We start from the raw sequence: 288,358 nt of genomic DNA, 5'->3' as shown, positions 1-288,358 counted from the left end.
AAGGCGGACATCACAAAGAATCATAAAATTGTAATGAAAGGATAAATGAACCCAGTTTAACAGGAAATTTGCTGTGATTCTGACAAGCTTTAATTTTTTTTTTTAAATCTTGCTTCTACTGCAGTAGTTTCCCTGTATCTCCACAGTGCACATCTTCAGGAGTAGAAGGGATGCTCTTCCCATTCTGGTTTCCTGGAAATGGATGAAAGCTTAAAAATTTCTACATGCAGCATTATTTCCCCCCTGCCCCCCGACCCACAGACCTATTTCTCAATTGGAATTTTTAATTTCTGCCTTTGTGAAAGTTTTTTGCTGTTCCTTGCCACTGGGGGCAATCCAGTACAGATACTGAGGTGGTCAGTGCTGCTTACACTTTGCAACCACAGTCCTGTGGAGTTCATTACAGTTCAACCATCTAACTTAAAAGTAACACAGTAAGACCAGATTAAAAAAAATACATCTAGTGCTTCACTAGAAAATGAGAAGATATTTATCTCTGAGTATGAAGGAAAAATGATAGCAACTTCAAAATTTAAATTGATCCAAGTATATGATGCTAAAGATCCTAAATAGTTTCAAATTGCCGAAGATTATCTTGTAATTTGTATATATTGCTTCTGTAGGCTGCTGAGGAAGCTAATTGCGATACATCCTGTGGTTAAGTTATCATCTTTCTCAGTGACTGAAGATCATAATTTTATCTTTAGGTGAGTTTAATGCTACCCGTCTGTTAAGTTCATTTGTATGCTGGAGCAGTGCTGACAAGCCTCCTGTTGTTCCCTGTACAGTTTTTGTCAGCCAACCAGGTTGGTGGAAGATTCACCTCTGTGAAACTACTATATAGAAAACAAGCTCGGTCTCCAGAGAGCCATTTTTCTTCCTTTTCTTCTTTTTCCTTTTATTTTTTTCTTTTCTCCTTTCTTTTTTGTGTGCGGGCAGCGAGTGAGTAGTGGCTGAGGCTGGAAACAGACTCTTGGGCTGCATCCCTTTAGGTTCTGAGGAACGTGACTGCACGTTTACAAATAACAAAGTACGGGATATCAAAGCAGGCACTTATTAACTGCACAGCTGTGGTGGAGATGAGATATCCCCCGTGGTGCTGGGGGAAGCTGCTTGTTTTGTTGAACAGCAGTCGCCTTGCTAGGCAGTGACTGCATGATAAGAGCAGCCTACACAGGATGACTGCTGAGAGAAGGGGATTGCTGCTCACCCCCGTTTGCCCTCACCCCATCCGCAGAAGCGCTGGCACCCGGAGGGGAGCAGTCACACACCGGTGTCATTCCAGTGTCGTATTTCATTCTTTAACTGGCATGCTAAATAGAGATCAGAGAGACAGCCAGGGAAACTTGTTTCCTTCAGCAGAAGGGTAAATGAAACAGTGGAAGGCTTTCTTAATTGCCAAATGAATTTTTATTTAGTTTTTTTACAGTCTGTGTAAAAACGGAGGGCCTCGTGAAAAGACCGTGCCAATTCTGTGTATGTGGCATCCCGTTGTATGGTTGGGTACTGATGGTAGAAGGCTATAGGTAGTTCTGGTACCTTGTCCTCTTTTCCTCTTGAAATTCTATCATAGCTCTTTCCTAGCACAAATATGGATCTCTTGCATATGAGACTATTTTCTTGGCTTGCTAAATTGAAAAGCCTTGGGAATGACAAAAGAGAGACGCATGTAACTTTGAAAAAAAGTCAGGAGTAAATGAATTCCAACTATGTTAAAAAGGCATATAGGTTTGGGAAGAAAAAAACAAAACAACAAATCCAACCAAACCCTATCACAAACAAAAAATCTAGAGATGTATGGGTGGTTTTTTAAGTACTTACACTTCAGCGTTGTATTTTTTACTAACCTAAATGAGACGACAATGCAGTTCTGTAAAGAGTGCTCTGTAATCAGTGAAGTCTGAGAAAAAACGTTAGGAAAAAAAGAAGAACATATCTTGGCATCCCTATGTGCAACATCAGTTTGCAGGAGAAATGAAGGCAAACCCCTGCATCTGAATACATCCTCCAAAGGTGTTGAGGAGTATTTAGTTTGGGTTTAGGCCTGACTTCAGACTGGATGGAACTCCAGCCTATCTCCCAAAGTTTGCCATTATTCAAGCTAATTAAAGGATAGATGTCAGGACTTGTTGTCTGTGTTCAGCAACAGAAGATGAAGTGAAGGAAACTCTTCTCCATGCTCTCCTTAAAGTCAGTAATGAGATCTGATGTCAACACACTGAAGCAAATGTTACATTTAGAGACTAGGGTGGGAACATTGCTGGTCCTTGGGTTGTGATGATTAAGCTGGATAAGAGGCAGTTTCCCGTGGAGATGGCCAGGTGTTTGGGCTGCTGGCTGAGGAGGCGTGAGCTGGAGATGGATCTGAGATAAGGAGAGAGGAGACAGCCAGGAGGTATTGCTTCTTGGCACAGATACTGGCAGGACGTGGCACCACTATTGGACAACTTGTTGACAGCAGTTGTGAACCATTTTGGGAGAAAATATGTTGGATAAAAGCACTGCCTGCATGTTTCTGAATAAGCCTCTGAATAAGTTGGTTTTTTGTGAATGGAGGTTTTGTGAATGTCGATGGTGACTCGGTTGTACAAAATTTCTCACTTTTTGAACGCTGAAATATAAGACTATGTCACTTTCTGCTAATCTACTCTATGTTAAATAACCTTTCAAAGTAACTAACCTTTAGAAATAAGTAAGTATGCTAACATCTGTGTGAATGGCAGCTTCCCACACTGACCAGATCTCCAGGAAGGGGGAGGGAAGCATGAGAGAGACTGTTGGTCCTCACAGGAGGGATTTGGTTGATGTACATGGGTCACCAAGGCACAGAGATACCTTAGTTTAGCTAACACTTTGGAAGCTACCTCTGAAACCCAGGCATCAAGGTTAAACCTGTAAAATATGAGCTGTTATCTGTAAAAATGGAAGTGAGCTGTTTCTCAGCTGTGTCCTAGAAACTTTCAAATGCTGAGCTGGATGAAAGGGCTGGAGAAAAGGCCTGAGGAGCTCATGCAGGGCAGCTCTGCTCGATCTAGCAATCTGTGCAATGTTTTCCCAAACACACAGCAAGGTGGCTACCCTAAGACATGTCAGGAAGCTCCCACACTGGTTAAAGCAAAGGGTCCAGGCCCTTCCCTGTCGTGGGAGATCAGGCAATAAAGTGGTGGGTCTGTCTCTGAAGCTGTTTATGAGCACTGCTTGCGAAGTCTTGACCAAAGCCCAGATGCAGGATGTGTCAGGGAGCAGGAACTTGCAGCCATTCAACTCTCAAACACGTTGGGTGTGGCCTTCTTGCTTGCTCACTGTAGCAAGGAGCAGGTTGTTGTTAGCTGCCCTCTTGGCTGCTCTCTGGTGCTTGGGTTGCAACACGCCTTGGGTGGAGGCTGGAGGGGAAGGAAGCAGAGCTCCCTGTCTCTGACTTTGCACCACATGTTTCGGAGCGCGGTCGTTCACTCTCACATTTTACAAAATCAATTTCCATTCTGTCGTGGTATTTCACACATTCACATTCTGAATAAGTTAGAGAGTATTCTACAACTTACAAAAATAACTTCAGTTTTAATTTTTCCTGTTACATGAAGAAACCTATCCATACTTTATCAGTTACAGATGGAAAAACTACATATGGAGAAGTCAGATCTATTAATTAGATTACAGGCACAAAGTCCCCTAAAGAGTGCCACGGATCCATGTGTTATTCTTAAGAGCTGTCTGAAGTACTTGCACTGAATAATTTATTTCAATTTAGCCCTGTTTCTGCTGTTAATTATCCAAGATCAGACTTTGCTTTTTGGGTTGAGGGGTTTTTTTTGTTGGTTTGGGGTGGGCTTTTTTGTGATTTGGTTGTTGCTTTTTTTTTACTATTCTCCCCATTACCTAAACTCACTGAAGTGCTCTCTGATTATATTTCAGCCTACTGAAGCATTCAGATCATCAACACTCATTGACTGTGCTCTGTTGTCTTTAAAGCGTGATAGGATGATTACTAACTTCTGTTATTTTTAATCCTTCAGTCATTTAAATCCTTGGAGAATGAGAAAAGAGGGAGGAAAGTAGAAGAATCAGAAAATCAGCCACATGGGATCCCTGAACACTATTACTACTTTTTATATTTCATCTTTGGGAGCTGTTTCAGGACCCTAGCTAGGAATCTGGCTCTGCTGTGCTAGAAAAAGAGGGCCAAACAACTTCTTCCCAGCTCTTTTGTGTTGAAGAGGGTGAGGGTCAGCCAGACAGCAACACATGGTGGGACCAGGGAGCCCTGATTTCGACGCTCAGCCCTGGTGACTTTTCCCTGAGCTGAGCCACTTCAGACTCTGCTGTGGGGTACTTCCAGCAGGTGAGAAAAGAAGAGCCAGGGCAGTAGGTTGGGAAAGAGTTGGGTAAACAGGAGTGAGGTAGAAGAGCAGCAGTAGTCTGAGAGTTGTATTTTTGGTTGTGGATTGTTTTATGTGTGAGTTTTTAGTTGGCCTGTTTTTAAAATAGAAGCAGCAAGATGTATGGTCTGTTTAAACCTTTTTGCAGCAATGCAGCAGGGTAATGTAATCTGCACGCTTATTGAATTGCTTTAATTTTTGCCTGCTAAATTAGAATTATTCACCTCCTCTGTGCAAAAGTGCTTTTTCAGCATTTTTGATGCATCTGCTATTGTGTGGTGTAGCTGTAGTAGTGCTTACAGAAATGCTATCCAGAAAATGTAAGTTAAACTCTACTGGAGTCTGTGGCTCTTCTCCACTGTATGTTTTATTCTTCTAACATCACCCTCTGAAATACTGCCACCACTATATTAGGCAATGTAGAGACTGATGGGCCCTCAGGATCCCAGGAAAGAGCAGGATCTGGTGAGGATCTGTTGGCACTTGGGCATTGGAGATATTGTTGTCATTGTCAAAGGCAGAGTGACATGACTCATGGGATTGTCAAGAGCCCTGGTTGCAACTTTAGCTGTCACAATCCCCTTTAAAATCTGTCCCTGGTCCTAGGTAGACAGGAAAATCCAAGAGGACTGGAGAAAAATGTCCATAGCTCTGTTTTTCCCAGAGGGCCTTAAAGGATAAATTGATTTTACTAGAATTAGACTGAGAATCTGAAGCAGCACTGGACTTTGAACCCAGATCTTCTACTACAGCACCATAAACATAGAACATAGAACTGCTTTTGGAAAATGAATGGGAAAAAGGGTCAACAATTCCAATTCGCAGCTGTGTGTGAGAAGTTATTTGCAGATGCATCCTCTTACTCATTCCTCTCTGTCAGCTACACTGTTTGTTGCAATTTCTGTAATAGCAGAAAGATTTATTTAGCTATATACCATTTATTTATTTATGTAGGTAACTCCCTCTGGTACTATTCCTGTAGCTGTGCATTTTTGTATTCCAATAAGTCCGTGAAATGCGAGGTGTTGATACACAGCTCAAATGTAAGCAAATAAACATGGTGTTGGCCCACACCTCCCTTGATTAGGTAATGCTTTAATTGAGTTTTCTCTATGTCTTCATCTCTCTTGCTGGACGCTATGGCAGACATCAGGCTCTTAGTACTGCCACGGTTTGGCAGTGGGACTTCTGGGTTACCGCCAGTCCTTGTACACAAAGACTGTGTTGATAGAATTATGATAAGGGATCAGGGGAAGATAAGGGCTATGTTTTGGCCCGATGGCTTGACCTTGCTCTTGTTGAGCCAACAGCAAGAGCCCTATCGATTTCAAAGCGACTGGGACACATTAATATGTTTTCATTCTTAAGAGCTGCACACAGGCAGATGGAAGGGACTGCTTGTGGTAGTGCTGAGTGCAGTTTGTTGATACACAGGTGCCTGTTCTTGTGAGAATCAGTCCCTCTTTTGGCACGGCAGCTTTATGTATCCATGTTTTGTGTGTGAATGCAATGTTTGTCAGGCACTCGTTTGGCAGTCCTGGAGACAGAAGTTCTCTGTGCACTGGGTGTCTGCCTTGTTGGTGCTAATTTACAAGCTCCATTTGCAGCGCTTGCCTGTGTATCAGAAGGAGGTCCGAGACACTGGTGAGAGTGTTCACCAAGCCTGTTAATCCTGTCAGGCTGTAGCCACACAGTTGAGTTTGGTATTCTCATCACCTAAATTCCTAAATGTACTTCTAAGGCACATTCCCTTCTAACGCAAGCTGCCCAAACATCTGTGGCGAGACTAAGGAAAACATGGAGAAAAAGACCCGAAGATGAATATTTCAGCAGAAACGTGGGAAGGAATGCAATGTAGCTCACGCAAAACCTTCTGTAGTGTATGCCATAAATTAACACAATATAAATTTATACATATTTACACCACATAGACTAAAATATATAAATCCTCAATACTCAGCCTTCTGTAGTAGGTGTAAGCAAGCACTCCATATGTTTAGCTGATTTCTGGGGAGCTCTAGGGAACAAAATGTCTCTTTGTGAAACTTTTGATATTAAGGAGATTATAAACTAGGGTAATCAGTGCAGTTCTCAAAATGGGTTGTCTCTTCTGCGGGCTTAAAATAAGCAGCAATCTCCTGATTTGCTATCTGAGGCTCTAATTCATCCAGGTGCTAAAATACACATGTAGCATTTAAGCACATGAATAGTCCTATTGATGTTGAAGGCCTAAAGATCAATCCATCGCTCGTTGGATTTTCCTGGCTTCAGGCTGCATGAGTCTATTTTCCTCTTGAATTTGTGTACTTTCATTGCAAATACAAACTTGTAACATCTCATTAGGTACCAGGTGTTTCCTGACTATTCTAGAGCAGTAACATTTTAGCCACCTTGTTTACTGCTGAGCAGTAAAGAACTGGATCTCTGACATTTGCTCTGTTTTTGTTTTTCTTTTTTTTTTTTTTTTAATTTTATTTTAAATATGAAGAGAAACATCTTTGGTATATTCAAGGTATGGGATCTAGAGTCCAAATGTTAGGGATTCTCTTCCCAACTATACCATAGTTTGCAGGGATTGAAATTTTTGTGAGTCATGAGCAATCTTTTGTGATTCCCATGTCTGAACTGTTGGGAAAACTTCCGTTTCCCCAAGTACTTAGCACCAAAACTTAGGTGCTAAGAGAAGGAAAATGAAGAATAAAGGCAATGAAGAAAAATGGTGGAATTGTCTAAGTTTTATGACAAACTGTCCTGACACATGTTCTTTGGCATGGGGACATTGGGATCATTTGCAGCCTCTGATTTTGGCTACCTCCTCATTACAGGCACTTATGATAGCCTGAGTCGTCTCTGGAGAGGATAAAGAAGCCCTCACAAAGTGCTGTAGAGTTTTCTGTTGTATCAGCACACCTTCCACCTCACACCAAGATCCTACTTCTCCAGCCATAAGAAATGCCTTCAGAAGTGACATACCATGGAGGTGATGCTCTAGAAAGCCAGGCTTGGTGTACAAGGGATCAGCAGAGAGGAGTGCAACAAGGCTCAGTGGGGACTGAGGTCTGTATTTGTGATGACTTTGTCCTGTGGCTTTACTCATGGTAGAAACTCCCAATAAAAACATGAGCAGACACCAGCAATGCCAGAAGAGGCCATTTTCATGCCAGCTGCTGTATGGTGATAGTTGGAAAATTTAAAATGTGACTTTCTGCAGTCAGGGATGGTGACCCAAGCGCCAAATGTCCCCCTCAGTCACCTCAGTGATAGAGGCACACAAAGACACAATGGAGATGATCCCCTTCAGAGGTCAGAGCAGCCTGCCTTTCCTTCCAGTGCATGGAGAAACTGTGAAATGAATGACCAACAGACTGTCTTTCCAACATATCATAGGAGTGTATCCCTAGTGGGTGTCCTGAGGTGTCATCTCATCCTGGCAGAGGGTAGGGTAACTGGAGAGAAGCAAAGGCAAATAGACTGTGATGTGGGTGGTGTTAGGAGGAATTCCTGCCAACTAGGAGTTAAGGATTGCTTAAATTCTGGTCCTTTAGGGAAAGAAGTAGTTGTGGAAGCTCTCAGTTTCTACCATTGCAGAAGGTGAAGCATGGCCAGCGTGCTGGAGGGAGTTACGAAACTTCTGTTTGCAAAGCACTAGGAGACAGTGTCACTTCGTGTTACAACAAATCCAATTGTCTGGGTGGTTTGTGGCCGATCATATGTGATAGTGGCACTGAGCACTGCCCCATCACCTCTCAAATTGGGTTCATGAGGTGTTTTTTTTTCCCCTTTCTTACTTGTCTGTACGTAAAAACATACTGTTCCTTGACACACGTACATGATTGGAGCACTTACTCTGCCTGCATTGTCCACACAAACTGAGATGACAGAAGTTACTCTCCTGACTTAGAGGACTTGTACCTTGTTGGGATAAGGTTGGTGTTGCAGCGGAAGTGAAAAACTCCTTTTGTACAGATGTCTGTCTTCTTCCTTGCTTATACCTATTAGGTCAGCAAAGTGCAAGACATTTCAACAGGGCTGAAGAAAATGAAGCTCCCAGGTGCTCCCTCCTTTTGTCAATGTTGAGAAAAGCACAAGCCATTTGCTCTTTCATTGAATAGATGGACACAGATCATTTAAGTGATCATTTTAGTTTTGCTGACTCTAGATGTAAGTGCTTTGATTTAACTGGGAAAGAACACACTGGAAGGGTCAGAAGACAGTTCAGTCTGATCTTTTGTTTACTTTAGTTCATTATATCTGCAGATTTATACTGGGCCAGCCTCGTGCTATCTAAACAGTCCTCTAAACAGCCATTGACCTCCACTGGAACTGTTGCAGATGGGCATAGACTTGGAAATTCCTGCAGGGCAGAGATTTTATCCCTGCCAGTTGGACTAACAAGCTTCATTTAATGTCAGTGCTTGAATGAGGTGTGTCTGGTAGCCCATTTTGTTAGGAGACTCACCAATAGAGATCAATAAAGAATACCTATTTACAAGTTGTCTTATGAAACCACTGGATTAATTTGACACTTGGTGTCTAATCAGATGCAAGCTCCTTGAAGAAAAGCAAGCAGCACCCAATGAAAATACAAGAGACAGCTAATACACTGTATCTTTTAAGTATATTAAGACTAAAGACCTATTTTTAATTAATAATAATGCTTTACCTTTGGTGTCACTCCAGGAATGCTAATGGAGTCCCAGATGAATGAAGTTCAACCCTGCCATCTCAGAGATGGGCTTTCAGCTGGCTTCATGCAGAGGTACTTTGCCTAAGTGTTTTCCTTACTGGAACAACCTCCCCTTGGAGTGATTCCTATCTGGCCCATGGGGAGAACTCAACATGCAAGTGTGTTCCCATAAATGTCCCAGCACTAGGTCTTAAAGGATAAGATCCAGCTGAATTCAAAACCACTCTCCCCTTCTTACCCCACGCTTCCCTTCTGCTCCCCATCCCTTTCCAAAACCCGGTTGCAACTACTTCAGCATGACTTCTCTGTTAACTGCATTTTGTTACAATTTGCTGTTCTGTCCCCAGGGAATTGGTAAGCACCGTGAGTTTATATGGGGGAAAAAAAAATCTTTTATACTTTTTTCCTTTAGTTGAGTTCCTCTCCTTTGTTCTTATTGGTACAATTATTACCTTACTGTTTAATTACATTGTCTTTTTTTATCCATCAGTACTGGCCAAGCATGCTGAAAATGAAAGGCAGAATGTAACCTGAAGTCACTACTTGTAGTACTGCAGGTGAGTTGAATAACAGACTATTGTAAATTTTGGTCTAAAGTTCTTTGCTATTTAAATTGGACAACAGCAGGAGAGAGAACAAAAGCTATTTCCTTTTACCTGGTGTTCTTGGAAACCTGTTCACAGTTTTTGGAGGACTGCTTTTAAATATTTTAAACAAGGAACATTTGAATGACATTGATACTTCACAGTAGAAATAGTTGAGCTTTTTGTATTCTTTTTACCGTTGCACAGGAGTTATTATAATCTGCTTCTTTCTCTAAATGGAAACCCTCCAGGGAAGTTTTGTGTACTCTAAATAGCATCACTGTATGATCAGAGACTTGGCTTCATGTGCATGTAATACATAATAGATAAAGATACAAGAATATAAATGCATATTAGAGGTTATTCAGTCAAAGCAAGCACATTTGGGAAGGTGTGTGTGTGGGACACACATTGTTAAAATGCCAAATAGGGCAACGTTGCTGCTACCATTTCTGGAAAATCTTCATATTTTACCAAAACATTCTTATAATTCTGAGCAGCAAATGGGATCTGTCCCATAAGTACCTATGTCTAAACCCTTTACTCTCCTGACACATACAGTAAGCAGATAATCGCATTCACTTTTCTCTAGCGTTGTAGCACTGAATTTTATATAACTATTTTGAAGTGATTTCCATGCTGAAAACAGTCTGCCAGTAGAGGTGGAAACAGACTTTTAGAAAAATACTTACATCCTCAAAACAGTGCATGAACATTAATTGATCAAACCCATTAGTGGCATTAGGATACAAATAAGGAGCATTAATCTATTTTCACTTTGATAGCAAAAAGGCCCTCAGCTTAAAAGAGGTATGTCTCAGCTTTGACATTAGCAGGACCAGTGGCTTCTTAGTTGGCTAAATAAGATGACCCCAAACTGATGTTTTTATAGATGCATCTCTGTCATCTTACTGCTACTTCGGTGTTTTTGTGAAAGGGAGTTTTCTTTTTCTTTCTGTAAAGTGTATAACAATATAACTGTATAACTAATAACATACTTTCTGTATGGCCATGAACATACTGTAATGAATATGTGGGAATAAAGGTCATTTCTTCTTCGGTGAAATTTACGGTACGTTTATTCATGAAACAGGTGAGGGGGAAGAGGCTCTCTTGTTACTGTCCTTAAATGCTTCCCTTCTGGCCCAGATGAAGTTTTAGAAGGTTACAGCAGGGAACCACTTCCTAGTTCTGGATAAGAGGCTCAGTCTATAATAGAAAAATAAATTCTTTTATGACCAATTGCAAGGGAACACATATCCATTCTTGCAGCAACAGCAGCTATACCTGTTTTATTTGACCCTGAATAGAACATACAGATTCAGGCAAGCAGAGAACTTGAAAGTAGTGTCTGGGGATACCTCACACTGAGCTCTGGTCATGAAATCCCAAGCCTGGGAAAACTGCAAGTCCCAGCATTAAGCTGTAACCAAGGACCTGCCTGTATGTGCACAGTGGGCTGGCTGTGGAGACATACGTATATTGCTTTGAATTTTCTCTGTTTAGAAAACTCCTGATCAAAAAAGTCTGCCTTTTTCCAATGAAATCCTTACTGGTTTTGTTGGAGAGCTTGCTGCAGAAGTACTAGGCACATCCATCTCAAAGCTTTGTCCACATCAAGATTTCATCACAGAGACCAAATTTCAGATTCTCTTCCATTCTGCAAGAGGCTTTGAATTCCTAGTTTTTACCAGTGCTATCAAGCTACTAGGCATTGATAGGTGAAGAGGTACATTCATTATTTTTTCCAGATATTCATAAACACTCTTTGAGGGAAAAATAAAAAGAAACTCAGGCATCCCTTGGCATGTGAGCCATGGGCTAAGCTGCCATCCTCAGTCTGCCCTCTAGTCCACTGAGCGATTCAATGTTTTTAAGTAGCTAAAACAAGAGGCTTCAAGAGACCTCCAGGTACACAATGGAGAGCAGAAGCAGAGAACTGAACTGGTGAGACACTAAAGAGAAACAAGCAATCTGATGGTTAGGGCTCCTCCATGGAAGGGGGAACACCTGGGTTCCCCTGATAGTGCATGATTATTTCTGCAAAGCCCCCAGCACAGGTGGAACAGCTGGTAGGTTAGAGTCAAAGGGATGCTCCCAAACATGGGATCTGTTGTCCTTAGCCAGAAAAATGAATTATCTTGACTTCATGGGTGGTTTATACATGGGATAACTATAAGTAGCAGTTTTATGAATACTTTGCTGAAGTAGGATATCGTTTGCTAGATGAAACTAGATGGTGAGCAGAACATACAATTGCAAATACTTTGAAGTAATGCCAGCTGCATTGATTGGTGAATTTGCTACTTGCTCAGTTCCCTGCCTAATTCAGGTTCCATCTCACTTTATGGTAATTTTGTGCATGGTAATATTTTGCCCTTCTCTGTCAAAGCAGTTTAGAATGAATGATCATTAATGCCCTTCACACATGTAGAGCCTATTGCCAATGCATCTGGGAGGCCGAGTTCTGCATTTCATCACAATTCTTTCTGGCCTCTATGGGATTCTAGGATTTGAATCTTGGAGAAGAATTTACGAGTGAATAACCACCTCAGTCATGCCCCCTGAGGTTACAACAGACATAGCCACCACAAGTTATGTCTTTGTAGAAAACAAGGAGTGGACAGATGAACCCTAGATGATTTTACCACCCAGAGAGGCAGAACCCCAAGTAGGGTAAATTCCAGTTAAGAGGCTCTTAGCACCAGCACAGCCTTGAATGGTGAAGTCAGTTACGGCAGCGGGGTTATTCATGGATCACTGTGTGCTTAAATGGGTTTTGGAGGCGGAACTTTAGCTTCTAGGTCTTGTTGAAAATTTTCAAAAGAACGTCTCTGAGCTACTGCCAGGTGTCCTTATGCGTGCATATATAAAAATCTCATTTTGCATCTCAATGAGCTCTTGGCTTTAATAATGTCTCAAGGCTGCAAGTTTTATAGCTTATTTATCATGCAGTGAATAAAAGAATTCCTTTTGTTGTTGGTAAATTCACTGCCTTTCAGTTTCCTTCAGTATCAGCTTGCTTTATATTGTCTAAGGAGATAAAGGGGAACACCCCATTTAACTTCTCATATCATTCTCTACTCCCTTTCAAGTAATCTTCATATGACTGCAATACTGTGTAACTTGTATAAACGCTACCTTATAAGAGAAAATAATGCAACCTCTCAGTAAGTGTATAATGAACTATCTCTGTTAAATTCCACTGCCTAATACTGTTGTGTTTTTTTTTTCCATTGAGGGATGCTTTATTCGGTCGTTCTGACAAACTGCTGTTTTCTTGTAGCAAAATTGTTCAGCATAGTGTTTTTACTGTTTTGTCAATAAGCAAAGGAAATAAAAACCTTATGGGATTTGAACAAGAACATTCACACTCCGTATGTGAGCAGCGTTTGAATTGGAGTGTGGTGGGGAAGCAGAGTATAGTATGCAACCTGTTTACTGAAGTGCATGCCAGCAAAGTGAGATTTCATTCCCATTTGCTAGGATCTCATTTTGGGCCCATCTTCTCTCCTTTCCTCTGCTTCCTCACAATATCTAGCAACCTAGCAACTTCTAAAATTGCTGTTTTTAGACTGAATTCCTTTCTTCTCCTCTCCTCTTGCCTTTTCTCTTTTTCTTCCTTTCTTTTTCTTTTTTTTTTTTTTTTTTAATGCTCATCTTAAGTGGACTTACAAGATGAAATTATGCAATATCTCTGTAGCAGAACGTTTCTAGTTAGACCTGCCATTCCCTGGGGCCTTACCAGGCAATTGAGAGCTCAAGTAGAAAGAAAGAAGCTCATCTGCCTCTGAGCAGAGGATTTGGGATCTTTCTGAATTTAGGCACAACTAGATTTCAGCTTTTTGATGATGAATTAATTAATGGTATAAAAGTATGAGTTGAATGGAGCTATTAATTTTTTCTAACCACACGAGGAAAGGATGGAATGCAGGAAACTTGAAGTGGATTCAAGTGACACAGTCTTGTATAATATATATTAAGGCTAAGGAAGGTATTTCCACCAGCTGTCTACAGATGCTTCTGTGGATAAAAAGATCATCCAGAACTGGTCTAGATAACTGTTTCACAGGACTGTGTGTTCAAAATGAAGTAAGAGTTTCATTGATTAGCTGCTGTTCAGGAGTGCCATTTTAACTGGCCACTTAAGGTAATTTTGCCTACCTGTTTCTGGCCACTTCTTGGATGCACACTGAATTATATACATTTTATGCTATCTCATATGATTCTGAAATTTCTATGTTTGCTATCAATTGTGAGTTTAGACAGGTTCAAATTATGCTAATTAGTCTATTTTGATGTCAGTGTTCCCTATCTGTTGTGACTGACACGGCTCCACCCACCTATTTATGAATATGTTCATTAACTCCTATTAAGGACCTAAATATGGCTCTGGAGACAGGGAAATAGTGACAGCTGATGGCTCTTCAGGGCATAAATGCTTTCTCACTATGATCAATATTCTCCGCTGCTGAAATTGCTGCTTACTTTTTTGGTCTTCCACTCACTTAACTCTCCCTCCGGCGGTTGTTTATAGTACTGAAGTGCAACCGAGAGTTCAGGCAGGGTAGCCTTAAAAGCTGCCTTAATGACATCTATAGAAAAATCATCTAACTCAGCTTTCATCTTCAGACAGAAGATCAGAGTTCATAGATTTTGTTGTTCGGCAGCTTACATTTCAACCCCCTACCCTCCACACCCTATCTAGCCAATGGGTTAAAAGGCTGCTTAAAATATCCAGTTTATTTCTTGGTGCATCAGAAGTCCTAGGTACTCTGGGGATCAAGAAAAGTACAAAACCAGTAATTCAGTGCTCTCATTTCTGTTTTCCAGCGCTATTTCAACATCATGGGTAGAATAAGCTGTGTTTGAAAGTGGTATTTGTGCTTGGTTCTGAAAGAGATAGGCAGAGTTTGGAACTGATGTGTCTCCATGAAGGGACTTCTGCGTGGGCTTTGGATTAGCACAGTCCAGGCACTTCTGCTGCCTACAGAACGTGGGTTATGCTGTGGGTTGTCACCTCTCCCTGCACACATTCATTCCTCTCTCTGCTGGGCACAGTGGAGCTCCCTCTGACTGGAAAAAAACAGGCAAAAGGTGGTGAGGTGCAGGGAAAAGAGGCCACAAAACACGTGGTCACAAGAAAGGAGGTCACAAAAGCCAATAGAGCCAGGGCAGAGTGGGCATCGTGTTAAGCAGAAGCTGTGTGTGTGAATCTTACTGCATCTAACTCTTTGATGGTCTCATGGAAAAGTTTTCTGATGTAGTGACATGACACAGCCTCATGGTTTCTGATTTCAGAGAAGTCCTAGGCACACTGGAACTGATGACCTACCTACAGAGACATGCCAACTACATTTTTATCCCTGCTGTTGCAAAGATCTGATTTTTCAAGAATGCTGCACGCACAATGAATAGCTCTAGTAATTCAGCTCTAGGAATCTCTGTAAAGTCACACATGTCGTATAGCACACCAGCTGTAGTTCACCCACCTCTAGGTCCCTGAATGCTTCTCTCTGCTTTATGCTTCCTTTATGCAATCAGTTTTAGTTATCTATTAAGACCCTGAATTCCACTACCCTCCGTATCGCTGTGGAAACACCTAAGGATCTTTCTCAGGACATATTGCTGTACGACTGGGATGTTCTGACAGAGCTATGACGTGTATCTTTAAAATGGTATTTGCAGGAGGTATAAAATAGTTTTGCTGGATGTTCTTATATAGGAAACTGATAGAACTGGCAGCACTGCAGTTAGTTACTCGTTACAAGCTCCACTGCTCAACTGTGGTTTGTGTTGATCAGCATTAGCCTGATGCAACTTCTCTGTCATGGGAGAAGAGGTGTTAGTTCCCTTTCTGTGCCACAGCAGCCCAGGCTGTGAACAAAGACACAGTGTACACCACTGAACTGTGGAAACTTACAGCCTTGTAATTAGATGTTGTAAGTGTTGGCAGCGACTTTGGATTTGGGGTTTTGTTTTGGGTTTTGTTTTGTTTTCCTTTTTAATTTTTTTTTCTTATCTAGCTCATATGAGACAAACTTGTAGATGTGAAAGTGAATTGATGACTGAGAAAAGGACCCAGATATATGAGGTTTTGAAGTGTTCCAGTAGACCTGATATGCAGAGCTGACCTTATGTCTGATCTGACATCTAAATGTGAAGGAGTCGCAGGTCCATAATTACTCAGCTGTGAAATAGAATTATTCATTATGGACACTTGGAAGCCAAGGAGTGCCAGTGAAAGGAAACAGCTTCCTTGGCTCATGTAGGCACATAAATCAAGCAGATGTGTTTGTTTTAGGGGGTGACTAGTCAAACTTCAAGCAACATGTGATTTCTCATTCAGAGGAAGAAAAAGATAGCATTAAGTGCTTTCATAGAGGACAATGGAAACCCTTGTACCTGTGTCAGACCACTGTGGTGTGGTGTTTAAAGCAGGGAAATGTAAAGATCTTGTTATATATACCATCTACATACTCTTGATCTTGGTTTCTGGAGCATTTGGTGTGAGAGATGCTTTTACTGACAAGGAGCAGGCAGTGATTTCAAGACTGTGGCTAAACAGACCTACCTGGGAAAGATGCTGAAGGACATAGGATACATACTATGAAGAAGAGGGAGCCTGGGAGTCCTGTGTTGGTTACAGAAGAGGTAGGGCTTTAATTAGCAAGCAAGTATGTTGGCTGACCATTTCCAGCACCAACTGTTGTTACTTTGGTGGTCTGAGCAAAAAAATGTAGTACTTTTTGGTTAAAATAGCAAAGCAGAATGGAAGAAAAATGTATGTTTCTCTTTGGGGAACCTGATGGGATGGCACTGTCTCCTTACATACTGATCAGTTCTTGCTCAGGTTCAGCTTTTGCCTTGTCAGCGTGTACAGCAAAAGGCATTGGTACAGCATGAAGTCAAGAAAGATGCACAAGTTGAATACCCAAGCAAAGACATTAACATTTGACCTTTTCTTCAGGAGAGGAAGAGAGGTAATGAATATAGATTGGATGTCCAGCAGCAGCCAAGCATTGTCAAATCCAAATGATACACAGTGAGGATCTGCATGATAAAGGCTGTAGAGCACTTTTTGTACATAGCATAGAGTCTCACAAAGGCAAATGGTAATTCACTTGTGTGTTTTTTTATTATGACTAAGAAGTTCCAGACCAGCTGACAGATATGTTCACAGAGAGTTTTACAATGATTCTAACCACATTTAAAGTTTTTTAAAAGAATGCACATAAAGTCCTAGAGACATGTCTAGTCATTACATTATTCATGTGGGGTGTGTTGTAAAGCCAGAAGAGGGTGAAAATTTTAAAATGTTCCAAACCAAATAATGAGTCTAGATATAAAAATATTCTGACAAAAGATCTGCATTAACTGAGAAAGCAAAAACTTTTATTTCCATCTATAAGGATGTGTGCATTATTCTTGATAACCAGTGCTGTATGGTCTGTTAAATCAGCTGTGTAACAGTCACAATTTGGAGAAGTATTTTGTAATGCATTTCTCTTTGTAGCCAATCATATACTTAGTGATGTCATCTAAAGAGGAAAGAAGAATTTGTGAGATAGCCAAAGAGCTGCTCAGACTGAATGTATGTAAAAAGCATTTCTGTATAGGAATAAGTATATAACGTACTCTCTGTGTGGCTTATTTTGTAAATAGGACTGCTGTAAAAACTGCATCAGATAATCTGACAATACAGCTATTCTGAAAGAACTAATGTGAGATTTTTAACAGAGGGTGTGACTCTCGAGGAGAAAATTCAGGCAAAAGATAATCAGATGGTGAGCTGCTCATGTTGAAAACAGAACCTTTGTTTTGCATCTCTTTGATTTCACTGAAAGTTTGGGTGCGTGCAAAACTGGAGATTTTTTAAAGTTTATCATATTGAGTCTTGCAGCTTCTCTTCAACAAAAAGTAAGATTTATACATGCGTAGACATAAGCCAGAGTAATTTATGTGACTTCTTTGGAGTATGTCTGAGAATCTGAGTGGTGAGACTCTCCAATGTCCTGAAGAAGCAGCAGTGTTTATTAGTAAGAAAAGCAACAATTCATAACAGAATGAGTTATGTTCCATTTTCCTTTGTCTCCAGAAACCACTTCCTTTCCTGAAAGCATCAAAACAGCCAAAAGGCACTAGTGACCAAACAGCATAATTACAGCTAGAAATAATTACACAAATTAGCCTTCTGAGACCTATTGTAGACATAGAGAGTGCATTTGAAATCAAGGTCGGTATTCCCAAAGTTCGGATATGTTTTTCTGATTTTGGCATAAGCCTGTCCTACTTCCAACTGACTAGTTTACTTGTGTTTTCTTTGGACATCTTTCCTGGGTGGGCTTTTTCATTGTGACTCATGCAGGATAAAGCAAACTAGTTTGGAGTGTGTGAAAGCAGGCTTCCAGAAGGGTACCAAGTCAGACTATGTAAATCCTAGACATACTAAAGGCCTGTTGTCTTTAAAAATCCATAAAGACATTCTCTGGGTGAAGCAATACGTACAACTTAAAACTTACTATAATTTTTTTTTTCCTGTGGACCAGTTAGAGAATGTATTGTGCCTTGCAAAGAAGTGCTGCTTGGAAAAGAACTGAGAGAAATACAGTTCAATGGTTAAACAAGAAATGAATCAGGAAGGTGGGAAAACTGGAAATTTTTAAACAATTCGTTTGAAGTGATTTTGGTAGGGTATTTTTCAGCTTGTTGGGGAAATTTACAGTGGCATGCAGAACGAGCCCATAACTGAATGTTTTAATGCTGGGTAAAATGGAGAATTAAGCAATTCCACTAATTTCTGATTTCTTGGCCTGATTTTGTATTATTCTAAATGGTGAATGCCATATTAAAACTTTTTGGGGGGCCTTTTCATTGTTAGATAGGGATCAGATACAATTCCCTTTTGTTTCATTGGGAAAATATTGCTGATGTTTAGCATTTTCATTTACAATCTAAGTAGCTGTTAGACTTTACTCCTGCTGTAAGCATCTCTTAAATTCACTAATGAAATGTTAAAGCACAGTATCAAACTACATTTAGATAATGTTTTTGGGGAGAGGAAAAATGTGTTTACGTTCATTAAAAATATACTGAGGTAGTGTGTAGCCAAGCAAAGGCTGTAGCAAATATTAGTGATCTTATCCTATTCTGCTATACCAAACCCATCAATGACACAGCCACTGGGCTGCAAAATTTCTCCTTTATTTTGAAAACACAGATTCTCTCTACCTCAGATATCTATCTCAGATATCTCTGTCTCTCTATCTCTGTGCACGGGGCAATCAGTGTCATGTCTTCTGCGTTTTTGGTATACTGGTAATTTTGAGAGGCCACCTCCTAGTTTCTTGAACGCCTTTTAGTGCAGTGTGTATCCACCCTGCAGGAAGATAACACACTGTTTTGAAGCAGTTCTTGGAGTCTTTGTTGCATTTCCCTTAAAGCTTGTAATATCTAGGATTCTGTGTCTGGGGGAAAAAAGCAAGGATTTAAAAACTCTGTGTGTGGGGAAGAAAACGCTAAAGCTTATGTCCTGATGAAAAAGCTCTAAAATAAAAAGACCCTAAGACTTCAGAAGGCAGGGGGCAAAAGTCAATAGCTCAAAAAAAGCCCCAAACTTGTCCTGATTAAAATCAGTTTCATAATTTGAGGCAGAGTATAACACATGCTTGTTGAGTGCTTCAGATTAGTGGGTCTGAGGTTTTCTAGGTTGTATTTTGTATTGTATTTATGCAATGAATTATTTTATAGCTTTGGAGGTGGGAGGGTTGTGTTGTTTACATGCTGTGGATTGATTTCAAACAGTTTCCCGTAGAATATTCAGAATCTGAAATTTCAGGTGAGTTGATTAGCTGTGAGTGCTTGCATATGCTGTGTGGCATTGTTCCAGTTCCCAGATTCAATGAGCATAACAATTTTGACAGTCCAGATTTTGAAAAGTACTGATGGTATCTGCAAGGCACCAGGTTCCTTAAACTCCCATTGGCAAAGACAGAGAGGGATGTATCTGTTCTGGACAAAACAGTATATAAGGAAACCAATGACACTTGTCTCTTCTTTCTCAGGTAGGTGTACTAGATGTACCCTGTCTTCCAAACACAGGTTCCTTTATGGCCTGGGGGAATGCCTTGAGGAGGAAAAAGGTTGGTGCTGCCACTCCCTGCATTTTTCCAGGCCTTACTCAGCTCTCAGAGGTGAAGCCCCATGAGGGAATTCAAACAGGAGCAACGCTGGGTCGTGGTGGAACTAGGGTGAAATCCTGTAATGAAGGCAGTGCATTTCTGCAGATAAACATTGTATTTCAATCTCTTTAAGCACGTGTTATTCTTTGAACGTAAAGGGCTGAATTTGTTTAATTTTTCTTTGACGTGATTGGCAGCATATCTGTTGACAGAATTGACAGCCAAGGAGAGTTTTGGCGGGTCAGAAGAGAGGCGAGCAAAGCTGTCCGGCATATGGATGTCTACAGCATTGCAGCACACAGCCTGGGACAGGCACTGCTCTCTTCCCAGAAACTGAAAAATCAATGTAATTCTTTCAGTCTAACCGAGCAGACGTTTGGCACAGATGGGTGGGCCCTAAGCATTGTAATCAGTCTCTTTGTGGATGTATTTTCTTTTTTGGGGGGTTACGTGCGTATCTGTTAAGACAGGGTCTAAATGACAAGTAAGTGTGCTCTAAAAAGGGGCAGCCAGGAGCTTCTTATTTAGAAGCAGCAATGTTCTCCTTATTTCAGTGCAGAGCTAGTTGCAGTTTCTTTTGTTCTTTCAACAGGTTAGTAATTACTGTTGCAGTAATTAGGCTTGATGGAGAGTATATAAGACGATAAATGGTTATTCTGTTCAGTAGTGGGGGATATTTGGTGCCAAGCTTATTATTTTCAGTCAAAGCTAATTATCTCTATTATAATACATGACTCTCTTTCTTGAATTATGAGTGGGAAACTGCTGAATAGATTTTTTTTTTTTCCCCAAAGTGCCCTGAACCATGGAGAGAAATGAAAATTAAAAACAATGAAAAGCTTGTTAGACAATGAGAAGACTCATCTGTAAAGCTATTTCTGACAGATTTTTTTTTCTCTCTCTCATCTCCGGTTATATAAATTTGAAATGCTTATCACGAAATAAATTGTTGCATTACACACGATAGGGGCATAAAAGTCTAGTTCAGACATCAGAGGAGCCGCTTGGGATTCTGTGGATTGCAAGGAGCGAGCAGCGCAGCCGGCGGGGCGCGACGGCGCTGGCTGCGGGGAGCGGCGAGGTTGTCCCCGCCGCGCAGCTGCGCTGCCTGGCGACCTCCGGTTACTGAGGTGATGGAGGGGTTTACAGATGTTCCCATCAAGCGTCTCTGAAAAATACTGGCTGCCCAGAATAGGCATCTGGTTTGCTTGTGTTTAGGGCCTGCCCTGGAAATCCAGACAGGAGGGGGTGTCAGAAGGGTTTGTACCTTCTGGCTGGCTTACCTCGAGCGGGAAGGTCGCGGGGAGAGCGTGACTTTGATGAGTCTGCTCTGCGGATGCTACCCCGACATTTATTAATAATGCCGTCGTTCCTTCCTCCGCTGACATCATGGTTTCAATTTGTAGCAGTGACAGGGCTGATCGCCTTTCGATAGCTTTCTTAGCTGGCTTACGACATACCTCGGGCTTTGTTTTGCCCCACACATCTGAATCATGCTGTAACTTGACTCTCTGACTGCTGGAAGGCGGGGTGAGCTGCAGCTCCCTGCCAGCCTCAGCTCAATGGGGCTCCCTGCACCCCTTGCCCCGGTCTTCCCGACCTCATGCCTCAAGTTCCTTCCCACGGGAATCGGGGACCCGGGTGGGAGGAGATGCTGCACAACCATGCCTTGTCCTAATGCACCCATGGCCGGTACTGGCAGAGACCCTTGACAGGCTGTGTGAGGTGGTTGATGGGCAATGCAGAAGACAGGTGTTTGCTGTTGAAGGCACAGAGGTGGGAAGTTTCTGCCACTTCCTGCTTTCCTTATATACTTTTCCTCATTTTTTTTTTTTTTAAATTGTGATTTTTAGCTGAATTTAATTCCCCGCAGAAGAGAATCAGTAAAGCTTTCCTGCGTATTTACAAGGCAGCTTTCCTTAGGAATTCTGTAGCGTGCTTTTCCATGTGCAATGCAGCAGATGTTTGAAGCTGATTGGTGTCATGTGTTGCATTTTGTGGTGCTTTAATACGTGCTTCTGAGAGACAAGCAGTACAAAGAGGAACCGAGTTACTAAGGTGGATAAAATTTTCACAGTGCTAGTATTTGCCTGTCTGTGGTTACTGCCAGAAAACCACATCAAACTATCACCACACTGCTCATCTGCAGTCTGTGCCAAATACTGCTTGACTCCTGTTGGAAATTCCATGCTTTACCTTCATACTGTTTTTTCCAGCAGTCCCTAACACTACACATAAGTTCTGTTTATTGGCCTTTTAGATTTTATACCTGTCATAAACTCCAAATCACTTTCTCAATTTTCTCTGGTAGTGCTGTTCTTTTACAGAGGTGGTGTAAGCAGACTGCTCTTTTGGTAACATAGGTATTCTCAACTTAAATTTATAGTGCAATACAAATAATCTCTCTCAAATTAAGCCTGATATTGTGAATTCTGTGAAGGGACTTCCACTGGAGATTTCTTTGTCTGATGTAAAATTCATCACTGAACTGTCTGAAATCTTAGGTTAGTGATGGCGTTTCAAGAGCTGCCTCTTGGGGGTGACTGAGCAGAGCCATAGCAAAGATTCCTTACCAATTGAAATTCCTGGTGTCGCTGAAAGTCCAATTTGATGAAAATGAAAGATGCTTTTCACCATACTGCTTGTAGATCCTATTAGGCTGTAGACAGATACTCAATAAGAATGAAAAAATAGTAATAAAACCAGACAACATATTCAGACATGCTGTTTCAGATTTTTTCATAGTGTCATTATCAATTAAGATAGTCATAGGGTGAGGAAGAGTTCACATGTATTAGCATTTGATAATGGTTATTTGTTATGAAAGAGGTTTGCAAGATAGCGCCCAGGATGGGCTGTAGGCTAATAGAAGCTGTGTAAGGGCTACCAAGAAGGCAATAATATGTAAAGTTAAGACAACACAGACAGCTATACTTTAAATTGCATCTATATAGGGATATTAAAATATTTATCTGAGATGCAGGAGAAGCGTAATCTCTCTTGACTTTCACAAGGCAAATATATCTATAGCATAAACAGATGAAAATAGAGACAATTTTCACATAATCACATCAAATATGTTGCACTCAGTCCTTCATTCTTTCGTTTGAAAATCCAGAATTTAGTAGCTAACAAGTAAATACTATAAAACATAGTGTTAGCTGATTAGATCTGGCAAGAAGCAAAACTCCAGTCTAGGAATTTGCTGTACAAGAGCAGGAAAATCCATTAAGCATACAGAACAGGAACTCATAACTATAATCTTGTATAGATGTGTCTGTAAACTATAACTCAGAAAGCCAAACTAACCCATTTACATCCGCAGACATCTCAACAGAATAGCTTAAGATGCTGTTAGCCTATTTTTGTTTTATACCCTTTTCATAGCTGCAACTTAACTGTTTTAAAGTGTATTTCAGTGGGAATTGATGGGCTTTATTATGTACATTTCTATACTATAAGAACAAGAATGATCAATTTTATTTATGCTGGTGGTTGTTTGTTTGGCTGCGTGACAAGGTTGCTATCAACAGAAGGGATGAAGCATTAGGTAATGACTACAACTTAAATGAGAACATTTGTCATACCTGATTTTTGCTTGGACTGATCAGCAATTATCAGGGTATAGTCAAATGCCATGTGTGTTTTCTTTCATGTTTATGAACTGGCAAGCTTAGTGGGAGGTTATCTTTGACATTTCTTAACAGTCTCCTTCACCCCTGAAGTCAAAGCTGCTACCATTGTGCTAAAATACTTAGTATCTACTGGGAGTTTGAGAAAAATGCTCTGTGAACTAAGCACAGTGACCATTTCTTACAAAGGGATTTAAATTTTTTTAAACTTTAATTTCTTCCAGATTATAAGTAAGTTCAGCCTTGTACATGGTGAAGCCATGCTGGCTACTCCTGATGATTTTCATGTCCGTAACATGCCTGGTACTGGCTTCCAGGATTAGATGCTCTATCACCTTCCCAGGCTCAGGGTGAGGCTGGTGAGCCTGTGGTTCTACTGGTATTTCTCTTAGACCTTCTGGAAGACATGAGCGAAACCTGCTTTCCTCCAGTCTTCAAGCACTTTTCCCAGTCACTGTGGTTCATCAAAGATAATTATTGAGAGTGGTCTTGAAACGACACCCGCCAGCTCCTGCAATACTCATGTGTGCACCCTGTTGTGGTTTATATGTCCAGTTTGTAAGTGTTTCCTGACCTGATCTTCTTCCACAAAGGGCACATCTTTGTTGTTCCAGCTTTTTCCCCCTAGTTCCTGGGATTTCTGAAGGCTGGTCAGTATCACTTGGAGGAGGAAGTTATTATTCATGCTCTCCAGGAACCTCCTGGGTTGCTAACTGTCCTACACTGTTGTCCCTCCAGTAGATACTGATGTGGATAAAGTCCCCTATGAGGACTAGTACCTGTGAATGTAATGATAGTTTATGAAGTTGCTTATACTGCTAGGGCAGTCTGATGAGGTAAAGGAAGGAACTATAGTGATGATAGCGAATATTTATGTTTGTTCAGAACTGTGGAATCATCTTGCATATTGCCCTGCCAGCTGAATAGGTTTCTACTGATATCCCTCTCCTACCTGGAGACTTATTACCCACACTAGAAATTACTGTCCCCTCTGACCTGTGGCTCATCATTGTGGGAGCCTCTCATAAACCTGTTGAAGTCAGGATAAACTGGGTGAACAAAGACTAAATATTTAAGCATCTAAGTCCACTTCCCTCATTTTGCCTGAAAGCAGACTCACTCACTAGCAGGTCAGCTAGTAACCTCTGTAACCTCTGGCAAGAGCGAGAGGCAGCTGGAAAGATCTTCATCAACTGGCATAGCTAGATCTGAAAAAGGACTTCTATCTTTGGCTTTTTTCCACTCTAGACATACTTTGCATATGACTAATTTGGTTTTTAAAAACCCACAGAGCACTTACCCAAAGAATTCTGCTGCCACAGCATTTCTTCTAAGAGGAAGAATTGAGTTAGTGTCTTCATCTGGAAGGTGAGAAATCTGATGGTATTTGTACTGATGGTCTAATCTGGAGAGGAATGGACATTCAAGAATAGTGCAAAGCATGAGAGAAATGCTTCTCAAAGATGAGGGCTGCAACATCCACTGGGCATTAACTTGTACCTCTGAATGTGCCTGCCTGTTGATCAGTGGAATCATGAAGAAGAGATCATTCGAAGAAGGCAGAAAACAAAAAAGAAAGAAGAGATGAGTCTGCCAAATGCAAACATCAGAGGACAAATGCTTTGTGAAAAGGTCTTTGGCTGCCGCTCTTTGCTTTTACTGACAAGAGATTTTAGTGAGGTGCCATCATGACTTAAAAATACAGACCACAAGTGCTAGTTGTTAGTTTCTTCTTTCTTCTTGACTAGCTGAAATTTGCTGACAGCTGCCTAAATTTTCTATAAAGTTTAAGTAAGTTTTAATTCAGGGAAGACTTGGACTTCTCTGGTGGGACCACATCACAAGTGAGGCTTGTGAATTAGACTGCTGCAGGAGAACTCCTCCTCATGTCAAGACAACACCTGGCACTGCTGCACCAATGTCTGGGTGGATGGGCTACATGAGGAATATCTGCAAAATCTGGTGTAAAGAGCCAAACTCTTCTGGCTGAACTCCATGACAAATTGCCAGAGATGAGTAGAAAAACACCCGGGTATGCTTAACCTCTCTGCTCTGGGTAACGGAGCACAGGGTTGCACTTCCAAAATGTACTGTTGGAGGGGACAAATATTATTCAGCCTCCAATGTTTGTTGCAAACTGGGCACATTCTGACATTCCAGAATCCGTACTCACCCCCTTTGCTCTTCTGCTCCATTTTTTATGGATCATGAATGCCACAGATCTCAGAAGCTCACCTGTAGGTTTACCATTGTATTCCCACCACCGTGACCTTCACATCTCACAAAGGTGAGTGTCTTTTTGGAATTTCCTGAAATTCTGTGCCCTGTCAGATAATGGTACACTTGTTTCATAGCCAAGTAACTGGGTCTTCATTCCACACAGTAAGTCAAACATGCAGAATGGTAACATCAGGTAAAGCCTTAACACATCCATTATTTGCAGAAATTAGATATTTCAGAGTTGGAAGCTACTTTTCAATAGGCTCATGCAGTATTAATAATGATGGATGTTATTACATTTATTAAAAATGCACATTCTATAATAATGGGGAAAAAAGCATAAAGGGATCTCATAAGCTCATGCTTATGTAAAAGTAAGATATAAAGGGAGAAGAAATAAGTATTAAGAATTCCTAATAACTCAGGCTACTGAGTTGTACATTTCTGGATGTGTTGGAGATTTTCCACAGATATTTCCTATGGAAAGAATTTATGAATCAAAGCAAAAGAGTTGTCCAGGGAAGATTGGTCCCACATGGATACTGTTGCTGTTTTAACTCATCTAAATCTTCAAAACTATTCACTATGAACAGATTGTATTCATAAGCACAGGAAGCATTTGCATTTAGTATAGCTAAATTAACTGAAGCAGAAATTAACACACTCCATGTAATGTTTAACCAGAAAATAGAATAGTTGTGTGGTCAGAATGAGACATTTAGAGGGAAAAGAAACAGCAAGTCATATTTTGTTCTTGATTGGGGTTACCACAGGAGTGCAGCAGCACAGTTCAGAACAAAACATGACCTGATTAATTTGCTTCTTACTTGTATTGGCCTTCTTGTCAGTTAACATTTCCTACGTACAGAAAAGGAAGGCGTGAAACCTGTATTTTTTTAGCATCACAGAAAATGGCCAAGATTGTTGACCCTGTAGGACCCATCTAGTATACATTTGAGGGAGGAGGTAGATGCCATTTATCATATTTTATTTTTATTAGTTCTACATGAGTATCAGTATATTTCCTTTCTTTTTCCTCTTCATAAAATCCAAAGCAATACCATCCTCAGAGCAGCTTTTGACTCAAGACTGTGAGGTTATGACCAACCTCAGCTCTTCTGGAAGAAAACAGGACTAGAAGGTTTGTGGATACCTTTGCATCCTGAGACACATTTAACAATTCATGTCACTGAATTCAAGATTCAAAACAAAAGACCTAGACTTCTCTTTTAATTATCTTTCCTGGCATAAAATTTTTGCAACCATCTTATCTATATTAGAAAGGTTGCACTAGTTTAAATTTATTAGATAACACACCTACACTTGCAAGAAGATTAAGGATGGGCAGCAATGCTAGCAAATTTTGTAATGCTTATACAAATACTTTTGGTTCAGAAACATCCTCAGTGTGAGGATCCCTATTGCTTCCTGGATTTATCTTTGGCAGATTTAGTGAAGCACATTGTATTTATGACCAATACTTCAGAAAAGTATGGTTAGAATTTTAGGAGTGAAACTATTCGTTTGTTTCACCTGGTGTTCCCATCATCACAAAGCATACTGTTTGGAGTCATCAAGTCATGCAAAGAATCGTGCTGAACATTTCAAGAGAGAGTGCTGAGATGGGCTAAAGTTGCCTTGCCCTTGCTGAAGAAGTGAAATTCAACTCTGCTGAACTTTGGTTCCTCATATACCATGGAGCTGATCCTGAATGGCCTTGTTGCTCATCTCAGCAAAGCAATTTTTTACCTGTTGTCTGAAAGGCTGCATCCTTTTATACCAGTGGGATATCCATGAACACCTGTGGGGCCAAGAATGGTTACCAAAGCCTGAAGAACTTTTCCATTGACTTCAGTAGCAATACTTGGCACAGGCTGAGTATGATGTCTGTAATTTGAAACGTTCCTGGGGTAGAAGTTTCTCTGATACTGCCCAGCTCTGGTGAGTGTATCAGTTGAATCTTTAATGCACTGTTTTTTTAACACTAGGTGTTTTCCCTCAGGACTGAGTATGCTACAGCCTTTTATTTTACATCTAAACTTGGACATCTAGATCACTCTGGAGCTGTATGGAACCAAGTACATGCTAACTTCCCATTAAGGGGAGTCAAAGGGTACATCCCTCCCCTAGTTCCTGCCTTCCTATGCTTCCTCTTACATTCTGATTTTCACACCAACCATGTAAGCTAGAAGAGACCCACAGTGCCCAGTTTCCCTTGATATGGTAGACATGGTGACCGTGTCTGAAAGGACCACTGCAGTGTCTGCTTTCACAGTCCCCCACCTCATGCAGTGTTTCTTTTCAAAATGAGCTCCTTGCATGCTGGCACAGCTTTATTGAACAAGTGTTTACCACTATTGCAGTATGTTCTCTGAGGCACAGGATAGCCTTCAGTTCCTTGGGTTTTGCACTCCAGCATCTCTTCAAGAGGAAAAAAGTGAAAGCTTGAAATGGCAGTATTTAATTATTCTTATTGCACAAGGTACAAGAAAAACATCTACCATTAATCACAGATGTTTTAAAACTATACACTCATCCGTATTTTCTAACAGTTGGGGAAGAAAGTTGATGTTTCTTGAAAATACTAAAGCAGATGGGCCCATTGTGAATGCTGGAATATCCCTACAAGTTCTCCTAACATGAAACGGTTTTGGACAGTTCAGGACATCTGGAGTGAATATGGGAGAGGGAAATGAAAAATTTCTTGAATGTACTTAAAGGCTGAAATAGAATCACAGTGGCGTAGACATGCAGAAACCCTGAATGAAATACACACATGGATGTGGCAGAATGCTTAAAAGGAAGTCAGCCTGCTAAGAGCAGAACTATTTTTAGTCTTCTAATGCAGAAAGCAGCTGTATTTGAGAAAGCCAGTCACTCAAAGCCTGGAAAATCAGCTGGAACTCTTTCTGGGTCCTGGTGTTCTTGGTTGTGAGAGGAAAATCTTATGTGTAAGCTCTTTAAGCCCTGGAGAACCTTAAATGGCAGTCATCTTGGGTTTTGAAGCACAGTTGGGAGCTTCTTGGGAACAGATTCACAGACTTGTGCTGGAGCCCATGGTCACTCTGCGGTGTTCAACCAGTCTTGGAATGACTTTCTTTAGGAGACAACGAAGTCTGGCAAAGTCCTCTGAGATGTGCATTGAACACAAAATTGAGTTCTGCCCTTTTTTGTTCTATGATGTGCTGCTTTGTTATTCAATGTTTATTTTTATCTTTAATTTCCCCAAAACTTTGTTAGGGTGCAGCAGTCTGTCCAGTTCATCATAAAACCTCATTTTCCTTGTCTTGATTGTGCATGTATTTGCTATGGGAATGGAAGAGACATTTTTGCTGCTTTCATGAAACCTGAACTGTGAAAATTCACTGCTCTTCAGGTACTATCTTTGTACTGAATAAACCATTTTTTAAGGTTTGTGGGCTTTTTGTATAAAAGAAAGAGATGTCTTTTTCTGTCATACTGCTGTGTTTAAAAAAATATCAAAGTGAATTATGTGCGTCTTAGCTCTGGCAAGAGTGGGCAATAATTATCAGAAGGTCAAAACCATCGGGTGTTCTTGCTGGAAGTAAAGGAGACAGTTTGGTCTTTCTGCTGGCTTGGGAAACCACTTCTGAACTAGTTAAAGTAGATGCATTATAAAAGGCTGAATCAAGAGAAAAGGGATTTTGTCTTCAAGCCAGTGTCAAGGATGCCTGACCAAAGTCATCTGCTTGAGATGGCCTTGTGTTTTTTGGTGAGAGGATGAGATTACTGAGGACTAGAGCTTGGTTTTGAAAACATGCTTCTGTATGTGATCTATCAATTTCCATCAGGGACCACTTGCCTAAGCAGTGCAGAACTGGACAAGATCATAAAGGTGAGAGGCAAACAGTGTGTTCAAGAAGTGCTCTGGAGCTGGAGCCTGGGCTCAGTGGAAATCCGTGCTGCTGGGCAGCTTTGGCAGGTTCCTTTAGTTACTTCCAGCTCCCAGTCTTTCATTTGTACTGTTTAGAAATATCTTCTTTTCTTTCCAGCCTGATGCTGTAATACATGAAGTGTCTTACACAGTGGGGAGCCATCTTTATGTAGGTACCTAAAATTCTCAAAAGTTGGAAGGAAGATCTCTCCTTTTTTAGTAATACTGTGGCCTGGGGAAGAAGTTGAAGCTCTCAGCCTCTTCCCATTCCCTTGTCATCCGCCATGTGCCTGCCAAGGGGCTGTCCCTCCTCAGATCTCCTGGCACAGTTTCTTGTGTGATTGGTCCCTAAATCTGTTTCTACCTGAGCAATATGGTTTTAAAAAACAAGTACTGAAGAGAGAGAGGGAAGATCATTCTGACTGACTTGCATAAGGAGCAATTACTCGAGTATTTACTTTGGTGTACGTCAGGCTGCTTGGGGACAGTGGCCAGCAGCCAGAAGGGACTCGAGGCGCAGGGGAATCTTGAGGACTCATAGCAAGCAGAGCAGCAGGTCTGACCACAGCCTTTGCTTTCCATCACCAGAACCTGAGGTTTTTAGCTGGTTTCAGTAGAGCCTGTTTTGCATAAACCATTTCTGTTTTCCTATTACTCATATATCCCTTTGTTAATAACAATGTAAATAATTCTGTGCTGAATTTGGCATTCATTTAAACAGGTGTAACACTAAAGCAGTCATAATTGGTTTTAGTGTTCCCAGCCTTCTCTCTAGCCACGCTTTCCAAAGGAGTTGACTTGGTTTTGCTTTTGAAGGCTTGTTATAATTATAATTCGCCCATCAGTCTGCTGCTTTTAATGTTAATTCAGTTTTATAGCCAGGTAGGAGGCAAGATTAAATGTTTTAGGCTGCATCCTAAGGTTATTCTTTGAGTGGCCGGTGTTCTAAGTGGATGTGATGGGCATTGGCAAGAAGAGGTTTGTGATATTTATAGTCTTCAGGAATCTGTGTAAAAAGTGAAAAAATGCTTATCCTGATTCTATATAAATACCACATCCAAAGCACACCTGTCTTCTGCCATGTGGGCCAGCTAATTGGTTTTTGATCTATTTTTACTGTTCTTAGCTAAAAGGCAGTTTTTTTGTTGAGTTTCACAGAAAGCTCTAAAGCTGTTTTAGGGGTTTGTAGCTGTGAAAAATAGCCATGGTTCTGTTTTTTAAAAAGCATTCTCAAGGAATAATTACAATGATTGAGAATGCTTCTTAAAAAAACAGAAGCACGCACATTTTTCAGAGCTACACGACTCTAAAATGGCTTTGTGGGTTTCTTCACATATTCAGGAAACTTTTAAAAATAAAAAGGAGCAAATCTATCTCTGAGCTTGGCAACAGCTGAAGTTTATATTTCCCAAGTATCTGAAAATGGGTTCCTCCCCATTCGCAGACACAGATGCCAAAGTTTTAAACTGACAGTGCAAAGTTTACATTGCAAGCTTTGTAAAGGAGCAAAGCAGCTTTATTCTGCTCTCTGCCAGTCCTGCACTTATGCATGACTAGGATGAAGCCTTGTTGGATAGTTATTGTTTATGAATTCCCTGCCTTGCGGTCGTGCAGAACTGCAAGTTGGAGTTGTCGGAAACTGAAGACATGAAAATAGCAAAAAGGTTGCCCCTGCTGCTAAACTTTTGGCAGTATTTTGTATTCCATTCTTGTCTGTATTAAAATACAGAATGTAGTGAAAGGGCCAAACCCTGAAATCCTTATTTGGCTATTATGAAGAGAGAGGAAAGGCTGTGATTCATTAGGAGGGGGATGAATAAGAGGTTGCAGGAAAGGTCTATGGAAGGTATCTCCGGAGTTTCTCTTCCCTTGTTTTATAACCCAGCAATGTAAGGGTCATCTCAGCACAGCAAATGGTGGCTCTGTCAGAAGTGCTGCATTAAACAGTCCTCATGTTGGGGAAAAAGAGCAAGGAGATGCCTGCTGCTTATGTGTTATGTCTAAGCATGTATATGTGGGCTTAATGGGAAAGAGAGACCTCTGGGTAAATACATGCCCTTGCACAGGTGACTTGAGTTGAAACCATTGCATGGGATGCTACTATTTTGAAAGAACAATTGGGTGATGTGGGAGATGTGTTTGGTTTTTGGTTTTATGCTTTTGAAGCTTTTTATGCTTTTTGTTTGCTTGGTTTTTTTGTTGTTGGCTGGTTTTTGTTGTTTGGGTTTGTTTTTTTATAGGTAGGACCACAACATACCTGAAGCTCTCTTTTATCTCAAACAAAAGGGCTACAGGAAAGGAAACAAAACCTGTTGTTTTAGCATCAGAGCAGTCTCTGAGTGGCAGGTCAATAATCCCACTTGAGTATTTTCTCTGGAGCAGCAGGAGTTACAGATGTTTGCTTGCATCATCACAGTACAGTCTCTGATGATGGTGGTTTGTGCTGTTGTAATCCCACAGAAATTATACTTTGGCTTCAATACTTTGGCCTGTCTGGGCATGACTGATCATTATCTGCACTTCAAGATTAGCTGAATGTGCCTGGCTGAATGCTCTAAATTTTGTGGTAGAAGAGGATGAATTTGGGGGTTGAATCTCATGAAAACGTTGCATAAGAAAAGGCTGCTGTGTTTGTTTGCCCGTGCTCCCTGGCATAAATGAAAGAAGAGGAGAGAGCAGTGTAGAGCTGGACCCATTCAGTTACTTCACTCATTGCATGGGCCACTGCAACCCTGCTAAGCAGCGTTCTAGCAAAGGCCATCGAGTGTTGTAAATAACATCAGGAGTAGAGGTCTTTTTGTTCCCTTCTCCCCACTTTTTACTTTAGCTGCTGAATAAATTGCAGAAGTGTGTTTGGGGGGAGGGGGTTGTCATTCTTCTCATCTCCCTCACGCTCCATGGACCCCCCTGATTTCATGTCCCAGAGAATATCAAAGATAATTTTAGTAAAAGGCTGTTCAGAGTGCCATTTGGCTCGCCTGTTTATAAAGTCACAAAGTCTCTTCTCATTATTTTTCAGGGATCAGAAGGGACAAAAGTTTAAATATTAGCTCAGCTATTTAAGCCCTGTGGCAATGCCAGCCTGTTCGGCACGTAGTGTTGAATCTAGTGATAAGATATTCAGCTGTCTGATGACCCTCACAGCATTGTAAGGAGTATGCTGATAAATTCCCTGTGAGGGATAGGAGGGATGAAGCAGCTTTTACGTTTTATGACAATCGCTAATCAAAAAATCTGCCAAAAACCTGGGCTTAGAGAGATATGTGGTTGCCCTCCAGTAAACCCTGTTTTCCTGGAGACTTCTAGAGTATTCCTAGATAAGCAGCATTGCAGATGAATAATGACATTAAAAATGAGTTCTCCAGTAAAGCTTTCGTGCTTGAAAATATTTTCTGGTCTCTAATTACATTTTTGTCCACTAGATGGCTTTTTTCCATCTACCTGCAGCCTGATCGAGCAATTTGAATCAAACAAATGTAAGCTATCTGAAATGATATTACCTACAGCTTAATTTAGATACTGGAAACACTTTGCTCAAAAATTTCTAGTTCCATACAAAATATAGGGTTTATCTATCCTGTGATGTAAGTTTTCCAACATGGAGCAAATCTTCTGTGTGTTAGCATAGAGAAAAATTCAAGTTAAGATGTTTAAGCAAATTGTTTGCCAGCAAACGATGTTTGCTCATGATATGAAATTATTAAATACCACAGAGCGCATTCTGTGGTTATTAAGTCTTCAGCACTGACACAGAAAAATAATGTAAAATCTTCAAGACCTTGTTTTGGTTTGGCTGAGGCTTTTCAGGAATCGGAAACAGAGGAGTTCCTCCCCTTACCCACCCAGCCTGTAGTATAATATTAATGATGTTTGAAAGCAAATTTAGGTTCTGCAATTATTATAATTAAGTGGGACAGATGGGACAGAACTCTGCATTATGTTGCTTAAGCCAAATCACATGGAGTGCCAAAAAAAAAAAAAAAAAGAAAAAAAAAAAGACATTATTTACATTGAGGAGAGCCTCAGTTTTAGTGATTGTGAGTCCTACTGACCACTGAGATACTAGCAGTTGACTTAACTGTTGACTTAACCAGACAAATGTGATAGTGGTCAAGAGGAATGTACCCTGAGTTAGTAAAACGTATAGTATCTAGGTTATGAAATAAAATCCCAACAAACATTTTGTTATTTTATAATATTTACTCTCATCAAAAAACACAACATGATAGAATTAAAAATAGTCACCAGGCTGATGTTCATCATTTCATTGGAGAAAATGTAAGGGAATTGATACAATTTTAGATCAGGAAAATATTCTGAAGAATATACTTAAATCAACATGGGTGTGGGTATGCATACTAAAGGAAGATGAGAGAAACTCCGTCACAAGCTGCTATTTTGTCTTCCTGAGAAGCACGGACACTTGCTCCTACCAGCACTTGCAATTTAGGGGATTTCTGCAAGGAAGTTAACAGCAGGAGCCTGCCCGGAGATGCAGCTCCTCTGTTCATTTTACAGCTAGTAAGTATTTGTTCTTTGTGATACTCACATTTCTAACAGTTGAACCAGTGCAGGTCTTTCTTTTCCTGTCGAAAAAAGAAATGTGTTCTCGTTTCAGCATCCCTCACCCTCCTTCTTTCTTCTCTGGAAAAGGAAGCAAACAAGCTATTTCTGTTTCTCATCCTTCCCTTCAGCATCCTTCCTCCAGGATCTTTAGTGAATCACTGCAGTGCCCATTCCTGCCCCCAGTTCTAGCTTTTGCAAGCTTCAGCATGAAATTAGGGGGGTGGTTGGGTTTTCCTGCATGGCACAGGGCCCCACTGGAGAGCAGGCTGAGGATCTTGTCAATCTTCTTCAGCAGGTGCTGGCTGTCAGCTCTGGGATGGAGGAGCAGCACAAGCACTGGAGCTCTTTCTCTGCAGATTCAGGAAGCCAATGTTGCAGCACTTTGCACTCAGTTTGAGCTTGGGAAGGCAGTTTTTGGTGCTGCAAAGTTTAATTTTTTTCCTTTTTCTTAAAAAAAAAAAAGCTTAGATTCTGTGGGTTTTCATGACTTAGAACAGTGGTCACACTTGCCAGGGAAATCTTGCAACTGCAGAGCATCCAAGTGGATTTTTAAGCTCTGTTTGACTAACACCAGAAGGATTAGCATGTTTTGTTTGATGCCAACAAAAGAAAATATCATGCTTTAAACTGCAGGGTTACATTTACCTGGGTGGTGCAAATCATGGTGTAAAAAGCCCAGGTACACTCATGGCCCTGGGGCATGGCGTACTTCAAGCTGAGCCAGCTATTGTGCCACCTGCCATGAATCAATGGTATGGAGGAGCAGGCTGCTGAAGTGATTTAACATGCTGAGTATAGGAGGTGTGAAACACTAAACTAAGAGTACTAGTACAGTTGTGGTCAGTATATTCTCTTCCAGGGGTTTCAACCATTTGGCCTACTAGAGGATGCTCTGCCTGGCCAACAAGAACTGTGAAGCCCCAGTGAACAACCCATAGCACTTAAGACTTCTGCATTACCATCAGTACAATAGAGGTGCTGTATGGAAAGTCTTCTCTAGTATGCAAGTATGTGCATGCTACTGAACATTCAGTAGTAACAATCCCATTTTTTATCTCAACCCTAGTCCTATCTAGCTTTCTGCTGATCATAGGCAGAAGACATAATTTTAAGTCCTCGAAGCCTAATTAGAGTATTCTAGAAATCAGAATGTTAATAAAAAATAAAAAAATAGGAGAAAAGCCTTAGCTCAGATTAGCAATTGTCTAGGGGGTGATGTATGGAGTTCCTGTCCCTGACGCAGCAGGTATCTGGCACACCACGAAGCCAGAGCTTTTACTTGTTGCAAAGGTAGTTGTGAATAGCCAGGTCATGCTACCCTTCAAGCTCAATGCAGCAGGAGATCCAAAAGGCAATAAATAATAGCTTAGCACTCAGTCCTGTGCTGACCTCGGGAAACTTGGGAGACGGAAGCAAGTGTTGACCTAAGCCACCTTCAGTCCATCTTCAATCTCTGTATTGGCTAAAGTTCTCCTTTGAGCAGCACCGGTTTATTAGAGTACTGCAGCACTTGTTTGAAAAAATCCCATAGTCACTCACGGCAAGTCTTCAGCTGGAGGTGGGCAGGTCATGTGCAGTTCAAGTATGTTAGTTCACAGGTCTTCTGTGCCACTGTGCACCACTGTAAAGACCACTGTAAAGGTTGAGGTCCTTTGCACTCCCTCGCTGGGCCTTCGATCTCTGCCAGCAGTGTGCATTCCCCCCCCCATGTCAAAGGAAAATGTTTTTTACCACCAAGGAAATCTGTAAGAGAGATGTTATTAACTCAGACACCTCTGCTCAGTGAAGGAAACGTAGATTTGATTCTTTCAATGCACCTGAAATGCTGCTGGCAAACTTGTGCTTTGAGAAGTTGGGGAAAACAAATAGTAAGCTAACAATGTAACACTAGAGCAAGGAGATGTGCAGGTGTAAGAAAATTGTTTGGCTCTGGACTGAACTTAAAAGGATTAGCCAAAGTCTTTGTTTTTTTAACGGAGACACAGGTCTACAATGTTGAAAGCAGCCAGGCTTGATCTCAGGCTGGCCCACATGAGGAGTGACCATGGCCTGCCCAGAAGCAGGAGCTCTGCAAGGCCTCAGGACTGATCATTCTCTGAGTAAGTCCAGAGACCACCCCCAGCTTTGACACCAGGATGTCAGACACAGGAGACTTGCTGTGGCTGCCCTGCAATATCAGCTCAGCTGCACCAACACAATATCACCCTGCTCTTGTCTTTCTCCTTTTAACCCTGCAGGAAGATTACAGCGGGCTTTGATGGGATCCAGTTTTGCTTACACCCTAATGATCAACTACAAGAAAAAATGACTGACACATACCTGTTATGAATTAGCATATGCTGTTAGTTAAGCTTTTGAACGTGTGTTTAATTTTCAGGTGGATGCATAATTACTCTGTGACCTGTTTAGCATTTCAGACTCATTCTTTTCAAATACTGGAGGAAAAAAAAGAAAAAGCAAAGAAAAGAGGTTACATCCAAGCTGAAATGAAAAACACAGAAGATTTTTGTCTGTATCATTTTTAAAAGCTTTCTGAACAAATTTATTTTCAGAGTAGTTTGCTCTTAATCCTAAAATGACAACTGCGAGCAGCTGGCTGGAGAAAAAAAAGAAAAAAGAAGTTAGCCTGAAAAGTAATAAAACTCACATGACCTGAAACTGTACAATACTGAGTCCATTCCTAACCACAGCTAGATTTCTTTGTCACTCGGAGAAAAACAGTGAAGTGTCTGGGAGTTTTCTTTGTTACAATTTTTCTTAAAGGGATTTTCTTCTGGGGAGGCAGCAGCAGAAGGGATTTTTGTTGGTTATTTTTCTTTCAAAGCTTAGTGGTAATGAGCAAGCAATATGATTTTGGCAGGAAGGCGTCACATCCCGTGTTCAAGAATAAATTGTTCGCATGGTTATGTACTGAGTGATAACCCTTTCTGGATTTATGGATTTTTCTATATATTTGCATTGAAAGTCATTACGCCCCCCCTCTAGCTGATAACAGCAGCACATAGCTGCATGTATCTGCATGTCTTACAACTCCCTGAACAAGGTATTGACCAGGTAGGTCACTCCCAGTGAAGCAGAAAGTCATTCTGAGTGCTTTTTCTTGGATGGGAGATAAGCCTTGTTGCTAGTCTGCAGCATGCTGTCTCCCCCCTATCTTTGCATAGAGAGTGATAACTTCAGAAATCATGTGCTCCTTTCTGTTTAAGATTTCCAGCCTGACACATCACAGGCAAAGAAAGAAAAAAAGGAGAAAGCACAACTTTTCAAATGGAGAAAGTCAGTCCTTTTCTTTGCCAGATTCAGAAAAAGACATGCTTGCCCAGCTCTGCTGTTTCTGTGTTGATTTCAGTGCTAAAAACGATGCACGCCCATTATGTTAGAGTGGATTTCTTCACAGAGCGTATTTTCATTCAGATCCATGTAACTATTGACAAGAGGCAAGGTTAAGTTGAACCTGTATAAAAATTAACCCATTAAAAAAAAACATTGCATAACACAGTAGCGCTGTGCAGGCAATCCTTCAGCTTTCTAGCATCAACTCATCTCTGGTGATGTGCAGGCTCTGTTTAAAGGCAGCACTTTCCTAACAGCTCCTATGCCTGTGAATTTCCATTCTGTTGCTTTAAACGGGTAATTCTCTGATAGTGTTTATATTGCTATAGCATGGAAACAAGCATGTGTGCTGGTTTCTGCTCCTGGACACCATCTTTCAAAAATTACTTTTAAATGCACCCATTTCTAATTCTCTGCCCCTCAATCAGCTCAAGCTCACAAGTACAGGAAAATGCAGGAAGCTTTAAGTGCTTTAGGAATCTTCTGTGTCGAAAACACATTTATCTTTGGCCCTGTGTTTATCTGTCAGAGTAGGGGCAGGTGAGGGAGGTACATTAGGAAGCAATAATCCAAGGCTCGTAGTAAATTTAAATCCTCTAATTCAGAATTAGCTGCAATCCCTGCTGTCAGGAGCACGGAGCTGAGTAAAGGTTAGATTTCTTCTCCTATTGTATTTTCATCCCGATTAATATTTAAGCCGTGCCGCTGGTGGTTGTGTCCAGGAGAACAGTCGGTCCTTGTCCAGCTGTAAATGGTCTCCTAGAGCTCTCCTGTCAGCTCTTTGAGCAGGGCAAGCACCTTGCTGGCCCCATCTCCCTCTCGGGCTCTCGGCTTGCACCAGCCCCGTTCCCTGGCTGCAGCTATCCCCCTCCTAGCAGCCGCTGCTGCTGACAGTGTATCTATCTCTCCTCGGCTGAGATTACTGCCTATGACCTACTTTGAAAACGGTGTGAACCGAGGTTCACAAATTGTCTTGGAAGGATGCCACGGGGTTGGTGTGCAAACATGCGCGGTCTGGGAGGCTTGTGGCGGAGCAGAGCCGGCTGGCTCCGCGTCCTTCCAGATGCAGCGCGCATTCCTTCGCCAGCCCCGGCTTCACAATCCATCTTTGTGCTCTCGAGTGCGGCGTATTGATTTCCCAGGCAGGCTTGCTAGGTTAGAAAGCCTCTGGCCAGTAAGCCCTCCACGCCTTTTTGCTTGCAAGAAACAGCTGAAGTAGAAATAAAGATGAATAAGGGTTTTCAGGCTGAGCTGTCAGCTGAAGCCTTGCAGTAGTAGTAGTAGCAGTTGTAGTGAAAGCAGTAGTAGTGGTATCAGAATACAAGTCACAAAGGAGAGCTAAGCACTGATATTTTATTTACGCCATTCATCTGTTTACTATAATCTGCTCGGTTATAGTGTAATGTAAACTTGCAATTACCAAAGCTGCTTTCCGTGCCAGATGAAGGGTTTAACCTGTATGTCATTCCAAAATACTGATAGAGGAGAAAATTCAAACGAAAGGAACAGCCTGGAGAATTGCAGCCTAAAAGCTGTATGGGTTTGGTGTTCTGATTTTTTTTTTTCCCTCCCTCTTTTTTTTTTTTTTTTCCTCTTTTCTCTTCCTTATGTAAGCTCTGTGCTGCAGAGGAAAGTTTCCACAGGCTCAGAAAGATCATACACAGTTCCAAATCTACTTGAAAGATAAAGCTGCTTTTTTTTTTTTTTTTTTTTTTTTTTTTTTTTTTCCCCAAGGCTAATATATTACATACCTACTCAGCACAGGGCTGCCTGTTATCTGATAAGATAATTAGCATCAGACACTATAAGAAGCATGTGAACTTTTAAAAAGGAGCATTACTGAATGTTCACAGAGAGAGTTAAAGAGCATGCTTATCAGAGCTTTTCCATGCAGAAGACTTGTGCTAGTATTTGACTTTGGGTCAAGAAGTCCTTTATTAAATTAGCAATGCAAATGTGCTTTACTTTATACATGTGGAATTTTAGTTTGTCGGACAGCCTCCCTCTAGAGCACTTGAGGCTTTCTTACAGGTTTAGTATGGGCCAAGAGTTCCAGCTCGGGCTCTGAGTATTTCTTTTTGTTTATTTTATCCTCTGTAAAGACATCTGTTCTACATGGCTCTCTACCTTGGCCACAGTTCAATTTCTTGTGACTTCCATGAACTCCATTATGAAACCCAAGTGCAAGCCCATGACTCCTAAGCACAAACCTGCAGCTTACAGATGCCCTCAGCCACCTCCTCCAAAGCACATGGCTATGGGGGAAGCAGCCACCACCTTGAGGAATTACACCTCATCCTCCAGCTTATTCCCTCCCCAGCTGACTGATGCTATCGAGCCCCTGAAGCTATGCTATAGTAGTTTAAAAATAGGGAAAGCTGAGACACAGACCTTTACCACACTTCTGCTTACTCTGCCTAAATCTTTGCTGGTTGCTAAATGACAGAATTGACCCGTGGTGGTTGAAGGGAGAAGAGAGCAGAACCTGAAACAAGAACCTGACATCTGACATTCACCAGTCCTGTTTGTGAAGTGAGGCAAGGGCTCCTGTTTGAGCATGCCTGCTGCTCAGCAAACCTCTGCAGCAAACCCTTCTGGCCTGCCAGTTCCAATAATAAATACCATAACTGGGCTGAAATTTTGGCCTGGCAGGGCCTTTAGTAAGTCTCAGCTGGGAGTGATTGTTTTAATGAAAAATGTTAATAGATGAATAGTTTGTCTATGAGTTGTTACTCCTAGTGTAGAAGGCACCGAGTTGTTTTTAGTGCTGGTTGTTTTATTTTATTAGCATATGTGGAGCTTTCTGGGGGATGTGACAATGCTTTGCACCTAAAAGGTGGGAGGCAGTCTCTGAAAAATGTGTGGTGTCCTTGTCACTTGCATCATTCAGCGTAACCACGCAAGGTGTGATGACAACCAGAGGAAACAGGAACCGAAGTTCAGTTCTGGTTCCTCACACAGGGTTGCTAGCAACGGAGAGGAGTTCTCAGCCTACCCCTGAGGAGACCAGGGTATACATATGCAGATTCAGGTTTTTGCAGATGGGAGCGAGCATCAACTCCACAGGAAACATTTCTTCTGAAGATGTTTTTCCCACTGATTTCAAAGGCAGAAATGGTCACTGATACAGGTAGGAGGTATATCCTTCCCACCCCTGATGAGTCTCATTAGTCTGACTGAAAGACATGATGCATCAGCTTGTGAGGCTTTGCTCTTCAGGCAACCAGCCAGTCTGGTGAATGAGCAGATTGCAAAAAGGTTGGAGCAGTACAAAGAAGGCCAACCCAATGTTTCTTCTGTGTTGCCTGTGGTTTCAGAAAGCATTTTGGAGTAACACCACAGATCAGGGAGACAGAGATGTAACTACTGCTGTGTATGCTCAGCCTTCAGCTCCTTCTCTTCTGTCTGCCCCCAGAAATGAGGCAAGACTTGAACAGAAGAACTGAAAGACAGCTCGTGACTACCAGTGGCAGAAGTGACACAGACATGGGTGCAAAGTACTGCAACATACCTTGCCACTGCCAGACACCTACTTCTCTGACGTTACAGAAGAGCTCAATGTTGCTTTATAAACCTCAGTTGACACTACTCACCTTGTCATGTCTTTTGTACAAGGTACCTTGTTTCACATCCTCTGCCAAAACATCTGAGGCACTAAATCGAAAGCAGAAGGAAAAACCTAATATGGTCTTTCCAGGTCTGAGCAATAGGTATGGAAACAGTGTTTTGGGCAGACGTAAATGCAGGTTATGATCTCGCCTTTTGATTTGAATCTTCCATTGCAGCTAATATGTGATCTGCTAAGGTTCATTTGGGAAACTGTCTTTCAAAGAGCAAGATCCTACAAGCTGCTACCCATAACTGTCCTGTGCTAATAAAGTTGACAAAAATTAATCTCTAATGTCAGCTGTGAGACAGCCAGTAACATGATTCCTATCACTGAGGTTTCAGTGCTGAGGCTGTCCTTGTAACTTTGGCCACTGGAAAAATGGTTGTCTGTAATTATTTGCTGAATCACTCTTGATATTTGATACTCTCTATCATTTAGTGCTGCTAACCTGTGTGGAGAAGCTGTGTGTATCACTGGAAGCTCCCTGAAATCATTCTGTTCCTTCTCCTAAGGTGGAGTTGGAGGAGTCCCAGGCACCACTTGTTTTTCTGTGTCCAAGCTCCTCATCTCTGGAACCTGGCAAGGCTTCTTCCATATGCATGCAGAAACACTGGAGAGCTGGGGAGATCACATCGTGAGCCTAAGTGCTGGCTTTTCTATAGATGCTATCTAGGTTTTCATATTCCTTATTGCAAGCATAATTGCTGCCCAACCCTAACTATTTTAGTGGCTACCTGAAGTTGGCATTGCACTGTGGAAACAAATAGCCAGAAATGAACCAGACAAGTCTAAGATTGCAGTTAAATAGCTGCATCAACATTACTTAAAATTATGAGTTAACCAAATCAGCTTGTGCTAGTTCAAGACCATCTTATTTACAAATAGCAAATTGGCTTCCTAATAGGTTTAAAGTTAACCCAAAACAGGCATGGTTTAACACTGAAATACGAAAATTTCCACTCTGTGTATTACACCAGTTTAACTCAAATGGATTTTAAATTTTAACTTTAGAGAAACTAATACATTGTTTCTTAGCAGTTTAGACCTAGGTGATGATTGTAGAAGCAGAAGAGTTGTTAGAAATTTTTCCTTATGTAACCAGTCCAGACGCTGAGGGCCTTTAATGTTTGCTGCACCTCTGTGAACTCTTGTGCTTTAGTACTTGCCCATAGAATATGCACAGAAATAGGAAAGCTCTGTCTCTATTTCACAGGAACCCTGCTGTTGCCTTCACTCTGTTTGAGGTGCAGTGGAACCACAACTGTCCACGTAAAATGGTAACTGCATTTGAAATTACATGCTCAGAAAACTGGAACAAATGGGAGCTGTCTGTCTGTTAAAAACACATTGCCATAGGCCCGTTGTTCATAAATGTCTTCTAATTTTTTTCCCCTCTGATATGCATAGAAGTTCTGCTTCATTGCGTGGAGTCCTGGGTAGGTTCTCAAATTTGATCCTGGAAGGTTTCCAAGGAAATGGCCTTCACCGTTTCTGAGATGGGTTATGATCATGATAGCACACAAGACTATTTCACAGAAGCAATGAAGCTGTCATGCCATAGAATGAATTTTCTGGACGCAGGACTTTCCCAGAAGCTGTATCTAGACTGAAGAAATGTATTTCTGCAACAAATATGGTGTCTGTAGACATCACTTTCAAAAAATGTCAAATTCCCTCTGTAAGTTACAGCAACACACAAGTGCACGTGTAACCCCTACAGGATTAATCAAGCTTTTTCTCCTATGGGGTGCTAAGGAAGGAAAAGTGGGAGAGATTATTGTTGCTATTTTTACATGCTTGGGAGCTGCTAAGCCATTATAATAATGGGAGTCATAAATTACTTCACCAATGCATTTGGAGATGAGACAGTGAACTGACTCCTTGGAGAAATAGAGGAATGGTATTCTGAATGGCAGATGCTGTAGAGAAGGGGGCTCATGCTCTGGGAAAGGTAGACCATATGGATGAAACTGGATTTCTGTTCTGCTCCCCCGCTTTAATTTGTTTGTGGTGCAAGCAAAGCAGGCACCACATTTGCAATCTGAAAGTTCAGTGGAAGCCTTCACACCTGCTACCTGAAGGATAGTTCAGCAAAAGGAATTCAGAAGTTTATTCAGTGGCTTCTTTTTTCTTTTGCTGTTACCAAAAAAAGAAGCTCATTCATATGCACTTGAGAGGTAAATTTTCATTGCAGTGCAAGGTGACTTAACCACATGATTCCCAGGAACAGTAGCAGGAATGCTGGAGCAAAGCCCTCAAGCCAAGGCATGTGAAAATATCTGTAGATGAATCCACTGCCCTGTAGCAATGGGAATCCTGGTCAATGAATTTTGTGCTGAGCGCTGAAGCAAATAAATCCATGCCACAAATCTCCTGTCTGCAGCACTGTGATCCTCTCTCTTTGAGATTCTGTGCAGACTTCTTCCTGGTGCATTGCATTAATATTAAATTAACAACACACTACTCACATGGAACTTACATTCTAAAAAAAGCTCACATTATGCTGTAAGCCTTTTATTACAAAATAATAGCAGTCGTGAGGTTAAAGTTTGTTCATACAGTTTTCTATAGAACATCTGTACATTTTTTATGGAGGATAAAAGCTACGTTCCATGTGTAGCTTAGTCATATGAATATAGATAATGAGTAGTTTATTGAATTTCCTTTTTGATTTTACCATTCGCTTATACTCATATAAAGCCTTTCCATGCAAAACATACCACATTTTTGTTAGTGGTGCTGTCTTTTCAGAAACACTAATTTCTCTGTCAGTGTTCTGCAGAGAATGTGACCTGATATGAAAAGGACCTATTCCTCTAGGATTTAGCTTGTAGCTAGAGGCATAAATCAGAGATTCTCTGAAGTGGATAGTAATCCATGCTGGAGACAATAAAGAGAAATCACTGGGTCCATATGGAGCAAGACCTTGAAAAGTTTTCTGAGGACCATATTCACTGGAATAATTACCCAGCATCCAAGCCATGGAAGCCCACACAGGCTTCAAAACCAAAATATTTCAGGGCTTTTGTGGCCTTCCATGATGCGGAAGCTGGACAGGATTTTTATTGAGTCTGGCCCTAAATAAGAAAAAGAATTTTGTAATCAGTGCATGGTTTAACCGGAAGCCAGAAAAATTCCTTTAATATTGGAGTGATACGGTGGGAAAGCTTATCCCTAGATACAGTCCTGGCTGCTGAGCTCAGAAGAAATCTGCCTGCAAGCAAAAATAGCTGGGGGAGTACAGAAAACTCCTAATTAACCTGAATGGGGAAAAGCTATGTATCAGAATCTCAGTTTTTTACTGCGTATGAATAAGCCATACCTTACTTTTCAAATGCTGACCCTTCAACCTACAAAAATGTTTTCAATACCTTGAATAGACATAATCCCTGAATGCTGACACACACACCCCTTCCCCCTCCCCTTCTTCTCATCTTGTAGAAGCACTTTAAATTATTGGTAGAGAACTCTGGATACAGTGCCAGAGCTCCTTAATGCCATTCCAGGTGTCAAACAGCAGGGACTATTAGAAAGCAGTATGTAGCAATCCTCAGCCCTCATAGTATTTCAGCATCAAGCCTATATCCTGGAACAATTGCTTGCTGTATTGCCAAAAGTCATAGAGATTAAAGCTTTGGTAGTATTGATATGGAACAGGCAAGTAAGTGTTCATTGCATGGTGGTCTAGATTAAAAAGAGACTACGTTATATGATGCCATGAACTTGAAATCATGCCAGTGCTCCCCAGAGAGCCTTATGCTGTGGCAATTGCAGTTACCAGGAGGGGCAGGTATTCAAACTGCAATTGTGCTTTCTCACCTTGAAATTTTATTTTCATGTTTTAGATGTAGAGATTTAGGTAGTGTTAAAAAATGTCAAAAGGGGCATTGACCAACATCTTAGAGCACTGTGAAAATCCAGGTAAGTGGGCAATGCTCACGTGAGGTCTCAATAAGTGAATCTGAGCTCATTCCTTTAGCTTCAGAGTATACCTGTCAGTGATGATGATTTCACCTGGAGCAGCATGTAAGCATTTCAATAAACAGGGTGTGCATTGTGTAGCAAAATCAAAGCTATGCAGTAATAACTACCCTGCAGCTAAATGGATGCTTTTTCCACAGCTGAATCCTTAGAGGGATGATGTAGTTTTTAGTCATTCATTGCCATGTGACTTATTAAAACAATTAACAGGCAAAAAAAGTGGTTATTTTTGGGTGGTTTGGCAAAGGCTATACAGAGTGAAGTTCAAGCAGAGTGAGTCTCTACCTCTGTTGGTAGCAAACTGTGTGAAGTGGCCAGGGCTGCGGTTCTTTTCTTAGTTCCCCTTCTAACTCACTGCTTAACCTTGGAAAAGTCCCCCAGCCACTTTGGGTTTGCGATTCATTATGAACTTCAAACTTGGATCAGCTTCTCTGAAAGATTCATGGGCTCCCTGGGCAAACCTGGGCTGAGCTCTGGGGTTGAGCCTGATGGGTTTATAATTTGAGCCCTGTGTACATGAGGTTTGAGGTTTTGACATGTAACCAGATGAAACATGATAGCTTCAGCTGAGTTTTGCTTTGAATTTTTGGGTTCAGCTGCACTCCTCACTTAAAGGGAAGGCCTGAAGGTGGTAAAGCTAACTGAAGAAACTGTTCACTGAGGGCTTCTAGGGGAAAACCATAGAGTTTCATCCAGTCTGAAAATTATATCCCGAGGTGTATGGTTTACTGTGGTTTATTATGTGCAGTGCAACTGCCTTTTATGTGCCCCTGTTCCAGAGGAAGAATGTGAGAGGCAAGTGTGTAGCATTAAAAACCTGCAAGATGCCTTGGATGGAAGATCTCTGCAGAAAAACCTACAAACATTGTGAATGACAATGCAGATTCTTCTTTTTTAATTCCCCTGCTTTGCATCCTTCTCCTCCTTCCCAGCCATCCAAACAGTGCAGTGCAAACAAAACTTGTAGTAATTTTAACGGTGAGGTACCCCAAGACTTGCAGGACTGGTCTTTAAGATTTCCTGCCAGGAGGCAAATAGATAGTTCATTGGTCTAGTCATGGCCTTGGTCAAAATGCATGTTCTGTTTGTTGTCCAAGTTGCTGAGTTTGCATCCTACTTTGTGTCTCTGTCTGTCCTTGTAGTAGTTCTCAGGACCTGCTGGTCTTTTTGAGGTCTGAAAATCTGGTGGAGCCTGAAATCAGAACTGGTTTATTAGTAGTTTAAACCAATTTCTGTGCTGTGGCCCTGTGGACTTTTCAGCTTATAGCCCACACCTTGACACACAGTGAACATAGACAGCTAAATAGCACAGGCTTAGCAGAAAAGGTTTCCACAAACAGTTGTTATTTTCTAAGGCGACAGATTTCAAGGGCGTGAAGGCTGGGTGAACTCTGAGCCACAATTTCCTCAGGCTGCTTCTGCACCACAAACATGGAAGCAGTTGCCGGTGCTGGATTTAGCTGGTTATCGTGGGCTCTGCCCCAGACTGAGTGAGACCCAGGTACTTCCTTCCTGCTCCCATGCTGGAGGAACCCTCAGGGGCTGGGCTGGCCCAGTGTCATCTCCCCAGTTCACACAGCCAGTGTGCAGAGGAAGGGAGCATCATCAGCCCTTCAGGGCTGGCTGGCTCATGGGGATGCAGCCACTTGCTCCCCAGCACTCCAAGGGGGGGGCAACATCAGAGTGCAGAGCCTGGCACCATGTTGTAACTTTATTTTAAAGATCTAAATGTGATTTTTACATGGAACGCTCGTGTGCCAAAAATACAGCTCTTTTTATTTAGTGAAATATCCGTTGGAAAACTGTAAAATCATGACAGGTTTTCATATTTATTTTACATTCAGTTCAGGATTATACATGATCAGCTTTAGGGCCTTGTAGGAGCCAAGAGAATATAAAGGTTGTCAGAAAATTGGAGGCTTTATACCAGGCTGTTCTGATTTAACTGGCAGACCATTTAAAGTAACTGAGATTTGGGGAGAAGCAGAGCTTTTCAGAAATGTCAGTCTTCTGAGGAGAATGCTGCAGCTTCTGACTGGCACCCACTCTCCAAAGTACTGACCTCAGCACCGGCAGCAGAATGGCAACAGCATCTTGAAGCTACATTTTTTTGTTATTGTTCAGAAGCTTCCTCCTTTCTGAATAGATAAGTTTCCCCGGGAGATGTAGTAGCATCTGGGCTTTCTTGCAGCTGAGTTTAAAGCCGCCTGGTTCTCTGAAATGAAGTGACAGCTTTTAGTCTTTCACAGGAATGTGTGAATGTATTCAGGTTCATTTATAACACTCAGAGAAGAAAATTGATATTAGGGGGGAAAAAAAAAGAAAAGAAAAAGAAAAGAAGAAAAAAAAAAAAGGAAGAAGCAAAAAAAAAAAAAAGAAAAAAAAAAAAGGAAAGACAAAAAAATCTTGCAGGGCTTCATCTGCCCAGGCCAGAAAGTAAGATAATGCATCCACACACTTCAGTCCACGTGAGCAGAGTAGTAATGAGATATACATGCACAAACATACACTCACACACAAGCTGGGAACCTTTTCAACCAGTTGAATTATTCCTTCTGTCAGAGGTATTTTTTTAGTTCAAATAATAAATGCTGAAATCTGGGGTTAGTGCAATATACAAAGATATCCTTCAATATACACAATGTGGGTTACATAGAGCTGTATCCTGTATACAATGACCACATTGTGTCTCTCTTTTGTTTTTTTGTTTTTGTTTTGTTGTTGTTGGGTTTTTTTTTGTTTTGTTTTGTTTCCACAGAAGTATAAAAGAGCATCATGCTACAGGCAACACATTTTAGTCTGAAGTGGAACTGGCAGAGGATTTCAATGGAAAGTTGATTTATTTCAAGGGATTATGGGAGTCCAGGGATGAAGCTGGCACCCGGCCACAGGGAGAGCCCTTGACCTAGAAGCAGGAACAGTTTTCAAAGCTGTACATGTACATAACTGAGTAGAGCACTTTAATTTAGTACAGAGCATAACCTGAATTCCTTCTCTGAGGGAAGATGAAAGAAAGAAATTTTACTTCTCAGTAGAACGTTGGAAGCTGTATCCAAAGCTCTTTGCCTATTTTACATCTTATTCTGCAGCATTGCAGGAAGCAATTGTTTGTGACAAAAGGCCACTTTCTTCCCTGCTTAACTGGGAAAGCAAATTGAGCTGCCACTCATAAAACCAACTGGATACAGAATTAATTTGCTTTTCCCGATAGATGAAACAAGTTAACAGGCCACTACAGGTTACTCTCTGAACCAACATATGACATATAATTTCATTGTCTTTCCTCTCCCCTTCCTCTAGGCCTTCAGTGGTAATTATAAAGGCTTCAAATCTCCCTAGTGACATCAGCTGGTTAAAAAAATTTGGATCACAGAAATGGTGTAACCCAGAGCCTGCTTTCAGCTGCATTGTGCACACTCCAGAGAAGGAAATTCTATACAAAATACTCTTCTGTAACTATGCTCTATTAATTTTAGAGGTAGTTTTCAGTAAGCTTCACATTGGGATTCATCTGGCCTATTCCTTAGTCAGAAGGCACAAAGCATAGCAGCAACAGAACAGGTCTTTAAAACGGTAGTTTGGAGCATTTCATGAGGACTGTGTATTATATCAAACATGCCACAATAATTACATTTACTAAAACTTCCTAAGCAGCATTAGACCTCTCAGCTCAGCTGGCCTTAAAATCAATCACCAAGTTCAGCCACCTAATTAAGCACTTTTTTCTGCAGCTCTTAGTCCGGCCAGACGTCTGCAGGCATCTGTAGGTATCTGACCTGCATCAAGGACTCTGGGTTTGAGCCCTGTGTTTCCAGACAGTGCGTCTGACTGATACTGCAAAACCACAAAATGCCAGATGGTTTCAGCATACTACATAGTTCCCTGTATGGGCATCCACTGACAGTGTGTGCCTTCCTGTAAAATTTCACATGCTGAAACAAATTCTTGCAGTGTGGAGACAACACTGTGTCTGAAAACAAAGATTTAATGACACTGGCGTTGCTCAGCCTCTTGTCGACTTCTGGTCTGGGAAAAATTTTCAGCAGTTCTAAAATTAGAAGATAACATAAAGCTGGCTAGAACAGGGCATAGTCTGGGCAGGCTTCTTCATTATCAGCTTCCTTGTTGAACTTTAATCCTTATTTTTTGACTCTTCTGCTGTTTTGGGCTTAGCTGGCATCATGGGCACAAACTGCCCATTGTGGCAGATTTGCACAGTGATTTTGCTGTGTGCATTAAAATGAGACTAATGGATTCATTTCACTTATCATATGTAACGAGCCTTCCCACCTGACCTGTGGTTGGGAGGCTTGTGGTTGTTGGGGCCAGGGCCAGGGAAAGTGGTACTTTGATGTTACCTAAAGCAATCCTGACTGAGACTCTGTATGTGCACACAATGTTTTGTCAGGCTCTGGAGGGCCCTCACTCTTTTGCATTTCCTGAGATAAGTGTTTCAATCCTGTGAAGTTCTTTGAGCACCCAAACTATGCCCCTGAGCGTGCCCTGAACTAGCACTCGCAAAACTGATGGATTTGGTGCCTGCTTCAGTACTTAATCTGGGAAGGAGAAAGGAAGTAAATTCAGCTTTTAGAGGACAGTCCTTCTGTTAGTCCTGCTTCCTTAACACATGCAGTCAAGACCTAGATAAGGAAGCTTTACCATTGTGTACCTTTGTTTAGTTCTGGCACTTGGGATCTTGCACCAGGTCCTGTAGGAGATGCAGGCAGGGCAAATGGATGGGATAAAACCTGGCTGCATTTGTCATGCAGAAGAGATTAAGACTTCTGCCCAGGAGCCCCATGAAACATAAGGAAATAAAACCTTTCTGGGTAAGAATCGGGCCTTACAATCATGACTCTGATCTGAGCAGTACAGAAATGTCTCCCAGTACATGTTGAAGAACACAAGGAACTGCTAATTCATTTTACAGCTCATGAAGTTGCATGCGTTTGATAAATCCAGCTTTGTGGTCACAATCCCCACTGTGATGCTCAGGAATTCCTGAGCGGCTGCCATTATGGGGTGGAACCACTATGCTACATGACACAGTGTATATCCTTGTACTTGTGCTCCCTATGAGAGACCCCTCCGTGTCTTCTCTGAAGAAGTTTTAAATGTGAGATGTCACAAGTACTCCAGATGTTGCTGCAGACCATGTAATCTAGGGCATTTACCCTGAGCACATCCTTCTGTAAACTTTGATTTGGGATATCATAAAGAGGAGGCCAGGAGAAATGTGTTTTCTCTAAAGGCAAGGGGAAAAAATAAAAAAGTCAACTTTGTGCATTGACTGCTTTTTGCAGCCAGGTTGCTGGGGACAATCTGTGCAGAAAGCTATGCTTGAACTGATTTTCAGCTTATGTTGTAACTCCTCTCCTTGGCATTAGTACTAGTAAGTTTCTAATCAAATACATGGCAGCTAAAGCACTGAGCCAACAAGGTCACTTTTAATTCAAAGGGCCCTGTCTGTGGTTTGGTGGGCAAAACATAATTATGAAATCCCTTGGGGTAGGCCTGTCTTGATGTGGCCAGGCGTCTTACCAGTAGTAAGTATTGCATCTTTTCTACCAACAGCAATTGTTAAAAATGAAGACTGGAGGAACTTTCTGTTGCTTTTACATAGCAAGGAAACATGTAACTGATTTTACTGTGTGTTGCTTATAATTACTCTATTTCATATTCACTAATAACAGCAAAGAACAGGAGAACTCTAATGACAGTAGTGTTAACTGAATAAAACTTAGTTACTTTAGCTTTAGTGAATAATTTGTCTTCCTCAGCTTCATTTGCTAATACCTTAGTTGACAAGACTCTCCATTCTGTGTATGCATTTTGCAGTTAGATTGCTTGTAATTTACTATTTAAGTCTGAGTGCTATTATTTTACACTGTCAAAGAGCATCTGTTACAGTAGATAGCTCTTCATAAGTTGGCACCACAAAAAATAAAGCACACCAGTCATATTAGCAGCCAGTTCATGAGCACCTTGCAATGTTCAGCTCTGTAAAGGTGCATTTCAAGAGGACAGAAAATGGAATTATGTAAGTGAAATCTGTGCAGTCATTTACAGTGGGATGAGTTTGTGTTACCTGTGTAGGACACATTCACACCAGCCAGGTGATTCAGATTCAACACTCTGGTTCATTGGTTGGGGTAAAATCTAGGGTAAACTTGTTTGTAGGCACTCAGTTGTTTACTGATTATCACAACGGGCATCCCAGAGTTTTAACCACAAGCTTTCCAAAAGATAACCTATGTGCTTTTATGCTTCTGTAGGGCAGAATGTAATTAGAAGATATGATTTAGATAAAACCATATGCAGGAAACTCTAGCATAGCTTTCATGGTTGGTTTTGCCAGTACAGACAGGAACAAGCCATTTCAAAGCACACTGGAATTAATGTTGTTTACATTGTGACAAAACTCCAAACCCCTTCAATGAACTCTAGCAAGAGACCTGTCTAATTGAGGGTTAGTTATGAAGCTTTCTTTCTTTCATGCTTGATTAGAAGTCTTTATTTCTGTTTATTTGTTTGTTTACCTGCAGAGCACAGTAAAAGCAGTAGTTTATGGGGCTTATTTTCTCTGTACCTTGGTAGAGAAGCCAAGCAAGGGCTCTTGCCAGTGCAGCTGGCACTGGGCAGATCTCCTCTCATTTGTCCAAATGGTCTACTCTACAAGGTAGAACCACTACTGGCAAGATAATCACCTTCATTCAGTCATGCTACAGCCCTGAACTCACAGATCACACCATCACTATGAGTATTAAGCCTCTTTCTACAGAAATACTGCTTGCATCCTCATTGATCATATCAAATAATGCACTGGCTGTAAGTACATAACTGTGTTCAGTGTGGGCTTCCTGTGCAGCTAAAATTGTTGACTCATCAACCTTAACAAAGATTTTATTTTTGTTCTGTCTCGGAGTTAAGCTGATCATCTAAATGCCAGAATACTAGTAGTTCATGTCGGTCTTGGCTGTGTTGGGGATCTTCATAATGCTAAGAAATCAGGCTTTACATTACCTGTTAGAGAACACACATCTAGTCAGTGACAAGTGCTGTACTTTTTCCAGCTACTCATAGACTCACAAAAGTATGAGGTTTAAAAGAATATAAAAAAATGTCTCCAATGTAATACAGTTTAAATAACAAAAATTGCACATTGGTGGTTACATCAAGCATTTATTGTTCCATTTTACCTTGTGGTTCCTTTGATCTATTTTTAAGTCATTGCAAACTCGGTTAAAATCTAAATTCCACAATCTCCTCCCTCGCCCCCCCCCCCCAAAAAAAAAAAAAAAGCATCCTTTTGCCTTGGACTCGCATTTTGAGAGGCCTATTTCTTTTGTGTTACTAAAATGCCAAGATTTTAATGGAATGCTTTATTAGGTTTCCAAATGCTTCTGGCCAATAACAAGCAAAGTTCAGCTCAGTAGTTTTAATCTCAGAAACATCAAATCTGTTTTCCCCGCATGTGAGAAGAGCCATGCAGCTTTTAAGAAGATTAAAGCTATAAATTCTAACATTACAGGGGCCAATGTTTTCACAGTCCAGATCGGGCTGGGTTATTTTATTCAAGTTTCTCCTCATGTGAATTTCCAAGACTAGTGGAAGCCTTCAGTTTTGCCTAGGCCTTTTCCCCCCTTCCCCTGTATTGAGGTACTGTATGTTAGTTGCAGAAGGTGAGTGCATTGTTTGTTCTTTTGTTCTGCCTCTCTGCTTTATTTTAATGTTAAGAAGCAAATAATATCATTTTCATTATCAGTGCAGCTCGCAAAACCATCTGTTACTCAAAGACATCAGGATCAGCAGTCAGCCACCCTCAAAATAAGTAGCTGTAAATCTAGAGTGTCTATACTTTCTAAATGCAGAGAGGCTTTTACAATAATCTCCTGGACTTGCTGAGTAGCTGGTACGGTGCCCAAACGCAAGTAAGTAAACTCAATTAGTAAAAATAGACATGGTGTGGCTCTTCGATGTATGGTATTTAAGCATGTGTGCTACAAACCAGAAGTACTCGGTTCGAGTCCCAGAGACTCTGTTTTGCACATATGATTCAGTTGTTTTCCTGGTTGCCAAATATCTTGTAAAAAACAATAGGAGCATTTTATTTTCACAGAGATGTAGTACAGCTGTCATTTGCACAGGTGTAAATCTGGAGAAGCTCAGCTGACTTGATAGGACTCTGGATGTTCAACAGCTCTGCAAAAATGACATTTTTCAACTGATGCTTGAAAGCTGGTATGCAAACCAGCTTTAATGGTCACATGGTTTATATATGCAGAATTATGTGGAATGTACTATTATAGGCAGATAAGAAACATTTGCAAGAAAGAGATACTTTCTGGAGCTCTGTTCTGCATAGCAGGGCAAGCCTGGGTACATTAATTTGCAACATAACATTTAAGGGAAAATCTCCTCCTTTACCCCCTTTAGCAATGTAGCAGACTGCACCTCTTTTTTTTTCTTTTTTCTTTTTTCTTTTTTTTTTTTTATGGCAAGCTGATCAAAGTCAAATTATTCAAGCACAAGTTCTCTAAGATCCTTGTGCTCCTCTGCGTAACAGAAGGGCTTAGGTCTGGGTGTGGTGTTCTTGACCTTCTAGTCTTTTGTCTTTTCAGCCTGTTATACTTCCTCTGTCTGCCCGGTTTTAGTCAGGAGAGTGATCTAAAGAGACCCTGTTTGTTTTCTGTGCACATTATGATAGGCTGCCATTGTGTAAAGACATACAGTATGCAGGATAAAACACCCTGCTTATTATAGCGTAGTTAAAAGGCTTGTCACTATTTCCATTTCAGATTCCTATTTTCAGGAGTTTACTACTGAGCCATAACAAATTGCAGGCAGGAAACTTGGCAGTCACATTCCCAGCCTGAGAGCAAATTCTTTTACCAACTTTAAATAAATAAATAAATTTATATTAATGGCATATGCTCCCAGCATGCAAAATAAAGGAGGTTTTGTTATTGTTTTGTTTTGTTTTATCCTTGAAACAAAAGATTAAGATTAAGGAGAGTATTTACATACCAAACGTCCCTATACAAGGGTTATACAACAAAGTAGGAGCAGTGTTACCAAGTGATGGAGGTGATTGTCTGGTGGGCATTCCTAATTTGCCTTAAAGGAACATCAATACAGAAGGGCTCTTAATCAACACATACAAGAAAAAGCTGGGAAGAACAGAAGAGAGTTGTGTTTGACAAACATGATGCCAACAAACTACAGCTTGATAACCACAATGGGAGAGAGTGAAATTCTTTGGGGTTACCTTCAAAGAAACAAACATCAAAACAAAACAAGATAGTAACACCACAGAGTTGAAGAGTTTGAAGCGGAACAACTAACAGGGGAACCATTTCCACGATAAATGTCTTTTCAATATATCTTAATGATCCAGATCTATGCTCGTAGCTTATCTTTCTGTTCACTGAAAATTTGAGCACTGTAAGGAATCTAGGAACTGGTGACCATAGACTACAAGAATTCAGCATGCTGTTAAGAGAGACTGCTATTACAAGAGTGGCAGATTCAGAAGAAGCAACATACTGGAACTTAAGAAACTCCATGAACATTTTGGCTAGTAAGGTGCATAAAAATGCTAACATGTAAGAAGACAGGTAAGCCCTCGGAAAGCACAGTAAGTAAGGAATGTCAGGTTACATTTCAGAAGGAGAAGAAAAGAAGCTTGGTGGTTGTTAGAATTTCTTCTTTCATTTTGTTTGCAGAAAGTTATGGGTTTTGTGCATTACAGTAAATAGTACTGTTATTTTGCCTTTGGAGAAATCTTTCATTTTGCCCCACTAATAGTTTTCTGTTTCTGAAAAATCAGCCAGTCTCAAAAATGCAGTCTTTCCTCAGGAGTGAACTGTTCTGAGAGATATGTCAAAGAATGGAGTATTTGGCTGCATGATTTACTGCTGACATCATGATCTGTGTGCTTATGTTGTAAACTGCCTGGGTAGGAAACTTGGCCTCATATAACTGATTTGAGTATCTAGTTCAAACAGGAAAGGGGCGTTGATCCTTATTTAGGAATCTGAAGGACTATGAGAATTAAAAAAAAAAACAACAGAAAAAAGATTTTAGGAAATCACCAAAGGAATAACTTGTATGAGAAGGCTGTCATTTCAGGCTCCATCAGGCAGAGTTTTTTTCGATCTTATTGGAGAGACCTTAAATGTGTGCAAGGTTGAGATAAATGTCTTGGGTCAGACAAATGTTTTTGGAGGCCAGACCATGACTCCTGAACAGGCTGAGTGTTTTAGGCACTCTCACAGAACCTGCAAGCTTCTCTTCTGCAGTTTTCAGGATGACTACAAGAGACTCAAAGAAACTGCTCAACTTGGCAGTGACTTGTGCTGAGATAAAAGCTTCTGGGAGCATTCCTGGGAAGCTCTGATACTCTGAAGGGACTCTAGTGAGAGACAACATTGGGACTGGGATGCTTGCCCAGTATATAAACTCTGCAGGAATTTCTGTACAGCTGATAAACTCTGCACAGGACCCTATGAAGCATATACATTTAGTAACAAGGCCTACAGGCGTGCTGTCAAGAAGTATCTGGGGCAGCAACCACTGATACCCAGTACTCAGAAGCCCTGTCCCCTCTGCCCCCTCCTCCCACAATGGCCATGTCATTTGACTATGAGAATTATTTGAAGAATTGGTTGCTGTTGCCTACCCTCCCTGCTCCCCCCACTATACATTTCTAACCAGCAGAGGGAAACAGAGGGGTTTAAAAATTGGAGGACTCATGAAGGATAAATGATGAAGACTCTCCAAAGAAGATATCCTACTATATAAAATTTAAAATGGGCTGAAGCCTTAATGCAGTGAGGGAGAAAAGGCCTCTTAAATATGACCTCAGTTTGCAAGATCACAGATTCACAGAATGGTAACGGGTTGGAAGAGACCTCTGAGGATCATCTAGTCCAACCCTCATGCTGGAGCAGGATCCCCTAGAGCTGGTTTGAGAGGAATATATCTAGGTGGGTCTTGAAAGTCTCCAGGGGTGGAGACTCCACAACCTCCCTGGGTGGAAGATTATAAGAATGTATTAAAAAAACGTGATTTTGTTGGTGTCTGGAGGTGAGGACAATGTCACTTTGTCACTCTGGAGGTAAAGGAAGGTGGTAGTGCCTATATATGCATTTATCATGTTTACTGCTGGACATACTGTTACAGCTGGGGACAGGCCAGCAAAAGGAGCAGTATTCAGAGAATAGCAGCAAAAGCAGCTGTGGGGAGGCAGAAGTCATTTTGGCTGGAACTTTTCCTGGGGATACTTTCTTTGCATTTACCAGCAGGCAAAGGGTGTTCATCTATGCAGTTATTGCAGAGTAGCTGGTGTCCTGTAAATCCACACCCTTGAGTGCCTCACCATAACATGTTCACAAAGACATACCCTCGAGCACTTAGCTAACTAAATGTATGATTCAGAATTGTTAAGACAACGGGACAACTTTTACACTTTAAATCAGACACCACGTTTACACACCTAGCTGAAGATGGGCCAAATAAGGGAGAGAAATGACGCAATATTTATGTCCTAGGAAATGAGATGTATCATGGAAAGGAAAGAGATTAAATGGCAGAAAAAACATCTCGTAATCCTACTTTCATAGCATGTCATGTTTTTCAGATCTGTTATGTATATAAGTGTATGAAATATATCTCCCGAGGTTGGTGGGAGATGTCCTATCACATCAGAATTTTAACACCATGGTAGGTTGGTGGATAGAGTTTATGAAATGGGAAGGGTTTTAGTCAGTCTGTGTTGCTAAACAAGTATGAAAAAAATGTAGGTAGAATCATGGGTTTATTTTTGTTTATATTAATACTGTTTTCTCTTGTCCTTGATATGTAGAATTGTTGCTTTTCTTGAGTTCTTGGCTAAGCCTTGGGAAAAGGGAGCTTTCTATATTGCTTTAGTAGTAATAATACTTCACTGTGTAACCACTGTTCCATGAGATAAAAGGGTAATTTTTACTATTCGTGTTCTACAGACAGAAAACTGGAGAGACTGTGGATGTCACAGGAATAAGACCAAGACAGAGGGACTCAAAACGAGGTCAGAACTGCAGCAGAAGCAGTGAAGTCTTTAACAGAACAGTTTGTATAACAACCTTTCCTACTTGGAAGAAGGATAATTTAGGGGGAATATGATAGATGTCTACAAAGCTCTGGATAGAATGGAGAGTATGGGTAGGGTCTGGCCACTCTCTGTCTCAGTTAGGAGCTACAAGCATTGAATGAAGCAAGCAGGATGAGATGATTCTTCTTCCATCAGGAACTCAACCTATGCAGTGTGACATAGGAACCTGTGGATGTTAGAAGTTTGCAAATGATGAGAGGGAGACTGTACAAGTCTTGGGAGATAAACTCATTGAAGGTTTAGTAATAGGCTGAAACCACATACTGCTCAGGAAGTCCCTGAACTGAAAATAATGGGAAGCTGGAGAGTATGTGGAGGAAGTAGTATATGTCTCCTTAAACTGTCTGGTTATGACTGCTGTTGTCCTGTGACCACTGTGTGGCCATTGCTATGTCCTTTTGTGCAAGCAAAATGAGAGTGTGACCTGTGGAAAATCCATAGGGAGGAATTATGTCAGAACTGGTACCTCTGGAGTAGGAACAGCTTGTGATGAGATGGTCCTGTCCCCAGTTGTCCGCTACACTCCACTTGGCTATACTTGATCCCATGACAGAACAGTCCGTGCAAGAGTGAGTCTGTCCCTCCTGTGACAGAGTCACAAGCATTTGAATTTTAGGATTTTTGGAGAGGCCCTGTGGCAGAAGACTCATGCTTTGAGAGGAGGCTGAAGTTATGCTTTCAGGTGTTCTTGGTGAACCTGGATGCCCAACTAAGTTCCTTTTGAGAAAACTGCTTTCACACTGTTGTGTTTTTCCTGAAACTGCTATTTGCCAGGGCTTCTAGAGCTTTAAAGAGTTAACTTTCCTTATCTTAAGTGTAAATAAATTAATAATATCATATGAAGATTATATGAGCACAGATCCAAAGTAGAAAGATGGGTATAAAGGGGAGCTCTCCTGTGTAAAAAGTGGACAGGGTAAAAGAGAGAGACAAGATATGACATTTCAGCTAATATGGGAACAATTATTGCATTTAGTAGAAAGGTGTCTGCTTAAGGGTAAAGAAAGAACATGAGGATCCACAAAATCTCTGAAGGAAAGGTGCTGCTTCTGTGTAGTAAGAAGTGAAAGCAATGCCAGTCTAGTTACGAAACTGTCTGCACAAGCAGAAATAACTCTGATTTAAAGTAATATCCTACCTCAGGCTTCCTTTCACATTCCAAGACTTTTTTTTTTTTTTAAACTATGGAGTTTCAGGGTTCTTTGGACATATCTCTGTGACCTTGCAGAAGAAACAGAAAAAATACCCCCTCAGCTTGTAGTTGGATGGAAGGTAAATATTTACCATGCTCACCTAGGTTATTGGTCAAAGACTTTTCAGGCTGAGGACTTCTTACCCTCCAGACAATTCACTGTCATGCCTGCAGTGTCTGCATAAGGATTTTCCAATTGACTGTGACTGTGGATCAAATCTCAGGGCATATAGCATTTCCTTTATACCAAAATTATCCTGCTTCAGTTTTTGTTTGATATTTATGCCTGCTCAGAGTTGCCATTTCTGTGCTGCAAGTGACTGCAGTTTTGTGTCACATGGTACTTTTGGAGAACAAAGAAATACAGGTTTTTTCTGTGTAAAATATGTCTATATTTCAGGACTATTACTGTATTTCTGGTAAATACTGTATTAGTTATTAGTTTTCTTTTTGACAGTACAGTGAAAATACAGATGCAAAGTAACTCTGGTCTTGGACATAAAGCAACTTGTGCTCATCTCTGTCTTGAAACGAAGGCATGAGGCCAGATTTACCAGTATTGGCTGAATTTGGTAAACTTGCTGAATTTGCATGAGAGCTTTGGGGCCGAAGCTCTTGTTCATCATTATTTTGTGAACAAAGTAGAGACAGTTAGGGCAGAAAATAACTGTTATTTACATGTTGATCTTTTTCTTAACTAAGGATAAGGATTCTTAGTGCAGGCTTGGCAGCAGGATTGAGGACATTGGCTCTGTAGGTCAATGATCCATGAGGTAGGAAGGATTTGTTCAATAGATCAGAACAGCTCAGTTGAGGCCATTAAAAGACTTATGAATAAAAAAATCCATCTTTCCAGTTCCTAGGTCTGTTCAAACCAGTAAGCATACCATTCTAGCCCATCACTCCTCCTCCCCTGGAAACTCATTGCACTTACCAAATATGTATAGCTTTAATTAGAGAGACAGTAACAGGCTTTAGAAACCACACTGCCTTATATGCAGGTAAGACGCTTTAAGAAAGGTCAGAAGTTATTTCCCAACTCTAAGTGTTTACATGATAGATGCTAATCTAATCTGTCTAGGCCAATAACGCCCTTAACAGACAGAAAAAAAAAACCTGGCAAGTCAACTCCCAGATAAGTCTCTGTACCAGGTATGATTTAAAGGGACAACACGTGTCTCTGACAGGGCTTGTCACCTCCGACTGCTCCCTGTTAGCAGCTGAGAGCCCTCTCCCAGAAAGTGGCTGGTTGATTCTCTTTAGGCCCACACCATCATTTGGGTTGAATGTTAATTCTCATTATCAGCGCTGCCTCGACGATGACCCTCGAAACCAAGCATTTTCCAGAAAGTACAGCTTCTCTGTGCTTTGCTGTTGTACTTTGACTTCAGTGTGAATAAACCCCATGTCGGAATAAGACAGATCTTTAGTTCCCATTTGCACCCACACCAGCTATAGCGGTTACTGCAGAGTCCTGTCAGAGGAGAGACCAGGAGGTGAATGGAGACCTCCAACAGCTTACCCCTGTAGGCAGCAAAGTACCTAACAGGTCGTAATAGTTATTACTTGAGAAGTGCTGAGGCCAGTTAAGCACCTCTAGAGAAGGGCTTAGCACTTTTATTTTCCACTGGTCACTGCTGGAAGGGCTTATGGAGCTAACTGTGGCTATCATCCATCCTGGTGTGGTCACTGGAGGTTAGCTGGTCTGTCTTCCAGATCAGTGACCTATAACTGACTGACAACTTATTCAAAAATCTTGATTTTAAGACTTCAGAGGATTAATTAGTTTTCTTAATTCCCTGATGAATTACTTTCCCTGTTTAAAAAAAAGCAACAGTAACAAAAAAAAAGCATCTTCAGATCTGCATCTAAGGACCTACTGTTATTTTAAAGATACTGAAGCTATTGTTTTTAAGAGGAATTTGATTGCTTCTTTTAAAAAATCAAAACAGTTATAAGGTAAATATATATTTTTAAATCTCAGTATCCTAATACCTATTCAATAAGGCATGAAATACAATAATTTGTTCAACAACCCTGCAAGCCTTACCTAGCCACAATGTGGCAAAATAAATGTATTAATGGAAGCCTTTCCTCTGAATTCACTTGCAAAAGACCTCAGCATTTTAGACTGTAAGATTTTTCTCTTTATGTCACAATACAGTACTGCATAGTTGCTCCATCTTAATGAATGCTTTGCTCTCATTTCACTAAATGTTAATTTGTATGAGATACTTGTGGCCTTAAACAGACAGCATTGGCTTTCTGTGTCTACCAATCTAATTTCCTTCCATAGAATCATAGAATTGGCTGGGTTGGAAGGGACCTCAGAGATCATCGAGTCCAACCCTTGATCCACTACCGCTGCGGTTACCAGACCATGGCACTGAGTGCCACATCCAGTCTCTTTTTAAATATCTCCAGGGATGGAGAATCCACTACTTCCCTGGGTAGCCCATTCCAATGCCTGATCACTCTCTCCGTAAAGAAATTCTTTCTAATATCCAACCTAAACCTCCCCGGGCACAACTTAAGACCGTGCCCTCTTGTCTTGCTGAGAGTTGCCTGGGAAAAGAGACCAACCCCCCCCCTGGCTACCCCCTCCTTTCAGGGAGTTGTAGAGAGTGATGAGGTCTCCCCTGAGCCTCCTCTTCTCCAGGCTGAACAGCCCCAGCTCCCTCTGCCTCTCCTCATAGGGTCTGTGCTCGAGTCCCTTCACCAGCCTGGTTGCCCTCCTTTGGACCCGCTCCAGGACCTCAATCTCCTTCCTAAACTGAGGGGCCCAGAACTGGACACAGAACTCGAGGTGTGGCCTCACCAGCGCTGAGTACAGGGGCAGAATCACTTCCTTGGACCTGCTGGCCACGCTGTTCCTGATACAGGCCAGGATGCCATTGGCCTTCTTGGCCACCTGGGCAATTTCTGGGATTGTTTTCCATCTGAAAACAATCACAGCATCCTGAACAACATCCTCAACATCCTTGGTCTGACAGAAGATACACTCATTTTGAAATGAATATGCAAAAATTAAAGACATTAGTAATATTTTATTATGTTCATAAAAGTGGCACTTCAAGTTGAAGAATACATTCCAAATCTATTATTGTTCAGATTGTGTACTTTTTTAACTTCCCTGAGGAAAGAGTACCTTAATTAGCCCGCTGTAGTCCAAATTATAGTTTCCCATTTGTTAAAGCTGTTGAAATACCTTAAATCAGCTGCATATGTCTGAAATAATTATGAAAAACAACTGCATTGGCAAAAATTATCTGAATGTGAGGTCTATAAATAAATAGGAGGTAGACTGGACAGTCAGTAGATTCTGAGTTGGAATAAAAACATCTTACTTAAGCCAAAAACATGGCAACCAGTATTTGCTGTTATAAAAATGTGTGAGATTAATTGAGGTTTTATGAAAGCTGTTTGAAACTGAAACAAATAGCAGAAGTTTATTTACCAGTTTACTTACAAGTCAGTGTTAATACCTGAAATATAACTCAAGGCACCTTACAAGCAATGACAGCAAACCCTTGATTGTATTAAAAAATCCTTTTTGCCAGGGGATAAGAATGCCTATATGCTGATGTTCTCTCGGAGTAAGTACCACCTTGACAACACTTGGCACTTGAGCAAACTGCATGACAGATCTGTGATGTGGATTACTACTGTCCACTAGAGGCTGTAATGAGACCAACAATGTCATTTTATGACAACTTGAAGACAGACTCTAATGATCAATAATTGTGAAATTACTTTTCATGCTCAAAACATCGTGAATCACTGGTTTTGCCTGAATGTTAATGTTTGTTTTTTAAAAAAACATATCCAGCTTCTTATGCCTCTTCTCCCTTTTTTTGCAGATACTATTAATTGTATAAAATGTACAGTGTAGATTACACTAGTGGCTTGAAAGACAGTTTCTTCTAGACAGTGTGTACCTTGCATGTCAAATTGATTAATATCTTTTGGTCAAGACTGTATTCAGCTGGGAGTCACATCAGTTTCAGCACATCACCAGCAGTAAATAAAAATGCTTGAGTGAAATTGGGTTCTTATGTCCCACTCAGCACTGTGGTGTCAGAATCCCTGTCCAGACTGCACTCAGCCACTTGACTAGTGTCTGTCAGGTATCTCTGCTCTCTTTCTCTCTGCAGGAGCACAAAGGTCTGCAATCAAAGAATTTTGTTCTGGAATTCTGCTGCTACTTTTGTGTATGCACCCCTTGCTTTATGTCCTCCTCAGAGGGGTAAGGTGATGGGGTCTAGGGTGGCTCTTAGCTGCTGTGAGAATGCACTGCAGGTATCTGGGATAGTCCTTTAATGGGATTTGACAGCTTCACTGCTGAGTTGCCTCTCACCATTCCTGCTGTCTGATCTATCCCAGTGGCAGGTAAAATCACGTCTACTTTCCACAGCAAATGACTTTCTTGCCTGGCTCAGTTCTGCACTTCGTGGTCCATAGGCTGCACTGCCTTCATAGGTACTAAGGGACCTTTGTCCCAACCATTCAACAAAGATTACATTCAGGTGTTGTTTCCCACCCATTCTGCCTTCACCAGCACTTCCATAATTTGTGACATTCTCCATGGAGAGAATGCATTGAGCCCCAGTGTAGGCCTTCAGCAAGGGATCTGCAGAGGCACAGGGACATCTTGGATCATGGTAGTATAACCTGTGTGGCAGGCAATGTCTTTGAAGGCATAGTGCCCTCATCTCTCATCTGGTAACGTAACCAACACATATCAGGTTGATAAAATTGAGGGGAGGAATGGCTCATGAGCCTGATGTGGCTGGCAGCAGTTGTGGCACTTTCCAATGCCATGGACTAAGGCTGCCTGCTTGCACAGGACAATAATACTGCTTTGACCTACAGTGGACTCACATTTTAGGGGTCTCTTTTCAACTCTGAAGAAGAAACATAGGCAAAGATTTAAAAGCCTATAGCCTGGAGTGTTGCAAAAAAATGTGGGTCTTGTGGCAAAGACTATAGCCACAGAGTGAAGGAATACGCAAGCCTGCTGCAGAAGGAAAAGTTGCCCAAAGCTTGCTTCAGCATGAATGTGGCTTCTCTTTCTCTGCATGTGCCACACCTCTTGGCAAGGTGAGCGTTTGAGAAGGAAAGATTCCTTTCTCCTGAGGTAACACTCTCTACAACTGGCATAAAAAAGGTGGCAGCCAGGAGAATGCCATGTACGCAGAACTGAACCCTGATGATAGGCTTGGAGCTTCTCTAGGGCTTTCTCTTGATTTTCAGTCACCTCCAGTCTCTGTCTCACTCCCTTGGTTCTTCTTATTAAATCAATGAATCTTGGATTAGTAGGGTGAAGATGATTTTGCTGTGTGCTTTGCTGCTGTAGATTACCTGTATCATAGTTCTGAGAGGCACGTTTGTCCAGATATCTTGGCCTGTTTGCTGCCTCTGTCCCCTGACCAGTCCTAGAACAGTAAATTATGTCTTTTACAGTGGAACTGAACTAAAGATGCAGAAGGTGCTGTAGTAAAAGATCTCAAGGTTTCCAAAATCTGGTTTATATTACAGTATCAACTCTAAATCAAGAGCATTGCATCTTACAATATTGTTATTACATTCTTTAGCAATTATGGTGAGCTACTACAGTCATTTATAAAAGGAACTACTTTGCTTATCTGCATACCCACAGGCAGAGTCCTAGGGTACTTTGTATCTAGACTCTAATGCTAGAGTTAGTGCTTAAATGTAGTGCTAATATATAATGGACATATAGGAGAAATACTTGCACTAAAACCCAGTAACTTGGAGCTTACTGTTGTGGCAAATTGCTAAAAGCTGCAACAAACAGCCTGCTCTGGATGGCCAAGTTGCTGGGAGTATAGATCTGAGGCCTTTCTGAGGCCTGTGACCTCGCAGCATCCAGCTCCATGGAGCTGGTACATAAAGGCCTTTAGTATTTATGCAACATTTTTGGCAATGTCTTTGGAGTGGGGAGAGGCCTACTCTGTGCTGTCCCTCTCTTCCTGATGCCAAAGCAGAGCGTGAATGGCTCCGTACTGACTGCTGTCAGGTTGCATGCAAGCAGAGCAGCCTGCTGTCCTTTGGCTGTGTTCCTCCCATTCATTTCCTCCACAATTTGTTTTATATCCCTAAGTTGTACCTGGCTTGGTAATTTGGTGTTTTGTCTTTTCTTCTAAGACTTCCAGATCAGGCTCAGCTAGTCCAGAAAGAGGCTATTTTCTCCAGTTTTCGTCTTGCATCTGTGCTTCTTATTTGCCCATCGATGCAATTTATGGTACTGCAGATATCTGCGTGAGGAGGAATAACAACCTGATGCTGGAGTGTCAGGGAAGTGTAAGTTGCCTTTAGCCGAGGGTGGGGGAGTTTGGGAGACCCTCACAGTGGTCTGCGTGCAGCTGGGAGAGATGCGAGGGGATCTTTGATCAAATGCTGCTAAGGAATCCAGAGTGAGTTAGTACCCAAACATGCGTGGTTCAGCCCTGCCTGTCTTGTAGTTCAGTGACGGTATGAGTCAGAGCCTCTTTGGTCTGAATGAAGTGGAAGGTACTTTCTACAAAGCAACTCAAGCATATGCCAAGGATCCGGATAAATAAAACTAATTCAGAAAAAAAGGGAGTGGGATGCAGGCTCTTGCTCTAAATCACTTCGCAGTTCTCCACAGCGGAATGCAATATGGCATCTTAAATAAAATCACCCTCTTTCTGACTCTTGCAGAGGCTGCTTCAGAGCATTCCCTGGCTTCCAGCACAGTTTTATTTCCTCCCTTAGAGAGTCAGACCAGCCTCGACTAAGCAACTGATTTTCATGCATCCTTTAAACCAGCATTCCCTGCCATTTCTGAGGGACAGCAGGCTGCAATAGCTGTCTCTTCCTTTCACCCTTAAACAATATTGGTTTGGGTTGCTATTTGTTTGGTGGGGGCTTTGGTTTGTTTGTTTGTTTTTTCGTTACCCCCTCCCCAGCTCATTCCTTTCCTCCTGCGAAGTGCTTTCAGATCCCCGCGACGCAGCCTGCCACGGGAGCGGGGACTTCGCTGGGAACGGCGGCATGCGCAGGGATTAATCCCGCCGTGGCGAGAGCCAGCCTGGCCTTTGAAGTGTGACAAGGGGAAGGAGGAGGTAAGTGGCGAGGCCAGGCCAGGAGAGGCAAGGCGAAGCGAAACCCTCCTCACCGTACCCCTCCTCTCCCGCACCTCGAGCCCCGGGCCCGTCGTGTCCGGCCCCGGGCAGCGTGCGGCGGCCCCGCAAAGGGTTAAGGCCGCCTTGGCCCGGCGGTGCTGCGCGTATGCAATAATCTGTGTGGCTCTCTTGGCCGCCTGCCAGAGTGTTGCCTTGCCTCCTCCTCCTCCCTTCTCTTCCCCCCCCCCTCCTCCACCACCCCCACTCTTCCCCCCCCCCCCCCCGCCGTTTTGCATGAAGTAGGATCCTTGAGCTGTTGCAGAGGCAGCCAACTGCTCCATATTTGGCTTCTATTACCCATTTACATGCTGGAGAGAGGAGAGGGAGCGAGCGCTGTACCGCAGACATCATTTCTACTACAGTGGTGGAGACATCCCGGACCTGTGTCACTGCAGGGGGAAGGAAAAACAAACAAACAAACAAAAAAGCAGACCCAAGCCCCGTGACCAGCTAGGAAGACGTTTGTGTGAGAGTCTCTCTCTGACCCCCCCCCCACGCCAACCCCACCTCCACTGACACTTTACAGTAAGTGGCTTTTTTTTCCTCCTCTTCTTTCTGCCTGCCCCCCCTCCCCTCCGCCGGCTTCTTCCCTTGTTTAGACTGCAAATCGCCGGCGATCTCCAGCTGGAAAAACACGGGGCCGGGGGCTGGGGGGGGGGAAGGGGAGCGCACTACCCACTCCGCCGCGGGGTTACAGTCTGTCTTGCTGCGGCCGCCCCCGGCTCTCGGGCGCTGGTGCCACGGGCCCGAGTGCGGGCCCGGCCCCGGGGGTGGGAGGCCGTGAAATGGCCGAGGGCACCGGTGGAGGGAGCGGAGCGGGGGTTCGGGGACACGGTGCGCCCCGCTGCGGGAGCGGGTTGTCGGGTCCGGGCTGTGGAGCCGGGGCGACAAGGCGAAGGGAGCCACTCTTGCAGTTGTTCCCCCCTCCCCCCCCCTCCAGCCTCCTTCCTCCTTCCTCACCCCCGCCCGCCCACCCCCCCCCCGGCCCGGACGGGGTGTGAGTGGCCGCGGGGACGGTGGACATTTTGCGAGCCGCGGTTGCCCCCAGTGCGGCGGCGGCGGCGGCCTCGGGGTGCGTGTGAAACTGCGCCTGTGTATGTGTGTATGTGAGCCGGGGGGTGCGGTGTCTGTGCTGTGTGCCGTGCCAGTGGCGACACGGCGGGTGCGTGTGTATGCGTGTGGCTGTGCGGGGCGGGGGGGATGGGGGGAGGATGGGGGGGGAGCTCTGCGGTGCGTGTGCGGCGGGCGGGCCCGGCGGGGCGCAAGGCAGCGCAGCGCGGGGCCGGGCGGGCGGGCCGGGTGCCGGCAGGGCCGGTCGCCGCCGCACGGCGTATGTAGTACGGGGCTGGGTGGCTGCCGGAGGGTGAATGAAGCGAGGAGGAGGCGGCGGAGGAGGAGGAGGAGGAGGCGGCGCTGGGGCTGGGATGTGCCCGGCAGCAGCCCCGCTCCGCTTCACTCAGGGCCCAGGCCGGCTGCAGACGCCACCCGGTACTGCCGGCCGGGGGAGCGGGGGCGGAAGGGGCAGCGCCGGCGGAGGGACGGGGCGGGAGGGCCTAGGGTAGGGGGGGGCTGGGGGGTGGGGGAGGAAGTGGGGGTCGCCCCCGCCCCGCTGCTTGCCCGAGGGGTCCGGCCGGCGGTGTTGCGGGGGGGCGAAGGGGGGGGAGGAGCGGGGCCGGGGCTCCCCGTCGCCGCCGCCGCCCCGGGGCTCCGCTCTCTTCCATCTGCGGTAGCTGCCCTCCTGCCCCTCACCTACCCCTTCCTCCCTCCGCCTCGGGCTTTGCTTGGGTCGGGATGGGGTGTTGGGGTGGGGGGGTTGGGGTTTTGTGTGTTTGTTTGGCTTTATTTTTCCCCTTTTTCTGAAGCATCGTAATTCACTGTCAGAAAACAAACGACCCCTTGTATGTTTTGTGGGTGCTGAATCTGTCAGTGCAATTGCTGAGAATATTAAAGTCTAAATTGAAGCATGCTGGAAAACGTTAGCTCCTACTGTAATAGTAATAGTGATAATAATAAAATGACAGAATTGGGAGCGATTTACATGTTATTGAAGAGGAGGAATTACTGAAGAGTAATAATAGAAAAGAAAACAAGTCGGAAGCCCGTTATATAATGCACTGTGTAGATAACGAGAGCGACAGGCTATTTTTATTTTGTTTACCGTATGCTGTGTAATAGGGACTCCTCTGAGCAGCATCTCTTCCCCTGTGAGCCCGAACTCCAGATAGAATTGGGGGAAAAAATTTAAGCGTTCCTGTTACGCACAGACGAAGGAATCCGGGTTTGTAAAACCTTCCTCCTTACAAATGCTTTCTGTGTAGAGATCGGAGAGGTTGCAGGTAGATGACCTTTGCCGGAGACCTTTTCCCTTTCATATGGTAAAGAAATTCATATTTTGTAACGCAGGTTACACGTTAACCTTTAGCGCTCATGGTTATGTATTTTATGCAGTAATGGTTACACTACGTGTCAGATGTGGTCAGGCACGGCGAGTTACTCTGCTTACACACCGAGAAGTCAAGGACTTTTAATTTCAGTTTCGAATGAAGCCTTCCCCTAAAGGAAAATCCTGGCTTCATGTTAATCTATTTCTGTTCGGGTGATGGAGATGGTTCAGTTTTGTGATACGGAGCAAGGGTTATGAATGAGGGAGAGGGAAATTGAGAATGGCCGGGGAAAATATTACGCCGTAGTTATTTTTGTGATGCTGCGAGATAATAGTAAGTTGTAATCGCCCGTTGCTGCACCTAACATGTTTGTAAAACTGGACTGGTATTTTATGGGCAGCAGTTTTGTTGGGTTTTTTGTTTTTTTTCCGAGGGTGGCTGTAATCTGCTCACTTTTTACATAAGGTGGAGGTCAATAGATTTTCCTCCGCACTCGCCTGTCTGTCTGTCTCTCTCGTCGTGTAGCGACATGTCAGCGGTGTAGGCTTTCAGACCGCTTACTCCAGCCCTGATCAGTCATGTAATTAGATCAGGCTGCCATGGTAACAGACGGTGTTCACCGTCCAGTCAGGTGTGTGTACGGCTGGCGGGCAACCCACCGGGCTACCGCCAGCCCTGCCTGTGCCACCCGGTGTTGGTGGTGTATGGCCGGCACGGCCACAGCCTCCAGCTTGCTGAACATTGAAGGATGCCGGGGGTAGTTTCCTAATGGCTGAACTTCTGAAGAAGAGTGTTCTGTGCCTACTGCAGTGTCAGGCAGATGGGACGGTACGTGGCATGCTCAGCAGGTTAGGCAAATCGTCAGTTCCATTTGTGTTTATTACTAGCAAATTAACAAAGGTGTGGTACTTCGTATGAATGCTTTTGGCTTATAAAAGCTTGCATAAAAGTTTCTTCAGAGTTTTTTTGTTTGGTTTTTTTTTGTTGTTGTTGTTTCTGGATGGCTTTTAACTGTTTGGTGGCTGTAACAGTGTTCATGAGGTTGTAGCAGTTCCTATTCTGGCATTCATATTTTAGGCCACAGGTTTATTCTCCACTCCTGTACTGTACTTTATGCTTTCTGTCCAGTAAAATTAAAATGAATGATGCTGGATATCACTCTCATTGTTTAGGTTTGGTATGTCTTGTTGTGGTTCTTGGCAGGGTCTAGGCCCCTTGGTGAAACCTGACTTGATTTTTTTCTTGGTGAAAAACTGTTAAAAACAAATTTCTAATCAGCAAATAATTTATTTGCGATATTGGGTGGGTTTTGCCTTTTTTTTTTTTTCTTTTGCATTTGCTCTCATCAAAATACTGTAGCCATAGAACAGAAGACTTTCTGCCACAAAGTTAGTAATACCTTGAAAAAATATGCAATCTGAGTAGCTCTGAACTGCTTCCTGTTCTTAAAAATTTAACTGAGGAATGTGTATTTTTCTTCACTCTCAGTGTTTGGACACCACTCTTACGAGCCACTTTAAAAAAAAATATACCTGTTTGTGAAAGGCACCAAATTTGGCACTTTGTTCTAATGTCATAAATCTGGAGTGACTCCAGGGGACAAGATTGTGAGCCACTTACATGGGTGTATATCTAGAATAACTCCATTTATTGGACTTAAGCCAGGCATGTAGTAGAGTAACAGAGCTCAGAAAGTGATCTGCTGCGTGTATCACCATTATTTTCTCCATATCTTTTTACAGCAAAAAGCACTGTGGGCTTAAATAGGATTTTTGCATGATTAGGGAGCTGTGTTAAGCGTCTGAAGAAGTGGTTAACACCCCTATTCCAGTCACTAATCTTCTGTGCACTTACACTAATATTGAACTTGGCCCGAAGGATTTCGTGTCTCAGTGAGGAGAAATCATGAGCACCCACAGCTCCCAAGCGTTTGTACTACAAGTCTGGAACATAATGCAATCCAGAAATATCTCAGTAAAATAGATATTTTAATCGCTCTGATGGTAAAGCACCGGAGCTGGAGGAGGTAATGAGAAATGCCTGTCTGTGGTTCAGCTCCTTCCGTGCCAGGCAGCTGGCCATATCACGTTCAGTGTGATGAGTTTGCAGGTCTCAGCCTGCCTACAAAGCTGGGGTGTTTCTCGTCAGAGGGGCAAGAGGATGGGGAGTTTGTGGGCAGTTTCTTACACCCAAAGTGCAGCTTTTGAGTACCTCGATGAGCTTGCTCTTGTAGCAAGAAAGCATTCCCCACTTCGCACAATCGCCCCTGTTTTGGGCATCTGTACTGAGGAGGTGACTAGAAATGTAGGAGCCTGTTAAAAGGACGGGCTGGAGAGTGGAATAATTACATGCAGGATGACTCCTGTAGGGTGAGCCTTTGTGTGCCTCATGCTACTTATACATATTTTATTCTAAGACAAATTACCTGTGTGTCTGAGAGCATTAGAAAGTAATTATTTTCAAAAAGGCCATATATACATAGCTGAAAGACTTTCTGAAAATAAACAGCACAACTTTTCTCCCCTGCCCTTCTGGCCAGATTGAATTTGTTTGGAAAGACTGAAAAAAACTAGCCTTGTTTTAGAAGACATTTACAAGAGACCTGGAATTTCACTTAACAAAAATTTTTATGTAATAGATTCAGTGGCCTAGTTTCCTGTTAATTAATAAAATAGACACTTGCATGCCATCACTTGGAAAGCAACTGAGGATTTAAACATTAGAATTTAAAAATACTTGTTTTAGCCATGTAGCTGGTAGAACAAAATCAAGGCCTCATTTTCCCCTTGCTGAAGTTTAGCAGCACATCTTAGTGAATGGCATCCAGGGTTATCATTGTCATTGTTCACAGAGTGTGCTGCTTTTGTTGCGGCATACTAATTGAAGGGGAAATGCAATAAAGAAGTATGCCAGTCTCTAAAGGAAATGCGTGTCAGAATTGCATAGGTGGTCTGAAGCTCTGGCTGGCTGCAAACCTACTCCAGTGTGTGAGGCAGCTCATGCCAATGCTGCTTGAGAGAAGTTGGGCTGTGTGACAGCCTTAGCTAAGCAGACAGGCTGTGAATGGTTTGGCTGCTTTGGAGGACTGCACAGGTACAGTCTGTACAATTCACAGGTTGCAGGTAACAGATTGAGTTGTAGGTCTCTTCTGAGGCGGCTGCAACCAAGACTCACTTTAACAAATAGCAATATAATTAGCATGAGAAACAGAAGTACGACAGACTTGGCACAGGCAGATAACTCATTGCAAAGAAATGATGTGCTATATTCCAGTGACTTCAATAGCCAGAGCTTTGCAGACTGCAAATCATGACCTCATCCTTTCATTTTACTTTTATGCAAGACTCTTAGGTGTAGTAAGTAAGTAAATAGGTATTTAGAAAAAGGCACTGTATTTTGAAGTCTTGTTCGGTGGTTCACATTCTTTGTACGTATAGAATTTGAAGGTTTTTACTCACTTTTGGCTGAACTGATACTTGACTAATGTTTTAAAAGGTAGGACACTTTGCAGACTCCTCATTTCTGCAGAATGACAAAACCCAGACTGATGTCTATAATCCTTTTTGATCTCAGTGCATGTTTTGAGGATTTAATACTTATTTTTTGGGCTTTTTAAATTATTTTTCCCTCCAATCTTTATTCTGAGGTCATTGTACAACACATGCAAATCTGTATGTATGCATGGGTCCCACTCTGCAAAGTTACTTTAGTACATGTCCCAGAAAGGGCTTTGTGGAATGAGGATTGATTAAAGAACCTAGCTAGAGCTAAGTATGTGTGTAAATCCTTCCTTAAATAGGAATGAGTAAGTATGCTCATAAACTGAAACAACAAAAATGCTTTTCAAGTGAGGAAGAAACGGTCCCACTAAATCCTTGTATCATCCCAAGAGTGGTAAAAATATTTGGTGAGATTCCAAGTGGAAAACCAAAATATATTTTGCTTAATATATTAATTTAATATATTAATAAATTAGTACTTAATATATTAATATATAAGTTTAATATATTAATATATTAATGTAATCAGAAATTCAGTGCTGGCTCCTCATAATTTTACAGAGCAGAAATACAGAAATAGAAAAAAACCCCAAAAATCAACCCACGTTGGTAGAGTTTTCCTTTTTTTGTATTATTTGGGAAATTGCAGTAATAGGCATCAACTCTAGCATGCTAACATTAATGACAAAATAGTGCACTGTGTAATGTCATATTCCCAAAGCTGTTTATTTTTCACCTGATCGTAGTAGTTGCAGCACTATGTTTTCTGGATGATGCCACTCCTCAAATAAAATATGTTCTGTTGGCAGCGAAGGCAGTCATCTCAGCTCGCTTACGGTTCTTCACCTCATTAAGATCACATTTAGGAAAAGAGCACTCAGTTGAATAAATGGGTTCTGCTCTCTACTGTCTATGTCTGCAGGATTAAATCTATAGTATATTTGTGCTTGAGTAATAGCAAAAGCAGTCTCTCTCAGTCTCCATTAGGATGTCTTAGGATGCTGTAAAGGGTTTGACTCTTAACTGTGTTTTTGTTTCTTTCTGTTTTGGTTTCTGTCACCTCAACTCCTAGATCAACAGTCACATCGCAGGCCAAGCCAGACGGGCAAGCAATACAAGCTGTGAATTTATTCTTGACCCCTGTGGGACAGTGACCACCTTCGTTTTGTCTTCACTGTACGATATGCACTGCCAATAAGGTGAGAAACATAATGCTTTTTTTGTTTGTTTCTTATAATAATTGTACACTGTCTCTTTTGAGCTGTGATCTGCATGGGCACCTTACCCGGATCTGTTCGATTACCTACTCGTGATACATTTGTACTTCCCTTGCCTGGCAGCAGAGGTCCTTGAGAATCTCTCCTCAGAAAAATTTCGTTTACTCCTGTGACTCAGTTCGGTAACTTACAGGACACTGGGTTCCAGATGAGTGGTTTTATGCGCACCTCAGGTCAGAGCATAGTCGGTTAGTAAAAGATGATAGTATGAATGGAAAAGTTTACAGGCTTTGCTATTTGTTGTAAAATGCCACGCGTAAAACTGTATAAATTCTTCTGTCTCTTTTATTAATGCTTTTAGTGGTTCTTGCTGCTTGCAGCCTGCTTGATTTTTTCCAGGGTCCTGAGTTCCTCCTGTGTACTAAACTCCATCCAGTAAAAGGATACTTCCCAGGATAACAAATCACCACTGATGTGCCTGGGTATCTTTTCCTCAGGTTTGAGGAATGTTTTAAATTATTCTGATTTATTTCCCGCCCCCCCCCTAAATGGTGTAGCCTGTAGCCAGGATGTAATAGTGCACATGTATCAGTCTGCTCTCCCTTTCTGTTCTCTGTCCTGCCCCCATGGTTGTGGAGAATACCTTGAAAAAGCCAAGTCTCAAGGCTCAGTGATCATACTGCCAATAAAAAGAACATACATTTTTATTTTATTTCTTTAATCTGATTGTTATTAAGCCAGCCTGTTTTTTTGGCCCTTTTATATGTTTTCCGAGTGCTTGGGTTTGGCAATACTGCTAAAGCTTAAAAAAAAAAAAAAAAAAAGAGAAGAGAAAGGGTCATAAGAAAATTGCCTATGTCTTTAAATAAAGAGAATGAAATGTAGTGGTTACTTGCAGAAAATCAAAGGAATTTTTTTCCTATTTATAACTAGAAAACTTAATTAGTCTGGCCTTCTGTTTATAAGGGGGCTGATCAGAAAGTCGCCACTGCAGAATAATTTTTAATGTATACAGCATGTCATAGAGAAGTATGCAGCCCATAACTTGAGTTTTATGGTAGCTGCAGGGAAGGGTGCTATGCATTAAAGGGAAGTTGTCTAAGCAAGTAGTTACATGCAAAGACATGCCTGCTATGGTTTACAAATCAGTTTGAATGGTGGGGGTGGACAGCAACCATGATACCACTTTGGGGCAGTAAGAATTTCTTGAGACTGAAAAACCAGACAAAGTGCCTGTGCGCTGCATTTCGTCTTTCAGTTTTGGAAGAAAACTGAGTTAATAGCAGCTATTGACTTGGGAGATGGAATAGAAGGAAGCTTTTTTTTGTGACATTAACATTTCCACAAAGCATTTCGTTTTTTTCGGAATCAGCTTAGGTTGTTGGAAATTGTTTTTAGTTGCAAAAATTATTACTGCAGGAAAGGCTTCTCCCTCTTAATTAGAAGAAGTATTTGCTTATAGTGTAGTGGTCAAATCCTGTGAATAATCGGGCTGTGTTATCCACAACGTAGTGCTAAGTTACCTTGAATATTTTAGCTTCTGGCATTTACTGTGATTACATGAGAAAGAAAATATTAGATGTTAAGCAAACATTTTTGATAAAAGTAACCTATTTAAGTCTGGTGCAGAGGCATGAGGTAATGCAATGCTATGCTCATTTATTCTGTACCCGTGCAGCTTAAATACAGTGTTTCTGTGGACCTTAGATCAGATTTGTTTTGACTTCTCATCCTCACGTTGGACATTTTAGTCACTGAGGTTGGGGTACCTGTGTTGGCCTCATTAGTTAGTTCTCATTTTCCTCGGGGAATAATCAGGATTTACAGGTTTACTGTAAAACTGAGTAGGTGAAATAAAAGTTACTGGAGTAGGGACTGCCAGCTTGCAAACATTCTCCCTGTCACTGAGTGTACCAGGGGGGAGCTCACAGCAGTAACACGTGAAAGAAACGTGACCCGGCGCTGTGCGGCGAGCAGCCACAGATCGGTTTCACAGCTTGAGATGGAGCATTGCATGTGAGACTCAGCATCTTTATGGCTTTCACATAAGGAATGAAGGTGGCCAAAGCCCTGCTCCGTGTTAGCCAGATCCAGCTTATTAGCATGGTGTCTGTCACAGGGACTGAACATTGGGCACGTTTTACTGAATGCATGCAACATGACATCTCAGAAACCTTACTTTAGGCCTAATGCCCCTACATGTACATTTGTGCCTTTACTCACAGGAGGAGTTGCATGGCTTCAGGGAACAATGTTGCTATTGTGCAGGAGCTCCAGGTGTGCTCACCCTGCCGATTCCAGCAGCATTCTTGCAAAGCCTGCCAAGCATCTTGCCTGAATAAGGACATGGGGATTTGTAAAAATAAAATTAACATAAATAAATAGAGATGCAATTTTTTCTTTTTCTTTTTTTTTTCTTGCCCCCCCCCTCCTTTAAAATCATGACTCCAGTTAATTTTAGCCTGCTCTACAAAACACAGTTATTGTTATTTGTTCAGACCGTGTGCTGCCTCCTTCCACGTAGGCAAATGATTCAATGCTTTCTTTGAAACAGTTGTGTTGAGAGGGTTTTGCATGAGACACTGGACATTTTAACAACTAAAGAGTTCTTTTTAATCTTTTCCACTGTTGAGTCACTTGATATCTATTAATCATATTATAGTACAGGGTTGAATTTACAGTTGCAGCCCCATTGTAAGAAGTTTTTTTTTTTTTTCTCATGAATTTTCCAAAAGTATGTCTGTATACTAACCAATGTTGCTTTACATAAGACATAAATTCTGTTTTATGTAGACTTCTGGCTACTGCTCTCTGCAAACATATGACAGTCTGTCCTTTTAAAATACTTCGTAGTGAATTTAAAAGTACTAGTGTGTAACTATATTAATATGTTCAAATGTGGTGGGGTCTTTTCTATTTTTGCCATATCAGTGTCCTTTTGTCATAACTTGTTTTATTTCTTCCCTTTCATGCTGTTTACTAAAGCCTACAGTGGCTTCAGCACTAGAAGAAGGTAGGCAATGGGGATTTTGAACATGGTAAAATTAACACAAGTGAAATGGAGAAGTGAAGTAGGTATAACTGGATAGTAATTAGAAATGTATTTTTTTAAACAGTTTGTGTGGAAGTGAGTAACTCTAAGGTAAATAAGTGACATGAGTGCAGGCTGACATCTTAGAAATATGGCTTTCCCTCAGTCCTCTCTCCTTAGCTCAGCCCTGACCTTTGGGGTGGTTCCTTTGGCAGATGCTGGGGATTTGATGCCTGACTGATTTAAAGTTTTGTAACATGGTCAAAAGTGTAAATGGAGTTGGGTCTAGTGATCTGTTTACATAAAAAGACAAGCCTCATGTCCATTATGAGATACAAGCCAAAACCTGAGGTTTGATTCACCTTCCAACTTCTGTTTTGAAATGGTGTATCTGCAGATGGCATAAGACTTGTGCCCCATGCACTACTTGCTAGCATTACTTTATAGGCTTTCAGATGTTAGAGTAAGTATTAGAGAGGTGGAGGACTTCTATGTCCTGGGGGCCGAAAGTGGTGAGATGACTAAATGTGATATTTAGTTGTATCTGTGTGTTATCTGTCTAGTCCTGCCCTCTCTCTCGGATGTAGGCATTGGGTGGGGTTGTGCTGGTGAGTTTTGCTGGGCCTCAATACCATGTGTTTTGGATGAAAGTTAGCCCTTGAGACCTGGGGTATAGCTTTGGTCGAAAGTTAGCCCAAGGGGCAGCATCTGCATTGTAGTCTGAGAGCTGACAGGTTTCTCTTGGTAAGCTACTGCAGTGGATGCAAACCTCAAGCTTGAAAAATCCTTCTTTATTTTCTGATCAGTTACTTAGTACTGATCTGGCTGTTTGGGGACTAGTTGAAAACCTGACTTAAGGATTTACTGAATCACTCTTTACTCTATACTGTAAAGTGCCAGTGTTAAAGTGTTTCTGACTCATACTGGAGTGTGGTTGAGTGAAGGCCCTTGTAGTTTTGTAAATTTAACGTTTCTGTGAGGCCAGCTACTTGAAAGAAAGTCAGGCTCTAATAGAGAAGGATAATTTCAAAAAGCAGGCTTAATCCTCCTTTGCTGTGCCTGGAGTTTTTGCACTAGTGAATATTTTCTCATGGTGTGGTTCTCTTTCACTGCCATTCGTAGTAGCTGAGTAGGGTGTGTGACTTTTCAAATTAATGTGTTAGAAACAGCGTTCCTTCTCTTCCTTAGCTCTTGAGCACATCCCCTCCCTGGTATTTTCCCCAGATAGTCTTACAGCAGATATGTCCAGAATAATTTGAAAATTGTCTGTATGCAAGAGAAGAAGAAAAAATCCTAGTGGATTATTGCACTGGAAGAAGTTGTAAGTTTATTCTCTGTGTACCACTAGTGGTTAAAAACCCATAGTGTAAGTAATCATAAGTAATGCATTTTTATTTACAGATTAGTAAGCTCTGCTCTGACATATGACTAACAGGGAAGCCCCTCCCTGTAACAGTTGCATGTCATCTGCTTCAGAGAACTAATTACTTGGCAATTCCCATTTGATAATTCCCTCTTTATTTTCTGATGAGTTACTTAACAGTGATGAGCTTGTTGAGCAGAATACCGTGCTTAATCTGTGCTTCAGAAGCTACAGTGCGGGCCTGGGGATATCATTGTTTTCTAAATGCTGCTCAGCCTTGCCATACGAACATTGAAACCACACTAAGACATGTTAGCAGTTCACAATTAATGGTAAGCTTAATGTGACCGATGCACAGCATTTGCCAAAAAGTAAAAGAGGGGTTTACATTACTGTTGCACTGTAAATAGGATGTTAAATACATAATTTCTCCAAAAATCAAAACAAAACCTAACACAATTTAAACGTCAGGAAGTAGAGGCTTGTATCAGGATTATCTTCTGTGTGTCATTTCTCCCTTCCACTGAAATAATCCAGTTTAAAGGAAGTTTAATTCTTTTAAAAATATTTTTTAAAATCACTATTTTCTTTTTATATATATTTTACAGTTCAGCTGATAGTGGTGATTGCTGTGTTGTTGTAGTATGAGATGCTTAAATACTTCTCAACTCTTACCTGTCTATGTTTATTCTTTCCCAATCCCTTTTCACATTCTTTTACTCTAGTGGCCACAGCAACCCTTGCTTCTGGCAGGGGAATGCGTTACAAGCCTCATTGCTAATTACAACATCACAGTGTTTCTAGAGGGTACCTGAGTTCAGCAGTGCTTAGCTACAACAGCAAGCAAGGGGATTTATGGGGTGAAGTGACACCAGTCTGATGATGGCAGTCCTGGTAAGGTCAAAGTCAATCTCTCCTGTACATCAGGAGTCAGGTGGGTCCTGTTCACACCCAGTGTTTCTGAAATTCAACCGTGTTGAACCAGGTTGTTGAATTTGATTAAAATTTTATGATTGACTTTAGTAGAGGAAGGTCTGTGGATAAGCTACAGTCACTGTGACTAGTTGGTGCCATACTCCCACAGGCACTGAGACTAGGAGAATTGCATTTTAGCCTATTTGGTGCTATAAGTGAGGTCTGGACTATTTTTTCTTTCAGCTGAATAAGAAGTGTAGTATTTTGTGTACTATGTCACATGATTTTGCATCACCAGGCTTGATGTTTTATTATATATTCATAGTGATCTCTATTGGACAGTACTGGAAGCTCTGTCATAGGCCTGTTTTATCAGTGGGAAAAAGGCATTTGTTTGCACATCTACACGTGCTTTTTCTTTTAATTAATCAGAGGGACAGTAACTTTATAAAACATAGAATTCAGAGCAGATTAATTTACTTTAATTGTGGTTATATACCATCTATAAAGTCTTTTGAAAGGAGTATTAATCAAGTTGATCAAAGGTGGCCTGAAGAACAGAATTCAAGTACAAACACAATTATTTTCTATTGGTGTGTTTGCTGTAGCTTGGGTGATAAATTTAATTTTTTTAAAATACAAAAATGAGTTCCATTTTGCTTTTGGGATTTTTTTCCTACAGAATACGTCACATTTCAAAAGCAAAGGTACAAGAGGGTAAAATAGGTTAGATTTTGCATTTTCTAAACGCAGTAAGCAGGGAGCATGATAAACTAAAACCATAATAAACTAAGCAACAGAAACCTCAAAAGAAGGTCATTGAACAATTTTTTATCTTTATTTTTTTAATGACTCAGGTATCTCAGGTACTGCTTTATAGGCATTGCTGGTGAGAGAAATCCTCCATAAGAATCAGAAAAGAAATATCACCATGACCATGGGAGTTGTCCCATGACAGGTTCTTCTACAAGCCATTACAGCTCTTGTGGAGGGACCTGTGTGGAGCCACAGTATCAAATTCATTTTATAGAGGGAGCCAAAGTGTTGCTAGGTGGTGATTTGGGCTGGTCTTCATCTGCCTGCTCAGAGGTGGTCTGTCCACCTGTGAATTGGCCAAACCACCCTCCACCTTCCTTTTTTTATGTAGCAGCATTTCCCCAAAGACTGAGAGTCTACTCAAGCAGCATTGCCTGTGCTTTCAGAAGGGATTGTGTGTAAGAACTACAGATTTGGTCCATGGTCCTCTCTTCCATCAGCAAGAGGATGCAATGTTCCTTGTCATTAAGACTGAACTTATGAGTAAAATGTTTGGCCCAAGAGACACAGATACTGATATTTCTATCAATATTTATGCAAATAAAAGACTAACATATGAATATAGTGAACATGATCTTTAAGTTAATACAAGATTTTAATTGCAGACTAATATCTTAAAGGTTTAAGTATCTTGTTTCAAACAAACCAACCCCAATTCATTAACATACAGTAGAGATTTCTCTGCTGATAACCTCTGTTGTCTCCCTGATACCCACCTGAAGTGGTACATTTCCCTCTACTTTATGACAGATAAGAGAACTAACACATCCTAGATTTCGTATTTCTTCTGGATTCTCTTTCTCTTTTCCCACCAGCTACCCTGGGCCATGTTAGCATGACTCCTCTGAGAGCAACACCACTCTTAGAGTAGACAAAGATCAACTGGTGGAACTGGACAAATGATTTTCCTCTGCATCACATATTTTGCAGAACTGCAAAGCTGCTTTGCCTCTTTGCTTAGATCTCGTCTGTCTCCACACTGAATTTGGGATGAGTTTCAGGTTTTCTGCTACCAGTCTTGCTAAATTTTCTTGGATCTCTGCTGTGATCTGGCCTAATATTCTTGTTAATGATACGGTCCTGGAAATCACTTGTGATTTCCTTTGTGAACTTGACAGTTGATTAATTAATTGCTGGGAGATAAGTGACACGGCAGTGCTGTCTCTAACATGTTTTGAGGTCTGTGTTCTATTTTACAGGGGAAGAGGAGAATGGTAGATCTCAGGTACCAATAATCTGTTGTTAAAATTACACTTTGGATAACATACAAGTATATTATATATTGACAAAAAATATTTGTGATACTACAATACTGGAAGGACCAAAGAAGGAGTAAAACTCTGTATTTTGTTCTACATTTGCACAAGCTGACAGAATAACTCAGTCTCTGTGCCTGGTCTCCAGCTGTGAGAATGATACAAAGCAGCATTGGTATATCCTACCATTTGTTGGGCACCACCAGTTTATTTGCTTGCAGCTCAGCATCAGATTTGGGAGGAATAGTGTGTAGTGACTGAGTGAATTAAAGTACTTCCTTATTGGAAGTACATTTTTTACGTGGCACTACTGTCCAGACTTTGTTATCTGAGTCCAGCCAGAAAGGACCCTAAGGAAAAATGAGGTGGGTCGAAGGTTTATAGTAAGAATTTGAAATCTACTAAAGAGCAGCAGTCAAGTATGCACCCCCATTACCTAAGGAGTCAAACTTGTTGAATGTCACATTGGCTGTATGGAATGGAAGAAATGCAAACTAAGACACACTTCTGCTATGTGTGCAGCTCTGCTATGCAGTGAGTTCATCTGAGCTGTGAGCTGGCTGGCTGCAGTGTTTGGTGCTGTTTATACAGCTCAACCAGAGTGTCTCTATGAAGCAAGCAGTGCTGCACAGCCTGTGCTACAGCAACCAGGTTTTTATGCTCCTTATCTTGTTTCATGTGAACTGTGAATGTTCTGTGTTGCATCGAGACTAAGGTGCTCAGCCAAAGGCAGCGATGGAATAAGGGGTTTGGTCCCTACCTCTGTTACTTACTTTGATGGTGTAGATGGAGCCATGTGACTGTAAATGTGGTGTGACAGAGCGTGAGATCTGGCCTGGTTTCTCCAGAGGGTGTCAGGGCCCTCTGGACTTGGAGCATTTGCCAGCAGGTCAGCATTGCAGATCAGACACTGCTTGGTTGGTGCTGTGGCAGCTGAGTGTTTGCTTGGCTTTGCCTCCAAGTGAAAAGGGAATGAAAACTGTTCCTCAGTCAAGTGTCATTGATCCTCTCCCTTGCTTCAGGTGGATGTGTTGGTGAATTAGGCTCATCTTCATATAGTCCAAAGAGTATTTTGCTCTTTCATCCTTCTGTCCCCCATTAACTTTTCCCAAACTTAGTTCTTTTATTGCTGGCCAATGAATTTTTCTCCTCACCCCCTTCTCTACTGAGATTCTCTTGTGCTCAGCAGTTCTTGCTGCTGGGTATCTGACCTACTTGCACAGATCCCTCACCAGGTTTGTTACCTGCATGATACTTTTTGCATTGGCCCTCTCTTCAGCTTATCTTTTGTGTGTGTTTCTGTGTATCAGAAATCCATTTCTTCTTAGAGGGTTTCGATACCTCAGTAATTTTCTGCAGAAATTTGAATGCTGATTCGTCTACCTCTCTTCCTTTCTTGTTAGTCATAGCCAGATTCTGAGCTTTGCAACCCTGATGATTTGCCTGGACAAGCCTTTTATGCCATACAGCCTTCCCCTTCTCCTGGGAAAAAATTTTATTTCTTCTCTGCAGCTTCACTGTGAGTGACTCTTTCCCTGGCCAAACATTAGATTTTCAGTCCCATGTGCCACTGTCAGTCTTCCCTGTCTTCCAGCTGCAGTTTCTCTTCAGCAGGCATCTTGCTTTCCAGGGTTGTCAGGTAATCTCTAACAAATGAGTTGCATATATTTGTATAATACTACATTCTGACAGTGTGAAAAAAAAACATCATAAAAGTCATTTGTTTGTTTTCTATGTACCTAAGCATGAACCATGAGCCACCTTGTTTGGGTCATTTGTTCATAAGATAATGGGCTCACTGTTACTTTATTATCCTGTCATATGGTCTGCTAATCGAAGGATTCTGTTACTGTGTTAATGGCAGCACTTCAAATTGATAATGTTAGTAAGCCTTAGAAATGTAGTTTAGTTTTCAGGTATCATATTGGTGGAACAAAAGCAACAGCTTGGGCAGTTTTCTTTGAGTTTCCAGTTGTTTTCATGCTGTGACTCAGTTCAAGTCGCAAAGTTCTGTAGTACCAGCTTGCAAAACTTTCAAGATAAAATGTAAACCAAACCAAAAAAGAATATTTGAAAAGCACTTCATTCAGAAAAAGAAAAGAAATTTAATATGCCATGCATTTTGAGTGAGGCTCTTCAGTGAAGTAAAAATTCCTAGCCTGCTATGGAGAAGTACAGGAATGAAGCACCATCCCACTGAATGAGTGAAGGTCACAGAAGGTATGAAGTGAAAAAATGTACAGCTTTTTTTTTTTTTTTTTTGTATTACTGCTTCTTTTGCCAAGAACTGACTATTGATATGATAATGTGGCTATAGTAGATTAAGAAAACACAATTTATTAAATATTCTGGTTGGGTTTTTTGGGAGGTGATGTTGTCAAAAACAATGTTTTTTTCTGAAAATCGATACCTCTCCTTGGTACAGGTAACACTAAAAAAGATACCAACTAAAGGATAGTAGAGGAAGATACACACTGTATGTATTTAACAATAGCTTCAGTATAGTTAGTTTCACTTTTCCTGTATGTAAACAGTTTCCCAAGGTGGGGAAGCATCTGAAAAAGCCCAGCCACATGCTTAGAAGATTATAAAAATAGGTGCAGGGACCTTGGAGGTACGAGTTACTACTTTTAAAATCCTCCATTGTAAACAAGACTAGATTCCATATTGATGGAGTCCTTTTAAAGGCAGTGCCCTTTTAATCAGCAAACAGGTCCTCTGTGCATCAAATAATTAAAAATAGAGCAAAGTTTCTGAACAAGGCGTCTGGCAGGAGCGTCTGTACTTCCATCTGTGCATGATTAGCAGAATGTTTCATGATATTTAAATAGCACAAGCTTTGCTCTCTTTTTTATTATTTGTTGTGCTGAAGACCTGTTTGCTTGTTAAGTGGTCTTTTTTGAATAGTTACTGGCAAGGAATCAGGAAAGTGTATGAAGACATCTTGTATACACTGCAAATGCCAAATTGTCCCTTTTTTTTCCAAAAGACACTGCCCTTACTGTTTCTGATAGGAGTTTTACCATATCCTTCACCTTTTTTTTTTAAGATTCCTTACAAACCAGTTAGTTTTCAAGTGGGGTTTAGCATGTATTGTGGTCGCTGCCCGTGGACTACTGTTTCACTGGTAGGGCTATAATTTTTATAACCATGGAGCTCAGGGTGCAAGTAGGCACCAGGGGGGATTTGCAGTGTACGTGTTTGCAGGTTCAGATCTGCAGCTTCTGCTGGCTGCCGTGTGTCTGATCTGCAGCACACGCTGCTCTGTGTAGCCTTACCCTCTCCACGGGGACATAATCAGCCAGGCAGCAGCTTTCCAAGTGGTTTTGAGGCCTTAAGCTGGAACTCCTCCTCGCTGGCAGTCATTCAGCATCGGATTGGTGTGCTCTCTGTCTCTGGCTAGCAACACAGCGCTTTGCAGTTGTAGCCAGTGATTTCTCTTCGTACTAGGGAAGCCTTCCTTTGGAGTTTTCACAGAGACCTGAACAAGCAGGTATGCAATGAAGAGAAGCTTATGTCTGGATGCTCCGTGTATTGCTGTCACAGGTTGAGGGCAGTTTTGTTACATGCAAGTGCCTGGCTGTTCGGAGCGGGCAGGCTGGCAGGGAGCTGGGACGCTCTGGCGGGCTCAGAGGTCCTTTGTGGAGAGCTGGTATTCAGTCTTTGGACAATTTTTTGTTCTTGGATGGGCATGGAAAATAAGAGCTTTTGTAGCATGTGTAAGTGGGGTTTACTCCGTAGCGGAGCTTTTTGTTGTGTGTATTTTTGGGTTTTTTTTCTTGTGGTTTAGAAAGGCTGTGATGTTCCATGTGTGAATACTGACCTGGGTCATCTCTTAACTTAATTTCAGGACTTTAAAAGAAATTGTGGTTACTACTGGGAGCAAACATAAGTGTGTAAATTCTCTGTGTTCCTACCTCAGACAAAACACTGAGAAGCCTCTGCCCCAGAGAAAGAGCCTCTGCGAGCCTCAATGTAGGGTTCACCTTGCCTAGATAGTGCTGTATCACTGGTGTGCCTTGTGCTGTTTCTGGTCCAGCATGCTACAGGATTTCAGAGCAAGTTTTCTTCAGCAGAATTATATCTTGCAGAGGCAAGCAGTTGGAGATTCAGGGGGGGTCAGGTGGTAGGATCATTTTGCAAGTGCCTGTTCATCATGTGGTTCAGTGTCTAGGCACACAGGCAGGTCTTAAGATGAATGAGTAGATGTGGAGGAGTCCTGGAAGGACAAGAGAAAAAAATATAATGTTTTAATGTAAAAGTCAGGGGTAACGTGTGCCCTGTTTGTTCAGCTAGACATCTCAACTAGGCTGTGAAGCAGCTCCACTCATATTTTACCTACATTGCTGCTTGGAAACTGCTAGTATTGGCCCTCTTTAAGAACGGATTTTTGCAGAAGGAAGGACAATTTAATCTTGAGCTGATTGTTGATCAAGTAGTTTGGTGGGCCTGGTGCTGGCATCCCTCCAGGAGCAGGAAGGAGAAGGAACTCTTGGGCTCATTTTAGAAAGATGTATAAAGTTGTGTTGGTGGGTTGGTTGTACTAAGCCAAGTTCTGTGTTTTCCTCCTAGGACTTGTTCCCAGAATATACCATAATGGAGTTTTTGGAATAGCTTCAGCTTGTGTTATGAATGTGAATTAATTAAGAATAGTATGAATTGCATATTGTCGAATGGAATTTGTTTTCTTCTGTCAAGCTCAAGGTACTTCAAACACTTGAAAATAATGAGTTCAGCTGTAATAGTTTAGTGAATCTGTAGACAAACATAGATGTCCTTCTGAGTGCAACAGGAGATCAAAATCAAGGATGTTCTCACTGATTGGAGTAGGAAGAATACTGCTTGTGATGCTAGTATTACCCCTGTTATTATTTGAAAAGCATTTTTTACAGGACTGGATTTTGCTGTTTATTACTTCATTTATAACTCTCAATGCAGTGTAAACAGAATGATGAAGAATTGCAGGGCACATTATCCATGAGCTGTTGTTTAAACCTTGTTGCATATCTAGCCCTGATTATTTCGCATCACAACATACTAAATTAAAAGCTGATAGCCCTTGATTTCCTGAAACAAAACCTGAAACAAAGCTTCCTTTTATACCCTGCAAAAGCACATTGTAACAAAGCAGGTAAACTGGATTATGGCCTGAAATTGTAGGATCCTGTTAATTTGTATGAAAGATGGGGATTCTATTAATTGTCTGTAGGTCTTTGGAGAGGAGGGAGGTGTGCTGTATCACAGTTCCTTTCAGCTGACTGGAACAGAAGGATGGGTAGCATCCAACATACAGACATCCCCAAGTACAAGGTTTGTAGTGGAAACACTGATGAGCAGACAGTATAGAGATATTGGCAAGTATTTATGTATCTCAGAGTTGTTGATTACTGTAGACCTGTTGTTTTAGGCTCTTATCCCACTGGTGTTCCTCCTGTTGACTTTTGAGGGTTAGAATCAGACCCCTTTGGCTCAAATTTGGAGGTAATTAAGACTTAAGAAAGCATGCATGTTCTGAAGTCAGCTTCCTGTATCAGAGGGGAGAACAGTGGAAATAGCTGACCGGTACAATGATACTGAAGTAGTTTATGGCATGATCAAGCCATACACTGAAAATTAAGCTTTCCATGAGTTATTTGAGGCATTTAATTTTGATCTGCTAGTAGAATGCTTGATGTGGTTTTTCTGCATTCCTCATAAAGTTTTTCTTTGAGAAGGAAAAAAATGTATCTATCTAATCAGCAGGCACCTCTCTGTGTATGGGAATAGCCATTCATTATTTTCAGTTTGAAAATTTTCATATACCATATGAAAGCTTCTCAAAAACTTTGTCAGCTTGGTAGGAAGGAGGGACAGTTGAGTGCATTCTCAGCTGTGCAACTCTGATGTATGTTGCTTTTGAAAGTACCTACATGTTGCAATAAAAATACCCTTTACAGCCAAAGATATGTAAGCACAGTTTAGATAATACAAAAGAAAGAGACTCAACTAAGTACTGAAACAAGAAAAAAAAAAAAATAAAAAAATCAAAATAAAAAAATCAAAGAAGAAGAAAAAAATGCTGAGTGGTTCACTGGTTCCTTGTATATTAAAGTTGCTATAATTTAGGAACATATGTGGAACAAAAGTCTAAAATACTGGATACTATAAATTGAACTAGTACTCAGAGCTCAGTTGTGCTTCAGGAAAAGAATAAGCGAGTAGCTTTGCTAAAAACAATGGAAGCCAGTTTGGGGAAATGTATGAGTACTGCTAGAAAAGCTGAACAATACATCTCTATGTAAAATTGCATGTGACTGGTATAAGTGCTGTTCTGTCACAGCCAGGGCTGATGGAATGGTAAGCAGGTAGCAAAAAAATTTACTGTTTAATATTTCACAGATTATGATTGTTCTGAGTGCTTCAAATAGCACAGGAAACTTGTCATAAACTTGACATTTGAATATTAATATTGATAGTGAAACAGTCTCACCACAAAGAATGCCAGGACTGCAGGAGGAAGGACAGTATTTTGATCAGATAAAGACAGAAAAGTTTTAAAGCCCTTTCAGATAGGTCGAAAATACGCCTTCTGAAAACTGGGGCAAAATTGCCTTTCAAGATTGTTGTAATATGAATTTTATACCTGTTTTTTTGAATATTCCTATACATAAAAAGTTGGAAGTAGAGAGGTGGTTTCCTGTCATTCATGTATGCCCCATTTGCTCTTTGATGAAGACTGTCTCAAAAAAATTAGTGACACTGGGCTACAAAGTGTTTTGGATTCACTTGTACAAATGCATGTGTGTATGTGGGTTAAAGAAAAGACTATACACGGGGATATTTAGTCTGTACTGTCCATCCTCAGACTTGCTTGGGATGTATTGTAAGTTATCTTCTATAGCATCAAGATTTGGTTATGGGTTACTTTATTAAAGAGAAATCTTTCTTTCCCAATCATAAAGTAGGGCTGACTTTTTTTTTTTTTTTTTAACAAACAAGCTTGCTCTGATCACATCTGTGTGCAGAGTCTGTAATTCTGGCTTGCCTGGTTCTTATAAAAATGTTTGGTGAGTTCAGAAGGAGAACACAGCACTTCACCTACAAATGTATAGTGAGTTGCAGCCTACCTACATGATGGAGTCCATGTTGGTTGTTGCCTCTTTGCAATCCCCCAAAGAGGATGTAATAAATTTCTCCCAAAGAGGATGCAAAGTAAAGGTGGAGACTGGTGAAAATCACTAATGATTGGTGAACAGAAGAGGCCAGCCAAAGCCAAACCTATGTGAGGAACAGGAATATTTATATTTCTGTGCTGTTGCTCTGTGTAGTGCAGTTTTGCTGTGGATGGTACCCCCACTGTTGATAAATCCCTTGATAGCTTTTAGCAATGATGTTGTTTTGTAGATGATTTGATAAGTCACTTAGCTGGTGGTAATGCTGATAGGTACCTTGTTTTCCAAAATTCCTTATCACGGAATACATAGAGGACAGTTTTGGCTTTGTACTGCCAGCATATGTTGCACTAGTTTGATTCTAGCTATTTAGCTGTGTGCAAGCCAGCTAAAGGAGTTCTCTTTCTTGGGGGACAGGAAGAAAGAGTTCGTCAGCCTCCTTTCTGAAAGGGTTTTGGTATTTACGACTTTTTTCCCTTCAAAAGTATATTTTGTGCTTTCAGACTCTCTTATTTTTTGATGTGATTAATGATAACTTTTATCTTCAGAGTGCAAATGAAATTTTAGCATACTTTTGCACTGTTATCCTCTCTGCACAAACTACTTACCAGACAGTTAAAAAAGATGGGTATGTATGTAAAAAACAAGCAAAATCAAAATACAGTTTACCTTCTGAAATATTTATATGCACACAGTTGTAGGTGCTGTAACATATTTTTGCCAAGCTGCATTGTTCTGCTTTGCATCATGGAAGCAGCTCCTTCCAGCAGTGTGATACCCAGACTCCAAGTATTAAGAGACATGGGGTAGGTGGGTAGAACTCTTGCAGTGCCTTTCTGTCTCAGTAGTGAGAGAAACAAGCCCCCTGAGGTGCCTTTTGCAGGGGGATGATGTTGGGGAATCCAGGATCCCTGCCAGTCATCAGCATTCCTGTCCAAAGGGTGAAACAACAGCACTTTTATTAGAAAATTCAAATATCACCTGCTGCCAGTGTGCATATACAAACTGGGCAAGACTCCTGACCCCAGGCTGATGCCAATAGTGTTTTAGCCTGCCCAAGCTGTTAGGGACAATCTTATTTTCAATGAGGAGACCTGGGCAACAAAGTAACACGAGATCTTACTCTTCGGGGCTGTGCTGTTTTTAAGGTGATTCACAGCTCATATGGAGTAGATGGACAATGTTGTCTTAGAAGCCTTCCAGTTTGCTATTATTTTTAAGTAATTTTGCCCAGGCACAAGTGATATTGACTGTATGGGAAGCCCCTGGAGCTACAAAGAGTGGAAGGTGAATCTTCCATACCCTTGGTTAGGTTGGAACTAGTAAATGATGTTTTGTTTTGTTGCCAGCTATTTACCCATCTGTCTAGATCTCTGTTCTAAATAAAAGCCAAGAAAAAAAAATACTCAGGAGATGAGACTTTGGCTTGTTACAAGACGGGTTGCTGTAACAGAAGATTATATAGATCTATTTTACTGCCTGCTCCTAACACAGAGGTTTAGAAAAGCATTCTGATTTTGAACTACCCAGAAACACAGCCTAAATTGGGAGTTATCACAGAAAAAAAAAATTAGTGTTTTTTTACATCCTATACTTGCTCTATTTCTTTAGCTATTTCCCCAGTTATCAGCTACATCTACTGTCAGAATAATAGGTTAAACAAATTTTATTTTTTAATGCTGTAGTATAGCTGCTCCTAGGGACACAGAAGTAAATCGTTACGAGAACATAAATTTTCTGATTTAGTGCTGAACCTGCTTCCTTGATGTTAGTGCAGATTAATGGAATTGGGATCAGACTTTTACAGAATAAGACTAATAAAAAACCCTAAACCCCAGCAGTTGTGTCCTAGACCTGACCAAGTTAAAAATATGAATGAAAAATTGACATATGCCTAATCCTCAGTTAATATTCACGGTGAACAGAATAATCTTCCATGGAGCTGTGAGTGGCCAACATACTACTGTACATCAGGGCACTATTAATCCACAGATTATTGAGATTATTGAGTGTATGGTAACTCCTCCAAAGCATTACCATACGCACTGCATGCTTTTATCTTTGTATTACTGTTTAAAACTAGATTTTAGTGTGTCTCTGGGAATATATGTAGTCTTGGACAAACTGCCTCCACCGTGCTATTTCCCAGCAATATGTTATGTGCTCAGGATGTACACTTCATATTCAAATTACATATGCTGCAGAATTTGCAGGATTTGTGACTTTGATTTTAAAATACTTGTCATTTCTGGAAACACCCCAGGGTGTAACTGTTGACAGCTTCCCTCTTCTACATAATTATTAAATATTTGTTTTCAAAGCTGAATCATTAGCCAGCTGGGGAGTGGGTTTCCCTGTTAGTGATTTTACAACCTTACAGTCAGGACCGTGACCCAGCAAGTTTTCTTAGCATTATTGCTGTCCTGTTAATCAATACATGTTAAGTACTGAAGCCTGTTAGCTGAATGCCTCACCTCCTGGAGTGCAATTTATTACCCTGCTGTTAAGAAAAAGTGGTAGCTAGGGAGAGGTGCATGCAAAAGCACAGTCTAATTTAGTTTAATTTGGAGATATTTTGCTTGGCATCGGTTGCCCAAGGAGAAAAAAGTTCTTTACATTTATTATCAGAGCTGTCTATCTCACAGATGAACCCTTGGGAGTGAAAGTTCAAACCCTGCAAGAGTAGGCTGATGTTTGTCCTTCTTGGGGAGACATTTTGTAGACTTAGGGGTGGGTTGTGGGAGTGCCTAGGAGTCTTGTGCCTGAAGCTGTGAAAGCTGGGGCCTTGCTTGTCCGTGTGCTGTTGAGGGAACTGCCTGGAGGTGAGCGACCAGATTTTCCATTTCCATTCTGCTGCACCTTCACTGTTTTCTTTTACTGTTGTTCCTTGCTGCTTCAGGGTCAGGATGATCCCAGCTGTGTGCTTGTGGGTGTCCAATGCCAGTGGTGGAACTGGGGTGTGGGGTCTGGCTTCAAGCCTGCAGACCTTCTGTAAAGTTTCAGGATACCCAGAAGAATATTAAGGTAACTAATTGCTAAGTCTAGCATTTGTTTAAATACACCTCAAATGTTGCATAATATCTATAATCCAATTTTTTCCATCCTTTAGGAATGTTGTCCCTTTGGGGTAACAGGATAAAAGATGGTATTGTAGATACAGCAGTGCTACAGAGTGTGTGCATAACCCTGGAGGAAAGTAGCACGCTGTTGCACTCTTTTCTGCAGGTTGCTTGCTGTAAAATGTTTGTTGGTTACGTTGGTTCATTAGTTTGCAACATAACTGTGGTTTTTAGTGTGCATTCTGTGTTGGCAATAGTGACCAGAGGCTGTGGTCTGTGAACCCGTTGACTGCCTCTGGAAAGCAAGCTGGTGCCCAGTCACTCTGTTGGAGGGCTTCACTTTTACCAGGAACACTTTAGGGAGCTTGGTAATGGAAAAAGATAGAAAGCCTGCTCAGCCCTTCTACAGGCAAAGTGAGATCATGAAGTTCTCTTTTTGGTGTGCTGAATGTTTTGTATTTTTTTTAATATTATTTTCATCTTCACATCGATTCTTCTGCTTCTGTCCTGTACATTTTCAGTCACGTGAGCTCTCTCTTTCTCTTTGAATATACCTTCTTGTTTGTTTTTTTTTAATATCCAGAATTACTTATTGATCTAATTAATTAACTGTGTGGCTTTGAAAACACGGTAGGGTAACATAGTGAATTTATTTAAAAATTCACGTTTGGCATACAACATCATATAAAATTACTGAATATTCGGCAAGCAGTTTTCTAGTTACAGCTGTTTTCAGAGAACTTGAGAGGTTGCTGGGAAAATCGTCCTTTGGAGTAAAATGTTTCCTGCTTGTTTTCATTATGAAAAAGAATAAACGGTTACTGTCCCTGTGTATGGGAATTCATCCATTTTTTAGACCTTCTGGTAAATAGTAATACTCTGCTGGCTGTTTTTGAGATGCTGAAGTGTGGAAGTGAAAAAAGCCTTAATTTTTTCCTTAGATATTATGCAAAGAGTTCTTTTTTTTCTTCTTCTTCTTTTCTTTTTTCTTTTTTTCATTTTCTCTGGCAGGTTTTTAAAAATTCCACTGCACCCCAGCAGACAGGCTCAAAACAAGAGAAACCTGTCCTGAAAGTTCAGCCCAGTTTTTATCTGAATGTGCTGCCTCTTGCTTCATTGCGACTTCACCGCAAGTCCCTGGCACAACAGAGTAGACCAGGCTGCAGAGTAATCCACAGCTTTGCTTAATCTTGGAACAATCAGGCTGGCAAGAGATAGGAAAATGTTCTTCAGTGAGAAGTTTGATGCTTAGAAAGGTCTGAGAGGGAGCACAGAGTTGTGCCTGTTTCACGTGGGTATGGCCACGCTCCTGTGGTCCAGGTCCCGTGACTGCTGGTGTTCTGGTGCAGGGTGAGTGAGAAGGAGCAGCAGGTTATGCCCACAAGGCAGGCAGGAAAGCTGCCTGTCCCTTCTGGCTGTCTTCTCCTGGTTCTTCGGTGGACCTTGCCCACACACATGGCAGGGAAGTGCTTGCTGGGAGGGTCGCTCAAGCAGCATTCTTCATGCTAGGACAGCTAGGACTCATGGAGCCTTGCTGGAGTTCAGTATAATTAGTATAATTTAGCTTTCAGTCAGCTGTAATAATATCAGGAGGCTGTTTCTGCTTTTCATAACTTACTAGAAAAGATATTTTTTGCTGTTCTACATGTATGCCTTATATAGAAGAACATGCGGTGTGGCTTTTTGTCAGGAGACAGCATGAACTGTGGTTTCTAGTGTCAGGACCAGCAAGTGTGAACTCTGCATCAAAATGCTTTTCACAAGCATCCTTTAGGCCCACTAGGGAGAAGTACTGCTGGGTGTGCAGGATGCCCATACGCGGCTGCTGGGCAAATGCCTACTCTGGTCCCCACTGGCATCAAGGGAGTTTTTCCACTGAGTTTATTAACAGTAGAACTGAAGAAGTAATCTGAGAACTCTTCCAACCTCAACGAAGCCTAAAGTTGGAATGAATGGAAGAACTTTAAGTGATAGGATGAAAGCAGTAGGCTAGAAGGAAAAAGAAAGTCCAATAAAATTTTGTAATAAAAGACACCCATAAATCTTCAGGACTTTAAATTTGAAAGAGTAGATCCATGCTTACAGGCTTGGTACAACTTTCATTTTTAATTTGCCTCCTTGCTTCAGATTTCTTCCTGCCAGAAAAATGGTCTGTGTGCCTGCTCTGTGCAGCTGGGGATTCCCTGGTCTGGTTGTGCCAGAAGTGGCAGAGGGACATAGCCAGGGCACATGATAAAACTGAGTCTTTCCTGGGGTGATGATGGCTCTTGGATACCTGTGTTTGGCTGGTTTTACAGATCATAAAATGCAGGTGGTAGGGCATTAGAAATACTATAGACTATCAGATGTATTGTTGGTACTTTTGGCTGGACTAATTGCTGCTTTTAATATACTTCAGATTTGAGATTTTGGGGGCTGAGAGGGATTGGATGTAAACTTTGTTTATTTGGTTTTGAAAAAGGAACTTCCTTAATGCTTTGAAGAAAAAAAAAATGAAGACAGAACTGCAAGTCTCTTCCTTAAATCAAAGGTTTTTTGCCTGAAATGGGAACAACTCTGCAGAACAGTTTTGGGTAAACATGTCCATAACTGCTTCTCTGAGACACTGGCATCCTTTCTTCTTAATGTATTACACTTTTGTGGTGTCCTGGTGTCTCTCACTCAGTGATATGTTTGTTCTCTTGGCACCTCCTTTACAGGTGTATACTTTTACATCCATTTGATAGTTGCCACCAAGATTTGAAGCTTCATCTCAAGAGCCCACTCTGGGAGCACAGGTTTTTGACACCTCTGTAGGTGAGATTTTTAAATTGCTGTGTGAAAGGTCTTTCCCCCTGCAGCCCTCACTTTCTCTCTACCTTTTTTGCGGCTTCTTTATTTCTTACAGGGGAGAAACACAGTTACTGAGTCATCTCAACTGATTGTTCAGCACAGAACTCGAGAAAATCTAGGTCAGACATGGAAAGCGGCTGATGATGTCCAGTTGTAGCCTATGTGAGGGTTCAGTGAGTGTGGTATAAACACTGGGAATATTGCTGAAGCTCATGTATGTCTGTGAGTGGACAAGGAGTTAGCTACTGTCTTCTAAAGATAGTACCTTAGAATGGGATCACTTTTTTTTCTACAAGGTAGAAAAAATGCACCTTATTGTGAGAATGGTTTATTGATGCCTAACAGTACAGCTTGTGTGGTTTTTGCCTGTGTGTGTTAAAATACTGTAGACTCACACTGGGTCTCTTACCAGGGAGCACTGCCACACATAAGTTAACTTTCATACACTGAAGTGTTTCCACTGTATGAAACTTCATTATGAAAAATATTTTTTATTAAAGTTAGTGTTTTGCTTTTATGACTGACTTCCAAAGGATAAGTTTATTTTAATTTGTACACGAAAAACAACAAAAATGTTTCAGTTATTATGTGGGATAATTGTGTATTTGACAGGTCTAGTAAAGTACAAAATTGTTTGATATTTGGCAGGGTACCTCTGCATGTTCTATAGCATATTCTCAAAAGTAATGGAAGCATAAGTGAGAAGTGAAAGAACATTTTTTTAATAGGAAATAATGTGTGTCTATACATTTGTGAGGCTCTAGTATATATTTTTCCTCTTTTAGGCTATATTATGTATGATAAATTATGAAAAAAAAAAAAAAAAAGAAAAGAAAAAGAAGACTGTGCCTCTCTCTTTGCCAGTTCTCTCATGCTTCAGACAATACTGCATCAGGATATGGGATGTGATTGCATCCATATTCTTAGTTGCATTTAAAAAACATTGTAGTCCTTAGTGAAATAGTCCCCAGAATGAGAAAGCTAGAAAGCTAGAACATAGGCAAATATAAGTATATTGCACTGCCAGTGTAATATAATACATAGGGAGCTTCACCACTGTTTAGATCTGCTCTTCTTTCATAATGGGCTGCAACTTGTTTACTAATGCTTGAAAGCTTGTACACATCAAATAAATCTCTGGTATTTGGGCCATAGTGTACCAGCATTATGCAAAGGGAAGATTAACCACACTATATTAAGCTATGATCCACTTTAGTCTTGATTCCTAGCTATACTAAATCAACAAAACCATCAAAGAACAAAATTAGTGGAAGGCTTCCTCAGACAATAGATTTATTTCCATGTTTATTTGTGTTATTGTTAAGAAAAGGGCAATCAGAAAAGCAAATCTCCTTGGGGCTCAAGGCATTATAAATTAATCATAAGTGAGCTTTCGGGTGTGAAAAACTATCAACAGATACAAATGCTACATAGCTGCATTGTATGGTGTGTATGGTGCAGCAGCTGAGAGACAATGCGCTCCCTTTGACTGATGGTGCTGTTAATTGATGGTCTTCAGCAAGCATTACACTGGCAAATCTGACACAGAACAATTCTGCAGCAGTGACTCAAAAGACTTTCCTAACACGAAGCATCTTTATTGCATATAATTTTAGCTCTTTCCTGTTTTTACTTTGCTCTCTTTCAGTGAAAAGGTCAAGAAAAGCAGTAGCTCAGTGGCTGAATTTTTCAGAAGTGCTTTAGAGCAGGGAAAGTGGGGAAACCTCTTAAAGTGGTGTCTAGTGCAGTAAGTTAAGCCTTTTGTTCGTTATTTTTTTTCCTCCCTGTTTTTTGTTGAATCCTCTCTATCAAATTAATTACAGTGTTTTCTACAATATATCTAGGCAGGTGTGGAACTCCTCATCCCAACCTCAGCTTTCCCCCTCCCCCATGGGTGACTGTTGCCATATGAAACCTATGAGCCCACCTTGCTAGACAAGGTAGCATTGAGTCAGCTGTGTAGTCCCATAACATGAACTGTTCATCTGCACTAAATGTACCTGGTTTTTATATTCAGTTTTAGAGAATTATGATACACAGTATGTGCCTCTTTCTGCTTCACTTTCCTTGGATGTGTGTGTGCATGCACCCACACACTTGAATGCTTTCTCTTTGTCACTGTGCTCCGAAAGCCACCAGCTGCATTAAGGAGAGATTTTCAAGGCCCAAAACAAGCTCTTGGATTTTCCCTGAAGCAGTAAGATAGTTATATTTGATATTGCTATCACCATAAGGAATGAAAAAGGACAGAACTGTAATCTTTACAGTAATAGGTAGAAATGGAGGCATCCAAGACTTTCTTGGTATAGCTATAACAATTCAGATTGATGGTCAGAGCCTTGAAAAGTTAAGTGCTGAATATTCAGATTTAATTTATAGCATTAAAATAGGATGGCTTATAAGTTTAACTCATTTAAGGGTGCTAAGTATTACCAGCTGAGGCCAAAAGGACTTTCAGCTGGTCAGCAATTCTTGTGATTGGCCCTGTTACTACTTACTATAATTTTGTGACACAGCTGATATTGCTGCATTTTTTCACAGGTATGAGGGGTTTTTTTTTTGCTCACATCTTTTTACCTCCTTTGCTAACTCTTCTGTTCTGCAAAACTGGCAGGATGACACCAGGCAACTCCCTCATCCTTTTGTGTTAGGACTAATCCTTAGGGTTCTTTCTGATATGTCTCCAGAAATATGTATTCAGCCTAGGTTTAATGCTAACTTGATTTGTAATATTAAAATGTGGACAGTGCAAATCATTTTCCAAGTATTTTCTGTCTCTTAAAAAGAAATTGTAGAGGTGTACATGAAGAGTTCTAGTTTTAAGCTCTCTGTCATAATAAAAAGGTTTTAAAATACAGATGTACTTTGGCACATGTCTAAGTACTTGGTTGAATCTCTACATTTGGCTTCATTTGGCATGCTTGGAGTTTTACAAATAACAATCAGATGACCGATCATTTAACAGGTTGTGGTATTTTAGTGCTCTAAATTGTGTTTTTCTGCTTTGGTGTGATAGATTTTTATTTTGGTTTCAGATTATATGGCTTGTTTTTACTTCAGTCTATTTTTACTTAACATATGATTTAATTAAATTTTTGTTGCAATGATTGATAGTTGCTACATTTGATACCTGTTTATAGTCATTTATTCATTACTTTTTCAGTGTGCTGGTATTTGTCAGAAGAGAATGATATTTTTTTTCCCATGAAAATGAGGGTATAAATTACTGTAATTTTGGGATACATTTCTAGTATGATGAAGCAGTATTCCCTTGGTGAGTTTTCTGCTATGGAAAATTGGGTTATGGATAATATATTTTAGAAAAGACCTGCATTCATCTAAAGAGGAACAGTATAGTACGACTCCTGGAAACTATAAAAAGAACCTAAATATATCTATATTTGTATTCAAAGTATGCATCAGCATCTGCAGTGTTGCTCTTCCTGGTTTGCTTAGGGACTGGAAATGGTTGTTAGTGGGTTCTGTTCCTGATTTTTAAAATTCTTTTTGCCCCAGTTCTGTCGGTGGTGCATGGTGCACCTCCCATGCGAGGTGCATGGTTCATCCCTCTGCATCTCAGTGCAGTCACCTGCCATGTTCTTCCCAGAGCTGCCCTACATCTGCCCCTGATGCAGCTGCCTTAGGTCCTGAGGTACCCACAGTTGGGAAGATCAAAATGAAAGTCATGCAGATATGTGACTTTGTATTTTAGTGACAAGTACAAAAAGGATTTAGCAAAATTACGTCTCAAGAGTAAGCTGTGGGAGGAGAGAGGAGATGATATATTCTTCCTTGCTGAAATCATAGTGTTAACGTTCTTGGCAGCATCCCTGAGCTCCGCAGTAACTTCTGGTTTACATTTTTAAAATGCACCAAAGAGCATATACTGTTTAATTCTGGGTTGTATTACGCAACAGAACACGATTGCCTCATTGAAGCACATCTGCATTGCGAGAGTAAACTCTCCTGGGAAGCAAGCGCATCTTCTGCAGCAGTTGGGGTGAGGCGTGGGCAAAGCATTGCTATTTTGGCAAGCAGAGGGAGCCAGTGTTGGAAAGCTGCCTCACCTTTCACTTTTCATGGAATTTACCCTTTCTCCCTGTTTCAGGCACCAGCCGCTGCCATTTGCTTCTCCTAGTGCTGGTGTGCAGCTGGGGATGCTTTCAGTGGTTGATTAAAGCCTTCATCTAGGTTCTGGAAGCCGTGGTCTTTGCTGCCTGTCTTCTTTGGGATCCCTGAGATGGATAGGCTATTAGGAAGCAGTAAAGAATGCAATTCAGTAAACACCTGGAAGAGCTGAAAAAATGTTTTGTTTAAAAAAACCCAAAACCACACCTCTGTGATAGTATCATATTAAAGTGATAAGTTGGCAGCAGCTAACAGCAGGTATAAATTCCCATCATTTTTGTATGGGGCTTTGTGTTTACACTGTTTGTTTAGTTTCCAAGCCTCTCTCTTGCTGGAAGCAATGTCACGCTCCTGCTTTCTCAGTTCAGCTGAAGTTCTTTCTGTCATCTTAAAGCTTAGTTATCAACCCTCCTATTCCTCTTATTGGCATGCATTACATTTTTATGGCAGTGTTTAACAAAGAGTTCCCAACAGCTCCTCTGACAATGTAATGGAACTTCTCTGTCTTAGAGAAGTTACTCCCGTCTTTATAGGAGGCTCTGGATGGTTTCTAACATGGCTTTCTTTGCAGCAGAAGGGGTATCTGGTTGGATGGTCTGTACTATGGGTGCACAGAATTCTTACCAGACGTTATTCAAAGTAGTTGTTCATGGTTTGCTATTAAACTCACAAGACTCGAGTGAGTGAGATTCCCCAGGGGTCTGTTCTGGCTTCAGTAATACTCATTGTTTTCATTATTGAAATGATGGATGGAGCAGAGAGAGCTGTTACTAAATTTACATAGGATAAGAAGCATGGGGGGGAGGGGACTAAAGGCTCCTCAAAGGGCAGGATTAAAGCTCAGAGCAGCCCTGGCTATCTGAAGGAATGGTTTGGGGAAGAAACCAAGGATTCAAACTTAGCAGCACTGCACAGGGATAGAAATACCCAGTTGCATGATACATGATGGGGAATGGCTGACTCAACAGTGGTCCAGCAGAAGAAGGTCTGTGAGCTGGAGCTGGGCTGTGCTGGAGGCAGTTTGGCCTGGTTTCGTTGAATAGGGTGTTAAAAATCACAGCTGGTTCCCAGAACACCAGAGAAAACCAGCTTGCAGTGTGTCCTGCTCTCCTGTCCCCTGGGAGCCAGGCTGCCCATGGTCTGCTGAGTGGGTTGCTTTTCCTTCCCTGCTCTGCCTGCTGCAGTTCTGACCCTGGAGCTGGTGACTGTGCATTCCCATCTTGAGTGTGTGTATGGAAGAGCCCCAGCTCAGCTCCTTCCAAACTGCATCCCTGGACAGCATGAGAGTAGGGAATCGTAGACTAGAGACTGTGGGTGTGTCATACAGTCATACAAGGAACAAAAAATTCACCATCTTTGCTCCTCAGAAAAAGTGCTGGTTTAGGGTGTGTGAAGGCACAAAATAATCTGTCCACTTAGTGTTGGAAATGGCTCAGCATCTAGTTTGGGGAACAATGCAGTCCAGAGCCATCAGATGATGAAAGACTTGGGATTCTTTAGTCTACAGGGGAGAAGGCCAGTAGGAGACATGATTGTGTTCAAGCATGTAGAAGGTTCATGCAGGGAATAAACCACTACACAACTGCTGGGGTTAGGAGGAGAAGAAATGGGCTTAATTTGAAGGTGGCAAGACTTAGGTAAACATTTAAGAAAGCTTTCAAGTGATAAGGGTGTTTTGGTGCTGCAGTCATTCTCCTGTGAGAAGGTCTTGGAAGCATCATCACTGAAGATTTTTGTAAAACAGATAAACCTCCTCCTGCAATATGTTGGGCATTGCTTCGGGGAAGGAGGTGGAATGCATGCTTCTGAAGGTCGTTTCCCAGGAAATAATGAAGAATATTTTTTTTTGTGATCCTGTGAACTGAGGTACTCTCTAGTAACCTGGCAATTAACTCGGAAGAGTAGCAAGTCATTATTGCGACATATCAATGGTAAATAGGCAGCTGATTTATGCACAAAAAATTATGATGATGTTATCCTTCTGCTCTCTGTTCTAGTTTTAAAGAAAATCTGTGAGTAAGCTAATTTTACTGGAATGTTTCAAAAGGCTGTTCCTGTAAATATATTACTCTATACAGAAATAGAGGAAGTTATGTTGGTTGGCTCTGTTTATTGAAATATTGTGCAAGCACAATCAATATCCACTAATACAAAGAATGGCTATAGTAAAACCAGCAATACTATAAGAGGCATGGGGGTTTTACACTAGAGCATGATGTATTTTCAGCGTAGATGTTTGTGCACTTGTGTACTTTTTTTATGTGGAGTCGGGGAGCAGGCTGAGAAGAACTAGGCTTTAATTATCTTATTGCTATCTATATACTTAAGTTATTCTTCTCTGTTGTCTCGTTACATTAAGTGCATGAGGCAGCAATTGAAGAACAAACCTCAAACTTGTCCTTTGCATCCTAAGCCAAAAAGCACCCTGGCAGCTCCTGCAGCCACTGTGATTGCATCTCCCCGTGCATTTACCATTCAGTGATGGGGGTGGCATGGGGAAAAAGGAGAGGTTCTTCCCCATGGTGTAATCTCCTGCCTTGTAGTACCTTGGATACCTTCCTCCTGCTTTCCTTCTCACTGGGGGATCACCTCCATAACTTCTTCAGTTTCTACAGGTCACCTGTAGCCTTCTAACTTGGTTTCTGCTATAGAGCTTCATTTTTTCTTTTTGAAACACAGCTTCTCCTGCCCTTATTTCTGGGCAGGACAAGGGTGGTCTGTGCTGTAACAAAATGAAGGGAGTGGTGGAGGTGCTACAAGACACCCCAAGGAGAGACTCCTGAGTAGATAGGGCCAGGCAGTTTGGGTCTGGTGAGACCATCTGGGCTCTTTATCTCTTGATGAGCACAGTTCTGGGCTTGACAGCCCTGTGGAGTGTTTTGTCAGGGTCATCCTGGGACTAGGAGCACTGTCTGAGGATGGTGCAGCGTCAGTATGTGCCCAGCATGGATTTAGCAAGGCTTATAGTAATCCTGGTGGGATCCAGTCTAACCCTTGGCGGTCAGACATCACCATGCCTTTGTGTCTCTGGCCCTGCAGCTCTGGACATGCAGTGCTCTGCTTACACCAAGAAACCTGTTGCTGGATCCTGGTGTTTCTGTACTTGGAAGAAACTGCCCTGAGCACTCAAGAGTTGCTGGCCATTACCCCCTTACAAAAGCATCCTCCTTCTAGTCTGCAAATCTGAGTCCCAGTTGAGCGAGATGAGGGTGAGCACTCACATGTGTATATATGTGCATATATTTTAGTCTCTTGCTTTTTTAAAATTTGAAATACTAACGTACATTTGTCTCTGTACCAGTGTATCTGCTCTGCTTCAGAAAGTAATATTCTTCATGATCTTGAGTGTCCCATCTCATGAGAAAATAATCAGCACTGCTCCTCCTGTGGAGGATTCTTCAGGCAGATTTAAATTGCTGATTTCACTTTTAACTAGAATCAGTGAGCAGAAAAACTCTGGTAAAATAATCAGGCTCTAAATCTTGGTTTTGCATTTACTCTTTTTAGTTATTATCTTTAAAGAAGGGAATGCTTTCAGTACCTGAAATAGTTTTATATAGCTTTTTTTAAACTTAGTCTATGTTATACTTATATAGGTGTTCCACCAGTTACCTGGTCCACCATAGATTTCCACGGGCATCTATTTTTTCTGATGTTTATTTTAATCAGTGGTGTTTTCTGTTCACTGTTTACTAGATTATATTTTTGCATGTCACTTGTATTGGGCTGCATGCACATGAAAGTAAATGTTCAGCAAAAATACACAACGAGCAGATTTTGAAACATTTCTGTCACATAGCCGAGTGCTTCCTTAAAATAGGAGCTGGCAAATCAGAAGAAAAAAACAAGAAAAAAAATTTGAACTTGTTTTGCATTATAATTAAGACATTTTTAAAAGGAATAGTTAATTGTAGTATTGAATCAGTGTTCTGGGGTGTTTTTTGGTCTCTGTATCTTGGAGAGTTTTGGGAATTGTAGGCCCTGAATTCTTGCACATGATTTCTGATAAATTATTTGAACGCCCGTTTTCTTACTTGCACAAATCCCAGTTCCTTTCTTCTGTTTGAGCTGTGAAATGAAGAAGTTATGCTATCTGGTCTTTCAGAAGAGACTGCTGTTGCAAGCTGATGTACCTTGGTCAGGCCTGGCTTAAGAAGTGTAGTGAGTTAACAGCTGTCAATTCCAAGGTTTGATTTTCTTCAGGACTTCAGCAGCAAAAATACATCCTTCTCAAAATGTCACATAATTCAAATGGTTTCAGTAGATACAGTATTTGAATGTAATATGGATCACCACAACCTAGTTTCAAATATACCTTAATTTACATACATAAATGCATGAGAGAGGAGTCATTTGTTAGTCTGTTTGTGGAAGGTAGTGACCTAGCTCTACTGTACCTAGAGGGAGGGAAGAGGGCTGGTTGTATAGCAGACTGAAGAGCAGAACAGGGGTTTGGGTCTTTGCCTTTGTGTTCCCAGTCACTTTCTTAGATCTTGCAAAAGCAAGTTTGTCTTTCAAACTCAATCCAGTTGTAAACAAGGAAGTGAGACAGAGCACTGTGAAGAGATACTAGGAATAGAGTTAGTAATTTTGTCTTCTGATGCATTTCACCTATGTAATCTCTCCCAGGAAAAGGCAAGGGAAGTGCTACTTTACAGTTTCATGCTGCTATTCCTTCAGAAGAGCAGCAAGGCTGTTGGTCCCCTGGGAGTAGCAAGCTCAAGGCACATATGGATCAAGTGTGATAACACTGATCACTTGTGGGGTCTGTTGTTTTTCTTCTCAGGGAGCTCTGCAACTATGAGCTGGAAATGAAGGTACTAGACAAACTAATTTTACTCCTAATTTTGTTTGTGTGAGTATGAAAAGCAAGTTTGTGGAAACAGGAAGGAATTAAGGATCTGGTGCTGAGATAAATCTTCAGAGATGTGCACAGGATCAAGTGATTCCTCCTGTACCATCTCTCCTAGCTGTGACACTGGCATTGCTCCTGGTCACAGTTCACACAGGGGAAGAAGTTGTTGCTTCTGGCTTCTACTGTGTTGTTTAACTCATAGCAACATGAACTCTGTGGTCTAAGATTTAAATCTTTGCCTTCTGCTCTCCTAGCTCAACACCCATCCTCGGACACCTTTGATGCAGGTTATCACCCTGGCCTAGCCGTGTCTTACATCTTGGGTTGGATGAGTACGTCTGATGGCTCCTTTTGAAAGAGGATGCGCAGAACTGTGTATATTGCCAGAGGGCTGTGGCTGAGAGATGTAGGAACCTTTCTGAAGAACTATCAGTAATAGTTTGTCATCAATTTGTCACCATTCCGTAGCCTCAGTTCTGAGGACCTGAGAGCACTGTGGTGATAGTTACCTGAGTGCAACACTTACTCCAGGCTCAGGACAAGGAAGTCTTTGCTGAGCCTCTGTTTGAGTTTTGATTGTAATTTGTTGCTAATTGTCTTCAGGTTAGCAGGTGCTCTGCTGTCCACATACAAGTTATGCAGTGAACTTCAGGAATTGCCTGCAAAATGTGTAAGACTCACATTCACAATGCGAGTTCAGAGAAAATCAGGGAGTTCACAGTGTGTAAAAACCAGCAGTAAAATGGCTATAAAGGTGTTTCTGCGTGGCCCAGATCCTTCAGGGGGTAATGGAAAGATTAGACTGTGGGGAAGAAAAAAGTTGTGCATCAGCTTCTGTGAATCCTGTGCAGTTATTTTTTTAAAACAGCTTGCCAGTGGAAGCTGTAATCAGGAGTATGTTTACAGAGCTACAAGGGGGAGGCCAACTCAGTGATTTGTGGTGTCAGGCTGAATTCAGTGCTGCTGCAGCCAGTGAATGGTGGGCAGCGTGGGGTGGATTTCAGGAGTGCGAGAGATGTGAACTGCAGACAGCTAAGAAGGACGCTCTGCAAACAAGGAAAGAAAGCCTTTCCTCTGCAGGCTGGCTAGAAAATGGAAGTAGCAGCTAGCAAAGCCTCTAGGCAAGATTAAAACCGACAGGAAATGAAAACTAACTTCACTGTTTTTCTTACAGGCTGACCGCCCTCCGCCTTTGTTAATGCTCACGATGTCCATAGGGGAGCAGTTCCTCTACCTACTTCTTGGAAGGCACACACTCGGGTTAGAAAAGCGTGTGACCAAAGGGTAGAGCCAAGCTCTGCTGTCACTGGGGCTTCAGCAGCTTGGCTCTCAGTCCAGCTTTATTTTAGACACATTGTTACTGTCATTATCTCCGTAAAGCTGCATTTGAAAGCAGGGACATGTAAAGAAGGAAAGTACGGCTCTTTCTTTCCTCTTTCTTTCCTTTCTCTTTCTCTGCCTGTTAATCTGTTGCAACAGATCTGTTGCTGTGCACAGTGCCTTAGGCTCAGCAACTGCTCTTCTTCAACTTACCTACCAGCTTTTGAAAATTATAAATAAGGGTATTTGGAGCTAGGGGAATAAACACACCTTCTGACTCCATTGAAATACCTGGACACAGCGAGCTTATTTTGCCAGGACAGATTGGGTAAAATGAAAAAAATGTATTCTGCTAGAAAACAGGGACTCTCCCTAATAGAACAGCTAGCATATATATGTGGCTAAAGCAGATTTCCTTAGCTAGTCATGCTATGAACTGCACTAAGAGAAAACGAAACAAGTCATCTTTCATCCCCTCAAATACAGACCTTTGCCAAGGTTTGTTTCGTAGAAATTAAATGAACCTGATGAAGCAGGATCTTGTATCTAAAATTAGAGCATTTTACTTTCCGTCGTGCCCCTCGTAGGCAGGGTATAATTTTACCTCAGCCAAGAAGTGAGATGAAAGGAGATTTGAGCTTTGCCTTGTGTCTCTGTCTTCTTTTGAGCTAGTGACAGAGGGCCCTCATCTTTCTTGACCAGGTTCAAAAGTGCAGCGAGTAGGAATCCTAATAGCAGAGAAGCACCATTGCCAGTCATTAATGTGGTCAGGGCAGCAGCTGCATTTTGCATGTAATGTGTCCTTGTGTATGAATGACTGTATGGTTTCTGCTACCTGGTGCTTGGTCTCCCGCGGCTAGATGTTAGCACTCTTGTAGCAAAATGGGATTTGAAATCCTGAATGGAAAACATGGTGCTTTAAACCTGAGTTTTGCAAAGCCACGTGAGCTGCAGCTATACTGGAGGCACTGCCTCTGCAAATAGCCTCAGCTGCCCTTTTGGATGCTGGAGACAAGGTATGAGCTGTATGGCTGTGGCTGCCTCACGGCTCTGCAAATGTGTGCTGGGGAGGCAGAAAGGGTTCAGGGGAGGGGGGGGCTGCGATGCTGGAGCCTCCTGCCCTCGGCGCCTGCCAGGAAGGCAGAGTCTGACCAGCAGGACCAGAAAATCTGGCTGTCGGCCCGGTTGAGTGCCGTGATCCCAGTGACAGCTTCCTTCCCCCTTCTTTTCCTCCCCACCCCGCCGCCTGAGCAATTTGGAGGTTGGTGTCCCAGGGTGCTCACTGTCAGGGTGCATGTGTATTGAGGGGGATGCTGCTGCTTTGCTTTTCTGTGCTTTTTTTTCTTTCTTTCTTTTTGCACGTGGATCTGTCTGCACCTGTTTGCCTACTGCTGTTTTAACCTCACTGTGCAGCGTTCTTTGATTCATGGGATCACAAGCACACCAGCCAGCGTGCGACAGCTTGGCACGACTGTTTCATTACAGCAAAGGAGGCCTGTGTCCTGCAGGGTTGTTTTAGTAAAGATATGTCCCATCTGCTGCTTCTTATCACCCTTTTTATCTGTGCTGCTGACTCATGCAGTGTGGTCTGCTCAGCTCTCCATTGCAGTCATATCACACTTCGAGTTACCTTTACTGTGACTCACACTTGTTTTTTAACTTGGCAAGTGTCAAGCCAAAAACAACCCAGTCTTGTCCCTCTCATGTGTTCTGTCCTGTCCTAGTCTTTACCTGCAAATCTTGTCTCTCTGCCATAATAGGTCCTCTCCCTCAAGTATACTACTGGTAACAAGGTTTTAAGTTGTATAATTTTGTCTTTCATAGTATCTGTGCCCCTGAGGCAAGTGAGTTTGCCAGGCCTGTCCTAAAAGTTCTTACTTGCCTTCACAGATGTGTTTGGTGAATATTTTTTTCTCTCCATTTAAAGAAAAAACGTGTTTATAAATGTTTTGGTGTGAGATTTTGCATTAGGAGGTGCATCTTTCGTAGCTTGATGTGTAGTATATGCACACAGATCTCAAACCTTTTGACTTCAAATTTGTCCACATGCTGGGATAATGAGACCACAGCTTCAAACAGCTTCTGTGAGGTTTCCCTTTGCTCTTGGCCTGTATTTCCAGGATCAGCTTACAGACCACGGTGTGCATCCTGTTTGAGCAGTCAGTAATGAGCTTGAAGTGTCTGGTGTATTGCTTCCAGGTTGAAGAAGATGATTGAGTTCTGCTACTAAAGGCTTGGTACTTCTTTGCTTCAGGTGAGGGAAATTTTGCCAGTGATTTATTTGTGAAAATTTTGGTCTTTTTCAGTGCTGTGATCCCTAAATTCTTTTCAAAGGAGAGCTTGGCAAATGCTCCACTCAGGGCAGATGATTGGCAAAGGTTGCTGCATAGTTAAACTGATGATGAGTTCTGTATTTTATTGTTCTGAGCCCTTGGTCATGCCAAACTTCTAAAACTGGCAGTTTGGCTAAAATCTGTTTGCCTTGCCATAAACCTTGTAGAATTGGGTTTGTATATTGCTGTTGCAGTAACTATTTTGATAGCATAGAAATGGGCCTAGAAATGATGGACAGAAGTTCTAAAAGTCTTCCTTAGAATAGGGAGGTAAATTCAGGATCTTTTAATTAAAAATATAAAAATTCATCACATGCTTTTAATAAAACACTAGGCAGGTTTAGATGCCTGTGTCAATTTTTCAGGAACAAAATTTAACTGATTTCTTTTTTAATTGAGGTTCACATGAATTCTCAGAAAGCACATCCTGACTTCTTTAGACTTGTGTGTAGAAAGGCCTTTACTGTGTTAAATATGAAATAGTTTTTGGATTAAACTGCTTAAAAAGTTTCCAAAGGATAAGTGCATTGTAGATTTGTCTGTGCACACAGACATAGCATTTGAAGCAGGACCAGGTGATTGTGCAGAGTATCCAATCCCATCTCAGCTCTCTGAGATGGAGAAAAATCATTTCTGTACCAAATCTGCAGGGGGTCTTATTGGTTGGAGACTTGGTAGCTCTTTCCCATGGAAGAACCAGATTGCATTTCAGGATTTCATCTCTTGCTGTGTGTGCTGAACAATAGCTTGGATGGATTGGGCCCTTTCCTGCTGGCAGCTTGGGCTGAAAGTATCAGGGGATATGCAGAAGCTTCACCCTTCCAAGCTTGAGAATCTGGCCTGCCCTTGGCTTCAGTTTCTGCGCAGATAGGTCATGTCCTCTCCAATCCTGTCTCCTCTCCTTATTTATCTTGCAGACTTCAGGGTGCTGTGAATTGCTGTTGCCGGGTGTCCCTGGTGGTGTGCTGCCAAACTTTGTTGGTCCCTGGTGTAAATAATCAGGCTAATAATGTTTGTAAGCAAAAAAGCATTGTTTCTGAGAAGCATCTTAATTTCTTGCGAGCCTAAAGTAATGTTCTCCCTAACTCTGAATCACAGACTTTAAGCCCTCCTGCCTAACATGTGGCGTCTGAGTAGGAAATGGGTGTTGCTTGTTTCAGTCCTTGACCCTTAGAGGTTTTGTGACATGACTGCAGATGTTATGTATGGTACTGTCCCTGACTTGGCCGCAAATCTAGCACGCAGCATGGTGCAGAGGAGATGGGTGCTTATTGATGGAGGCCCATGTGCCTTGCAGTCATGTGCTGTGGCTGCACCCTTGGGTAGATAGTGGTGTTTGGTGACTTCTTCATTTTCTGGTTTCACTCGAGGCATGAAGGAGGAAGTGTGGGTGTGCAGGCTGCTGGTTCTCTACCCTCCTGCCACTTACTGCCAGGCGGCTCTTACCTTGGCAAGGGCAAGGTAGTGCACCTCCTGCCTCGGGACACTGGGCAGGGTTGCTACAGGTTTAGGTTTACTCCGCAGCTCGTTTTACCCATATGCAAAACAGATGTGTAATGGTACCTGGCTTTGTTGTGGAATTGAGGGATAATTAATTAATTAATTGATGTTCGCTAAATGCTTGGAGATCCAAGAATCACTGCATATGCCCCAGAGCAGCAGCAACACTGAGGCTGGTGAGCCATCTCCTCTCCCATGATGAGGTTTCCCAAAAGGAGAGGCTCCAGCCCCTCCCTCCCCAGCTCCTTTCCTGCTTTTTTTGATGAAACAGTGCTGTGCTGTGCGTTAATTGTATGGCTTGCTCCCTCTGACTTCTGCCTAAATTAATAAATAAATAAACAAACTGATGTGCTTAATGCAGTCAGCACGTAGGGCACTTGCCAAAAGAATTTCACAAAGCAGCAGAGCTGGGTTGCCAAATGTCATGTCTTTTATATAAAGTGTTCTTCAGGAAGCGAAGTTGCACGGGGGGTGGGGGGATGGGGGGGAAGAAAATGTTACAAAAACTCTTAACTACAGTAAGAAACATTTGCTTCCCCCACAGGGAGAATGTCTGGGCCATGTCATGGTGGGATCAAGGGAGTCTATTTTGATTTCATCTTAAAGGCCCCTCTTTCATTTCTTTTCTTCATTCCCCCTCCCAAAGACTAACTCTTTACTCTGCTCACTTGGAGAACAGTTTAGATTAACATTCAAAAGCAGGGCTGTGGAATGGTCATCTTATATGTGGAAATATTTGCCAGCAGATTCCGAGTGGAGAGAAGGCAGTTAAAACAGTGTTGGTTCCAGAATGTTTATTAGTTCAATATGATTAATGATCGAGGAAAGCCAGTAGATTTTTTTTTTTTCCAAGGAGCACGGTGGAGGCAAAGAAACTTCATCAAAAAGTAAGGGTATATGTTGTAAGTGCATGCAAATGCATCTTTATTGAGAGAGCTTGTACGTACAGTTCAGTGACAGAGCACTGGCACAGGCTGCCCAGGGAGGCTGTGGAATCTCCTTCCCTGGAGATACTCAAAGCCCACCTGGGTGTGTTCCTGTGGTGGGTGAAGTTTGCTGTAGGATCTGCTGTGTTCAGAGAGGTTCAGTATCAAACCCTGGTTGAACTGTGCCACACAACTCGCAGTGGGCTGGCAGGAACCAAGGCAGAAGTGCCCTGGGCTGAGAAGGTCCTTGCCATGTTTCCCCTAGGGTGAAGGATACTGAAGGGTGAGTAGGTGGAGGTGAGGGGCCAGCAGGCTGGCTCAGGTGTTTCAGGGGTCTGTATTGTGACCACAGGCTGTAGGCTGGGACTGTGTGTCCTGGGTAGCTGGGCTGAGCAGCAAGTGGGGTTTTGCCTGGTGTTAGGGCCCTGAAGGTGTTCTGACAGCACACCGGGCTGCTTTTTGGTAGAGCCGTGGGAGGATGAGTTTTGGAAATAACTCTGTGTAGACTCACAGCATTGCTTCTGTTTATCCATTTACTCCTAGTTCCTATCTAGGGGTGGTTCTTGCAGCTCCAGAGGTCATATTTTTTTCCTCTGAACTAAAGCTATGTTTTTGGCAGCGTGTTGTCTGTGTCTGCCCTCCCTCCCCACGGCACTCTCAGTGCACTCGCTGTGCACTAACCAGTTGACTTTTTAGGTCTGATGTGCACTTGCAGTGTAAATGTGCTTCATTGAATTGGTGTCAATAACAAAGAATCTGAGCAAGCTGAAATTTACAGAACAGCATTGAAACTGGTTTTCTGAACTTAGCCTGTCTACAGCCTTTTAGCTCATGTGAGTATTTAAAAGCATAAAGTGAGATCATTTGAGGCAGTAACTCAGCCTCACAAAGCAGTGCTTGCATGGTATATCTGCAAACTTGACAGAATATGAATTTAAAATGTATATAGCACTGTTTCTATCGGTATCCATCACAATTAATTTGAACTTCTATCAGGGTTACTGCATAGCACTACAGAATAATTAACACAGTATGTATTAGCAGTATGTTCATTTATCCTGTATTTTGTCAAGAACAAATCAGCACCAATAATCTGATGGGCAGCAAGAGCTTCTGCTTTTGGAGTATTAATGTGAGTGTTGCAACAACCCAAAACCTCATTGGCTATGTGTCTTAAGTTAGTAGAGTTAAACAATTTTAAAATGTTATGATTAAGAAGAGTTCTTCTTTCCTCCTCCTCCCTTTTTTTCAAGGGGAAAATTTGAATTTTCTGTAGTGAAAATACAGTGAAAATACTTGGTGTAGTATCAGTGGGGAAGTCCTTACCACATAGCTCATTGTGGCAAGTGCTGGCATTTCTTCTGAGTTGTGCTGTGTCAGAAATCGGGATTCTTTAGTCATACTTTTTTTTTTTCCTTCTTGTAATTACATGGTTCTGAAGTCCTGCTTCTCTCCTTGGGCTGCAAGCACTGAAAATTTTAACTTCTGCTGGTGTGACTTCTCACCTTGTGTGGTGTACTGAGATAATGAGCAAGGAATGAAAACCAATTAACAGGCTAGTCCTCAGAGTTTGGTGTGCACGATGTCTTTAAATTTAGAGCGCAAGTGTTGTAACATAATTCCCAGATTGGAAGAAAAGCATTCTGAACAATGTCTAGTGTGTATTTGTGTGGCCAGTGTAATGAGATTGTGGATCAATATGGGGTGTATTATATATCTTCATCATTTAAAATATTTGAATTAATAAGTCACATAGTCCTGGGAATACATGAAAGTGAAAATGAAATTTGCATAGAGAGAACATGATAGGGAACCCTTCCATTTATGCTTAAGCACAGATGGTGTGGTGATGAGCATGGAAAGAGCTTGCATCTGTCAGAGCTACACTAACCTGAACTTGCCATGTGCCCTCTCCCTCTCACTTTCCCCCTTGCTTACTTCTAGGGGGTGGGGTTTTTTTCTTCCTTCCTTCTTTTTTTTTTTTTTTTTTTTTTTGGGGGGGGGGGGGGGGGGGGGGTGGAGGGCATGGATTTATTTCTCTTCTCAGCATTTTGCTTACACTGTCAATATAACAGTGTTTGTTCAGCTCAGACCAAGAGAAGTATTGGATTTTGCAGCTGACATTTATTTGCAGGGTCACCTTTTAGTCTCTGTGTTAGATTGCCATTCCTCATGAACACTGTTTTATAAGCAAGGAAACCTGCTGGCTAGGAGATCCTATACAAAACCATCTCTTTCTCTGAGTCCCCACTAAAAGGCAGATGGAGGCATACTTTGGGCCTTAAGTTACCTCTTCCTCTGGAGCTTACATTTGAGACATAAGAAATCTCCACATCTGGTTGAACATTTTCTAGTAATGTACTGCCATCACTGAATTGTGTAGCTTAGCTTGTGTGGATGGTTTTGAATGGGTGAATTTGAGCAACCCGATCTCGTGTGAAAGCTATCCCTATCTGTGGCAGGGAAAGGTTTGGAGCAGATGATCTTTAAATATCTCTTCCAACCCAATCCATTCTGTGGTTCTGTGGATCTCTAAAAAGTTTTTACTGCTGTTTTTCTCCAGTGTGAGATTCGCCTTTGCATATTCCCAGTCCTTACTCTTTTACTACTAGGAGCAGAGGGTATTGTGTCTTTGAGTGTTTTGACACTCGTTGCTTTAGTTCTTGAGTCATGACTTATGTAAGTCTCTTGAGTAGGTTTCAGGTTTCTATTTAGAGGTGATGATATGCTTCTTGTGGAGATACCATGGAGGCAAGGAGCTTAGGCATTGATTGTCTTACTGTCTTTGTCCTTTTCTCATGTATTTCCACACTTTTTTGTTTGTATGGATAGTTATGAAAGACAAAAGGGGAGAAAATGGGTTCTTTGAATCTTGCTATTGGTTCTTGCATCCTTAAGTGCATTTGTGGGCTCTTGAGTAGTTATAGTCAGCTTTTAAAAATCTTGCTTGTTATCAAAGTGATTGAAAGAGAATGCAAAAAGCAGTAGGTATCTCCAGGTGAGTGGGTTCTTGAGTGTGAGACCATTCTTGTTAAGATGCTCAAACATGGATGTAGGAAACAAGTCCGGGTGTTCAGGTTTGAACAATAATGTAACATTATAAAAGGGGGAAGTGGAAAGAGGAAGAGTTAGGAGATAAGAAACAAATAATATGATGACTTGTGGAGAAGCATCAGCTATTCAGAAACAGTTATTCTATGCTTACACGTTTTCAGCTTTTAAAAATATCAGCTTTCTGCATCATTTTATTTGACTTTTTGTCCTGATGTTCAGGCTTCTCCTTCTTTACTTTTCTGTACAATTCCATAAGCTAGAAACCTAAGGGGGCAGAGAAAGAGTAAGCGTGACTTGGGAGTCTCACATTATCATGAGTGTGTTGGTAGTGATGGGGAGATAAAATTGTGAATAATACCATGAAAGAAGGTTCCAAACCTGGAACCACTCCAGGCCATGGGAGATCCTGTAAAGTTTTATGACTTGTTTGTGTAAGGTGGTCAGAATCTTATCTTTTTTCTTGTCTGAAAAAATCTGAGAGAAAGCTGACTCTAGACCTATGTGAAATCTCATGGGATTTGCTAAAAATAATGGGAACTGGTAACAAAAGACAAGAGTGAATGCAGAAGTTAACTGTAGATAGATGATTATTTTGGCTCTGTATCTTAGTACTTCTAAACTTACTTCCATTAAAATACTTGTTATTAGACTTGTAAAATCTCTTTAGAGTCTTTGTAAAATTTACTGAAGCAATTATTAGGAAAAATTTTATGACCATGTTTAGGACCACACCTTGAGTACTGTGTCCAGTACAGCCCTCAGTTCAGGAAGGAGATGGAGATGCTGGAGCAGGTCCAGAGAAGAGCAAGGAGGCTGTGAAGGGTCTCCAGCACAAGTCCTATGAGGAGAGGCTGAGGGAGCTGGGGGTGTTCAGCCTGGAGAAGAGGAGGCTCAGGGGAGACCTCATCGCTCTCTACAACTCCCTGAAAGGAGGGGGTAGCCAGGGGGCGGGGGGTTGGTCTCTTCTCCCAAGTAGCTACCAGTAAGACAAGAGGGCATGGACTTAAGCTCTGCCAGGGGAGGTTTAGGTTGGATATTAGGAAAAAATTCTTTACAGAGAGGGTGATCAGGCATTGGAATGGGCTGCCCCAGGAGGTGGTGGATTCTCCGTTCCTGGGGGTTTTTAAGTGGAGGATGGATGTGGCACTCAGTGCCATGGTCTGGTAACCACAGTGGCAGTGGATTAAGGGTTGGATTTGATGATCTCAGAGGTCCCTTCCAACCTGGATGATTCTGTATGAAATTTTTTTAGTGCACACAGTGTATACACACACGCACACACATTCATCAGGAGGACAAAACACTTATCATCATTAGCATTTTGATTTGTTCAGTAGATTTTTTGTTAAATAGGAATACAGATTTGGGATATAATGTGACTTTCTCCTGATATTTTATGCTTGTCATTGTGCTCCTGTTAGATAGTCCCTGTAAGGGAGTAAAAGAGTGAGTATGGTTCTAGAAGCAGTTATGTTCAGTGTTTTAAGAACTCTGTAACAAAAAACCCTGATCTTTAACGTGCAGGTTCTTTGTGTTTACTATGATGAGGGCATTGCTTTGTGGTACTGGAACAACTTCCAGTTTTTTGATAGTAGTAGTGATCTTTGCTTGCCTTGCTAACAAACATGCTGAGTGTGCTTTTCAGAGATGGGATTTACTGCTTACTTTAGCAAGTTCTGCAAGTAATATCTGACTTAATTACTTTGTTTTCTGCTTGTAATCACATGTTACTTCTTTTTGGTAGTGCCTTCAGAACTTTTCAGTTCATTATCAGCTCTCAGAACATAATGAAAGAAATAATGTGTATCTTGACTGGTCATAAGGAGACTGAAATTCCATCCTGGGCTTCTGGTGTCATCACAGAACTGTGATGGAATTACAGCTTTAATTTATGTACTACAGGGATACATTATTTATTACCGTGCATTAGAAAATGATTAATCTCTGCTTGTGTTGCAAGGCAATCCTACTGCTCTGAGTCCCTAGGAATTGCTGAGACATTGTAGAACTTCTTGTGCAGATTACAGCTTTATGAAGCTGCCAAAAAGACCACTCCATTATTCAAAAACTGCTAGAGGTGATGAAAATTTATGAAGCCACTCTGGGGTTTTTCCTAACTAGTAGAATTTCCTACAAGGCTTTAGTTTGCTAACCTGAGCATTTCCTTACATTTAGTCCCTTTCAAGTGTCTCATTTCACCTAAAGCTGTGATCAGATAAACAGATTGAGGAGCACTTTGTTTTGAAGATTCTGATTCAACAAAGCACTTTAACCATAGTCAAGCTTCACTGAAGATAATGGAAATTAATCATGTTCTTAATTGGTTTGCTGAATCAATTCTTTAATTTCTACTTCTTTGATTGTTCATAAAATCTATTTCTTATTTTGGCCTCCACTTCCCAAAATTGTATGTGCTCATTAATGTATGTGCACGTATCCACGAATACAGGGAAGCTGCACAGGAGCAATACAAAATAATGGTTTTAATTCCAGTGACTTTTATGTGTTATTCTCTGATAACGTTACATTTTTAGAAGCATTTTTAATACTAGGAGAGTCAGTAATCAAGTCCTGGTATGTGGTTAATAGTACTATGTGACTAGTTGTAATGTCCACACCTGTTGTTGTGATGAATTTGACACAGACAGTGTTCAGTGGGGGTTAGCCTTTCTACTAGAAGATAAAATTTCTCCTGTAGACATGGGTTTGTACAGAGACCTAGTAGAAGCCACTGTACCAGGCAGCTGTTACTAAATAACATAACTAATCCATGCCTCTTCCTGAAAAAAATGGGGGTTTGGGGCTAGGGCATTGCAGTTTTGCATTTGCAACTGCCGTGCCCTGGTTTGGAAAAAAAAAAAAAAAAAAAGGAAACCCCCCCCCAAACCAAGAAAACCCACTGAGCCCTCCCCCCAAAACTGCAAACCCTAAAGGTTTGTAGGAATTCTAATTAACAATCTTTAGCAAAATTACTTCAAAATACTCAGCACTATTAAATCTGAAGAAAGAACTAGACATTTGTAGAAGTTAAACCAGGTACAAATACTTTAATAAAATAAGTCACTGATGTAAAATAAGTGAATCCTTTATATTAGTACAAAAGTATTCTAAAAAATTAAATACTCCCACTTTCTAAGGTGGCATTTTTATCTAAGGCTGTGATGACATGCATAAACCACTCAGGTTTCAGTCTTGTGGGTTATATTGTCACCAGAATCTGTGACTAATAATTCACTAAAGTCTTACAAATGACAGTTGGATGTAGTATGACTCTAAATGACTTTTTGTTGTTTCATTATTGTCATAGGTTTGAAAAAAAAAAAAAAAAGAAAAAGAGAGAGACATGAAGTGCTTACTGATTAATTGCACCTTGTAGGGAAGTGTTATCTTGGATGTAATTTAGGTGACCATGTTATAAATCACAGATGTGGAATCTAAAACCCAGTGGCAAAGCTGATAATCCTTGAGGTGTAAGATCGTGAAACTGGCGTAGAGAAAGATGTACAAATCACACTGGTACTGCTTCCCCACGCAGTATTAAAATGATTGTCATTTTTGCAGGGAACACCATGGGAATCAGAATTAGAGACATCCACCCCTCTTCAGCTCTCAAGCTGAAGGGATGGCTGCAGTTTCTATGCAGTTCCAACCCGCTCGAGCTGTATAAATAGATCGCTGGCTCCATGCAGATCTGAGCGGGGCCAATTGCTGTTCCCTTCTACATCACGAGGAGATGCAGAAGAGCAGTCCTCTGCAGCTACCTGTTTCATGCCACTATACTGAAACAGTTAGGTTGGGGCTTCTGAGGGCAGAAAGTCTTGCTCAGATGATGCTTTCTGCTCTGAAAGAGCCAGGTGTGAGGCTTATGCAGATTTAGTTTAGTGTTTTAAGGCTTCGTTTGGATCTTAAATAGGACATGACATTTGTGCTAGCTTTCTGAGGGAGTGGCAGGCTTGGGTGAATCCAGTATCACGTGAATCAAGATAGTGTATCACATCAATAGAGAGGAAATCAGCTGTTTTGCATTAAGGGAATTGTTTAATTATGTTATGATAGATACACAAGACTGGAAATAAATACTGTGCAGCGTGAATTTTATATATACACCAGAATGGCTTTCCTGCCTGGTAATTTGCTGCAGGTAGTATTGCCAGTGTTGGGGAAGTTCTTTGCTCAAAGTTTGATATGAGAGGTAGAAATGAGAACCAATGTAAAAGTTTATGGGTAGATTTCTAAAGGTTCTTAAGCTACCTGTCTCTCCTGGTGCTAGTAGGGCAAATTATGTTGAGCCATCACAGTCCAAAAGTTTGACCCTGCACCTGCTGTGCTGGAGGAGTGGGAAAAGAAAGAATGACAGGTTTTAACACAGAATTGGGGTCTGATAATTTGTTGACCTAAATGCCCAACTCTGGGAAATGAGACTTAGATACCATTTTCTTATAAATAGGAAAGTGTGCCAACTCCTTCCTTGGGAAGTGTTGCCCCCTTGCCTGCAAAGGTAAACCGGAGAAACACAGCTCTGCTTTTTCTGCACAGTTTTAGAGCCAGTTCAAGCTTTGTTCTTCAGAGCACGAGCTGTTTTATCTCCCCAGTTTTCTTTTAAGATCAGTAAAGATTGGGTAGTCTTGTTGTGCTGCGCTGACACTTGGGGCTGGGTTGTGCCTGCCTTGGTGCACTGCGTGAGCTTGTGGAGCCGTGTAATTGCAAGTTTGCTGTCATACAATGAATGACTGATGGCATAATTTGTATTTTCAAAATACATAAGCAGCTCAACCTAATCAGGTGGTGTGGTAAATATTTCCAGGAGATAAAATACTAAGGCAGGGAACAGAGTTACAAACTTCCTTTAATGAGCTGCATATTGTTTGATCCTGTTTTTTCATATACATGAGCCTTCTGTATGCCAAATTCTAGTAATAATTGGCAGCTACTTCACAGTCCTGGATAAATAATATTATAAATACTGGAAACAGTAAAAATGAGTGGATGTGTCAGTTTGCCTTTCAGAATGCTATGACTAACATGTGATTAGTACAAATAGTAGAAGGCCCGTTTATCCTTCTTGCTCCTGAAAATACAAAGAGAGGGAGAGCTGGGATAGCAGAGGGATGTGTTTGACTCCTCCAGACAGTTAACAGTGGTGCCACTGACCACCTTGAATTACAGTTCTTGTTGTGCGGGTGTTTAATTTGCAAATCTGAGCAGACCTGCTCACTTCCTGAAGCCCCTGAAGTTAAACACATAGGTGGTTTAGAGTCTGAAAGAGCCTGGTTCTGGACAGTGTGCAGCAAAACCTTATGATACAGGAAAACCCTTAACATACAAGTCTTTTCCCACTTCCAGTGGGTGGCTCAGGATGTTGATGGAATATGAAGTGGAGGGAATCCAGATTCATTTCTTGATATGTGCCAGTAATCCTCACTGCTCCAGAAAGATGCAAGAAATTAAAATATCTCATGTTTTTGTGTGCAGATCAGATGCCATAATTTTTCAAAGACACAAACTTCAAGTAGTAAATGTTAATTTAAGGAAGTTTTTCAGGTATGTGGAAAGCACTTCTGAAAATAATAATCAAATTAAAGTGAAAGATTTTTTAAATTAAACATTTTTCTATGGCACAAATGTGTCAATGCTCAGTGAAAAACACACTCACTGAAACTTGGGAGAATAGGGGGAACAGTTCACTCTTTCATGATGAAGAACAGTTTGCTTTTAATTGTAATGAGAAGGTGATGGTAATAACCTTGAAAAGGCCTAGGAAAGTAGTACATTCGCAGGTGGATGAAATTTTTCTATAGAGTTCGGGTGTCTTTCTGAAAATGCTATGCTGCAAATTTTGGGGCTTGATGCCCCAAAAAGGGGGAAGTGGAAGAATGATCCCCACTGCAGGGGGGACTGAAGGCTGGAACAATTTTGCCTGTCATAAGGATTAGCATAAGGCCAAAGGAGCATAATGGCATTTGCTGACTTTAAAAATGTCTTATTTTTTTCTTAAAGCCTTAGGTTGATTAATCTAGTTTGTATTATATTTAAATGTTTATCTAAATATTTAGGCACATGTATTTTAGCATAAAATATGACTCTGGGAACTAGTACAAGGAGGTGTGTTTGTAGCTTTTTAGACATTGTTCTGCTTCTTCTAAAGCCATTACATACTGATCATTGGCATTTTTTTTAGTAATATGCCAATTGCTGGAAGCAGAATGTTATCTGTTGCCCATATGAAAGAAATTTATGCGGTTGGTTTCTTTGCAAACCTTGGTCATCCTGTAGAGATTGGCTGAAGGATTGGTTTCATTTTCTGCAAGAAAGTGGTAATGGGAAGGTTACGTAGTGGTGCAGTCACTAGCTGTAGACATTGAAGAGAAACCCTGAATGTAATATCCAGGACTACAGGAAAAGTCAGTATAATATTAAAATTCACAGTGATTGGTGCTAGAAAATGAAACTGTTGACTGCTAGGTTTGTCATGACAAATGTTTGCAGGTTGAAAGCAATTTTGTCTTTGTTCAGAATAAATGCTGGAGAGATTAGACTGCACTGCAGCCCACGTTAGTACATAAATGTGTATGTAAAGAAGTACAATATCCTAAATAAAACAGAATTTGGGACTTTTTTTCTGTTTACAAACTCAGCTCACCAAAATAAATAAGATATACACAACCATATGCAACATTTTACATATGGTCCATAAATCTCACTTTGTTCCTGTCCTTGTCATTATCTGTCTTATATTATGAATCACATTAAGGAAAAAACTTGGTTTCAGTCTTGCAGGGGAAAACCCCTTTTTCTATCTCACCTTTCCCCAAAAACCCCAGACACCTACTTTTCTTGTGTCATCTGAATCAGATGTGAATTTGTTATCTGCATCTAAATCTACAGATAGACTTTTCCTGTCTTGCATAGGAACAAAATGTTGTCCCACTTTCTGCAGTTGCAATTCAGTATTTCAAGAACAAGTTATGGTAGTAAACCAAATGTGTTCCAAGAAATGGAACAGAGGAAAGATTACAATTTAAATCCCCAGAAAATATACCTAATATTCGTAAGCAGAATGTGATTCACAGTAAGTACAAGTAAAGCTGTGTTTCAAACTAGCTAAAGTATAATAACCCCCTCTGGGCAAGATGATGCTTGGATTTGATACTAATGAATCTTGCAGACCTGTCACTGCAGTTCCAGATTTTAACATCAGATCCATTTGTTTACCTTTCTTGCCAATCCAACACCATTTTCATGGGCCAAGACCTGTATTTTAGTTTGGTTTTTTTTCTGGAGTGTGCTGTCTCTCTCAGTTTCCCTGCAGTAATGTTGGAATCCACTGGCCAGCTCCAGTGAAATTTAGCAGACAGGATGAGATCATGAAATCCTTGAACTCTTAACAGTTTTATGAAGCAGGCAGCTGGATCTAGGACAACAATGGAAATTAGTGACCTGTCTGCAGGAAAAGGCTTGCCCATGTTATCACAATGAGCTGGTTTGAGTGCTCCCAGCACAGGGATTGCTTTCCTCAGAGTGGGTGTCTTACTCTGCATAGGATTACTTCCCCATCACAGACAAAGCCACAAGGAATGAGCCTTTATGATCTCCACTGCTAATGTGGGACTACATGGTCTTTTAAGGAGGGAAAATATCCTAATTCATTTTACTTTTTTTTTTCTTTCACACTTTACTAATGAATGTTTTTTTTACATTTCCGGCTTTCCTCTTTTTCAAACCAACAGCGTGTTCACTCTTATTGCCACGTTCTGCAGGAGGCAAACAGAGCCTGAGAGAGGCAAACAAAGTGATGTGACATGGGTGTATGGGAGATGGAACACTGCTGGCCTATGCAGCTGACTGGGGGGGGTTAGAGCCCAACCCATGGGACCACTCACTTTTTGTATTACATGCGTAGAGACACTAATGAATGTAGTTTAAATGCACAGACCAGTTATTAAAGACCTTTTCAAGATGCTCTCAAAAATGCAAAATAAGGAGCTAGGCACAAAGTTGTGTTGTCTTAAAAATTAACCACATTAGAAATCATGGTTCTGGCTGGCTTAATACATAGGAACAATTACCTGTGAAGGAAATGAACACAGATCCACAATGCCTTGAAGAGGGAGGACAAACAGCATAGTAGCAGTTGTGACAACCCCCAGCTTCTCCTGCTGACTTTGCCCTTTTCATTCATGAAAATGGACAGTAGTGGTGAAGTGAGACTGTGAATTTTATACATACTTCCTCTGCGCATGAGCTTTCTGCTTGCTGTGAGCTCAGAGCCCTCTTCTGTGTGGTGGGCCAGTGGAAGGCACATGCAAGGAGAGAGAAGCTTTCAACAACTATTTAAACACAGAGAAAGCATTTTAGTTGGCATTGCCCAGGGCCTCAGCACAGTGGTCAGTGTCACTCCTGCTCACAAATTTGCTGCCAGGTCCAGAACTGTTTAACAAAAATAGAACAGATGAAGTAATGAGGTTTTGTTGGTTTCGTCTGTGGGGAATGCAAGAAGGTTTCTATCACCAGGTATTTCTTAGGAACTGCCAGGTAGTTTTTAATAGGTAACAGAGAAATTAGGTCTGATGTCATAGGATCCTTACCCTTTCATGCACTGAAAAAAGCTGCAATGACTGTCTTATTTCCTGAATTAATTGCCCCAAATGTAAAGACTTGGGGGGGTCTTGGTAACAATTTTGAAGGAGAACATAAGATCCACTGTGATATTTGACATAAGCTTGTATGACAACATAATCACCTGAAAAAAAGCACCACTGCCTAAATTTTTCGGCTGGCTATTTTTATAACGCCTGAAGTTTATCTATTTTAATAGAGTTTAGTGGGGCAAAGGTGGTGCTTTTAAATGTCTTTTTTGCTGTTGTTTCAGTTTTCCTGTCTATAACTATTCTTTACTCACCACAAAGAGAACATATTTCAAAAAGGAGAGGAACTTGTTGTAAAACTACAGAAATTAGGTTAGTTATTGTAGCTGAAACTACTTTGATCTACTCTCTCTTCTTGACATTGTTCATTCATGATGCTTTGGCTGCTGCCACTATTACACTGTTGCAATGTTACAGTAGAATATAATAATATCAACTTATTTGGTGTCATGAAGATGAATGACAGCAGAACATTGGGGTTTTATGATTATGCCTATGCTAGCAAGTATTGTTGACCAACTGGGAGTATCTGTAGTGAAAAACTTGGACTGTGATCCTGAGGTTCACACCAGGCATCTTTAAGGATTGTTTTTACTTCTGAGCAGTCTGGTGCCACAAACTGCCTGTTCTGGAGAATGCAAAGCTTCTCATTTACTTCCTCCCAGGAGAGGTGAAGTTCATGTGCTCCAGGACCATCCCACAGTGCAACCAAAAGCCCAGGCAGGACAGATTAACTGGAGCCTTACTTCCAGAGCTACATGCCTGATCTGAAGAAAAGCAGTAAGGTAGATGGGCCCTGTGGGGGTTTTGTAGTGTGAAGGGACAGAAAGAAAGGCATATTTCAGTGATCTGCTGTTGTAGTTGTACCAGTTAGTAAAACACATTTCATAATTTTTCTTACTTAATATTTTTTCTTCCCTTTTCTTAGTAGTTATTACTGAAAGGGGAAGGCTGGTGTGAGTAGACCTCAGAGAAGGAAGGCTGTTTGGAGAAGTTAGAAAGAAGAAATCTTCTACCAAAAGAAGGATCATGTCTTCTTTAAAGAGCTTATACGATGCCAAGTGCTTAACCAATAATGACCCATGTCTGGTGGTGCTTGACTTGCTGACAGGTGCTTGCCACTGGAAAAAATGTTCATCCCCCTTATTATTAAAGAGGGTGGTCTGATACTGGGCTGAACTGTATCAGTCAGCTATCAGTCATTGTAGACACTGTAAGTCTATCAGTCATTGTAGGCACTGTAAGACATTGGTTGTGCATCCTTTACTTACAGATCTGTAGGCTCTTTTTGGTCTGTCTCCTGAGGCAGAGAAGGAACACATGGTATGGTGAGATGTAATGTCGTATTATTGCTCGCATGACTTGGAAAAATATATGATGTTACCTTTGGAGAGTAGGTGTGACAGTCAGTCTGGCACATGTGACAGTCCTGCTTTCTGGATCTGACATTTGGCAGCCCAAATAGCCTACTGCCAGACCCAGTACTTTCTTAAGTGCTTGTGTGCTTAAGCAAAGGAAGTAGAAGAAGAGATGACAGAAGCATCAGTACAGTGTTGTTTTTTTAAAAAAATAAAAATCTGAACATGCAGACTTACACAAAAGCTTCATCTTTCTCAGTGTCCTGTCTCTTCTTGATTGAAAGAGTGTATTTGGTTACAAAGCCAACCAGCTTTGTAGCCAACCACCTCATTGATTCCAGACAGAAGATATTTGTTCCTCTGCCTGGAAGATTTTAGTTGCTGGCCAGGCTACTGGTATAGTCTTGCTGATCTCAAAAAGTAAGACCAAACTACAGTGATGCCGAGCTGGTTGTGGCTTAGTCAAATTTCTGTTCTAAAAAAAGATGGTCAGGCCTCCAAAGTTTCCTCCAGGAAAGGTCACCACAGGTTTTTGCTGAAGCGTCCTGTGTGCACTTTGTGCCACTGGAGATGCATAAATGTATGAGGATTGTTAATTGTTCAGTCTTTATATGTAGCAGCAAACAACTACATCTCAAACCCTTGATTCCTCATATAGCTGGAAGGCTGGTTAGCTAAGTAAAGTAGAAAGTAATTGGAAAAAATTCCAGACTAATCTGTCCCAAAGACAATTAAATGTCTCCTTTTTTCTATAGTGCTTCTTATGAAGAACCCAGAATGTATCTATTCATTATAAAACATGCCATACTTCATTTTCTTAACATCTCTTTCCAAACGAGAAAGCAGACTTTACCAGAGACATACATTCTCATTTTTCATAGGCAAAACATGGAAGCTTTACAAGAGGCCCAGACCAGCTTGGCCAGCAAGGGAGTTGGGTGGATGTTATTTGGATCTTTCATCAATTGCCACTCTTCGTTTTCAGAAGCTAGGAGCTGATGAAGGTTGCACTTTGGTGAGAGCAAGCAGTGGTATGGCAGGGTCTCCTGCCACAGGACTTGGCTGCTGACATGTTAGGCCTTTATGCTGTGCTCAGGTGCTAGGACAAGGAGGCACCTCAGAGGATGCCAGGGAGGGTCCAAGACCAGTGCCTTGCCACGTGAGCCTGGGGTGATGAGAACTTGGAAAGTTGTACAGCCCAGCACCCCTCTGGGTAAGTGGGGGAGCATGGCTCTGCGTCACCTTTTAATGATGAACAGGCACAGGGCAGGGAGTGGAGGCTGGCAGCCCTAGCTCCAGAAATCCAAAAATACAATCCAAGTATTTCTCTATTGTTTGTCCTTGGGTTTACTTTCTTTTGTTACTTGATCTTTGTTTCCAGGGCCATGGTTTTTCACCAGTTTCCATCAGAGTCAAGTCATGTTAACATAGTGAGTATACAAGATAACTAGAATGGAAAATAAGCTCAGTCTGCTCAGCTGCATAGGCCTTTTGAGAGAGGCATCATTGCAAAATGAAGGAAGGCTGAGGGAAAAGAGTGGTCCCACTGCTGGTATTTTATCAGGCAGCTACTCTAGTGATGTTTGATGTTTCCTTAGGGTTTGAGGCTGTCAAAGCAAGGTCTGTTGTCTGTCTCAGCTTTTGTTGGAAAGCAAAATACTTCTGCCTTCTGAGAGCAGACCAGTGAGGCACTTGGTTGTGCGCTGAAGATGGAAGGCAGAGAAAAAGACCCTGAAATTTTCTCCAGTTTTGTAGTTTTTGGGGAAGAACTGCTGTTTGGGAAGATGTGTGCTAATCAGCCATCATTTAATTCTTGAGGATTAGCAATACACCATGCTGCAGGTGTGATGTGCTGCTGTTTTCAGAGGACCCTGTCTGTATTTGCCTTCTTTGCATCTGGCAGAGTTAACACAAGAGTGTGTGGGAGAAGGAAGAGGGGATTTGTGCTTCAGAGTTAGCCTTCATTCTGCTCTGCTGGAGGCCAGAGGAGCCAAGTACCACCTCATTTATTGCGTGGAAGAATGAAGGAGCTGACAAAATACTCCTTTAATTTGTTTGAAGCTGCATTCATTTCTCCAGAAGGGGGAGAGTGGAGTAGTTGAATGCTGGGAGGAGTGTGCTTCAGGGCTGTCCTTCCTCCCTGACTTGAGCCTGAGACACTACCGAGAAAAATCTAGACATTTAGGAATGGGCTGTCAGATCTACTTACATCTATTTTTTAAAAGTGCAGCATATCTGACTGTTGCGTGAGGCTTTGTATATGTGACCAAGTAGGTCTGTATTAAGAGTTCACAGTTGTTTCTGATACCATTCAGATTACTAAGCAAATACCATAAATGCAGGGAGGTGGTGCAGGCCACGAGTGGACAGTAATTGCAGGGAGAGCAGACATACACATGGCAGGCTTGCTGCTCCTTTCTGATTGTGAAATTTGGCTAATAGTATAATGATGTAGTAAAAACACCAAACAAACAGGAGGGGGGGCAGGACCAGTTTGAAGCATTTTTGCTACATGAAATTTTTACTGTCCCATTCTCTGCTGTATAGATCGTTACCCTTTTTTTAGGAAACAAAAAAATTTCCTCCCTCACATCTAAATCTCTTTTCACTTGTCAAACCTTGGTTTGCTGCTCCTGTTTCTGTAAGGATCAGATGGGTAATGGAAGCTGTACAGCAAATTAATGTATGCTGCTCAAGATAGTAAAATGCAGGGCTACAATAGGCCCTTTTCAGCAGCTGTAAAGCTGTTGTGTGACTACAGTGAATCCATTCAGTCTCCCCCACATTTGCTGGGAGCACTCGGGAGAGGGGAGTTGTACTAGTGAAATGACTACCCAGCAACACAGATTGAGGCACATGCCGATGACTCGTTCCTTATTTTGGTTTACAGGGTCTTTTTCTGTGATGTTTCAGCCTCACATGAGATCAGAGATATGTAACTTTGTCCACATTACTAGTTGTGCACTAAATCAGCAAGGGTGTTGCGTCCCTCACATCTGACATGGGGAATACTCTTGTAGAGGACGGGGAAACTGAGGCACAGGAAAATATGGGTTAAGTGACAATGTGCAGTAGGTGCCCAGGTGATCAAGTGTCATTCAGAGCTTTCAGCCTTTCAGGAAGTCACATAGGATTTGTGCATAGGTCATGCAAAAAGCCTGGAGAATAGTTGAGAGTCATAGAATCATAGAATTGGCTGGGTTGGAAGGGACCTCAGAGATCATCAAGTGCAACCCTTGAACCACCGTTGGGGTTGCTAGACCATGGCACTGAGTGCCACATCCAGTCTCTTTTTAAATATCCCCAGGGATGGAGAATCCACTACTTCCCTGGACAGCCCATTCCAATGTCTGATCACCCTCTCCGTAAAGAAATTCTTTCTAATATCCAACTTAAACCTCCCCCAGCACAACTTAAGACTGTGCCCTCTTGTCTTGCTGGGAGTTGCCAGGGAAAAGAGACTGACCTCTCTTTAAACAGAGCATTAAAATTGTAACTATGTATATGAGAACAGGTGGGGTTTATGCTGATTTTGATCTTAAAATAGAATCCCTGGCCACCTTATATTTTAGTCGGGGGAATAAATGAGAGACGGAACCTAGTTGATCCAGTGTGACACTCTTAAATAATCTCTTTAACACTTTTTCTTAAATTAAGAATGGTATCTAGGTGGCATGAGTCATGGACAGAGTGTCCTTATTTCACTTTGAACTTCCAGCTTTCTCTGGATTTGTGTCACATCTTTAGAGGGCTTTGTGTTCTTTCTGCAAGTCTGTAGGCCTGACTGTTGCAACCTTTACTCATGTTGAGGGAGCGAGCAGGTTCCTTGGAGCAAGCAGCAACACCACATGAGTGAGAAGCACGGTGGAGTGGGGGGAGCAGGGCAATTTAGACAGAGTATATTGAATTTGTTAATTCTGTAAGCAGCTTCGAGGAGTGGTAATGTAGGTGCAGCCTCTGTGCAGGCATCAAGGGAAGCTGGCTTTCCCCCTCAACTTGTGTGTTGGTCTTTGAGTTTCGGGTCGTTTTCTCTGGGGGTGTGTGTGGGAATAAACTGCGATGTGGAAAGCTGTCCTTTTTGAATTTCTTGCTGCTTTTGGAAAAGTTGTGTTTTCTGAAGTACATTCAGGCACAGAAGGCTTTGAATAATGTCTCCATTTCTTATTTAAAAGCAATGGAAAATATTTAGAGCTGTCTGTCTGTCCTAACTGAGCAAGAGAACCAAAGCTGGTCTGACCAAGATGCACGCAAGGTCGAATCCTCCTCTTTTTGTGTTGTAAAGGTTTGTCAGTGAGGATTGTCACAGGTGTAGCCTTGGGAATGATTTGTCTTCCAGGCTTTTTGCAGAGCAAGAATGAACATAGTCACCAGTTCTAAAAGTTGTTTATAGAGAAATAACTGGGATGTCTTTAATCCAGAGGGGCCATGCAAATGCAAGACCATGCTCTCAGAGGGAAAGTGAACTCTGCACTGGCTGGCAGCGTTTGCTTCTCGTGGCTAGGGGATTTTCCTGCTGACAGAGCTTGGTTTGGAGGCTTACGTACCCAGCTGGCTCCTGGCCTGCCTTGCTGCAGGTATGGGAGAGGGAGGAGATTGAAATGGGGGTCGGTGAGAAAGTGTTCTGGTAGCAGCACTCACTGACATTTCAAAACCCTTCAGCCCTTTTTTTGGTGATGGTGGAGAATGCCAAAATTGATTGTATTAGTGACCTGCCAGTTTCTCTTACTCTTTTGCTCCATTGCTCCTCCTCCCTTCCTTCCTCTCTCGTCAGCTGGGCTGGGTTTTGTAGTGCTAACTCTGCATTGCTTCTCCAGCACAGCTACTACTTCCCCCATGCTGCTACTACAGAAATACTACAGTAACCCAGTGAAGATTTAGGGAGTTGGCTCCATGTGTATTATTAGTGGTAATAACAGTAGCAGTAGTAGCAATAAAACCGATCATTGCTCTCTCCTGTAACAGTTTGATACTTTACATAATGATTTTTTTTTCTGATTTGTATCTCTGAGCTTTCTTCATTTTTCACTTTCATAATTTTGTGGCATCTGGTATCCACTGGATTGTGCTTTAAGTGTATTTTGTGCTTTGTAATGTACTACTTTGCAGATTTAAAAAATGGTTTTGAGTGGCCTGAAATAGTGGGGTTTTGATTTTTCTTTTTTATTTTTTTAAAATACAACCCACAGAAGAGCATTCATGTTGTTTCTGCTGGGGGAAGTTACCGCACTTGCTTTAGATAATGAAATATACTTTGGAGAAAGGTCAGGTATTTCCCCTGAGCTACACACCAATCACTTGAAATGACATTTTCATTCTGAGTGTTTCTTTTTTTATTTTTGTTTAAGATCTTGGAGCACAGGGAAAGAGTTTTAATGCAAAACACCAGAAAAAAAAGGCTGCAACATCTCCTGTGAGAGAGGGAGAAAAAAGAAGATTTACTATTGCATCTTGAAACGCTCATATGGTTTGAGGTAAGTGATTTGGAGGATCTTGTCATAAGTTACAGTTAGTTCGTAATTAAATAAATCATTATTTACATCAGAGTGTCATGATGTTTGTATTGAAGGCTGTAAAAATAGATGGAAGGGAGAGAACTTTAATGGCAAACACAGAAACAGCAGTAAAAATAAGTAATGCACTCATCTTTTTGAAAATGGGCCCCTTGAGATCCAGTCTCACAAACAGGGAATCATTCTAATGTTTATAAGGGTTAAACCCTGTTTAAATCAATGAGGCTATTCTCCCTGTAAGTTAGGCATGTGCCTAAATGTTTCCAAGTTTGGAATCTATATCATCTGGAAACTCTGCAGAAGAACACCATTGAAGAACATGCAAGGCACAGCCAGGAAAATGCACACACAATTCTCTTACTGTTGGTGATAATGTCATGAGTAATCTGATTTTGCAGCATTCTTAACTGATGTTTTTGTATTAAATACATAGTTCTCATGTTTAAACACCTCAGTGAGATACCAAACTTCTTAATAGAGCCTGTAAATTCTACTCCAGCTTTAATAATATGTCTTCCTTAATTGCTTCATCAGTGTGTCTTTGAACAAGTAGAGTTAAAAGTGTAAGGAAAATAATGCTGCCTTTCATAACTAGAGTTGCAAGTTGCACTTGGATATTTGAATAGCAGGCAACCTAAGAGTTCCTTGACTGAGGCTGAATTGTGTTCTCCTGCCCTAAGAAATTTTTAATAAAGGCAAGCTTGAGTTCCAGGGAAAAGCTCACCTTTTCCCTCTAGCCTTCATTTTTTAGTTTTCGTTTCTCATTAGAAAAGAATGGCCTGTCTTTTTTGTCTGGCAAAGAGAAAATGTTACAGTTGTAAAATTCTTAACTACTGAAAATGCTGCATATAAGAAAACCAAAATCTATCAGCCTCTTTCTTAAATAAAAGTTTCAAGTTATTTATTCTGTTCTGTCCCACAAGTGTTCTGAAAGAGACAAAATTACTTTAAGAAACCTACAGAATTCAAAATACCCACATAACATGGAAGAATCAGGGCATATAATCCCACAGATGTAGAATATCAAAATCCCTTGCCTGGTGGCATTTGCAGACATTTTTTGCTTACCAGGTTTCAGACCAGAGGAGAGCATATCTGGCTTCTGGTGACTGCTCTGTGTTTGCTTTGTAGGAACAGAGCTAGTATGTTTCTTTTGAAATCAACAGGCTCGCTGCAGGGAGCTAGATATTTCCTTTCTGGTCAGTAGAACAGACCATTGCTAAGGAAATTGTAATATTCCCATTGGCTTTTGTACTGATTTATTCAAAAAGTTTGAAACTTTCGCAAATCAGTGTAGTAAACTCCTTTTTGTGCGCAGGTTTTGCACTGAGCACTGTAAGCCCAAACAGGAGTAGAAGACTCTCAGTACAAGCCTGAGTCAATTTTTCATAGCTGTGAAATGAGGTATTAATGCAAAGCTGTTTGAAACTGTTGCTGTAGAGCCCTTAGGGGCTTTGGTTCTTACCATACCTTCTCCTCCCCATCCCTGTAGCTCAGGTGGAGAAGTGCCTTTCTCTCTGGAGTGTGCTCTGTTGCAGGCATAGGGTGACAGTCCTGGCCAAACCAGTGGGGGAAGGAGAAGTGCACCCCAGTGATCCACATGTGGCAGCTCTCAGACCACCTTTACTTTTTCTCTATCCCATTCTCATGGTAGCAAGCACTCCTGCTTAGCTCTGAGAGCACAAAGCAAAATACTTTTATTCCTGTCTTTTTTTTTGTTGACATCAGACCAGGATAACATGCATAATTTTCCTTTCACAGCTGCCTTCTTGTTGCTCTCTGAGGAAGTGCACACTGAAGTTCAGGGGAAGGGTATCTTTGTAGCATCTGTGTGGCCTTCACAACTATTCCATCAGCTCTCTCTTGCCGAGACAAAATAGTTTGAATTTTTGTTTAGTTTCCTTTTATCAGGGAGTGCAAGAGCTCACTGGCAGAGTATTAAATGAAGGGAAGCTCTTTGGGGGGAAAAGACACATTTTAAGATATATTAAACTGTACTGCTACTCTTGCCTTTTCTTGGTTATTTTTTCAGCATGTGAAAAAATAATGCCTACTTTTGTGTGCCTGGAGAAGGTTCTGTGGTGTGTGCCAGGGAGTTACATGAATGCTGAGCTGACCTGGTGGAGGGACTGACTTTCTCCTGCCGTGTGTTTTTCATTGTGAGTGAACACAGGGGACTGAGCCTACCCAGATTTAACACATGCCTGTTTTATTTTGACTTTTCTCTGCTCTTCTTTCAGCAGTCAGTGTGCCCTATTCAGATGGCATTGATCAGTCAAAATTGTCCCCCCATCCATACTTTTACAGCTCTCTTAACCCATGAGTTTAGTGGAGGTCTCCAACAAAGATGGCACCAGTTTGATTTTTTTTTCCTTTTTTTTCTTTCTTCCCTCTAGCTAATGGAAAAAGAGCTTGTTTGTTTGTTTGTGTTTTCCCCTCAAGTGAGCTGCATTAGTTCCCAAAGCAACTTGTGTTAAGTGGAAATGAAGCTTTGATAATGTGTGCTTGCTGCAGGTTTGCTTAAGATATTTTTGTCTTCTTGCCCATATGGGTCTTTTCAATGGGGTGCCTTTACTGAGAATCAGAAGGAGAGTACATGGGCACCAGGCACATAATGGAATTGTTCATTTGCTTCTTTGTGTGTGAGCATTTGTAAAGAGGGAGGTGGTGGGAACAGGGAATGGAGACCTTTGCTGTGGGAGATGGGTGAGTGAGGTGGCACAGCCCGGGGCACCGTTGTGGTGGGATGTGGCAGTGCCCGTGCTGCTGCCAGGGTGCCCATTATGCTCAGCTCTGGTGGCCATTACCTGGGACTTGCACTGCTTAGCAAGCCACGTGAAAATGTGCGAAGCTTACGCAGCCACTATGCTGGCTAGAAACCACATAAGGCAAAATACTCAAAAGCTGTCATATTTCCAACACTTTCCTTAAACCATGTGCGTCGGCTTTCCAAAGAGTGATGTAAATATGAACCATGCCAATACTGTGCTTCCTCACTGTGAGGCTATAGAAGACATGTAAGTCATTTCAGTATGAAGCAGGTAAGAAATTAAACCAAAACCTTAGATCCAAGCCCACCAGCAGCTTTGCAAAAGGCAGGATCCAGATTTGAAGTCAGTGGTTCACATAGTTTCTAGTAGTGAGTGGTTTTAACTTATTCCATAAAGTGGGAGTAGCCGGAAGTTTTAAACTGCGGCTTTTAAACTAGTTCTTGGCTTTTTCTTACCCACTCTTCTCCTCTCCCTTAGGAGGGTTCCTGTGAAAGCCATTTTCTCCACGCCTCTATGGCCAGGACATACTAAATGAGGGAGTGGAGAGGGGCCTCTGTAGTGATTACCCCTTACACAGCCATATGGTTTTTGCCCAAGGAGTTTTTCTTCTAAGGAGTTAGTCGTCTCCTCCGGATGAAGGTCTCTGTAGTGATGCGGGGAGGCTTTGGAGGTAGGACCTTGAAGTTTCACAGACACCAAGGAACACAGTTATCAGCCTGGCATGGAGAAAACCAGGCCACAGTGGCTGGAGTCCCCACCTCCTAAAAATCCCTCTCTCATGACACCATAGCTGAATTACAGACATGAAAAATTGCAGCACTGTAGACAAGAAATTCATAAAGCCTGAACTTTTCTTTCCTTGTTAGATACGGGACTCTCTTCTTATTCTCCCCCTTCTCCTTTGGCCTTGGACACCACATTTCTACGGCTTTTCAGTCTCTAGCAGTGTGTTTACTGGAGAGGCATCTGGTTATATGCTACTTTACACATCTGTTACATACGTCAGAGAGTCAAATCCAGACTACAAAGATTTGCAGCATTCCCTGTGGAATTATGCTCCATAAACCAATAAATGCCTTATGAGGATACAAAAATGCAGTATTTTAATCTGCTGCATATATTACTGCATTTATTGGCACATATATTGCATATAAATGCTAGAATTCCCTTTGTGTTTGGCAGAGAAGACCTGAATTGGAAAGATGAGAAGTGCTGGTGAGCTGGGCTCTATTTAGTGTGGCAGTGAAATTGATCCCTTCTGAAAACACCGTCTTTCTGGTTGGTGGTATGAAAACAGTTTTCGTGGTGATTTGAGCAACTCTAGAAGATACTGCCCAAACAGCTGATGTTGTGCATTTCAAATTTAATTTCAGAGTTGTCAGACTGTGGGGAGATGCCATATACCTGAGGCAGCATTGATGGCCGAGGCAAAGCGCAGGCTCTGTGCAGCCTGTATAGGAAGCCTGAGTTAGAAATTAGTATCCATGATTTGAACTGAGTTTCCTTTTCCAATAGCCTTGTTGTTCGGGGTTCTGCATTTCTTTTCCTCAGGTTGCTAGTTTTGCAAGTGCGTAACATTTGGAGAAAACATGTTGCTCTTTAGCTGGTCTTTTTTCATGATCCATGTAGAAACTAAATGTGATAAGTGCTATTTCCATAAGTGATGGGTTAAGACTACTGATTTGGGTGCTGTCTGTGATCAGCAAGCAGGCAGACTTAATTACAGCTTTCCATGGTTTTTTGTTTGCCCTGGTGGGTCTGTGCTCTCGTGCTGGCAGTCCTTGGACACAGCAGTTGAGAAGATCATTGCTGATAAACTTGTGTGTACCTCGTCTCCTGTTTTGCTGATACGTAGCAGAGCAACTCTCTGGGGAGGTGAATGATAGCCACTGTAACAGCAGCGTGTGCCAGTGGATGCTTGGGAGCCTCTTGCTAGTTGACTGTTAAAAAATATTGGCAGGGTGCTGGAGGGGGTATGGATAACAAGGGGGTTAGCACACAGAAGCTGGAATGTGGAAGGTTTTATTTAATCTGAGACACTATGAAAATGCAAGCTTGGCAGAAAGCGCAGCGCAGCAGAACCCTGAATGAAAATGCACTTCTCCTCTGCTAGAGGTGTGGGCAGATGGAGCCCATGAGGAAGCCCTTTGCTGCTGAGTCCTTCATGCCCTGACTGGGGAGAGCTGTGGGTGTGAGAAGAAGCCATCCAGAGGGCTCACAGACCCTCCCTCTGCAGCAGGGACTTCTTCGGTTGCCAGCCACCCTCTCCTCTCCTGGCTCTGTGTGGCATGGTTGATGTGGGCAGGATACTGCAGCTGCTTTGTTTGGAATAATAATATTTTACGCTGAAACTGTGGAATACTGCAGTATTTTTTGTAATTATGGGCTGCATGCCAGTCATGTACAATAACATTTTGCTCTTACTGTGCTGTTGCTACTGTAGGCATTCGTTCCAATTTGGGTTGCATTTGCAGTACATGGTTGCTGTTTTTTTTTTTTTTTTCCTCTAGACTCTGCTCATTATCTATTGTGGATATATTTAGATTATTCATTTCTACCCACGTCTGTCCATGCAAATCTATCTCAGCACTTCAGAGAGTGGCAGTCTCTGTTGAGGAAGCAATTGTTGTGGCTTTCACAGAATTACGTTCTTGTGAAAGTATGAGGCAAGAATGAGATAAAAATGAAGAAGAAAATTGCTTTGTAAGTTTAAAATCAGCTATGGTTTCTGAAAAGTTTGAGGCAGATAAGAGACTAAGCCTTTCTTTAACTGATAGTAAGTGTATTTAGTACTCAGGTCTTGGTCTGCACCAAACTGTAGGTGGCTGAAACCTCTGGGATGGCAGAATCTGTGAGGCACTTATCATTGTCAGAGCCTGTAATGATTCTCTGCGGTTTTTGTTTTAACTATTTTTTTTTAATTTCATTTCCAGAGGAAAGTAATTCTAACTTGGAAGATAGTCAGTAGTGTTCATGCCAGCGATTGTTTATTACTGTTGTCATGATTTGGAGATGAAATTTTCGTGAAAGGGAAATTAAAGTCCTAGACATCAGAGTTCACAGCTAGTCCATCTGTTTCTGGAAGGTAGAGGGTGAGTCCAAGAGGAGACGAAGGAGAAACGTCTCAGAGGAGACAATTAATTTGTTTCTGGTAAATTTGAATAAAATACAGTATGTATGCTAAAAGGATAGCACTTTTCTCACATGTAATTTTAGTGTCCTTTTACTATGCTGACTCACCAAACAACTTCAGTTTCCATCTGCATTTGGTTTAAATTACCTCAGAGGCCTGCATTTGCACGCTGCTCTGTAAAGTACTTCTCGTCTGCAATCCATTTTTTTGTTTGTTTGTTCGGCATTTCAACTGACTTTTCATTTGCTAGGTCTCTGTTTCATTAACATTTGAAACCAGTCACTCTGTGTGCCTGCTTGGGCCCTGCTATAGGCAAAAGCCATATTGCAGCAACAGATAAAAGGAGTGAATCACTGCTTTCTGCCTTTCCATTAGATTACCTAAACCACTAGGCATAAATACTGCTTTATGTATGATACAGAGGCATGATTATCTCACTGCCTTTGTTGGAACAGTGCTGGAAATGAATGTAGTTCTTCTTCTATCATATATTCAACAAGCTACAATTAAAAATAGTATGTTGGCATGCCAGAATAGATGTGTTATTCGCAGAACTTGATTGAAGCCATTTCAACTGTTAGACTTGACATGGTGTTCTGAAAACCTTCAGAGTCAAACAGCAAAATAAATCTGCTTTGCTACATCAGAGTTAACTGGACAGTAAAATCCATTGACTAAAAAGATTCAGGTCTGTACTTAGTGAGAAAGCCTGGTTCATGTCTGTCATTAAGGATAGTTTATTTTCTATATGGCAAAAAAAAAGAAAAAAAATCACAGAGCAGTAGGGTTCTACTGAGCTCCTGATAGGTCCCAGGTCTCTTGACACCTGTGACAGCAATCTGACTTACAGGTAGCAATACTCTCAGTATTCAAAAGCTCACCTATGTTTAATTTCAAGTGCCTATTTGATCTTTCTTTAGTTTTTTGTTTGTTTGTTTGTTTGTTTTTCTCCACAAACTAACAACATTTAAGAGTCATTCTTAGAATTTTGCAGAGAGAAATTTTCTCAGCTTTTTTGGCTTTATGAAAGATAGACATGACTTAGAGATTAGCAAACAGTGCTGTCAGTTTTATCTTGATGGTATTCCATTCTCTGCTCCAAAATCCTGATGAATAACAACGAATGACTCAAAGATTTATTAATTTTTTTTCCCTTCCTCCCCCCCCCTTGTGCAATTCCATTCATTGCCATTTTTAGAATGGGGGGCAGTGTGCTTGAATTGTGTTTTGGGGTTTTTTTTGAAAATTCAGAGTAAAATAGAGTTATGCCGGATGACAAGAATCACTGTATGTTACTGTGCTTTCTGGTAACAATACATGAGCTATGTTGAAGAATCCACAGTAAAAGGCAGAAGGCATTTGATAGAGAAGTGTTGTGTCTCTGCTTCAGCAGCATGAAGATCTCTCTATCATGCCTCTTTATCATGTTGTGATGAGATTTTGCTTAATTATTTTCTGTGTTTTGTCAGCTGTGCTCAGCAAAGTTGCCTGACAAAACAAATTATCAGTGAATTTGGAAGACTTGGACCAGCTTGAAGCACTTGTTGAACCACAGCATCCTTCTGTCTTTGCCTCAGTTTTCTGTGTGAAAAACAAGGATTATGTCTTCTATGTATTTTAACAGGATGTTTACAGTAGAAATACTGAGGACAGAGAATTGTGTGGGTACTACTACCTAAGCGATGAGGTATGTTTAAGATAAGCAGTGTTGTAAGCTGTTCTTGGCAATATCCCTGGACTTACGATGAGTGATAATTGTAATTCTGAGTATTTTTATTTTTAAATTGCAGAAGTGGCCTGTATTGGGTATATTCTGACATGTCAGAACAAATGTGTGAAGTATGAAGCTGCTGAAAAGAAAAGTAGGGAAACAGGGTAAAGCGGTTGTAAAGGGAAGATCTGGATATTTTTTTTTCTGCATTTTACTTAAAATTGACCAAAAAACCCCCCAAAAGTCCCCAAACCAAAAGAAGTGCAAGTGTCTCCTTAAGAGTTACTATGTCAAATTTGAAGAATGATTGGAATTCAGTAATTAAAGTGTGAAATGGAGGGGTTTTAGTTCTGCTTTAAATTATGCATCTCAAATTAACCTTAGCTGCAGAGTCTCTGCTGACGCCCCCGTAATGACACATTATTGGTACTAATAGCTTCTTTGTGACTTGAGATACAAACAGACGTCCTAGACAGAAACATTTCTCCTTTGAACTAAATAACACACACGGTGTGCATTCCCACCTTGGGTTTCTAGTGACAAAGCCTGGCTCTTCTGGGGGCTGGTGCTCCTGAGCTCTTCTTCCCAGTTTCCACACACTGCTCCTTGTCCTAACAGGCTAGGGCAGCTGAGTGAAAACTTGCTTTGCAAGCTTGAAAGAACAGGAGAATAGTAAATTTGGAGTGAGTGTGGAGCCTGGCCAGATACAGAGCGTTGTAGGGAAGCAGGACAAAGACTGGAATGTGGGCAGTGGAGGGGAGGAGGAACTTCCAACAGATGATAATCTCGGGAGGAAAAGAACCCAAAATTGTGAGGGAAATGGAGAAGCAATGCCAGGACTTAAGGAGGAAATTACTAAATAAGGGAGGGGTGAGATTAATAAGTAATATCAGCAATAGTGTTTTGTTAACCCTTTGCAAGCCCTACTGACATGAAAATAGAATTTTTGGAGCTTTGTGCACCTATGTCATTGTTTGAAAAACTTCACCACTACCCAAAATTTCACTTACGGGTTTTGCAGCATTCTCCTGGGATGAGAGTCATAGTTACTACCTGCACGTAGCTACTGGGCTGACAGCTTGAACATAGCGTGGATGAATAAGAGTGGCATAGCCTGGGGAGCCGTGTACAGAAGATGCACAGAGTTTTACATATTGATGAAAAAGGAGGAGTGGCTTGATATAAGGCAGGTCCAGAATTTAAACTCTGGCTTCTCTTCCCAGAGATGCTCACTAGCTCATTGTTTTATCAGTGGGATGGCAAGATGTGGGACATCTTGGCTGCTTGCCCTTTCAAGCTGCATCTCTGTGAATTTGCTTGTAGGCTAAGGTAGGTGTGATGGAGAGGTACTCCTGCCCCATGTTTGTGACATGTGGTCTGTCACAGGCTGTGTGAGCTTGTGTGGCTGTCAGCAGAGAGTGCTGGGGAGTAAGTAATCTTGCAGGATTCTGGATCCAAAGCAGGGTGGCATTTGAGTATGTAGAATCAAATACCAGAAAGTATTTGGGTGCCTCCTTTGTGTTGCTCCAAGGACTCACATGCCTGAACTAGGACCCAAGATATTTAAAAAAAAAAAAAAAAAAAAAAAAAGTAGATATGCTATACATCACATTTACTAATGCATTAGAGATATTTGTATTAATAATTAAAACCCCATTTGCGATTGCCACAGTAATAGAACAGAATGTGTTTTGTCATTTATCTTTTCAGTTCCTTTTTGTTGATTGATGAATTTATTGATTTCTTCCATTAATTTAGAGCAAGGTTCTGCTTAACCTTTAGAAGCTGTTGAGAGTACTAATGGAATGAAGTCAGAACTCTATAATAAAGGACTGAATTGAGGCCTAGAAGACATATCTAGTGTTTTGCATCAAATAGATTTGTAAAATATTACAGCCTTTGTTTGTCCTAATTGGTAATTTAAAAAAATACTCATTTGATATTCATTATGAATAGCCTAAAACAACACTGGAAAATAATGGAAAATAAAGGAAACAAGCTACCTCATATTTTCCATTGTGTTTGTAGTTAGCTGTAAGTGGGTTGGAGTCGGTGGGAATATAAATGTGTGAGTTGGAGGGCAGGACTTCACCGTGACACAGACAGCAGTCCTTCTGAAACCATGCATGAAAAAAAAAAGAATAAACTTCTGAAACTGAGGTCTTAAGAAACACAGACAGGTGTAATCCAAGAGACATGAAGTAGGAATTGCATTAAAGTTCACAGGCATGTGTAAACAAAATATTTTTGTATTGCTTAGCTCAAATTTATTCTTGTTTATGTCTTTGAGTTTTCCTTATAATTTACATTTAATTCATTAACCTGTTACCTCATTTTTTCCTACCTACAGATATACCTGGCTTATGAATATGATTGAATGTATGTTGAATATGAACAATTAAAAATTGTTAGGTCAGTGGTGGTGTTATCCTTTTTGACAGCTGTGTTTCTCTGTTTTCCAGATATAACAGACAATTTGTTGTAAAACTTGAATTTGTATAATATGTTTTGTTCAGTAATATTGTTTTAGCCATGCTTGAAATATGTGTTTTCATATGTATTTTCAGGCCCAGTTTTGGATGCAATTATATGATGACTTGTGCTGAGTGATACTTGATCCCATTGGGTTCTCTTATCTTCTGAGTGTTCATGACGTGTCTCATGGTATGCACTGACTTTCTCCTCCTTGGGGGTCTTGTTGTGTACTCTTAATTTGTCATTGCACACATTATTGACATCTTGGGAATTGTAACCGATGACAAAAAAACCATAAAATACAGCGAGTGCTTGAGATGCATGCATTTTTTGCTTTTAATTGTTTGGTTTGGATATTGTGTGAGTTGAACGTGGTTTGGGTTTTTTGGTTTTTGTTGTTGGTTTTTTTTTTTCCAGCTGAGTGTTTTTTCTTTCCCATTGATGAGCAGTGGGAGGGGAGCTGTGCTGTCAATCAAAGCCTCTGCTTAGCTCCACGAGACTTGTGCTAACAGCAATACACACTTACTTCTTACATAGCATTTTTCCAAGGCTTTGCAAACAGAAGCTCATCCCTTGTAGTGTCTAGCATCTCTCCTGCACTAGTGCCACCCCAAAATGATGGCTTTTCTGGGACAGGGGTTGGCTCCATGCACTGCTTGTGTTGTTGGTTGCCTCTGGTGGGAGATAAGAGTTGTGCCATCAGAAGCACATGCTTCTGCCTTCCAGCTGCCAGTGATGTCCAGACTTTACTGGGGAGAAAGAGTTGGTCTGGCTGTGAACATGGCCACTCATTAGTGTAATACTAATGGTTTTAGCCCTGCTTCCAGGGAACAGTTACTGCTCCAGGCTTAATTTGAGGTGTCTTGCTCTGTTGCCGTAATACAAAGTGGGCTATAGAAATTGTCTGCTGCACAAGGGGGCTGTAAAATAGCTGCCTGAATATGCGAAGTGCTGTGTGAAATTGTTCCACTTACAGCTATTACATGTAACACCTACAATGAGTATAAATGAAGGTTATTAGAAGGGGGCAAAACCTATATTATTTCAGTTAGTTTATTTTGTGCATATTTGACAGCCATCTGTGTACATAGTCAGTTATATAATTTCCTGGGATAGTCAGATTTCTCTTAATTTGTATGGCTCTTTCTCTCAGCAATAGGGCAAAGAAAATACATTGAAGATCAGAAAAATGTATCTGTAAAGCCAGGAAAAATTGTCAGCAACCTCAAGAAGAGATCTAAGTACATGAAACTGCTTTTGACTCATCTTCCAAGAGCAACTCAATTCCAGAATAACAGTGCCCTTTTGGGCTACGTTTCAAAATTCTATGATAGTACTCAGACAGAAATTACAAGAATCAATAGCAAGCCCAGCACATCTTTTCTTTTCATGACAGGTTCACTGATTGCCACCAGAGAACAAATAGGGCCCTGTTCAGTGTAACCACCAGAACTAGTAGTGATGGATTTTGGTCTCCATCCTAAAGTGTGTTTAGGGATACACTTTGCAGTACATTTACACCCATAGTCCAAGGGCAAGGAGGGTTGTTTTCTCCATTGTCTTTTCCCTCTCTGGCTTTTATGCTTCCACCTTGAGTTGGGGCTGTGCTGTTTGGTGTCTTTCCAGGGCAGGGAGAGCATGCCTAGCCAAACAGATTAGAGAACAGGTTGTTTTGAGATACCGTAGTTTTACAAGGTGAGTTTTTTATTGCATATCCTGCTTAGGACCTAGTAAGGAGCAATGTTTTCCCTGTCTGTCTGGACTTCTTCTGCATCAGGTTTGTGGTTCAGCTGAGCATGGGTTTCTTTTCCTCCAGGGAGGTTCCCATGCTTTTGTTTTGTTTCATCAGCCTGATGTGGCAGCAGGTTGGTAACCTGTGCATGTGTTGTTTTGCAGGTTAACTGAAGCTCTGTGACTTTTTAACCTACTGTCCATAGGCCCTTGTTTTACAAGATCATTAAGGTGGGCAGGATGGTGACAGCAGCAGTTCTGCCCTCCCTTTGGGTGCTCATTAGATGGCTTCCTTGTGCTGACATAAGCATTGTATAGTTGTGCTCTGAGCCGGGTCTGGGAAAGGATCCAAGTCAAAAATAATCCTGTAAAAAAAAAAAAAAAAAAAAAAAAAAAAGAGAGAGAGAGAGAGAGAGAGGGAGAGGGAGAGGGAGAGGAAAAAAAAACAGGTATGTTTTCAGCAGGATCTGTTCCCGGATCTAGCTCACCGTTGCTCTCACCCTGGCCTAAGAATTAGTGGTGCAGGGGGGAAGTAGGGATGAGCAACTGGGTCAAGGTGGTCAGGGATGCTGCCTGCTTGTCTGGTGTCAGGCTGAGGAATTGGAGCACTCAGGAGTGTGCTGTACCTGTCCTTGAGTCTGTCAGCCCAGCTGCACTTACAGTAACTTCCAAAGCTCCAGGGCAGTTTGTGGCTAAATGTACCTGAAATGTGGTGCTTGAAGGTGTGGAGACCCCTTAAGCTCAGCAATGTGTGGTGGCTGGTAGACTCAGATCAACTCTCCCAAGTGATAAGAAGTTGCTAGCAGAGGCTCAACTGCTGATGTTGTTAGGCCCCCTCTTGACACTGTCCCAGTTTGGGTTGAATCACACACATTTTGGGAGGGTGAGTTGTTAAAGTTGATAGAAGAGAGCAAAGTGCTCTCTGGGGTTGACTGTTAATTTCAAGGGACAGCAACAGCTCACCTGCTGGGTCCTGCCTGTCCTGAGGTGCTCTGCTTCTAGTTGTGGGGTGGGAAGGTGTTTTGTTTGTTTTCTCTGTGGGTTTGTGTGGGTTTCTTTTTGATTCCCTCAGGGGATCAAAATTTATGGAAGCTAGGAAAGTTGGAGATGAGACTCCACTGGTTTTGTTTGGGTGACCAACTATTTATCCGTGGAGTCAAACAGGTCTTTCTAGCCCCACCTCTGTGTGGCTTCCCTTCAACTCATTTTGACACCTTTGTGCCTCGTTGGGTCTAGCTTCCAACCTCAGGGGACTGCACTCCTTTTTGGCTGGTGTTGCCAGGGTTTCACCTGCCTGATCCACCCATCTGCATGGGCAGCCCTGCTCTGCACCACCACAGAGGAGCTAATATGTAGACGTATTGTGGTTTCCTTCTGTTTTGCTTTGTAACCAGTCCACTGGTAAATATAGCTTGTGTGTGGTTATAAATTCATTCTCTCATTATGGGCAGTTGTTGTGTAATAATGGTGTAGAAATTATGGCTGGGGATTATTGTGGATTGTTTGTTTTTTGTTGTTTTTTATTTATTTACTGCAACTCGACATGCCTTGCAGTGGGAAGAGCAGCCTTTGGTAGCTGTGTGAAGACAGGACCACAAGTGGGTGTCAAGATTCAGCATGAGGACAGGCACCTTCTTGGGGGTGTCTGACTTTCATGTGTCTCCCTTTGTGTGGCTACATGGGCACTGCAAGGCAAATCAGAACCTGTGTTATTCAGACACCTTCCTATTCTTGCTTGTACTCTGTGGGCAGACACGCTGTCCCTCCCTGGAGTTTTTTACTCTGTGTGTGTTTATTCTGAAATAAACCCCTCCCGTCTCTCTGAAATTGTTGGTGCTACACTTCCTGAAGCTGTTGTATCTCTGGCTGCTCTCTGGGCAGGGTCCTCCGGGTCCTGCTGCCTGGCTGAGGTGAGGCAGTGGCGGGGCTGAGGCAGAAGTTCTCAGGTCCTGCTCCCCAGAGGTCTTCCTTCAGATGGGACCCCTCCTGCAGTCCCTCCCTCTGTTAAGATGTGGAGTTAAAATAAGGGTGAGGTTTTTGTTGGGTTCCCCCCACACCTCCCATTCCTTAATTTAAAATACCAGTCAAGCAGATCCAGAACAACGCTGCTTCTCCCTGTTAAGTTCTCCTTTTCCTCTCATTCCTCAATTTTACATTCTCCCCTGCGCTGTGTTTGCAGGCCATATGTGTCCTTAGAACTCTGAAGAAGCTGTGCCAAAAGGAAGCCTTCCTCTCCTCCTCTCCTCCCATTGTGGAGCTTCTCTTAGATAATTGCAATTAGTATACACAATGGGGAGCAAGCCCAGAAGTGAAGGTCTTGGGGTGAGCACCTGCAAATTTCCCGAGACCTTCCAAAACGCTCGCTCTCAGTCTTTGGTTTTGCTCTTTAAACCTGCAGCAGTTCTTTGGATCCAAAATGTCTGCTCCTGCTCTGGGAGGTGTTCATAACCTGACTTCCCTGCCCTGCCCCTGGCGAGGTGGTAGGACAGCTCCAGCAGGGCCCTTGCGCTGAGGAGGAAGGTGGAGCTGCCCCTCGTGGTGTTGCGGAGCTCGGCAGAAGCAAGACGAGAGAGTCAGCAGCTTCTCAAGCATTCTGTAGTAGGGTGAGCCCTTTAGCTGTGCTCCTGGGCAAGGTGCCTGTAGAAAGAAGAATCTCATCCTGTTAAACAAAAAAGTGGGAGAATTGCTTCCCCCCCTCAGAAGCTGCAGAGATGAGTTGCGTGCTGCTGGGCGAGTGTGCCCTCCCGGCTGCTGTTGCAGGGCTCTGCATCAGCTGCTGGCTCAGCCAGAGGGATCACTGCCCTGTTGGGCATCAGTTTTCAAGGAGAAAGTCTTTTGTGGAGAAGGGTGACAGGTGCCTGTTGGGTCCCTTCCCCTTCCGCCTCCAAGTAATGTCTTGCGTGTTAAACCAGGTTTCTGACCTTATTTCTCAAAGGAGTTTTAAATGGGGAGGAATAGGAGTATTAATTAGTGCCTCATTAAGTATTTGTAGTCAAGTATGGTAGTTTTCTTGAAAGGATAGTGTATTAGATGAATAAATATACTCTCCATTAAAAAATGAATACAAAGTCATTTTAAATCACCAACAATATCATACATTTCTGAAAAATTACTGTGATTAAAGCTAAATTTTTTCAATACCTTAAAAAGACCTTGTTAGGCTGTTTAACTTGTTGATTTCTAATTATTCTCAAATCTAGTGCTTCTGGACTTCAGCTTTACCTGCAGGGACAGGAAATATTTTTTCCCCACTTCATTTTTTGGCTTATAATTATTGGGTTTGATTGTGGGTGTGGTGGTGGTTTTTTTGTTTGTTTGTTTGTTTTTCCGATGTCTTTCTCAGAGATTGGCCACAATGAAAGAAGAGACCCTAGACAGGGTAGAGTGGTGATCAGAAATGATGTGGAGATTTGTTTGATGAGTTTTATTAATGTGATCTCTGATTTCTAGATTTGGAGCTGAGAATAAATATTTTCAAGGTTATTTCCTCCTGTCCCTTTTGTCTGTAATACAGTATAGTATACATATATATAGTAAAGGTCATGTCTGCTAGGATCATAGAAGCTTCCTTCAGTTATTTCATATGAGTCCACTAAGTTTGCCCCTTAGTTTTGGATCAGGCCTTTCCTTCACTTTGAGTTTTGTGGCATTAGGAACAAAGGCTCTTGCTCACCAGTCTCATCACAAACTTTGAAAGTGTTTTTATCTTCTTTTGATTGGCCTGTTTCCTTAGTACCTTAGTAGGGATAACTGCATGACCAGGTGTCTGGCACTTTAGTCCCCCAGAACTCTTGTTCATGGTAACAGGTCTGTGGTAGAGATTCAGAGAATGCTAGCAGTCAGTCTCAGGTGTTTACTAGCTCACTGTTTTTTGTGGCTTTGGTATCTGAGACCTTTATGTGGCCTTTTGAAAATATTAAAAGTTGTCCAGCAGACTAAAATACTCCATCTGGGAGTTTGGGTACTATGCTTTCTCAGGTGCCTTCAGACTATTTGATGATGATGACTGCTATTTTTCTTTTATAACAAGACACACCTGTATGTATTCTCTGTGTCTAAGCAGACAGCCTTTGCATCTGATTCTCAACTCTTTAATTTCCCTTTTTTCTGTGCTCTTCTTGGCCTGTTTCAGCTTTGCCAAACATATGTGTTTGTGGTAGTAGTTTCTGTCTTCTGGTCACAGCAGCCTCAATTTCTATTGTATCTAAAGGTGGTTTTCTCAGCAGAGACATTAAAGACGCTGCCATCTTACTCAGGCAGTGTATGTGCAAGACAGACATTTTCTTGCCTTTGGGACACTTGCAGAACCTGCAGTGGATGGATAACTGTCTCTGAAGGTTTTGAGGTATCTGTCCTTTTGTTTGAGAAGATGGTAGTGGCCAGGGCTTTTTGGTGGCCTGTGAAAATAGGTACAGTATATGGCTTGAATGTTCAAGGAGCCTGTCTTTGTGGAGCAGTGCTCCTGGACATCTATGTGAGCTCCGTTGTTCTTAATACAAAGTGCCTCCCAAGACGAATGGTCTGTGCTGCCATAATGTTCCAATGTATGATTAATAGTCTTTTCTGGTCTTAAATCAGACCAAATCTATCCGTTGACTTAGCTTGAAAATCCTCTTAGTGCAAATGATCTCATTTTCAGAACCACCTTCTAAGGTTACAACTCTTCATGTAAGCACCCAGCTGGCTGCAGTTGTGCCTCCACCATGGCTGCTGGAATGACACTCCCAGGTGTAGCCATGTAGATCTGCCTGGGAAAAATCCTTTTTGCATGCCAGTTACCTTCCCTCGTTGCCTGTGGATGATTTTCCCACCTCTTGCAGAGGACACAGTCAGGCTAGTTCTGGGTTTTTTTAGGTTTGTTTTGGTTTATTTTTTTAAATTGTGACATTGCAGCTATAAACCTGTAAAAACTGCAAGGGCATGACAAAGTAGATCTGACTGGTGGCACTGTTAACTTTTTCTTAGCATTTCCCTGAAATTCTAGCTGACATTGTCCCTTAATACAAATACATTATTTGCAGGGAGCTCTGTTTAAGCTAGCAAATGATTGTGGCAATGTGTGAGACTAACTGTACTGGAGAATAAAGAGCAGTGCAGCATTTATGATGATAAAATAATTTCAGGTCATGTCTTTTTTTCTTTGTGTAGTTTTCCTTTTATTACTGGTGCTAAAATGGCTCTTGCAGCGCAAGTGAGAAAACTAGACTGAACCTCCTGTTTTTTTGTTGGGCTCGCAGCTGGAAACCCCTCCCTCGATTTTCCATTGATAAAAGTGTCACAAAGGGAATCTAGAGCAGAGGAATAGGAGGAAATAGAACAATACGAAGTCTTGGACTTGAATCACAAAAAGAGTTTACTAATGTAGATACAGTACTAGACGAGCTGCTGCTCCTTTCATGACCAGGTTCATTTAACTGTGGTGTTAGCATTTGTGAGTGCCTTCAAAGCCATGTAAGAAATCAGCTATTTATTGTGTTGTTGCTGCAGAGGCTCTTTAAAAGGGTATTGCAGAGCATTTTCTTCTCTCCCTTTCTACAGACCGTTTTATCTGACCTTCAAGAATTCAGAGTCACAACAGGGGCCAAAAAAGCCCACATACAAGAGTGCTTTTATTGTTAATTTATAAAATATGTCTTTCACTAATAAAATAAAGGTGTGACATTTATAGAGCTCTGGTAAGGAACAGAGCAATAGGAAAGGCCCAGATCTCATACTGTTCAAATTAAGGCAGCTGATTTCAATGAGAGAAGAAACAGGCTTGCTGAATGCACAGGTGAACACATGGATTGAGGCATTACCATGATGCTCAAAAAACTTCCAGGAATATTATGCAAGTATTGAGAAGTAACTTTGTAGAGGACTTGGTTCAGTTAAGTTACTGAAAGTTCTTAGTGCTCCTTTAGAGTGTTTGAAGGGGTAAGATTGCTTGGGTTTAGTTCCATTTGGTGGTAAGTTTACACTTTTTCTCTGACTTACTTAGCATTGTATTACTAAAACAACAGCTTCTCTGTTGTTGCTGCATTTGAGGTGTGTGTCAGGGTGGAAGAGCTGACTGATGGTTTTCACAGTGTTTTTATGGCCACCTCCTTGTTGTCCCGCATAGGTGAGCGTCTGCTTGTGATGGTGGTGACGAAGGGGCTTGGAAGCACCTGTGGACTCTTCTTGTACTGGGTGCTGCAGGAAATGTAATGGTCTGGGAGCCAGAAAGCTTGATCTTGAATGAGGCAGGGATCTGCTTTCTGCAGCAGCAGTGCAAACAGCGGGTGCTCAACACTTCAGAGCAGTGCACAGCACCCTCCTTGTTGCAGACCTTTTAGATCTATGGATCTTAACTGTGAAGCACTGTGGTTGTCCTTTGGCATACCTTCCCACATCAAAGAGAAGGTGCTACTCTTTCCCCCTTGTTCTCCTCTTTTTTTCCCACCCCTTCTTTCCCTTTTCCTTTTTGTCTTAAATTTTCCAAAATGCCGCAGAGCTGCACACTGAAATCTGTTTCCTTGTTCTGACAGTTTGTGATGGGGAAACAAGAATGCACACAGCTATTTAATATGGGTTGATAGTATAGCAGGAATCTGTTACGTAAAGAGCAAGTAAGTGTGATATGGTGGGCCTATCCATGTTGATAAAGGACAAAATATGCAAAATAGTGAATGATCAAGAAGGAAGACTGGAACGAGTGTTTAGATTTAATGGACATTTCCAATCTATTCATCTGACCCAACAGAGCAAAGCTGTTGTACTTCAGGCTGGTTTTTCTCATTGAGGTTCTATTGGGCCATTCTTCCTTTGAGGAAAAAAAAAAAGCAAATGCAAGAAGTAAAAATATTTGTAGCTGAAAAACAATTAGTAAGAATAAATCATGGTGTTCTACCATAATTCCTTTAAAAAGTTGCTTTCCAGTGAAAACTGACTGAAATCTAGGAGTAACCAGTTTCATTAAATTATGTAATTTGTGTAGCATTTTGACTCTGCAGGAATTTTTTTCTTCTTCTCGATATAGGGAGATAAGAGTCAGTAGAGTTGAGTTCCTAGTTGCTGCCACCCTGCCCAACATGCTATTTTCATGCACAGGGATAGATTTTTCATGCCTATGCCTTACTCATCATAATGAAAATACATGAGAGGCAAAACATGCCCTTGCCCTGTACTCTATAAGTAAATACAATGCAGGCCATTTATTTTGATCAGTATTTTGTATAATATGCAGTAGCCACATGCAAATACCATATAGAAAAATTCTAAAAGTCAATTTTTATTAGATAGTAAATGGTATAGAAGTTGGTGAATGATTAAAAATAAAGCTACCTGCATTACCTCTTATAGACTCATATTTGGAAAAGGCTTGTTATCTGTAACAGTGGGCAGAACATCCACTGAATCAGTGTTAGGGTTCAGGAAAAGGTGGCCAGACGTTGAAGGGAAGGGAACCAGTATTGCTTTTCAGTGCTCTTGGTGCCAAAGAAGCAGAATAAGGTAATAGAGGAAAGAAGTAAGGTTCTGAAGGTGGGTTTTTTTTTTCTGTTACATAAAAAACTAGGCGTTTATTAGAAATTATGGCAATTTGATTGAGTGTTATGCTTTGAACAATTGTAACACTAATAAGATGGAGACAGTGTGAGCATTAGCTACAACCATGGCTGCAGTTACTAAGAGAAAACCATGTTCTGGTATTAGAATGCCTGAAAGGCAGCAGTAACGTAAAGAGGCAGGAGACTAAAGTTGTCCTCTTTTTAATTCTATTGTCCACTTGCTTTTTTTGAGAAAGCTTCTGCTCTTGATTCATCCAAGATGTGAAATCCCTTCCTTCTCTTGCACCTAAAGCAGCTTAAAGAGTTTTTTAAAAAAGAGGGTATGCATTTGAAAGTATATATCTATTTAAAATTAAATTACTGCTATAAGAGTAAACGTTTGAGTTTCTGTTCCTTGTAGCCCACTAAAACTTATAGGTCATGCACAAATTATTCAAAGGTTCATTTCCCTTACATTTATCATCAGGTTTCTGATGTGAGAAGGTAGTAGAAAATAGTATTGTCAGCCGTCACATTGTTTGCTTCTTTTCAATGGTGTTAACAAACTTTTTTTTTTTTTTTCAGATGTGATTGAATTTTATTCATTAGAGAGATTACAACACACGAACAGTTTTGCCTTTAAAGTACTGGCATTTCAGCTGTTTATAATAAAATGTTTATAAGAAATGTGTTTATGCTTTGGATAGAGATCACTTGGTGCTGGTGTTAAGTTAAATTAGGGCTGAAGTCATGGAAATCCTGACTTCTCACTAACTTCATGCATCTTGGCAATTTACATGTATAGTGGGCACCTCACTCATTGCAGTTTCCAAATGTAAGCAGATAGTATGCTCAGGAACACCAGGACATAAAAATGTATTATTAATACTGGTTTTGTCTGTTATTTTATAAATGGAGAGGGCAGAGGTATGGCTTGAATACACTGATATATTACCATCAAGTAAAGCCATTCCAATAGAAACAGAATGGGAATCTGTCCTGCTAGCCACTATTTTTGAAGAAAATGCTGGAAACTGCTTCTGTAGTTGTGTCTGTATGTTGGATTCTTCTGTTCTCTATACTTTCTCTGTGGGAAAAGGTATTCTCTAGTCAGCCTGGTTTTTTCCAGGTGACCAAATACACATTTTCAGCAGGTCTTACCTTCTTCCCTTCTTCTGTCAGCTCCTGTTATTTACATTTTTCCCATTTTCCAATTCTCAGTACTAAAGTAACGTTTTCCATCCCTATGTTGCCAGTTGTAGCACCAAGATAGGATGCCTTTATTCATTTCCTTTCCTGCATTTCTATACTCATCCCTCCGGATTCACACATTCTGAAGAACTTGAAGTCAAGCTGAAGTTGTGCCTTCATCCACATGACACAAAATGCCCAGTAAAACTGTATGGCTCTGTGAATATAAAAGTGCTGGTCACATTTCTGTAATGCCAGATCAGGGGAAAAGTTGGTGGAGGTTCTACAAGGGTTTGCTGTGACTAGATAGATGCTTTGCAAATCCTGCTGTACTGGCTCACAGTACATTTCTCTTTGGACTTTCCACTGGGTAACATTACATCAAATTGGATGAACCATTCTCATTCCAAATGTCAAATTTGTGTTGCTTAATTTCCAATGAGGATGTAATGTGATAGTAAAATTGTTCTGTAAAGGGTCATACACTGTTTTACTGTCAGTTTGTGAGGCTCAGACAGAAGGAAGTGATCAAAAACACTCAATGCTCATTATTTATTGTGTTCTGGCAGAGTCTTTCTACACTCTGGGTTTTTGGTTGTTTCTTTGTTTACAAACAAAAAAAAGAAAAGCCCAGTTCACAAAAAAGAAACTAAATCCAAAAAGGGAAAATTGTTAACAGAGCTTTCTGACAAGGAAGAAATGGTGTTTGGGGATGTTTGAGTGGAGGTGCCTTGGAGTGCAGGGAAGGCAACTGGATGTCCTGAAAGTGAAGAATAATTTAGAAGACAGCAGACCATGAATCTTCTATACAGGCATGCTGGGTAACCAGAAAATATTTACCCTAGTAAGTTCTGGGGGGGGGGGGGATATTTTAAGTGCTTGTACTTTGCAGTTGGAATGGATTTACTTTCTTAAAAAAAACCCCAAAACACCACACACAAAAATAACCCCAAACAAGAATCTCCAAGTGTGTCTTCACTTTTCTATATCTCTTCCTTTCTGTACATATTCAAGTAAAGAACAGTAGATTTAAATAGTTTTATCTTTCTTCACTAACAGTAGTTTGTTGATTTTAGAAGTCCTAAAGCTGCTTAAAGCTCAGTCTTTTGTTCTGTAGTAAGCTCCCTGAGGACAGACATTTCATAGATACTGTGACCTGTATGGAAGTCTGCAAACCTTGGTTGCTAATATTGCTCCCACCCCCTGGCCCTGGAGATTAAAATTTGCCAAATATTGGTGATTTTTCACAGGATCAGCATAACCCATTTGCCAAATTTTCAGTCTTGCTCCTCAGCTCTAAGCCATTTTTATATCTTAATAGATCAGTAACAACAGCAACAGCAGCAGAAGTCTGAGCTACAAATTTTATTTGCTTACTCTTTTGCTTCAAAATGACTGAATTTCTTTTGCTGAAACTTTCCCAGAAAACATCAGTCTGAGGTGGATGTTATCATGGAAGATTTCAATTAAAATATTTGCAAGTGTTGTAAAAAGCTTAAACCAAGGCTTTTGAGGGAGAAGCTGAATAGTCTTAAGCATGGTGGTTAAATTTCATTCTTTGGGTTGCTGGTCTAAAGCTGTTAAAATCAGGTGGAAGCAGCTGCAGTGCTATATACCCTATCCTAAATATACCCATTTATCTGTCATTCACGTTCCTATGCTGCTGTTCCATGGAGTGGCAGAAAAAATTGGTCCAGGAGATTGTTCATTTCAGGTCACTTAGATATGCATTGTTTCAGTTCTTCTTTCCTTGTCTGCTTCTTAGACTTCACAAATGTTTCTTTCCTTTTTTTGGAGTAGAGGTAAAACGTAAAAAGGCAATATACACAGTGAGGCCCATTGCACTTTGTTATGCTGTGGCCCTGTTCTCATCAGATGAGCCCCAGGGCTTCTTCAGCATCATCTTTCCTCACAAAGAAGAAGACATTGGCAGCTGCTGAAGCTCCTGCTGCTTTGCTCTGCTTTTACCCTTTCAGTGCTTTTTGGACAGTTGTGGAAGTAGTGGTACCCAACAGGGGTCTGTTTGCTGTTCCTCTTGCCCTGAAAGGCTATGGTGGCTTTTCTTGGACCGTGTCAAAAACAGTGAGCTTCCTACTTCACAGAACGTGAGTCAAGGTCCCACCTCTGGTGTCTCCAGGCAGAAGCATCTGAGCAGAACCAGTGTGCTTGGCTCTCATTGCAGAGTTTTCGTGGGAAGGGAGCTTCAGCATGAGGGTGGTGAAGGGATGGCCTATGTCCCACCTGGGCCTCTTAGTTGGGACAACCAGAGCCTGGGAGAGGCCGTGGTGTGCACCCATGCCTGCACACCATCTTGCTGATTTTGGCAGTGTAACCAGTCAGGATACAGAAAATGTTTGCTTACTGGGGTCTCCTGAAGAGAAAAAGCTTCAGCTTCAGGCTGTGGCTTGCAGCATGTCTAGGAAGCTGGTCAGGGCAGGACTATGGAAAACACTTGCAAGATCCCAACTTTCCCTGTTTGTGAGTGGCTGTCTAAAATACTGCTGAAAGTCCTCTTTGCAGCTCTTCTGTGCTCAGTCTTCTCCAGTTGAAGCTATGAGTAATATTTGCATACCTCATTGGTTGTTCAGGCTGAATTAATATTTGTAGAGCACACTGTGTTCCCCATTATGAAAGGACTGCATGAAAGCTGCTGTTCCTGGCCAAATACATCCCATTCTTGAATGTTGTACTTAGAAGGACAGAGAAGACTCATTGCAGTTGTTTAGAAAAACCCTCAGGATAAGTGTGAATTTTTTTTTTTTCCACAGGTGTTGTATTTATAGTAAAGTGGGAACTCCCTTCTTTTGAAAGAGTGCAGTTTCAAAGATTGTTTTTTGTGTTCATTTTCCATTTGTTATTCTGGCTACCATTGTGTTGCATACTGGGGGAATAGTATATGTATATTTTTCAGGGTCTTTCCTTGCTTACAGAACCCTTCCAAAACATGCATAAATCCTCTAGTAATGATTTTGCCTAAGCTGAAAACATAAATAGATAATTGTCTTGTAAAGCTGATTGATATTCTTTACATCTTACGCCTTGCTTATTCACACTTCATCTGCACAAAAGATATTTCTGCTATGTTCTGAATTCTGTTTCACACAGTCCAGCGAGATGTTAATAAATAATAATTTTGTAAATCTTTGCAAAACCAAATTAGAGTATTAAAGGAAATCTGAAAAAAAAAACTGAAAAAAATATTTAATCCACCCTATTAAAGGTGGTTCTGCTGATAGATTGTCAAAGTTCTCCTCAATTGTGTGAAAGAGGCTGATTTCTCCAAGGGTCCTGCTTACAGACTATCTGCTGGAGGTGACAGCATCAGGAAAAATAGAACCAGCTATGATATCAGTGCTGTCACTGGGTTAGCATCATGGCCCACAAGAGCAGAGCAGCATGGTCTCCTGCAGGAAAACCTGGGATTGTAGCTTTTAACAGCCGAGATTCTGCTTGTTGTGTCATGCTGCTGTAAATCCTGAACAGCTCCATTGAAATGGCTAGAATTACTCCAGATTTATGCCAGTTTCGATGAAAAGAGCTTTCTGCTGAATGGATCTGGGCAGCCACTAGCCAGGTGGAAGGGAAAGCAGTGACTCAGCATTAGGCACTTGCTGCTGATCGCTGGCTCTTGCCAAGCTCAGTCACAGATTTTCTTTTTTTCTCTTTTAATTTTTCTTTCCTTCTTCTCCCTGCACTCCTTCTTTTTCCTCTGGGTGAGTGGCTGCTTTGTGTACCCTGAAAAAGGAGGACTTAATTTCTGATGGAGGAAGGGAGGGGAATGAGGGGGGTGGGGAGTGGGGGGTGGAAATGGACCAGTCTGAGTCCTTGTTGTGGGCAAGGAGCTTGTGGAGGGGCAGACCACTCTCGCTAGGAGCAAGTGGCCCTTCATTTCAGGGCATGAAATACTGACTACTTTTTTACCCCCCCCAGAGATGAACATTTGTAAAAGGGCGTTAGCTGCATAGCAGGCCCAGTGTTTCTCTCCCTGTGCAGTCTGAAGCTGGATAATGCTGGTGATGGGAGCTCCTCCCATGGCTGCACAAAAGGGAGCAAAGCGTGCAGCAGAGCAGTGGGGTACAGCCAGGTCCTGCCTGAGCAGCCTCTTGCTTTCCCTCCCATCCATGAACACCCTGCTCTGCCGTCCCAGCAAGCTCACCTTCTCTGAGCTTGCAGCACTGGCTGTTACCTGCATGCAAAAGAAGGCAAAAGGGAGGGGGAGAAAAAACCCATAGCTAGGTTCTAGGGCCATGTGCTGGTTGAGTAAATACTTGGGTTTATTTTGGACTACCCAGCAATGGGACTCCGACTTTAGAAGTGATGTTAAATTAGTGCAATTAAAAAAAGGGATTAAAAAAACTCTAAATGGGGAAGACAATAGGTTACTGTAGATCTTTGAAAAACATGGGCTGATGCACTGAAGCACCCTGAATGTTTCAGCCCATCTGTTTTGTTAGTTTCTGTGTCTTAATCACGGATTTCATGAAGTGTCTAATTTTCTTTTTTTAGCTTTCTGTCTTCCTCTTGTACAAAAGTTAAGGCAGGGAAATCAGCTGAGATGGATTTACTTTTGCATCCGGGAGAAAAGCAGTCTGTAAAAAGAAATGAGTGGTGTATGTGCTGGACAACCAAGTTTGTCTGCTTTGGTTTTGGGGGATGAGATTTTCCCATCCTCACTTCTGCTGCGGTGGTTATCAGAACAGCTGGGGACTGCAAGTATGGGCACATACCCAGTAGCTGACAGTATTTTTAATTGTCTGGCTCTGGTCCCTTGTTGTCTAAACATCGTGGACTGAAATGCAGGCTCTGCTGAAGTCACCAGTAAAATTCCCTTGCTAACCCCTCCCACTGCTGCCACTGTTCCTGGCAGCTCTTGAGATACTGACAAGTCCCTGCTCCCTCTTTCACCTCGGGAAGTCTGCAGTGGGCATTCTGAGCTGGAGAATTTTACTTCTTTTCTTATATGTGGGGAGAAGAAAGCACAAACCAACCAAGAGGAACATCCCCCCAAAATCAGAGGATTTTAATGACCCCTCAGGAGAATCATGCATCCCTGTGTGAATCCTGCATGGTGCCCACTCAGTTTTTTGCAGCAGTGGAAATTTTTGCCACCACCACACCCCAGCACAGATAATGCCATGCATATTTGCAGTGTATACTATGCGGAAGACACTGATTGACATTAATTAGGAGTGGGTGGTGTGAAAGTGTAAAAATAAAATTCCTTCCTGCTGGGTTTACTATTAGAAGTGAAGTACACAGTGTGACACTTGAGTGCATGTGAACGTGCATGCGTGCATGCCAGCGTGTGTGAAGTGGAGGGTGTCTATTCAGAACCTGGAACAATAGTGGGAGTGAAGCATTTCAGTTTTAAACATCTATAAAAGCCAGGGACTGCAAACTTTTTCTTGTGAGCTGCTTGGTGAAACACACTTCATAATTGTTTCCCTCCAGTTCCAAGTTCAAAATGCTGTGCTAAAAGCATACAGTGCCACAAATTGCAACTTGTGTTGGTTCAGCTGCCTCAGCCTGCTTTGTGCTGTTATGGGGATTGTTTTAAGAACTGATCAGGAGAGGACAGTGTTTTTAGCTGGAACAACATGTATCACCATTTAGCAAGCTGGTATTGCTGTGGTTGATGATATTTATTAATTCATATTCCATGGGTATACTGACAAGAAGCTGCAATCAATTAATTCTACCGTGTTAATGGTTCATGAAGTGGGTTATCAGATGTGGCCTTCTCTTATGAAATAAATGGACAATCATCTGTGCCACTTTACAGACATAGTCTTCGGATCTTAACTTCATTAGGACATCTGGGCTCCATTACTATTGTCTATGAAGTTTCTTCAGTATCTCTGTTTTATGTGGGTAATAATGCCAGAGGGTTATCTGTGGAGCTTTTAATAGCTGTCTGTCTGTTCTATCTAATTTTTTATTCTTTTTACAAGAAAGTTCAAAACATGGACACCTTCTCAGCTTAATTCACAGATCACTGAACTGAGTGACATTGACTGAAGAATTTTTCCCCAGTGGTTGAGGCCTTTCCATGCCAAACTGCAAGGGTATGTTTAGTTTTCATTGATTGTAGTTAAAGGACACATCTCATCTTTCTGTACTACCTCAGAAAATGTGTGTTACCTTAATTTGTGCCTAAATAAGAAAAGTCCTTTTTAAGTGGACCCCTTTATTATTTCCAGTGACTTGAAGGAAATGGAGCTGTAAGTCTCTTAATTTCCTAGCAGAAAATCTCTCTATTGACAAATGGAACATTTTCTGGGGAAGAAGGCGGCAACTACTTAGACCTGCTGGTTAAGTATTATTTTGTAGTACATTACTTAAAGTGGATTTAGGGTGTTGGATAGTAAGTCAGGGGATTCTCCTCCTCCTAGAAGGAAAGCACCAAAGCTGACACTCTGGCTTTCACTGCCAAAAAAAAAAACCAACCCAGCAGACACACCCCCTGTCTTGCTGATGTTGATCATTGCCCTTACAGGCTGATATTTTGGGTGATGTGTCACATGTTGGTGAGAAAGAGCACATGGCTTCAGCTGCAAGAGGCTGCTGACCATGGGAATGTGGAGGTAAGGGTAGTGCTGGCAGCTATGTTCCAGCCAACTTGGGTATCAAGTGTACACAGTGCGTGTGATGAAGCACTTCATGTACTGCGTCACGGAGACAGGAATTCAGACAGAGGTTTCTCCACACGTGTATCAAAGGCCCCACTGAATTAACCTAACTTCAAGTGGCTTGTGTAGGCCTGGAGACAAGATGCTCATGGCACTGTCCCCATGTGAGCCATTGGCATGCCTGATTCGTGTCATCTTGATTGATTGGGTTGGGGAAAATGTTTGAATTAGCTGCAGAAGCCAAGAAGGCAGTTCAGAGGTACACAGACACGGAGGTTTCCTCTGTGTGGCGCAAGGTGCTGTAGTTGACTCAAGGAAACCACAAGGGGGTTGATTTCTGGGTTTTGGTTTTGTTGGTGTAACAGCTTGCTTGTGTTAACAGAAGGGTTAAAAGCAGAGATGAGTTCATGTTTGAAGCTGCAGCAGTGTGCATGGCATATCTGGTGTCAGGGAAGTCACTTGTAATCACTTATGCGTAGATATAAATATACTGAGTTTTAAGCAGTGGGGTTTTTTTCCTCACTGTAATTGTGATGTTATTACTGGTTAATCACAATTCAGTTTCATAACAGTTTTCTTGCCGTAAACCTCAATTCTGTGAATTTAGCAACAATATGTGAACTGTGAATAAAAACTAAAGAAGCAGAAGGACAGGACAGAAAGACCATTGTTTCAAGTCATCCTCAAGCTGTTCCTGTGTTTAAGACACAGTCAAATAGTGTTCGAGGGAGAGTTACTCAGAGCTTAAGGGGTTAAATGCATAGTCACTGTCTCCTAGAATGAGATCTCTAGTGAATGAGGAACCTTATGGCCTTTGGGGCTATACCTATAAATACAGATATGTTCCCCCTATTGGGTCTGTAACCACTAAAGTATTCTCCAGCAGAATAGTGCTTTCCCACCAGTACTACAAAACATACACATCCCAAGTCTTGATCTTCATACACATGAAAGCCCCTTTACACTCTTGAGACAAATAGAAAGATCTTGAACCAGATATAAATCATCTTAATTAATTTGGCCTTCTCACCCTTTTCTCACTGATTAGTATATTGGGCTGTCTAAGCATAAAATACACAAGTAAAATATGTGTGGGAAAACACTGTGTAGGTACATACCCTTCAATGATTTGGTAGCTATTTGTATACTTGAATTAATTAGTTGAGCTGACATATGCAATCGTTGAGTTTTGTGGGGGCTGGACAGTTTGTGGGTAAGCTGGAGGGAAATCCCTTGAGGGATGTAGAACATTCTCATACTAAAATTTGTGGGGGGATAAAAGGGAAGTACTATTAGAAAATCTGCTCATGATCTTCCACTCCCTGAACATCATTTAAAAACACAGCCTGCATGTCGTATGTTTCTTCAGTTGTCATTGAGCTTTTCAGTTTCCTGTTATAAAACAGAACATTAAATGATTTTTAACCCCATATATAGAGACAGGGCTTGAAATAGCTTCTAATCAGCTAGACTGGGTCATGGCTGCATTGGTTAGGTGCTTTCTTATTAGTGTTTATAGAAGAAAATAATGCCTGCACAATTCAAATGCTTTTCTTGTTAGCACTGGTTGTGTTTGTTTTCAGCCAAAGAAACAGAATGTCAGAATTCACCTCAAAACTATTTACACAAAACTTTTAAAATAATAATTGTTTGATTTCTGAAACATGGTGGTACTTAAAATGTTACTGTAAGTTCAGCCATAAAGCTAGAACAAAGCTGCTATTATTTTTGGAGTGTGTCTAAAACTGAGATCTTTTACAAGTGGAAATATTGACAGAATTTGATTATATAAAATTCAAAGTTGCTCACTTCCTTCTTCCATCCCCGCCATTTGTATTTATCTGCTCAGTCAAGAGCAGAGTACAGCAACCCAGGAATCATCTAGGGAGTGGCACATCAGAAAATACCTAAGCATCTCAGGCTTTTCCAGTGTCTATCCCCACAGAATTCCCATCGAATGGGGAAGCTGTCGTGCTTCCTCTACTTGGATGGCCCAATGAAGCCCAGAGGTGGTCTTGTTACCTGGTGAAGGGTGGAACAATAGGAAGCTGAGTCTGCATCTTGCATGTCCCACCCTAGGGCTCTCAGCATTATGTCATCTTACTCAATTTTCTGCAATTTAAAGACCTGGGGTGGGTTTATTACTCAGTGATGGTCATAGATAGGCACTCTTCAACGCCATTGACTTGCACGAGTGAAACGTAGAGAGGATGCTGTAGAGCTGATGACAAAACTTGTCCTGAAAGCTTTCTTTGCTGGAGAGTATAAAAGCAGTGCTATTTCCCCCTTGCTGGGTTGGTTTTTTGCTTTATGCATCAGTGAAACTTTGGTGGGTGTGCTGCTTTTTTCAGGCTGGGATTCAGAACTGTGCTTTTAATTTTTCACAGTAAGCCAGCGTTTTCAAATCCTGTGATCACTGAAGTTGCCAAATGATTATTTATTGGGAGTAGAAGTTTTTCACTGTCTAATCTTTATGCTAAATCAGAAGGATAGTGCTACAGGAATTTTTTTAATAGAAAAAAATGATAATAACTTGGTATTCTGCAGTGCACATGAATTGTTGAAAGTCAAAAGATCCATTTGCTTCAAGGCTGAGCATAATGATCTCATTTGTTATAATATGGTCTGCACTGGCTACTCTCAAGATGTGTAGGGTTTCTTACTCTCTAATGTTTCTGCATCTGTGTAATAGATCTGAATACTCCGTAGATTTTGGGCCATCTGGTTCTCTTAATTCTGCTGAATTTACCCAAAGAAAAGTAACCTATTAATGCCTTTCTAAATATAGGTTTTTTTTTTCATGATTGAAAACTAAATTGCTTTGCCCTGTGGAAGGCTCTGATATTGTGTAGTTTTCCTTTGCTCCACTTTGAATATTCTTAGGAAAAGTAAACTATTGATTTCTTGGTACAACTATCGTGGGTTTTTCTAAAATTTCTCTTCTGTTGTTGTCATTTTGGGATCCAGATGTTCTTCAGCTCTGCAACCCATGTAAAAGTGTTAGTGACCTCTTTTATTCTCCAGATAAAGGTCTTAAATGCTGAATAAATAAAGATCTTAAAATGCCTTAGGAGGAAAGGAAGGCTGTATAAAAAGAAAGCCAGTTTGCTGAGTAGACTAATTTAAAACAGAAATTCGAGGCACTTCCGTAAAAAATCCTGAACGTAATAAGACTCTATGTGATTGGGGTTTAATCTTAAAATTGAATTTCTAGTTCAGAGCCTTCCAGTGGCACAATGTCTTGTATGAGGGTTCTGCATGTGTTTCAGGGTTAGTGTGAGCAGTTTCAGCTGCTAAATCAGATTTGCAGGAGGAATGCCTGAAGCAGTTCAGACCTTGCCACAAATCTGTGTGGTGATTTTACTGAGTGAATAGGAATGCAACAACCTCTTCAGTGCCACTAGGAAAAAAAGAGTGATATTAGTAACGAGAAGAAGAACCAGCATTTGATGTGATGACAGTTTCTGTTTGCTAGCCAAGTAAACGTGTCAGGAGGTCATTGAGGGGTATCTATGGCAACCGAGGGATAGAAGATGGCTCTGCTGGGCCAGTGTTGCTTGCTGAGTACAACCCCAGGCAGTGAACTGTGTTATGACCTGATTAGGACTAAGCTACAAACTGAAACTGATAGTATTTATCAGCCACAGTCTTTAAAAAATCAGTGAAAAGTAGGGAAAAAACCCCAAGCCAGTTGAGGGTAGGAAAAAAGTACCAAAGACATTTGTCTGATATCTTTACTATTAAAAAAACCCAAGCCAAGCAAAACAGAGAAGTTTATACATGGTAAAGTGTGAAAGTGTGAAAGTATGGTAAGCATGATCTCTTGACAGAAGAAAGATATTTCTGGTTCCTGCTATGAATGTTTTCACTCTGTGGTTTGGGGTTTTTTGTTTATTTGGTTGGTTGTTTTTTTTTAAAGAAGTGAGGTGGTCAGGAATCTTACAAACCAACCCCAGACTTGCCACTGGGCCAGGCATAAATTTTGTAAAGTGACACTTCTTGGGTAGTTATTAAAAAGAAAAAAAAATAGGAAAAATCACCAAATCTTTCAAACCTGCGATGAAACAGCCAGTGGCTTAGGGATTGTTGAAATCCAGATCCAGTCTGTGGGGTGTAACTGAATTCCCAATTCCCAGTGTAATGCTATTAAAGCAACTATCTTAGAAAGTACATGGTGATAGCTTGCATGTGTCTGACAGAGCCAACACCAGCTGACTCCAAGATGGCCCTGCTGCTGGCCGAGGCTAAGTCCATCAGCAACAATGGTAGAGCCTCTGGGGTAACATATTTAAGAAGGGCAAAAAAACCTTGAGCTACAGCAGAGGTAGCAGGAGAGATGAATGAGAATGTGTGAGAGCAGCAACCCAACAGACACCAAGGTCAGTAAAGAAGGAGAGGCAGGAGGTGCTCCAGGCACCAGAGCAGAGATGCCCTTGCAGCCCATGGTGAAGACCATGGTGAGGCAGGCTGTCCCCCTGCAGTCCATGGAGGTCTGTGTTAGAGCAGATATCCACCTGCAGCCCGTGGAGGACCCCATGTCAGAGCAGGTAGATGTGCAAAGGAGGCTGTGACCCTGTGGTACGCATGTGCTGGGACAGGACTCCTGGAAGGACTCGAGGAGAGAGGAGCTCATGCTGGAGCAGGTTTGCTGGCAGGACTTGTGGCCCTGCAGCAGACCCAGGCTGGAGCAGTTAATGAGCTGCAGACTTGTAGCAAGGATTGAAGTTGGAGATGCTTGTGTATGGCTCTCTCCTGTGGGAGGGGCCCCAAGCTGGTGTAGGGGAGGAGTGTGAGGAGTCCTCCCCCAGAAGAGGAAGGAGCAGCAGAGGCAAGGGGTGATGAGGTGACCACAGTCCCCATTCAGCAACTCCTTTTACCACCGTGGGGGAAGGAGGTAGAGAAATTGGGAGAGAAGTTGAGCCTGGGAAGAAGGGAGGGTTAGGGGAAGGTGTTTTAAGATTTGGTTTATTTTCTCTTTATCCTACTCTGCTTTGATTTATATTACATTAAACTAATTTCCCCAAACTGAGTCTGTTTTGCCCAGGACTGTTCTTATCATGACCCACGAGCCTTCTGTTACTTTTTTTCTCCCTTGTGTATCTAAGGAGTGAGAGTGATAAGAGTGGCTTTGGTGCATATGTGGTGTTCAGCCAGGGTCAGCCCACCACAGTGAAACAGAAAGTCAAAGCTTTAAATTGCAAACAGTTCAGATGGTTTTCTTCCACAAGACTGTGTGGTATTTATTGTTCTGTTTTCTGTCTTCTTGTGTCAGTGTCTAAAAGCTTACTCTGGTAAGTTTGAGTGGCAGAGAACATGGTTTGTTCTGGCACAAGGAGAACAACCAGACAGTGTTTCTCCAGGTTCAGAGAGCCTGGAGGGAGAAAAGAAGTCAGTCAAACTTGGTGCTGCAAAATGTTGCTGGAAAATTGCCTTTCCCAAGTGCCCGTGAACCCAAAAAACTTTTCTGTGCCACTGAATTTACTGTGTTAAGGTTGTGTGTGCTGTGACTGTGCATTCTAGCAGAGCTGGAGCAGAATACTTGTACGTGACTGTAAAATGACCTTCTCCATATAGTCAAGTCCAACTTGCTTTTATCAATACATCATTGTATTATTGTATAATACTGTCTATAGTGGGGGCCGGAGCTGAAGCAGAACCTCACTGAAAAAAATCTGCCATCTGGAGTGGAAAATGAAGAGTCTGAAATAATTTATGACTGACGGTTTTAGTGCTGTTTGCATCCATATTTTTAATGCCTATGAAATGTTGCAATGGTGGTTATTGAAAAACCCAATAAATTCTATCCCTCATAGTATATAGAAACTGCCCTAGAATTTTCCTTGTTATCTGTTTTTGGATCCTGTTTTGTTGGCAGTGTGGTACAAGCTATAGCTGGCACCCACATCATACAGTGCTCAGCTTTGTGTAAAAATACACAAGAGCAAATGTGGGCAGGGCCATAGTCTCTGCAGTTGCTCTATTTGTAGCATAGCTCCTTCATCTTTTGTGAGTGGTATTTGGAGAGATTTAGGGGTTTGAAGTGGCAACCAACATCATATCAAAGCACTTAGTATATTTTGAAGGGAACTTGGTACAGCTAGCTTTTTGTTTGACTGACATATGGAAGAGGAATTTGGCAAGTATTGTAAAAAATCTACAAATTTTTACTTTGTGTCAAAACAGAGTATATGGAAATCTCATAATGAAAGCATATATCTGTAAAACCAGCTCCCCACTCTGTTTTAGGGGACACCTCTGAGCTGAAGGTCAGTGCATTCAGTTCCTTGTGTGAGTTGGAGTGAGTTGGAGTACAAAGGACTGGGTGTGAGCTGTTCACCTGCATTTGGTGCATAGGGTCTACCCTTAGTAATGGGATAAAGTTCTTAAAGGGTGGCAGGCAAGGGGTTTCAGTGGATACAGTATGATGTGTGAAACCCATGTAGAGCATTAACTCCATCTCCTCCTAATGTGGGCAATTTTTTTGAAGAAGTAACATGAATTTGCTCATACCTAAACACTTGACTTGAAATATTAGGGGAAAACTGGATTTTCTCCTTTCTAAATGGAAAAGAGACATTGGAAGTGTTTTTTAAACAAACATAGTAGGGATTCAAAAATATATGAAGCTAATGTTTCATAAACAAGGCATGCTTATTTTGTCACTCCTTTGGTTCAGAGTCTGAGACCATAATACATGTTGGTTTAGACTAAACAAAGAACAGCAGCAAGTAAAGGACTAATGGCATTAATGTCAGAAATACCACTTAGTACCTTATTATAGAAAAAACTATCATGCTTCCACATTCTTAAATTGCTGTAGTTATTTAATCTAGTTTGTCCAACCTCTATCTTTTAAGACATTTGTTCCCCTCAAAGATGAAAAGAATTTTTATTTTTTTGCCAGAGCACTTTATTGGATTGAACAATAACCCTTTTTTTCCAGATTATTTTTTTTCTCAAAACCCAAGATGAAACAGTTTCATATTGAGTCTTGGACCTCATTAACTGGAGTTTCAGGAAGCAGAAAAAGGGAGTGCTAACAGGGTGCCTTCAAATAAATCCTGATTAATTGCATGTAGAAATGCTTTGACTTGATTTGAATATGCTTAACAAGCCTTTACTGACTACCACCAGTTTTTACTGTTCATGAGTAAAACTGAGAGTATGTGTGGCATTGCTGTCTATTTGAATATATGCCTGGTCCTGCTTTCCTTGCTAGAAAGCACAAGTAGTAGTGGTTCTGCTGCAGTCTGCTGTTGGCAGCAAGAAAGAGCTGTGAACAGAAGCAGACTGGATCCTGAAATGGGGCATCTTGTGTGTACAGTGCAGGTTCAGCTCTTCTTCCCCAGCAATACCGAGCATCAAAGTCCATTTTTTTGAAAAAGGATTCTGCTTTGTTCACCTTAATTTCTCTGTTGAGTGCTCTTTTGCCTGCTCTCTTTTCAAAAGCAGCCCATCACCATCCCATTACACCAAAGGTTTTCACTATGTTATTTAACCATATAAAAGTTTTCCATCGCCCTTAAAGCAACCTGCATGATACATCTTTCTGTGCCTTTGGACACATTCATATTGTTACTGCCTGTTCCTCATCACACTTAGGACTTTGAGGGCCTGGTCATTTTGCAAGGCAAATTCTTTTTTGCTTGTGGCTGCCAGCAGGCAGTTCTGCTTTATCCAGGGTCCTTCCCTTCAAAAATCAGTATTACCATGTTGGTAAGTGGAAGGTGGTCACTTTGAGGGTGAGGTGGTGAACATAATTTCTACACTCCGAGCTGCTGTGATTGAAGTAATGCAACACACTTGCTTTATCAGCTGTTGGTGAAGCCATTACACAACTTTACTGTTCATCATCTTCATCAGTGTGTTCAGTATTTGGTGGTGAAAGTTAACCAGGGGAGGAGTTTGTGATTTGTTGAGAAGCACTAGTGTGAAACCTTCATTAAAAAGTGGCAGCCAGAGGAGCTCAGCTCCTCAAACTCAGTAGAAAAAAGCATCCCCAGCAGGCAATTCCTCTGGCTTTGGTGGGATATGTACTGTTTTTCTTTAATCAAGGTCTGTGGTTAAGTCAGAAATACAGATGCCCTCTACAGCTTTGTCATACTTCCTAACTAAAGAGAAAAGCTTTCGTGTTAGCAGCTTGATGTAGCCAAGATCCCCATATTCTCTGTAGCTGTGTTGTTGCAGCCAGCTTGTAGTCTCATTTGTGGGAATTATACTTAATTGTTCCGTGCCTTTCCTCTCTTTCTTATGCTGTGGGGGTTCAATCCTCTCCCCTTATATATGGGAAGGCTTCTTGCAGGAGTCCGCTGGGTAGCATTTTCCAAGCTTCATTTTGAGGCATGCAGCCTGAAAATGTCCTCATTTTATGCCGATGAAGGTGCCTTCTTTCTGAAATCATGTAATAACGAGGTGCTGTGAGCCCAGTGCTTATCTGGATGAGGAGAAGTGTCAGCCCATCTGTCCTGAAAATTGATTGCAGTTGGCTTTTATAAATTTGATCTGTGCCTTTGATGATACTTTTCATGTCCGGACTTCTAAAGGAACGAAAGGCAAAGGCAACTCTTTAATCTGTTATCAGCTCCATAGATTGCTGTTACTTTTTTTGAGTTCTTGGTGTTAGTAAAAAACCAGGGCCTGTTATTAAAAACAGATTATCGACAGGGAGAAGGAATAGCAGGATGATAATCAGTGTCTGAAGGAGAAATGGAAAAGCCAAATGAGATGGGAAGGAGCTACAAGTTGACACTTGGGTTGTGAAGATACAGGAGATGGGACCTAGAGCATCAGTAAATTGCATATGGGATAGCTGAAAATGTTGGATAGAAAGAAGTGAGAGAGGAGAGTGGAAAGCAAGTATATCAGAAGGTACTGGCAGTGGATTGAGGAGCAAGAGGCTCCTTAGTTATATATAATACTTCAGCAGTGTGAAAGACTGGTGTTTATTCTTGTTGATGGTTTAATAAGAGTTCAGGCTTTTATATGTTACCTCTCTGGGAGCAGAGTGACTGCAGAGAGAAGAGATCTGCCACAGGAGACATAAACCGGTTGTTGGAAAGATTTGGTCTTCTGTCCTTCTTACATAGTCAAGGGAGTTGAAAAGCAAGGGAAACATTCAGAGATGTGTGCAGTTTCGGTCCTAATCCTTGTCCCACCCCATCCTCTAGAGTTTTCTTAACCTTAGCTAGCTAATACTCCAGCAGCAGAATGCAAATACTCTTAATCCTTGGTGCTGGGAACAGTAATGGTGTTATTTAGTGTGTTTTAAAACAGTCCAGTGGTGAGATACTTCAGGATAATGGTTTAATTTTTAGTTTGGTTATTAACATTTCTAGTTTATTCCTCTTCCTCCTCAGCTTTGCATGTGCAGATTGTCTTTTTCGGTTAATACAGAGGAAATAATCATAGTACCATATAATGGTAGAGGTTGGAAGGAACCTCTGGAGATCATTGAGTCCAACCCCCCTGCCATAGCAGGAGCACCTAAGGCAGATCAGACAGAAATCTGTCAAGATGGGTCTAGAAGGTCTCTATAGAAAGAGTAAAATGTCCAGTTCTCTTGCTTTTTTCTTTTTCTTTTGTTTTTTTTTTTCTTTTTTTTCTTTTTTTTAAATTAACAAATTGGCTTACTAGAAACACATTTTGAGATGACAAGGCTATTTTTCTTGGAATTTTCATTATATCTAAGATTAATATATCTCACTAGCAATTAAGAAATCACTTTATTTTTCATAACCATATTGTACTTCTTTTTGTGGCATACGCACATCTCCTTCCAACTTTTCTCATCTGGCAATTTTTAATGAAATCCAGTTTAATTTAATTTTAGTTGCAAATTTTTGAAGTTATTCTAATCTTAGTTGTTTCCAAAAGAAAGGCAAATTACCGAAACAACCCTTGTGAGATACAAACTCCTAGATGATGATACCAATTTGCTTTTCACAGTTAGGCACAATAAATTACTTTTCATTGCAGGTGAAATTTGCTGCACTGACATGTTTCCTCCTCCACAGAACACAATTGGGTTCTGAGACAGAGATAAAGAGCTAGCAGTCATGAAACTGAAGCAGCATTTGACTTTTTATTCAACTTCATATTTATCCACTCACTAAGCCACGTGATAAGCTGTATGGAAAGCTTATTTTCCTGTTATATTTTAATTTCTCGTTACCTGTGGGGAATTTGTGCTTAACTTTGTGATGAGCTTCCCCAGGCAGCATACCATTAGAGTCCAAAGAAAGATCCCAGAATCCTACATGCCTTGCTTTTTCAAAATCCCTCATGTGAAAAAAATTGAAGAGCAACTTTTCTGCGTAGGGAATGAGGAAGGAAATCTCTGGAGTCAACTACATTTTTGACATAGCAGATTTTATTTTTTATGGCCTGATTCAATATTAGATTATTTCAGTCTCATTCCATCTTAATTTCATCAATCAGTGGAGTTACTTCAGCATAAAACTGGCACCTGGGATGGCAGACTTAGCCTCTCTGTGTGTAATATTTTCTGGTCTGCAAGAGTAAAAAGTACCTTCTGGAGGCCAGCAGCAATGCTCTATTAAATCTGCCTCAAATGTGATCGGAGACACTGAGCACTTGAACTCTAAGTACTTTAAACACAGCTTGGAAAGAAATTTTTTGTTATTGTGGGTACACCAAGGATTTATTATAAGGAAAAGGAACTAATGCCTCTACCCTGTAATGAGCCCCACAGAGGCAGACCTTGCCTCTCTATTTACTCTGAAGGCAATGAGTTTGCCTGCCTCTTGGTGAGAGGTATACAGCAGTGGGCCCTGCCAGGAAAACACAGTTATTATTAACTACTTTGCCCTAACCTGAAATAAAAAACCTCTGAGATGAGTTCATTGCGGTTTTCTTCTCTGATGCCACGCTTTTACTGACTCCTCACGTTAAAGGTGACCACTCCATGTCTGTGTGTGTACAGGAAGATGGAGTGATACGCAGTAAATATCCACTGTGTGTGTGTCTGACAGTAGAGTTCTGCTTAAGATGAGAAAACTGAAGGACTTGCCTGTCCTTGAGTTAATGGAGTTGCACCCTGCAAAATCAAATGTTTTAAAATTAAGCATTTTAAATGGCCAAATCAGTTCTTGCCCTTAGAGGCATTTCAGGACATGCAGCTGCAGTGTTTGTAAGATTCAACATTTAATTTATGCTTTAGAAAACTCATATCATTCCCATGCTGGTGCTCGAGTCTTGTCTGCATTTCACAACTGTATCTCTTAAGGTCAGAGCTATCAAATCTGGTTAGTCCTGGCCTGATTTCCAGAGTAGGCAAGTTGCCTGCAACCCTCTGTTTCACTTTAATGGGCCTCCGGGTACAGGCAGCACTACTGTGAAGGAGGCCAGCTATGTAGGTCCCGAAGTATGGATTGGTGCCTAATTTAGTGTATCCAGGAGTGAAAATGTCAGCTTAGTATTCTGTCTCCCTGGGACTCCCGTTCCATGTATTTGCTCTTTGTATTTGAGACAGGAGTTCAATGTATGCCTGTGTAGAAGCCAAGTATGTCAGTGCCTCTAGGTACTACTGCGTGTGATACATCCCCCCATGGGTGAGTTATCAGCACTCTGTAGGATCTTACTCTAGGAGATTTTGCTGAAACATTGTAGTGGGGCTCTGCTTGGGCTTCTGAAGTCTCAGGGGCTGCCTGAGTCCTGGATAAGTGCAAGTGGGCAAAGCAATCTCCATATCTTTTAACAGGCTCCCATAGGGGGAGTGAGGGACTTCCTCCTTCCTGAAGATTTGAACCAGACAAAAAGCACAGTGGCAAAAGCAGCCACGAGACAGACTCTGGGCTCAGCCTGTAGATAGACCTCCTATACCCTAAGCTGATTTGTTGTTTAGTTTAGCTTTCTCCTCTTCCCTGTGTATCTTCTGCTCAACCCACCTCTTAACCAGCTCGTCTGTCCTCTTTCGTTTGGACCTTTCCTCACTTTCCTTCCATTCTACTGATTTTTTTCCTCACTGAACGCATTCTCATGTTCAACTCCCAAATGAGCTGCAGAGGAGCAGAAGACTAAAGAGCTGTCCAGTAAGTTGCACATCTTCCACTGAGATGCAATAGCTTGCTGCTTGATTGCTCCAGGTCTGTTTCAAGGCAGAGGAAACTAAAATAGCTTAAAACACTTACTGCTGTTGAACGTGAACATGTGACTGTGCTTCACACTGCACTGCCACCAAAAGCTTACAGAAATGACATGTGGTCTGCTGCCATCTGCTTACACCTCTTTCCTCCACCCTCGTTACTCTTGTCATTTCAGGCTGCTGTGAGCCTGTCAAAGCAAAGACCATCTTCTCTGCCTTTGCAGAGGCCATGCTGCTGTGGCACCTTCTCCACCCCGTCTTTACTTAGCTCTCAGTTTGCACTGTACTACAAATATTCATAATAGAGTTAATAGTTTTTTTAATGTAATCTTAATGGGGATGTGGGTTGAAGCAAACAGGAGTTTCATTTTGTGGTATCTGCCCAGTTGTAACTCATCCCTAACATGAATTTGTTGGTAACATTTAGATCTCAGGTATTGATCAATGATGTAATTGTCATCCCATAGTAGATGATGTAATTGTTACCCAGTTACTGAAGGCAGTGACCTTGAGACGGATCAGATGGTTGAACAGTGTAGATAAGTCACTCATTATAAACTGCCCGTTTTTAAACTAAACTGTCATCTGTTAATTATTGGAGTAACTGCACCAAAATGCTAGCATGTTGCAAAAGATACAGTATTAATTGACTTTTACCAGCAACATACTCTTGTTTTGGCAGGTAACTTTTGATGGGTTTTCTGCATTTGCCTTGAATATTTGTTTAAGAGGTAGCATTGCTTTTCATTTGTATACTTAATAAAAGAAGAAAGTTATAAGCACTGACTAGCTTTTACTTTGAGATAAACAGCAGGCAAGACTTGAGAAAACTAATTGAGGAAAAAGGAAATAAACCCAATTTGTTTGATTGCTAATAACACAGATGAAAAAAAGACATATTTTTGTCTCAGTGGAAGGAGGCTCTGGGAGACCCAAGTGCAAGCAGAAGAAACATTCAGCTATGAGAAGCATGGATCCTGAAAAGAAAAAACAGATAATTTGATAAGATAAATGATTGAAGAGATATTTTTGTTCTACCATTGGTATTTTTTAACTATGTATTTCTGGCCTAACATATGTTATTTCATGTCAGAATTTTTTTAGATTTTTTTGTTCCTCTCTCCTTAGTAAACCAGTGCATTTGCTACATAAGTATTAAGCTGAGGAACTCGCCAAAGACTTCTCTTCAAGCAGATCCTTAGTGCAAGTAGTGGAAGAAAATAATTTGCATCAGTTTGTGACTTAATAAGGAAGACTACAAAAGAGTGATCTGACTAATTAAGTACTACCATTAATTTTATGTTATGAAATCACAGAGACATAGCTCAGTCAGATTCTTTGTTTCCCACCTTTATTTGAGACAGCTTGAGTTTGTAACTAATGAATACTATAGGCAAGAATTTTGTTTTTCCGAGTTCTATAATCATATGCTTACATCATATGACTACATTTCCCTGTTTCACAGCCTTTTTAGGTCTTCTCTTTTCCTACAGCATTTTCCTATGGATAATGTTACCTAGAGAACTCCTAATGTGTAAGATCTTATAGTCTGTTAAAAGCAGTTAAGATGTTAAAGTCTGCCGATTTTTTTATATGCAAAGGGCCTTGTGCTTGGAAATCCTTCATGCTGTGCCTAAGTGAGAATTTCATGTTTCAGAAATATGAAAGAAGAACTTTGATGGATGTGATCCCTTCAACAATAAATCTAAATGTGGATAATTGAAATGGTGAGAAAATAATGAAAACAAGGAAATTACTTGAATCCTGTAATGCCAAAGGAAACAGAATATCTCTCACACACACTCTGCCCCAGGGATTGAGCATATGTAATTGTTAAGGACGCTTCTGTCGTGGGGCACAACCACTTCAAAAATTAAGTTTCATTGGCAGGCAGAGGCTTCGGTTGCAAGGTGAGCCATTTTTCCCTGAGCTGTGAGCCCATCTTTTGAGTGCTCTGCACTCCTTTACAGTTTGCTACAGTTTTGTATGAGCTAGACAATTGCTCTTACCTCTGTTTTGCAGATGAGATATGGGAAGGGTAAAGGACTCATGGGACCTTAGTGATGTTAAGCTTTGACTTCATCAGTTTCCCAGATCCTAGGCAACGATTGTATCCTTGTGGTCATCCTTCTGCTTGGATCCTTCCCCGGTGGTTTTTATTTGATGCCAGCGTTACTCAGTTACTCTGTCTGCTCCTGTTTTTCCAGCATGGTCACATCTCGGTTACCTCAGCTAAATCACATTCTTGTTCAGAAGCGTTTAGGCCTTTAGAGTCCGTGACACTGTCACTTAACAGTTTCTACCTCTAAGTTACTGCTTCAAAGAGTTAAATTTGCCCCAAGGCTGAGGAGCAGACTTCAGTCTGGGTATCGGTTCCTAAAGTCCAAGCATCTGACTTGGAGTGCACACCAAGCATTTTGCTTCTGCACTTGGCTGTATTGCTTTGTTGTTTCAAAACAGTATGAAGTGACAGTGTTTTTCCAGGAAGCTTCCACTTTTGCAAATTCCCTTTTATTTTCTTCTTCTTCCTCTATCAGCTACTGCCTTGCCTTCTGAGTTTAGGTATCAGTTGTCAGGAGACTCCAACCTTCAGATGACACATTTTATTAATTTTTTCTCTGTCTTTCTCTTTGCTTGCTAAGATGTCTAAAAAAACCCAAGCCTGTAACAAAAGTATGGGTAACAAATGAAGCCATTCATCCCACGTCTCCTTCCTCTCTCTACAGCTTTTCAAAGCTGTTTTACAGTATGGAAGTGGAGGCTAATCCTGGGCTGTTTTTCCTGACGAGGGAGTTCTCCCTTGTGTTCCATGAATGGTGACTCTGTTCTTGCTCAAGCCTTCTCCAAGGAGAAGGGAGAAGGAGAGAGAAAGGAGAAGGAGAGGGAAAGAGCCCATCCAGTGTGATCTCAGACTCAGTGATGCTCCTCCCAGATGCATACTCAATCCAGAACACCTCCCAGTTCTTCAGAGGCCTTTGCTCTCCATCCCTGTGCCTGTCTCAGGTGTGCTGGGTAGGCTGTCCCTTGAGATTTCCCATTCCAACCTTACTAATGTTTTAGGATATCTGTTGTGGCAAGTCAGTAACCCTCTAAACATTAAATAGTTGTGTTTCATAAGATACAGGAAGGCCCATTCTCTTCTAATGTAAGCTGGTCTTGCTTCTCAATCTAGAGAAACTCACATGGGTTTGTACCAAAGCACTATCTGATGTGAATTGTGTTGATGGAAATCTTACTCACACCCTTTGACAGTCCACGCTTCTTTCATGCTGTCCTTAGGACACTTTATCTCTCAAATCAAAATACGTATCTCTTTTCCTAATGTTCTTCAAAAAGCTGTAAGGAGGGCTGGATATAGGCCAGGTAATTCTGGACTGTTTTCTTGCCCTGAATTTCTTCACTGGTCAGTGGAGTATTTTTCCACAAGTATTCACTGCTCTGCTAGCCAAAGGGGAACATGATGGGGACTTGCTGCATAGTCTAGAGACTGATAAATTGTCAGCATGAGAGAGGTCTTTATTGCTGGTTTTCCTGGAAAGCTGGAAGGAAAATCAGGATGATTTTAATGGTGTGGAGGGTGAGTTGTTACTGCTTAGCTTCCTCAGCTATTGACTTAAGTACCTTACACTGACAGATGTAGATCTTGTTAAATAGGGTGTCCAAAACTCATGTGAATCAGAATTAACTCCAGCATGGCCCATGAAATAAAAGTCAGGCCATGCACATCTGTGTCTTGTCTTGTGATCTGAAGAGTTACTCCTTTTCAGAAAGTAAGTGTATGTTTGAACTTGGTTTGCTTTTTCTTGCATCAGTTCTTGGTATTGAGAGCATTTGGATGAACCCGTTGCTCAGCCTGGCACTCGCGCCAGGTTGCAGCTACTGAAGATACATGCACCATGTAGAAGAATGGAGCTCTCCAACCAGAGACCCCACTATGAGACTGCTGCAGCACTCTTGGTTTGGCTCAGTTTCATTTCATCTCCAGTTGGAGGAAGGTTTCCATTCTCCTTGCTTCTGCTTTGATCTTGCTTAGCTCTTCAGGAAAGCCTGATAACCTGTACTGCATATATTTGGTTTTTTCCCCACGTATATTTACCTGTCCACTGGAGGAGGAAGTTCAGCTTGGACTATGTAATAGATGTATATAATGGTTGAATGCAGAAGACAAGACTTTAATGTTTTTAAAGCTTGTTTGTTCATGTAAGTGAGAGCCAAGGAGTCCAACTTAATGCAGTAGGCAGCAACTGTGTCTAGTTGTGTTAAAAGATAAAGGCTTTCTTCATGCTGCAGCTCTTATAATGGTTAAATAGATATGGCAGTAGTGCTTCATACTCTCCCAGGGTTGGTGTAGTCTATTATCAGGAGTAAAAATCAGGTATTTTTATATTTACTGCTAGAAATAAGTGGGGTTTGTGGTTTGAAGACACCTCAACATGACAAAGCTTGTGTTGTACATACAGTGGGGCTTAGATTTCTTGACTCTTCTCTTAAGAGGCTTTCAGGAAGTCTCCGAAGTGTTAAAACCCTTCAAAGACCTGTTCTCAGTTCTCAGGCTTCTCCAGCGTATGAGATACCAGCTCATCTGTAGCTCTGCTCCACTCTTGCATTTGGAGGCTGCTTGCCTGCTGTCCTTAAGACTTTTCTGTTTTTTAAATCATTCCTGCCAACACGTGTTTTGCCTCTTGTTGTAGGGAGGAGAGTAAGTAGTAAGCACCAAGGCCCTTAAGTTTGTTATGATAGGAGGATCCCATCCAACAAAGGGAAAGATCCCATGTAAGTGGGACCTGTTTTGCATTTTTCTTCCTTCCTCTGTTTGTACATCTTTCTTACAGTCTGAAAGGCCTATCATCAGTCTTGGAAAGATCATCTGCAAGGCACAGATTTGCAAGGTTTCATGGGATAATCTACCTACCTACCTCTTTTTCAGTAAAATTAGAAAGTCAAACCTTTTGCCTCTATTTCTGAAGAGTTACGTGAGGAGAAAGCAACCTTACAACTCTTCTCTCTGTCATGATGTAAAACTGGGTGGCATCAACTTTGGGGAAAAAGTTTCATGCCATTGCTCTTTTCTTGTGAGGCTCAGCAGCAGTGGTGATCCCATCTGCAGAAGGTTCAGGAGTGCAACTGCCACCCTAAAAAACGAAAAACACTTGAGTCATTTGCATAGTGGATCAGAATCCAGCCTGCCCAGCAAAGGCCACAAACTTTCACATTAGAGTCATCTGTTGAAAAGCTATGTGTTTTATGAAGAAAGAACTAAAAGTTTTAAAGTAATTTTGTTTTCTTGCAGCTGAATCATCTGACTCTTAAATGGTGAAGGTTATGTATCAAGTAAATTTTCTTGCTGCCTTTCTGTGTCTGCTGAGCTGTAATGATCAGAGTTTGCTCTTGCTTCCAGTCCTAGGAACAGTTGTTTGATTATAGGGTGAATATCAATGTTGTCCCAATAGAAACCAATCAGTGCTTCCTCCTAATTTTTGTAAATAGGCTGTGACTCTGACACTTGGATTTCCTGACAGAATCAAAAAATCTCTGCACACAACAATGTGTTGTCTTCCAAATTCACCATCTAGTGCCTTGTTATTACAGTCTGTATTTCTCCTGTTGCGGTATGTCCAGACATCACTGAAGCCTGTAATATTTCAGTTTTATTCTATGTCATGGATTTGTTTAAGGGACTTTCTCAGTAATAACTGTAGGAAATAGCAAGCAGTATAAGAAAAGCTGGTTGAATTGCCTACAATCAGCATTACACAACATTTAGTGTTTTTTCCAGTTTAAAATAACCTTTTAAACTGACATTTTACCAAACTTGGTGTCAGTTTCCTGTTCATTTTTTTCCTTTTTGCATTTTAACATGAATGATTCAGGTTTTCTTGAGAACAAGATAAAAAAACCTGCATTTTTGTACGTTTTTTAAAAATAGGCCAGCTCTTCCACTGAGTAGCTGTGTAGCACCTTCATATCTGGGGACATATATCTTAAATTTGGCTCTAGAGTTGCCCTGGTGCTACAAATCTGCCTTCCTATTTGCAGGAATATTTTACACGATCAGTCAATGTATGAACTCAGAAATTTCTCATTTTGTATCTACACAGTGGGAGCTTGTTAAGTAGTGCTGCACTGAATATGCTGTGCTTGAAATCTAAAGACCTTGTTTTAATATTGCTTCATCTGTCTTCTGAGGATTGCTGTGGTCCTAGGCATAGGAAGCAAGAGGAAGAAAGTTGTCCTCTCATGTTTTCAGCAAAGCTACTGGTAGCCCAGACAGGATGGAGCAGAAGGATGGGATGGAGGGAGAACACAAGCTATGGAAGATGTGTTCAGAAGTGTTGGGGAACATGTAATAGCTGTTCCCCAGGGAGATGTGGGAGGTTATGACTGTAAACACCAAGTATGGCCACAGCATTTTGGAGCTGGTGTGACTGTCAGGGATGGACTATATGATGGGGTTGGGATTAAGGTGAAGATTAATGAGGAAAATGGGGTAAAAGAATCTGAGGAGGGAAGGAGAAGGACTGAAATCACAGAAGAGAAGGGCAGAGGGAAATGTTTGTTCTGTACATTGGGATGGACTTTATGATTCCTCACGCTGCATTTGTGTGCTGCTTGCGCTGTCTCGTGAGGAATAGAATACCACTGCACCTTTTGGTTGGTTTTGGTAGCCCAAGTTCTGTATACATCCTTGTAGCCCTCCTGAAACAGGAGACTGAAGTATGCAAGTGCTCTCCCTTCTGCATCAGTGCAAAAACTCTGGTCTGAAACCACACAGTTTAGCTTAAACTTCTGCTAAGTGTCTTCAAAGTTGAGTTACTTCTCACTGAGGTGAATGAGGAGCATCCATGCAGTTTGTTTGAGCAGCTCTGAGGTAGAAAAGCAACCTCCAACATGAGGATGCAACAAGTATCTTGCTGGCAGCAGTACCTCCTGTGAACACATGTATTTCCACTTGTTTGTACTGCTTAGTCTTGCTGTCCCTCTGCTGCTGGTATGTGTCTGCGAGTGCAAATAATGTGTCTGAACCATCCGTTTTGATTCATTTGTGCTCCAGTTCTCTGCTCCTGCTTGCAGTTACCTCAGTGTCTAATCAAAAAGGTCTGTTTGCATTTAGAAGCTTTAGTTCTGGTAATGATTTTGACCTGTAGCTATGTGCAGATGTCTTCTTTTGAGTCCACTTGTGTCAGCACAAGCTTCAATGTAATCACTACCCCTTCCCTTGGAAATTATCCTCTTTGGCCTCTTCTGAGCTCCCCGGGTGGTAGAAGGCAAAACGGGATTAAGAGAAGAGAGTGTAAAGAGCAGTTTGTATCTGCTCTAGTTTATTTTCACCATAATGGATTACGAAATGCGTTTACACCAGGCTGCTAGCACTTCTGAAGGGAGACAGTCATCACAGGAAGAGGGGCAGCTGGTGCTAAGCAAGTGTGTAGGAGGAAAAACTCATCAAGCAGCATAGCTGGGTTTGGAAGGGACCTTTGTCCACAGCCTGAGTCTCTTTGAATCTCAGTTCTGTCTGTGGGATGGGGAAAAAACCCTCTTATAGGGGTGTTGCTAACATGTGCTAATTTTAGTATATCAGGCAGCTAGGTAATATGGTGACAGCCAGGAAATAACCTATAGGGAAAAACTCGTTCTGTCTTTAAAGCATGAGTTGTAGAACCATTTTTAATAGTGAGAAAGAGGTGTTGCTTATTCAGTAAACTACTATACCACAATTTGTGGTGGGGAAACAAAACCTGTGTGATCATAAAAATGAGAAAGATGATGAAATGTTGCACAATTTGCCTTATTTCTAATATTTCCTAGTTCTTAACATTTTACGTGGCTGTATATGTTTGTATGTGTAAAGAACTGTTAGTTACCAAGTTTGTAGTTGCTCAATGCTTTCTGTCCAAAGATTTTAAAGCCCTTTAAAAAAGTCTTAAGGGACATTAAAGCATCTTACACTTCTGCCAGTACACTCCTTTAAGGACTTTTCTGTCTCTGAAAGTGCATGCTTCTGATTGTTAAAAAGGACTACAACATTTAACTGAAGGATGTAGGAGGGAAAATGTTTTTTTCTACCTTACCATTTTCTAAATCTGATCAAAAGTCACATTTGGTCATTTTTTTTGCAAGTCTCCCTCATATGTCAATTCATTTGCCTGTATTTGTAAGTCCTTGCATAGCAACAAGTGAGTGAGAGAGACAAGAAAATGCAGCTATGAAACCACAAATGTTGTCAGTGAGGAAACAGAGCCCCGTTAATTCTCATAAATAGGTTTAAATAATTTTGAAAATTATGCTGTTTGAAATTATCTGTCTCTTCCTTGCACAGTGTTGGAAGGGGTTGGGTGTCTTAATGTATAACAGAGGAAATGGCTACACTGGTAAGTGAAAAATAAAAAGATTGGAACCCAGTTGTTGGTAATTTTCCAGGGTGCTGAGCATGTATCGTTCCAGCTAATTTCATTTGGAGTTATGAGGATTCAGGAGCTCTGAAAACCAAGTATGCAGGGTCTTAAGCCACAGAAGTAAGTTGGCATGCGAAAAAAGCCTTTGCTTTAAAAAGCGTGCTTGCCACGGAGTAAATGACATGTGACCTCCCTGTGTAAGAGCAACCCCTTTAGTAACCACCCTAGTGTGCACTCTTAGACTAAGGTGCCTTGCAGTAAGCAAGAGGAGGTTCACCACCCTGCCTGGAAGGAGTCACCCTTCTGCCTTCACTTGGGGCTAAAATCCAGTGTCTGGGCAGCTCCTGCAGCGTACGCCCTTCCTGCCTTGTTTGCCAGCCCATCTCACCACTCTTGCTCTGGATTCACAAGCTTGTTGCTGTCTGTAGGACAGCAAGAATAAGCAGTGAAGGAAAATAGCTTTGCTGTGTTTTGTTTAGTTTTTTTGAGGAGCTAAAGATGCTGTGCCTTGTCCAGGCAGTCTGGTTTAGGACAGCGTTGAGGCTTTTATTGCTGGGGCCAGGGTGTTTAGTTGTCTGACTTTGCTGCTATTCTGTTTGGTTTATTCAGCCAGGGGCATATCACAGATGGATTTTTTGATCAGGCAGAATTCTGGTACAGTTAAAATCCAGAAGCAGCATTAACACACCAGTTGTGTGAAACGCCTGTTGCTCACTCCTATACACTTCTTGCCCTTGCTCTCCCTTAGGTGTAGAGTCCTCTCTGCAAGTTGTAAACTCTATGGAGCAGGCGCCATTTCTTAATGTGTGTTTGTGCAGTGTGTAGCACAGCAGGACCCAGGATTTGCTGCGGTTTCTGGACGTGCTGTAATGTAAGTAGGGGTACTCTGTCTTGCTGAGTAATTATTATAGTTCACACTAGCTGAACTTGCAGAGTTTCCTGTGTGCAGGCTGGTGAGGAAAGGTATTTTTCTTTCCATGCTGAGGGGGCTTTGCAAATGTTCTCCAAGTCTCAGTAGCAGCTGACAATTTGGGTACAGGACAAAGACATAATTTGGAAATAGCATCAAAGTTTAGAGATGCCCCTTCCCCGACTAATGCTCCCAGATGACTTAGGAGGAGGAAATTCACACCTTTCTTAGTGCTGCTGTTTCAGTCTGTCAGGCTGCAGACTCAGCCAGAGTGCTGTGTGCAGGTTTTCATAGTGAGAGATTTTGTCACTCCCAGAACTGCTAGAAACTTAATTGCTTTCAAAGGCAAGCCTGGAATCTGGAGGACCCAGTACAACCCGCTGAGAAAACATAAATCATGAGATACTATCAGGTTTCTTTGCTTGGGCTTGCGTGGAGTGAGTTTGCTTTGTGAGCGAATGCCTTTGGAATACACTGGTATGGGGGTTTTTTTTGTTGGTTCTTAGACATAGCAGTAATTGTTGTTGGGCTTGTTAATAGGCATCTATGCTCTGCTCTGTAGTTACTGCTCGTGTTTCCTAAAAAGTGTGCAGACAAAAAGATACTTGTTCTGCCTTGAAATCATGAAAGCATTTATGCATTTAAATGAATTGACAGCCTTGATCCAGGTGGTTCCCAGCTACTATGCCTTCAAATAAACATGGAGAGAGCACTGGCTGTTTGTTATTTGACCATTGCTGTTTATCTTTGCTCAGAGACAAGTGCTTAAAATGCCAGTATTTACTTATTCCTTTTTTCCACCAGCTTGCCAGCCACTTTTGTCCCTAGCAAAGTGAACTGTGATGGCAACTGGTAAGAATCTGCCTTTTGCCAGTAAGGAACTGCATTTTCAAATGTCCTTGTATAGCATAGGTTCCTAAGTTTTATTTTTTAAAGTTGCTCTTGTGAAAAATATGTGGAGCTCATCCTTAAATTGGTCGGGGAGTTCTGCCATTTTTAATACAGGCTGGTTTTAGATTTAGTTTTTCCCCATCTCCTTAAAAACCTGGTTTATAGACTCCAAACCAATAGGAATACTCTTCTGATATATTTTTGCATGGAAACTAAAGCAGGAAAAGTTTTTCAGGTAAACCAGCCAAATAATCTACTGCCTTTTGATCATTTTCCATTAATATTAAACCAGTAATCTGCCCTATTAGATGTTGTTTGAAAGGAAGTTCAGCATTTAAAGAAGATAAACATACCAGTTGACATTCAATATGTCTTCTCAAGTCACCGGCAGAAACCTTGTTGAACCTTGTTGGCAGAGGTGCCTTCTGTAAAGGGTTCCTAAAAACTCCACCCCAGCGATTGGATTAGTTTCTGAAATGCTCTGGCACTGCAGTGGGTCTGGTGCCAGCACAGCACTCTTGGTCCTGCTCCAGTTGGAGCTGAAAAAGGGCTGAGCTTTAAGACCTTTAGGATGCCTTTGTGTCCAGGAGAAACTGAACACTGGATTAATGCGTCATCCAAACTGTGGGATATTCCTAGAAGTTGATTAATATGGTCCTTTAATCTGGGAAGCTTTTATAGCTGAAGTTATTGAGATATTAGCACTTAGAGGTGAGGGATCTGCAGCTCTTAAGATTGCCTGGCGCACAGACAAGCGAAGATCTCAATTGCTTTGAGGTGCTGACAGTTATCACAGCTTTGTGCAGACACACCTTTGCCAGCACTGACAAAACACAAATACCAGTTTCACATCACTGTGCTCATCTTGGCTGGTGTACAGCTTCAAACCCTACTATACCTTCACAGCTTTGGCACAGAAAAGAGAAACAGGGGGTCAGCAGCAACAGTAGCCTCGTCTAAAGAGGATTGTTTCAAGTGCTTTGCATAAAGACAGCATTTGCAAAATAAATTTTATCTCTTACTTTAAAATCAGACATTTAATGGATTATATCACTCTCAGCCCAGGCTGAAGTTGCAGTGGATGCAAGAGCAGACTTTGGTCCATGATGAGGACAGTAGCAAATGAAGGAAAAATATTATTTTCTTTCTGCAACACTGAGTTCCTCCAAACATCACAGATAACTGAGAAGTCTGTTTTCAAAACTGCTCTGACCCTATATGCAAATAAAATTTCTGTGATTTCAGCTTTTTGCTAGAAATTGTATCTATTATGCATCAGAGTGACAAAGCACTGGTGTGTGAATATGAGGTGATTTCTAAAGAAACTAATTTAAAATCTAGAGTATTTCGTAAGTGGAAAAGGGTTGAGGCTCCCCCCATCCACAGCATGGACCACTGTGTATCTCAATACAGCTGTCAGTAACCGCCTACTGGAGTATGAAAGTTTCATATTGATATAAAGACTGTATTGACAGATACATAGATATATTTAGTCTCCTCAGACTACAGATCCACATCACAGTTGTTGCTGGTGACTTCTGCAAGCCCCTGCCTGCAACTATGGAGTTAGAAATGAACAGGCAAACTGGCTGATATTCTTGGCATTGCAGTGTGGGGATATTAACTTTACTAATTTATTGGGAAAAAAAAGTCTTGCAATTTGGCACTCCAGTGGCAAAACGATCAGTGCTCCCAGCTGCTGTTAGCACTGGGTTTAATCTCAGTACTTTTGACATCTGCTATTCAAAGCATTGCAGACTTCTAGAGGAGTGGGAGATGGCACTGGCTTTGGATAGCTTCCAGGAGAGCTGAACAGATTCTTTGATTTGCCACGATCAAGCATCCTGATTGCCACAGCAAAACTTGGGTTCTCTTTTTGACTTGGTGACTGGAGTATGTCATAAATTCTAATGAAGTGTGATGCAGCCTTCTGGAGTTAAAAATTACAGTGGTTCTGTTCCCTGGGTGCTGCATTAGTGGCACCACAGCAACACTGACCAAATCTCTGCTCTGGGTGGGTGTCTGTCCCCTTCTATCTGGTGTGCAGGACATTACCACTATGTCTAAGGGCAGCAGGGCAGGCCCCCCAGCAGGCAGGCAGCACAACCAAGACCTTTGCCAGTGGGAATATTTTCTCCTCCCATTCCTCTGTTATGCTTGTGTTGTAAGGTGCAAGATGCTCTAATAGTTTATGTGACTTTCTTAGGCTGTGACCTGTGTTTTTACTATGGCAGGCTCAGAACAGGTTTGTCAGTTCTGGATCACTTTGTGTCTACCTAGGGTAGGTGGTTGTCTCCTGTACCTTCATCTAGCACCGATCTCTCAGGAATTGCTCAGTAAATAATGTCAATGCAAGGTAAACTTGCCTTGCAGCTGTTAAAACTCTCAGTCTCCTGAAAAGCCAGTAGATGGGGTGTGTGCAATTCCTCTGCAAAATCACTTCATTTCTCAACTCAAAGACACAGCTTTTAATCTTAACATTTCTGTTGCAGGAAGTCTTTTATTTTTTTTGCTGTTAGAGATGGCCCTTCACATGAATCACAAATTTAAGCACCCCCAAGTAGAAGCACCAGAAATTCTTAATTGATACTTATGCATTAAATACTGTGAGCATGATCTACTGTGCACCTCACAACAGTTTGGTCTTTGAAATATAGGTATGATTTTTTATCATAAGCTTTTTTCTTTATTTTTACAAATTAAACTAGTCATGAAAGTACTAGGAAACTCTAAGCAAACTGGGTTACCACAAATTTGTGCTTAGTTTAAAGTTGCATTATTATGTATAGATGCCGTGGGGCCAACTATGAAATACACTTCCAATTTTTGTGTCTTGAAACCCAGCATGTAAGAGCAAATGTACATTTGTATGCATAATTTTGTTGAGATGGATGTGAAAATTGAATTTGCTAGCAGTGTAAATTGAAATATTTTGCTGTTGTTAATAACAGCCATGTAAATAATAATGGTAAAACAGACTCCAGAGTTGCTAGTCACATCCCAGGGTGGATTTCATGCTTAATGGGTCAGTTATGGTAGACTTCAAATTGGAAGGAATCTAAAACAGGGGACAAAGTGGGTTTGGAACAAGTGCATCCTGGAGTTGTCTTCCTGCAAAGAGGTTACAGCGTATCAGAGCATGAACCAACATGGAAATAGGGTTGCCCAAAGTAATATATGCCATTAACAATCACTGCTAAACACTGCTAAAACACAATCCATGTATAACATGTATGCACCTAAGGAGAAATATATTGCCAAGAAATAAGTTAAATTGAGAATACTATATCAGGATTCAGTTACCTTCTGAGAAGTGTGAATGTTGATGGCCAAGATCTATAGCTGAAGTTTCCCAAGAGAATTTTAAAAGAAATGATGTCCATACACACACGCACACTCCTCCAAGTTATCAGTGCTCTTGTGCGAATGTAAAAATCTTCGAATAGCAGAGCAACCTCAATTAATTCAAAATAAAAGTTTAATAGTGGAGTCTGAGGGAGTCCTGAAGGTGCTGGTTTTGCTTGTGCCTATGATGAAAGAGGCAAAGAACACGAACCTGTTACAGAGTGCTGCTTTTCAGATGAGAACCACAGCAGACGTATGTTTTAATCTGGTGTAGTGAAGTGTGCCCAAAATACTCTAAGCATTTGACAGTTGCACAAATTACCCACTTTCCTAGCAGTCTGATTTTGTATTATAGTATAATCTGTTTCCCCTCTGTCTTTAATGTGCAATTCTGCTGAGTGTGCAGTTCACATTGGCTGTCGCGGGCAGACTGCAGGTCAGCTTTTGAATATGGGAGAATTTATGAAATTTAAGTATTTTGTGTACAGTTAACAGCAGTTGTGCTAGTACAAAGACTTTGCTTTATCAGCAAAAGTGGTCTAGGTTTACATTTATGTCCACATTCAATTCTTACGTTTATTGCAGTTGAGGGAGAAATATCAGGAGCTTTGTGCAGTCTTTAACAATCTGCTTTGGTAGCCAGCCAGTCTACTTACCCTTGCATGAAGCACATGCAAGGGTTGCCCTTTCTTCCATTAACTCTTTGATGCTGGGGAACTGTGAGGGATTCACATGATGTAGACTAGAGGGGAAAAAAATATTAAATAAATGCAAGATTAGCAAAAGCTTTGTACTTGACATGCACCAAGCTAGGCAGTGGGAACAATTAGATGGTAATGTCTGCTGAAATGGCAGACAAGGGATATTGGAGATGGTGATCCAGCTCTGCTGGAGTCTGCAGGGGGAGTGGAGGGCAGTTTTTCTCCTTGGAAACTGGAATTGGGTTGGGCAGTTTCTGGCTGTTGTTTGCTACAGCTCAGCTGTTTCCCATGTGACATGGCTGAGTTTCTTCACTTCTTGCCCAAGCTGGTGCTGGAGTTTGGAGTAGAAGGCAATTTGCCAACATCACTCCTGTTTGATTAAGGCTTTTGTTTATTTGTTTTTGTTGGACTAGGAAGAGATGGGGAGGAATCATACCCATGCATGGAGAAATGGTGATGAGTGTAGAGGGAAGGCCACGCAGCCCTGGTTCCCAAGCTTAGCAATAACCAGTGCCAATGTGGGAGCTTGTTTGTAGCACCTCAGCTTGCCCAGCAAAGTGTCCATTGTGTTGTGAATGAAGAGCGGGGTGAGACTTACTTGAAAGGTGATTATTGCAATCTCCAAATGCTTTGAGGGAGAGTCACTGCTAAGCAAAGGTAGGAGCTTGTTTCCCAAGGTTAAATACTGAGCTGTCCTTTAAACCAGAGAGATGAGACTCCACGAGAAGGATATGAAAAACAGATTAACTTCAATTGAGACCTGGCATCCAGAATGCCTCAAAATTTGGCAGACCTTGAGATCATACTTCAAAGTTGTTCAGTTCCACAAGGTAGACTATAAATTCCTGTTTGGTCAAAGTATTGCTTAGTAACTGGAGACAGTCCTGGGGCTTCCTTGTGCTGGGCACTGTCACACTACTTAGAAGACAGCTCCTGGCTGAGCTGACTATGAGCCTGTATGCTCTGAGCTGCTCATGTGCCTCTTCTCCATCTCCTCAAATAGACCGGAGTAAACATTTACCTGGAATTAGTTTTACCACAAAGAGCAACAAAGTGTAAATATACCTGAGCCTTACTGAACTCATCTTTAGTCTCCCAAAATAACCTTCCATATTTTAAAATCATCAAAGCCAAAGCTGTGTAAAAATTCTGTGTTTCATGACAGCTAATGACCCTGAAATTCAGATGTGTTCAGGGGCACTTGGAAAGAGTTGGACTCCCTGCAGTTTGTCAGGTGTCTGCCATCGTACTTGATTTGGTCTGGACACTAAAGAGAAATTTAGTACATTGGCTTGCCTATGAATTTACCATTCTGGCACTGGTGGGCTGATTCCCCCAGCTTAATACTGAGAGGTGGAGAACATCTTTCCAAGGGCAGTGTGTGTCTCTAGTGTTCACCCTAATATGTGGACCCACCTTCTCTTTTGATGATGTACAAAGAGAAAACAAGTCAGCCTAGTTCAGATTTTTTAGCCACTTGTGCCTGGAGCTCATTCTGAAATAAGATTAATGCATGTCTACATGTAGGTAGGATTTTAAGCTGTAAGATTGCTAATTCTTTTCAGTGTTGTCTGCTGTTTGACTTTTGTGGGATTTTTTAATTAGGATAAAGTGAATATCATTATATTTAGCTTATAACAAAGAAAAACACATTTTCTCTTAAATGTCTTGATATGAAGTAATTTAAACTAAATTTCTGCACAAATAATTTCCAAGAGATTTGCTGCCAAGTACAATTAAAAAAAAAATCTGCACTTTTGCAGCGACCCAATGAGATTTTGCAAATTTAGATTTATTCTAAAAACTAAATGTGGTTGAGGGTGTCATTTTTTAAACAGCACTTTTAGAAGTAGTTAGCTGAAAAGTGTAGCAATTCAAAGCACAGAGGAAATGATTCTGAAGTGCAAAGTCTTGAAACACAACACAGAGGTTGAGAGTTTCACTACAATTAGAAGCAAGGCAGGCACAACTCCCACTTCTGAAAACGTTCCTATCGCACTGCTTCCTCTCTTGGCCTAGAAAAGCTCATAAAAAAACCCTTTGAGTGGCTTTCCATGTTGACCTAACATAGTTACACTCAGTAGCACTAGGAGACAAAGCAGAAAGGGCTACTAAATCTGTAAAGAATAATCTTAACAAGAAGTTTCACAGAGGTATTTTTTTCCATATGGTTTCAGTCTCCTGAGAATGCGGCTTTTTTGAGGAGAGCAACTTCTAGGGGATTTTTGGTATTTATTTTTTTTTTAACAAGGCTTGTTTTGTTAGGAAACCACTCCCTTCTGCATTTAGCCTTGCTGCTAAGCCTTTTGCTTGATTTCATTTTCCATGAATTGCCACATTCTCCCACACTGTTACAACTTCACACTGATTACGTTACATGGCACTTCTGCCTGCTGCCTTTGGGAGGAGTGGCTGAGAGGATATGGTGTACCTGGGAAACAGCGATTCATTGCCTTCTGAGAGAGCTTTGAGGGAACAGAGTTTTGTAGCTGCCAAAACACTCCAGAGACTGTTCCTCCCAGGCTAAGATAGGTGGCTAGGGTAGGTGGGATCAGGAAGACATCCTGTGATAGTTTAAACACTGCTTTGTGATGTGTCACTGCTGAGGATTTTGCATAAGAAGTCATGACAAGGTGCCGTGTGGCATGTCAGGCTGATATTTTTCATCCCTTTTCATTCAGTCACAAGCTGTAGTGGAGAGTGAGCCCCAAACCCTGGTGTCAGAGAGGGTGTGGAAGGTGGTGATCTTCATGGGCACTTTGACTCACTGAGGTCTTCGGGTTGCCCATCATGCCCAACCTGCAAGCCTGTATTTCTCCCAGCGCCTGGGAACAGCTCAGGTTTGTCCTTAGCCCGGCTGTCTTCTGCAGCAAAATCTTCCAGAGCAGCTGAATGTTAAGACCATTGCTTATTAAAGCTGCAGACAAGAGAACTGGATGTAGCAGAGTTGCTCAGCACATCTAATCCACTTAAAGTGTGGAGCTCATCTGCTGATCTGCAGGGGTGATAGCACTCTTAGGTGGGATAGCTAAAGAGGCTTTGGCTTGAGCTAGAGCTTCCGGGCAATCAAAACCTGCAGCTAGGGCTGAGGATCTGGTTACACTAAGTTGGCCCTGACCCAATCAAACATGGATAGAAGTGAGAGGTTAGGTGAGATAAACTCCTCCACTTGAGCCTTGTCGTAGCTCAGGAGCTGATCAACACATTCAAGTGCTTTTCCAGTCTCAAGTACTTTTCCAATCCAACTGCTTTGATCAAGGGTAGGGCTTACTTGGTTGTGAGTTGGGATGACCTTTGCCAGCAAAAGACTTTTCTTTAACTGAGATAATTACATCTACAATGCTAGCTGGTAAGATTTCTATTTTAATTGTGTCACTGCACACAATAATGCTGATCTTTTACAGGTAGGAAAATTAATTTCTGACATAGTAAGCATGGTTGGGTCCCACCTACGCTGTGGCTATTGGCAGAGGTGCAGGATGAACAGCTGGTGCTGTAACAGCATCTCTGATTATATTATGTCTAGTGTGTGACATGAGAAGGTGATTCAAAAATTCATGTCCATCTGACTAGACTAGCAGCAGTGCTGGCTGCAGGCAAGCCCAGCATAGCCCTTTCTGCTACATGACCATTGGCAGGGGTTGCTGCAGCCTGCAAGAGCAAACTGTGGGCACTGGTCTTGGATAGAACTTCTGTTTTTTCAGTCTTATATTTTTTTTTGCTTTTTGCTTTTTTTTTTTTTTTTTTTTTTTTTTTCCAGAATACATATGCTACTGAGTCCTCCAGTGTCCTCCCTGTGGTACTAAAAGGTGTCTTCAGGGACTAAAACTTGGTTACCTTCTGTGAAAAGGGCTCTTATTCACAAAAAGTGTTCCTGCAGACCAAATTCTTCTCCGCAGCTAATCCCCACTTGCCACAGGGAGGTGGAAGATGTCAATGCCATGGGTCCAGTTGGTTCTCCTCCCAACACATGATGATGCAGGCAGAGACCACTCTCATTTGACCCACGTACCACTCATACTACCCTTGCTTACAGAGACCTGCTCCTTCCTTTCCTTCAGTAGCAGAAAGAGGCAGAAATGAAGGCAGGACTCAACTCTCTGAATTTCAGAAAAGGCTGAAACTGATCTGTTGGAAAAAGGACAGAACCAGGAAACAGGAGCACCTGTGTTGCATAGCTTTGGGCAGGTCAATTATCCCTTTTCCAGTGAAATTCCCCTTTGCAGAAGGTATGAATAATAATAATACTCAAGTTAGCTTGCAGGGGTGTCACAGAGTGTGCAGTTAAGTTTTTGATGCAGTGTTCATAGTATGTAAAACCAGAAAGGGGTGCCAAGTATTACTACAGCTTAATTTTATTGAGGGTAAAACATTGTGGATGTGCCTAGATGAGCATTCCCTCACAAGTGGGCCAGGCAAGTGACCAGCAGCAAGTAATGAGCAAAAAGAGAGAATGGGGCTAACATTTCAGTTCTGTGTTGTTTTTGGTTTTTTTTTCCTGTTACCACCGAATGCTTCTCAGATGGAGGTGATCAAAATATCAGCTCAGGACTCTGTCACATTTTACTGTATAAAAGAGAAATGAAGGTTAATAGCATGAAAATTCGTCTTGTAGGAGCGTGAGAGAGTGGAAGTACTTTCAAGCATACCCTGAATGATCCTTAAATGATAGATAGGTTTCAGAAACAGATTTTACCCAAGTAGTTAGGTGACTGCTTTTTCACTGGGGGGGCAGCATGCTCAGGGTGCTGATGTGGGTTTTGCATTGTTAACAGAGTGGTCTATAGACCTGGAGGGAAATCACTTGGACAAGGTTGGTACCCCCTGGCAGTGGCATCAGAAAGGGGTTATACATGTAACCTTGCACGCAGGCACACATATTGGGGAATACTCCTGAGTCTGAAACATGAGTCAGTGCCAAACTCAGATGGGTTTTTTTTGTGTTAAGAGCTGCTGAGTGTAAGAGAGGGAGAGACAGCATGTGTGATTGCTCCAGCTTGCTCTAATTTCGTGTGAAATGGGGGGCTTTCCAGTGGTGAGGTTACTCCAAGTGCGATCGCACCAGCAGGTTTCACATTGTGCGTGTGCCTCACATGTGTTTTCTTCTACTGCCTGCTCATTCTCATTAATTTTTATTAGGTGTGAAATGCAAAGGCTTGTCCTAATTACCACTGGTAGATGATAGCACAACTGAATAACAGTCTTCCAATAATCAGGGCTAACTTCTGCCCTCAGATAATTACACACAAGGATCACTGGAGCCAGTGTATTGCTGCTAGGGAGGAAGGACTTCTCCCACTTTTTCTGTGTGAGTTAATTCCCTTTCTTTGTTCTGTGACAGTGTCCTGAGGGACAGGTCCAAAGGTCCATGAAGCTGAAAAGGATCATTCAGATGTCTTTTTCCAAGCTTTGGGCCAAAGTCTGCATTGTACCGTTGTTCACAACGCATGTAAAAACATAGTGTGACCCTGAATTTTCTCAAGGTTTGTTTTTTTTTCCTCCCAGGTTTACAAGCTGTTATGGTCATTTACCCAGGCATAGTAACAGCATCAACTCCACAGTTCTTTTTTAGTGGTGTTTTAGACAATACCAATTGTTACAAGAAAACAAAGGGTAGAGATGCAGCATATGTAGCATATAATGCTGATTTGTTGCCTTCAAAAAAAAAAACAAAAAAAACCAAAAAAGAAAAATTAAAATTTAGGGGACAAATCTCGAATCCTGTGAAATTCATGGCACAATGACGGTTTATTTGAAAGAATCTTCTACTTGTCCCCAAGTCTTACAAGTCTTACACTACAATTTCCTTTCTTGTGTGCCACTCACCTTTCAGATGCTACTCCTTTTTTTGCATTATTAATTATCATTATTGTTGTTGCTGTTATTATTCCAGGAGATCTGTAGGGGAGGAATGCTGAAAACTGGATTAAAAATAGCATTTTCATGTCCTCCCACTCACTGTACTTCGTGCACAGAATGCCTTTCATAAATGCAGACTTGCTGTTTGGCTAGATAAAAGAAGCTGTCACTTCATTTCCATAACGAAGTTGTTCCCAGGAGTATTTAGTTGTTTTAGCAATAAAATTTTTCCAAAAGGCCTTTATTTTGCCTGAGAAAGGTAACAGAAATGAACTTCTAAGTGGTTAATCCACAAAACAGTTGGGAGAAAGCAAGGCGGTCTTGATTTGGTATAAGGAGATTTGTATGTGTATGAATTCCCTTTCGTGTAAGATGAGAATGTTCCTAAATGAAAATCAAGTTAGAAACATCCCCCAAACTTACACAAAATTGCGAGGTTTTTTCCTTGCTGGCAGAAACATCACCCATATTTTTACCACTGATGAATAAATTTGGTCGTGCCCTTAAGTTCAGCCCTATTTCAAAATGCATTTGCATGCATTCTGATTCAGATGCTTTCCTGAATTAGAGTTAGTGGTGGATAATCATTGCTAGTTATTCCGGTGCAGTACTTTTGTTACTAGGTATGTTCTTAATCTTATGGAGGAATGACCACTGTGAGCTGTACTCAGGCCAGGCACTTCTTGGAGGAAGGATTCTGGTTCTGCTGTGTGGAGCACAGGGGCAGTCCTGCTCCCTCCCTGCCTGCCTGCAGCATGCTGCCACGGCCTCTCTCCCCACTTCCCTGGCATTTCTCACGCCTTTTCTCAGCTGATCAGTGTCCCGTGCCAGCGTGATGTTCCTTTTTTCTCTTAATGCTGAATGTGCTAAAGTGTGTCAGAATTAGAGCATCAAAGACGTGCTGACATAGAAAGCATATGGAGTAAGCAAAAGGTCCTATGGCTTGGGTTTGGTTCTTTCCTTTTTTTCTTCTTTTATTTTATTTTTTTGGAGGGGTGATATCTGTCATTTTTCACCCATTTTGAAACATGTTTGCGTTTTGCAAAGTACAAATTGATGTCATTACCACTTCAGTCACCATAGACAACCTATTACTATAGGTAGTTACATGTGATCAGAAGCAAAAGGAAAGAGGAGAAAAACATTTTCTTTGTGTTCAGGAAAGCCTTTATAGATTCAGCATTCAGCACACTTAAAATTGCATTGTATTAAAGAGACACAACAATTTTGGAAATTATTGTTTATGGAGAGGTTTGTGAATTCAGGATGTGATATTCTGACTCACACAACAGCAAACATGCTTGCACTCCAGCTGCTATGACTCACGCTGGCATTTTGTCTTAAGTGTGGCAATTGTTTTAGCCCTCCACTTGGTGCATGATGAATGAAACCTCTGAGGTCCCCTCTTGCAGATTTACTACGTGCATCAGTTTTGTTTGGCCTTTTTGGGCTTCACAGCCACGCTGGTAAATGGCAGGCTCATCTGTAGAGTATTTCCTCTTAACACATACACATGTACACATGCATGCACATGCACACACAGAGATACACGTGCACACCTCCCCCTAAGCAATACTTTACTTTTAAATACTAGATTCATAGAAAGGAAATGCATAATTACAGTGCTGGCATTTGCACCACATAAGGCAGCCCACATCAAAAGGTGTTTGCCATTAATGTTTCAACAGGTAATCTCTGGATTTATTGCCAAGCCGTGTTCCTGTTACTTAGTGCTCAATGTTGAAATCATTGAAATCTTTGTTGTAAGCTGGCATAGTCATCTTAATCCTGCAAAAAAAAAGTTAGTCAATAGTACCTTTGTTTTCCAGCATGGTGTTTCATGTTACATCAGCAGCACAGAAGATGAGGCTTTGCTAGAAGAGGGGAGAAGGTTAAGGGTGGATTCTAGGCTGGTTTCCTAGGGAAGCAAGGCTCACGTGGTGGCATTGCTTGTGCCTCTATCCAACTGTGTGTCCCTGGCCTGGCGGCTCATATTACTCCTGTCCTTCTCAACTCAACCTGCTGCATGGGTAGAGGCTACTGGGAAGCTGTTCCCTGAAGTCTTTGTGTAAGTAGGCAGATGAAGAACTGCAGAAACCTGTGGCTGAGCCCAGTCAGGCAGGGGCTATGGCTCTAGCTCAATTCTTACCATCACCAGGGAGTCCGTATAGCAGGCATCCACTGGGATTACTGCTGCTGCCAAAGGTAACCTTTCTGCTGGTATTTTTTCATGCTACAGAGCTGTCTTCTTCAGGTGCTTTGTCTTTGGCTTGTTAAAATATTGCAGATCAACAGCACCTCAGACATTGGTTTTGGTGCTGCTACACTTTGGGTCTCTCACTATTTGGATTCCCCTTCAACACCATCTGTTTGCAGGAGAGCTGTGGCTGTTGTTCATGAGATGTCTGTATGTTTAGTGAAGGCCTAGCCTTTGAGCCAGTTCTTATCCATAACAAGTTAGAAAGGTGCTGCAGTTCTTCAAGTATGGAGGAGGTTCATTGTCCCAACTTAGGGCTGAGCTGCATTTTTTACATAATAGCTTCCACAAAAGAAAAAGAGAAATATTTTATGTCATGAGACAGAAGCCTCCAGAATAACTATTTCTATTGCTTATGTATGTTGAACATTACTGGCACTGAGCCTTAATTATTATGGACCATTTGAATGCTTTTTCCAGTCTCCTCTGCTCAGAAGACCTGTAGGAATGACTGTGTTAAAAACAAGCAAGCAATGTGATGGTTTTTACTTAGAACCTCTGTGAGAGAATGGATAAAGTTAGCACACTGAGAGAAATGTAAATTAGTGTTGAAATCCCCCCTCCTCCCTTCTGCTATTCCTGCTTTGATAGATATGAGAAAGTGGCAAATAGGTGGTGCAGAGGTTAATAGGATGATGGATTTTTTTTTTAAAAAAGTACATCATTGACGTCTAATAGGAGGTATTTGTAGGGGACTTTTTCCAGTTCTGTACTGTTGCTTCTTAGGCAAAACAATCTTGACATGTTTCTCTTTTATTTTTACCTGGTGGCATTGTGTGTTTGCACCCACTGCTCACCTCTTTACTTGCTCTTTTAATACCTTACGCTGCACTCTTTGTGGGGAAAATCTCGCAGAGCTTAGCAACGAAGCACAGTTTAACCTCAGATCTTGTTTTAAAAAAATGAGTGTTCCTGAAGTACAAATAGCAAGTATGGTTATGATTGCTGTGTAAAGGTGATGTCTCAGAGGTCCAGGTTAAATATGTGTTTGTATTGTTCTTAGGCATTGTGTAACCCTGGCATGTTTTTGTATTTACAACTGCCCCTGTGTTGATGAACCTTCATCTATTTCCAGATTGCTTGTACAAAGGTGTTGGGGTCAGGGAATGGGTCATGAGAGCAGTGAGGACCCCTCTGAGAGTACAGTTTCTTCCGTGGTTTCCAGGTAACAGGTTTGGAAGGACGGATGTCTAGTGAGCAGGGCTGAAAAATCCCATTCCCAGTTTTCTCGCATAGGTTGATGCTAAAACAAAGGGACTTGAATTGGGAAAAGTACCTGCTGTGGATGAAATAACAATGAATAATGTATTTTTAGATTAAATCTTGCAACACTGATTTCTGGATCACTCACAGCTAACATCACAGGTCATCTTCAGTAGTGTCTCCTGAGGTGGAGTGTGAGCTGCAGCCTTACCTCTTCAGCCTCATGTGCTGGTCCTGACTGTCTGCTGTTTGCAGATGGATGTCCCCATCCTGCTGCACTTCATTTTCCCATTTTAATTTCCATAAGTAACTCATGCTGAAAATGCCAGTCACACAGGAAAGATACACAGAACTGGTGTGGCCTGTGGATGTGTTCAGAGAGCTCAGGAGGGTAACATGTATCTTCCTCATCCTACTACAAATTGTGGGGCAGGATGGATTGCTCCCATGCCTGAGCCTTATGATCTGCTTGCTGTTCTTCTGGTTTAGGACCTGCAGGATATGAAAAGTGCTGACAGCTTGATTTGCTATTGCCTTACACCCTGATACAGTTACTCACCTTGCACAAAGTGGGTGTAACACCTTGTGAAGTTGGGCATTTCACTATTGACCATACACAAAGCCATGGAAAGTAGTGCTTGTTTACAGGACAGAGCTGTGGAGAATCAAGCTACAGATAACAAATGGATCTTAAACAGTGATGTCTGCCCATTCGATGCAAACCAAACCTCTTTCATGCTAAGATGATACTCCATCTAAGCCTTAAAGTAGGCATAATTGTGATTTAAATCTTTTATACACTATCAGAGCAATTCATGTAAAGATGACTCAGCTCCATCAGGAGCAGCCTTTGTACACTAGACAAAAAGTCAGGAGATTTTCAGGTGGGTAAACTTTGGCTGGCTGGTGTAGAGAAGCTTCTATTAACTTGAAATCTAAAAGAAAGATAGCTAATTTTTGTTTGTGGTTTGGTGTTTGTTATTTGTTGGGATTTTTTCCCATTTCTATAAGAATCTCTTCTACATGTGTAAAATCAGCTGAACCTATTGAAAATAATTTAGAAGATTTTTTCCTGACATGATAGATGATAATACACAATTCATAATTGAAATAGCACACACTCCAGGAAGATACAACCTCGCCTTTCCCATTTGTTGTGAGGCAGGATTGAGCCTGTCTAGAACTATTCCATGCAGAGGAAGAATAAAGGAGGAAATGAATTATGGTTTTATTTGAGTTGCAGGATTAGTTGTGGGATAATAGCAAACAACGAAACATCTTGGGAACAACGCTGCTGTCTCTTAAACAGTTTTATTAGCTTACGTTGATTTGTGAATTAGGAAAACCAAATTACATTATGCAAGAGGACAAGGAATGGCAATTAAAAACCTGCAGGAAAGGACTAGAAAAACCATGATCTCTCACTACCTGCTCTCCAAAGCAAGATGAAGAGCATGACCTTTTCTCGGAAGAAATACAGAGTGTTGCACAGAGCTGACTTCTAGTTTTCAATTTTGCCAGTTTGCAGTTGCTCACTTGTGCTGTGGTTCTTGTTCGCTGATCCCCCTGGGGTCCAATTTTAGTATCTAAATACTCCCAAGAATTACTTCCAGGCTCTTTGATTTGAGGTCTCTCAATTACACTTCTAATCTGTTAACTCAGTGTTCTTTTGAGCACTCAAGTGTAGAGCTATGTTGTGATATTTGAATAGCCAGAATACTTTGGGACCATGAAAAACAGCGTCCTTGCCTAACACTTCCCAGTCACAGCCAAGATGTGATCAGTAACTGTGTGTCTGATAATGATTCATTGATCATGTTGAAAGTTCAGTTGCAAAGCCTGGTTAAAGGCTAGTTGTACTGCAAGCTGCCCTTCCTTGATGGTCGCTCCAAATTACCACTCTTTCATGTGTTCCAGGAAGAGCACATCATCACAGCCCATCAGCTCTGCATAGCAAAAAAGATTGTTCCCATTAGAGAATGAGCACTGTGCTCTTCAGGCAACGATCGTGCTTCAAGAAGTAGGGTAACTGCCTGTGCATCCCAAAATTTGTGCCATGCTGTCTTTAAATCTTAAAGGTGAAAATGTCTGGGAACATTTGCAGGCAGACATGCCTCGTCCCTCACAGAAGGAAGAGCCTACGGGTAAGGTCAAGAGACCAGGTTGTAGCAGATTAAAACTAGTTTATGAATTTACAGCATATCAACCTCTCCAATAATAACTGGCTCTGTGCATGGTGCAAAGGCAATCTGTGATAAATACAGAGTCTCTCACCCTTTTTTTTACCTGATGGGTAGGCTGCCTTGTGTCATCATACAACTCTTGCTCCTGTTTCTGTGATTGGAACCCTGGTATAGGCAACTGGAACCTTGTTCAATAGACTCAAAAACCTGATACTGCTTGTTGAAGTTAGTGCAAAGACTTGGAATGAGTGTGGCTGATTTCAGCCCCGTGTTACAGGCAGCTGACTGCACAGGGAGGCTCAGAGGAGTCTGTGCAAGGAGGAGCTGCAAAATTTACAAGAGAGAAGATATGCGTGGAGTAAATTTCTCTGTTCTTACTAAAAATAACTGGTAGCCATCTAATTTTGGCAGAAATATTAAGTATTTTGTTGTAGTCTTTTGGAGTATATTTTCAAGCTATCGTGAGTGCTTTGAATTACGAGAGAGAGGTATTGGGTGAATTTTTGGAGAAAGTAATGAAGATTAAAAATTGAAAAATTTTAGGAGATTTTTTTTTGATTGCCAAATTATTGGAAAAAAACTCAGTAGTGGTAATCTTGAAAATGCCAAAATATTTCATTTTAACATCTAGAAACAAAAATATTTTGATGGTTTTGTTTAAATCTTGCATTCCACCTAATTTAAAGAAGTAAACATCCTGAAAATTAATTGGTTTAGGGTTAAACAAAATGTTCAGGGTTGACTTAAATATGCTTTGTGGTGGTTGTCCTTTTGGTTTGCTTTCTAAAATTAATAAGCTTGTCAGATGGTGGTTGAGGATATGTTTCTCTGTCAGATGATCAGCAGTGTCCCATTTTAGTAGAGAAGAGGAGCTGTTGACCAAAGTCCTGGAGGTTTAAATGGGCCCTGGGTATGTGAAGGATGCAATCTGAGGTTGCAGTGTTTGTGTCGTGCAGGAGCTGTACTTCCAGCTCAGCATTTCTTAATCTGGGAAGGCTTTTGTAACAGGCATCTTGCAGTCCATCAGGGAGAGGACTGAGACGCGTCTAACTGAGGCTGATCATCTTTGTTGCCACTGTGCCATGGAGAGTCCCAGTCCGCTGGAGGAGCTGGCAGACATTCACTGATGCTGCTCTGTGAGGGCTTAGCCTCAGCTAATAATTTCTGTAGTTCTACACTGGATCAGCTGGGCAAATATGCATTGGGTTTTGTAGTTGTTGCTTTGTGTATGTTCAACTAAAACAGACTGCCTCAGGGCTGTAAACCTTTTTTGGGTGGTATCCTCTGCCTGCATTGCTTTCCCTCTGTTCTTCACCCATCAAGTGCCCTTGTCCATCTGTGTGACTTGTTCCCTACCTTCACACGGGGTGAGATTCATCTGCATTCATCTCTAGCCATCTAGTCTGAGCTCAGTGTCTAGACTCACTCTACAGAAGGAGAGAAGCGAACCTTTCCGGACAGTGATTCATTCCGTCCTAAAGCAGATGCTTGAGATAGGTCAAATTAAGCATTTTCTAGTTTGCTTAGTTTTCTCCACTGAAAATAAAGAGAGCTTGCACTGTCTCAGGTGTAGACTTCTGTCTGACACGTGTTGTCGGTTCGGGGACCTGGATTCCACTATAGGGATGACAGAATGTAATTTTTTGTGCATGAATCCTGAAATTACATGTGAAATGACACTTGAAATGCTTACACAAGGGCAAGGACATCAAGGACATTGGAAAAGTTTGTAGCACAGAGAGAAACTAAGAATTTAGGAAGCACAAGTACACCATGGGAACCTGACTGAAGGAAAAAAAATGTTTAACTGGGTCCTTTGAAAATAAACACTTCTTTGTGAGGTTCACATAAAAACGTAGCACAGCAGTTTTCCTAGACTTTAGTAAAAAGGCTGAGGATAATCTGGTATCTTTTACAGTGGGTCATAAAAATTAAGAGTGGTCCATAAAAGAATTCTATCAAAAAATAAGTAGGAAAAAGCCCACACATACTAAAAATCTCAGATGTGAAAGATACTTCCAACTGAGGAATGGCAAGTATGTGTGTGTATTTCTGGTTCCTATACTCTTCCATTGCATTATTACAGATAACCACAGAAATAGATAGGCATTTCCATCCCCTTAAAAGAGTTCATTGAGAACAAAAATCTTCTTCTGTGGATCTCTCTGCACACCATGGGCTTTGTTTGCAGACAACTTTTCAAACAACAACTCCTGCTAGTTTTTTTTTTCTTCCTCCTGTTATCACAACAGAAGTATCCAAGAACTATTTTAATAATGTATCTGCCTCAGCAACTCTGAACTGGGTTTTAATTGTTGAGAAGAAGTACAGAACAAATGACGCTTACTATCTTAGATCAGTGTTTGGTGTACACTCACTCTGTACTGGAATTGCCATGCTAGGAGCTCATTAAAATGCATTTGCTTCAAGGAGATGTATGAATCAATTGTTCATTTGCTAAACAGTTGTGTAGATTTTCCTCTTTTTATTCATTGCTTTCCTTTCTTATTTTGTTTTGCTTTTCTTTTACAGCTCTATCTTGCTTCGTTTGAAAGAGGAAAACCAGTGAGGACCTGTGAGCAGCCAGGCAGCTTCTGAAAAGTTTTCATGCTAAAGGATAATCCAGAATTCCCCGAAGAAGAACATAGTGAATGTTGTGAGTTCCTAGCAGTGATAACGTGTACTTGCAGTTGTTTTTTTTCGGGGCCATATCTGCACTGGAGTGTTTGCTCTCGTCCCTGTGATGTACTGGAGCTGAAGGCTGATGTATTTGGGTTGTGCTGCAATGCCAGGGTTCAATCCTTCTTTCTTTTAATGTCTTCAAGGGCAGAATAGTGTTATCTAAGGAAAGGTGCTTTGTCAGTTAAATATATAAGCTTGCATTTATAGGCTTTGTGACTGTGTAGCCTAACAAGAATGAAAAAAAAAAATACGGCTAACAGTTCAGCAATCTACAGGTCAGATTTAGGAGTTTTATATTCACTTACACAGTACTTGACATTATTTAGCCACTTTCTAGTTAGAGGAGTAGAGATATAGTTATTTGTGCTTGGTATGCCGAACTCCTATTGCTTTGATCAGTATGTTGTATTAGTTTGAGAATTTTCAATACAAACGCTCCTTTCCGAGGTTTGTGTTCATGGGAACTGGAGTAGTACACCTTTCAGAGGGAAACGTAGTGAATTAACTAAGATGCTGATCCAGCTGCAGCACTAAATAAAAGGAGCCATTCCCTCAACCGTGAGGGATAGTTAAATAGAAGGCATAAATATTTTTTTGTTTATTCTTTTTCTTGTGAAGCCCAAGGCTTTTCTGGGTTGAAATGGTTGAAAGTACAGATCAAAAGTAAATAGTCTTACAAAGAGAAGAAAACTAGAACTCTCTGCCTTCCAGGTTTGAGAATAATCCTAATTTTTGTCTTAAGAGGGAACCTTGGAAATTTCAAAATTAGGTAAGTTAGTATTTAAATTATTATGCACAAAGTATGCAGTGGTCCTTCAGGATGTTAGTAGTGATAAAATTGCTGCAGATTCTTCCAGCTTGGGCAGATTAGTTTTTGCACTCCATAGCTTCAGTAAATATAGATATGTTTTCTGACTGTTAGGCATGCCTTCTAGCTGTCTGAAGGTTGGATACCTTTCTTTACTCTGTTTTTCCCTTTGGATTCAGGCTTTGTTTTTTGGAAGCAGGTTGAGACAGAGTCTAAGTGGTGCTGCTTTCCCAAGAGCCACTTGCAAAAGAAATGTTAGAGAAGACACTGAAAAATCCTTATAATCTCTCCCTTTTCCCTGCGTGCTTTGGTCTACAGAGAAATAGATAATAAAGCTAACATTTAGAGTTGTTAGTTACTAGTACCACTAAGCAGCCAAGTTAGTAACTCTTTTAAGATTAATAGAGAGTCTGAGATGTGGAGCTTCTTAGTGTATGTGTATCCAAAGAGATGTGGTCATACCAGCTTATTCCCATACTTTGAAAGACTTCTTTGAAGCCATGAGGGCATACTTTTCATGCTGACATCCTAGACCCAAGGAGGGCAGCTATAGTAATAATAATAATAATAATAATAATAATAATAATAATAATAATAGAACAGCAACAACAACAGTTGTCCTAGCCTGCAGAGCCCTTGGGATAGCAGGGGATGTTTGTTCAAGATGTTGCAATCACCTCTACTGATTGCAACAGCAGCACCACGTCATGCCAAGGAGAGCGTTCCTCAGGTCCTCTTACAGTGTTTGGCCTGCCAGATGAGGCAGATATACTGCACGAAAGGGGAGGCAATCATCAGCTGATGGAGGGGATGGAGTATCAGTCTAAGATGCTGTCATTGTGATGATTAAATTCTGCCCTGTCCTAAATGAGTTTAAAATGAGCTCACTTAAAGCACAGCACAGTGGTCTGCTCTTGCCATGCCAAAAGCCTGAATTGCACTTCTGAGGCCCAGGTCTGTGCCGAAAAAGCAGCACTCTTCTCACCAGGTAAAGATGGAAAGAAAGTGCTCTTGAAAACGGCTCTCACCCTGGCATCTAGGACTGGTTTCTTTCAGGGAGTCATTTGTAAGTGATGGAGAGATCTTTAGAAATTCCTTGAGACCATATTTTGTCAACTGGCTTCAACTGGAGGACAGTGCTGCAAGAAGGAGGTACTCAGCCAAGGCTCCTCCTCTCCCCTTCTCTCCCCTCCTTTTTTCTTTTATCCTCTCGAGGAGACAAGAGCACCAGAGATGAGGAGGGACGCGGTGTTCTTGCTGCAAGGAAATGCCGGCATGCAGTGATTCTACTGAAAAATACTGCTCTGTCTTCCCTGAGTGTTTGCAGGGTGTTGTCATGTTAAGATGTGCAGGAAGCCCTCAGCCCTTTCCCTACAGCGAGCAGTAGCTGTTCTCCTCCCTTCCGCCTCCCTCTCCTGCCACCCAGGCAAATTTCAGAGGAAGGGGGGTGTGAGGAGGGAGGGGGGCAGTAAATTGGGACCAGTGTCTTGTATCCACCTAGAAACTGCCTGTTTACTAAACAGTACAGATTTCTTGCTTCCTTCTACTCTTCTCAGTTGGATGAAGCACATTGCTGGAATAGCAGAGCTGGTACAAATCAAGTCCATATTACCCTTTTGCAGAGAGAAAAGGGATGGCAGGAGGATTCATTAAGGAGGAATGTTTATTTCACTTAGCGAGGGGTAAAAATGAAGCAACACAAGGCTCCTTTGCTCTTGCAGGAGGGTACTTTTGAATTCCAGCATATGGTTTTCTAATTTTCTGGTAGGATTTAGGTATCCTGAGATTTTTTTTTTCCATCCTGAAAACATATGCTGTAGCCTTTTTGGAGTTCTAGCTGCACAAGCACAAACACATTCTGAGGGAGGCAATGAATAAACTTCTCGTGCTCCCCACTAGCAGATATTTATTCACTTTTTTTTTTCCTTTCTCTTTCTTTTTTTGTGCTTATATGAAGACCTCTGACATATTTTGTGGGAAGTAGAAAATGAATGTCTGAATTCAATATGCGCCAATAACTGAGATGTCTTCAGTCGATCTCATATCTGTAACTGTTATTTTGGGGAAACTGTAGATGGCAGGATAGTAAACATCCCTGCTCTGACAGGCTTTCTGTTGCCTGGCTTTGGTTGAAACCTGCCACTGTAAGGGCTGAGCATGACCCTGGGTCTTCAGGACTGCAGCTGCACAACTCTTAGCTCTGGTCCTATCCCATTTTTGAGCTGCTGCCTCCTTCTCTGGTCCTTGGCCCTCTTTGCTGTCCTCACCCTGATCCTTATCTGTTCTCCTCCTCTGGTCACCGGCTGTTTTTCCTGGCACCTGAACCTGTGGCCAGGCTGCAGGCAACAGCTCCTGGGGCTGATATCAGTGCTGCTTCCTGGCCAGGCTGGCGGTGACCCCAGCACACCCTCTCCCTAGAGCATCACCTTCTCTGCCTGTCTGCACTGTTATTGCAGCAGCCCCTTGGAGAGGAAGCATATGCAAGTGATGAAAATTTCATGTCATCCTGGCTTCTACAGCAGCTTTCTGCCTTCTGTACCTTGAGCCTCGACACACCAGCTTTGTGGTGTTGTTGGAAGCGATGCCCGGTGTCTGTTCAAACAGCAATGAGCTGTGCACACCTTGGAAGAGAGACGGGAAGTTTTGACATATGCAGCCTTAGTGTTTCTGAGCGTCTTGGCTTTTGAATTGCTTTGGGTATCCATATGCTAAAACATTTCATGGTTTTCTATGGAAATTACCAGGCTGCTGAAAAAAGAGAGCTGCATGTGTCCGTTCTTCCAAACAACTGCCCAGTGCATGCCACTCAGTATTTATAGGGAGAGGGAAAAAGGGAAGAATTGCTGTCATTTGAGAAATGTCTCTCAGAAATGGCAGTAATTTATTCCCAGGCATTATTCTTCATTAAGAGCTACAGACAGCTGCAGCTTCCCTTTAAATAGAACTCGCGCTCTGTAGGCATGCTATACATAGGGCTTCAGGTTTCTGACATTTCTCTGCCAAAAATCAGAAGTATTTCTCACCAAATAAATGTTTATTCAGAAAGTCTTTATTTCCTGGGTTTTATTTCACATCATGAGCTTCTGCCAGCCAGAAAAGAATTGCTCAAGGCTGACATTTGGGAGAGGAAACTGAAACAGTTTGGGTCTCTTGCAGGGCTTCAAAAACAGTCTGTGACCCTAACTCTGAGCCCTTTGGTTTGGCGGTTTATTTTAAATGATGTGGGTGATCAAGTGGGTGTTGCAGGGACGCAGCAGAGCTACTGTGTCTGTGTGGAAGCCAAGCAGGCAGTGGTAGGTGTTTCTGTGTATCAGATCAGCTGCCCCCTCTCCCAGCCTTGAAGCCACTGTCCTCTGAGAGCATGTGCTGCAAACCTGCCTTGGCAGAGCCCAGCAACCAAGCTGTTTCATCAGAAGGGGCACCAGTGTATGGACACCTGGGTACAGCACATGAGAGCTGGGCTGTAGGTTGTCCCTGCCACCCTGTAGTTTGCCTCTGCCACCCTGCAGAGAGGTGGCCAGGGTGCCTTTGAGTTCTGCAGAGAGATGTGCAGTGATGAGGCTGTAAGCCACTGACATTCAGGGGCTGCCACAGGGCCAAACATCTTTTCATCCACAACTGTGCAGCTTGCTTGGATTTACCTCTCTCTTCTCCACCTTTCTGCCAGCTGGGTTCTCGACTCACTGGACTGCTGAGCTTCCTCCTCCTTTGTCTCCCTACCACTCCAGGAGATGACTTTACTGTTGTATCAGCCCCAGTTGGTTGCTTTTGTAATCTGAAGCTATTCTTGTTCCTGTCAAATACAACATGTTTTCCTCCTCCCTCTATTCCCCTAATACTTCCTGCACCCCAGGCACCCCTAAGTTTATGTCTTGCAGTATGCAACCTGTGCATTAAAATAATTTTTAGTTAGGTCATTCATTACTCTCTCACTTTCTTCTTGGCCGATATAGCTTCCAGAGAACTGAAAAGTTGTAATTTCTCCAGGGCTAAAATCCAAGTCTTTGATAGGCAGGCATGGTGCCTGGGGCCACTACATGTTGCTACCAGTTGTCAGCTTTGTAAAACTTAGCCTGCAGAGCAAAGAAATCTGGGCACAAAGATAGTTCTCTTCTCTTACCATAAAAAGCTGTAGTTTCCCAGTCTGTTCTGCCTTCCCTTCATTGTCTTCCAAGCAAATGGCTGTAAGATTATGACTCCCATGTTTGGACTGAGAACAGCTTTTGCCTGAGCAAACAGATTTCTCTTTGGCAGCCACTTTAACTGCTGCCCCAGCTTTTCACTGTCAGCTTTGTTTCAGGATTTGCTATTAGAGAAGTCCAGGCAATACTAGTATAGTGTATTGGAGAAGTAAATGAAGCAAGTAAGGCAGGTGAATGTGTTTGTTAATGATTACAATACCAGGGTGGTTACAGCATGGTCCATTAGAGAAAAGCATCCCTAGTAGTTCATCAGTATAGTTCTTACTGTAGCTCTTATTTTTAAGTTGGTGGCGTTGCCTTGAGAAACTTCAGGTCCTTGCTTGCAGCACTCACTGGTCCAAGAGACCCCCAGTGAAACCAAGAAGAAGCTTTAAGAACCAAGCCCATCCTTCACAGATTGATAGCACAGTATGAAAGCTGCTCTAGTACTTGCAAGTTATGTGTGGGGTGAAACTGACTGACACATAGGTGTCCCATGCCTGTGAGAATGCTGCTTCTCCTGATCTGCCTTTCCTCTATTTCACTTCTGCTGTGTTAGGGAGTATGGCTGGTGAGCTGGGTACTGCACTTGTGATGACCCTAACAATATCTAGTAGTCTGCCAGTGCTTCTCTCAAAGCTGATAATATTGGTGGCAGTAGCAGCAGAAAGAGAATATAAATTAAGCTCTCCTAGAGGAGAGGATTGTTTCCATTTTCTGTTTGGAGTGTGCATTCAAAAGGAAACTGCTGCTACTGGTAGGTTAGTTAAAAGGGATCATGAGCCCTTTGTAGCAGAACACTGTTCTAAACAACTCATACATTCATATTTATTCCAGGTTTGTTTGCAGCCTGCCAGGCATGCTGACCCTGGATGCTCTTGTTGGGAAGGAATATTAGATACCTTGAGACAACCTGGCAGTATTGATGCGATCAGTGTTCCTTCTCAGCGAGTTTTATGTTTCTGCTTGTTAATCAGCATTGGTGTTTTCAGCTGCAGACACTGATGAATGTTTCAGAGGCACCTGATGGCCCAAAGGTCAAGTGGAGGGAGATAAAGAAGCAAGTCGCCAGAAATGCTTTTAGCTTCTTTCCCTGTCGAGGTGTCAGAACTAGAGACAGGCTAAAAAACCTGGGATGCTGTGTTCTCTTATTTATTCCTACTGGGTTTTCCTGGTAGCTCTTGATATAATAGAAAAACCCTCTGCACTATGGCAAGTCACATTTATTGAACCAGTGCAAGTTATTACCAGGTTATTGCACTAGCATTGGAAGAAATCTGTTGAGTGAGGGTTGCATAAGATGGGGTGAAGAAGGTTACTTGTGGGTGTCCTTTGGGTTAGGCAACCTTCAGTCAGAACTGGGGTGCTGATTTATAAATTCCCTTTGTCTTGCTTCCAGCGTTTAAACTACAGTGAATCCTGCTAAAGCATTACAAAATCTGTGGCAGTTGAAAGAAGCTGGGCAAAATGTGGTTTGGCTTCCCTGATGGGGGGACCTTTGGGACCAAAGCTGTGAAGAGCCCTTGCATTGGTAAGGTGTCCACAATGGAGGCAGTGGGCAAATCGGGCTTTAAGCCTTCAGCTGCCAGGAGTTTGTCTCTGGCAGATAAAACCTCTCTTCTCAACAGCTTTATTTAGCATTCCAGTACAAATAGTTCACAAAAAGAAACCCTAGGTAACATGAACATCTGGTGGAGTGATGGTGAGTTTGACACTCAGGGTGGAGCAACAGGAAAAGTACTGGAGTAGCTAATGCTTTTCAAGTTCACAGTAAAGTGAGACTTCATTAAAGAATCAACTCCTTATGAGGAAAATAATCAAAATAATGTCTCTTTGTCATTCAGTCTGTGTCATGGACTGCTGCTGTATGAGGCAGGAGGGTCTGCATAACTCATTTCTGAGTTAAGACATGTCCATTAGATCAGTGAGAAATGCCAGGATTCTTTTGTACTTTTACTAGATCCATTAAAATGTTTGCATAACTATCTTTATTCAACCTGAGGGATAGCCTGCAGAATGATAAAGGAGATAGAAGTACTTCCTTCTTGTTATCATTGACCAGTCAAACCGGTTCAGCTGAAGTGATTTGGCTCAGTGAGCAGTCCCTACTACTCTGGATGGCATTCGTAGAAAGGGTGAGTGAACTGCAGAGCTTTATATGCTTCATTATGGAGCAAAGTCTATTCTTAAATTAGATGAAGCAGGCAGTCTTCATTAGCCCTGAGTTTTCTTGTTATTATTATTTTAATGTAATTATCACTTTTCTTCAGTCATCCTCCTGCTTGCTTACTTACAAATAAACTGTTCCCATCTGGAGAGTATTTTGAGATGGGGAAGGTACAGTGAAGTAGTGGAACTATTTTAGCACCATGTTTTTACTCTCTTTCTCTTCAGCTACCTAGGATGCCATACATGAAAATAGGAAAAAACCCAAAACATGAAAAACATAATAGGAACCTCCTCTCTCAGAAAAGGTTTTGCAAAGGAAGACTGTTAGGTACCTGTCAAGATGAATGCAACGGGAGAAAGCATCATGAATCAGTCTGTAATATCCCTGCAGTTCTTTGTTTCGAAAAAAAAACATATTAAGAACTGAGGAATTGCCCCAATCAGCTCTCAGATGACAAGACATGTTTCTGCAGCAGTAAGTAGTTCTTGGGCATAATGAAATAGATGCTGAATGCAGGAGGAAAGGCTCAGTCACAATGGGTACATCTATTTGTGCATCTGAGCCCTGTGCAGAGAGTCCCAAGCTGACATGGTGCCTTGCTTAGGCTAATTAGCCCTGCTTCTCCCCTTACATCTTCTCTGATTATGGTAATTAAACTGAGCAGAGTGCTGCATGACACTGGTGAGAGTCAAACAAGTGTGCCTCTATGGCCTTGCCCTCCATTGTACCCAGTAAATGTCTGGGCCCGCTCAGCACAAGCCCATGAATCTGTGCCGTGTGGCTGTGCAGCACAGGTATTTCCTGGAGTTTCACTCTATGTGCTATCACGAGTCACTCAGCTTTGGGTGGCTTGCTGGGAGTGTGATGTCTAGGTGTCTTCTGTCCTGTTTTGTCAGATATGACAAGACAGCAAGACAAGAGGGCACGGTCTTAAGTTGTGCCGGGGGAGGTTTAGGTTGGATATTAGAAAGAATTTCTTTACCGAGAGGGTGATCAAGCATTGGAATGGGCTGCCCAGGGAAGTAGTGGATTCTCCATCCCTGGAGATATTTAAAAAGAGACTGGATGTGGCACTCAGTGCCATGGTCTGGTAACTGCAGCTGTAGTGGATCAAGGGTTGGACTTGATGATCTCTGAGGTCCCTTCCGACCCAGCCAATTCTATGATTCTGTGATTCTATGACTTTGCTGTTTCTGGAGGTGTTGGTCTGGAACTCTAAGCGGAGGTGGGGGGAGGGAAGGGGGCAGAAGAACTCAGGCAGAAAACAAGAAATGATGGGAGTGAGGAATAGAACCATGGAGAGCGTGGATGTTCTGCTTTTCATCATATTTACGTGTGCAGGTTGGTAGGTTCACTGTGATCGTGAAACCTCACTAACTTTGCACTCCCCTCTCCTGTCCCTTCTTTCTTCCCAAGCAGGATTCTTGCAGAATGCAATGAGTGCAAGGATAGATGACTTTAATAATGTGGGCTTTTAACATACAGTTCAATCTGTAGCTATTCAATATAGATAAGTTTGCTATCAAGTATTGTTTCAAAGCTATTGGCTGGGCTTACAGGAAAGAAGCTTTAGAAGAAACAATCAAAAAAAACTTTACAGTCCCAAAATGATGAAAAATAAAACTATTTTTGTTCATTATAGTAGAAGTGGGTTTTTAGACTCTTGACTATTCTTCGTATGACTGGCACCTTCCTGAGAAATCGTGTTGAGAATGAATGCATATGTATACATACACAGGTGCCTATCTATATATACACTGATCTTAGTAAGCCAGGGAATGCAAAAGTGAGTACAAAAACCTATGCTTGTTTTGGCAAGCTGTTTGTTTTAGTTGCAGCTTCTTTATTTTCTTCATTTTAAAGGTGCATTAATGTTCTGTGTATGAATCCTGAAGTGAGGTAGTTAGATCTCTTGTCAAAAGATGCATGTCCATGTTTCATTCCAAACTGCTAAATGGTGATCTTCGAAATACCACATGAAGCCACTACCGTGAATAAATAGCTGTGCTGTATTATTTCAGTATTTCAGTAGCAGTTTCCAAGACAGCCAGTATGATTGCAACCATTAGGTGAGTAGAAAGTGTTTTGCAAGAGTAGAAAGAGCTTTGTTGACTGAAATGGCTGGGTCAGAGCTAAAAAAGAAAGGTTTGCTGCTTTAAAGCATAGCAGACATTTTAGACATTCTTACTAGGATGCTTCAGTAACATAGTTGGGTGAAAAACTGAAAAGGGAATGTGCAATAGCAGCCCTCGTAAATTAAAGTGCCCAAACTTGGAACATTCTGTAGTAATGTAAAATAGTAATAAATATAAATCTCGTGTTCTGGAATTCCTGGGTCTGCTTATTAGCAGATCAGTGTGTAAACACTGACTCAGTGTGTCTAGTACTAGAAAGATGTGTTTTGTTCCTGTGAAAGTATGTGTCCTGGCTCTGCACCCCTGGAACATGTGTAAGACAGGCTAGCTTCAGGCTTAGCTGTACTCTGCATTTTCTCAAGGAAATCTGTTTTGTATGGAGCGTGTGTTAAAACAATGTGTAGATAATTTTTCACTGTAATGCAGATATTTCACCTGGTTTAAATCATTACTATTATTTACTGGTTTCACTCTAGCTGTCTAATAAGATCTTGCCAGAAACACCTTAACAGGACAGCTCAGTCAGAGTTGCAGACTCCACTTTGCTCCTTGGTCAGACTGGGATTGGCTGTTTCTGTTTGCTCCCAGATCTGCATCCATAAAGGGCATAAAAGTGGTTTGAAAGAGCTGGAAGAGCTTTGTTCTTATAACATTGAGACCTAAGGTGGAGAATGGCAAATGAAAGAGCACTGGACTGCTAGTGGCAGGGAAGAAATCCAACAATTTGCACCCCGTGGTCCCCATAGGCCTGAGGTGGCTGTTTTTTCTAATACAACTGAGCCTGAGCTTAAGCTTAAGGCTGTCTGGTATGCCAGGACTGGAACCACAAAGCAGTGGGATACAGTGTTTATCCGTGGTCAGAGAGGGAAACCACCATGCCGACACAAAGCCTGTTGTCTGATGAGAGCAGTACTAAAGGTGGCATGTGAAGCAGTGGTGATTGCTTCTACAGGAAAGCAAATAGAAGCAAAAAGAAGCAAGATAGATGATCCTTAATTGAGTCGCAGTTGGTATTTTAAAGTTTATGGCATAATGCATTTAAGGTCAATGAAGGCATTTCTTTTTAATGTTCCTTCAGGACTTAAACATGTTGGAAAGAGCAAAGCAAACTACCTGATTGTGGTTGTGCTAAACTGGTAAGTTACTCTTGTATCTGAAATGGCATCGTGTGAAACTGAAATTGCATTCACATGAGTTCAGTCTCAGTGCCTGTGTCATGCTGGAAAACCCAGGTGATTTCATTTAGGAAAGGGTTTTTGTTTTTGTTTTTGTCTTTCCATTTTTGTTTCAGTGAAGATGGTGTGGAGGATGAGGAGTTGCAAGATTGATGATTGTTTGTCTGTAAACTGTCCTACTGGAATGGAGGATGTAGGAGGCTTTCTCATGGCTGTTAGTTAGTCAGACCAGTGCCTTATCTAAACAGTATTTTGACCCCTGAAGATGCTACATGTGGCTCTTATCCAGCCTGTCTGCCTGATCAGAGCAGACAGTATGGTCATGCTTGCAGCAGAGTGAAAGGAGTGCTCATTTCAGGAGCCATTCCTGTGTATCAAACCTCTCTATTCTTGGAAGTCTCTTGTACCTGATAGCATCCTTTCATAGGATTTGTTTTAATGTAGTTCAAAAGCGTACCAGGAAGAGGAAATTGATACCTTGATGGAGGGATTCACAAAATGAGGGTAAAATGCTGTGGTTCTTTTTTTTGACATTATATTAATAAGCAATGATTTGCAGTGGTAGCTATGCAGCAGCTCAAAACAAACAGTGCAAAAACTTTGATCTCAGGCAGTGTTTGTCACTACAAATGTAATTATCTGTGTGGACCATAAGTCTTAGGACTAGTAATAGCAGCAGTGTGGGAGAGTTTGTGGTATTCAGTGTAAAGCATTTCTACCCTGCTGATGTCAAACAGGATGACAGCAAGTAGGAGACTGATGACAGAGGGCAAATCTTGCTGGGCTTGTTATTTGCCTTCAGTTTCATGGTGAAGCAGAAAAGAAGTTGTATTCTTGATCTTTACCTGAAAACAGTAAGAAACAAGGAGATACAGAGGAGGGTGTGCAATTAGAAAAGCAAAATGGCAATTCATGCTGTTCTTTCATGTCATTTCTTGCATTAAAAAGAAAATTCTTTCCTTGGCAAGAAGTACTTCTGATATGCAAAATTTGAAACCTAAGGGATATTACAACGGAAACTGCATATTTGTAATAAATAAGGAATAATTTAAATTATTCCTAACCAATTATTTATCCTTTCACATACAAAGGGAACAAGGAAAGTGGTAAAAATTTAGACTTGCTAAGGTTTGGCTGAACAGTGGTATGCATGGTTGGATTTGAAGCACAGCGGAAACATTACGGGTTTCTTAGAGTGGGTCCCCCAGGAGTTTGGGAAGATTCTTGATCAGACATGTCGAATTCATATCCCACCTTCTCCCTTGCTCAGACTTCTTTGGGTTTCTCTTGGTTCTGGCCTGTTTCTTAATTGAAGTAATGACCTCTGTGGTGAATGCTGGTTGCAGTCAGTCTTGTCCTATACTGCCTTTTCACGGCATGCATCTGCAATGCCTCGTGCACTGAACCTGGTTGGTAGAGGTAGTGTTGCCTTTTGGAAGGAGAATGGCATTTCTTGGTTTCTGTTGTACCTTTAAAATTCTTCCCTTTCCTTCCTGTCTGCAAAGAGGCTAGCTAGTGTTTGGATGTTGACATACGAACTTTTGAAGCCCTTTCTTCTCGTGCAGCCTGTGGCTTGGGATGTCTTCACTGATAGGGCACTGACTTACAATCAGGAGACACAGTGGCAAAGCCAGGAGGGAAAACTGTCTGATGGGTGACTTGAGACGTGTCATGACCAGTCAGTCCTGCAGCCATAAGATAGAGATAATGATACTGATATCTCTGGTAAAGCATTATGAAATGTTTTCATGAGTATTTCTGCTCCACAGCCTGGGTGTTTTTAGCCTGGATTCCAAAGCAGTGAGGTGTGTGTTGTGATGATGATGTCTGTCTGTCTGTCCTTGTTCTCCCCCTCCCATAACACTGAGTGTCATGGCTAATTCCCACCAAATCCCACCAGAAACAGAAGTCTCAAAGACAATTAAATGCCTACAAATTTTTTGTTGTTGCAGCTAAACTCAGCAGGGGAAGGCATGAGTTAGTGCTGACACAGAGGGTGAAGAGACAGCCTAGGTCTGCCCTTTGCCCCTCTGCTAATTCTCTTTGGCAGTGACTGGCAGCAAGCCCCAGTGCTGCATCCAGCAATCCAGGGCAGCCCTGTCCCAGGTGCCAGGCCAGCAGAGCAGGGTGAAGGCAAGGGCTGTTGGAGGATGCCAGACATAGTTCAGAGACAGGTGAGTGCAGTTTGATAGCAGAGATGAAGAGCAAAAATCCTGCTCTGTTCTTTGGTACAATGGGCATGTTACTAGACAGGCTCCAACTCAGTTTGCTGTGCAAAATCCTGATGATGGCGGTGTGTCTGGTTGCTCTGAACATGCCTTCCTTATGTTCCTGGGATGTTTTCTCTCCTATTCTGCACGGAGCTGACACAAGGAGCTCTAAATCTTTCCCGACACCTTCAGCAAAGCTCTTATGCTCCTTCCCTTCCATGCTGCTCATATTTTGCTTCTGCAGTAAATGTGAATTTAAAACTGCCTTCTTTCCCTGTAGCAGTGGGGCTTCTCCCCATGTATCCCAAGTGGAAGGGCCTTCCCATTCTCAGGAAGAAATTCTCTTTGTCCTCATTATACACATTTAATGTTTGGCAGGCCAAATTTTCAGTGACTGCTGATTTTCTCCCTTTCACAACTCTTTTTGTGCCTCCAGAGCAGTGGCCTTTTTCTGCACAGGGCCTCTCACTTACTTGGCAGAGTGCTCTGGTTTTGTGTTGCTCTGTACATTGAAAGTAGCTACACAGTAGTAATAATCCCAGGGATGCAAATTTATTATATTGTGTGTAGCAACTCAGTGGCAGCACATGTTTATCTTGTACACTTGAGTGCTGTTTTTAAATAGTATTGTATATACAATGATAGATTTATAGTTGACTAACCAAGAAAACATTCTTAATGCTGAAAGAATAAGTGTGAAAGCTATGCAAGAGTGGTAGCCTGAGTATTAGCACTACTACTTTGTGTCTGGTGTGGTAATTTACCTGGCTGTAGCTGTTAGAAGTCTAATTTTTGCACCCAGATAAATCCAAGATAATTGAAAGCAATCAGATTAATCTTATGTCTTGGGAGGTCAAGCTTATGCTTTATAAGAGAGAAGAGATTTGCAAATTGAAATTTCTTTTATAAAAATGAATATTTATGGTAGCGTCCTTTGCCTGTAAAGAAAGGACAGGTAAACAGGTAGCCATCTGACCACAGGCTCTGTGGCTTCTGCAGAGATAATTATGTGAAGACTGGGACTCCTAAACTACCTTGAGATTAGTTGTTTTCAACTATGTTAGTTTAAGTAGGTTTAATGTTCAGTTGCTTTGAAATGAAGAAGCCATGACCAGGAAGGAACATGACTGGAAAGCATCAGTCATGGAAAAATACTGTAGCCTAAAGTCAACTTTGAAGTTTCAGAGTCCTTTTATTGACTTCATAGACTTTAGATGAGGCCTTCAGTACAAAAATTCAAGATCGGACGTGTCTCTGAAATTATTTTTCAGGGATTATTTGTATGTGTGGTGTGTACTTCTCTGCCCTTTTAATAAGAATCTCTTATATCAAACTGGTTATTATTACTATTATGGCATTAGGTTTGTAGGCCTTGGTCAAAGCCCATTTTGGCTAGGCATTTGCATCCATAAATGGTAATAAAAAGGCTCTGCAAACAAAAGAAGTATTAATGTGCCTATTTATGTGTACGGGGAGGAGAATGGAGGTTTCATGGAACGTGCATGTTGGCTCCCAACCCATCCTACCTTTGCAGTAATTCTGTGGATGGTAGCCTGGGCTGTTGCGCGGTGGATGGACAGACTAATCCAGGAAGACTAACTCTGACTTCTGGCTGAAAATCCCGTCTCTGAATCAAAGGGAATTCAACTAGAATATTTCCAGATCTTTGTTAACAAGCTTGTTATTTATTTTATTATTATTATTATTGTTGTTGTTGTTTTATTTTCATGTACCCCCTGTTTGTATTGAAGTAAGAGATGCAGACCTATTTATGTAGATCATGCCATGCCTGCTTTTCCGACAAGATGGGACAGTTCCCCGCAATGCATTTTTAAATGCTTGGCCTTATTAAGTTCCCAGTATCCAGACCTTGTGGCTTCTTCCACTTCGCATAAGCAGTTGTTGCTAAGTCTCGCATTCAGCCAATTTTCCCTTTTAAAAATTTCCCATTAGTCTTAAGGTGTCCAAAACACCTTTGACATTTTTCCTGCTCATTTATGATGTTGAAGCGGGGTGGAAGCAGCAGTAGTGGGATACTTCAATTTGTCCCTTCAGTACATGACAGGAGATGGCTCTGAGAAGCTGTTCATGTAATATGCCAAACCCCATGTCTCACCCAAAGGGGAAGGAATGTGCTCTGGACAGGCACTGAAACTTTGAGATGTTTAGGTTTATCTGAATCAAAGTGACTGAGACTTTTTTCTCTTGGCTGACTGAAGTGGTGTTGCTGCACTTCAAAATTTATGAAGGCCTCATTTCATCACTCTGCCATTAATTTCCTTCTGCTTCTCTCAGGTCTTTCTTATTTTCCTGTCAATCCTATATGCTCTCTCAACATTAAGTGTTTATTTCTTCCTTTTTATTTCCGTAGTAGATGGTGGAGTCACATCCCACATGGCTCTGCCATCTGGAACAACTTCCCTGACTCATATTCCTTTTGAGTTTCAACTTCATCCTTGGTCTCTATGTATTAACCTTCCTTCTAATAAAACAACCACATTTTACACCCAGAGGCATCCAGTTCTTCTCCGCTCAGTCTTTTCATCAAGAAGTACCTTTTGCTACGTTTTGATACACAAGATATATTGTGGTATTAGGATACATATTTGCTTTTTATTATAAAAGGAAAATCTGTTTTAAAGACACCTAATCACATACTTAAGTCTAATTCCTGTTCAGGAGTACACTTCAGGGCACACCTACCTTTTTAACACCCCCTTATCTCTTTGATTTCAGTCTGCTTCACTGATTTAAAGTTAGTTACACATTTAAATACTCCAAACAAGATAAAGACTTGACTGTGAAACCTGTTCATTGTATTATTATTTTTTTTAATCAAACTCAAGTATATTGCACCGTTTGAAATTAATGAAAAATTCAACAGAGAAGATTTAAAATCTGATACTACATCTCCTCAAGTCTCATCTTGAAAATGTCAAACATGCTGTAAAATCAAACAAAAATCCAGCAGCCTTGCTTTTCAGTCTGTTGTCTCAAAACACTTTCTGCTGTACACTGAGATTTTTCAGTAGTTGACATAGCATGCAGTTGTTCTTGCTAAATTAAGAAAGTCTGATGCTTTCTGGGTTTCCGTAGTAGAACCGCTGAGTTGTAACACTTAAATGAAAGTTGAGGTTAGCTTATTGAGTAGTTGGAGACAACTTGCAGTGCCACTGCTTTCTTCTAGTGGCTTCCTTAAAACTTCCATGAGATTGGAGGGTGGGAGGGGTGGAAATACAGCAAATAGCAAGCTGTGTCTGGGCACCACACAGTCATGGCTTTGTGCAGAGCATGGCTTTGGCATCTGGAGTTGGAGCTCAGTGCGTATTAGCAGCAGTACATTCATTGACATAAATCACTGTCAGAGCAATGGAGGAATGTGGCTGTGTATTTTGTGAGGACTGGATGCCATCTGTCTTGGAGTCACTGTGAGATCATGGAAGATCAGCTCAAACTCATGTCTCAGACTTTTAGTCTTGGGTGTGGGGCACTGCAGTTGGATATCTACTCCTGAAATAAATGCAAGCTCAGTTTCAGGGCATCTACCTATTTTCCCCCATCCTTTCCCCTTTCTTACAATTTCCTTCTTTCTTCCATGCAGAAGATCTGTCCAGAGAGGTTACATAGGAACATGCCCTTCCTAATTCATGAAAAGAGAAGAAGTGGGAGCAATGCCTGGCTTCAGAGCAGCCCTTTATCATTTATAGTCCAGCCAGCATTGAAATTGGTTGTCCTCAGGGAGAGTGGACACCCCTTCAGTGTGTCTCCCACCAAAACCAAGAAGGAGGAATGCATTCCCCTTCATTCCCAGTAGTAAAGCTGTCCTGGTAAGCTGCTCCTTAGAAAGTCACAGTGCTGCTGAAGAGAAGGGGCAGGGAAGGTGCAGTCCAAGTATAGTGACTCAAACTGCTCTTGTAGCCCATGAAAGCAAAGCTATCGATAAATGTATTATGGAAACTTGCTTGGTGCTGCTGCTGCGGCCCAACTTTGGGCCAGTCAGAACAAAGAAGAGATTAATAGCATGGCTTGTGGAGTGTTTTTGTAGGTTTCTCGATGTTTTGTGGTTTTTTTCTGTTGGTTTAGATTTTTTTGGTTGGTTTTCTGTCCCTGTCTAAGCATCCATCCTCTCCTTACCCCAGATCACTGGGGAGAGATGCAGTGACTTCTCATTTGCTTCTAGAGTGGTGACACAGGCAGTATTGTGTCATGAGAATATTTTTCAATCCTCTATATGGGCAGATGTTTGTCAAATTTGAACCCCAGTGCTTCATTAATGATGGTTTTGCCTTTGTCCTCCTTAAACTGAGGAAAGTAACTGAAGGCTGTATTATAATGCTTGGTTCCTTGTGAATAAAGGGCATAGCATGGCTAAAAGTGTATTTCCTAAAGGCATTTTAAAATGCATTGCCTTTCCAGGTTCCCATGAATCTCTGCTTTTTTACCTCTTACAAGTGCTCATGGAAACTGTCCCTATACGTGGAAGTGGAGGTGCCAGTGCAAGTGAAAAAGATTCCTCTGTTCCTTTTCTCATTAATCACAGTTCTTGGGGTTTTTTATGGGAGATTCACAACTCAAGGACCACACTAAGCCTCGTTCTTCACAACCTGCTCTAATTAGACTGTGGGATTACCCCAACTGGAAACAGTGTTTTGGAGAATTTCTGTCAAGTCCATTGTCCCCAGTGAAATATCTTGTTATTCTGCTTCCCATTCTACAAAAGCATATTCTTCACACCAGCGCTGCCATGCTCATCAGTTTAGCAAATGTTTCCTTGGCATTGCACTTGCTGTTTTTGAACCACCAAATGCTTTTAGGTAAAGTTATCATAATATAAACTGAAAATTGACAGGCTGAATAGTTGTGGTTAGTATGTGCTATAGTGGTGATGACATGGGAAAATATGTTGTTTTTCTCCAGATGACTGTTTGAGGTTAGTTCTAGACCGTTTTGTTCATGATGTGCCAGCTAAAATGATGAGAACATGGCTTTGAAGTAAGCAGATTAGTTTGATTTTTATTTTTTTAAAGCTTGGTAAAGGCCTTATGTCAGAGAATGGATGTTGATGTTATTTTGAGATTAAAAAAGAAGTGAGTCAAGCATTCAAAGGAGTACAAGGTTAAAAGGACTTACTTCCCCTTTCCAAGAAGTTTGTCTCACTGTGTAGTCTAACCAAAGGTGTCTCACTCATGAGACTAGCAAGGACAAAGCATGGCCCACTGGGCAAGAACTGCCAGAGTTCAGATACCTCTTTTTCAGCAGAAAATGGTAGTATGAAAGGGGAATGGGGTGGCAGCAAGTGCTTTCTGCTGGTAGCAGAGACAGCATTTTGTAGACCTGTTCCTTATGTACCTTTCTGGTATTGAAGACCACATCCTGCCAGGATGGCAGGTCAGCAGTCCATGGGTCTCACACACTCCCATCAGCTACAGGATGATCTGCATGCACCAAAAGATGTCACAGTGCTGAGTCAAGCAGGCAGCACTCTAAAGGACCACAGAAACATGTGCCGTGTTCATAAGAGAGAAGCAAGAAAAAGAGGCCTCAGGCAAGAGGTGATGTTTGATGTTTTTGTATCTAATGATAAAAACAAAAGTGACTCAAATGTCACTTTCTTCCCAAACAGGTGTATTTTTGGTGTGGGCTGCCAGTCTGTGTTAGAAGTGATATGCAAAATATGCAGAATTTGTGTGTGGCTAAATGATGGTTTCTTTTTCTTTCATCTGCCTCCATTTGTTTTGTGCTGCAAGGTTGCAGCTGCATGTAAAAGGCCTGACGTATATTTAATGGGATCTTGAAACAGCTCCAGTGAACTAGAGCAGAAAGAGAAGCAGAGGATAGTAGAAGACATTCACCAAACTTTCATTTGAAATAAAACCCTGCAGTTCTGTAAAAGCCCTTACTCCACCTGCCATACCAGTCTGTGAGTCTGGGGTTTAAATCTGCTCCGAGGTCTTTGTGGTTCACAAAGAGGCAAGTTAGCTATGGAGGAGCAGCCTTAAAGGGGAGTTTGCCTCCCTTCATCCCTCCTGAAATGCTGTGCTGAAATGAGGTTGTTAGGATGACCCACTCACGGGGTTATTTCTGCCATGCTTCAATTTTCGCTCCGTTTATGTTGCCTCTCTGCTAATCTTGGCTCTTTATGTGGTGTGGGTGAAACTGGGGAGTTGAGCATGTTGCAGACATCCCCCCTGCCTCTAAGTTGAGGAGTCTCTGAAGCTTTGTGAAAATTAGCCTGTGCTGGCTTTTCTGTGGTGCCCCTTAGCCCCAGCAAGTATCCAAGTACGAGTATCTTGTTCATAAAACATCATGAAAGAGCCAGAGGAAGAGATGGTCTTTTAATATGAATATTCTCCTAATTCTGGTAGTCTCCTAGTGACTCCTGGAGGCACCATTCTCTTTCTCAGCAATTCCTTCTTCTCTCTTTTGAGTACATCATATCAGTACAGCTAGTAGTACTCTAAAGAGTTTAATTTTTAAGGCCCTAACTCAGAAAAGCTCATCTGTCCCTTACTTTGATTAAATGTTATAAAACACTGGAATCTGTTTCAGTTAAAATAATGATAGCATATTATTAATATGGTTGTATTGATAATATTATCTGACCAATGAGGTTAAGCATACCTGAATGTAAATTAAAAGGCCAACTTATTCAAGGACAGTGAGAGGTTATGATCATCCAAATGGTGAATGTCTAAAATGAAAGGTGAAATTCTGATTATTCTCCAGTTCAGTTACTGGCATGAATCTCCTCTCTTTTCTGGGCCTTACACCCACACGTGTTTGGGTTTTTTTCATTCACTGGATGATGGTCCCATTGATAAGACAGAAGCAAGAAATGTCAGCTTAGAAGGTGATGTTTAATGGTAAAAACAAAAGTAACCCAGCTGTCAATTTCTTCCAAAAGAAGAGGTTTTTTTGGTGTAGGCTGCTTGTGCATGGTAGGATGCAGTGGCTTAATGCACCTACTTCACTTCAGCAATACTACTGTGCTTTTAATTTCCACAGCAATTTTTCCCGGTCTTTGGTGCAAGCACTTGCATAATGGTTTGCAGGGACGGGGCCTTTGTCTCAGTATTTTGCTGGGGGAACATTCACACACACACACACAGTAGGATACCAGGCACAGTGGGATCCTGATCCTGACTGGGGCCTCTGGGCACAATGCTGTCATAAAGTTTAAATAATAATAAAACTGTAAAAAGTTAAATAAATGTGTTGAGTTAATTTTATACTCCCCTCCCCTTAGGCAAATTAGCATAGATTGAATTTTCTAATAATTAGCCCAAGCAATTATCACTGAGTATATATACCCAATTTCTGTGAATTGAGGCAATACATGGAATACTGAGCTTGCAGGGAACAGAGAGGTTCCCATACTGACCCATCAGGATCAGATCCAGTTGTACAGATATTTATACAAATGCATTTGCCACTAATTGGGTTAGTTACAGGTTATATGTGCACTGCCGCTTAGTTCTGATTTTGGTCACCTGCATTTAGAGTCTTAAAAAGTTAAGCAGAGAACTGCCTGCACTGTGCTTATTAAACTGTCATAATAAACCATTTTATAATTCCAGGCAGCCCTTCCCAAACGTATTGTAGAGCCTCTTAACAAACACCTGTCAAGTTCAATTGAAACATCTAAGTGGCCAGATCTACAGCATCTGCTGCCGTGCCAGAGAAAGCAGGGCTTGCACAGCACTCCAGCCCCATCAAGTACTGTGCTCAGGGATGAGGAATTCGGGAGCAGGGGGGCTTCAAGGAGCTCTCAGCTTGCCTTTCAACCTAATGGATTTTGGTAGTGAGTAGTGAGGAAAAAAGAAGCAAAAAGGTTTCTGTAAGGTAAGCAGCCTTTCTTTTCCCTGCTACCTGGCTGTGACATGAGTCTTAGAACATTACGATCTTCTCTTTCTCTCTCTCCTTTTTTTTTTTTTTTTTTTCCTCAGGTTTGTTTTTTTCTCATGTTAAGATATGGAACTGTAAACAGATCTTTTCCTCTATTTCTGTCTTGAATGAAGGCTGGCCCCTGGTACATGTGTGAATTTTGCTTGGCTAGAAACGATGTAATGTTCCTTGTAGCACATCTTTGGAGATGAAGTCCAAACTCCCTAGCTGCTTGTCTTGATAGACAGCACTACCTGTACGTGTTTGCTTCCAGAGGCTGAGCTTACAAAGAAGCAGGAGGGGAAAATGAGCTCAGTAGCATCTCAAAAATGTTTGCGAAGGGTTTTTTGTTTCTTGTTTGGGGATTTTTTTTTTCCTTTTTATAAAATGATGAACTCCGAATCCAGGGAGGCTCAGCAATCAGCATGTTTGAACACCAGCCAAGACACTAAACTGGCAGCCATCCATTCTGATATCAATGTGAGTGAAATGTGTACTCAGTAACTGGATTCAGGCCTTTCATAGTTTGCAAGCAAATATTTCTGCTTTTGCAGATCAGATAAAAAACAGAAAAAGCTGTGCAGCTGTTTGAGCATGTGAGAGAGAGAGAGGTCTGCACCTTTGCAGAGAATCATTCGAGTATCTGTGTCCCAGACAAAGTCCTGTGTCTTCTGTCATGGCATTGAAGTCTGTGTTCTGTTTCCAAAAAGCATTTAATTATGTCTTTCAATGTTTTAGCTACCGAATCTGCCTTGCATAAAAGCTGCAAGTACCTCACACAGGCAATAAGCTGTAGGAAAGGGAAGTAAATTGGCATTTTCTAAAATAGGTTGTATGAAACCAATGGAAAGCTATGCAAATCAGCTATGATACAGCCAAATTTGCATTTTATCTTGGGCTTAGTGATGATATGCACAGCATGACTTTGGCAGGCTTGCCTCTTGGGATGATATATGCACTGGTCTTAGGGCCCTGTAGGGTCAATTTAACAAGTGTAACATGATTTTCCATGCAGTTTCTCATAACCACTGAGCAACATGCAGCAATAGATAGTGACAGAGGAAATCAATTTTTAAGAGTAAATATGTTTAGTAGGAGGAAAAAGGTGTTACACAAATCTTCCACCTTGCCAAAAGAAGATTAGCAGTTTTCTTCGGTGCTGCTCAACTTTCCGAAGTGACTCCCTTATGCTGTCTGACTTTTCTTGATTTTACTCTGGTTTAGAAAGCATCAGAATGAGGAGGTGATGTAGAGTTCTTGCACACAGGGTGCTCAGATCATTAGAGCAATATACAGGAGAGAGTAACGTGTTACAAGCAGCTGACAGTGCAGTTTCACAGCCTTTTTGTTCACTGAACCAAACGGCAGCTCTTAAGACATGTTGTTTTGCCCAGCTGAGAAAGGAGGTGGGAGCATACTTGAGGTTTCTGCTGATGATAAAAACGTTGTTACAGGGAGGACAACATGCAAAGGCATTCTCAGAGCCCTTGGCCATATGTTTTATTTGGGACAGATACATATGCTTTTTAAGTGTTGCTGGAAAGTACCTCTGAAATGACCTTACCTACTTTTCTCCTTACATACAAGTTTTGTTTCATTTCAGAAATTCATTAAGTATTTTAAATTGAAAAACAAATTCTAATTAAAATAAATCACATTAATTAGAATTTATTGGTGTTGACCTTCACACACTTAATGTTCTCTCCACCCAGCTATTTGAACCCAAATTTATCTTTTCTGCTGTGAAAATGGACCAAATAAAAAGTTCTGTATATGTGTTACTTGTCAGAAGGTGAAGTGCTTCAGCATCCCTTCCCAGTTCACTGGTCTTGTGTCACAGCTCCATCCTGCAAGGATGAAAGAACTTCCTGGTGTTCCTATTTCATGTGCTATGATCCTGCATCCCTTGAAGTGAATTAAATGTTAGCCTCTATCCCATATACTTGGCTGGGGTCCTACAGGGGCTGCTCAAGAGCAGCCTAACGGGAGCATAGCTTCTTAAGGCAGTAGGTAAGGTAGAGCTTAAGCAGGAGTTGGGTAGGTTTAGAACAAAGCACTTGATACCAGGCTGTCCCGAATTTAAGCACAAGCTTAAGTACTCTCTTCCTGTGACCTCAGCACACTCAGTGCTCTCTGTTCATTTGCCTTACAGAAGCAGAAGGGAGTTGGGCTGCCTTCAGATGAAGTCTGCCAAAACAAAACAAAAAGGAAAAAAACAACCAATCCAACAGCCTGGCAGGGATTTTTTTCCTTTTTTTTCTTTTATTTTTTTTTCTCTTTTTTTCAGTGCAAGTTTAGTTATGTTTTGCGGTGGTGGGTGAACACTGATTCTCTGATACGTTTCATGTTCCTGAATCTCATTCTAGGATGCTCAAGTGTAATTTAATCTGGGTTTTTAAATGAGAGGAAGAAAGAGAGCTATGAAATCTCATCTGAATTTTGTTGTTGACTTCATGAGAAGCTCTTTGAGTGCATTTGGGAACAATTTGGCTTCTTATTTAGCTGTATCACTGGATACATGTTGAAAGTTTTCACTTCTTATCCTTACCACACAATCACGTCATTCTTAAAAATGAATGCTGCTTTTGCTGGCCATATGCAAGAAATTATGTGAACATCTGTGTAAGTCACAACATACAAGAAGGCAAATTCTTGGCAGCAGGCTGCAGAGCCTGTCTTTCAAACCCCTGTTTGCAGAGGGTCTGTGTGCAGCAGTCAGCTTAGTTCTTGCACTGCATGCCGACTGTCGGTTTCACGTTTCACCAATTTGCTACTAATAACAACTGGTAGGGTTTTGTCTTCCCCCCCCACCTCCCTTTCTTTTTTTCAATCACTAAATGTATGGTTTCATCTTGGCAGATGGTCTTATCAAGAAAATGGTATCAGAATCGTGTGGGATTTTGTGAGTCATTACCAGAAACATTGCAGTGGGTGGATCAGCCCCTTCAAAGTGGCTACTCGGAGTGTTTTGAGTCTAGTACGGTGGAGGGGAAAATAGGGGGAAAATGTGATTAGGAATACTCTCGGTGAGGGCAATGTCCATGTTCTGCTGGCAGCACTCTGTGGTTTCCAGTTGGCATCAGAGGGAAGGCAAAGAGATGCTCCTTGGTCTCCCTGTAAAGAGTGTTCCTGTATGACAGGATACCGTAGCACAAAACACATGCATTTCAGATGCCAGGCTGTGTGACACAGGCCTGTGGTATGAGAAGCAGGGGATGCAGCACTTGCAGAAGCACCCGGAAGACCTCACTTAGGTGTCAGTGCTTTGGTTGTCAAGGCTTTCAAATCAGCCTCAGCAGCCTGTAGCTGGGTTTATTTCAGTTACAGGTATCAACACTTCTTCCTAATGGCTTGACGCCTTTTTCCTCACAAAATGCTGCCGAGTTTCCATCCTAATCCTCTTTGGAGAGCTCTTTCTCTGGAGTAAATCAAAGCAGCTGTTCCCAAGTACTTTCTCCTTGCTTTTAATGGCACAGCCACGCCCTTTGTGTCAGGGCTCTTGCCATCAGCTTGGCCCCACAGGAGCTGCACAGCCTCCCAGTAACAGCCCATTAGTGGGACACTGGTAGGACCATTTTCTGGTTTCCTCATATGGCATGCAGACTTTTCATCAAGGAAACCATTCAGGAATAATGAAACTTCTTTGAAGTCCTGCTGCCTCCCAGACAGATTACCAGTCTTCAGGAGCCAGTGCCAGGAAACACCTCTCTGAGCCTGTAGACCCCTGCTCCCTGGGGCACTGCTGGTACCCAGATCATGAGAGTTTGCATTAGCACATCCCACTGCAGATGTGTTTGCTCTCTGACATAGGTCTGAGTCGGTATGCACAAGTTTGGTCTCCTGTGCTTCATCTGAGTATTCAGCAGCAAAGACTTTCTTAGCAGAAGCACGTTTGTTTTGGGTAGAGGCTTTCCTGTTAGGTCCTAAAGTATCAAACTATCCTGTGCGCTAAAAAAATATTTCCCCTTCCAAGAGATAACAAAAGCAGTGCAAGGATGAATGTTTTGATGAAATCGGAGTAGGGGTGGAGAGGCTGAGTAGCAGAGACTCATCTCCTGCTGGTGTCCAGTTAATGCTCCTAATGAAGTGTAGTGCAGTGCTCTGATACACAGCAGAAACCTGCTCTGATGAGTGAAGGCTTCTTGTGCCTAAGGCTCTCCCAGGCATAATTTATGACAAATAAATGTGCAGTGTCCTTCTCTGCTTCTTCCTACTACTCTGCTGTTGGGTTGGTTTTTTTTTGCTCAGTTTGGGAACGTCAAAGGAAAAACAAAATGTTGTAATTTCCAACCAGCTCCTATAGCTTGGAGATGCCATGATGGAGCAGGGTGGAAGTAGGTGGCTGCTTTCCAGCCTTCCTGCAAGAAGCCAGAGCACGGCTGTCTCTGCTGAAAAGTCGACTGGGTGGGGACTGCCGGCCCTTCAGCTGTCTCTCTGGACAGAGCTGTGCTGGAGGCCACAGAGCTGTGTGTAAGGAGGAGTGACCTCACTCTCAGTGGTGGAGATGAGCCAGGGTAGATCAGCTGCCCAGTATCCCAGACACTGCTTCCCAAGTGAGACGGGCAATCTGCAGTGCCTGGTGCTTTGCCTGATGCGTGGGTGTGTGCCCATAAAATGGTTATTTGATAAGGTTGCAGAGTATCTGATTGGGCTGTAATGTGGTTCCTGCAAAGTAAGAGCTGTAGCTGCGGGTCCAAACTGAAGTAAGGGAAGGAACCATCTCTGGTGGTGGTGAGATGGATCCTGCCCTCCATGCCTGAGCAGAAATCCTCCTATATACAACCTTCACCTATGTACTGTGTCAAGAAGTTGCTTGGTATAGCAAGGTAGTACCAGCCTCTCTTCCCCTAGAACCATCCCCATAGCCCCGTTATGCTGCTGGCAGGTCACTTGCACTGTGGGACGGCGTGGTGGGTGCATGAGATCCTATTGCAGAAGGCATAGGGAGTGTGATAGATTGGGTTTTGTGCCTGACTCCCATTTCTGTGTGCACCACCGGAGGCACTGATAGGCAGTGTGAGGAGTGGAAGGAGTGTCTGCTGGGTGTGCTGCTGGAGCATCAGGGATGGCTTTGGCTGCTTCACCAGGTCAGGTTTCCCTCCTGTGTTCCCTCCAGTGTTTCTTCCCTGCCTTGATGTGAGTGGCAGCAAGACGTGCCTGGTTCTGCTGGGCAGTGGGAAGAACTGTCTCTCTGCAAAGATCAGAACCCTCTTTCAAACATGCAGCTGGAGCAGGTATGGGGTATAACCTACCCCACCACAGCCAGCCTGCTGGAGCTCGGGTGACCATGGAGGTGGTGGTGGTCCTTTTCTTACCTGTGAGTGAGCTGTGCAGAGAGTCACAGCATCACATTTGCACACTGAAGAGCAATGGTACTAGTTCTCTGGTGCTGCCCTGGCTGTGGAGAGCTCTCATGCCAAGGCCTGGGGCAGCAGCGGATCTGGAGATGTGGTGTGGCAGGGAAGTGGTGGCCCCACATGGTCACTGGGCCAACAGGGCTTGTGATGGGAGAAGTTCTGAAATGACAGCAAGGGTATAACAGCTTACTCAGTGGAGCAAGCTGCACCTCTTGGTCTTTCAGCACAGCATCCCTGATCCGTGACTCAGGACAGCATTTTATGCACATGCAGACGTGCATCGTCATGTTACCTTTTGAGTCAGTGCTCTATTGTTGAGTGGAATATTGCTGCTGGGTTTGAATACTATTCTTTACAGGGCAGTCAGTTGCATCATGCTCAGAAGCACAAATGCACATGCAAAAGATTTGCAGAGGCAGGTGGTAGCCTGTATTTTTCTTCCATTTGCAGTTTTTAAATAAAAGAAAAAGATCTTTTCAAGTTCTACACTGTCAAGAATGTGGGTGTCTGGCTGAATGAAAGAAAAATAAAATTAACTTGCATAATAAACACACTAGTAAATCTGCAGTTTCCCTAAAGTGTTAGCATAAATACAGCCACTTTGGGGGGTTGGTTTTCTTGGTTGCTTATCCAAGGAAGAGAAGCAACTTTTGAAGAAAGTTTCCCTGAATGCCTTTCCTTATTATAATTATGTTAATTATTAGTGTTGTACGTACTCCAGTTACAGCATGAAATGCTACTTTCCTACAGAATCAGATCTGCTTTTTTTTACATCATGTCATGTGTCAAGTATGGAGCATGAATCTTAAGGCCTTGGGTATGTCTACATGTGTTTATATATATATATATATTTATTTCATAAAGATATTTTTTCTTTTTCAGCATTTTTAAAGTTTACTGCCTAGAGGTAGGCACCTGGATTTATATTTAGGGACTGAACTAAGTGGGATGGCTTTCAAAGGTCCTGTGTACCTGCAGCTCTTGGTGAATTAATTAAAAGCAGATGTTCTTTTTGGCAAGTTTGACAGAAACAAGTAGGGGATGCTGGGTGCCCAGCACCTTTGAAACAATAGCTGCTTGTTGATGCCTAAAGATGGAGTTCAGCATTTAAACTGAGGCACCCAAGTTGGAAAATGATGGCTCTGTAATCGTAACAACCACTGCCACCTCTGTCCTGAAGTTCTGTAGCAGAGATTCATCCAAGAAGCTGGAGGTTTGTACCTGGGAGTGAGTAGGGACAGAGTGTGTGTCTCACTGTGGTGGAGGTGAGTTCAGCTGCTTGCCTTCTAGCACATGGAAATGAGGGTCAGATGGCTTGACAGTTGGTTATGAAACCGAAGAGAAACTATGCAAAATGTGATTGATTTTGCTCATATTTTTTAAGTTTTGGCTTTTAGGAGTTTGAATCTTTAATTAGAATACCAAAGAGGGAAAAAACTACAGGCAGGAACCGTTACGTTTCACATACATACTGGATGCAAAGTAATAGCCTACTATGCTCTTTTTAAGGATCAGTTTTATCCCATTGCAACTGAGAATATAAAGCCATCTTACAACTTGCCAGAAGTGACACCTGCTTTCATACTTCCTAATAATTACTTTAGCTCTGACAGAAAGTACTTGGCAGGATGCATGCAAATTATGACTCGCTTCAGGGTACAAATAATGTCATAATGACTTTTAAGAGTTTCTCTTTATATTCAGGAGATTTGCATGAATATGTTTTGTTAGTATGAAATGAGAGTGAAAAAGAGTTTTGGGTGACTTTTTAAACTTCTGAATTAAAATGTGCGTTGGGTAGTATAAGCATTCAAATAAACTAGAAAAGGGAAATAAATACTATAGTTTTCAGTGGCTATTTGAGCATACTTTTTTTTTCTTTGTTTTTCCAACTCTGTTGCTATGAAAATGCTCTAGTCATTTGAAAAGAAAAAAAATACTTTTAATGCTGGATAGTAACAGTTGTCTTCTAGAGCAGAGAACTTGCCTGCTGTGGTATCAACCTGCAAGGACTTCAGTTTAAAGTGCATTTGGATGTGATATGTGCTCTTTTCCCCTGTTTTTTTCACATATACATAGCTGTCTGCAATATCAGGGTTTTAATTGTATATCTGTCTTCAAACTATAGCTAGGAGGTTAATCTTCCACAGTGGTCGGTAGTCATTAAATAGCCTTTAAAGTATTCAGGGTTAAAAGTGTTAAAGTATACATGATATATAAAAGCCTGTTTTGGGAGACTGTAGCAGCTGCACAGAGATCAGTTATATACTTTCCCAAGATCAGCCCAGAGCCTCTGGTGGAACAATGATGTTCTTCCATATCAAGGTGACAGAAGTTTTGCCTAGCAGTCCAAAGGCAACTTTTGCTTCCCTATGTTATTTTGTCGTCCAGCAGCAACCTGGAGTTCTAAAATGCTAAGGAAGAGGAATGTCTGATTTGGTTTCCCTGTTGTCCTGTCAGTGACCTGTCTCTCTGTCCAGCTTTTATATCAAAAAGGAGTTAAAGGAGAGGATGAGAGACAGGCATAGGGGAGCTGTTAACCACTCATGGAAGTTGAATCAAATAATTTCTTAAAACCAAAACGTGAAGTTTCCATGGGAGCTTCCGTAAAGAACTGGAAGAGGAAGGCATCAATAAATAACACAGCTGTTGCAAGGCAAAATGAGCTATCGTTGAAAACAGTTGGGAGTCAAGCAGTTTCTTATCTGAAAAAAAGTACAGTATGTTACTTTTTCACCTCTGTTAGAGGACTTAAAAAGACAAATGCATTTTGCTTCCTGCCTGAAAGAGTCTAAGGTCTTCCTATAAAAAGAATGAATTTGGAAAACGTCTGGTGTGTTTCTGTGTGTGTGTGAATTAGTCTTTTATCACACAGAACTTTAGGAGATACAAAGTTCATAAGTGTGTGGGTCTGTCATTACCAGAAAGACGTGGGCAAATTGCAGGGAATTCAGACAGTTGCAACAAATGTGATTAATGGACTCGAGAAGAGAAGAAAGATTAGGAATTAAATACGTGCAGTTTGTCTGAATGAGAAAGAAAGAGGGTGAGGGAACAGGGTGATTTAAAACTACCAGTGCTGCACACAAGGAGTATAAATATCCAAATTTGGAAAATAATTGTTTTGGGTGGTCCAAGCAGTATTACTAGGAGTAATGGGATAAAACTCAGCACTGGGAATGTAGGCTGAAATCCAGAAACACTTCCAGCTAGTAAGATCTGTTAGACCGTGAAATAATCCCCGTCGGGAAGGGGTGGAAGCCACGTTTCTCGAGCCATTTGAACCAGATTGAACAACAGCAGAGCTCTGCAAATAATGGCACAGGAGAGGTCCTGTATAGGGGAGGGATCTGAGCATCACCTTCAAGGTATCTGTTCCCCCATCCCTGCGTGAGGGTGGGAAACAACAACCAACACTGGCAATGACTAAAAAATCAGAAAGTGATTTTTGAGAGTGCTGTATTGTAGCATATATTTGAACAGAGATTTCCTGTGTAGTAGAAACACAAAAATCCCTCTCTGTTCAGTTTTCAGTCCTGTCACTGTCTCTGCTTGTTGTACTTGTTTAAAAAAAAAACAACAAAACTTATGAGAAGAAGAGAGAGCAGAAGTTGCCTTACTGTAAAACTAACTAGTGATGAACTTTTTTATACTTCACTTGGAACAGGCTCATCAGGCTGTTCTGGAAGGCTGAGGAAGAGCTGTTGGCAAGCTGCACAGAGCCATTACAAGTGAGAATGACTGAGCAGAACAGGCCTGTTTTACTCATTCACTTTTCTGCTGTATCCAAGCAAGTCATAAGTTCTTAAATTCCACTTTTCATGTAGGGGCTTGGTCTCCACGGTTAGGTCTTCTTTGGACATGAAGCTAATTTTCCAGTACGTGGCTAGAAAGCTACAGCATGCATGAGGAAAACGAGAGTTGTTTGGTTGGGGTTTTTTTGTAATAAGCCTTTAGAATTTTTTTATATTGCTTATGTTTGCAGCACCATATCCGCCGTGTTTTTTCCCTACCACAAGCTTCTCTTGAAAGGTATGACGTGGAAAGGAAATAATTTACTTTCCCCTCCCCACACTTCTGTGGCTGCAGGGCTTTGGATTGCTTTTTACTCTTCGCTGCTCCATGGATAAACTGAGATAAAGTTCTCTCCTTCCTATCACTTCCTTCAGGTCAAGTCTGTGCTGTGAAATTCTAGAGGGAGAAAAGTCTGATACTGAGATGGCGTTTCACCTGGAGCTTGCAGGGGTTGCATCCTCAGATGCTTTGTGTTGAGAAGGTAGGGGAACGGGCACACGTGTCACTGATGCAGAGCTCTGCTGTCGTGTGTGGACCAGGCTGACAGCATCCTGCATCTGTGGCTCTCTGGTGTTTTGGAACAGTGTTTTTACTCTCCGAGAGCCCCCTGGGTGCAGAATAGGATTTGTGTGGCTTCATACAGGCTTGGCTGTCACAGCTGGGTTTTGCATGGTTTTCAGAGTCACTGAAAAGCAAGGTTAATGATTTCGCACTGCCACCTGAGTATGAGGACATGGATGGGGTGCTGGAGAGAAATATATGTCAAGGTGTTGTCAAAACATTTATTTCGTTCGCAGGAAGTATTGATCCTGCAAACTATATTCTATTACAATGGCTTTATATCTCCTATATTAACTGACTGATACAGACTGTATTTAATCAATTTATGTGATGGATGTTGGTGAACCAGTGTAGCAGTTTGTCACTGTGCACATCTTAGTTTGCTGCTGGCAGGTTGGCTGGTTTCTACAACCCCAAAAGAGGTTTTGGCCTAAAAATCAAGGTTTTAAAGGTTTAATTTGTCACTTAATAATACTCTGTGCTTTGGTTGCCTGAGGTACTCATTTTTTTATCAGTTTATCGACACTGAGTAATGCCTCCAAATAATGAACCGTGCTTCTGCTTGTTAATGTGCTTTTGTTGTTTTCATTGTTGGTAAGCCTGTTTCAAAGGAGCAGTTGGGGTCATCTCTCAGACAGCATTGTATCTTCCTGAGTGTATGCTTGTAGAAAACAAAACTGGTTCAAAAATTATTTGGAACCTTTTGAATTAAAGCCTATGTTTCAGATCTGGGAGGAAAGTAGTGGATTTTTTTTTTGGCCATGTGAATTGTTCTTTGCTTTTTATTTTATTTTATTTTAAAATTCATAGTGGAGCCAAGAACCAGCTCAATTGCAGCAGTGGTAAAGAAGAGTAGAAACAGGAGCTGGTTTTTTATTAACTCCTGTAGAATTCAACAGAAAATATGATCCTCTTTCTGTTTTCTTGAGCTTTTTTTTGAGGAGTCCTACTAGACTCAGGTTCTGAGATAGTTTTTAAATGGTCCTGTCTGTCATTACAGTTAGATCACTAAAGAACAATCCATGAAATGCCTGTCTTCCTCATCCTTTGGTGAACTAATTTTAACCTTAGGAATCAACTGCAGTGATGCCTTCCTCAGCAGCCATTGTAGAGGTTATGGTATGACATTTTTGTGGCACATGCTCAACTTTCTCTTAAGAAACTAGCCTGTTCATCTCTGAATGAGTGGATGTTTTTAAGGTATGGCAGTACTTTTGTTTGCTCAGTGAAACTAGTTACTTTGGTTGAGAAAACATTGAACTGGTAAGTGTGGTTTTGGAGGCTTTCTGCATGGTGGCTTCCCATTACTGCTGACCTTCTCACTCCTTTAGTGCCCCCTTCTTCTCTCTAAGGGACTGGACGAGGATTTTGGCTTTTGGCACTGCTGACACCAGAACTGGAAGGTTGAGATCCTGATTTTTTTCCTTTTCAATAGAAAAACAGAGGGTGCTGCCCATACAGGGGGGAGGGGAGGGGGTGGGAAGCAAGATGCTCATCAGGACTCTCACCTGGGCATCTTGGCTGTGCAGACGTGACTCAGCTGCTCTCACTGCCTGGACTGACAGCTGGGGAGGCTCTACCTTGCCCTGGCCATCAGCAGAGGAGTTTGTGTTTCCAGGATCCCTGTGGCTGTCTGTTGAAGCCTTCCTGCACAGACATGTTGCCTTGGACGACTGCCCCTGCTAATTGTCTGCAGAGGTATGGAAATGTATAGACGTGCAGATCAACCCCTTCACCAGTGTAACTTATGCCTCTAGGTCAGGGATTTTGAGTCCTGGTCCTTCAAAGGGATTGTGTGGGCTTATTTGGTCTTGTACCTGTCCAGCACATCAGATTGGTGAAAAGGGACATTTTAGTGACTCAAACAGACTGAAAGAGGGTGCAGTTTCTTATAGTACAGCAAAGAGGTTAGAAAGCTTTCCCTTAGAATCTGATAGAGGAGGGGAGGTGTGCTTGGCTCCTCTCCCTGAAACACCCTGGTCTCCAGAGTTGTCAGTCTAACAACTCAGCCAAAAGCTGCTTAAAATAGAGAGGTATAAAGGAGTAAGGAGGATGCTTGGAGAAAATTTGTCTGATGTCTTACTAACAAACTATAATATGCAAAGTGCTGTTTTGTAGATTAGGGCAAACATACAAAAATTAAGAAGCACCAGAAAAATTGCAGTGGGTCAGCAAAATATTCTCCTAGAGATTCTCTCTCAGATTTAAGAGTCAGAGGAAGTGAACCAACAGACTATTCAGAGGTTGGCCTGACATTTGTGGACAGCATATCAGCAAGTCTGGGTTGTAACTATAAAGGTAAATGGAACACTGACATGGATGAGGTGGCACTAAGTGTAAAGCAAACAACCTCACGTGGCAGCAGCTCCCTTTAAAACTCATCAGCTGTGCCAAGTGTGAGACGAGCATCTTGGATGAGATATAGATGGTTCAGCAGTAACTGTATTTCAAGAGTGAAGAGCAGGCACCAAAAGGTTATAGGAGAAGCAGGAAGAATCATAGAATCATAGAATCATAGAATCCTAGGGGTTGGAAGGGACCTCGAAAGATCATCTAGTCCAACCCCCCCTGCCAGAGCAGGGCCACCTAGAGTACATCGCGCAGGAACGTGTCCAAGCGGGTTTTGAATGTCTCCAGTGAAGGAGACTCCACAACCTCCCTGGGCAGCCTGTTCCAGGGCTCTAAATGTGAGAAGCCAATGGATGATTGTGAGGGGTGGATTCAGCAGAGGGGAAACCCCACACTCTGGTCCTGTTATGAGTAAAAATACATGTTTCAGTATATTATAAACATTCTTTGCCTTTTACATGCACACACATTAATGCAGCTGTAATTTACAGCAGACTCACCTCAAACAAGATGGTGTTACTCTTACTTTCCCATCACATTTAAATATTCAGATTTGTGAAAAGAGCTGAGGAGTTTTGCATTTCCTGGTACAGCTGAAGATGGTACTTCCACCTTCCAGTTGCATAACTGGGATTTCTGTGGAGACAGGCTTCTTTCCCTGTGTACGACTGTTCTAATAGAACAGCTTGTATATGTGTGCTTATATATGTGTGCAGGAAGATTTGGCAAAACCTGCAAAATTACTTCTCCCCCACCCTTTTTTTTTTCCAGCAATTTTAAGAATTAATTTTTAAAGCTTCAGTGCACATTGGAAAGACTTTTTAAAAAGTTTAAAAATTCTGGATTTCAGATTGTTGGGAGTTTTTTTTTTGCCTTAGCCCAAGGAAAAAAAAAGCAACACTGCATCTTAATTTTCTGTTGGGAAAAGAATAATTTGATTCCTGTATTTATTTGTGGAATGTAGCAAGTGCTTCTGAAGATGGCATGTGCAGTTCCTGTTTTCATTGAGAGAGGGGGCTTTTTTAAGCATTTAAAAAGCTGGAGGTGAAATTATTAATGTAGGCACCATCTCATAGCTGTAGAATCAGCAGATCTTCACTTCCATTTAGTATCACTGGGAGCTCGCTTGACATGGTATGAAGAGGAGAGCAGTGTTGTGCAAGTGATTTTTGCATGAAAGGAGATGATCTTTGTAATTCATCCTGACTCTGTACCGTGTGAGTTCAGCAGCAGCAGCAATTAGCAGAGTTTGAAGTTTGTTCTTTCTGAGCTTGATTCTGATTTGTTGCCAGATGGTTTATACTGGTTTGAGTTTTAGTGGAGTTGCTCCCCAACAGGGAAGAAAGCAAACCTAAAGCAAGTAATCCTCATGGCTCAGCCACCTGTCCTGCAGCCTCTGTGTGTGTGTGTGTGTGTGTGTGTGTGTTGAAAGTTTGCTCGATCTTTTTTTGTGTGTCTAATGGTGCTTCTTAGGAGATACCAGCTTCTTGCCAACCTCGGGGATGCTGTGTGCACAGCCCTGGTTTGGTGTGCTCTGCTGGCCCTGCTGCCCCACACACCCCTCTGCTGCAGAGATTTCTGTGGGAAAGGGAGGAGGGAGCAGAGAGATGCGAATCCACCTCTGTTTCAAAGCAAAAACTCAGTGTTTGATTGCATTTCCTGACAAGCTCTATCTTGGGCAGTTTCACATATCTTTAGTTTCATGCTGTGGAGATAGTGTGCCCTTCAGGCATTGTTGGACTGAGTTGCACCCTTTGTGCAGCCTTGCCGGTTTGTTAGCTGCAGATTAGAGACAAAAGCTTTTACAATTAGTATTTTAATGGCAGAGAAGAGGAGTGACATTGTGACCTGCTTACAAATGTGCCCGAGATGGTCTGGATTTCAGCCCACATTGGGGAGAGTGAAGTCCTGTTTCCTGGGGATTAGTCTAGAAAACCACCCTTTGTTGTCGCTGCTCACCATTTTGTGAGCCCAGGGGAGCATATTCTGATGTTTCCAGGTATTCAAGCAGCGTACGCCTTCCAGTTGTCCGATTAAAGAAATTCCAGATAGCACAGGGATCATTTCAGAGTCTGATGAAGCTGAAATTTCCTAAGCACGGTCTTTACAAGCCCTCCTGCTAGAGGAGTGGAGGAAGGAGCTTCTTTCCAAGAAAAATGTAGGCTGGGTAATCTGACATCATTCAGAGTCACATCACCCTACACCCACCAGAATTCAAAGATAGAATGGAAATGGCATAATGTGTTCTCACGGTAACACTAATAGTACTGCTCCCGCAGCTCATTGTGCGTCGTCTCCACCCTGCCATCACCACAATTAACATTTCTTGCAGTGACTTTGAAAAGTGTTGCCATAACAGGGGTTGCTGATCAGCAACTTCAGAAATCCTAACGAGGAACCTAATGGAGCTTTTTGTTTCCATTATTTCCACTTAATATATTCTGAAAAAGTCAGGAGGTTTTAACCTTGCCGTCAGCTGCAATACCCTGGCATGTTTAATAGAATACCACTTCATTTGTACTGAAGCTAGCGTGTGCTAAAAGGGCTTGGAGACCCCTCTAATGTAGTCAGTCAAATTAGTGCCTGAAGCCAAAGAAAACGTATATCTGAACACATGTTTTCAGTCTTGAGCTAAAAAAATGCACTTCATGTTGAATAGCCTTCTCCAAGTGCCGCAGTTAATAAGCCATGTTGTGTTTTTGCTGGAAAAGTATGCTTCTAGCCAAGCATTCTTTGCATTTTTCCCAGGATTTAGTCATAAAATCACTTTAGACATATTGCAAGCATGAAATGTGTGCACATCAGATAAAGGGCAGCAATTTTTGTTTTGCTGTAAAGCTCCATGGAAACATTTTTATCACTATCAAATGCATTATCCCAAGAAGTCTGGCCTCTTTCTTCACTGTTAACATCTAGCTGGATTAGAAACCACTGAACAACAGAGAGCACACTAACAAGCTCTAGGTGATGTGACTTGGCAAACAAACACCCAGCAGCAGCATCTCCATGAGTTTGGCGGCCTCAGAACCCAGCCAAGGTCCATATGGTCTCTGTCACAGGTATCCAGCACTACTACCTGACCAGTGTACACATGTATAGTGTTCACTCCCAGCTGCCTAATTCTGCGTGCATAAAGAAGTGAGAAACCTGGAGACTTGCAGAACTATTTTAAGCGTTATTATTTCAAGAAATGATTTACGCAAGCGAGAAAAGCCTCTAGCACAGTCGGCAGGCTCAGCCTTTCAAGGTGCCTGCATCTCACAGTACACTCTTGCAGCCCCCTCTGGCTGATGCTCGCAGCATCGTTGGTCTGCCGAAGTCCTGCTGGTGGCTGGAAGAAAATCTGAGAGGGGCAGAGAGATGTGAGATTCCTGGAGGGAGCCTCTACTAAAGTCTGTAGCAGCAAGGTTTTAAAAGAACAAGTGTATATGCAGTTTTATGTATTGGAATAGAGTGATCTAGCTATCAAACATATGTTCACACATACACAGTATACAGAGTAATGTGTATATACCACCTCACTGAGCCAATCTGTGTTCTGAAGGGAAGGGATATATAAAGCAGCTCTGCAAACTTTATAGCACTGGGAGAGACTATCTGGGCTTGTCTGCGCAGGGACTTGCAGTGAAGCTGATCTGATCTGCATTTTTTGGTGTACCATTTGAGTCTGTATTTGTGGGCAGCTATAAAAATGCTAAGAATCAGGCACATAGATCGGGAATAGAGATGAAGGGAGAAGTCCAAGGAACTAAGAGGGTTTACCCATCCCAAAAATCTGATTTTGAATCCTGTGGGTGTGTCATGGAGCGACGAGCTGTGAAAGGAGGTTATTTAAAGGAGCTCCACATGGGCTAAGGGAGCACTGGAAGCACTAAATAATCACCACCACACTTCTTTGGAACCATCATCTTTCTCCTCATTTCCTGTGGTAGACAGCTACCTGCCTGGGTTGAAGAGCAGGCAGGAATCAGGAGGAAGCCAAGACCAACTCTGCCGTGCTTGGACACTGCGCAGAGAGGCAGCGTGGAGGTAGCAGGGTGATGGCTACTTAATTGTCAGCTCAACCCAAGGGAGTCAGGAAGCCCTGCTGTGCACTAGTTGGGGTGTCAGGTGCTCACCATAATGAGTCATGTTTTTTTGATAGATGTGCTATCACACACATCAGTGCTATTATACTTGTTCTTAATAATCTTGGGAAAAGACTAGCTGATTGATTTGGGGTCTTTTGCAGCCAGCACATTTGTTGGTGAAATTTTAGCTACGGTGTAATGTGTCGGGGTGAAGTTTACAGATCTATGTGGATCTCCATCAGATGGTGAGTGTAATTCTCATCTGCTGAAGCGATCTATGATGGTAAAGTCAACAAAGTGCTTATGAGTAGTTGGCATTCCTATACACAGCATGCAACAAAAATGTTGGTCCTAACCCATTGCTTCTGCTGTGGGAGCATCCTATGAAGGAGCTGCTTAATAGTTTCCAGCTGGGCTGGCAGGACTGCTCCCCACCACCTCTGTCTTCCCAAGAAAAGCCATTTTCTAAGATGAGATCCCCCTGAAACATCCCTGAAAGGGAAGAGATGGGGTATGGGGGCTGGTTCATTGCAGGCATCTCCTGCTCCCCAGCATCTTGGCTGGGATGTGTCTGCTGGAGCCTCCAAAAGGATGGCAGCTCTCCAGGGAATCATAGGATCATGGAATGGTTAGGGTTGGAAGGGACCTCAAAGATTATCAAGATCCAGCCCCTCTGCATGGACAGGGACACCTCCCACTAGACCAGGTAGCACAAGGCCTCGTCCAGCATGGCCTTAAACACTTCCAGGGAGGGGGCGTCAACAAACTTCCCAGGCAATCTCTTCCAGTTCTTACTGCCCTCATAATGAAGAATTTTTTCCTAATATCTAACCCTAAATCTACCCTTTTTCAGTTTAAAACCGTTGCCCCTTGTCCTATCACTACACTCTCTGGTGAAAAGCCCCTCTCTTTTTGCTGTTCAGTCTCCACCGATGGGAGTGAAGTGCCAGCAGAAAACAGAATAATATCTAGAGGGTAAACATCACATCAATAGTGAAAGTAGTTGGGTTTGCCTTCACAGGGTCATAGGCTGGAGACACAGTTGCAGGTTCATGTGTGGTTCACCAGAGATATCACACTGTATTCATGCTGGATCAGACAGGACTGAGGTATCTCCCATTGTAAACAAATCTCTGAATCTTCCTACAAGTATCTGAAATATTTAAGCACTTTGCCTCTTTTGACAACTTGGCATTTTTCACTTGCATGCGATGTAGCAGTTTACATGGAGGAGGAACTTTATTCCACTGCTGTCTTTTTAAATGTCTCTCTCTCTCTCTTTTTTCTTTTTTTTTTTTCTTTTTTTTTTTTTCCTTTTCTTCTTTTTCCAATTGTACCTAATCAATCTTGCCATGTTACTAAGAGCAACAGCCCTGTTGGGCAGTCAAAAACCTGGAAGTCTTATATGGCCTGGTGTGTAGCTGGGCACAAAGCTCCCTTTCATGGCTTCGGCTGCTGCATTACCAGCCATGCCGAGATCACAGTCCTGATAAAATGGTGTTGAAAGCACTGAGAGTTTCAGGCTTCGTACTCTCTACCGAAGGGATAATTTTAGAACGTTCTTCCCCTTGATAATAGTAATTTTACAGCAGTGTAACTGTTGGATTTAAGAGCTCGATCATTGTAAATGAAGGCAGAATCAGATCATTTCTTCTGAGGCAAAGAACAAATCTCTTTATATCAGCAGTTATAAAGGTATAAAAAAATCCAAATGTGCATACGCAAAAAAAAGTCTACATCCTCTTAAGGCAAGACTGTAAATAATTAATACAATAACCTGGTTACAATCTAGGTACACTAAGTTTTTATCTTGTTTTGCTTCCTGCACCCCCATGAATGCAGGTAGCTTACACCTGTGTGAAGAGCGAGCAAGCATTTTTCCTTCTGGTTTGAGAGCTGCATTTTCAAAAGGATCTTAAGTCTCTCTTCCAGGTTTCCACGAATATTTTTCTGAGGCTTTTTTTTTGTTCTGCTTAAATTTTTCTGTGTTTAAAAAAAAAAAAATTAGACTCATTGTATCCACCTTCCTAGGGGCAAATTTTGCAGCTCTTTGCAAATAAAGTGCTTAAAGACTTCTTGCAAGGTGATTGTACTAAACAAATGTAGTAAATAATCCTGAAATTGCAATGTGTCTCATTTACATTTGAATGGAGCTACTTAGAAGTGGGATGTCGGTGGTACAAGTGGCTCCAAGTATGCAGTTTCAGGTTTTGTGTTCACTAATACAGGCAGCTTTATCGTTTGCATGTATAAAAAGCATGACACTTTGAAAAGGATGTGAATCTCACTTGACTTCGCTCTTCTATGGGTGACTGAAGCTAGGGACCTAAATAAAGCTGGTCTGATCCTCAAAGGTGCTGAACCTTGCATCTTCTGTTTAAGTAACGAGAACATGCAGCTGCTCAGCTCATCTAAAAATCAAGCGTTTTTCTGATTTCTTAAAAACAGCTTTAGCAGCCGAACTCAAGATGATGAGATTCAAAATCCTGGTCTGCACAAAGTCCGTTTTCAGTGGTGAACTGAGCAGGGATGCAGATGGACTAATATTTGTGCAGAGCTGCCCATCATTACAGGAATGCCTTCATGAAGCAGTGCAGGACAAAAAAAGGCTTTCTTGAAAATCCTGTATTCATAGAGTTACAGAAATTCGTGGGGGGATTCAAGGACCTGCAGTGCTCAGAATAGTTTTACTTCTTGCAAACAGAGGCCACAAGATAGAAGCCCTGAGTTCTGGTCTTTGAGGGCTTGAAAAAGCACCTTTCCTTCTCCAGGACATAGTAGTTGCCTCATACAAGCATCATTTTTATGTCACAGCTTTGCTATGGTACCATGGTACCATATGCTATGGTATCACGGGTGTAGAGGTTGAAAATAGTTCCTGCTGGATGTGGTTCAGGTGAAGAAACAAGGTTGAATTTGGCCTCCTGTACCACAACCAGGATACAGGATCTAAAAAATCCTTGCCACAGTTTACTCTGTCTGCAAAGGTTTAGCAATAGTTGCTTTTTTTAAAAAAAATTGTTAGTAGATGAAAGTACGTTGCTACAGAACCCTAAAACTTTCCTCATGGGTAATTCAATGAGTGTCTCATAGGATACTACATGTATTTGTGTGTGAGTTATGGAAGTACTATGTTTACCAGAGACAAGGTAAGCCAACTATCACACTTTCTTAGGTGGGTTAGATGAGCTGATAGTGCAACAACAAAACCTTACATTGTGTTGGTGATGTCCACCTAGTTCCTTGCTGGTGCCAGAGGCTTGCCCTGGGCTGGGGACTGTTCCAAACGCATGAAGGCAAGAGTGTTGTGTCCTCCAAAACATAAGTTTGCTGGACACCATTTATGTTTAAAGAGAGAAGAACTATGATTCTTGCTCACTTGGCAGCCAGCCCTCTGAACCTGTTAGATTTATCTTACTTATCTAATCTGTGAGCAGACCCTGTGCACCAGTAACTTCTATGCCATTTGCACAGCAGTGAAGCATGAGACTCATGACAGCTAAATTAGTGTTCTGCTCACTGACAGGTAAGGAGAGATGCTGTAGTGTGTGGTAAACTCTTCCTGCTTCTGCTGCTTTGTAGGATGGTGGGTGCAGTGCTGTGATCTGGCTGAGTGACCTGTAAGCTCACACTGGAAAAATTTGGTTAATAGTGGTGGCTTAGCTTTGAGCTTGTGTCATATTAGGCTATATTCCTAGAAGGAGGTCAGCAGGCTTAGATCTGGCGGATGCAGTAATGGACTTTGGTGTGTGCCACTGACTGATTCCAGGGAAAAGGTCCTCTGGGGATTATACAGTCACCATGTGCTTACAAGATCGCTTACAAGATAGCCCATGCATTCCTGGATAATGGAAGAGATGTGTTCTTGGTCACACAGCTGGACAGGTTCTTGAGTGCCTGCGGCCATGACATTGACACGAGTAAGTTACTCTGGCTGGTCTGACTTTGAGTTATGTGCTTGTATTATGGCTGGAGTCTTTTTGCCTCAGTGTTACCAGAGACTGAGCATACCTCCCTTGCTTTTGCCCTTACTGTGTCCTTTTTTGAAACTCATGTCTCCTCACGCAGCTGCGTTTAGGTAGGGTGACATGTCCTCAGATTGTAGTTAGATTATGAGGAAGAAATAAACACAAAGTTGCATGCACAGCTTCGTTTTATTTTAGGAGAAGAGCTTGAAAGATAGGAGAGTAAAATCTTGCCCAAAATGTTTAGATTAAAAATATATATTCCTTGCTTGAGTTGCCTTTGGGCATTTTCTTAAAAGTACTAGAAGAAGTCTTTTAATGAAGCATAAAAATTGATTGTTTCTTGCCAGGAGGGATCGTCGTCAATCTTGAGATACTAAAGATTTCATGAGAACCACAGGAAGAATATCTTCTTGAATCATTTACATTTTTCCCCTTTTGCAGGCTTATGTAACCATGCAGAAAATCTAATAATAAATCTGCTATTAGTATCCAGTGTGGCATCTTCTGCAAGCTGAGGTGTCATATTATTACAAATAACAGTGCAGAAATGTTGTAGATGCGGAGAGCTTCCATTCGTGGCCTATTTGAGTAACCTTTATCAAAAAAGATCTTGGGGTAATTGAATCCATCTCTGCTTCTGTTTTACTGTTCTGTGTTATTGTTCAAGGGAGGAAGAGCCTGGCTGCTTGCTTTTGTTTCTGTGAAGTCTGGCATGCTATTAATGGTGTTGGAAGGAATAGGCTGGTAGCAGTACTCAGAACCAGGTGTCTTGCGGTCTTTTATTTTTACGTACACACCCACCCTTTCTTTGTTCACCCACCCACAGGCTCTTGAGGATTAAACCTGACCTACAAGCATCCCTTTCAGTCCTGGTCTCAATTCCCTTGAGCAAGGATTGTCAGCCTTGTGACAAACACTCATGTGGGCAAGGCTGCCAGGCTGATCTGCTCATAAAAAACCTTACCATGGGTGAGTTCAAACTTGGCTTAGCTCCACAGTCCTCGCTGATAGGCAGCCTACTGAGCAGCAGGAAGCAACTTGCAGGGTCTTTTCTTCCCTATTGCAAGTGACTCTGTCTTTTCTATTGTAAGCAACTCCTTTTTTTTTTTTTTTTTTTTTTGGGTTTTGGGTTTTTTTGAGGTGGGTTTTTTTTTGGTGGTATGCACACCCAGAACATTTCACTGAAAAATAGGGTAGCCCCTCCACCCCAAAACGCCCAAGAACAGCTGATAATGTTCAGTGATATGTAAAAGATTGTGCATAGTGTAACTCTTCAGGGTGGTTCTACTGTTGTTTCCTCCTGTGTGTTTTCCTAGACAATTCAGCGATTTGTGGGAGGGATCTGGCCTTGCAGGTTACTGAGTATCATAAAATCCCATTAAAGCCACTGCATTCAGCTCCTTGACGGGTTGTAACTTTATTTGATGCAGGTTGTGGTGATGCTTTGGCAATAGAAATAAAGCTATTTTTAAAGGTCGTGTTGTACGCTTTTATGAAGCTGTACTGACACAATGGATCTCTCTTAAACCTGTACTTCTCCCTGCTAATCCTGGAGACTTATTTCTTTCCTCTTCGGTGTTCTTGCTTTGATTTTTTTCCTTTTCCCTTTAATAATGTATTTTCTTTCACAGCTTTCTCCTAGTTCCTTAGCTTTGCAGCCCTTCTCCTACTTGGGTGGGTCTTTTTATGTCTTTGTTAGCAGCGGATTGTTTCCCAGCAGTGTTAGCTATGGGACTCCTGAGGTCTCTGCCACTTGAAACGCTCATTCAGTACTGTACTGGAAAATTTCCTGGCCCATTTCCCTTCTGTTTTACTTTTAAACATCTGATAAGTTTGTTTACAGAAGCTAGGCTGGTTGATGCCAACCTAAAGGAGGCCTGTGTTCACAGGCCAGTAACATGAGGGGAGGACTGAGCTGAGTGACCATGATGCTCTCATACTCCCAGTAAAAAGGAGGGAAGGTATATCAAACATCAGATCCAGAATCCAGTCCACTCTTGGACACTTTCCAGGAGAGTCTGGATTTTGCTGTTCATGAGCTGTTTGACATAAGATATTTATATCATTGTTATGCATATCTTTTCAAGTTGTTTTTATTAGAGGGATAGTGACTTGCCTTAAACCTAACCTTCAGGTGTCATTTTTCCAGGCCAGATTTATGAAAAGAAACCTGATTGTGGAACCCAGGGAATAGAAATTGCTCTGCCAAACTGGCAAAAGCCATTCTCCTGTGTCCAGTCCTTGTAAAACTGTCCTTTGAGGGCAAACCTCTAGGGAGAGCAGTCTGGCTCTTTCCTATAGTTGCAAGACCTTTGTATTGCAGATGCATGACCAATCATCTGACCATGTAGAGCTTGGTGGTGGAGATGCATGGTAGCACTTCTGCAGGGGCAAAGCCAGCCCATCTCATGCTGGAGGGTGAAGACTGCACTCCATCTTACTTCTTCTCTGCTGGAGTCCTTTTTGCTTGATAGTTAGGCTTTACTGGTAAGGGAAGTGTGAGGTGAAGAGTGCACAGATGATTTTGCTTCTCAGCTAACAGAAAAATACAACCTTGCCTCTCTTTAGGCTGCCAGGGACCAAAAGTAATGGTCAGTGTTTTAATTTAAGTGGCAGCAGCTGTTAGGTAAGCAGCTTAAAGGGTATGATTAGTCAGCCCTTCCTTTCAGCAGTTTGCTGTACATCAGGGCTATCAACCTCTTTTTCACCAATGGCATGTGGGTGGCCAGAGGCTGGGAGGAAGCTGCCATGCCAAGAGACCTGGGACTTAGCTGTGCACCCATGTCCACTGCAGAAACCACCTGCCATGGGAGAGGAGATGCTCTGCAGTGGTACACTGCACTGTTTCCTGAAAGCCTTTTTCCTCCCTGAGGTGGGTGGACTGTGTTTTGTTACTTCTAAGAACCTGAAGGCTTGTTCATGTGGCTCTGGGAAAGGCTGACAGCACTAGCTTAGGTTCCAGGATGCTTTTCAGAGAAGACAAGCATAAGGGCTTTGGTCGTACATCCAGAAAAAAGAGGCATCCAAAAGAACAGGCTGTCAGAAAGCTTTTGTCTTTTAACCCGGTTGTGATTCTGCACTGTGAAGATGATGTGAGACTTACCATGAGATGGCATGATGAGAGAGACTGCTCCAGGAGCTCACCATCACTTCTGGGAAGCTGTGGGGAGGAGTGGCAGGCTCCTTCACTTCATGTGTTTCACAAACAGGAGCTTTTCTGGTACTTGATGATCATCATATTCCCTCTCCCATGACAGGGAAGGAGGCTGCTCCCCTTTCAGCCTCTCCCACTCGTAAGCTGTTTATTCACATTAAGTGGTGATGAGGCTGAATCAGCTGTACTTCTCTGGTGTCCTTGGTTAACACAATGATCTGGCAATTGTATCTGATTATTCTCTCACCATCCCTACCTTTTAAAAATATTTCTTTTTAATTGCTGCTTTGTCAGCTGTGTAATGTTGTACTGAAATCCAAAGGTGCTTGTTAAATAAGGGATTTGAGGCTTCAGGGGACTGAGCTCATCACTATGAGTCTTGAGAATGGGACCTGTGAAGCATGTTATGAGAGGCCACAGAGGATAGTTAAATTGAATGTATGCCTTTGTGATGAAGTTTATTCAAACTAATCAATTGTGTGAAAGCAAGGAGTAGGCCTGAGCAAGCTGGATAGTGAAGGCTGGAATGCCACAGATGCTAATCTGTTTCCATTTCCATGCCATTAATGACCAGTTAAAGACGATGTCCCAGTCCAGTGTTTCTAGATCCTCTGTTTCTTTTCATTGCCCTTGCTTAAAGGTGGCTCAGAAAAGAGGCCAGTAGGCAGAAAGCATTATGAAAATGGGGCAGGAAAGCAATGCTGTGCAATGATTGCAAGGTGTCATGGGGCTCCCATCAACCTTCCTAAATTGGAGATAGTCCATGATGGAAAGGAGCTGCAGGAATGGGGTGGAGAGTGATAAGGCTGCAGTATGAACTGAAACTCCTGCCAGAAAGTGGTGGAACAGCTGTCATGCCTGCAAAAGATGGCTTGCTTTGAGCATATTTTTTTTTTCCTCTGTGTAGGGGATAACAGGTCGATCGATAGGCAGTGTGTGCCTCACCTGCCTTTTACAGCGTGGATCTTCTGGTGGGGAGTAGGTACAGCCCCTGAGGATGAATCAGCATGCTGCTGAATGCTGTGTGGGTTTGAATGGTACCTCTGAGGCCTGTAGACCACACAGCTTCCATGGGAGACCCTGAGGAGATGGCAGAAGAGGCAGGGCAAGCCGCTTGCATGCAGAGAAGCGGGGAGCTCTGTCACAGCAACATGAAGTGCCAGCCTTGTTTGTTCTAATAGTAATTTTTCCAAAGACTTTCAGAAGTTTTTGCTTGATCATTATCTGTGCTTTAGAAAAGAAAAATGTTTTAGTGCCACATTGAGTGAGGAGTAGCTTGGGCTGCACCCTCTCAGGCTTGCCATGGCCCCTACCCCTGTGCCAAGGGGGACAGCGTTAAGCAGTTGTTGCTCTGTGCAGCAGGGTGGGCACTTCCTTAGATGTGCTTTTTCCTGGGTTTTGAGAGGTAAGTTTTGGATGGAAAACAGGTGAGAAGGAGGCAAATCTGGAAGAAGTCTGGTGCAGCAGAAGACAGCAGAGGTTTTCCATGCTCTCCTGCTCAGGCATCCAGATGCAGTCTACCTTACAGTAGTGACTGGCCAGCAGGAGCAGTGTGGGCCCAAAAGAAAAGGACCCAACTAGGCAACACAAAAGGTGAGACAGGATATATGGGACTCCCCTGAGAGTAGAAAGGTGGTCTCATCAGCCGAGGGGCAGTCTATTTAATTGATTCCTTGTATCAGGGCCAATAGCAGTTGTATTGTGGCACTGGTGGGAGGTTATGGTCACAGCTGATTCTTCTTAGAATCATAGAATCATAGAATCCTTGGAGTTGGAAGGGACCTCGAAAGATCATCTAGTCCAACCCCCCCTACCAGAGCAGGGCCACCTAGAGCACTTCGCCTTGGTTGCCTGAAGTGCAAAAGGAGGGGAAGGAGTGGGGAAGGGTGGGGGAATGCCTTCTTCACCAGAGCATTTTGCAGAAAAAAATGTTACCCCCGTGTGAGGTCTGGACTCCCTGGTGGCTGCAAAGGATGTCATGGGTGGTAACACTTCCTACATGTATTCTCTGTTGCTAATGGCCACGGTTTCACCACGCACAGGCATGACCCCTTTGGGGCAATAAAAAGCTAATCTTCCTTCCCTTAAGCTGTCAGCATTGGCGTGTTTTCCTTTCTGGTTTGCTTTATCATTGTTTTCTCCATGACTGTAGAGGATGCAGGCTTTCTCCACTCTTGTCCCTGTACACTCAATATGTGTGAGGTCTGTATAGGTCTTCTGGCCACCTCTCCTTTGCATCAGTAGTTTAGAGAAGGTACAGGTTTGTAGCACAGCTGTGTGAGTTTGGAGTGAGTGTGGTAATAATGTTACCTGCCTCATATTTTCTCTTTTCGTTCTGCACTGCTCAGCCAAGACTCACGTGGCAGGAGTGGTGGAGCCTGATGAATGAAAGCATAAATTGATGAGATCACAGGTAAGTTTGAATCAATGCCTTTTTCACCTTCTAGAGATCTTCTAGCCAGGAGGGGAGAGGTTTCAAGCTCACTGTTTCCTTTAGTTGTGCAGAAAATCAGGAGGTCCTGAGATAAATCAGCATAGAGAGCTTTACCTTCATTGTCTTTCCCCTTTTCTCATCCAGCAAGCGTGGCTTGGAAATAGCAGCTGTGGTCAGGCTAAGAGCTGGAAGGGAACGAGGCTTTGTGCCTACTGTAGGTAGCATGATTTCTGTCCACAGGTTCCTGATCTGCACTCCTTTTTGCTGGCTGCAAAAGTGCACCTTATTTTTCTGCTGTGTGTGGCTCCAGAGCTATCCAGAGGAAAAACAGAGTTGTTGAGACATATCACCCCACAACTGTTAGCCCTGCAGAGTATATCTTTGCTATGGTGAATACAGACCTGATGCTGAGTAGAGAGACTGTTTGACTGTACTTCTTCTCTTTTCACCTCCCAGGAAGTCAGTTTGACTTGCCATTTTGAATTCTTACATCTGAAACAATAAACAGCTCCTGCCTTGAAGTGAGCAGGGAGTGAGCAGCTTGTCCGTGCAACAGCACAGGAGGCTAGTGATGGAAGGACTTCTTCAGCCAGGTAGTCTGGAAGAAGTGTGATTAATTCTTCCCTGATTTGTGAACCCTCTTGGTCACCAGAGCATTGCAACCTTCATCTGTACAGCATCCATGCACACCTTTCTCTGACTGCCTGACCCCTGGGTCTTCATTCCTCACTTAGCCCAAGTGCCTGTGGTCCTGTATCTAGGCTGTCCCCAGAAACAGCTCTGTTACAGCTGCAAGAGGTGATGACTCCAAACCTGGGAACTCCATAATTTATGCTTCCCATGCAAACAAAGGTGCACAGGCCATTCATACTCCTGGTATATTAATAGTGACACAGTAATGTTTGTTTTCTGCAAGAGCAATGCACCTGTTGAGACTGTTCAGGGTCACTGAGCACCTCTGCAGGGATGCTTTACTGGTTTCTATAGGCTCCAGCATATGTTGAGGAGGAAGGAAAGGGTTTTTACTATGCCACAAAGGACTGTGGCTGGAAAGACATCCAGGCATTTAAAATCCACTCACTGGATTCATATGCTGAGTTCAAGAAGGGGCTGAGCTTGATACCTGTTGTGGTCTAAGTCTGGATGTTGTGATAAGGCAAATCAAAGTCTTCTGCACCTGAGGTCAGCAGCTGTCCCGTGGTGGGTATGGTGCTCCCCTACAAGGTGCATTGATAAATACATTTTGTTCCACAGTCCCATGTATCTGCAGGTCTGAAGCCACCATTGCAATCTCTCTCACACATTTTTTTAGGCCAAAAGTGGGTCTTACTGGAACTCCTTAGAAGGAAGGAAGCTTACTGGAAGCTTCTCTGAGTTTGTTCAAAAACTGTCAGATCTTCAGTCACTGGGCATGTAGCTCATGGGCACGAAGGCTGTCTTTGTGTGCAACATGTGAAATAACATGAGCCAAAGTCTGCCCAGGATCAAGAGGCACTGAAAACAACTCATAGTAACTTAAATGATGACTCCTTCTTCTTCAGTGACATTTGGGCGTTATGGTGCCCCTTGGGTCTCAGATGCTCTTAGGCAGGGGTTTTACATGTATGATCTTTCATGAGGTTTTTTTAGCAGAGCAGAGTCTAGAGCCACTGTGCTTTATCACCCTAGAGAAAGTGCTATGGGTTGGCCTCGCAGAAAAGGAGAGAAGCAATGTCATAGCTGTTTAATCAGCACACCTTAGAGAAACAGTAGCTGTAAATGGGAAAGCCATCTCTCTCTGCAACATGATAACGTGGAAGAAACCTCATACTTTCCTCCTAGGTGTGATCCCCCCACTAAAGGGCATAGGTAGGAAAGGGAGAATGGGCTATGCAACCAACTCCTTCCCACAGGGTAGCAGTATTTGGAGCTCTGTCTGTTTAGAATACTGGGCTGGGTAAAATATGAAGGAACTGGGAGAAAGTCATTTGGTATGTACCACCTGCTAATGCATACAGAGTTTGGGAGACTATTATGTGGAAATTATTGGTGATCCTATGGGCATTGCCATCAGTGAGTGCCCTGGCCCCTGGTAGTTGTGTGCAGATCTCTAGGGAAAGGCACAGCCACTGGAGGGTAAGCAACAGCCTGGGAGAGCTGGAATTGCCTTCAGGATCTCCAGATTGCCTTAGAGGCTGAAACTGCCACTGGTAATGCAGAACTTCTGCTGAAGGGCCAGGAGATTTTCATACCCCTCCAGCTCCGTGAATGGGCTCTGTTGTTAGTTGTCTCTTATTCTTTAACCTTTCTGGTTTGGTAAAAAATTTATTTTACTGGGAGGGACAGTGTTTAACCAACAGAAATTCCATTGTTTCAAGGTGGTCATTCAGGTCATGCGGAAGATTTTTATGATAGTGTTCAGCAGTTTATAAATGCAGACCATCTTTAGTTCTCCATAGACCAAATGTTACAAATTAAAACTTTACTGCTAGACAAAAGGGAAACTAACCAGATAAAACCAAGAGGAAGCATTAAGAAACCAGATGAAGAGAATTACATTCTTTGTTATTTCTATTCTTAACCCGTATTAGAATGGGCACAAAATACCTCCATTATATCCCCAAGTGTTCAGCCTAGTGTTACTTAGAAAGAATGGCTGTGAGCACAATATACACCCTCTGTTCCTCATTGTAGTTTCCATTGTGGCAATCCCTGCCGCTGTTTTCTATTCCTGAGTTTTATCAATCCAAGCAATTCTATTCCTGAGGCTCTGCTGAAAGGCAGAAGGGTGAAAGAACGTTGTGTCTACAGAAATGTCAGAAGAAATGCTTTCCAACGTGCTATGGATCATTAATTTGGCTTCAAAGAAGTATTTTATACTTTGGGATTTTACTGAGCAGCTGCATGGAGGATTTTTATACTATTGGACAGGGCATATTCCCCACAAGGTAACCTTGTAAAGCATTTTCTCCACTAACAGGATTGCAGACAAATAGTTTCTTGCCTTTATCCTCCTGTTTTATCTCTGCTCTCCCCAAGAATCCCTCTTAATCCTTGGTCTCTCTTTGGGGTGACTTAAGGACAACATACCCAAAGAGAAATGCAGTGTTAAAACAAACTGAAGCCAGGATGATTTGCCAGGACTGGGGAGATAGCCTGTGTGATTGGGGTCATTTCACAAACATCAGGGGACAAAGTTCAGGAGTAAAATCTGTCGTTAATGAATCTGAAAGGTAGCATTGCCTGGAAAGTACCGAGTCAATCAGAAACTGCTAGAGCTTTCTACTGAGTTTTCAGTGATATCAGCATCAATGTTAGTATGAGAAAAGAGAATATGAGCAGTTATTTTTCAGTTTTAGGGGATTGAAAGACCTCACTTCTATGTTAAAGCCAAGTGAATAATGGCATTAAACTATGTGCAACTCAACACTTTTAAAAAAATAAATTATGAATTGTGTTGATTGATGAAACTTAACTCTTTCTGTTACTTCATGTGAAGGTGTGCTTGTTTTTTTGTGGTTTGCTGGTTGATTTCTTTTCTGGATGGGTCATGCCAGTGTGCTGAAAAGCTTGTGAGAACATTAAATAGAGTGATCAGGGTATTGACTGAAATTCAGTTCTGGTAACCAAACTAGCAGCAGCTTCCAGTTGTCCACACTCCAGCCCCTTCCCTATATTGCTGGTGGTTTGAAGAGGATGTCTGCTTTTTCCTCAACAACACAGTTTTCAGTATGGCATTTTATTGCAACCTGCTGCCACTACCAATTTGCAGCATCCCCTGAAGAACTCAACTCATTTATTCCCATCTGCAAAGTGGAAGCAATAGGAAGAGTTGTCACTCTGCTGGGTTGTGATGAGGTTACATCATTAAAATTTGGAATAGCTTCCTTGTGATGAAAGATACATGTACATATTGCTACCCAGCAAGCAAATGGAGAATTTGAAACAGGATCTGAGAGTCCCGAGCCTAACCACTGCGCCATTCCTTCCAAAGAGAAAGTATTTTAAGTGCAGGGATTAAACTTAAAAAACAACGTGTGTGACCAAGTAAATATAAATAGTAAGTACCAGCAAATACAGCAAAAGCTATTCCCTAGAGCTGTCAAGGTTCTATAAACATTTTTGTTCATTTCTGCCCTTTGTCTGGAAAGACTGGTTTTCTATGAAACCCAATCTGCAGTACTGCATTCTATGAAGTAGTGCTAAGGAAAAGGCTTCTTTGTTACGTATGTTTGCATATAAATGGGACACGCATCATCAGTTCTAAGAAAAATGGATACAACCATGTTTCAAAACTTTGTAGAAATTATTGTCCTCTGTATGTGCTACTAACACTGACTTCCCTCCTCATACAGTTGTTTCCCACACAGAAATCTGAGATAGTCTCAGTAAGATGCCATATCACATGCAATCATCTGTTGGACACTGGGTTTCCATCTGTTATTTTTTCCTAGGACCAAAATAAATGGCATCCTGATCATAAGATAGAGAGATACAGTTTATGTGTACAACTGGTATGCTCTTTGGGAGAACTGTGTTAGTGGCCAGGCAGCCAGCAGCGTCTTGGTACTGTGCTTAAAAACATTTTTGGGGGTTGAAAAGCACCCAGAGGTTGGACAACTCCCATTTGCACAGCAGTATTGATAGCAGCAGGCCAGATGACACATGGCAAAATCCTGAACCTGACAAATTTCACAGAGGTTTTACTTTTTGTTCCTCTGGGGCCAGGATTTCATCTGAGTTTCTAAACCTCATGAAGCTGCTCAGCCCTAGGTAGGATAGGAGCTCCTTCTAGTATCCCAGTATGTGTTTGCTCTTGACTGCAGAGAGGAGTGACTGGAAAAAGAGCCCAATCCAGGTTCTCCAACCCACTGCACGTGTGTTACACATTCAGCAGGGCAAGGCAAGGGATTCACACACAAAAAAAGACTTATACACAATGGAAGTTCTAAGAAGGAATGAGTTCCCTCAACAAGAATTGTACACGTGTTAGGCACCACATCCCCATTGCATCCACGCCCAACTCTTCAGTAATGGGTGCTTGAGAAGCTGCCACTGATGCCAGCAATGGAATTCAACAGTCAAGGGTGGAAAGTGAAGGGATCAGATAAAGTTGTTTTGAGTTGCTTTGCACTGGTTTTGTCTGCTGAGCTGCAGCATTATTGTTGCTTTCATGGTTGTTGCCTCTCTTCTTGTGAGGTAGAAGGGTGCCGGGTGTTGCCCTCTGCTGGCAGCCTGGGAGAACAGATGTGATGTTGTGAAAGCACTTGGAAATTTTTTGAGAATGCATTTGCTTTGCTTTGTTTTGCTTTGCTAGAGGTGTTGTGCAGAACAAGTGCCAGATCATCTCTTCACCAAATGTTTACAGCCTAAATGGGTGGAATAAGAAGAGGAAGCCAAAACTGATACAGCATATAGTTGCAGAGGAAGTACGCTAGGTTCCTAAATGTATGGCCTGATGTCTCCTATCTTTAAAAAAGAGTATTTATAGAATTGGTAAAAAAGCTGTTCATTTCAGTGTTTCTTCACTTAATATCAAAAAATGTCAGTAGATACATAGCAGGTACTGGGCATTTCTTCTTCATTGCATTCATTCATATCTTCATTTATTAATTTCTTATTGCATCTCTTTATGTTTTAAAATTTAGATAAACATAAAACTACACTAAGGGTAGTTCATGCTACTAGCTTGTGATTGCAACAAGTATTTCACCATGTGTTTGCCATTGCTGAAAAACTGAATTCACCACCTCTGCAAAGCTATTTTGGAAGAAAAGAGATGGTCAGCAGTATGTTGTTAAGGACATGTTTAAACAGTAACCTACTGTGAGATCATGATGATCTGAGAAGAAATATCCTCAGGAGTCCAGATGCACCATCTAAATAAAATTTAGGTAGGCTAGAATGTGATGAAAGAGAAAAGCGAGTAAGCCGAAGAGAACATGAGTGTAAAAAATAGAGCTGATTTAATCTGATAGTAGTTTTTCTGAGCTGATGCTCATCACTTGTGAGAGAGAGAGGGAAGTGTAAATGTGAGTGCATTATGCACAGCCAGCTGTGAGGAGATGGCTTTGGTAAAACCCAGAGGCTCAGGGTCAAGGCCGATGTGAGTTCATTTTTCTGAAGCTTTGATCTTGTCTGCCCTATAAGAAGCATTTCCTTGGGATATCTTCTTGTAAGAAGGCATATCCTTGGGAGAGAACAGTGAGACTTCTGTGGATCCTACACAGGCAGGCTCAGTGAAGGCCCAAGGAGCTTTTAACACAACAAACTAAATGACCTTTTATCCTAAGAGAGAGTTTTGCAACAGTTTTATGGTGGATGTGTTCAGCCCATTGAAGTGGCCAGGTGTGTGGGAGGATGGCTTCTTTTCTGCCATTAATTAGATGAGGAAGCTTGCGGTGGGATATGTGTTCCGCCTGTAGAAGGTAACTTTAATTTTTAGTTCCATGGGGCACTTGTCCAGGCTCGGATGGCTGGGAAACACAGCTGTAGCCAAGGACTCCTCTTCAGCACATCAGGAAAGCAGGCTGATTGCTCTGATCTCTGTTTCTCCAAACTAGATGGAGGCTTGTAGTCCTCCTCTCTCCCTCTAGAGAGTTATTTGAGCGATCCATGTGTGTAAAGCAGTGACTTAACGTAAGGGGAGAACTTGATGAAAATGGTGCTGGAAGGATACTGAGTGTCGTCATTGCTTGTAGACACAAGATTGCTCCCACATAGGGTAAGGAGCTAGGTTAACATCCTGGTGCTGTTTAGTTCAATCAGGCTTCAGGCCCTGGACAGGAAGGCCAACTCCAGCTGGAGGTTGTTATATTTGGCTGCAGTTAAATCTTTGTGATGTTAAAAGCAGTCCTGGAAAGCACTGATGGGGTAACATCTGGTCAACAGGAGACAATGCAAATTGAAAAGACTGGTTGGACTGGCCTGGACCTCCTCTAGCTTCCTGATGCAGGAGCACAGTCTGAAGTGTCCATGCTGTGAGGTCCTTGTGTGTTTATCAGCATCCACCAGTTGTATGCAAGAGAAGGAAGTGAGAAGCAATTCAGTTTGCATCCAGGCCCTGCAAGCAACACATGCAGCTGCGTGATCTCCCCTCTTCTGCTCTGCTTGCCAGAGTCTTCCTCTGTGTTTTAAAAGCATTTCTGTGAAGACGTCCAGTCTTCATTCAGATCTGTGAAGTGTTTAATCCAACACGGGGAAATGGAGCACGTTTAAGGAAAACCAAGTTGCACCCCAGCAGGCATCTTTCCCTTCGTGCCTGCCTGCCAGGCAGGATGGAGAGGCACGAGCAGAGTCAGCTGGGGTGACAGTCAGGATGCCACCTGTGCTCAGGTGAATGCTGTGGCCTCACCCCTGGAGTCTAGTGGGCAGCCCAAGATCAGGGGGACACTGGGTAAGGGAGCACTCCAGTTTCACAGCATGTAGATGGTGGGGCTGTGAGCAAGGACTGTCGGCTCCATCTCACCAGCTGGCTCCCTCAGCAGTTTTTGCAGGAAGTGTGAAGAGAACACATTTTATGGGAGATATTTATCGTTACCCTGTACTACTTAAATATAGCCTGTGCAGCAGGTTAGAGCTTGTAAGGCTTTTATCTTCTCAAGTTGGAGGATGATGTATTAATCCGTGAGTGTTGCAGCCTCAAGTGAATTACAGAAAGTCATCCCCAATGAGTAAAGATAAATGTCATTTGGAAATTAACCCATTACATAGTCTCTTCCATTAAAGTGCTTACTAAAACATTAAATTGTAAATGAAGACGCTTCAGGTCTCATTTGAAAGTCAAAAAGACACTTATTTGTAATTCCAGTACTGGCTTTCTTTTTTTTCTCCTTTGGAGATTTCATTTTTCCTGAAAGATTTGGGACTGACAGCCCCAGAGGACGATGTCTCTATTAAAATCCATCAAGCAGACACAGCAGCTACAGTGCACTGCACTGTTCATGTGCTGCAGCCTTTGCTGAGAAAGGGATCGTCCTGAGGGATGTGGTGTTATAGTTTAGATTTTGCAGTGTCCAATCTCAAAAAAAAAAGTTGTTCAGATCTTTATTGACCTGCGCCTGCATTAATTTAACTGAATTATCAGTTCATTTAGCTGGATTTCAGGTGACCTAGTGGGCAACATGGACCCACCATAAACTCTTCTGCCAGAGATTATCTTCCAGACTCAGCCTGACCCAGGATGCACCATGAAGCTGAGCCTTTCTCAGATATTTTAAGAATGAAAGCAGTAATAATTCTGAGACTCAGCATTCAGCCACCAGTGTTGCTAGAGGCTTGACAGTCCTGCTGCTCTCTGGATTTGCTGCTCCACACCAATGTTACGGAGTTGCACAGTGGTAAAACCACCCTCTTAATTCAAGACAATATATATACAGCTTCATGCAAATTTCATAGTCATTGTTAGTGAGATTTGCTACAAAGTCAATATGCCTGTATAAATATCCTTGTCCCAGGCTATGATCTGCGTGCATGATAACAATAAGCAAGAGACAAAGTGTTTTCAACAGTACCCTACTTCAGCACACCCCATTGCTGTGGTGATGATTTTTTTGTCTGAATGTGGAACTGGACTGAGGCTGACAACATCAGCTCACATCAGAGGATGCCCAGCAGGAATTACTTTCATTTCCAACCTGCACTGGCTCCAAACCAAGCACCCAGAGGGCAGAGCCTCTTCTTCTCATAATCTATCCTGTAAGGCATCAGAGCCAATTTTCCCATTTTTTTTTTTTTTTTTTTTAGTGCTAGCAGCTTGATGATAACAGAGAATTATTAAAGCCATGTAATATTAAATCCAGTGGTGATTATCTAATCTCCTGTAACTGCCAAACTGTTTTTTTAAAGACTGTTGTTCATCACTGACTTTTTTTTTTTTTCCTGTTATTCTGATGGCAAAGGACAGACATTGTCTGCTCTGTTTGCAAGTATCACAACTGCATCAATATAGCCAGTGCTCATGGAGGGAATTTGTTTCTGCTAATTTAATTGTTTGCAGCGCATCTCAGTTCTCAGTTACCCTCATGTGAAGGGTATTTGGAAGAGCATATATTGCCCATAGAGGCTTGGTGTGTCACAGCATTGCTTGGGACTTAGGAGCTGCTAGGAGAGAGTCTGCTCTATAGGGAGGACACAGGTTTGATTTGGAGACTGGCTCAGATTGTCCTTCTTAATAAGCATGGAAACAACCATTACAGTAAGATACCCAAATCATTTTGAACGTGACAGTCTTGGGTGTTTTAGACGTGTCTCACAGGTACATTTAGACCTGTGCTAACTGAAATCTGTGATGTATGGTCTTACAGGGGAAATCTAATAAAAGTTTGGTTTAGTTTATAGCTATTTTCATTGACACATGGATAGTGTGTTGCCACTGTGATTTGGCTTATTAATAAATTCCTGATGAAAGGCCTAATCTTCTTCCTATTGCAATGAACAACTTCTAGTGATAAAGGGAGACTTTAGGTAGTAACTCTCAGTAAGTGTTTTACTGTCTGATCAGAACCATTCTGGTTGTGTTAGCTCCTCTGCATCTGGTGTCTTCCAGGCCACGTTCTGTAGGTAGGAAATTAAGAAAAAGGAGTATTTGTCTTTCATCAGTTCTTTAGAGATTATACTTAAATACCCTTAAATCCAAAACAAATTGCAATTCACATGTGTATTTAATGTTGCTTAATCCCTGTTTGCGATCAGCAGTTTGAGTTATTTCAGAAATTTTGTACTTGCCTACCTATGAAGTTTAGATTCTCTGCAGTAAACATGAACAGAATAATCCCCCCTTGCAAAGGTTCAAGAAAGCCCTCTCAGAGAGGCTGCATCACCACTGGTTTATGTGTTGAAAATGGGAGTAATGAAAAATCAATCAAAAATAAGAACATATTGATAGAAATTCAGGCCTATTTGAGCCTGCCAGCCTTCTCATTGTGTTTTTCATAGATGCAGGTTGGGAACAGACAGAACAGAGCAAAACTTTTTTATACAGAGTAACACAAAAAACGCTTCATAGCAATTGTATACATTTCTCATGAAAGACTCTGCTAGTACAATGTGGTTGTTCTGGGCATCAGTGAGAGGAGATGTAATCCACAGTACTTTTTTTGGCTCTTAGTAATTTTTTCCTAAACTCAGAAATGAATGAGTGCGCAGTCTCAATTCTGACTCAGTCCCATGCTGTCAGTGGTAGTGGCATTTTAACTGATACTGAAGCAAGGACAGAAACTAACATTTAAGAGGAAGCAAGAATGACAGATAGGCCTCAGATGTGGAAAATAACGATGAAAAATGCTAAAGCAGTAGTTCAGAAATGAACAGAGGGGAGGGAGGGGAATAATTCTAGAGCAGAACTGTAGAAACAGTACTTGACTACTAAAAATTGGGAAAACTGCTATTTCTTTTCAGACCAGCTTGATTTTGAGTTTAAGCAGCTGATAGACAATTTTCCTCTAGTCTCATCCAGTGGCTTTTAATTAACCAGAGTTGTCACCCACATCTCTGTGATTTTGATGCGAACAGGGGCTCATCTCAGTTGATTTGCTCAACACTCTGCATGCAGAAAGCAGCAGCTGCTGCTGGTTATCCCAGGGCTGATTTGTCTGCATCTTCCACTGGAATTGTTTCCGTGAGCAAAGTAAGCTGTGCTAGGAGGCACATAGTCTAATTGGAGCATCAGGTCTGTGCAGTAGGTGGAACGCAGGTGGTTCATTGTTGGTTTTCTGTCAGCTAGTAGTTTATCTGTGACATGTATGGAGGTTTGATGGATACAGGTAGTGCAACTGCACGTAAAAAACATTATGTGCTGGTGCATAGTGCAGACATGCTGCAGCTGACAGTGTTTCAGGGTGCTTTGCTCCTCCTGGAGTCTGGCACATCACATACTCCACATAGCAGCTACTGTGGACCTCACTGGGGGTCCCTGCCAAGATCTTGACCTAGGTAGTACAGCTGAGCCACTAGTTATGTTACCCTCACCTTTGCAGCCTCTCACTGGAGTGGCTTCAGCACATCTGTGCGGACTGATAATCACAGGGCATGGTTGTCAAAGTCACCTGCTAAAATCCATCCTTTTTCCCAGTATTTTCAGTGGACAGGTGTAAAGAGCATATTCACATCCTTGCCAGCAGCCCACTGGTGAACTGAAATGGTACAAAGTACCAGAAGATCTCATTAACCTACTTCTCCAAACAAAAAAAGCCAAGGTAGCCTCACTCTTGCAGCTAATAAGTTCTATGGTGCCCCTTCTGATAGCCATACTGGCAACTTGCAGCAAGAGTTCAGGCAACATACGTATAGGAGAGTTCTTTCTGCCCTGTGAATGGAATGACCCAGCAGCCATATCTTCTGCAGAGATACTGCAGCTTCTTCAACCCAGTTTACCAGACAGGCCAGCAGTTCCTTTCCCTCTCATTCTCCTTTTCCTTCTCATTAAACCAGTGCGGTAGCTGTCATCTCAGCCCGGCTGTACATCACAGAAGATACTGTGCTGTTTCGGCAGCAATCTGAGCCGAAAGGAAAAATTTTACAGGCAGAATTGGACCCTTGGGGGGTAAGTTGAATGATGCCGTCACAGGAGAAGAAAGACTCTTTTTCCATTGCAGCTTATGTTACTTTGGCAGGCAAGAGCAAGGATGTGAATTTTCATGTGCAGGGGTAATCAACTTGGCGATGTTTCAAAACGCTTCGGTAGGTCTTGCCCCTGCTAGGAAAGATTTAAATCTAATTAGAAATCAGAGCTAGGAGGAAGTGATATTTCTGCCTGTGAGAATTGCCTAGGTCTCAAAGAAATGTCTCATGCTGTAATGGGATGAAAACTTGAAAAGCTGAGATACAATGAAAATCAGATAATAGGTAAAAGCGTTTTACAAAACTGTACAGTGAAGACTATAGCTCTATATTCAGGCTAGAGTTTCATTCCAAACCAAATTTCTCTTGCAGTTACAGGCCTTTTACAGTGCTGTGTGGAGCTTTCGTCTTCATTAAACGCTTACAATGCGCTCAGCCACCTTCATTTGGGCCTAGCAAGAGGATTTTTTATTTTTTTTTTTAATGTTACTGGTAAATATTTACAAACAAATTCCAGCAGTTTTCTGCAGTTTTTACTGTGTTCCAACATTTTTGCCTCCAACATATTCAGGTTTGAAAACAAGCATTTCCCGATGTGAATTTTCCTTGAAAAATTCCTGCTGCTTCTGTTAAAAACCATTAGTTCTTACTTAATTTTAGCCCAAGGGCAGCAGTGGCTGCGTACATTTTTATGGGTTCAGTTTCACTAGCCCTGTAGTGGAATGTTGCAAGGTTTTTCCTTCTCAGGAGTTGAATAAATTGTGACTGGTGATGTTTTAGTCACCCAGGTTTTATGATCTTATGGTAATTCCATGTTTTTCTAACATGTCTGTTGAACCAAAGAGATTATAATCCATTCAGTAGTCATTTCGTGTTTTAAGAAACTGTAACATTCATTGTGAACCCAAGGAGAACAAACGACAAAAGAAACAGCATTATATTCCATATCTTGCACGAGGAACCTACAAGTTGAAAACCACCTTACAAAGAAGAAAACAAACCAGATTAACAGATGTAAAATCATTATGCATTCACAAGAAAAAATCAGAGTGGGGAGAGTGCTAAACAGATCAGAGGCTGGAGAATCACTCTGTACAGGACTAATTGAATATAAATAAAAGCAAGGTATTAAAAAAATCCCTTTTCCTTTCTGCCATAGGAATGGCAGTGTTGGGTAATGTCACCACAGTTGCAGGGTAAGCTGCAGAGCAGTGGCATGCGTCAGGTCTGTCACACTGGTGTTGCTACCAAAGTTCACAAATTATACACAGGGTGCCTCTGCAAGCAGTCTAGACTGACTGTCAGTGTTCCCTGTTCCTCCTGGCTGGAGCAGATGTCTTGGTGAGATGAGGAAGTTTTTGTAAGGGACCTCCCCTGAGAGCTTTCTTCTCCCAAGACAGTCCCCCCAGAGGGTTCTGCTTTGCAAGGGGAGGATCTGAGCCTATTGTAACTCTTTTCTTCCCTGGGAGAGTAGTGTTTGATCACTGATTTGAAGAGGAATGCACAAAGGTTTTCAGCTCTTGGACCCCCAGCTTTCCTTTCTCCTAATTTTGTTGGAGTGCTTCTGAAAACTCATTAGCTGGTGTGGAAACTGAAATTCTGTCATTATCGAGGTATCACTGGTAAGATGACAGGCTTTCACACTAGGTCTTGCCTTAGCCTGAGCCTGGAGAAAGCACTTCAAAGCCCAGTATGTTGTACCCACTGAAGCTCATTGGCAGACGGCAATCTGACGTATAAAGGGCTAACACAGTTTCTCTGAATGCTGTGCAACAGGGTGCCCAAGCTGGTAGGAGGGATTTGTCAGCAGAGGCTGCACAATCAGGATCCAGATTCATGCTGGCCTCAGTTCAGGGAGTGCCAACAAAATCTGGAATTGCAGATTCGTGCACCATCACGAATTTGTGTATGAAGGGAGTTGTACCTGCCATGTATAATGTGATACAGTGAATTTAAAAGGTCAACATCACAGTCCCTGAGTGTTAAAGATAAAACTCCAGAAAGGTGAATTTCTGTTCTTAGAAAGTATTGAAGGCCTCCTTTATAGCTGAATCACACGATAAAGATTTTAAATTAACCACTAGCTTTTGACTGCTTCTGCACCACTTTCTAGTTAAGATCAGTGGACTCAGCTAAAGCCACCAGCTTTGAGGAAGAAGGGAATCAACATTACTCTTTCAGGCTGTGTTTATGTAAACAGGCAGCTGCTTGAATATGCTGAAGTACAAGGAATGTGAGCAGAGAAATGACAAAAATGAGTGGAAATATCAAAGAAATACCACTGAATATACTGGACTGCAGTTCAGCATTTTGTTATAGGCATCAGTTGTATTTATACTGTCAAAATGGGGCTAAAATAAATGATAGGTACAATTTGAATTTTTCAGTGTGTGCTCGAGACATTATTCTGTTTCTCCAGCAAAAGAGATGATTTTTTTTTGCCTTTTCGGGGATTAGGTAAATCCCATGAGTGATGACAACAGACAGAACTGGAGCTTGCAAAGATACAGAAGGGAAAATATACTTGACATTTGTGAGAAGCGAACTCTGAGCTGGCGGTGCGGTCAGACGTGCAAGACTCCTTTCATAGTGCTGAAATACTGCCTTCTCATTCTCCTACCTTGAATCATGAAACCCTGTGTTCTCCTAATGATTCTTGCAGAGGGAGAAATAAAATGATTCATATAAAGAACCAGAATTGCTCAAACCACATCTCTTGCTTATCTAGACCAAACTAGAACCTCTGCCCAAGTTTGGGTCATTTGGGATAGCATACTCATAGTGTTCCCAGGCTGGCTCTCTGCTCCTGCTCTTTTATGTTCCTGTCCTTCTTCAAAAGGCTTGGCCTTCTTTAAAATCCCTGTAGCTACTTCTTGTATCAGAAATCACATCTCATCAACTCCTTCCAGGTTTGGAGGAGATGCTCAAAAGATGAAATCTCACAGTGGTTTGTAGCCTTGATAGAAGGTAAGCAGGTTGCTGCTGCAAAAAAAGCTTGAGCAGCTGTTTAAACAGGGGTGAGGAAACTAAAAATGGTAGCATGGGCAGTGGAGAAAGAAGAATTTGCACTGTTTTTTTGATGAAGTCATTGAGTCAGGGATGCAAGAGAAGGGGGGTGAAGCAAAAAGAAAAGGAGGGAACATCCCAAGCTTCAAACCCTATAGACGGTTAAAGGTAGGAATGAATGTAATGAAAGAGACAGTGTTTAAATGCTTGGATAATTTAAAGGTCCTTAGCTCGAGACTGAACTAATGGTGAAGGAAGTTGACTTGACTGTAGAGCACTTCAAGGCTTGGCTTACGTCCTACATACTTTGGAGTGCCCAGGGGCTAAGAGACAAAGACTAAGGAACATGTCACCTTTCAGCCACCTTTTAATTTCTTTCTCTTTTGTAATTCTCTTAATGCAGTAAAAGCACCTTCAGTAGTTTTGGTTTTCTGGCCAGGAGATCCTACGTTCTGCCATGTACCAGTTGGAGAAGCAATGTTCAGCCATGCTTCATTGTTCACTTGTTGAGGAGCTTCAATCCCTAATGCTCACTTGTAGCCCTTACCAATGTGAAGAGCTGGTTCCCCAGAAGCTGTGTTTTTGCTTGTATTTAGTTGCTCTTACATATACATATACATGTACAGCTACAGAGAAGTTCAAAAAAGGATCCAGGAGTTAACCATGTCTTCTGCAGGCTGGTCAGAGGAAGAGTCAGGGTCAGAGTAATGTATGTTGGCTAGGGGTCTTTTACATGCTTTTGCTAAGTGCATCTGAACTGCAGACCTTTAGCTAAATGTCAACCTTACATTAATAGCCCTTTTTAAAAGTCTTTGTCTGATTTGCCATTTGTATTGTGGTTTGTGGCAGTGGCCACAGAAGATCAGGGTTGGGTTTTTTTGTCTGAAGACAAATAGTGACTTGGAGGCCAGCTAGAGAGGCAGTTGAAGTTCCTATGTGGAAGTGCACTCTGTGATAACAGAAGATGCAGGGTTGTAAGGTCTGATTTGTGCCACTGGAGGAAGGTGGTGAGTCTGGATGATCTTGGGGCATGTCAGCCAGGTCTGTGGCTGAGAATTTGTACCAGGGAGTATAATTTTCATTATATAACCATTAACAGTATTTTGAAATAGTCTCAGTGCTTTGTATTTCCATGTTGCTTCTATGGACTTGCTCAGAGTAACCTGCCATCCTGTATTTTTTTGGACAGGGCAGAATGAGACAAGGGGGTAAGATCCTGACTGCTTTAACGCTGTTGCTCAGCTTCTACTGTGGGAAATGTCACACCTCTCCCCTGCCCTTAATGCCCAGCCTGGCTCCCTCCATGTAACTCTCCACAGCAGAGTCAGAGCTGACTCTCAAGGCCTGCCTATTGGAATAGTCATAAAGCAGCTTTCTTGCAGCTTGCTGGAAAGCAAATGCAGTGAAAGTCATTCTGGTGACAGCTAGAGGGAAGAAAAACATTCTTTGCAAACTTACATGGAAAGACTAAGAAAAACAAGTGCAAGAGCTGTGCAAGGAAGGGGACTCTTTATTTGATGCTTGAATGCTCTGTGCCCGTAGGAAGTTTTATGTTTACAGATACAGGGGTCAGACAGACTTCTATTGCCAATTGCTCCTAACATTGGCTGTGTGATGCTTCCTCTGTTTTTTATTTTCTTTCTATTCTGCTTTGTTCCCTTCTGTCTGAACTAAACTGTGCAACATATGTGGTATGTGCCAAAAGGTAGCAGCCTTGCAGCAGAACAAGTTGGTCCCACCACATTTCCTTTTTTTCCCCCTAAATAGTAACATTATTGATTAGTCTGTTGCTCTGGGGAAGTACTTTACTCCGCTGCTTGCTGGCTGCAATGACTTGCAGGGCTGGTCTCAATTCTACAGTTTTCAGAGCCTGCATCAGCCCCCGCCACTGCTTGCAAGCCCTCTGGTTTTGGGGAGGTGTATCAAAGGTGCATGTGTACCCAGGCTGCGTGCAAAACTAATGCCCCTCTCAAAGCATAAGAGATGTTGTTAGATTATCCTTTTTCTTCCAGCACTAGTGGCTGATGTGAGCATGCTCCTGTGCATGCATGGCACTGGCTATTTGCCAGGTTTAGTGTAAGTTTTTTAATTTTTTTTTTTTTTTTTTGAATGAGTGAGTGAATGAATGAATGAATACCTGATTAAGTTAATGAAGCTGAGCCAATGGTGGGAGGGAGCGACTTGGCTGCTGCCTGCTCTAAGAGATCTGGCAGCACATTAGACTTGCATAACGCTTTACAGCTCCGTGCTGCGCTCCGTATGAGCCACAGGAGAGGGCTGCAATAATTACTCGGATTTTCGATTGAAACCAGCTGCAGGTAGCTAGTCATCCTTTTGTCCATTTCTCTGGTGTCGGGAAGTCACTTGTCTCTGCTCTGCGGATTTCCAGTGGCAGATGGGTAAGATGCTTTCACAGAAGTGATCGCAGCGGTGAGAAAGCATGTTCATGGCTCAGTGGCTTTTACGAAATGTCCATTAGGATTTCCAAGCTGTGATTCACTGGATCCACATGTCCAATTGAGGACTTTCTGGTTCCTGAGTTCAAAACTCCTATATAAATAGGCTTTATGGGAGCTGTGTGATTTATATTGTCTTGTTCCTTCTTCATTTGGCTGGGAGAAGGGGAGCAAAAGGTTTTCGTGTATCTTCTTTTTTTTTTTTTTTTTTTTTTTTTTTTTTTTTTTTTTAAAGAAAAGTCAATTTTAAACCCTCCCAGTTCTTTCTGATCGCTGTTTAAAGCAAGCTCTTTCTGGCAGTCCTGGTTGGTACATACCTTTGTTTCTCACATACTTAAATTAAGAGTACTGGCACTGCCTCTTAGCACACCGCCTTCATTTGTCAACATTCCCTGCAACACCGATGATTTGCATTCTTAATTGGAATGGGTGTTTTTAATTGCAACTGGAGTCTGTGACTGTGGAGCCTGCTATGTTGTTATAAACCTGCATTATTTCATTTTTTAAAGAATTGTTTTCTGCATTGCCTTGTCAGATGGAAGTGAGTGCAATCTCACCCTCACTGCGCTGGCCTCAGTCAAATTATACTGGTGCTAGATTTGGCCCCTGTGCACATTTTATCTGCCAGCCATGCTCCCCATGAAGCAGGAGGGAGGCTCCCTGCAATGCTGAGTCAGGAAGAGTAACTGGTCACTTGGTTTGATGGTCTGCATGGCCAGGACGAATGTTTTATAGGGAGAGGAGGTGCAGGAGAGTTGGGTCTGCCTCTTTTTCTTTGCCTGTGCTTATTCATCCATGAGCTAACCCCTACAATGTTGGCTGAGTTGAGATTGACAGTTTGAGGATCTGTGCAGGACCATTGGGCAGTGCTGCAGGGCACACCCAAACATTGCTGACACTGAATGAGTAAGAAAAAAATGGATTAGAGAAAAAAAAACAATAGAGAAGTGGCTGAGGGGGATGTTGAACTCACTGCAGTACTAGGGGAGCACACTGCACGCCTGGGGGCCAGGGTGAGCTTCTGGCATTTCGGTTTTGTCAGTGGTGACAGTCAGTGATCCTGATTTGGGAAGGCACTGAGTATGTGCTGGAACTATGAGCAAGTGCTTATGCATAAATGATTGAAGTTAAAGCTTTGCTGAATGAAGCCTGAGAGAAGGCGAGGTGTTGGAATCCATTTCAAGGCGAATTTAGCATCAGTTCACGTTTCGCACTTTACAGATGGACTAATTATAGTCTAATTTGCTTGCACATGGAATCTACCAGAGAAGCAGTCTGCAGGGAGAACTTCCAAGGAAAGGCATCGAGTATGCAGCTGACCTTTCCAAATCTGCCCCTAAAGCTGTGCTCTCACACCGTTCCCTTATCAGCCGGGCTTAAAGGTACATTCCTCCCCATGAGTGCCTGTGCTTATCTGTAAAATGGCTGCTCCGAGTTGGCTGCTGCTTGCTGGTGTTGCTGGCTGGATCTTCAAAGCAGTGAAATGCCCCTGGTTTCTGTAATTTTTCATGAAGGTCTTACTTATGTCTCCTGGCAGGAAAACCAGGCGTCTCTCTAATTTGTTTTGCTGAAGAGGGAGGGAACTTTAGTGAGCATTTTCAGACACATGGAAGGAGACCTGTGTGACATATCTGCAGTGCAAATGTGTTCATACAGGCATGACAGTTTCTGTCACAAGTTAAAATGAGCGGCGAGTGGGTGTTGCTATGTTTGTAGTCACTCATATGAAATTTTCAATGGAAAAACTGTGTAGGCAGATCCCATTGTAGCTGGGCACTTTTTAGATAAATGAAAAACATCAACAAAGTAATTTCGGTATTATACTTGTTTATAGATGAACTGTTCATTCATTTAAGCTGTCGAAGGGCCTCCAGGGGATGGGCCTAAGAGGACAGGCTGTCACTGTGCACTGTGAGGCAAGCTGGTCCTGTCAGCCTGATGTCCTGTGCTGGCAGCCACTGCTGAGGTGCAGATGAAAGGTTAGATGCTGCATCTGGCCCCTTGCAGAGCAATGTAGGTGGAATGCACTTTTCTGTCCTGGTGTTGATGGGGTTGAAAGAGCATTTGAAAATGGATGTGTTTTGCTCCATGGCTTCCATGCTGCCACTGAAGATGCTGGTTGTGGGTAAAGGCAGATGCTGCCTTCCTAAGAATCTTAGATTGGTGGTTCTGATGCTTCTGGCACAGCCACTTCCAAGGTGTCAGGAGCAGGGCTTTGGAAGAATCCAGCAGACCTCTGTCAGATTGTAAAGGCTGTGTCACAGCATGGTGGTCAAGTGTCACACTGCTGGAGTGTGTGCTCCAGCATCACACCTGGATTGACTCTGCATGTAGCACCCTGGGGTTTGCAGCCTGCTGGAGCTGAAGCCCTGGGCCCAGCAGACCCAGGTCTTTCCTTTGTGGCTGCAGAAAGAGGTGGTACTTACAGGGTAAGCTGAGGTGCACTGTGCAGCTGGAGGAGAAGGCCATGCAGAGGCACACTCACATGGCTTTGCCCTAGGGCTCAGACTCCTATTTACCAGGTAAGCCCTTTTTTCCCCTTCTCCATAGAGGCAGAGAGCTCTGGAGTCCAGTGCTTCGCCCTCAAAGAAATTTTGCTGTAATCAGCGTTGTCAGCTTTTGAATTTTTATCACTAGTCTTTAGATATCTGATGCTGTTTCACAAAACTCCAGTTCCTGGTGTCAAATGATGGGGTGGGAAATTCCACTTCTAGCTAAAATAGTAAGTTTATGGTCTTGTGGGTTGCAGGGAAAGCTGGAGAAAGGTCTTATGCAGCAAAAGGGCAAGTTAAAAGGAAAAAGAATTTTAAAAAGCAAATAACCACGACTATTATCATTTTAAGAAATCTATTTGTTAATCAGTATCATGTGTTTCAGGAGCAAGAAGCAGAGCCTGACTTGTGATATTTGAGTGCCTGGGTTTGGCACTGCAAGACAGATTTTCTGTGCCTGGGAGTGAGGGTGCTGCCCATGGGGTGTCTGGGAGGGCAGCAGGATGGCAAATGCAGCAAGCCCTCTGATGGCAGCCCTGCCACCAGGTTGGCTCTTGGAGCTTGTGCTTCCTTGCCTTCAGCCTGCCTGCCTGGCTGGCATCTTGTGTGGCCCTCAGTGGTACTACCTCTCTGCAAAGCAGGCCAGAAAAGGAGAGATCGTAGAATCACAGAATGGATAAGGTTGGAAGGGACTTTAAAGAGCATTCAAACCCCCCCTGCATGGGCAGAAACACCTCCCATCAGATCATGTTGCTCAATGCCCCATCCAACCTGGCCTTGAACACTTCCAGGGATGGGGCAGCCACAATTTCCTTGGGCATCCTGTTCCAGCATCTCACCACCCTCACAGGAAAGAGTTTTTTCCAAATGTCTAACCTAAATCTCCCCTCTTTAAGTTTTAAAACATTTCCCTTGTCTTCTTGCTACACACCCATGTAAAAAGCCCTACCCCAGCTTTCCTGTAGGCCCCTTTCAGATATTGGAAGGTTGATACAAGGTCACCTCAAAGCCTCCTTTTCTTCAGGCTGAACAATCCCAACTTCTTTATGCTGTCTTCAAAGAGGATGTGCTCCAGCCCTCTCTGATTGTTTTAGTGTCTCTCCTCTGGATACGTTCAAGGAGCTCTATGTCCTTCTTATGTTGGGGACTCCAGAACTCCAGGTGGGGTCTCAACAAGAGCAGACTAGAGGGGGAGAATCACCTCCCTCAGCCTGCTGTCTGTGCTTCTCTTGATGCAGCCCAGGACACGGTTGGATTTCTGGACTGCAAACACAAACTGATGACTCTCTTTCCTCAGGGCTGTCCACAATCCTTTCTCCTCCCAACCTGTATTGGTGCATGGGATTGCTTCAACCCAGGTGCAGAACCTTGCACTTGGCCTTGCTGAACTTAATGCAGTTTTCACAAGCCCACTTCTGGAGCCTGTCAAGATCCCTCTGGATGGTATCCCTTCCTCTAGTGTGTTTACTTCCCCACACAGTTTGGTGTCATCAACAAACTTGCTGAGGGTTATCACCTTTGCTAGTAAGTTTCTTGATAAAAAAAAGACATGGAATGAATAAATAAATAGGCAGCTGAGAATCTATTAATATTGTCCATGGCACCTGCAGTCCTACAAGGTGTACATGTAGCTGCTTCACGATACATGCATGGATAAAGCTCTGTGTGCCCAGAGCATGGCATGAGATGTTGAAAATGTAGGCATCTTTTCTGTTGCTGAACCAGCCAGGTGATGGCACACAGGTAAATGAATGGCAGAAACCTGCAAACTTCTGGAAGATAATTCCAACTCTTAATTCCGCAGTTAGCCTAAAGAAAAGCTAAGCTTTTCTGTGAGAAGCCATCCTTCTTGTGAAACTCAACAGCACCCACCACACAAAATAGTCACTGTAGAAAAACAGGACTACACATGCTCTGTGTACACATGCTCTGCTTAGAAAATGCAGATCTCTCCCTATCTTCAAAATAAAAGAGTTAAAAGGGTTGGAATGGGTAGTTAACCAGTGGAGTACATTTCCAGTACTCCCTTTTATGTTGACTGCATTCATGAATCATAGAATCATAGAATCATAGAATTGGCTGGGTTGGAAGGGACCTCAGAGATCATCGAGTCCAACCCTTAAATGTCACCAAGTGAACAGTTATGCTGGAACTCAGTCATCTGTCTATTCTTTCAGGAGTATTTCACTACTTTTGCCTCCTAATTTCCCCCCCCCCCTCAACTCTGTGAGGGGATACTTACACACTTATATCATGAAAGTTCATGGGAATCTCTAGCCATCAGGCATCTCACATCCAGTGATGTGCTCACTGAGGTTGGCTTCTTTCTCTTCCTTTCTGTATTGCATGGAGGCTGATCTGACTGGAGAGGAGGGGTGTGCAGGATAGCTGCTTGCTCTGCAGAAACCTGTAACAATTTGCTGCGTCTGATTCCCAGAAGTATAACACTGCAGTGGACAGTCAGTCTTGCAAATGCAGTGTTGATCAGGAATCCTTTAGTTTGGGGAGGAGAATACCAAACTTTATTAGAGGTTTTCATGTTTGTTATTAATGGATCTCTGCAATTGGCTCTCCTGGGAAATCTTCCAGAGAGCTGTGAAATTGGTCGTATTGGACAATAAACTCCTATAGCTATTGTTGGCGTGTGCTGAGCTGCACATGGCAAGGCTAATGAAATCAGTAGCAGCTACAGCTATGACTGTGTAGCTGGCAGCAGGCAGGGTGTAGAGTGGGGAGGGGAAGCTGGCACATAGATCTGAGAGCCAGAATGCAGCTGTGAAGCCCTCTGCAATGTGTCTGACTCTTAATCTCTCTGAATCCGATCCTTCATGATGCCAGCCTCCTCGGAGGGGAGGGGAGAGGTAAAGTGCTCTCCCTTCCCACTGCTTTCCTGTGCAGCCAAAATTCCCTGCCCCTCCTTGTCATGATGGGATGGGCGGGCAGTCTGAGGTGGCAGCACCAGACTGCACTGCTGTTTCTGCTCAGTAACACCCCTCAGATTTCTTTTTTTTCAATGTACTCTTTGATTACAGTATCAATGTCTACTTGCCAGGCAGAGCAATGTTGTCTGACAGAGGGGACACCCAGTTTTCTTTATTACATGGATAAATGTGGGAGTTTACTGGCCATATGTGGAGCCAGGAGGTAAAAGTGAAAAAGTTGTAACAATCTACATGCCGTTAGGATTTGGGACCAAAGGAGCCTTTTGAGAATAAGCAAATGGCTTGCATTGAATTTCATTGAAGTTGGAGGCTGATGGCTGCCCCCCTTGGGTTACTTCCACACGATGAGGCAAACAAATGCATGGTCACAGCCCTTGCTCCTGGTGGCAAATGTCAATGTGAGTTTGCTAGCAGCTGTAAAGGGTCAGAGACCAAAGAGGATGAGGGTCCAGATTTTTTAAGGTGTTTTAGAGACCTAAAAATGTCTTTAGCAACTCATGGGACTGCAAAAAGTACCTCATTTCTGAGGGCAGAGAAAGTCCCACAGATTACATAGGCAGGTGCTGCAGTGGTGTGTGAGTCTGGCCCCAGCTTTTCTGCACTCCAAGACTCAGTCCTGTGTGGTGGGACACAGCATAAGATTATGTGTGGGTTGAGATGTGTGTTGCTACTTTTATCTTTGTGGTGAGCTCTCTGATAAGGAGGACAGCCCCTCAAGCTATAACCCAGTATCCTCTCATGAGTTTTAAATTTATTAGATGAAATAAATAGAAAAATACTGGTTTGGGAGACCTAGTGAGGTTTAAAGTGCCCTGCAGAGAGACACTGGAGTTTTACATGAAAAATGCACATCCTGAGCTCCAGTGAGCAATCCTTTTGGGACCAGAGCAAGCCCAGATGGTGACTCCTCCAAGTGATTATTTTTCTGCCTTAAGCCTTTCCAGGAATTTGAGTGTGGGCAGCCTGCCAGCGGACACTGGCTGTCCAGACACTTTAGCAATGTTCCATGTGTACTTGCTGCCAGAGATACCGAAGTCCAGCTGCCGTCCCTGATCTCTTTGTCCCCTTTACCTTCGCAGCCATAATTACACAGGCATGCACGCACGCACGCACACACTCGCGTGACACACACACGCACGTACAAAGTGGGAGCAAAAAATCACCTGGAGTTTGCTCCTTGTTTGCATATCTCACAAATCGTGATCAAGAGATCTGAAGTTCAAGACAAGGGAAATCTCAAGAGTCAGATAAATTACTTGGTTCAAAAAAAAAAACAAAAAGCATACAAACAACAACCCAGGCAACACACTGCGGAAGGGAGAGAACAGTTTAACCAAGTCTTGCCTTTGAGATGCTCTGTTTGGGTTATCTCCCTTTCATTGCTTCCTGAGCAAAATCAGTCTTGGCTTGGCTTTGCTGTAGCTGGAACTTAATTATGCTGAATACTTTTAATTTTAAGTCTTGCAGTTCTGTGCTGCACAATTGTATTTCTGCAAATCTAGTGCTGCATCTGTTAAGAGTTCAAAGTCTCACGTTGAACTACCTAAGCCTGGAAAAGTGGTGCAGTCTTCACCACTCTACAGCTGTCTTATTGTCTCTGTTAAGCTTGTCCATTCCTTCTAGTCCTCTCCAGGAGAATTTGGGCAGACCTTCTGTTACTCGTAATGATGAAGTCAGCCATATAAGAGATTTAGACACACACAAAAAAAACCAACCAACTGAAACGGAAAGATTTAGTATTTGGTACTTTTGAAGGATGTTAGCTTTGACTTTGTAGAGTACCCAAAAGTCAGTAATTGAATGCTGTTTAGCAGAATAAAACTTTTGCTTCAGATCCTGCAGAGTGAAACTTAATGAGGTTTCATATAGCTTCACTGTAGTACTTTTAATGTGAAGAAGCTGAACCCAGATGCTTTGGGCTTTTGAAACAAGTAGTCTGTGGAGAGTCCTGGAGAGTCCATCTGTCCCATTTGTCACAGCAAAAGAGTCTGGCCCTGTTTGGTCCCACATCCAAGCTCCCCGCTCTGTTGCAAGCAGGGTGGCCAGCTTTTCCCCATGGAATCATATTTACATTCTGGGTTTGCATCGAAGCATGGTTCCAGCCCAAAGCAAGCTCCCTATGGCAAGTGGAGTGGGACAAGCACCTTGTGTCAGCTGCGTGCCCCCACAGCATCCCTGGGCAGCTGCCTGGGCCAGGAGCTGCTGAACTCCCTGCCAGAGCCAACTGCTCAGGGCAGAAAGCTACGGTGAGCTAAAGTTACCCAAGGATGACTGCGCAAATGTGAGCTCGGCGGTTCTATTTTTAGTTGAACTTAAAAATAAAAATCTGTAAGTCATGTGTAATATAATAATTTTAGCTGTTGCCAAGACGCGCTAAGCAACTCTTAGGAGGAGGGGGAAGACCCATGCTGATACAGCGGGGACCCTGTCTCCTGGCTGCCCTTGTCCAGCTGTGGTCACAGTGCCACTGTGGTGGTGCCGACTCATAAGGAGAGTCAGGGTGAAGGTGCCACTGCTCCAGTGCTGCCCTGCTCAAGGAATCACTGGCCCTTGCTATTTGAAGCTGTCCAGAGTCCTTTTCTCCGCCCTTTCACCACAAAGACAGGATGAAGCAGTGCTTTACCACCCCCTCAGTCCCCCATACTCCCCAGCTCTGTCACTATTGGTGTTTCATTACTGTTTATCAATATTTAAACAATGGAATAATTGACTTAAGACTGATTGTATCAAATCATTAGAAGGTTTGGACATTTCCTGCAGGCTTACAGCAGCTTGGAGAACCATAAACGTAAAGAGTGCTCTTAAAGATAGGTTTAATCTTAGTCTAGTATATCTTCAAAGTACTGCAAAAGAATATAAACATCAGGCTTATTGTTCATTAGAAGCGAGGCAGCAGGGAAAGAAATCCCCCAAAGGAATATTACTTGCCATAAGTATCATTACTGCTGCTCAGCATTTACTCTTCCTTCACATCCACTCTTAATTCTTCCCCTCTTTCATGTAATGCATGCTTTTCTTGTTGGGATGCTGGTTGTGAGAGGTGCACTGTTTTCTCAGCATCCCTTCTTGCATATCGTTCAAAACATCCAGAAATGCAGAAATGGTGGCTGGGGAAGAGTTTCAGTCTCTATAAAGTTTGTTATGGGACAAGGCAAGGAACATTCTCAGATGAAAGGGGAAGACTCTCATCCCCTTTTGCTTGTTTTCCAAGGCATGATGTGATTTAATTATGGCATTTTCTGTAGCAGATAATTGAAGACTTTGCTGACTTTGCCTTTGGGTGTCTGAAGTCACCAAGTTAGAGGATGGAGGGCAGAGAAAGCAACTGTTTTGCTCCAATAGCAAAATTAGCCCAGTATAAAATAACAAGTCAGGGGGTCCTGGTTTGGATCAGGAAACTTTTCCAAGCTGTCCTAGCAAGGCATCCCCAGAGCTGAGTTTGCTGAAGGTTAGAATGTTTGGCCCCAGTACCTATGTTGTGCCCACAGCCTCCCTGGTCTGGCAGTTGCTAAGAAGCAGGGGGAATGAATCCCAGCAGAGATGGAGATGGTGCCAGCACCCACCTCTGGCCCACCTGCATGCAGTGGAGGGCATCTCCAAGCACAGACCCCTGCCTGGACACCTGGGTGTGAGGTGTCCAAAGCAGAGGGAGTTCAAAGCACTGGGGGAAAAAAACAACAAACCCACACATTAAAATCCTGGCTGAGATCCATGTCTGGCTCTGGGCTGCTGCTGTAAACAGATCAGATAGCCGAGGTTCATTGCCAGACTGTTATATGAAGGGCACGTGTGCCGTAAGGAGCCGTGGCAGCGGGAGGTGGATGAGGACAGCTGCTGGCTCTGCAGCTCTTCCCAATGTGATGGGTGGCTCTGGGGTGACTATGGGGTTCAAGGGTTCAGGAATGACCCACCACCTCCCCTCCACACCACTAATAGCTACTTGTTGCTAACGTAAATATTTTGTGTGTGCAAGTTCCTCACAGGGCTCCCTGCTGTGCTCCCATGCTTTGTAGGACATGGCAGGGTGAAGGCAATGTTGTTGCTGCAGGGGAAGGAGAGACTGGAAGAGAGCAAACTGGGAACCTTAGGGACATGCAGGGTTTTCCCAAAGTAAGTGAGCTTTGAGGAATAAGTGACAGCTGCTAAATATGGCAAGTTATAACCAGAGGTTTTTCCAATCTGTCTAAAGTCTTAGTTGGTTTTTGTGGTGCATTAGATGTGCCCAAGATTTTTGCCGCTGCTTACAGAGTAGCTGTCAACTGCTCCTTTATATGAGAGGCGAATGCCTGCCTGTTTGTTGTTTTGTTTTGTTATGTTTCTTTTCCCAGAGGTTTTTCTTTTAATAGCTTGCTGTTTGGGGGTATATGCTCATTTTCATTTCCCAGTGCTGACAGTGTGACTCCCTCCCTCCCCTGCCCACCCTCTCGTTGCAGAATCCAGAGGAGCCGTCGGAGAATCGTGCTCACGGGGAGATGATTCCTCATGAAGTCACTGGATCCCTTGCAGAAATCAAATGTGACTTTCCTTTTATCAGACTGAAACCAGAGCCAGCGAAACAGTGAAGCAAGCACAGTGGAGGGGGGACGGCGAAAGATGAAATCCAACCAAGAGCGGAGCAATGAATGCCTGCCACCTAAGAAACGAGAAATCCCAGCCACCAGCCTGCCTTCGGAGGTGAAGCCGGTCCTGCCAAACGAAAACCATCGTGCAGATAACCTAGCATGGCTTCCCAGCACGCCAAGCAGCCAGGGCAGCCTGGGGGGCCGGCACCGGCCCACGGGGACGTCATCGGTGGAGGTGGGCTTGCAGCAGGGTTTGCACAAGTCGCTGTCCGCAGGGCTGGACTATTCCCCGCCGAGTGCGCCCAGGTCTGTTCCAGCCTCCACCACTCTACCCACAGTGTACTCGCCTGCCCTCTCCCAGTCAGGGACCCCCATTTCCCCCGTGCAGTACACTCACCTGCAGCACACCTTCCAGTTCGTCGGGCCCCAGTACAGCGGGTCGTACACCGGGTTCATCCCCTCACAGTTGATTTCCCCAACAGCCAACTCTGCGACTGGTGCCGTGGCAGCGGCCACGGCTGTTGCTACCACTCCATCCCAGCGCTCCCAGCTGGAGGCTTATTCCACTTTGCTGGCCAGCATGAGCGGCTTAAGCCAGCAGGGGCACAAAGTTGAGCCGCACCTGGTCAGGACACCTGGACTGATTGCTGCCGGGTCTCCTCCACCCACCCAGCAGAACCAGTACGTCCACATTTCCAGCTCTTCCCAGAGCACGGTCAGAAACGTCTCTCCTCCAACCATCCCGGTCCCCCTGCACCCCCATCAGACAGTGATCCCTCACACCCTCACCCTCGGCCCTTCCTCTCAAGTGGTGGTGCAATACACCGACTCGGGTGGCCACTTCATCACCAGGGATGCCCCTAAGAAGCCTGAGAGCAGCCGGCTGCAGGCACTGCAGGCCAAGGAGGTACTGAACGGTGAGATAGAGAAGAGCCGGAGGTACGGCATTTCGCCCTCTGCTGACATGGGTCTGGTCAAAGCAGGCAATAAACCAGCTCCCCATCACTACGAGACTAGGCACGTGGTGGTCCACTCGAGCCCCGCTGAGTATGGCACACGGGATTCCTCAGGTGTCCGAGCCTCTGTCATGGTAGTCCCCAACAGCAGCACGCCCACAGCAGACATGGAGGTGCAGCAGGCCACCAACCGTGAGACCTCTCCCTCGGCCCTCAACGACAAGGGAAGCTTGCACTTAGGAAAGCCAACCCACCGGTCCTACGCCTTGTCTCCGCAGCAGGCGCTGGGTCACGAGGGGGTGAAGGCAGTGGCCACGCTGTCCCCTCACACCGTCATTCAGACCACCCACAGCGCCTCCGAGCAACTCCCCGTGGGGCTGCCGGCGACGGCCTTCTACGCTGGGACCCAGCCACCGGTGATCGGCTACCTGAGTGGTCAGCAGCAAGCCATCGGGTACCCTGGCAGCCTGCCGCAGCACCTGGTGATCCCCGGCACCCAGTCCCTGCTGATCCCCGTCGGCAGCGCGGACGTCGAGCCGTCAGGAGTCACGCCCGCGATCGTCACGTCGTCCCCCCAGTTCGCAGCAGTGCCTCACACGTTCGTCACCACCGCCGTCCCCAAAAACGAGAACTTCAGTGCGGAGCCCCTCACCACCCAGCCTGCCTACCAGGCCACCATGGTGCAGGCACAGATCCACCTGCCTGTGGTGCAGTCCATTGCTTCCCCGGCCGCTGCGCCTCCCACACTGCCCCCTTACTTTATGAAGGGGTCAATCATCCAGCTTGCCAACGGGGAGCTGAAAAAAGTAGAGGACTTGAAAACAGAGGACTTCATACAGAGCGCGGAAATTAGCAACGACCTGAAAATAGACTCCAGCACTGTGGAGAGGATTGAAGACAGCCATAGCCCAGGCATTGCTGTGATACAGTTTGCGGTTGGGGAGCATCGAGCACAGGTAATGACAACGCATGGTAGGGCATGGGGGGTAGACTGGAGCAGACACTGTGGTCCCCCAGGTGCAGCTTTCCTCAGTGTGTTTCAGTTGCTTTGGGTCCATGGGGGTTTGATTCTTCATCATTCACATCTATCCATGACATCAACTCTTGTCCAAAAATCATCCCACTCACTGTGCCAGGGGAGCCATCAGGGTCACACCGATGATGAATGTAGTCTCTTGGGTATAAAACGGGTCTTCTGGAGAACCCACAGGAAGAATTACATGATCTTCTTGTTTGTTGATTAAAATATAAAATGGTGAAAGCAGTACGAGAAGATATATTTTGCATTTTGATAGGTGATTTTTACCTTGCACACCAGAAAGCTCAGTGTAGATTCAGCTCAAGTCCTGTTCTTGAGAGATAGGTATGGCACAAGGCAACAAATTTCCATGGCTTGAAGACCTGGAGCTGCCTGAGAATGGCTCCATCACAAACATATGTTACTGAGATGTCTACAGAATTTTACTGTTGCGGGTGCAGGTGGTTTAAACACTGCATGACTCATATAAGCTGTGTGTTCAAGGGAAATTTGGAAAGAAACACCATCTAGGTGGCTGGGGAGGCTGTGCTTCTGACCTTTTTTTCTTGTTGGTTCCCAATATAGGAAGAAATCCTGTAAATTTCGAAAGGTATTTTTAGGTTGAGAACGTATTGATCGTAAATGTTGTCCTTTTTCTGGGCTGCTTAGATTCTGCTGTGTTGAGGCTGCAGTAGTTTGGATATGCCAGATAGCGTTTTGCTTCGTGGAGGCACTAATTTTAAATAGTCCTGTTGTGAATCTTTTTTGTGTGGTTTTAATGCTGCTAACTGCAGCATCTGCAATCCTGATGCTACACCCTCATCTCTGGAGAACCAAAATGAGAGAGATGGAGGGAGGAGCTGGACATGGGCACATGTAGTAAAGCGCCTCAGGCTGACAGCGACGACAACAAGGAGCAGAGTAGGTGAAAAATTTCTTGCAGTCACAGCAGTGCGTGGCCTGTCTTTCCCCGATTGTGTAGATCTCTACATACGACACATTCCCTCTCTCATGTCAAACTTGTGGATTCCCTGTGTGGTTTTGTTCATGAATCTGCGTTCATCTGCACAGATGATAGAAGTTGGGACTCGGGTGCTTTTGGTGCACAGGCACGTTTTTTGTTCCCTGCTGCTCGACTGTATTTTGGTGCATCTCGGGCTTTGCGATTAGAGGAGCCGTCCTTGGATCAGGACCAGTTACTGTAATTTGCCCCCATGCCTTGAATAATGAGATTTCAAACATTAGCAGTGTCCCATCTGCAATTTTCATCTTGCTCTCATTTCTCTCCCTGCAGCCAGGCCACCGGTCTCTGCACCAGCAGAAGAGGTACAAATTAGCAGGTAGCATTTGTGTCATGTCTCGTTTGCAGATCTGTCAACGCGGGCGATGTGTTGTAGTCCTGGGCGCAGGGAGGAGCGCCTTTGCAGGAAGTGGAGTGCCATCCTCTGGCAGAAAACAAGCCGAGGCTGAGGCTGTACAAATCCAGGGCCGGGCACACGGGTTTCACCCAGCAAAGTGTCACCTTACTGAGAAGCCTATCAGAAGCGAGCTGACATCATCGCAGCCGAAATACTCCCCAGCTGTGTTTCCCACCGGGGATGCTTCCAGAATGGAGGGCGAGTCACGTAGAGATATGATTAGAAACGAGGGTTTAATTTAGGTTTCCTGCAGATTCCAGGACTTGGGTCTCTTCCCAGATCAGCTGTGTCCCTGCATAGTGGTGAAGGCTCTGCCAGCTTTCCCTTGCCTGGGTTAGGGGAGAGAGAGAGAGATTGTTTCTACATGCTTGAAGTCTGCGGTGATCTCACCCTCAGCCCAAGGTGGCTGTATGAAAGCACTGGCCTTGTTAGCAGGCATGTGGCAGTCATTACTTGTTAGCAAATTGCCTGTATGAAGAGGACCTACTCTTCTCATTGAAGAAACAGTGTTTGGTCACGCTGCTTTGAGCAGCGGCACTGTGGTGCTGCTGTGCTTAAATATATCTTGACTCTGAAGGACAGGGGTGATGTGTCTGCGTGCGTAGCATTGCTTCACAAAGTATTTTATTGCAATCAAGTTTCAGTAGCATATGTACTTCTGGAAGGATGAAGCGTTTCAAATGGTATTATCAAGGGAGCGTAAGTTGTAAAGAGTAAGTGCCGTACAAAAATAGCATTGTTATCATTAGCTTTGGCTCACTTACATACTCCTCCCAGAGATCTCTGGGAAGTTATTATAACATTGATGAATTTGTATTTTCAGACTCTGTGCAAACATTAGCTAATTTTCTCACCAATTGAGGGACAGAGGTAGGAGATTATTTTTAGCTGAGCGTATATGACTGTAATGTAAATAAGGAGGCACCATGCAGCTGCTGTTGTATCATATCACATCAAGTCCGTAGCTGCACCTCCCAGCACAGCACTTAGGCAGCAAGAGGTCATACTCCTTCCTTTCCCCATCAAATCCAACCTTCTTCCGGGAATGGAAACATAGAGGGAAATTCGCCCACTGAAAGCTACCTGCCTTAATAACACCTTAGCCCTGGAGGGGTACTGGGTTTCCATTTTGCAGCATCTCTGCTCTGGATTAGGAAGAAGTCAAAGTATCCACTGGACCAGAACATGGAGTCCAGCTTTTATTCCTCTGCATCCTAGTTGCCTTACAGAAAAGACATACAGCTTTTCATCTCTTTGCTATTCCGCATACTGTTCTTCTAACAACTCTCATTATTATTACCTGTCCTTTCTTTTGCTGCCAGGAACAAGCAGAAGCTGGTATATCACTTCTATTACTGTAAAGGTCAAAATACACCAAAAATGCAAATAAGTTCTCTGAAACGCTTGCTTGCATTCCTGCATTTAAGTTCCTGGTCATTCCTAAAGTATAGCTTAAAAATAAAAAAATATAAAGTTCTTAATGTTCCTTTTTAAAAAAAAAACAACAGAATCATAGACAGTAGAGGTGGAAAAATCACATTAGAGGATCTGCTTAGTAGCCCTGACTAGGTGAGTGCATATATTTTTTTGAGCATCATCTAGTTTAGCTTTCCCCTTAAATCTCTGTCAGCACACAAACCATTTACTTTTTCTTTTCCTCTGCACTCTCCTTTCGTTATCTTTGGCACCATAATATGTAGTGAAATGAGGCAACCAGGTGTTCCAGCAGAGACTCATGAGCAATGCTCTAAGCCTATGGCTCTCAGAGTTGACTAGCCTGGATTGGTGCTGCTGCTCCAAGAGCTACTGACCTCTCTGCTGGCTAGCCTAGGACTGAGCCCCACCTGTCTCAGGCCTCACCTTTTATTGGCCCCCTGGTTCTGCTCATGCGCAGTGGGGGCCCACCCTAATCAGGTACAGGTGGGCTTAACACAAGCTCATGCCCACTGCCTGGTAATTAGTGGCACCTGGTTGCCTCATTTCACTACGGTAACAGATACAGAGAGATACTGACTGAGTTTGCTGTTGCAGGGGGAGATTCCTCCCAACCTTCCCTCATGTGATCACTTGTTTGTGTGTACCCTGGTCCTGGGGCCAGTAAATCTTTATTCCTCCAAGTGGTGGGGCAGCTGTGGTCTGTCTTCAGATGCGTGCTACTGAATTCTGGGAGTGCAGCAGATAAGATCTCCTGTGATAAACTCAGCAGCCAGTGCTCTGGTGGACAAAGGTGTCTTCTTATGAGAAATGGTGGGATCATGTGGCTGTAGAGAGCAGTATCCCCTATGCAGAGTGTGTTTGTTGTACTAATGGTGGGCTGGATGGAGCCCTGGGGGAATGGCCAGTCAGGTGGCATGTCCTGCTGGGTAGTCCCCATGGCAGGAGGTGCTGCCCACCCCATAAATCTCTCAAAGGAAATGGACTCTTGTGAAAGCAGGTGTTGTTCAGGGTGGTGTCAACACGAGAAGACTCCAGAGTCTCTGAGGAGGGGAGGTGGTGTGGAAGAGTGGCACTGTAGAGGCTTCTCTGTGAGGGGGAGAGTTTCTGTTCTATGAATCCACCCAGTTGTTTTATGGACCCGAGGAGTCTCCTCCATAGCAAGGACTTCAGAAAGCCCCACTGCTTAGTTGCACATCGTTTCCAGAACTGCTTCCCTCCCTTTGTTTCCAGACTGCCACTCCTAGTTTCATCACATTTTAATAATACAATGGAGAAAAACACTTCACTGGAAAATGTATGTTTAGGTTTATTAAAATAGAGTTAATGCAAACCTCTTTTATTTGGCAGCTTTTGCTTTAGTGCTTGTTATGTTGGTTGCAGCAGTGAGCCCCAAAAATGAAGTTGCTGTGTTTCTGTATTATGGGAAGGGTATTTTCTGGGCATCACATCTTCCAGCTCCAGACAGGGTTTCCTGGCAGTCTGAATTGCCTGCCTTACCTACTGAGTTTGACTGAGAAAAAAAGACATTTATAAAGGGTTATAGAAAATTGCTCGTACTCGGTGGAGGCACTGAAGAGTTGGAGGTGTTTTCAGTAGTCAGTCTTAAAAAGTAGAAATATAAATATAGCTTGCAGTAGAGCCTGTGTGCTTGAATAGAGATCAACATTTCGTGTGTTGCTTTATTGTAGTGAGGAAACAAGTTCCAAATTCCTTTCTCTCCTACAGTAATCATGGCAAGATATTGGAGGAGTGAGTTTTTAAAATTGTGTGTGTCTGTGTGTGTTTTAATGCAGTGATTAGCAGGGATATTTTTACTGAACTTTCACACTTAAAAGGACTTTGACTATTATTGCTTGTAGTGAATGGTTACCATAAATCCAGAATCAGCCATCTAAAATAGGGCTTGATAATCAGTGAGGGAACCCATTTCCCATTGATTAGGGGTACTTGCACACTGTGACTGGATCATTGAAATGCCAGCATTTCACCATCTCTATTATTTGGTGTTATCCTTAACTGGCAGCACCAATTCTGAGATTTGGTTCATTAGCTGACAGTTCAGGCAAGTGTTTTGGATGCCACATTAAAATACCAAACCAAAACAAAAAACCCGAACAAGTGTAACTCTGCTAGGCTGTGGAAGTTGTGTTCACATCAAGTGAAACTTGTGTGTCGGTGAGGATGATGCACTGAAGCATGCATGGTTCCCACAGATACAAATAGCTTTTGACAAGGATGAGAAAGTAAAAAAAATTAAAAAATACAGCAGGCAGGCAGGAAGGAAGGAAAGAGGGAAGGAAGCAAAGGGGAGAAACAAAGCTATATAAAGGAGAAAGCTGTGTTCACCAAGTGCTTTATGCCTACAACTCTGTGCAGACAGCAGTTTCTAAGAAGTCCATGAGAGATACTGAATGTTCACCATTTGTCCCATCCAGAACCTTTACTGAGATGCATAGGTATGGGATAAGAACTCAAACTGGCCAAATAGTGCAGGTCCTGGTGCTAGAGTATTTCTGTCCAACGACATAGAGAGATGGGACTTCCACAGTTACTTCTCTCTGCTTTCTCCATAGTTCAGAGGATAAACCAGGCCTACAGTCAGGTAGATCCCATTCTACATGTGTGTAGTTGGCTGTTGGCAGACAGTTCTGGTTGGAGATGGTTAAATATGAAAGAAATTGTTGTAGTGGGGGGGCAATCTTGTGCCTCCAAACTGCTACTTCTGCAATTCCTTGTACAATGGCTTTGTATTTGGGCAGGTGGAATGGCAGGATATTACATGCAGTGTAATTCATTGGCCTAGTTGCAGAAATATGTAGCATGTATGTATAGACTTAGTAATTTTTTTTTCCAGTAGAATCAACCAGCTCATGAATTGCAGTTGACTGCTACTGCATGGCATGGCCTGAACTGGTCAGAGGCACAGTAAGCATTTAATGGGAATCTTTGGTTTCCTGTTTCTGGTCTCTGTCTGAGCTGTAGCACATCCCTGATCAAATCTTCTGGTCCAAAAGGGATGTGGAGACAGTAGGGTGTACCTTGGCCCCTGTTTCCAGGGAGGGTAAGCAGCACTAACACAGAAGTGGCCAGACTGCTGGGTGCCAGATTGTCATGGAGTTCATTGAGTCTCTCCTGTGTGAGACAAGCTGTGCAACTTCTAAGATTCCCACAACATTATGAACAAAGGTAGTGGGACTCTGGAATGTTTAAACAGTTTCTGTTCCCTAATGTGGAAATGTATTTTTAACAGTCCAAAGCCATGCTTGGTGTGACAGTGTTACTCGCTCCCAAGGGTGAGAGGTGATTTCTCAAGCCTGCTGTGATGTTTCTTTCAAAGGAGTTCCTGGAAAGGAGAGGCTTTCCAGGCAGCTGGTGTGCTCCATGCCTGCTGAATGGCTTAGACATGAGATGAGCATGTGTACACAAATACACACCTGCTCTTTAGTCCCTACCAAACAGGGCTAACATCATCAGAGCAGGATCCAACCCCTCCGTGCTGGAGAAGAACTCCAGAGAACATGAGGATCTTGGGAGCAGAGAGTGGTTATGTAACTTCAGCACAAACCAGCCTCTTAGAGTTGCAGACTTCATTGGCATTACACACAGCATTTTAAAGACACATGGCAATTTTTTTAAAAAGTATTAGTCAGAATTTTCTGCCCCCCTCACTGTGGTGTGCTGGGGAGGGCTTGCCCCCATGGGATGTGAATTGCATGAGCCCACCTCAAGTGTCTGAGCCTGCAGAATGCAGCTCTGTGCAGTGAGCCCTGGGCTGCTAATATGTGCAAAGATAAGCAGGTATTTAAGTGCTTTATCATGTTGGGATCTCAAAGCCCAGCATTCGGGAAGTCAAGGAGCATTGGGCAGGTGTTGTTGTTTTGGTCTTCTATCTGTGTCAGCTCTCTGTAAGATGGTTAGATAGGATTCATAACCAGAAGTGTTTGTAAAGTGGGAAGAAGTGGGGACAGAAGGGGAAGGGGCCCAGTGAAGGAACTGCAGGAGGAAGAGAGATGGTTCTGTCCCTGAGGTAGTGCAGTAGATGAGCTCAGCTGCTGAGTGGGGGAGAAGGTGTGAGCAGGGAAGAAGTTGGACTGGTAGCTGGGCTGCTGGGGCATGGCAGGTTCGTGCTCTCTGCTTTTATGGCTACAAGATCCCTGGAAATGAGCACGCCTTTAGCTGTTTCACACTGGTGAGTATATGCTTGTTCAGTATACCTCACAGAGGCGAGGATCATGTTGCTGTGGTGACTTAGGAAATTGTGTGTCAGAACTCAGAGCTTCCCTTGAGCCCTCCTCTGGTTGGGAAGTGTCTTTAGAGGCAGGTGGCAGGCTCTGTGTATCACAAGAGGTTGGCTGGGAGCGGAGCTTGCCAGGTGCCAAAGCTTTTTTGCCTCTTATTCCCGCCTGAGCGGCTGGATAAAGGTAAAGCTTGATCCCCACTGGAGTCTTGTGCTAAGAAAGGTTGTGCTCAGAGAAACCATTGTCAGCCACGTGACAAGGACAGGCGGTGAGGTCTGGTGGTGGATGTAGTGATTTTGAGGCAAGTGACCTGTGCTTTTGCGATTTCAGCTTTATCCCTCTCCCCACAGCAAACGCTGCCTGCCACGCACACGCGTGAGGGCACACAGGTGATCTCATGCCTCTCCTCTCTCTCTTCCTCTGTCTCTCTCTCTGTTGTCCCCTCTCTTTCTGCAGGTCAGCGTGGAAGTCTTGGTAGAATACCCTTTTTTTGTATTTGGACAAGGCTGGTCATCCTGCTGCCCCGAGAGAACCAGCCAGCTCTTTGATTTGCCATGCTCCAAACTCTCGGTGGGGGACGTCTGCATATCGCTCACACTCAAGAACCTGAAGAACGGCTCTATTAAAAAGGGCCAGCCCATGGACTCAGCTAGTATCTTGCTGAAGCATTCAAAGAATGACTGTCTAGCTGGAAGTAGACACAGGTATGCGGAGCAGGAAAACGGGATTAATCAGGGAAGCGCACAGATGTTAGCTGAGAACGGTGAACTGAAGTTTCCGGACAAAATAGGATTGCCTGCAGCACCTTTGCTCACCAAAACAGAACCCAGCAAGCCCCCAGCAACGAGGAAGAGGAGGTGGTCAGCCCCCGAAACACGAAAACTAGAGAAATCAGAAGAGGAGCCACCTTTGACTCTTCCCAAGCCTTCTTTTATTCCTCAGGAGGTTAAGATTTGCATTGAAGGTCGATCCAATGTAGGAAAGTAAAAGTTGTTTGGGGAAAGGAAATTAGGCTATCCCTTGTCATTTTTATCCAGATTACTGTACTGTAGACTAAATAACCCAGTATTTACATGTTATCATCTTATTTTAGGTTTATGTTATAACCTTGTTGTTATAGTTGCAGCTGGTATTATGCAGGAGACTGGTGCATATGTTTTTCCACAAGTGTTTGTCAGTGACTAGGTTTATCGAGAGCTACAGAAGGGGCAGTATCTGCTTCACACACCCTTGGTGGAAATGAATGTGTTGTCATGGCTCCTGATTTCTAGCACCTCGTGTAGGACAGGGTCCAGCTGTGATTTTGTTTCCTTTTTTGTTGTTCTTGTTCTGTTGTTTTGGTTCCTGTTCTAGTTTCTGGGGGGAGGTGAGGAGAAGGGATCTGTAGCAGAGGTGTATGTCACGCGTGGGGCGCCTGCATGTATGTGTGTGTGTGTGTGTGTGTGTGTGTGTGTGTGTGTGTGCATCCACGCCAGTCCTGAGGAGGGGCTGCAGCTCGGTGGTGGGTTGGTGAAGAGGATTCCACACCCCAGGTGGATGCTGAGGACACAACCCACAGGTGTTACTGAAAAGGATCGGACAGTCTCTGATGTTTCCAACAACAAGCCAACACTTACTCAAGGCTCTACAGTATATATATATATATATATATATTTGTGTGTGTGTATATGTATATATATATTTTTTTCCCCCCATGGGGTCTGACTGCACTGATTTTTATTCCTAAAGCAACTGCCACACCAACATTTCCTTTCTGCTTGCTAGTGCAGTTCCATTGCCTGGAGCCGGCAGACGGGGAGGCTGTACGGACTCTTGCACCGGTCGCCCTGCAAGGTTTTCCTTCACGGCGGTGGGGTGGGTGGGTGGGTGTGTGCGTGTGTGGTGGGTGTGCATGGGTGTGCACGAGGAGGCCTCCGGCTCCATGGATGCACCTGGCTCAGGCTCACTCCTGTTTCTGTGCAGTGTTAGACAAATCAACCGGGTGACGCCATTGACATTTGCTTCCACAAGGTAGACGCATACTGCCCCTTTGAGATCACAGGCATCCATTGTTTGCAGTTAGGTTGCAAAATCTTTGTCTTTAACTCTAGTACTGTTTTTAGTTCATGATTATGGACAACTGGTGCCACTTTTTTCAAATTTCGGTGTGACACAGGAATCCGCTGTTGAAGATGAACCTAGAATGTCTTTAAGCACTTAAAATGCTGTTCACACTTTATTGCTGAGCATCCTGGTCTAACACTCAGTACGTACTGTATCTCACTTTAATCTGCTTGGAAAGCAACAGCAACAAACAAACAAATGAATCTCTTCAACACTGTAACTACATGCAACTATGTAAAGTTTTCTCACAGGCAAGATGCTGAAAGTTTTAAATGTGGTTTCAAAGGGATGAATGTGAATTATTGAACTAGTATGTGACAGTCATTGTCCACAAAGGACTACTTAATAGGAGGCACTTTTTAAACTTTAATGCTTGAGAAAGAGTTAAAGGCATATGTGAGCTGACAGATAATTAAAAAAAAAAATAAGAGAAAGGAAAGAGGAGAGAGGAGAAAAAAAATCATTGTCCAGTGTTTTTGAAAAAGATGGACTTTAAATAATCTTGCAATTTGCACATCTTGAGTTTATCATTTGTGTGGTATTCCTGCAGTTTTTACCTAATAATGTTGTGGGTTAGGGGGGGTCTGAAAGAGCATAAGCAAATGTAGCAATTACTCACTAACCTGCCTACGCTCTAGGCCATTTCGTAGGGTTACGTTCCTTTCAGAGTTCATTTTTGGTCTTTATACCATATCTGCCACACAGAACCAGGTCTTACCAGGACGGCTCTGAGAATTTATTTTTCTTCAGACTTGCTGAGGGAGTTTTCCATGAGAAACATTTCTATACATAAGCAAGGTGTTTGTTTCTTTTGAAAACAAACCTATTGTTATTTTATTATTATTATTATTTGTTATTTTAATTGCATTGTTTTCCATTGGAAAGGTGAGATTTCAGGAATTTGGTACAAACCAAGTAGGACGGGGGGAGGAAATCGTGCCCTTCAGTCTTTTCTTTCCCCAGGTAGGGCCGGATCCTTTGGGGTGCTGTGCACCCACCCTCCTGCACGAGCCTCGGGGAGGTGCAAGTATGAAGTAGTTTGGGGGCTGAGTGCTTAAGCCTGTTGCTGCCACTAGAAAGTTCCCCTTGGTTCCAGTGGAGTTGCGCTTGGGCCCTACGTGAGCAAGCGTTCGTGTTGTTGTTTTTGGTTGGCAAGTTTGCATCCTTCAGGTAGTTTTGAAGAAGCTGTACTGATAGGGAGAAAAGGAAATGAAAGTCCATAATTAGAGCTGCAGTAACCTAAAGCGAGCAAATTTATTTTGAGTCCTCTTCTCCCTCTGCCCGAAAATACAGTGCTTTTATTTAAGAGAAGAAACGTTAACCCCGAACCCCAGCTTTGACTCTTGTTATTTGTTACTTGAAATTTAGCTCACACCAGAACTAATTGTTTTTATACCGTATTCTGGGGTGCACCAAAAAGTTGAAATATGTTTAAAATAGCTTGAAACTTTTCTTGAATTTCCTTGAATTTTATTAACCTCTCAGCAGGCTACCAAATAGCTGAGTAGGTTTCTTCTCACAGTCACACTGCTTAGTTAGTGCTTATTTGTTAATATTTCTGCTCAGAGAAGTTGCTTAATCTTCCATATACTCTGCTCAGGGCACTTGCAATTTATTGTTTTGTTTTGTTTCCTGTTTTGTTTTTAAGCTTTGATGGTAAAGGAATAGAAAAAATTGCAGATTTTAGTTCACAGTCGTACCACTATTTCCATACTTCACATGTACTCAGAAAAAAAAAATCTCCAGTAAAACTATACACATACACATTTGTGGTTAATAAGGAAGCAGGGGCTATTAAACTGACTGGATCTATTCAACTAACACTAAAAAAAAATAAAAATAATAATAATAAAAAAATACGTTTGGAGCAATAGGAATGTATTAGTTTTGTGCTTGTATTTCAGACTGAGGAATTCTGAAATAACTGGTTCTTTCCAAAAAATTGTCCCTTTCCATGCTTTGGCTTTTGTAGGATGTGCAATACTTTACGTGCCAACTTAGATTCACCCGTGTGGTGTTAGCTAGATCTCATACCCATTTCTGATTTCCTTTGTTTTTGTTCTTTTTCTTTTTTATTGGTATTTTTCTTTCTACCTTTTTTTTTCCTATTAATAACTCCTTCCCTATCCTCCCCTTCCAAAAAAAGAAACCCAACATATTAAGGGTCAAGAATCCCTTGCCCTAAGAAACACCAACCCTTTTTGTATTTGATGTTAAAAAAAGATCCAGAAAGAAAAAAAAAAAATTTTAAAGCTGCATTAAGGGCTGTGTGCTGTCCAGACAGAGGGTGGCACTCGGCCATACAGAGTGCCTCTCTCCTCCTGGTTGGCACACAGACAAGACCTGACTCCCACTAGGGAGAGAAAAATCTCCCCTGAGACCACGTCCTTGGGAAGAGGGGGGGCTTTGCCTCTCCCCCTGGCACCAAGCATCCTTTGCAGTGAGTACCCGTGCCCGGGAAGTGCCATCAGTCCCCGGGTGAATGGAAAAATGCTGCTTGCAGGCATGGGAATGCTGAGGCCGAAGGAGGAGGTTTAGCCACTGCTTCTGTGCAGTGTCTGCTTTGCAATAGTAACTGACAGTAGTTTTCTTTTTTTTTTCTTGTTTTTTTCTCCTTTTTTCTTTTTGTAGCAGGCCTCTTTAGTTTACAATGAAACGCATACAATCACCGAGAAATTAGTCAGGGCAAAGAAAAATAAAACAAGAACCTCTTTATAGGGATTTCTAAGAAAAAAAAATTATCTATCTATCTATCTCTCTATATAAAATGACTGTTCCTTATAGTGTTTAACTTAGGCATTGTTTCAGTTTGTCTGGGCCACATCATGGGGAATTTGAGTTTGATGTCACTTACCTCGAGTCCTCTAGGTGAGACCCAAATCAGAGTCACTGTTGACTTGTTTCACCATTTCCTACATTGCCCTTGGGCTCACCTCGAAGACGCGGACCTCGGGAGGAGGGGGACACACACACATGTTCCTTTTTTTGTTCCTTTAATTCCTTCATCCCGCTGTCACTTCCTTCAACCTGTCGTTCCTGTCATTTTCCCAACACGGGGAAGTGACATCACTACTCTCGTTTCCCTTAAATCAAGGAACATTTAGAAACCTTTCACACCTTTTACTCAGGGATGGGGCTGGCATATGTGTGGTACACTGATGTGACCAGAAGCAGCACTTTTACTGCTCCGGAGTAGGGATGTACAATGTTACAGACAAGTTTGGATTTCCTGCATCTCATGGTTTAAACTTTGTAGATCTCACTTAGATTGCAATACAAAAGCAGCAGGCTCAGCGCGAACTGTAGCTGTTGGTTATAATGAAAATTCACTCTGCAGAGATTTATTTTGAAGTGTGTTGCCAATAGTAAAAAGGAAACGGTGAAATTCTGTTAATAGTTGTATGTAACCTTTAAGGAAAAAAAAAAGAAGGCCTGTATCAAAGAGAGTGAATCCTCAATATTTTTAAACACTAATAGTGTTACTTCAAAGAGGGGGGCTCTTAGCGCAGATGCTCTGCATATCCTGGGACCCAGTTCTGCAAATACTTATACACGTGCTTATGGGAGGTCCAGGCTGGCTGGTGAAGGCTGCTTGGGAGCTTGCTGTGAAGCATGTGTGTAAATCTTTGCGAAAATGAAGCTTGATTCAGTCAGGGCAGGTTCTGACCTTAATCAGGCAGCTAGAAAAACCCTGAGGTTCCTCCAGGTTTGCCAGGGCAGAAGCATTGGGTGGGCAGGAGGGATTTGGCCTGTTGAAACTTTTCTGCTGTCCCAGGAATTCAAGGAATGGCAAAACGGGACATGCACTCGTACAAATAATTTCCATTTCTTCCTTCATCATCATCACAGGTAAGAGCAGAGCCCACTGTGGGCTCTGGCCAGTGTGATGTGAAAAGCAAGGGGAGTGAACACCACCGCCAGAGTGCAGACAGTGATTTCCTTTCCTCTGGTTTATCCAGCCCTCCCACACTCCCCCACCCCCAAATCCTGAAATAAATAGCAAAATGAGAATTTGTTGATGCAAATACGCTATGTGCACACACGCCCAGACAGAAGTGTCTGTTTGCACATGAATAAATATGTGATCTTTTTTTCTTTTTTTTTATGCGTATGCCTACGTGTTCACTTGATTCCCTGTCCTTAGGACAGCCTCGCTTTGTGTTGAGAGGGAAATTCCAAACGCGTTGCACACCTCTACTCCAGAGTTCAATTTCTTTTACATAGACGACCTCGCTTCAGATGTGTTACCTTTACTGATAGGATCTTTTCTTGTAGCACTATACCTTGTGGGAATATTTTTTGATGTAAACCTAATTTGAGAAGCTTATTAAAAATAGAAACTTTTTTTGAAGCACTCACATTGAGGAGTACAGGTAATGTTTTAAAAAAAAATTGCACAAAAGAAAAATGAATGTTGGAATGATTCATTCAGTGTTTGAAAAAGAGATGGCTCTGTTTGAACAGTGAGTTTCATACCTTGTTTGTAAAAAAAAAAAAAAAAAAGTTTTTAAATACAAAAGCAGAGAAAGGTTGAAAGTTACATGTTTTTTGTATATAGAAAATGTCATGTCTAGATGATCTGATTTGTATTGGCTTTGGCCAGGAAGAATTATTACTTAAAAGGCTCTTAAAGAACAACTGTGCTTAATTTTATGTTTGTATTACATGGGTCCCATTTCTGGGGATTGGAGTCATGATTCACACTGTTTATTCCTGTGCTGAAAACATAACCTTGGAGCAGCAATTTTCGAGTGCAGCTACCGGGCACTTCAGAAGGATGGCTACTGTGCAAAACTAGAGTCTCACTCTCCAGCTGTATTTTGGCTTTAAGTCCCTCCTGCCTGCACCGAGGGAGCCCCTGGCAGCCCACAGGGCAAGGCTAATTTTGTGGCAGGCCTCTGCCATGCCCTTTGCAGGCAGCATCACAGCAGCCCTGGGGTGCCGAGTGGCTGCCGACTGAGTGTGGCCTGCTTAGTGACCTGCCTGGGGCCTTTTGGTCCCATTTGTTCCTCTCTCTGGGGATGCTGTTCCACGTTTTTTCAGCACTTCCTGTTCCAGATGAAACCCAAAGAGTATAACCCTGAGCAAGAAGTGCTTATAGCAAGGGATCCTAGCCCAGTGCTAGCAGCAGAGTGGTACCGAAGGTGACCCGGCCTTCCAGCCCCTGTGGCTGCCCCCTCCCCCCCTGCCCCTGCTTTAAGAGCCACTGGGGAACAGTTGGTCACACAGAAGGTGTTTCCACTGGTGGTCTTGACCTGTGGCAAGACCCGTCTTTTTCAGAAGCCAAAAGCAGAGGATCCTGAGGCAGTTTCTGAGGAGAGGGTTGGTCCTTTTTTGTGTCCAAAGACTGAGCTGGGCAGCCAGGAGCCAGCGGCAGGATGGAGTAGGTGAAGTTTCAGGCTGCTCCCGTCCCCCCTCTCTGGAGGTAACCCAAGCTTCAGCTCCCGCAGGCAGAAATACTCACCCTCTCCAAGTAACCCCCCGGGTGCTCAGAAAACCAGCCCCAGTTGTGTTACAATGAAGTGCATTCAGCCAACAGGTAGTATTTATACAATAACTGTCTCTAAGGTCCTTGTAGGTTTGTTTTTTTGGTTTTTTTTCTTGTCGTTAGCTGAAAAGACTCAAGTCTTCCACTGAGGATTTTATGGAGGCTTCATCCAAGGTTGTTTCTTTTTCGTTCACTTCTATTTTGAGCGGTCAAAGCTCCTGTGCCCTTTCCCTTAACCAGGCAGTAGGTATGCATTGGAAGTGTTGTTTGCAGCAAGCGTTAGTCACTCATTGGAGCTGTCCTTGCTGTACTATCGGATTGCTGACGAGCAGAAACTTCAGGGCCCAGACCCTCGGCCAACACAGAGCTGGTGTGGGACCTCCGGCTCCCTGGGCAGTGCCCGCTCTGCCCCCTTCACTCCAGCCGGCGAGGGGATCCTTCCCTGGTGTTTGCTTTACAAACCCGGGACCCACCTACTCTCCCTTTGAACACGCTCTGCAGAACTCCTGTCCAAGTCAGTCACCTTTGGATCTGTGTAGCTGAGGGCAAAATCGGGGCTGGGGTGGCTGTGGTTGGCTTCATCTGTGTCCTCTGCCTCTGGCCACCGGGCTGGCCTCTTAGCCAAGTTGCTAATCTGTTCAGGCATAGATACGACTTCACCACAGTCAGCTAATGTTGAAACTCACTAATGTATGTATTTGCTCTTTTTTTTTTTTTCCTTTTTTTTTTTTTGAATAATATATTAACTTGTTGAACACTGTTCTTTTCACAGTGTTACAAAACGGGGTAGGGGGGGAGGAGGGAGGGGGATTTCCCAACCTTTTTCAGTTTTGGGTGAGCTACTGAAAATCATTTTGTACTAGCTATGTCACCACTCCCAGCAGCCGGCGGCGGTGCTCAGCGCGGGGCTGTGCTGGGGTAAGGTTTAGCCATTCTACAGCAGTAGTTGTTAGGTTGTTTTGTTTTTTTTTTCAGTTGTTTTGGGTTTTTGTTTTGTTTTTTTTTTTCCTTTTTTTTTTTTTTTATTTGTCTGGTATTTCTCATGAGGGTTTTTGCAAATCACACTTCCAGTGTAGTTCCTAGTGTAGGCCCAGTAAAAGGGATATCGCAGCTTTGTGTTGGGGAGAAATTGAGCTGACATGGCCAGTACAAAGGAGAAATAGGGAGGGAATAACGTTTTGCACCTTATTGAAAAGAGGAGAAGATTTTAAGTGCATACAGACATAGTTAAGAGCTTTTATTGTGACAGGAGAACTTTTTTCCATATGCGTGCATACTCTCTGTAATTCCAGTGTAAAATATTGTACTTGCACTAGCTTTTTTAAAACAAATATTAAAAAAATGGAAGAATTCATATTCTATTTTCTAATGGTGGTGTGTCTATTTGTAGGATACACTCGCGTCTGTTTATTGAATTTTATGGTCCCTTTCTTTGATGGTGCTTGCAGGTTTTCTAGGTAGAAATTATTTCATTATTATAATAAAACAATGTTTGATTCAAAATTTGAACAAAATTGTTTTAAAGAAATTGTCTGTATACCAGTACAAGTTTATTGTTTCAGTATACTCGTACTAATAAAATAACAGTGCCAATTGCAAATGGTGTGGGTTTTGTCTTCTTGAGTTTGACTGTACGGGAGAAAGCTTTCCTAGAGAAGTAATTTGCCCAATTTAATTACACACACAGACACACACAGACACACACAGACACACTGGCAGCGTTTGCTTTTGCCCACCACAACACACTAACGCACGTGTACTCATCCATAGCCATAAAACCCTCTCCGGACCATTCCGAGTGAAGCTCTTTATTGCATAACAAAAACTTTCCATCTACAACTTTTGAACACGTTAAATGATTGTGCCAGGTGTGCCCGAGATGTGGAGCACACGTGGCTGGTACAGGCAAGGGGAGGCAGCGCTTTTCGTCGCCATCTCAGCAGGTCAGGGAAACACTGAGCAACCATCAGCTCCTTTTGGGCGATTACGCAGAAGCGTTTCACAGTTATCGCAGGCAACACCGCGGAGTTTTGGACTTTGAAGTATTTATTAAAGTATGAAAACTTCAACTGGTAAACATTGTGTCAAGTAAATGCTGGAGGGCTCCCTCAAACATCTGAATGACCACAAGCGAAGCAAAGGCTGCAGGGCGGTTGTCCATGCTGTGTTTAGGGGTGCGGAGCTGTGCCAGCATCTAACCCAAACGTGCTTTGGCCTCTCCACCCCTGGGCAGCTCCCAGCCTGCAGGGAAGGCTCTGCCTGGTGCAGAAGGCAAACTGCTGTTCTAGGGTCTTGGTTTGGTTTTGTTTTCTCTCTTTCTACACAAGCAAGGCCAAACTTGGCACCAGTTGCAAACCCCCTCCTGGCTCTAACAGAGAACTTTTGGTATAAAACTGGTAGTAGTGACTGAAAAGCAACATCCTCAGGGGTGGGAGGCAGTGATGGACAGACACTGTACATACACTGGCAGAAAGCTAAGTAGCAAGTCTGTTAAAGAAAGTGGAGCTCAACAGGTATAAACTATGGAGTGCTTGGTTTAAAAAAGGTTTCAAATTTTCATTGTGTCCGTGACTGGACAACACCAGCCCCTGTCCCAGCACTGTGTGGCTTGAAAGTAGTGCTGAAGTTCTTACTTGCCTTCATCCTTTCTCACCCCTGCTACTGACCAACTGAAAGGAAGACAGACACACTTTGTCTGGGAAAGGCTCCTCCAAATGTAAGCAAGGCTCCCGCTGCTCATGCTGACAACTTATTTACAGGGTGGCCCTATAGACCCCTGCTGTGCCCTATGCCCCTGGGTGTGTGCACTTGATTCTTTCCGAGGAAGGAGACCTGCACAGCTTGTTTTGCATCTGGCAGGATGCTGGCTCAATCCTAACTCATCTTATAAGCTGACCTCGTGTCTACCACAGGGGCTGCACGTGCACGGCCTGCAGCCACCATGCAATCACTGGGGCGTCAGTGAGGCTGCTGCTGTCCTGAGAGCTTCCTCCCCAAGAAGAGTTGGATGAGCCAGGCTGCATGGGTCAGAGGGACAGCCAGCCCCCTTGCCCCCCTGCAAAATGTGCTGCAGCACAGAGACTCCTGCGTATGCCTGGAAATTGCAGGGGTGTTCTGAGGAAGTGTCCCTGTGTTTCAAGAAGCCAGAGGTGGACACACTCAGCAGGGATTGCTTTAATGATGTAACGCTGCCCTTTTCAGCATCCCTGCTTCTAGATCTTTGGTATGTTAAACCTAAATCACTGCAGAGCCAGGGGACAAACCCCAACAGTGCTCTTGGGTGCCCAACCTGGCAGTTGCTTGCTGGAGGAAGCAGGCATGGCCTTGGCCTGCAGTGTAGTTTATCACATACAGAGCATTCCTCTGGACATGGATGGGGTTGGGTTACACACCATCACCCACCACTATGCACTTACAAATTTCATCCCCTCCTGCCCCCCCAAGAACAACACCAAGTAACAACCCATTTAAATGAGCAGGTGAGGTAGATCCACAAATGGCACATGGTGTTTGTCAGTGGTTGTATTCTGCTTGGACCATCCTGCCAGGCATAGTGCACCCTCACCTCCCTCTTCGCCCCAGCTCCTTGTCAGGGTGATAGTGGGCACAGGCCCTGTGGGGTAAGTGAAGGTAAGGGCAATGACTAGAGCACAGGACTGGGTGTTACAGAAGGGCTCGAGTTCTTTTTTACAGCCTGTCTAAGAACTGGACATGTATAATGGTGAGTCCTGACATCATGGAGGATTATCCCTGAACAAATCTCACATAGACCATTGGGTGACATGCAGCTGTACCACCAGTACAGCCTTTCTACAGCCAATTTCTCCCACTCACTTTGGAGAGAGTAAGAGAAAACACTGCATATCAAAATGATGGTAAGAACTGCTATTTAGAAAACCAAATACCCTAAGTCAAAGCTTTATCAGTAACTATTATTAGCATTGATGTCATTCACAGACTAAAGAATTCAGGAGACTGCTTACGATTAGCCTATCCCCATCCTTTCCTGTTAGTCATTGGTCAGTCAGAGGTATGTGTGACAGG

At 42.3% G+C, this 288,358-nt stretch overlaps 1 protein-coding gene across 5 annotated transcripts; it reads left to right on the top strand.

The window, feature by feature from the left end:
• Positions 1-65,799: 65,799 nt before the first annotated feature.
• ATXN1 (ataxin 1) lies at positions 65,800-278,544 on the top strand. 5 transcript variants are annotated; one of them, XM_030445773.1, is made up of 4 exons: positions 65,800-66,105; positions 72,537-72,663; positions 267,528-269,568; positions 277,180-278,544. In XM_030445773.1, exons 3-4 carry the CDS (start codon positions 267,688-267,690, stop codon positions 277,708-277,710), a joined length of 2,412 nt encoding a protein of 803 aa, XP_030301633.1. In that variant the 5' UTR covers positions 65,800-66,105; positions 72,537-72,663; positions 267,528-267,687; the 3' UTR covers positions 277,711-278,544. The 5 variants fall into 5 exon arrangements, with proteins under 5 accessions (XP_030301633.1, XP_030301638.1, XP_030301635.1 ...); XM_030445778.1 differs by lacking the exon at positions 277,180-278,544 and adding an exon at positions 270,925-271,425; XM_030445775.1 differs by lacking the exon at positions 65,800-66,105 and adding an exon at positions 66,563-66,652.
• Positions 278,545-288,358: the final 9,814 nt, after the last annotated feature.

This window comes from Calypte anna, chromosome 2 (assembly GCF_003957555.1).
Source record: "Calypte anna isolate BGI_N300 chromosome 2, bCalAnn1_v1.p, whole genome shotgun sequence".
Lineage (NCBI taxonomy): Eukaryota > Metazoa > Chordata > Aves > Apodiformes > Trochilidae > Calypte > Calypte anna.
This window is presented reverse-complemented; position numbering and strand designations above follow the sequence as displayed.

Excerpts from the sequence above, each read along its gene's own strand:
- ATXN1 (XM_030445773.1), top strand. The coding sequence starts at position 267,688 with ATGAAATCCAACCAAGAGCGGAGCAATGAATGCCTGCCACCTAAGAAA. Across the intron at positions 269,569-277,179 it reads TTGGGGAGCATCGAGCACAG|GTCAGCGTGGAAGTCTTGGT; the intron begins GTAATGACAACG and ends CTCTTTCTGCAG.